This window comes from Lepidochelys kempii, chromosome 17 (genome assembly GCF_965140265.1).
Source record: "Lepidochelys kempii isolate rLepKem1 chromosome 17, rLepKem1.hap2, whole genome shotgun sequence".
In the NCBI taxonomy this organism is placed as follows: Eukaryota; Metazoa; Chordata; order Testudines; family Cheloniidae; genus Lepidochelys; species Lepidochelys kempii.
The window spans coordinates 20,208,577-20,450,564 of record NC_133272.1 but is presented as its reverse complement, the minus strand read 5'-3'; the positions used below and the strand labels follow the sequence as shown (position 1 = coordinate 20,450,564).

General features: G+C 47.0%; 7 protein-coding genes and 1 non-coding gene across 21 annotated transcripts in view; 4 read left to right on the top strand and 4 right to left on the bottom strand.

Moving 5' to 3' along the window:
* The first annotated feature begins 4,871 nt into the window (after positions 1-4,871).
* Positions 4,872-37,969, top strand: UNC45B (unc-45 myosin chaperone B). Of its 2 annotated transcripts, XM_073315173.1 has the most exons (20): positions 4,872-4,944; positions 8,082-8,243; positions 9,484-9,520; positions 13,115-13,290; positions 13,715-13,804; positions 16,372-16,539; positions 20,014-20,182; positions 20,563-20,733; positions 21,405-21,576; positions 23,235-23,535; positions 24,135-24,229; positions 24,840-24,981; positions 25,448-25,588; positions 26,421-26,548; positions 27,223-27,289; positions 29,866-29,979; positions 30,088-30,203; positions 34,287-34,404; positions 35,337-35,492; positions 37,189-37,969. In XM_073315173.1, the coding sequence occupies exons 2-20, from the start codon at positions 8,082-8,084 to the stop codon at positions 37,453-37,455; spliced, it is 2,790 nt and encodes a 929-aa protein (XP_073171274.1). In that variant the 5' UTR covers positions 4,872-4,944; the 3' UTR covers positions 37,456-37,969. The 2 variants fall into 2 exon arrangements, with proteins under 2 accessions (XP_073171274.1, XP_073171276.1); XM_073315175.1 differs by lacking the exon at positions 37,189-37,969 and having other exon boundaries at positions 35,344-35,486.
* A 3,721-nt stretch (positions 37,970-41,690) lies between these two features.
* LOC140899507 (schlafen family member 13-like) lies at positions 41,691-53,964 on the bottom strand. The gene is made up of 5 exons (XM_073315133.1): positions 53,707-53,964; positions 50,781-51,865; positions 49,787-49,915; positions 44,687-45,407; positions 41,691-42,506 (listed from the first exon to the last, which is right to left on the bottom strand). Exons 2-5 carry the CDS (start codon positions 51,856-51,858, stop codon positions 41,702-41,704), a joined length of 2,733 nt encoding a protein of 910 aa, XP_073171234.1. The 5' UTR covers positions 51,859-51,865; positions 53,707-53,964; the 3' UTR covers positions 41,691-41,701.
* A 6,732-nt stretch (positions 53,965-60,696) lies between these two features.
* On the bottom strand, positions 60,697-70,555 carry LOC140899852 (schlafen family member 8-like). Its single transcript, XM_073316019.1, is given in 5 exon segments — positions 60,697-61,059; positions 61,061-61,352; positions 62,361-63,084; positions 66,857-66,985; positions 69,493-70,555. Coding segments are annotated over 5 exon segments (2,568 nt in total). The 5' UTR covers positions 70,553-70,555.
* Positions 70,556-79,629: 9,074 nt separating this feature from the next.
* On the bottom strand, positions 79,630-104,886 carry LOC140899600 (schlafen family member 9-like). 4 transcript variants are annotated; one of them, XM_073315388.1, is made up of 7 exons: positions 104,610-104,629; positions 102,849-102,910; positions 99,927-100,114; positions 94,342-95,438; positions 90,811-90,939; positions 88,009-88,732; positions 79,630-83,698 (listed from the first exon to the last, which is right to left on the bottom strand). In XM_073315388.1, the coding sequence occupies exons 4-7, from the start codon at positions 95,429-95,431 to the stop codon at positions 82,888-82,890; spliced, it is 2,754 nt and encodes a 917-aa protein (XP_073171489.1). In that variant the 5' UTR covers positions 95,432-95,438; positions 99,927-100,114; positions 102,849-102,910; positions 104,610-104,629; the 3' UTR covers positions 79,630-82,887. The 4 variants fall into 4 exon arrangements, with proteins under 4 accessions (XP_073171489.1, XP_073171488.1, XP_073171491.1 ...); XM_073315387.1 differs by lacking the exon at positions 99,927-100,114 and having other exon boundaries at positions 104,610-104,886; XM_073315390.1 differs by lacking the exons at positions 102,849-102,910; positions 104,610-104,629 and having other exon boundaries at positions 99,927-100,205.
* Positions 104,887-107,078: 2,192 nt separating this feature from the next.
* LOC140899914 (Z30 small nucleolar RNA) lies at positions 107,079-107,174 on the top strand. The gene has a single exon (XR_012155501.1). It is a non-coding gene; the product is annotated as a Z30 small nucleolar RNA (small nucleolar RNA).
* An 850-nt stretch (positions 107,175-108,024) lies between these two features.
* Positions 108,025-115,180, bottom strand: PEX12 (peroxisomal biogenesis factor 12). The gene is made up of 4 exons (XM_073315542.1): positions 115,102-115,180; positions 114,624-114,796; positions 112,029-112,582; positions 108,025-111,219 (listed from the first exon to the last, which is right to left on the bottom strand). Exons 2-4 carry the CDS (start codon positions 114,747-114,749, stop codon positions 110,820-110,822), a joined length of 1,080 nt encoding a protein of 359 aa, XP_073171643.1. The 5' UTR covers positions 114,750-114,796; positions 115,102-115,180; the 3' UTR covers positions 108,025-110,819.
* AP2B1 (adaptor related protein complex 2 subunit beta 1) lies at positions 115,133-214,023 on the top strand. Of its 8 annotated transcripts, XM_073315535.1 has the most exons (24): positions 116,613-118,198; positions 119,059-119,128; positions 120,012-120,069; positions 124,065-124,170; positions 125,891-126,026; positions 128,017-128,262; positions 146,424-146,614; positions 148,015-148,236; positions 149,070-149,190; positions 150,901-150,996; positions 155,606-155,721; positions 156,782-156,947; positions 158,109-158,207; positions 160,495-160,754; positions 164,501-164,693; positions 171,078-171,098; positions 175,423-175,464; positions 176,646-176,792; positions 179,131-179,276; positions 183,380-183,509; positions 196,811-196,895; positions 197,685-197,771; positions 209,348-209,502; positions 211,019-214,023. In XM_073315535.1, the coding sequence occupies exons 3-24, from the start codon at positions 120,033-120,035 to the stop codon at positions 211,091-211,093; spliced, it is 2,877 nt and encodes a 958-aa protein (XP_073171636.1). In that variant the 5' UTR covers positions 116,613-118,198; positions 119,059-119,128; positions 120,012-120,032; the 3' UTR covers positions 211,094-214,023. The 8 variants fall into 8 exon arrangements, with proteins under 8 accessions (XP_073171642.1, XP_073171633.1, XP_073171638.1 ...); XM_073315532.1 differs by lacking the exons at positions 116,613-118,198; positions 119,059-119,128 and adding an exon at positions 115,134-115,366; XM_073315536.1 differs by lacking the exons at positions 116,613-118,198; positions 119,059-119,128 and adding an exon at positions 116,370-116,553.
* A 10,866-nt stretch (positions 214,024-224,889) lies between these two features.
* The window catches only part of RASL10B (RAS like family 10 member B), a 25,046-nt gene continuing 7,947 nt past the window's right edge, over positions 224,890-241,988 (top strand). The window contains exons 1-4 of one of the 3 annotated variants that reach the window (XM_073315523.1): positions 224,890-225,097; positions 228,305-228,676; positions 232,629-232,691; positions 234,488-234,859. In XM_073315523.1, coding sequence (XP_073171624.1) covers positions 234,644-234,859 — 216 coding nt within the window. In that variant the 5' untranslated portion in view covers positions 224,890-225,097; positions 228,305-228,676; positions 232,629-232,691; positions 234,488-234,643. The remainder of the gene's footprint in view (positions 225,098-228,304; positions 228,677-232,628; positions 232,692-234,487; positions 234,860-241,988) is intronic. The other 2 variants (XM_073315524.1, XM_073315522.1) reach the window with 2 other exon arrangements.

Sequence of the window (241,988 nt, the reverse complement as noted above, 5' to 3'; positions counted from 1 at the left end):
TCAGGCCTCCCTTGTTCCATCCTGCCTCAGGACCTTCTGGCCTTGCCCCCGCCACCTGACATCCTCAAATTGCTCCTTTAAGTCCCAGGTGCTCTCAGACCGCCTCACTCAATCCCACTTGGAACTGGTGCAGGTGGGCCACCTCATTCCACTCCATGTGTGCCGCATATTTGTCTGACAGCAGACATTGTGGCCAACTCCTGCCTGTTGAAGCGTCTGCAGGGGGGCTTCAGCTGAGCGGGTGTGATGGGGTCCTCCACTCACCCCCCAGGATGGTGCTGTCTCTTGGTCGTTCTAGAGAACAGCTCACAAGGTCAACACCCCTTTCCACGGTGGCAAGCCATCTCTCCACTTCTCTTTCTGGGTCTGCAACTGCCTCTTCGTGACTGGGCCCTCCAGCCAAGACCCTATTTGCGTTTCCCCTTCCTGGGTTGGAAAGTCTCCTCCCACACACAGTGATTTTGCCCAGTTGGGAAAGACCCCCTTGTAGGACCAGTGCCTACAGGGATGTTTGGAGAGGATGAGAAAGGTTGAGGTATGACTGGTTGCCAAGGTGTAGGTTGAATCATGGGTGCTGATGGGATTGTTGGTGCAGGCATTGGAGGAATCGCAGAGTGTGCGTCTGTTGCAATGGACGGCAAGCTCCCTGGAACAGCGGGAGGACCCTTTCTGTTTAACAATCCTATTGGCTCAAGGGGTGTAGTGTTAATAACTCTTAATTGCTCATTGACATTGGCCATCATGGCTTTGATCACCGTCATATCATTTTGGAGATTCTTTATGGCTCTCTCAAGTGAGCTATTATCCTTAGCTGGAAGATTCGCTAGACGGTCCTAAATCTTTTGTAACAGGTCCGAGGTCTTTGCCTCCGTTAGGCCCGCCTCGTAATTTGAATCGTCCGCTGTGCTCTGAGCTGCCTCTACCGCTTTGGGGTCCAGACTCTCCAATAGCTTGTCCCTGGTGTGACCTGCTAAGTCGTCCATTGGTCTGTGCATCTGTCACCTGCAGTCTTGCCACTCCGCCTGCCGCGGCCTCCGGGCCTCCTCCTGTATGGACACCTGCGATGCGCGTTGTGACTTTAATTGCAGTGCTGCTGGTTGTATGTTCTCCGTGATTCAACCTACGAAGTAATTCGACTAAACGCTTAAAACTCGTGTCCTCTAGCTCAGTGTCCATCTAGCATACTTTTCCCCCACAAACAGGCTCAGGCAGTCTTCCTGTTCACCGACTCGTAGTGCCACTCCCTCAGCGGCTGGCAGGGCAACCCGGGCCTGCCTTCTGCTCCGGGTTCCAGCTCAGGGACCCTCTTGCCAGCAGTCAAGGTCTGGTCCCTCTTAGACCTTACTGCCTTTCCCTGAGCCAAGCCCTGCCTTCCTGGCTGGCCCCCCGTCTGGGTTTACCAGCCCAAACACACCTCCCCTCTCCCAGGGAGTGACCACAGACTTTTCCCAGCAGCCCCCTTCTGCTGCCAGTTTCCTGCCTTTATAGTCCCAGCTCTGCTGGTTCCTCCTCAGCTGGGCTTCCTCATTCAATCAGGGGGTTGTTCAGCCACCTGATTCCTCACACTGTGGCCTGTTGGGTTAATTAGCTCCCTTCTCAGTGCACATTAACCCTCCCAGGGCAAGCGTGGGGTGAACACCCCCTGGCAGGGGGGTCATCAAAAATTGTGGACAATGCCCAGAGGAAAGCATTTTCATCTGTCAGTGTCTTGCTGTCATGCCCCAGCAATGCAGAGGCCCAGTCATATAATATCAGGGTTGGAAGGGACCTCAGGAGGTCACCTAGGTCCAACCCCCTGCTCAAAGCAGGACCAATCCCCAGTTTTTGCCCCAGATCCCAAACAGCCCCCTCAAGGATTGAACTTACAATCCTGGGTTTAGCAGGCCAATGCTCAAACCACTGAGCTATCCCTCCCCCCAACCCAAGGCTCCTCCAGTGAACAGGCTGATCACCAGTCCCACCTTGGCTTGATCAGTGGCCTGGAGACAGAGCATAAAGAGTAGGCAGCACTGATGAAGCAATCCCTTCAATTTGACTGTTCCTGTCAAACTGTTCGGGCCCTGTTCAGGTGGTGAGGCTATGGCCCAAGCCTGGGCTGCCTGTTCACTGAGGGCTTGGTTCTCTGCCAGAAGTTGTCACCTGAGCCCCCAGAGCATGTCTCTCTGCAGATCAGAGGCCTTGTGGGGTTCGCTAGGGAACAGGGTGCATGTTGGTCATGGAGGGGTGAGGGGGGTCTGTACAAACTCTCATGGCTGGGGTGTGGGCAGCCAGGCCGAGTGGATGGAGACTGAGTCAGAAGCCAGGAATCAGAGGGGCCAAGCTTTCTGGTGTCTGAGTTATTTCCACTTTTAATGTTGTATTTGGACCACAGCTGGAATATATTGGGTAATTTAAAAAAAAAAAAAAAACACTGTGTGAGAAATCACTTGATGACGACCTGTTCTGTTCATTCTCTCTGGGGTACCTGGCACTGGCCACTGTTGGAAGACCAGATACTGGGCTAGATGGACCTTTGGTCTGACACAGTATGGCCGTTCTTGTGTTCACCCTGCAATCTTAACTCCCCTAAAAACGCAGTTTTTGTAGTTCTGAAAAAATAGTTTCTCTAATGTTGCAAGTATCGGGGGTAGCCTTGTTAGTCTGTATCCACAAAAACAACGAGCAGTCCGGTGGCACCTTAAAGACCAACAGATTTGAGCATAAGCTTTCATAGGTAAAAACCTCACTTCTTCAGGTGCATAGAGTGAAAATTACAGATGCAGACATAAATATACTGACACATGAAGAGAAGGGAGTTACCTCACAAGTGGAGAACCAGTGCCGACAGAGCCAATTCGATCAAGGTGGATGTAGTCCACTCCCAACAATAGATGAGGAGGTGTCAATTCCAGGAGTGGCAAAGCTGCTTCTGTAGTGAGCCAGCCACTCCCAACCCTATTCAAGCCCAAATTAATGGTGTTAAATTTGCAAATGGCTTTTAGTTCTGCTGTTTCTCTTTTTTTGTTCAAGTACAGCTACTTTCAAATCTGTTATAGAATGTCCAAGAAGATTGAAGTCTTCTCCCACTCGCTTTTGTATGTTACCATTCCTGATGTCCGATTTGAGCCCATTTATTCTTTTACGTAGAGAATGTCCGGTTTGGCCAATGTACATGGCAGAGGCTTGTTGCTGGCAAATGATGGCATATATCACATTAGTAGACATGCAGGTGAATGAGCCTCTGATGGTGTGGCTGATGTGGTTGGGTCCTCTGATGGTGTCACTAGAGTAGTTATGGGGACAGAGTAGGCAACAAGGTTTGCTACAGGGATTGGTTCCTGGGTTAGTGTTTTTGTGGTGTGGTGTGTAGTTGCTGGTGAGTATTTGCTTCAGGTTGGGGGGCTGTCTAAGCGAGGACTGGCCTGTCTCCCAAGATCTGTGAGAGCGAGGGATCATTTTCCAGGATAGGTTGTAGATCGTTGATAATGTGCAGGAGAGGTTTTAGCTGAGGGCTGTACATGATGGCTAGTGGTGTTCTGTTGTTTTCCTTGTGGGTGGTTTCTGGGCTCCCGTCTCGTTCTGTCAATCTGTTTCCTCACCTCCCCAGGTGGGTATTGTAGTTCCAAGAATGCTTGATAAAGATCTTGTAGGTGTTTGGCTCTGTCTGAGGGATTGAAGCAAATCTGGTTGTACCTTAGGGCTTGGCTGTAGACAATGGATCATGTGATGTGTCCTGGATGGAAGCTGGAGGCATGTAGGTAAGTATAGCGGTCAGTAGGTTTCTGGTATAGGGTGGTGTTTATGTGACCATCACTTATTTGCACTGTAGTGTCCAGGAAGTGGATCTCTTGTGTGGACTGGTTCAGGCTGAGGTTGATGGTGGGGTGGAAATTGTTGAAATCCAGGTGGAATTCTTCAAGGCCCTCCTTCCCGTGGGTCCATATGATGTCATCATCAATGTAGCGCAAGTAGAGGAGGGGCGCTAGGGGACGACAACTGAGGAAGCGTTGCTCTAAGTCGGTCATAAAGATGTTGGCATCCTGTGGAGCCAGGCAGGTACCCATAGCAGTGCCGCTGACTTGAAGGTGTAAGTTGTCCCCAAATCTGAAATGGTTGTGGGTGAGGACAAAGTCACAAAGCTCCGCCACCAGGTGTGCACTAGGTCTAATGTTGCAAGCACCTTATTTCATTGGGAAAGCACTGCACAACCTTTAACTGCTCTCCTGATTAGTGTGCCACTGTAATTCTGAGACCTGACCCTCTCATTGCCTGGATGAGAAATTATCCTGTGGGAAGGCATAACTCCTTGGTAGGATTCAGCAGTTGCCGTGGGGCAATGCGGGACTGAATGTGAGCATGGGACCTTTGCCAGGCTGGCTGTGAGCACAGTGGTCTCTGGGCTTTAGCAGCTTGACATGGATTCCAAAACAGACCAGAAAAGCAAGAGCTGAATGGGATTCCTCTGAAACAACTTCTCGAAGGCGCTGGGAGGCTCTAGTTGTTGCAGCTGCCGCCCGGTCTCTTCCCAGTTACAGGAGTCAAACCATTGGCTCCTGCGGCTCAGATGTCTCATGCTTCCTTAGATAGACAGGGAAGGGGGTCTGCGCATTTTGGGCAGGGGTGTTCCATCAACCCAGCTGTTGGCTTTTCCTGTTTAAAAAGCCCACAGTCCAGGTTTCGACAACAGTGATGCAGGTCTTTGAAATGCATTTTGCCTCTTTAGCAGGAGGCATCCGAATCCTCCAATTCAAAAAACTCTTTTCCTTTTGAAATCTGACCTCACCCCCAGCCCCTTGTTCACTATCCTGCTGTCCTGGGCTTCATGACCATTTCACTGAGCTATATAAAGCACAGGAGGCCAGCATATCGTGTAGTACAAGGGGAGGAAGCAAGTGGACAGGCTTAGCAAAGGAGAGTGTGTCCCAAGCTGGTGACTGTCTCAGCATTTTGAATTATCCACACCAGGTATGGAGGGCAGGGATGGGCAGGACCCAGTGGGATGCAATGCACTGCCTTCGTACTTTAAGGAATTGATTTGTTTTTATTTGAAATGCATTTCCCCTGCGGGGGTGGGGAATTCTGAGTTCAGTGACAGGTGACACTGACAGGCTGCAGGGGCAGCTAATGCTGCCCAAATATGGCTAGGAACTGAAATGCGAGATAGGGTCTTTTCTCACCATGTGATGCATGCATACTGACCACCATTTACTGTGCGGATTTTTAAGACTGCAAACCCCTTTCCCCCCTCCTTCCCCCCCACAATACAAATTGGCTGCTAATAAAAAGATTGGCTTTAAATAATGCTTTTAAAAAGCCAGGTCAGCTTTTTACTTCCTTTCACGCTGAGGAGTAGTTTGGGTTTCGTTTTAAATGCTTCAGCCTAGCAAACCACTCCAACTGGCGTACTGATCGTACACTAGTTCTGGCCGTGGAAAGGGCTTGAGGTGGTTCTAGAAATTCTTTCTTCAGAGTATGGACAACATGAATCCATAATCTGAGGAAGTCCTTAGTTAGCCTTTTTTCCTACTTGCCTTGTTGGCTGGATTTTTAAAAGTCTGGTTTTGAATTTAGTTAACAATTAGTTGGTTGACATTTATAAGAAAAAAATGTAAATGGTAGTGTCAAAATTCGAATTTTGACAAACTCGCATGCGTTTTTCACTTCTGAAAATGTTTTCCTGTAATGCCGAAATACAAAACATTGCGTATTTATTGTCTTGCAAAATTTCAGTTTTGCCCCTTCTTTCACGGCTACCACAAATGCAGTGTGATACTATAGACTGTCCAGGCTGGGTTTGTTTTGACCCTTTGAGCTTAGTTGCTTGGTAGGTGTTTTGCCAATTTCTTGACAAAAATTTAGCCAGAAATACCAATGACTGTGTGTGGGGTCAGATCCCTAGGCCTCTCTCACACAAAGGGAACGTTTGCTCTTTTTCTGAGAGAGCAAGGCTAGGAAATTCTTTGGCTAAAACGTTTTAGCACACACCCACTTTTTATGCCAAGTTCAGTAACAAATGTTAAGATTGGTCCCTGAACTAATCTCTGAGGAACTCCACTAGTAACCTCCCTCCAGCCTGACAGTTCACCTTTTGGAATGACTCACTGTAGACCCCCTTTAACCAGTTCTTTATCCACCTTTCAATTCCCATATGAATCCCCATCTTCTCCAATTAACTAATTTCCCATGTGAAACCATGTCAAATGCCTTGCTGACATCCAGGGAGATTAAATCTATTGCGTTTCCTGTGTCTAAAAATATCAGTTGTGATCTCAAAGAAGGAGATCAGGTTGGCCTGGCACGATCTACCTTTTGTAAAACCATGTTGTGTTTTATCCCAATTACCATTATCCTCTGTCCTTCACTATTCTCATTCAAAATTTGTTCCAAGATCTTGCATACAATTGAAGTCAAACTAACAGACCTGTAGTTTCCCAGGGTCCTTCCCCCCCCCGCCCCCGTTTCTTAAAAATAAGAACTATATTAGCAATTCTCCAGTCATAGGGTACAACCTCTGAGTTTATAGATTCATTAAAAATCCATGCTATTGGGCTTTCAATGTCATGTGCCAGTTCCTTTAATTTATTGGCTAGAGATTATCCGGGGCCCTTGATTTAGTACCATTAAGATGTTTGAGTTTGACTTCCACCTTGGATGTGGTCATTTCTACCTCCAAATCCTCGTTCCCATTTGCCACCCTGCCACTGCCTCTAAGCTCTTCATTAGCCTTGCTAAAAACTGAGGCCATTTTTATTTAGGTGTTGGGCCATGTCTAGACCATTTTTAATCTCCACTTTACCAGTCCCACGTCTTTTCTTGTTGGAGTTGCGTCACATACATTAATATATGTAAATAGGCTGTCAGCATTCTCCAGGGCCAGTTTTAAGAGCAGCTACACTTCCAGCAAGACTGTGCTGGTTCTCCCAAGTGATGGCAATATGAGCTTTCAATTTCTCTCCCCTGCTTCCTTAACCTTCAGTGAGGTGGCCGTAAGTGTTTGTGTTAAAATCTGCAATGCATGGCCTCTTGCTGAAGCTGCATGCATTGTGTGCGGATCATGAGATCAGACTGGTTCTAGGTTTGACTACTGTGGCAAGGCACCCGTTCTGCCTTGCCAGACCTAGTGCGCCCTCCTCTGGCAGGGATAGGGCCTGGGATAAACCAGCCCCACTCTGGAGCATGTCTCTTCCCTCTTTCAGGTTTGTTTCTCAGAGCCTTCCCGGTAGGCCTCAGGGAAGTCCTGAGAAGTGCTCCTCTGCCAAACAAGAGGAAATAAGTCCATAACGCACCAAAAAAAGGGAATACCTTTCCCTAGCCCCCTCATTGGGGCAGGTGTTGTCCTGTCGCCGGCTCCGGGGTGTCATTCCTTCCCCTAAACAGGCACTGGGTTTGGGGTGTCTCCCCTATGGGGAGGAGCACAGTCTCTCACACTGGAGAAGCCAATCTCCCTGATGCCACCTGCCTGGCACCAGTTTCTTTCCCCCTTGCCTCACCAGGAGAGAAGTTTTAACACATTTCAGGCAGCCCTTAATTGGACTCAGGGTTCCTTAATTGACCTGAAGTAACCCCTTCCCAGCTTGTAGGAAAAAGGGTCTTTTGCATTCTAGGGCTAATATCCCTGTTTTCCCAGACTCTCCTGCCCGACTTTGTCACGCTATCCAGGCACTGGGATCTGGAATTCCAGACTTCTACTGTTTAAAATAAATGTACATCAGGAAAGAATCCAGAGTGGATGGAGGACTAGTTCCTTCCATCTCTGGCTCATTCAGTCCAACTTCCCTGATTCCATAGTACTTAGCTCCCTATTACAGCAAAATTATCAGGAAAGGGCTGTGAAAAGATTTTGGAGACCAATTAGAGCAACTCCCCATCCCAGTATTGCTACCCTGATGCTGACATTCTGCATTGTCCTGCGCTAGTTACCCAGCATTATGCATCCCTTTTCCATCAGTACAAGGGGGATGTTTAATCTTCCCTGCACCCTATGAGGCAAGTAACTGAGCATAGAAAGCATTGCACGTTTTGCAAATTAACCAAAGCATTAACTGAAATTGATACTGCCCCAAAGACTATGAGAGAGGCTGAACTGTGGCTTCCTTCCCCAGATGGAGGACCCGGCTCAGTTGAAGGAGGAAGGCAATAAGTATTTTCAGGCCGACGACTATGAGAATGCTATTAACAGCTATACCAAAGCCATGAAACTTACCAAGGACAAGTCACTGCAGGCCATTCTGTACAGGAATAGGGCAGCCTGCTTCCTGAAAACGGTGAGATGAGAACCTCTGACCTGGGTCTGGATTAGGGGGGATTATAGCAACTCGTGATGGTGGACAGGTGGGTTTGGGCATTGGGGGGCTTAGCTGCTCACTTTATTTTTTAATATAGAAAACAGTGCCACTCGCACGACCAGTTCCAAAACGTTTTGCTCTCCAGCATGTCAAGTTGTGAGCCTGGAGACATGCGGGATACTGGTGGTCTGCAATAGCTTTGACCCACTTGCATCACAACTAATTTCTAAGACGTTACATTGATCTAGATGCACTAAAGGGCATTTTTCTTTCCGTGGAGTGTTTCTGGTTGGGCCACAATCTCACTTTGGAGATGAGCATTTGTAGAGGTCTAATGCGAAGGGATAAAACTCAGGAGGGGTTTATTTACTGGGAGGGAATGGAGTTGAGCCACGGCCCTCAGTCGCTTGTCCTTGTGTCTGAGCCTTCCTGCCTATTCAACAAACAGGATCTGACTGGAACACACTGCCTAGCACAAACCAAATGGAAACAAGTAAGTTCTTAAAAAGCAGGGACCACACAAACAGAGGCCTTCAGTTATTCTCAACCTGCCAAAAAGCCATAGTCCTGCAGTATTAACTCTGCCAGCACTCACTACCAAGGGGATGTTAATTCCAGCAAAGTTCCAGGTGACGCTGTTTGAGGATGAAGCAAAAATGCCAGATGCTACATCCCACTATGCCTCCAGGGCATAATGTACTAGCTGAGCAATGTTAGCCTCTGGGCCCAGCCTGTAGAGAAGGGCCCCATGCTGCTTACCAGTTAAGGGAGGTTTTAGCCCAAACAATAGAGGTTTTTGGTAGCAGAGGGACCTGAATTCTTGACCCCCATCCCTCTGTGTACGTTTTATATAGATGTCTCTGCAGTATATGAATTTGGGTGCCAACTTATCCGCACACATAACAAAGGAGTCTAACTTACACTAGGCTGTTTACGGTGACTTGCTATGATGATTTCTACAAAAGACCATCATACACAAGCCTGCCTATTCCCTGATCATCTTTGCTACTGATATGGCCAGGAGAAAACTTGGAAATGATGCAGAACCAGCTCTTTGGAGATCCTCCATTGCTCAGTGTTTGCACTGGAAGCTGTTACAATGTATCTTATGTGACCATCTTTCTCAGCCCTACATTTCTATGATTCTATGCCAGTAAGGAAAGAGTGTCTATTGCCCATCTTTATAGCTAATAAATCTCTATTCCCTCTGAATTGACAGGAGAGCTATGCCCAAGCAGCATCGGACGCTTCTAGAGGTAAGCAGAAGGAGAGGTCTAAAATGTGGGATTTGAGTCTCACTATATGCACTTGCTCGTCCATCTAGTCTGTTCTCAGAGCTGGTTTTGTGTCCACTTAATAAAATCAGTTAAACTCACACTTAAACTTTTTTTAAAGTTTTTAGTGTTAGTTATGTGATAGGTTTTGCGTAAATGAAAAGGTAAAGATGAAAAAGGTAACTACTATATGCTGTACTCATGTAGCTTTACTGTTTTGTGCAGTTCAAGAAATCCGCTATAAATTGTTTTGCTTATAACGCTAAATACCAGGATTCTACACTAGTTCATATAAAGTTCATCCTCTTAACTTTACAATGAAACAAGAGCATCACTTTTCCATGTGCTCAGAGAATGGGGTGTGCCGGGGAATGGGAGTACAGGTATCCTCTCTACATGTCCATTGTGCTTAAAGGGGGATGAAAGTGTTCTACCCGGGTAAACGTGTCCTTAAAAACTGAAGATTTAAAAAGATCTCAAACCTCAGTGAATGCACTCTCATTAGGAAAGGGACCAATAAGAAGACAGTAAATATCAGAATGTCATTATATAAATCCCCAGTATGCCCACACTTTGAATACTGCATGCAGTTCTGGTCACCCCATTTGAAAAAAGATATATTAACATTGGAAAAGGTACAGAGAAGAGCAACAGAAATTAAGGGTCTGGAACAGCTTCCATATGAGGAGAGATTGAAAAGACTGGGAGTTTTCAGCTTGGACTACTAAGGGGATGTTCTGATAGCGATCTATAAAATCATGAGTGGTGTTAGAGAAAGTGAATAGGGAAGTGGTGTTTACTCCTTCACATAACAAAAGAACCAGGGATCACCCAATGAAATTAGTAGGCAGCAAGTTTAAAACAAACAAAAGGAAGTACTACTTCACACACTGCTCAGTCAACCTGTGGAACTCCTTGCCAGGGGATATTGTGAAGGCCAAAACTATATTGGGTTTCAAAAAGAACTAGATAAGTTCATGGAGGATAGATCCACCAATGGCTATTAGCCAAGATGATCAGGGGTGAAACCCCATGATCTGGGTGTCCCTAACCTCTGACTGCCAGAAGTTGGGACTGGATGGCAGGGGATGGATCACTCAATCGCCTGTTCTGTTCATTCCCCCTGAAGCACCTGGCATTGGCCACTGTCAGAAGACAGGATACTGGGCTCAGTGGACCTTTGGTCTGACTCAGAATGGATGTTCTTATGTTTACTTTGGCAAATCCATTCAGTGAACTAATAGGGAAAAAAATCTCTTCCCTAGACAAAAATCCATGTTCAAGTGGTCAGTGTGGATCCCACTCTAGGCACATGTGAGCCTCACGCACTCAAGATCTGAATCTTTTGAATAGCAGTGTCCATTGGGCTACGTCTGTGCCATGCACGTCCTCATGGCTCCCCACCCCCCAAACCCAAGGACATCAAGGATCTGGTGACCACTACTGTCCCTCCGTTCCCTCTTTCCACCCATGGCACTGAGACGGAATTAGTGATGTCTGACCCACTACCTCTTAGCCCTTTTTCCTCTGATTCTGAGTCAGAATGGAATCCGTTTTCTCCACCCTTATTAATTTTTTCCCCTTTTAATTAAGAACCGCTAAACCTTTTCGTTTCACTTGGTGCTCTGTGCCTGATGGCAGACTCCAAGCCTGCAGGCTCTAAGCCTTGCCTATCTTGCAATGCTTAATCCCTTTCATTGACTGCCAAAGCTATTGTCTTTTTTGCCTTTACTGTGAGTCAAGCTAACTTAAGTACTTAGGAAGTGCCCATCACCATAGTACTTGAGCAGCTTGCAATCTTCAGGTATTTATCCTCACAACTGCCCTGTGAGGTTGGGCTAGACTGTCATCCCCATTTCACAGATGGGAAACCGAGGCACAAAGAGACTAACTGACTTGCCTAAGATCACACAGGGAGTCTGTGGCACAGCAGGGAATTGAACCCAGGTCTCCAGTCCTCGGCTAATCTCCTAACCACTGGGCCATCCTGCCATATTCCAGTCATATTCCAGTCATATTCCAGATTGGCGTTCTGTTCGCTGAACATTCTCTCCATGGACATGGGATTATTGGGACACCTGCCTTGAGCTTCACCTGATGGACAAATGCATGCTGGCAACCTCAGACCCAGATGAGGGAAGATCAACCTCTGATCAGGTCCCTGTAAAGTCATCCCCTACGAGTGGCCCATACCAGCTGGCGTGACTCCAAAGACCAGTACTGACTGGAACTCTGTGTCCACTAAAGACTTGGCACTGACGACCACTCCAGTACCAGCAATGTCAGTATAGAACCTGGGGCTGCCTCTTCCCATGGTATAAAAATTCTCGAAGGGATTGTTGCATACTGACCCACCCGTTCAAGAACCCCCTCCTGCCTGGGATCTCAATGTCGTTCTTGCAAGAGCTGCTTTTGGGACCCTCTTTATAGCACCTTTCCCTCAAGACTCCTCTTAGCTGCAGTCACATTGGCTAGAAGGGTCAGTGAACGCCGAGCTCTTATGGTTGAACCCCCTTGTGCAACACAGTTTTGAGACCTCCTCTGAGGCTTAAGCCTAACGTGGTCTCTGTCTTCCATTTGCAAAGTCTCCCACCTTACCTGTATTCTCCCCAAACCTCATTTGGCGCTTGGGGAGAAGAAACGCCACACTTGGGACATTATTATTCTGTCTTGCTATGTTAAAGCCCTTCAGACTGTCTTCTCATCTCTTCGTGGCCCTCTCCTCCCAGATGATATCAAAATGGATCACGTAGTGCCTATCAGTCAGCTACCAAATGGCCAATCACTCCACCAGAGCACAAACTACCCCTTCTGCCAGCTTCAGGAACATGCCCAAACTGGAAATCTGTAAGGGAGCTCTGGGAAGTCACTCCCTGATGTTCATTAAGCACGGTGCCCTTGAACGGGTATTACCATCCCTGGTTGGTTGGATCAGTCAGGATGACTCAACCCCACCTTCCAGGTGAGATGCTGGTTGTCGGTCACCTAAAGTGGGTTCCACACTGACAACATAGATTCATAGGCTTTAAAGTCCGAAGGGACAATCATGATCCTCTAGTCTGACCTTTTGCACATTGCAGCCACAGAGCCTCACCCACCCACTCCTGTAATAGACCCCTAACCTCTGGCTGGGTTACTGAAGTCCTCAGATCATGGTTTAAAGACTTTGAGTTACAGAGAACCCACCATTTACACTAGTTTAAACCAGCAAGTGAGCTGTGCCCCAGGCTGCAGAGAAAGGCAAAAAAAAACCCCAGAGTCTCTGCCAATCTGACCCAGGGGAAAATCCTTCCTGACCCCAAATCTGGCAATCAGTTAGACCCTGAACATGTGGGCAAGACCCGCCAGGTGTCTTAATGAACCAATTACTTTGTCACTGCTCTTTTGAGCATCATTCCATGTTTTTGGAAACAGATATACAGCTTGCATTTGACTGTGTCAGCTATCAGATAGGATAGAGGTTTATTGAAAGAACAGGGTAAGTACTTTCATCGTTACTGTCTTAGTGAATTCTCTGTATGGGGCTGGACTTTGAAGCAAATGCTGATTCCTTTTTGTACTTGATCACTTTCCTAGCGATTGACATCAATGCTTCAGATATTAAGGCCCTGTACAGGCGCAGCCAGGCTCTGGAGAGGCTGGGGAAGTTGGACCAAGCCTTCAAAGACGTCCAGAGGTGTGCCACCATTGAGCCCCGCAACAAAAACTTCCAGGAGACCCTGAGGCGTCTGGGAGCCAATATTCAGGAAAAGGTAAAGGCCTTTGCAACAGCACCAAATACTTGGCAGTGCACACAGAGCTTTGCATGCAGGTGTATTGAAGCTGACGATGCACCTCTGTACTCCAGAGCAAGCATCTCCGCTGAGTGCAGATGGTAACTGTCGCTCGGGGGGCTGGAAGATGACTTGCCATGTGTTCAAAGGCCTGCGCACCACACAGAGAGAACAGCTTATGGGCTGAATCTCTGGCTCCATCCTTGCGCTTCAGAGGTGGAAAGATACACATGGCAAAAGTCAAAAACCGAAGTCCGTGTGCAGCTGAAGCTGATTGAACAGGCGGTGTAAAATGATTGCAGTCTGAGACAGAGATGCACGCAGCCGAAACAGAAATGGGAGACCTCCGCCTCGGGTTTCTGCCCTGGTGCCCAACACGTGATGCTCTTTCATCCCTCTGCAGCTGCGCATTGAGTTCTCCACCGATGCCAGAGTGTCGAACATGTTTGACATCCTGCTGGATGGGACCAGTGAGAAAGAGAAGCGAGAGAAGGTGAGACTTAAAAGGCAGCTGGCGAGATGACTGATATTAACTTTGTCAGACTTCAAAGCCCACAGTCAGGAGCAAAAGTCGTCCTTGCCCTCCCCAGCCATTCAAAGGGCTCCAGATACATGAACAAATAGAAGGGGGAAAGGGAGGAGCTGAACTCAGTGAGACGGCAGAGAACTGACCTGCTCAGAGCAGCAGCCTACAGAGCCGCTGGAATGTCAGCAAAAGCTCCCAAATCACAAACTCAAGTCAAAACCAGATCTGATGTCTGCAGCTTAGGCCCGTATCTAACTGCCCATCCCTTATTCCCCCTTGTCAAGGTTCCTTCCCCACTCTGAACTCTAGGGTACAGATGTGGGGACCTGCATGAAAACCCCCCTAAGCTTATTCTTACCAGCTTAGGTTAAAACTTCCCCAAGGTACAAACTATTTTACCTTTTTGACCCTGGACTTTATTGATGCCACCACCAAGCGTCTAACAAAAATAACAGGGAAAGAGCCCGCTTGGAAACGTCGTTCCCCCCCAAAATCCCCCCAAGCCCTACACCCCCTTTCCTGGGGAAGGCTTGATAAAAATCCTCACCAATTTGCATAGGTGAACACAGACCCAAACCCTTGGATCTTAAGAACAATGAAAAAACAATCAGGTTCTTAAAAGAAGAATTTTAATTAAAGAAAAAGTAAAAGAATCACCTCTGTAAAATCAGGATGGTAAATACCTGACAGGGTAATCAGATTCAAAACACAGAGAATCCCTCTAGGCAAAACTTAAGTTACAAAAAACACAAAAACAGGAATATACATTCCATCCAGCACAACTTATTTTATCAGCCATTTAAACAAAACCGAATCTAACGCATATATAACTAGATTGCTTACTGACTTTTTACAGGAGTTCTGACCTGCATTCCTGCTCTGGTCCCAGCAAAAGCAACACAGACAGAGCGAGAGAGAACCCTTTGTCCGTTCCGCCTCCCCGCCCCCCCCGCCCCCCCGCCTCCAGCTTTGAAAGTATCTTGTCTCCTCATTGGTCATTTTGATCAGGTGCCAGCGAGGATATCTTTAGCTTCTCAACCCTTTACAGGTGAAAGGGTTTTTCCTCTGGCCAGGAGGGATTTAAAGGTGTTTACCCTTCCCTTTATATTTATGACACCCCTCTTCCTGCTGCTCCCTCCTCCCCAAAGCCTTTGCAAACGTTCAAAGGGAAGGACCCCAGCTCCACCTGTTCCTTGTGTCGCTTAAGAGAGCGCTCCTTCCCCTTCCCGTGAGACATTATTCCACAGCCTAACACCGTGGCTCTCAACCTTTCCAGACTATTGTACCCCTTTCATAGACTCATAGATATTAAGGTCAGAAGGGACCATTGTGATCATCCAGTCCGACCTCCTGCACAACGCAGGCCACCGAATCTCGCCCACCGACTCCAGCGATAAACCTCTCACCTATGTCTGAGCTATTGAAGTCCTCCAATCGTGGTTTAAAGACTCCTTTCAAAAGTCTGATTTGTCTTGTGTATCCCCAAGTTTCACCTCCCTTAAAAACGACTTGTTTACAAACTCAGACACACACATACAAACCCATCACAGCACGCTATTATTGACACAGTGCTGACTCTCTCTCATTTTTACCATGTCATTCTAAAATAAGTCAACTGGAATATAAATGTGGTCTTTACATTTCAGCGTATAGTCTATCGAGCAGTATACACAAGCCGTTGTATGGCATTTTAGTTGGCACTGACTTCGCGAGTGCTTCTTATGTAGCCTGGTGTAAAACGAGGCAAATATCTAGATGAGTTGATGTACCCCCTGGAATTCCTCTGCAGAACCACTGGACTAACAGCTCTTGCTGTCAGGAAACTATTCTTTCTCTTCATTATTCCTAGCTGTCCCCCCCTTACACCACCCCACATGATTCCTTTTCAGTTGTGCTGCCTTCAGATATTTGCAACTGTTAAAGTTTCTGACACCTCACTTAGCCAACCTCTATTGCCTTACCCCTTTTGTCTTTATCCCTCTGCCGCTACGTCTACGCTACATGCCACTGGCCGCGGCGTTTAGGGTATATGTAGCTATGGGCTGCAGCGAGAAGCACGGGGAAGGGCCCCAGGAGCAAGGAGGCAGTGGGAGACGCTACAAACAGCAGACATGGCTTGGGTGAGAAGAGAGCCGGGTAGGGTATGTGCTTGAGTACATCCCTTTGTCCTTCAGGCATCTTTACGGGTCAAAGCCATGCTTCTCCGTCCACAGAGCTGTTTATCTCTGCGGGGGATGTGGGCACTGCACGCCGCTGAAAGAAACATGCCGTGTAGATTTACCCTAAATCACTCCCTTCCTTCGTGCACCAAAGTCTCCTTCTGAATGCAATGAATTCACTAGGATGTGAATTGAGACAGTCATTTCACAGAGGCCGATGAAGGGCCATTGGCTACCACTCCTTGAGTAAAAAGAACAGGGGGACTTGTGGCACCTTAGAGACTAACCAGTTTATTTGAGGATAAGCTTTCGTGAGCTACAGCTGACTTCCTTGAGTACTGACGCTCTGACTTCTTTCGTCTCGTTTTTACCCAGGCTGCGAACAATCTCATTGTCCTGGGGCGGGAGGAAGCGGGAGCCGAGAGGATCTTCCAGAACAATGGGGTAAAGCTGCTGCTGCAGCTGATAGAAACCAAAAATGCGGAGATGATCCTAGCAGCCGTAAGGACCCTTTCGGGCATGTGCACTGGGCACAAGGCACGGGTAAGTCGCAAGGCTCAGAAACCCTGCCTCAGTCTCTCGCTGCAACCGGGGGACTCAAAGGATCCTGCTTCTCGCTATTTCAGAATGGCTATTCTTACTTCCATATCTATCTCCTCTTACTAAAAGGACGAGGAAAATAAATGTTGAACTCCTACGATCTGGCTGTTCGTGGAACTGAGTCTGTTTCTAAAAGAAACATGAAAAACGAACCTTGCACTGAATGAAATACAGAGAAGCCAGCGGGTGAAAGTTAGCTTTTATCGGGTGCTAACTTGACGGGCTGAACCTGTAATGCTGTTCTTGGGCTTCAGGTTCAAAGATATTCTCCAGCATGTAACTGAGGCTGGTTTAACACCGGCCCTTGTGAAATGAGCTTTATGTACAGCCGCAATCCTGTAGACGGCAGCAGTGACCAACGGTGGGTTAAGCCAGGATCCTGGACTCCATGCCAAGGCATCCGAGGTTGCCTGGTCGAGCAGTGAGATACATGGTCTCTATGAGAAGGATGGGAGGTGGTTAGCTAAGACCTTCATTAGGTGAAGTCAGAGGCTGGAGGAAGAAGATCAAGGGATCTAGAAGGCCCACCAAAACTTTGGGGTCTATGAGCCACCTTTTAAGTTAACCCAGCCCGGAGGGTATTATGGTCCTCAAATGGCCCATGAAAAAGTAGCCCCCTTTTTTTATCTAGGAGCATATGACACAGACCCATGACAATCCAGACTCTGTACTGATAAGCCGCAAGACTTTGAGACCATATTTGTGTGGCTGCATGTGAGGGTACACGCAAAACCACGAGAGACAGCACTATCTACCAGTGACCAGCCAGCTTTCGCTGAGCTCTGTACATTTTATTTAGGACAAAAGCATGACAAAGAAAACATTCTATAAAAACAGACCTGTCTACCTCCTTGTCTACATAGAGGCAAGTTCCAACCTTTCAAATCCTTTTAGCAGGGTTTGCCCTCCCTCCCCCGTTTGTCTCATGCCAAACTGAGGATCAAATAGAAAAGGAGGACTTGTGGCACCTTAGAGGCTAACAAATTTATTTGAGCATAAGCTTTCGTGAGCTACAGCTCACTTCATCGGATGCATTCGGATGTTTGCGAATACAGACTAACACGGCTGCTACTCTGAAACCTGAGGATCAAATGCGGGTCTCTCGGTCAGTTCAGGCTCACCCTTTCTATCAAAAGCCCTTTATTTGCCCACTGGGCCTCTTGATTCGCTCTGAACCATCTATGCAATTCACCCCAAGGCATGGTGCTTCTCTAAAGTTATCTATTCTAGGATTTGCGATAATCACACCCCCCACCCCGATTTTAGTTCCTGTAGGAAGCTCTGTAATGGTCCCCCATGGAACCAGAATACAGTCCCTATCCCACAAAGATACAGATCACATTTACCGTTAGAAAATGTTATGAATGTTCCCTGTGCCCGTGACTTCTAGCACATCTTTTGAAGCAGCTGTGCTTCCGAGGGCTTTCATCTGTCACACAGGTCACTGTACACTGAGTCCATCCACCATCTGGATCTATGTGCAGGCTGTAATGTGTACTGCCCTAAACAATAACTGATTGATTACAGAGCCGCCATTGTGGTAGCATTATTATTTACAGTAACTCCTCGCTTAACATTGTAGTTTGGTTCCTGGAAAATGCTACTTTAAGCAAAATGATGTTAAGTGAATCCAATTTCCTCATAAGAATTAATGTAAATTGGGGGGGAGGGCTAGGTTCCAGAGAAATTTTTTTTGCCAGACAAAAGACATTATATACATATACAATATAAGTTTTAAATAATTTTAAACGAACAGTTTAATATTGGACTCCCCAGTGATTGTGAAGCTTGGTTGAGGCAGGGGTGTAGTGGGGTCGGGGCACGGGGGCTTGCCCTGCTCCGCCCACCCGGCATTCCAGCTGGGGAGTTGGGTCGGGGCATGGGAGCTTGCCCCGTTCCACCCACCCGGTGCTCCTGCCAGGAAGCGGGGTCGGGGGCTTGCCCACTCCCTGGCTGGAATGCTGGGTGGGTAGAGTGGGGTAAGCCCCCGCACCTCGACCCTACTCCCCGGCAGGAATGCCGGGCGGGCGGAATGGGGCAAGCCAAACAACCTTATAACTGAACATTGCGTGACTTTAAACGAGTATGTTCTCTAATAGATCAGCAACCTAATAATGAAACAATGTTAACTGGGATGACTTTAAGTGTGGAGTTGCTGTATTTGTATTATTGTTGCACTGAGGATGCTTTGTTATCACCGAGCAGGACCCCATTGTGCTGGGCGTATGACAGTCTCCCTGGGAAAACTGCAATTATAAAATACAGATGATTAAGTCCTCCCTTCTAGCCAATCCCTTGGCTGAAAACTGTTCTCTCTAGTTGTCTCCCCTTCAGGATCTTAGTAGGACAGAAACTGCTCCTATAAATGCTAATGTGAGGCAGGAAGTAAAAATATAAAAATAATACATAAAATATATAACAATAAAATAAAATACAAAATGATGGTGTCTAAATTAGCCGTTACCATTCCAGAGAGGAATCGTGGAGTCATTATGGATAGTCCTCTGAAAACACCCACTCAATGTGCAGCCAAAAAAGTCCACAGAATGTTGGAAATCATTAAGAAAGGGATAGATAATAGGACAGAAAATATCCTATTGCCTCTATATATAAATCCATGGTACACCCATATCTTGAATACTACATGCAGATGTGATCACCCCATCTCAAAAAAGAGATACTGGAACTGGAAAAGGTTCAGGAAAGGGCAACAAAAATTATTAGGGGTATAGAACAGCTTCTGTCTGAGGAGAGATTAATAAGATTGTGACTTTTCAGCTTGGAAAAGAGATGACTACGGGGGGTGGGGATACGATAGAGGTCTATAAAATCATGACTGGTGTGGAGAAAGTAAATAAGGAAGTGTTATTTACTCCTTCTCATAACACAAGTACTAGGGGTCACCAAATGAAATTAATAGGCAGTAGGTTTAAAACAAACAAAAGGAAGTCTTTCTTCACACAATGCACAAGTCAACCTGTGGAACTCTTTGCCAGAGGATGTTGTGAAGGCCAAGACTATAACAGAGTTCAAAAAAGAACTAGATAAATTCATGGAAAATAGGTCTATTAATGGCAGGGATGGTGAACCTACCCTCTGATTGTCAGAAGCTGGGAATGGGCAACAGAGAATGGATCACTTGATGATGACCTGTTCTGTTCATTCCCTCCGGGGCACCTGGCATTGGCCACTGTCTGAAGACAGGACACTGGGCTAGATGGACCTTTGGTCTGACTCAGTGTGGCCATTCTTAGTTCTTACGAAGTACCACTCCCTGTGCTTGTACTGCACAAATTCAATATTCTCCTGTTATTTCGTTGCCCATGCCAAGTGTGAATTGTGATGAGTGTGAAATGTAAATTGCTTTATGTAGATAATATGAACTAGAACACTGAATCCTATCTTTCATCTGGGCAGGCCACAGCAATCCTTCACCTCCTGGGAATTGATAAAATTTGCATGTGGATGGCTGTGGATAACGAAGAAATCTCTATGGCTGTTTGCAATCTCCTACAAGTCATTACAGACTCCTTATCAGGGGAGGGAGAGAAGGAGCAACATGGGAAAGAAGCAGCTCTGGTGCTGGGTAATTAATTCTATGTAACCACTGAATGATGGCAGAGATGTGAAGAGATCTAGGGTTCCCATTGCACTGAACAGTAGATCCACCCACAGGCAACTAAAAGCAGAATTCGCAAACACCAAAGCCAGGGGTTTAGGCCACATAGTATCCAGCAACAAACACTGTTAAAAACACCTTTATTCAGAAGACCTGTAGGCCCCAGAACCATAATTAGCATGCGCAACCATAATGCTTTTCAGTACGTGTATGAAATTGACACGTTGGCTAGGACACAGCCCCATGTATGTTCTAATGAAATAACCATTCATAAGTGGTATTCAGTAGGGTAATCAGCATTCAAAGTGCCTTTCTTTTAACCGGCTGCTGCCTTGTCTTTTGTGCAGACACGAAGAAGGATTTGAAAATGATCACAGTGCACCTGCTGGACATGCTGGTCAGTAAGAAGGTGTCTGGGCAAGGTCGGGACCAGGCTCTCAATCTGCTCAGCAAGAACATACCAAGAAAGGATCTGAAAATCCACGACAACTCTAGAACCATCTTCGTCATTGACAGTGGTGAATGCCCTTTCCCCCCACCTAGACTTGAATGTCTGTTATGTGCAGCAAAACTTACCAAGCCGTCCTCTCTTAGGGACACTTAAAATCATCCCCATCTAGAAAAGTAATCTGATGTGGTGAGATGCCAAACTCTGGATATTATTCAAACAGGAAGAACTTATTGTGGTTTTTTTTTTAAATCCTGTTTTGGGGGGAGGTTGAGGTGGGCTCCACTGAAACACTTCAACCCTAATACCTTCTTTTAACAAGACTTATGGAAATTTAATCCAGAATCTCCTCTAACATTTCAAAGCCCCTCTTCCTCATTGCAAGGCCTTCATACCACTAATATCAGCAGGTTTTGGGTCTCTTTAAATAAAGCACAGATCCCGTTGATGAACAAGTACTGTGAAAAAGACAATATTATCTTGCCCATAATGTTATGACTGCTGTTTAACAGCTCAATTCTGCAAACTTTGTTGTCATGGGTAGTCTTTACTTGCATCAGTAAATCAATTGCTTACGTGTTTGTCTAAGGGTTAACAAGATTGTATTAAGTTAATTTACAGGCCAGATGTCAGAAAATATTGCAATCTGTACAGTTTGGTGCAGGAGAATGTCTGCTGCACAGTCCATAAATTTGATACATGCCTGTCCTCTCTAAAAGCCCTATTAATTCTGTGTCCCAGGTCTAAAAAAGATCTTGAAAGTCGTAGGCCAGGTTCCCGAGCTTCCCAATTGCCTGCCCTTAACGGAGAACACCCGGATGATCACTTCCATTCTCCTGAATAAGCTGTATGATGACCTGCGATGTGATCCCGAGCGAGACAACTTCAGAGAGATCTGTGAAGAGTACATCAAGTGAGTTAGGGTGGGGACAGACACCCAGAAAAGCAAAGTAGAGCTCAAGGACCTGGGACTGGATCAGATGCTGTGTAATGCTTTCAGAGTCTTAGCAGTAGGGACTAGGCCAAAATAAAATGTGCCCTATGTCTTATTCTTCCACTGTAGTTAAAAAGCTCTTTGCAGGCTAGAGCTCTTCAAGGGAGGAGGCAACAAGAAAAGCTCTATGTAGGGAGGGTGCAATCATGCCTCCTCCTCTGGCTCTCAGGGAGGCCACACCGCCTCAGTACGTCACCAGGTGTAGCGTCCCGGCCTTTGTAACAGGGTTAATTCCCCATGGTCAAGAGGCCCTAGTCAGGGTAGAGCCGATAAACACTCTATAGCGCTAACCCTTAGGCAGGGGAGCGCTGGGAAAACAGGCAGGGAGGCAGCCACCCCAGGGGTGGGATGGCAGGGGAACGCAGGCCCGCCCGACTCCACTGCCTTCCAACCCAGGGCCCTACCAGTAGCGGGGTGTCCCACCGCCGGGTCAGCGGGGATCTTCCCGCAACACGCCAACTGGCTGTTAAGCCACAACACCATCAACTAAACCTCTGGGCTACTTCTTACCCAAGTTCCAGATCCGGCTCCATGGTCTCCAGTTCCTCAGGTTTGTCAGAGTATTCGGCCTCCAGCTCCAGGCCACCACCTGGCTCGGCAGCAGCAAGCAGGACACATCTGTCTCCTTCCCTGGCTCAGCCTCTACTGGGCTAGGGCCTCTGCCTTTTGTACTTCCTACCCCGCCTTTCAACTTCCCGTGGGAGGGCTGGGCCTGGCCAGACTCCGCCCAACTGGGTGGAGAAAGTGGTCCCTCCCCCTCTGGCTCAAAGGGAGGCCACACTGTCTCACGACACACTGAAGGGTTCAACAGATTGATAATGGAAACTCTGAGCCTCTCCTCTTCAGGCTGCCATTAAAATCTAGCCTACAAGCCACGGCACAGTCATCCATGACTGAATGCAGGCCCGCTTCCGAGTGACGTAATCCGCATCTTGCACTTACATAGTGCTTTTCACCCATACCTCTGCAAGCTTGAATGGTGGCTTAGCATTTTTAATCCACAGATGGATACGGAGATACAGGGAAACGGAGATACAGGGAGGTGAAGTGCCTCACTAAGGGTCACACAAGTCAAGGGTAGAGCTGGGAATAGAAACCGGGGCTGACTCCCGGTCTGGTGCTTTCCTCCGCTGGGCCACAGTGTAAGTTTCTGTTCTGTTCTGAGTGAACCTGTGTCCATGTTATCCAAATAACACAGTCTGGCAGTTGGTGCAAAGAAAAGGATTCCCTTTATCTTTTTGAGTAAAGAAGTTAGAGGGTATTCTATCGCCATAGTTCAGAGGAGGTTCCTCTACTCATGGATGGGGTATTGTGGGAAAACTCACATGGCATTTTCCCGCAACTGTTCCTATCTTGTGGATAAAAATAAGGGGATGTTCAGAGTTGGTCGCTGTGATAAAAGGTGCTGGACTACATCCCAGTTTGGAAATGGAGCCATGTTTGATAGAGGATGGGGGCCACAACGCGTGGCCCTCAAGGAAAGAGACTGGTAATGCACCAGAGGCTCTGGCAATAACACTGCAGTCTCCCCCTCTAATCCCGCCCCCTGCTAATTTTTTTTCTGCCGCCCCCTATAGGAGCAAGGTTGATCCTCAGGACATGGATAAGACTCTCCATGCCATCCAGACAGTGTCTGGGATCATGCAAGGGCCTTTTGACTTGGGCAACAAGTTGCTGGGCATGACGGGTGTCATGGAGATGATGGTGGCTTTGTGTGGCTCTGAGAGAGAGATCGACCAGCTGGTGGCTGTGGAGGCCCTCATCCATGCCTCCACCAAGCTGAGCCGGGCCACCTTCATCATCACCAATGGAGTGACGCTGCTGAAGGAAGTCTACAAGAAGACCAAGAATGAGAAGATCAAAATTCGAGCTCTCGTGGTGAGTTTTCAGTCCTCAGCCTGCTCTGCTACCTGCCAGCACTTTATCATCCTGTCCTAGGAAGAGCTCTACCTCTGTACCCATTCCAGGGGATGGATTCAATCTAGGTTGGCAATGCTGCAAAGGTCCGCTGCTCAGCCAGGGTACTATCTAGAAGAGCTTGCACTAGCGTTCCTCCTCGAAAGAGTTTGGGGAAGGAGGAAGACATGGCAGCTTGCAGGTCTCAGCAGAGAACAAACTTTGTAATGCAACAAGACTCCTTGTGTCGGCCATCTTGGCTTCCTCTCCATGAGGCAGTGGAATAGCAGTGACTGCTAGATAAAGTTGAACCGCTGTGTCAAGTTTCTTTTAAGGCTTGTGCGTGGGGACTAAAGTCTTTTCATTCATATAATGGACAGTGAATGGAGGCCGGGCTTCAAAAATATAAATGGAAAACCTGCTTAAAGCAATACAGAACTTTGTTTGCTGTAATCTGTATCAGTTTATGTGGAAGACAGTTCCTTACCTTTCTCTTAAATTTCAGCTAGACTTGAGGCTGGTGCTGAGAATGTTACATATTCCTGTACCTAGCTACATAGTCTCCTTTCAATCTCTCTAAGGGTCTTTGCAAGCTGGGATCAGCCGGAGGCACCGACTATGGCCTGAGACAATTTGCTGAGGGATCCACAGAAAAGCTGGCAAAACAGTGTCGAAAGTAAGCAAAACTGAAAGGTGCTCTTGGGATTCTTCACCTGTTACTTGTGTTCCACTCCTTTCTTTCCAGAATATTTTTCAATACCAGCTCTACTGGGGAGGTCCTCAGATACATAGTACTTTCCCTCAGTTGACTAAAAAGTTGTCTAACACTGAGACACTGATAACATCTAGATGATACTGAACAGAGGTTCCTAGCATTTCAGGAAACATTTAGGAATCCATGTCTAGAACTCTTATACCCCATTTTCTGTTTCCCCATCCCTACTTCACCATTGTTAGCAACCAAATCCATCTGGTTCCTCTCTCACTCTCCAGCTAAGAAACCAAAGAAGATAACCCTATTGCCTAAAAGGTATAATATATTAAAGGTCTCTCTTATAAAATGCATAAGTACATCCCCACCCCCAGATTCCCGAGGCAAACTTTGTATCCAAAGATAACTTTCACCATTAGGATCCATGGTTTCCTGAGTCTGCTGCATGGTGTCTAAAGATGCTGGTAAAAATAAAGCACGGTTCCCCAGCACCCCTTTGGGGTTTTGCCTCTTCCTGTCCTGTAAATTTGTTCTCATCATTCAGGTAAAATGATGGAGCCTTTGTCTCATTCAGGTGGCTGTGCAACAGCAGCATTGACATCCGCACCAGGAAGTGGGCTGTGGAAGGTTTGGCATACCTAACCCTGGATGCAGACGTGAAAGATGACTTTGTGGAAGATAAGCCAGCCCTGCAAGCCATGTTTGAATTAGCGAAGGTACTGTCTCCTCTCCACAGCCCCTTGCCACGCTAAAATAATCCCCTGTCTTCTGCCTCCAGCCTTGCAAACATTGCATGGGTTGATAATCTTGATGGGCAATCTTGAAGGTGACAAAGTGGTGGTGGTGGGGGGGCGGTGTTACCATCATTCATGAAATGATATGATGCCTCTTAATGTCCCACCAGGCTGGTGAGTCATCCACCAGCTGAACGGTACCTTCCTTCGGAGTGCTCAGTGTGTTACTTACCTCTTGCAGCATTGCCTATAAGTAACTATACATCCTTAACATGGTGATAATGAAGTGCAAAGACGTCAAGTAACTTGCCCAAAGCTGCACTATAAAACCCAGGACAGAATCCTAAACAGAGTCCTAAACCCCATACTCTTCTCCAGCCGCTACACCACACTACCAGTGGTCCCCTCAACATCCCAATCCGGTTTAATGTTTCCATTTACTGTGTAGACGAGTGACAAGACTATCCTGTACTCTGTGGCTTCCACGCTGGTGAACTGTACCAACAGTTACGATGTCAAAGAGCTGGTCCCAGAGCTCGTGCAGCTGGCGCAGTTTTCCAAACAGCATGTGCCCGAGGAGCACCCCAAGGTAGGTTGTTTGCACCCAGGACTGCCGACCCCCTACATCTTCTCCTCAGATGGTGGGGATTCCAGAACCCCCACAACAATTCTTCTGAGAAGTGCTGTGTCCCCAGCTGCTTCATGGGAAGGCTTAGCTGTGGGCTCCACAGAGTAACATTGCCCATCTCCTGCAGTTCAGGTTTTTACATGTTGAGCTGCACATCCTGGGGACTAAAGGTAGATACAGAATATTTAAAGTTTAAGCAGTGCTTTCTTTCATTATACAGATGCCTCGAGGCCCCAAAATGAGACTGGGACCCCCATTGTGCTAGGTGCTGTACATCCATAAAGTCAGTTCTTGTCCTGAAGAATTTACAAGCTAAACACGTAAAACAAAGGGCAGGGGGAAACTGAGGCACAGGGAAGCAATTTGCCCAAGGTCATGAGGCAGGTCAGTGGGACTAGCAACAAGGTCTCCTGAGTCCCAGTCCATTAGACTCACCCTGCCTGCCTACCTGAGGAGACAGGATCTAACCAGGCAGCAAGCCGGGGTGTGAATGTCCAGCACAGCAGCTTGCCCCCGCAGTAACGCCCTGTGTGCACACTGGTGCTGGTCACTAAAAGCTCCAGCGTGAGCAGTCATGTACCTCAGTTTGAAACAGGGAGTAGTTACTGCATACCGCAGAACTCTTAGTGCGCCATGCCAGCGCCCAGACGGGGCCAAGCTGTGCAGTCCGGCTTTCTCCGCAGTGCAGACATGGCCTAAGTATGTGACTGTATATGCAGCCACCACCCCTTCGATTAGAGACTCCACCCCGCTCATGGGATCCCTGCTCATTCTTTTCTAATGCCCCTTTCAGGACAAGAAGGACTTTGTTTTGAAGCGAGTGAAACGGCTGCTGAAAGCTGGCGTCATTTCTGCCCTGGCCTGTATGGTGAAGGCTGATAGCTCCATCTTAACGGACCAGACCAAGGAGCTGCTAGCCAGGTATACCTGCCTCATGCAAACACACACTGAGGCCAGAAGCGGCATATCTAGCACTGAGGCTGCATAGGGCAGCTGTTTGGGTAATCACTATAGGTGATCTTACACGAGAAAACCTTCACTTAAAACCTAACGCGGGGGCCCCACTGCATTTTACAGCTCAGTTTCAAGCCCAAGGGGCTTAAACTTCCAAGTCACAGAAGAAACTGGTTTGGTTGCAAATGTATTAACCACTGAGCCACATTAAAGCTCGTCACGCAAAGCGCAATTTACATTATGTCAAAAGAAAACTGCGCGTTGTGGATTCACACCAATGAGCTCTGCTAATAAAAACTAAAGGTGGCAGCAGAGGAAAATGAGTTTTTACAAACATCTAAACGTTGGTCCTGAAACTAACTGACCGTCTATCACTAGGCTGCAGTTTGGATTGCTAATCTGACAAAACTTTAGACAAATCTAATGGAACAGGGAGGAATGGAAGAGGATCAAAGATGTTACAGTTCTCTAATTTAGGGTGTTGTTGCACTGTATTAAAACTTCGGTATCACTGGGGAATATACCTGCTGGATGTAGTACTATTCACTGAACATCAGCCACTCGCATCATAACAGAGTGAACAGGTGGGATGTAGTCTCTTTGCAGATCGGTTTAACTGAGCAATGCTGGGTTTTTTGCAGGGTATTCCTTGCCTTGTGTGAGGATCCCAAGGACCGTGGTACCATTGTAGCTCAAGGTGGTGGAAAGGTAACTGGTGATCATTACACCTTTAGAATATTCTGAAACAGATGTTCACAGTTAGCAATGTCCAGCCACTCCAAGCCATCCGGGGGGGAACTGTCCTCATTTAACACGAGCCATGGGGTGCCTAAACTAATTATACGTACTGTTAATGATCTAAAACCTTAACCCCTTGAAAAAAGGAAAAGTGGACAGCCTGGTTATGGTTTTTAACTTGAGCATGCAGGAAAACTAAATTCTCCTTGGAGGGCTTGCACATGTCTGTTCCACTGTAGGTGTCTGGGTGCCACAGTGCACAGTTGTCAGAGAGTTTTTCCCTTACAGTGCTGCTCTTGGAACTCTTAATGAGGCCACCGCTCCACCCACTCCGCATCACTGCCGCGTCACGCACAGAATTGCGGCTGCCTCCTCCACCCCAGTCTTCAGGCCCCTCTCCTGATGGCCTGGAGGCTTTGTAGTAAACTTTGGCGGAGGAGCCCGGATCTAGAGAAGTCCAGGATATGCTGCTGAATAATAGGAAACCACCAACTCATCAGTTGCCAGGAGCTGTAGCTTGCCTTATGCTATCGCAAAAGCATAAATACAAGGACTTACTCTGTAAAAGAAAACGGGTGAAAGGATCAAATAAAAGGAACCAATTACATGGCTGTGTCTAGAGTCATAGCATTGTAGGGAACTACGTGTACTGGAGTTTGGTCCAAACTGAAAGGGATTTTCTCTGTTCTTGCTTCTATTCAGCACATGCTGACCTTAAAACATCAAGGACTGGCAATTAGCACTATCAGAATACACCTAAGGGCTATATCAGCATAGTGCCCACATGTGGAGAACCGTTCTCTCCATTCCAGCCCGATGGCTGTAAGATTTTTAAAGGGATTGGACAGACTGTTCCTGCAGGTACAGAGCCCTATTCCACCATGGAGCCTCAGTCTAGTCTTAACAAAGCTGATGAGTCCCCCTGCCACCTTGAGCCTATAGTGACTTGCTCTCTTGCACCTTTAGATGAAGGAAGGTAGCGTTTTTTGTTACGTCATTATGTCAGCCAGAGAGTGGGGGAGTTGAGGGCTCCAGTACCTGATCCTCCATATGTGGATTTCTATGCAGACCAAGCCTACCTTTGTCCTCACCCAAGTTTTCTTACAAAAGTGGTCTCCACTTTTCATATTAACTAAGCAATTTACTTACCAACCTTCTTCCCAAAACCTCATGGTAACAAAGGGAAGGAGAGACGACATGCTTTGGATGTTAGAGCTTTAGCATTTTATCTGGGATGGACTAAACCTTTCAGGTCTTCCTCTCAACTGTTCATTATATTTGCGGACAGAATGAAGGACAGTCCTGTTTCCATGCAAAGGATTTCATCGTGGATATGCAGTTGTATTCAACTGTGTAACCAGCTGGCTACCATGAAGCCACCAAATAGAGTTCAGTCATTCAACTAGGTCCCAGTGACCTCTCCGGCTTTTCTGGCTAGCACGCTCATATTGAATGCTTGCAAAGCGGCAACTGGTCGTCCTGTCATGCACCAGCACGTAGCAAGAGGCAATCTCTCAACAATCTAGAGACAATGCTAAATTTGGATGAGTGGTCTTCCAGTCCCCGTTCAAACAGACTCCAAGCCCACCTCCAGAGGGGACTGCCTGTGAGTCACCTACAGTGGAATGGACCCGTGCAGTCACTCGAAAAACTGTAACTGTTGTTCAAGGACACGTGTCCATTTCACAACCCGCCCTCCTCCCCTTCTGGGTCTTTCTGGTAGGAAGGAACTGAGGGGGTTCGGGGCAGCTCAGCCCTTCATGCCTGTGTGCAAGGCAGCAGAGGACACTCAGGCTGCCCCAACAGATACCACTGGAGTGCACAAACACCTACAGTGGAATGCATGTGTGCAACACAACTTGACAAACAAAGTTATGGAAAGGTTAGTAACTGTTGTTTTTTACAAGACCAGCCTTCTCCCCAGTATTTGAAATATATACATCCATACCCTCCCCAAACAAACAGCAGGGATCCAGGATTCAAATATCTGCCCTACCTAGCTGCCTTGTTGAGTGCACTACGAGCAGATTTGCTGAATGAGATGGCGCTTTCGTTTTCTTGCATCCTCTTAAGAGATGACGTTTCCTAAAGCGATGCTTGCTGGGATCCAATCACAGGTTGAGCACGTTAGCATTTATAGCTGTGCTATAAACTCCAAAAAGTAGCGCCTCGACCAGGCACATCAGTAATGATTTCCTCTAATATCTGCTGGCTCTTGCATCAACCAGGAATCCTGTTCTACTGCGCAAGAGAAGTTGTCATTTGGGCTGCTGTAACGCTGACCCTTCAGTCATGCCCCATGCATGCCACCAGTCAAGCAATGATGATAGTTGATAGCAACTGAAATAGGCTGTGGGCTCGTGTGTGGGTATTTGACAACACAGAAGCATGAGATCCAATGTGCTCTACAACTCCGAATTTTATTTGTCCACTAAATTTGGACAAAACTTGACTCTTCCAGAGACTTTTCTGTAATAAGCGCAAGTAAAATAAAGACAATACTGTAAATCTTTTCATAAGCCTACATTCTTTGCTGTCTGTAATAGGCCCTGATACCTCTGGCACTAGAAGGCACAGACGTTGGCAAAGTGAAGGCTTCTCATGCTCTAGCCAAAATTGCTGCCATTTCCAATCCAGACATAGCATTCCCAGGAGAGAGGGTAAGTAAATGCAATTTTCCCTTGAGGCATTTTTGTGATAAACCAATGGAAACGCACAGAGATCCAGAAAGATCCAAAGAGTGACACTCCAGTATTCCCTACTTTTAGGTGTATGAGGTGGTCCGGCCGCTGGTCAGCTTGTTGAATACAGAGAGAGACGGGCTGCAGAATTATGAGGCTCTATTAGGTCTCACTAACTTGTCAGGAAGAAGTGACAAACTCAGGTAAGTTACAATGGTTTTGTCACCTTTTCCCCATACTGCCACTTCATCAGATCATAGACTATCAGGGTTGGAAGGGACCTCAGGAGGTCATCTAGTTCAACCCCCTGCTCAAAGCAGGACCAATCCCCAATTTTTGCCCCAGGTCCCTAAATGGCCCCCTCAAGGATTGAACTCACAACCCTGGGTTTAGCAGGCCAATGCTCAAACCACTGATAAAGCCAACTCTCCTTTCGCGGTGTGTCAGAATCGCTCCGGAAATGGCCCACACAGACCAATGACTTGGTGGTTGGTTATTAAAGTGTTTGAAGATTTTTTCCCCCCCATTAAAATTTTTAACCTTCATCCAAAAAAAATGTCAAGGAAATTTGAGTTTTTGTTGGAAAGCTAAAAATTTGTTTTTCTATGAAAACTGAAAAATATGAAGATTTTTTTTAAAGAGTTAAACTACTCAGAGCCACTCTTCATGTGAAACTCTCTGTGATGTTTTTTCACCCAACTCTAGTCAGTTCCATCCCAGGAGCTGGATTCCTACTGGGGAACAATGCTACCATTAAGTAGTAACATGAGACCAGCGGAGGGGAATTCTGTTTAATGTCTCACTCTAATTCTCATGGCATGTTTTGTCAATATACCTGGGTTATCCACCACTTCAAATAGTCTTTCTCAGTTTAACAATCCCATGAGCCATCCAATCTCCAGGGAACGTTTTTAAACATCTGTAGATCTTTGCAGCTCTTGGTCACCAGTGGCCAAAATTTCTAGCCCTCTGACACTCAATGGTGGTCTGTTGTATTAATACAGATGGAATAAGTGAGCCCAAAGAATCAAAGATGTTAGCTTGACCCTGTCGCTGTCCAATGTTAAACAGTTTGATATACCGAGACGTCAGCTTGCTTAGTACCATGACACGCACATCAGTAAATATTCTTTTAACCTGTTATTAAAGGTATACAAAAGAAAGAAAAGCAGTTAAAGCATTTGAAATGGAAAGTATTAAATAAGGGATTCATTTTAACACCATCCCTTGTTCCCTTTCTCTTTAACTGAAGAGAGTTTTTAAGGAGAAGGAAAAAAAACAAACTTGTTTGACAGCCTTGAAGATGTTTACAGTGTTGTAGCCATGCTGGTCCCAGGGTATTGGTGAGACGAGATGGATGAGATAATAAGATACTGCCTCACCCACCTTGTGTCTCTCTCTAGGGTGGTAATAACGGTCCTGTGCCAGTGGGGAAGAGAAGAAGTTAGTTGAGAAGGGCTGGAAATCCTGCTGCTGTTAAAGTCCGGTCCGACTTCCTTTAAGACTAAACAAGACAGACACACACCCCAGGGGGAAGAGAAAAGAGCAGAACAGATAGAAAATGCAGCTTCTATCGCTGGTGTCGGCTCTCACTTGCAACTTCCCTGCTGGAGAAACACAGGCCTGGCTCAGTGTCTGATCAGCCACTCCAGGACCTGTATCAGCATTGGGCTATTTAGGGCATTGCTTTTAGCTGCCTTTTTCTGGTCACAGGCTTACAGCAGTGCAACAAAATATGCAGTCTTGGCCAGACAAGCCAGACTCTTATTAAGCAGAAGGCAAAAGGAGAGGGATAGGAAAGAGAAGAAATTAGGTGGGGAAGGAAAAAATCTTTTTGGGGGGGAGGACGGGGAATAACAATGTGTCACAACCCAGGGTGCTTGGGCCCCGTGGAGGTGGTGGTGTCATCTGGATCCTTCTCTCTGACCAGGACATCTTTCAGGATCAGGATGAAGAAGATCTGGGGTCCCAGGAGACAGTGGGGTTGGCAATAATGATGGGGATGCTCTCCCCTTCCACAAGGCTGGTTAGCTGGCTGAGGGGTAGCTCCGTCCATCCATCTTGGCTAATTTTCTCTCAAAAGTCTTTTCTTTTGTTAAGAGGGAGTGGCTGGCGGAATAGCCGCCCCCTCATTATTTTGTTCACCAATTAGGCCAAATTTTCGACACACCAATTTTGGTTTATTGATTTCTGAGCTCCTACGTTTCTCGCTGACCAGGCATGATCTTAACACCCTCCTTGAGTTATAGCAGGGGGCCTTTAGGTTTGCACTAATCTCGTTTTTGTCTCCCTTTCACACTTTTTCCTGTCAACGTTTATTGTTACGGGTGATTGTGGCACTTTATGAACTTTCTCACAGTTGAGCTCAAAATTAAGGTAAACGTTTAGGCCCAATGATCATAACAGGTCTCATCACCCTCCTGCTACCCCAAACTTTTGTTTTTGTGGTTGAATTTATTTCGAGGAGGAACAAAGGAGAAGTCTAAAGTACTGGTCCTTTAAGATTAGGGGAGGAGCAAGAACATGGAGACATACTTGCAAATCTGAAGGAAAGTCTGGGACAGTGGAACACAAGTGTATCCATACTGCGTCACTTAAGGGTGTGTTTGCATGATGCATAGCTGCTTGGAATAGAACAGGTTGAAAAACAAAAGTCCTTAAAAGAAACTAAGCTATCTGTAGATCAGGTTTCTGTCCTTGCAAACTGATGTGGCGAGTACCTGCTCCCCTTCTGAATGCACTTTCATGGTCCACTGGCAAAGTTCAGGGGCAAAGAAATTCAATTATAAATAGGGCTTCTGATTTTAGGTTTTGGCCAATAAACCCCAATAAAATACCCCCACTACAAAAGGAATGAAAATGATGTGTATCTAATAAACACTGGAAAAGATGACTATGTTGACTTCACCTCTTTCCCAGTGCAGTTTATTTATATAGGTTCTGTTCCTGCTCCCTGCTTTGTATCTAAGGGCTCACCTACACAGAGCAGTAATGAGGACCACTGGGGTCTGATTTCTAAACCGCACTAAGGTGTTGTGCATTAATTGATCCCTGTAGACCCTGCTGGTGTGCACTAAAGGCTCCCTAGTGTGCTTTAACATTTGAAACGGTATTATGTTAAAGTGCACTGGTGAACACACGCAATCAGTGTTATACCAGGGGTTCAATAACAATGATACAAAGCTTAAACTAACATGTAAGTCATTTTTATACTTTAATTTTTATGATATGTAAGTCCTAGTTACTCAAAAATTTTGGGAAGCACTTGAAAAATATCTTCTCATTATCCAAGAGAGCCCAGAAAACCACTGATATTTGGACATCTACATAAAACTTAAATTACTAAAAATAAATCCTGAAAAACAAAGCCTTAATTATAAGGAATACCCTACACTTCTCTCTCATCCTGAAGAGGCTGTCCTATCTCAGTGCCTGATCAATCAATCATTTTCCCTAATATTGGCTTGTCTTTACATTAGCTTGCTCATTGTACTGGGAAGATGAGCAATTGCTGAGGTCTACTGTTTGAATTTTATTCTTTCAATTTGAACTCACGCAGAACTTCAGGACAGTCTCTAGACAGCGACAGTAGTTACTTCTCCAGCTCTGCAAAAGGGACTTTGAACTCCACCCCTGGCGATCATGGAGCATTTTTCATCAAAGACACATTCCATCTCTAAACACAGGGTGTTAAAAAGGTGTTAAGTAATATAAAGAAAATGGAGTTCTGAATGTTTACCCAACAGCTAAAGATCATGAGATGTTACACGACTAGAACACTGTGTAATCAAGATCAACCTTCCTGCATGATTGGCATTGAAATGACCTGAAAATTATTCCTGTTATACGAAGGAAGGGGCAGATAAATTAAGAACTAGATAAATTCCTGGAGGATCGGTCCACCAATGGCTATTAGCCAGGATGGACAGGGATGGTGACCCTAGCCTCTGTTTGCCAGAAGCTGGGAATGGACCACAGGGGATGGATCACTTGATGATGACCTGTTCTGGTCATTCCCTCTGGGGCACCTGGCACTGGCCACTGTTAGAAGACGGGAGACTGGGCTAGATGGACCTTTGGTCTGACCCAGTGTGGCCGTTCTTATGAAGGGATGGCTGGAGGAATGACTGGTTTTTAAATTAGTGAGAAAAAGTGTCATGGCTTAGATGGAGAGAGCTTGTTTTTAAAGGCTTTCCCTGCCGCCTCCTGTCTGCGGGCTAATATTTCATGGCAAGCACATTGTAGCACGTGCTGTGACCATATCTTTCTGCTGCCCTTTAATTCAGGCTGAAGATAATCCGAGAGAAAGCCCTACCAGACATCGAGAACTACATGTTTGAGAACCACGACCAGCTCCGAGAGGCAGCCACAGAGTGCATGTGCAACCTGGTTGTCAACAAAGAGGTAGCCGTTTTCGCTCCGCATGTAATTAGACAGTGGAACTCATTGCCACAGAATGGGGGAGGCCAGGAACTTGGAAAGATTCAAAGAAGGATTGGATCTTTGGATGGGTAACAAGAATATCTAGAGCTATAATAGTTAATGCCAAACAATGTTTCGGAAAGGATAATAAACCGTCCTGCGTCGGGGCTTAAGCCAGCCTCTATTAGGGATTAAGCTGACACTCACTAGGGAACAGATTATCCCACATTTCCCCACTGTGGGGCTCCTTCCACTTTCCTCTGAAACATCTGGAGCTGGCCACTGTTTGAGACAGGATACTGGACTTCAATGGACCACCGGTCTGATGTAATTCCTTGATCGGGGTGGCCAACTTGAGCCTGAGAAGGAGCCAGAATTTACCAACGTACGTTGCCAAAGAGCCACAGTAACACGTCAGCAGCCCCCCATCAGCTCCCGCCCTGCTCCCAGCGCCTCTCACCCACTGGCAGCCCCGCCAATCAGTGCCTCCCCCTTCCTCCCCCACCTCCCGATCAGCTGTTTCGTGGCATGCAGGAGGCTCTGAGGTGGGGAGAGGGAGGAGCGAGGGCATGGCAGGCTCAGGGGAGGGGGCGGGAAGGGGTGGAGTGGGGGCAGGGCCTGTGGCAGAGCAGGGGGGGCCAGGGGCAGAGCCGTGAGCCCCCCCCCCGGCCTGTTGGAAAGTCGGCGCCTGTCGCTCCAGCCCCGGAGACGGTGCCTGTACAAGGAGCCGCATGTTAACGTCTGAAGGGCCGCATGGGGCTCCGGAGCCCCAGGTTGGCCGCCCCTGGCCTAGATGCTTTAATACGCGTTTTCTATTACGTATTTATATCCGACGGTTTGTGAAACTGCTGCTCCAGTATGAATCCCATAAGCCTGGCAACTTGCTCCCCATTTTTGCCTTTCATTCTGTTGAGGTTCAAGAGCGCTTTGTGGCCGATGGAAATGACCGTCTCAAGCTGGTCGTGTTACTGTGTGGTGAGGACGACGTGAAGGTCCAGAATGCAGCGGCAGGAGCCCTGGCCATGCTGACAGCAGCACACAAGAAGCTCTGCCATAAAATGACCCAAGTGGTAAGAGGAAAAATCTGATGCCCAAAACACTAAACAGTCTCAACAAATGCTCAAAGGCAGCCTGGGAATGTTGTAAAATTCTGATCAAAGGATTTTAAAGAACTTCTACAGCGACAAATTTAAGTATTTATGTGCAATCCTAGGGAAAGCAAATATTTTGGCGTATAAAACCTTGCATGTTTAAGCTAACTGTCTAATTTAGTGACTTCCAACAGGGAGTGACCTACTACAGCTGATTTGAAACTCCCTGCCCCAGGTTCATCTCCTGTTATTTTTTCCAAGGACTAAAACAGCCTTTTTCACCTCTCTGGTTGGGGACTTGTGGTAGCAGGGTCTGTCCCTGTGCACTCATGTCCAAAACCTATGGTTGGTGTAACCCCCAAGATCATTACAGTCCAGCGTGGCAGGGTTCCGGGTTTATTTATCATGTCAGTGGCTAATTTTGATGTATGTTCATTTTTTCCCCATTTTTATTGTTTTCAATGTTCGCTGCTGTAGGAAACTGTTGGGAGGTCAGACAATTAATACCAGTAGATGTTGAGATTCAAAAAGTTAAAGCTCTAATGCAGTGAAAACACAAATTGATGTAAGGCACTTTGATTTGTGTATTTTGACCTGTGATGTTGGCAAATCCTTAAGTTCTCAAGCAACGTTTCTCTTTGCCTAGCTGTATAGTTTGATTGCTAGCGATGGGAATATTTTTTCCATCTGTGTGTGTGCGGTGAAATCAATGTCTACCAGTGCTTACTGATGATCAAATTCTTCCAAGCCGACCTATAATGTATATAAGACAGGGTGGACCCACTGTACCTACAGTTCCTCCTCAACCAAGTTGTTGGTTTTGTAGTTAGCTTATTTTATTTTTATTTGTACTTGCTTCGCTGCACACAATTTGTATGTATTCTGGGGCTGCCCCTCCTCCTTTCGTAGCTGGCGCCTCCTTGATGCTTGCACACACACCTGTCAAGGGCGTCTTCGTTTCCCGGAGGCTTTTTTCTCTTTTTCAAGGCTATGCCCCAAACCCTGGGTTTTAAACCCTGTCTGACTTTTGTAAAACTGGGATAACTCAACCCCTCTGAAGTATGGAAGTGAGACTAAATTCATTGGTATAGATGACGTGCTCAGCAGCAACAGTAAGGAATACCACAGTAAAGTCTATAAAAAAAAAAATCACCCCCCCAACCCCCCGTTTCAGCTAGCTTTACATTGTGATGGAACCATGCAAAACTCTGACCCCTGTATGGTGTCCACACAATAAAAACCAGAGTCCAAACCTTGGATTCAGGTTCCGTTACAAAGGTGGATACAGCCTGGCCAAAGACTGGGAGGGCAGGTGCTGCTGCAGATCTGGATGCAGGTAGCCCCAGAGCAGTTTGTGGAAGCCCTTCACTCAGCCAGCACAGCACCTGCCCTTACCATGCAAGGGCTAAGTATTCAGAAATTAACTGTGGAAAGGAATGTAGTGCTTGTTATGCGAACTGGTGGCTGTTCTCACTCCCAGATGACAACTTGTCTAGGAATTGAGGCCAGTTTTCATGCACTGGAATCAACCTGTTTGCAGACTCTCCTTTTCCTAAATTGCTACTTTCACTCCCTTGAAAAGTGCCTTACCTAGAGGCAAACTACCTTGCACTTCAATGATTTCCTCTGCTGTAGAAAATCTTTTTTTAAATTCACAGCTTTTTCTTGCTTGCAGACAACCCAGTGGCTGGAAATCCTGCAGAGGCTCTGCTTGCATGAAAAGCTGGAGGTCCAGCACCGTGGGCTGGTGGTTGCTTACAACCTGATCAATGCAGACCAAGAGCTGGCCAAGAAACTGGTGGAGAGTGAGATGCTGGAGATCCTGACACTCGTTGGTAAACAGGCAGATGACTCCAAGAAACAGCATGTCATCAATGTGGCTCGTGAGTGTCTCGTGAAGTGCATGGACTATGGGCTGATCAAACCTTTCTCCCAGGCATGAGACCCCACAGCAATGGCAGCCTGTCGAGAGCAACCACACAGAAGGGGAAGGCACATGGAAGGTCTACAAATCTACAGGATCCACAGAAGGAAATTCAGTTTAATTGCCAAGGCTTTGCTGAGCACAGGGTATACTCAAATTTATTTTTCCCCAGGCATAAAGATAAAGTCATTCCTAGACACTGCAACCTCTAGTGCCAGGATTCCATTGCTAGCCATGAACACATCCGAGTTCCACCATAAAAGAATCAATCCATGCAATGCAGCCAACTGCTGCTGGTTCAGGAAGTCTCAAAAGTTTAGGGCAAGATCGAGGTTCCAAGTAGACTTTCTTGATGGAAAAAATCATGTTTTATATTTCAGCAGTTCCAACTGAGGTTAGAAGAACAGAGGTGAAAGGCTGAATTGTCTCACGTCACATTCATAAGGAGTTTGGTTTTTTGAAAATATTTGATGTTTGTATTACTGGAATGCAAATGTTTAGTGTGAGAATATTGGGTGGATTCTCCGTTAATAAATTCTGTACTTTGTTCTGTGTGAGTTCCTTCAATGTTGCATGATCTCTGTTTGTTTGTGAGTAGTGAGTAATTCGTGAGACCCTTTCTATGAAGTGCCTGTCAGCCGACCACTCTATCTACATAGCAGTGAATCTCAGAAATATGGCACAAAAACCAACTCTCACCTTGCAGAAAAACGTTTCAAAAATTGCCAGTTCTGTTCAGATGGATGTGCAGGGACATCACACAGCCCTGCAAAGGCAGTTAGGTTGCTCTGACATGACCATAACGTGCCAGTAGCACGAATACGACTGCGTGCAATTACGGTTTGCAGGAATATTCTCTCACTTTTCTCTATTGTGGCAAATTGCCGGCACTACTATGATGGGTCTCGCGCTTTCTGTTCTTGGGGGGGGTTCAGGGCATCATTTCTCGCCCCTGAACTGGGGTATTAACTGCCCCACTAGTGTCCTAGAGGAGGGGAGTGGAGAGGGAGGGACCCGGGCCCGCCCTCTACTCCGGGTCCCAGCCCAGGGGCCCTAGGGATAGCGGCAAACCACTGATCTAGTGGTTCCTTCCCCTGGGCTACTTCCCTCTCCTGCCCTTCAGCTTGTGGGACTTCCTGCCCTCCCTCTGCACAAACCAGGTGTCCCTTTACCTAGGGTCTTGGTCTTCCTAGCCCACTGCAGCACTTAAAGTCAATCATAGAAGATCAGGGTTGGAAGGGACCTCAGGAGGTCATCTAGTCCAGCCCCCTGCTCAAAGCAAGACCAAGCCCCAATTTTTGCCCCAGATCCCTAAATGGCCCCCCCTCAAGGATTGAACTCACAACCCTAGGTTTAGCAGGCCAATGCTCCAACCACTGAGCTATCCCTCCCCCAACACACTTAAGGTAGTTTTATTTAATAAACAACTTTAAAGAGCCGGTTTTGTACATTTTTAATAGAATTCCAATCTCCATCCAAATGCAGATTGATACAAATCACAATAAAAAATTATCTCCATTCTCTAACATGCCATAAATGTATTCAGATTCTTAATTTTTACTCTTTGTAAAGATCTAGAATTGTTTAAATTAGCATTTAAAGCTACAGCATTAGCAAAAAAAAGGATCAAAGAGTGAAGGCTATTTTTGGTCGCAAAGGAACATGGTTTAATGGTTATACCAACCAATAAGAAATAACCTTTCTCTAGGAAAAATTACTTAAATATAAACATAAGAGAAGATTAAAATCAGTGATTTAAGTCAAGGGTTCCTACTTGCTGATTTAAGTAGTGATTAAAATTGGTGATTCCAATTATTTTGGTTTAGGCCCATCTACCCTGGTATCTAACTTCAGACATTCTGGGCCTGATTTCCAAAGTCGGTGAGAATGTAACGCCAATGATTTAGTCACTATAGCTGGATCTACACGGGGACTTAAGCACTGTGACGCCCACCATGGCAACATCTAACTTAGGCACTAGAAAGTCGTAAGAACAACACTGCGATCCACAAAGATAAGTGCCTAGGCTCCCTGTACAATGAATGGGAAGAGACAGGCGCCTTCGACTGCGATCCACAAAAGGCAGCATGCTAGGTGGGCTAATGGGAGATGCCAACAAGACAGGTGTCTGCTAAGCCCGCCCTTTTCTCAGAGTGAGGCCCCGAAGTCCAGGCTGCAGGGAAGCCCTCATCTCTGCTGGTGATTCACAAATGGCAACCGCTGTCCTGGAGACAAGCGGCTCAGACACATAAGGTGGCTCTCCGCAGGAACCGGTTTGGTGCTTGTCTCACACCACAAAAAAAGCCGCAGGAAGTGGTGTCCACTTTATAACTTCTGGCCCAGTGGTTAGAGCACTCACCTGAGGCACGGGAGACCCTGGGTCTAGCTGCCTGCTCTAATCACTATTATTTATCCACAGCTTCCTCAGGAGAGACTGAGGGAACCACACATCAGAATGTGCCCCCTAGCTCAGGGGTTACAGCGCCCTCCTCAGAGGTGTCAGACCCCTCTGGCAGAGAGGAGGGAACTGAACCTAGGCCTGCCACGCCCCAAGGGAGTGCTCGAATCCCTGGACTGAAAGTTCTGAGGTGGGCATCACCACCATCTCCTCCTCCGGCCAGTTTTGAATGGGACTCAATGCGGTAAGCAGCCTCTGAGTATGCCTACCGAATCACCTCCGTAGAATTAATAAATGAAATTGTTTGTAATTGTTCACTTTATTAATATAACTTCATAAGTAAAGTTTTATGAATTAAACTTCATTCATTCATAAAACCGGGTACCCCAATAACTGACTAATTGACAATTAAGCTGCTTGTTAAGAGCCACAGCTGTACTTGTAAATTTCACTTTCAATCCAATTGTGGCTGAAATGCTGAAACTTACACTGCTTCAACATTGTAACTTCTGCTCAGTGTTTGTCATTCATTATACTTGTCTATACTGTAACTTCTGTTCACTGTTTGCCATTCCTTACACTTGTCCATATTGTAACTCAAAATCCATTTTAACTTGTCCCGAACTCCATTTTAAAATGCTCACTCCATTTTGTAAAAGCTTGCTGCAACCTTCATTTTTGCAAAACCCTGCTGTAATCTTGTTAGTTTAGTTTAGATGTGTGAATGAGGTATGTATGGATGATGGAATCAACCTCTAGCGCCAGCCTGTCCTGGTGAAATAAAGTTCAAATACCAACGGCTGAAGATGCAGACAACAGCCCTAACAAAGTAAGAAGAGTCCACCCTAAGAAGAAAAGAACAAAGGTACAATAGAAGGAAGATCAAAGCCGGACCGAGGCTGAAAGTCACATCTGCAATTGACGGGTGATCAATCACACCGAACGCAGGGCAGCCTGACACAGCAAGACCTATAGACTCTGGATTCAGACTAAAAAACCTATAAAAAAGATGGGTGAGATGGAAGACTTCGGGTAACGTTCTGCTGCCAACCTTGAGGGGCATCAGTGCGCGCCTGACAGAGACCCGGCCCTTCCTCGTGTCGAGTTTTCCTGGCCAGTTAGCCGCCACGATCCCAAGCTGCGGAATCAAGCCATGAACTCAAGCTACGTTGAGGACTGGTAACTATCCAGCTGCTGCAGAACATCTGATGTGTGTGTGTGTAAGTATTATGTATTAGCTAGTGGTTATAGATCAAATTGTTATCATAATAAACGTGGCATCTTTGCTTTGTCCCCTAAAATGATCTTGTGTAGTTTTGTCTGCATAACACCTCCTGCACAAAACTTAGTCTTCCCCTGGCTGGTGAGTCGCTCTGGGCTTAGGTGAGACAAGTGCCTAGGCTCCTAGAGGGAGGGAGCAGTACACATGCCCCAGCATCTGAAATTTAAACAGCTAGGGAATTTGCACAGCGGAAAGTTAGGCCCCTAAAGTGAATTTAGGCCCCTACAGGTTTTAGCCAAACCAGAGTTTTGTGGATCACAGTGGTGCATCTTGGAAACCTGAAGATCAGAGACCACTCTTGAAACATTAGCAGGAAGGACTGATTAGCTTCAAGTGGACCATTCTCACTATATCCCATGTAGCTCCTTTGGTTTATTTTACGGACTGGCTTTTTAAGACCCCCAGGCCTCACCAGGTCTCATGTAGTTTATTAGCCTGGGAGATGGGAACCCTCTAAGGTAAAATTTCACCCATGGTGAGATTTGTATTTAGGTCTGAATCGTGGGTGAAAAACCACAAAAGCGACATGACTATCACGGGTTATTAAACAGATCCCGAGGGAACCACCAGGACACTTGCAAGCATTACCTTTCATACAGCAAATGAAGTTGTAAATTAGCTCTGGATGCCACACAGAGTTTAAGATTTTCGGAAATCGCATTCTGTGTAGGGACAGGGACTGGGTTGATCCCAAATACGATGTTTCTCTCCAGGCCAGAAAAGCGGCGGATGCTGTCGAGAACAATGCCATGACCCAGCACATTGTCTGCCGTTGTGAAACATGCGTCCAGTTTGAAATTTCTCATCGTCGCTCTCATTTTGGGTTGTAATATGCACTGATACCTATCCTTCTCTTTCATTGTGTTGCACAGGATAGCAATGTCTTTCCCGGAGTAACCACTTCGGAAATATTGGCGACAGGTATCAACCACATATGTCGCTATTTCCTCCTCCTCCAAGTTTTCTTCTACCCTACAAACACCTGGCAGGGGATGGCCACATACAGCTTCATTGAGCAGCATTCTTAACCGCTCAAAAGGAATATCAATTTGTGGATAGTTTACAATATTTTGCATCTCTTGTTCCATGGTATTGTATATCTGGGTGGCATTCCGGACCCCTATAGTTAACCACTCCTGAGGATATTGTTCTGATGGATGTGGAAGACCGCATGGAAATGGGTGACTTGTTTGTAAATAGTCCAAGAAGATCCAGAGAACACCAGGTTCGCAATGACCATGTCCTTGGGTGATGCACTGAGCTTTGCTGTACCAATCGCCATCCTCTGACCGGAAATTCTGGGCCTCATCAATTACTATGTGCTTCACTGATTGATAATTCCCCTTTAAGAAGGCAACTCGGGTCACAGGCCGGCAAATGTTTCTCCTTCTACAAAATAAAAGAAGACATTTGGCATGATTAGTGTGAATTTTCTGTTGGTCTGTGCAGTTGATCCAATTTAGAGGAGTGACAAGTGTATCAAATCACCTCTTTCTGGCTATGAACAAGCTTGCAAACTTTTTGCTTTTAAGATTTCACTTCTGATTATTTAAAAAAACCCACATTTACAAAGGGCAACACACATTCAACACCGAAAGCATGTAGGTAATTGATGAGTTACATCAGAAACAGCACACCTCCGATGTGTTACATAATGTGCACAAAAGCAGTAGAGGAAGCATTTCAGCGGTTTGAGCATTGGCCCTTTAAACCCAGGGTTGTGAGTTCAATCCTTGAGGGGGCCATTTAGGGATCTGGGCCAAAAATTGGGGATTGGTCCTGCTTTGAGCAGGGAGTTGGACTAGATGCCCTCCTGAGGTCCCTTCCAACCCTGATATTCTCTGATTCTATGAGCTTTTACCCACCCAAAAAGTGCACGTTTCTGACATAACAACAATAGAAGTATGTTAATGTACTTCTAAAATATTTTATAAAACACTTAGTAAAAGGGTACCCAAAAATGTATTATAATTATTGGGAGGCAGCTCATGCAGATTGTCTGAAGGATGTTATGTTGTGTAGTCCCCCACAATTTGTTAATTTATAGTTTGTTACTCCACTGCTTAAAATCATTATAGACCCTACACAAAAAGATATTACAGAAAACAAGCAAGCATTATAAGGGGCTGCAACAGCCAATTAAGGTGATTTGCATAATTGTTCTATTACCTTTACAGTTCATACACTCAGATAATGACTATATAGATAGATATAGATATATATATAGATCATATATAGATACATAAAAATTGCTTACATAGATTACAAACGTAGTTCGGATCTCATTCAATATGAGCCTTATTCTCATTTACATTAAGGCCCCTTTACACAGTTCTAGCCTTAGCGTAAATGTGACTAGGGCCATTATAACGAGGGTCTCTTTCAGTGTATAAATGATTTCAGGATTTGACGTGGGTCACTGTGCACAGGTTGGCTGGGAAGCAGCTCAACTGGACACCCCCCCCCCCCCCAGGGTCTGAAGAGTGGAACGCCACCTGGCTGGCCACAGGAATCAATCTTGACTCCTGGGGTGAATGAGTCCACGTGAGCAAACTATGAAACAAACTGTCATGCCCTGTCCGGTGAAGGCAGCTCTGCCGCCTTCTCCATCAGTGGCACCCTTCCCCTCCTGGCCGACAGCGAGGAGCAGAAAGCAATTCCCAGCTGATTCACCAGCCACCTCCTTACCCTGAGCAGCAGCAGGACATGGGTGTGTTTGGACAGCAGAGACAGGACTTGAAGGGAGGCTGGGGATGGAGGCAAAACAGTTTTGAGGGGTGGGACAAGACCTCAGTGCTGGGGAAGGGAGTAGGGAGCAGAGGCGACAGGAAGAATTGAGGAAGAGGGGGCTGCTGGTTGGGGCAGAGGGCTAGAAGCAATGGTAGCATGGGGGGAAGAATGGAATAGCTCCGGGTAAAGAGAGACTGGTAGAGAAAACAGAGATGGGACAGACATTAGGACCAAGGGAGGGATATGGTGGAGAGGTAGAATGTGAGGAAGGCAGGTAGAATGTGAAGAAGGCTCCATAGAGCATCTGGCAGAAACCAAAGCTGACCTTCCCCACATTCACCCTCAAGAGAGGAGAGGAACAGAAACCCTGCCCGATGTCCCCTAGAGGTGAATACCCTCTGGGTGCAGGGGGTTAGGTGGCTCACAGAAGTGCAATTTTCCCATCGAGGGGTGAATCTCACCCAAATTGTTTTAAGATGGTTTGTCAAAAAAGGCCTCCCAAATACCATTAATCCCTGCCCATTCTGTCCTATAACATGCATACTACCCTCTTACTTATGGCATCATCTCAGCACTGGAAAACTTCCGATTGATAATACTCCACATTACCACTGATTTGTTTAACCCTACTTAGTAGAGCCAGAAAATTATGAGTTGAGGGCTTGTTTGTAGACAAGGCCTTAGAGAATAGTGGTCCATTTCTTTATTGACTGGCAAAAAATGTTTCTCAGTCTTTAAAAAGACTTTTCTTCCTGCATTAAACATATTTCCCCATCGTCCCTCTGGCATTTGATATGATTTAACAGCACAGGGTTTTGAATTAGCTACACAATACTTACTTCACAATTGCTGTCAGAGGCTGGTACTCACAAATGTACAGAATCTCATCAGATTTGCAGTGGAACACGTTCTTTATCCTCTCTATGATATTCAGGGCCACAACTGTCTTCCCCGTTCCTGGCAGGCCATAGATAAACAGCTTCTTGAATTTGTGAAGATTCATTGTTAGTATCTCATACTGTTTAAAGGTGAGAAGGTTGAAAAATTCACAGCCAAGCATGTCACTTAAGAAGGATCTAAAACTCAACAAGATTATCACAAGTGAGTGAAGTAAGTCTGGCATGTCATTGGGCAAGAGGACATAGGAAAGGGGATGCTTGACTTGTACATGTGAGTCATTATTTAGCTCTCTGTTGATTCCAAGGTGTAGGAGATGGGGAATCACACACACTTTCTGAGTGTATCCCCCATCATTTACCAGTTTCTTCTTTAACGTACAAGCAATATGTTTTGAATATTCAAACCCAACCATGGAATAATCCTCCGTGACGGTGTACAGCGTTGGGTATTTGCCTGCGGCTATTAAGAGAGCATCACAGACAACATGCTGATTCTCTGGCAATCCAACAGCAACAGCCCAGCTTCTTGCAAATATCAGTAGTCCCTGAGAATATTGCAGCTCTTCCATTTGCTCGTTCATTAAATCCTCCAGCCCTGGATACTCTGAGAAGAGCTCTTTGCTGAGGTTGTCTGGTTTGTATGTTATCCCATTACCATTTACTAGAAATTGAGAGAATTAGAAAAAAATATATATTTGTATGATTATTCTCTTTTTTCAAAAGCTCTACAAGGCCATTTAAAAAGCTATTCCAACTGAATTTATGGTTGAAAATATATTGCAATCCATTAGTTAGCACAATTGAAAGGAGTATTATGAAAAGTAAAAGTGCTGGAAAATATTGAAATATTTCTGACATTGAAAGGAATTATTTCACCTTTCCTTAACTGTGTATTTCCCAGATTTGAGGGCACTAGGTTATTACTTTTTAATTAGATGAAATCAACCAGACCTGAACACAAAACCATTTTTTCCCTATTAATTTACTGTTGGAGACCTGTGTCTATATTGACTATGATTCACATGCACACTGTACGAAACAGTTTGCTATTCCACTTCAGAAAAAATGAAACCAGAAACTCATTCAAGAAAATTTTATGATGAAAATGAAATACTGGCAGAAGTAGAAGATCACAGAGGAAGAGAAGTGAGAATTTGTGTGACCTAAACTGTGTATTTTGCTTATTTTCCATATGTTTAAAGGGAATCTTAATTAAGAATTACTGGCATTCCATATTTTAGTTTTTTTGTTTTGAGGTTTTTTAAACTGCAAGTTTCAGAGTAGCAGCCGTGTTAGTCTGTATTCGCAAAAAGAAAAGGAGGACTTGTGGCACCTTAGAGACTAACCAGTTTATTTGAGCATCAGCTTTCGTGAGCTACAGCTCACTTCATCGGATGCATACCGTGGAAACTGCAGCAGACTTTATATATACACAGAGAATATGAAACAATACCTCCTCCCACCCCACTGTCCTGCTGGTAATAGCTTATCTAAAGTGATCATCAGGTGGGCCATTTCCAGCACAAATCCAGGTTTTCTCACCCTCCACCCCCCCACACAAATTCACTCTCCTGCTGGTGATAGCCCATCCAAAGTGACAACTCTTTACACAATGTGCATGACAATCAAGTTGGGCTATTTCCTGCACAAATCCAGGTTTTCTCACATCCCCCCCACCCCCATACACACACAAACTCACTCTCCTGCTGGTAATAGCTCATCCAAACTGACCACTCTCCAAGTTTAAATCCAAGTTAAACCAGAACATCTGGGGGGGGGGGGGAGGAAAAAACAAGAGAACACAGGCTACCTTGCATAATGACTTAGCCATTCCCAGTCTCTATTTAAGCCTAAATTAATAGTATCCAATTTGCAAATGAATTCCAATTCAGATTGATAGAGCCAGAAGAGTTCCCAGAAGTTACCTACTACAGGACAGGCCTAACAAAGAAAATAACAGAACGCCACTAGCCGTCACCTTCAGCCCCCAACTAAAACCCCTCCAACGCATTATTAAGGATCTACAACCTATCCTAAAGGATGACCCAGCACTCTCATAAATCTTGGGAGACAGGCCAGTCCTTGCCTACAGACAGCCCCGCAACCTGAAGCAAATACTCACCAACAACCACATACCACACAACAGAACCACTAACCCAGGAACTTATCCTTGCAACAAAGCCAGTTGCCAACTGTGTCCACATATCTATTCAGGGGACACCATCACAGGGCCTAATAACATCAGCCACACTATCAGAGGCTCGTTCACCTGCACATCCACCAATGTGATATATGCCATCATGTGCCAGCAATGCCCCTCTGCCATGTACATTGGTCAAACTGGACAGTCTCTACGTAAAAGAATAAATGGACACAAATCAGATGTCAAGAATTATAACATTCATAAACCAGTCGGAGAACACTTCAATCTCTCTAGTCCCGCAATCACAGACATGAAGGTCGCTATCTTAAAACAAAAAAACTTCAAATCCAGACTCCAGCGAGAAACTGCTGAATTGGAATTCATTTGCAAATTGGATACTATTAATATAGGCTTAAATAGAGACTGGGAGTGGCTAAGTCATTATGCAAGGTAGCCTGTGTCCTCTTGTTTTTTCCTACCCCCCCCCCCCCAGATGTTCTGGTTTAACTTGGATTTAAACTTGGAGAGTGGTCAGTTTGGATGAGCTATTACCAGCAGGAGAGTGAGTTTGTGTGTGTATGGGGGTGGGGGGGATGTGAGAAAACCTGGATTTGTGCAGGAAATAGCCCAACTTGATTGTCATGCACATTGTGTAAAGAGTTGTCACTTTGGATGGGCTATCACCAGCAGGAGAGTGAATTTGTGTGGGGGGGTGGAGGGTGAGAAAACCTGGATTTGTGCTGGAAATGGCCCACCTGATGATCACTTTAGATAAGCTATTACCAGCAGGACAGTGGGGTGGGAGGAGGTATTGGTTCATATTCTCTGTGTATATATAAAGTCTGCTGCAGTTTCCACGGTATGCATCCGATGAAGTGAGCTGTAGCTCACGAAAGCTCATGCTCAAATAAATTGGTTAGTCTCTAAGGTGCCACAAGTACTCCTTTTCTTTAAACTGCAACTTTCCCTTATGGCATTTGTCAAAAAGTTTAGCGATATGAGTATTCAACCTTTGGAGTTTGTCCGCATTACAAAGTATTACTCTATTTGTGATAGTGAGGTAAAGGACTTTGACTTGGTGAGTTCTGTGTGGTATATCTGGGGAAGCAGAGAGAATGTGTTTTATATAACTGCATTTCCTGCATTTCGGTTTTGCACAGCCGCACACTTAAAGTGTCCTACAACTGGCAAATATCTAGACCTGATTATCTCTAGGAAATACTCCCTTCTCAGCTAGTCCACCTTCCCCTACAAAGTCCCAATGAATTGTTTGATTTCCTCCTCATTCTTTTCATTAGATCAAGCCATATTATTTGGGTGACCCATGTCACAGCCCAAATATTAAATATACATCAGCGATATTGTGAAGAACCCACAAATTGCAGAGAGTATATGTTTCATTAAACAATTATGAACACTGAAACCTCTCATATCTAACAGGACTAGTTTGAAAATGATTCCCAAACAAAGCAAAAATTTGATGAATTTTGGCTTTTTTTTAAAAAAGCTTAATTTTATCAGACATTATTATGTTTAAAATATAAAATGCCATTTAATATTACTAATGAATTGAACACAGCTGGAATAATAATAGAAAAATATTCCTAAACAAACAGGCCAAGTTCAGTTCATTGCTATTCATCGAAGTCCCCGTCTGTGTTCGCAAACAGTCTGACAGCCATGCGATTATTCAGAAAAGCGCTCGACAATGCTAAATTCCTCTCAAATATTGAGACAAATAGTTGATCTATCAATCTGTAACAAAAGCTTGCTAATTATTAATTATTCCCTATTCTCTTGTTTAAAATCCTTTGATCCACCAGTCTTGGAGCAAAACCTATAACATGGGACATATTATAGATCAGGAACAACAGAGACTGAATAGTGAATAGTTAACAGGAACTTTTCCCACACATCCTAGTCTTACCAATTTGGAGAACAGGTTCAGTTTCACGACTATTCATAGAAATCAGAAAAGATTCAGGAATGATTCATTTCCAAAAAAGGGCGTAAATTGTAACAAATACTGAATATATTTGTAAGAAAACTCCACTTTGACCAGTTTAAGCAGAATTTCACACAAATTATATTTTAAGGAAATCCAGCAAACCCAACCAAAATGTAAATATTATGGGTAGGATTTTCAAAAGCACTCAGCCTTAGTTTAACTCTACCTTCATTGAATTTAATGGGAATTTACCACTGACTTCTATGAGAGCAAAGTTAGGCCAATCCTATGCGCTTTTGAAAATCCCTCCATAAAACTCCAGCAAATTCACATTTTAATATTGAAGAACATAAACACATACGTCAGGATACTTATTTAACATACAGTAATGCTATCGTACTCACCGCTTTCTTAGGTGAAAAACATTGAAATAAGAATTAAATATCACATAGGATCACTTGAAAATCACTTGTCCTTGCCTTGAGTGCAGGGGACTGGACCTTTCGAGGTCCCTTCAGTCCTACTCTTCTATGATCATACATTTGTATACATGTAGTAAGTGTGGGAGTGCAGGGTCCAGGGAACAAGGAGGATTCAGAGAGGTCAATATGAAGACCTACCAGCTGGTCTGTTTCAACCAGTTCATACAATCTGTTAGTGCATGCTGTCCCATGCTTGTAGTCCTCATAATTATTTGAAAACAACGTGAGGCAAACGGGGAATAAGTAATTTCCTACTACATTTTGAAGTGAGCTGTAGCTCACGAAAACTTATGCTCAAATAAATTGGTTAGTCTCTAAGGTGCCACTTAAAGTACTCCTTTTCTTTGTGCGAATACAGACTAACACGGCTGTTACTCTGAAACCTACTACATTTTAACATTCGTTCTAAACTGAAATCTTCAATCATGTCAAAATATGTAAATCAGAATTAAACTACAAAAGCATACCTGGAAATAGAGATTCTTGCAGATCACGCAGACAAGCGAGGCCTTTGTTGGAAAACACTGTTTTGGTAAGTGGGGGTGCACATGACACACTCAGCTCAGCCCTGAAAGCTTCACACAAATTTGAAATCTCTAGAAACATAAATTAAAGCTCATGTTAATACACTATTACTGCACCTCTTCACCACCATAAAGAATTTTACTCTGTATGCACAGAATTGATTTGGTTTTTCCATTGTAAATGAACTGGTGCAGCATATGCACCCTGTCGAAACTTCAAATGAGATGAGGTTAATTAATTTAACTGGAGGTGCTTATCTGGGAACCCATTCACAGCTGCAGTGTGTCCCCCTTCAGGTGGCAGAAAGGGTAGAATCTTATTGCCACAAGTTGGGAGTATGCAGTGGGTTTTCGGTTGCAAAGAATTGGGTCCCTCCATTCCTGCGGCAATCGTCAAGGGAGGAAAGGGTTAAGGAAAAGGCATAAATCAGGACCATGATATTGGATCTTGGTCCTGTTGTTTTCATCTGTAATTATTTCTTGGATTATCCTGGGATAAGTATCCCCAGTTTTTGGTGCATGCTAATGAATGAAAAGTTGGAGGTCAAATAAGGTTTCCACTATTTATGATTAGATTAAAAATTGATGACCCTCAAGCTTGGCTTGTATTGTCAAAGCTCATGTAGATGATTTTGCAGGATTTGGGTTGGCACAGTTGGTGCGGACTGGTTATTGGGTGCCGCAGAAACCAAAGATTATAGGCGAGTGCTGTTTGCATCTGACCAAACGAGCAGAAAGCTACTTGTAACTTATAATAGCAGGTACGGTAATAAAATTACAGACAGAAGTCCCTATAACCTTGTAAGAGTCTGGGGTACCAACCAGTGACTTAAGACCACTTATCACATCACCAATGGCACCGCCATGCTAGAAATACTGACGTTAGCGCTAATATGGAAAAATAAACTACAAATTTTGATTTTTTTTTCATGTTGACCTGGGTCAGTTGCCATCATCAAGGATGTCCATTCGTTGGCTGTCATCCTCATGATCTCATTGCCCTTCACAGTCCATGAGTCCGGAGTCTCCGAAAACACAACACAACAAAACGGCTGGATTCTCACAGCACAGACATAACCATACAAGTTTTGATCTTTGTCATACACCTCCAGCATTTTGCATTCTAAGTTCACTCCAGGCAGAGAACTGCAGAAATGTGAAATGGGTAATTTCCCCTTAACATGTTCTATTACTTCTTTTAATTCACTGATATTTACTTTGTCATTCCTACATCCAACAACTGTCCCGTTATCATCCACTCCAATAAATAAAAATCCTCCTTGTGTGTTTGCAAAGGCAGAGATGTAATTTGGCAGGATCTCTTTCATGTATTTCAAAATGTTCTTTGTTGTAAAATTCTTAAATTCAACATGCGTCGACTCCGTGAAATTTAGTTTCTCCCCAAAGCAGAGACCATCTCTTTGATAAAATCTTTCAGCAGATATATACAGGTTTTGTTCCTGCTGAACGTCACTTAGCAGAGCTTTCTTAGCTCTTGGTCCTGTCCCCTCACCACGTTTTCTCCTGGCAGAAACTTCCTTCTCTTTGAGAAATTGCACTGCTTCAGTAGGACTCATGCTGTCAGTTCGAGTCAGAGATCTTTGGCACAAGCCTGTCCTTAGGCTGCAAATACGGGGTGAAGATGAGCCGTCACTGCTCCATGACTTCACAAAAATTAACACACAGTTGTTTTCCCGCATATATTCAAAATCAAAGTATTTTCGAGACATTTTAGATGGAGTAAGTTCTGTAAGGGCTTTTTCTATATCCTGTCCAATCCCATGTTCTTCATAATTGTAGTCCTTATTATCAACCTCTGCCTTTATCACTCCTCCTCCTGAATTCAGAAATGCACATGCCGCTCGGGAAATGTTACCAACTTGTTTCCTTCTCAGATTGCAATCTGTCATCTTCTTCCTGGATTTCTCGCCAAAAGTCACTTTTCCCACTTTTAAAACCGCATCCGGATAGTCTGTGAACCAATCAACACAGAGAGGGCTCTCCTCCATGGTCATCGTGTTCCTGAAACAATGAAAGCAACAGGTCTCCCTTAAAACATTACACAGAACAAAGTGGCAGGTTTCAGAGTAGCAGCCGTGTTAGTCTCTATTCGCAAAAAGAAAAGGAGGACTTGTGGCACCTTAGAAACTAACCAATTTATTTGAGCATAAGTTTTCGTGAGCTACGGCTCACTTCATCGGATGCGTACTGTGGAAAGTACAAAAGATCTTTTTATACACACAAACCATGAAAAAATGGGTTTTTACCACTACAAAAGGTTCTCTCTCCCCCCACCCCACTCTCCTGCTGGTAATAGCTTATCTAAAGTGATCACTCTCCTTACAATGTGTATGATAATCAAGTTGGGCCATTTCCAGCACAAATCCAGGTTTTCTCCCGACCCCACCCCACCCCACAAACCCACTCTCCTGTTGGTAATAGCTTATCTAAAGTGATCACTCTCCTCACAATGTGTATGATAATCAAGGTGGGCCATTTCCAGCACAAATCCAGGTTTTCTCCCGACCCCACCCCACCCCACAAACCCACTCTCCTGTTGGTAATAGCTTATCTAAAGTGATCACTCTCCTCACAATGTGTATGATAATCAAGGTGGGCCATTTCCAGCACAAATCCAGGGTTTCTGGGGACATACTGCTGCTTTCCTTGGGAGTCATTCCCAGACAGTAAGGATTTACCCTTCCACTTTCAGAGCGTTTCAGAAAAAACAGAAACACACAGAAAGGAATCAAACTGTTCATTACATGGAAATAAATCCCCACTGGAGAAATTTAGCCCATGCTCATCTAGGGAGGAGTTAAAGTGCTCTCAGTTTCCATTGTAAGGACAATAAAACTCTGCTACTGTCTCTAAACTCTGTTAACCCACCAGTGCAAGCAACTGTCTCCAGCAAAACAGCCCCTGCAGCAAAGCTCTGAGCTTTTCTTCACCACCTTTTCCAAAACCTACTTGAACCACTTAAGGGCCCGGCCCTACAAGCCCCCACCCCCAGTCTGCAAATCCCCCCTGCTTCCCAATGCATGTGCAGAATATTCTCCAATTACAGGACTATCTCCACTGTTTGCTTTCAAGGATCTTGGCTTTTTCTGTGCAGGAAGAAATGTCTTAGAAAAAAACAGGAAACTGATGTTAGCCGAGTGCTCACGCTCAGGGCTGTGACCGCGCCACGATAGGACCCCAGTACCCCGCTGCCCGTCTGTTTCCTTGTAACCAGGTCAGTTTCTCATGTTAGCAACTTGCTCTCAAAGTGCCAGACGTTTCACGGCATGTCAGCTTTGGCTGGGGGGGTGGGGAGAAACGCCAGGGGAAAGGGAAAGAGGCTGATTTCCAACCGGAGCTCCTTGACCCCAGCTTTAAGCGCAGCACTGATCAGCCCTCACTACAAAGAATGGTCCGAGTCTCGTTCACACGGACGCCACTTCACGCCGCTTTGGCAGCGTGAAAGGGCCTTAAAGTGGCTGTAAGTGATATTCACACTAGGGCCCCTCACTTTACACTCCTGCGTGAAATCCTGGCCCCACTGAAGTCAATGGCAAAACCCCAGGGTGGTGTAAAGTGGTTCTAGTGTAAATGAGAATCAGCCCCCCACAAAGACCAAGACACAGTTGCTGCTCTCGGCACCACAAATCCGAGACTGACTCCAAGGACCTGCCCCAGTGCTCCCGAGCAGGGGGCCGCCCAGGAGCCTTCCAACCTGGGTTTCTGACCTAGGAGATGCCGGCTGGAAATCCCGCACGGGATCAGTAGCGGGGCTGATCATTACACACGGCAGCGGGCACATGCCGTGTCCGGGGGGGGCCGGCCGCGCTCCGCCCCCCCAGCCCAGGGGAAGCGAGTCTGACCTTGCTTCTCTTCTGCTCTTCGGAGTCTGCTCGGCCGACGCAGACAAGGCGCCTCTCGGAGCCGATCTCAACTTCCCACCTCCCGAGCGCTGCAAGAAACGCTCCTCTTGGCCTCAGTTCATTTCACTGCCCCCCGCGGCTCTGGCCCTGGGTCCTAGCGCTCCTGATGTGACCGGACAGGGCGGAGTCTGCGACAGAGACAAAACCGGCCGAGTTGGACCCACAGCGCCGAGCAGACGCGGGGCTAACCCTGAAGAGCTCTGCCAGCAGGAAGACAGGCGAGGGGGCCAGGAACTGCTGAGGTCTACCCCCCCCCCCCCGAAGCCAGAAACAGGATGCTGTAAAACGTCATCTGATTTCTTTTCAACCAAGGAAATTGTGGATACAGACTAACAGGGCTACCCCCTGGGATGGGACCCTGTGATTCTGCTATAAGAGTGTCCACCCCCAGAGACATGCACTGAAATACCTGAAGGTGTGAATTAAACCCCAGCTGGTTATTTTGGTCCCACTTTGCATGTAGACAAGGCCTTAACCTCTCTTTGCCTCCACTCTTACATTTGTACAATGAGGCTGGATAATCACCTGGAGGATGTGAGGATTAATTAATTTGTACAGTATTTGAAGGTGAAGGGTGGGATTTTCAAAGCTCCCAGAAAGATCTGGGCACCCAGTTCCCATTAGAAGTTAGGTTTCAGAGTAGCAGCCCCGTTAGTCTGTATTCACAAAAAGAAAAGGAGGACTTGTGGCACCTCAGAGACTAACCAATTTGTTTGAGCATGAGCTTTTGTGAGCTACAGCTCACTTCATCGGATGCACAAAAGTGGAAAATGCAGTGAGGATGTTTTTATACACACAAACCATGAAAAAATGGGTGTTTACCACTACAAAAGGTTTTCTCTCCCCCCACCCCACTCTCCTGCTGGTAATAGCTTATCTAAAGTGATTACTCTCCTTACAATGTGTATGATAATCAAGGTGGGCCATTTCCAGCATAAATCAGGGTTTAACAAGAACGTCTGAGGAAGGGGGGGGGAGGAAAAAACAAGGGGAAATAGATTACCTTGCATAATGACTTAGCCACTCCCAGTCTCTATTCAAGCCTAAGTTGATTGTATCCAATTTGCAAATGAATTCCAATTCAGCAGTTTCTCGCTGGAGTCTGGTTTTGAAGTTTTTCTGTTGTAATATCGCAACTTTCATGTCTGTAATCGAGTGACCAGAGAGATTGAAGTGTTCTCCGACTGGTTTATGAATGTTATAATTCTTGACGTCTGATTTGTGTCCATTTATTCTTTTACGTAGAAACTGTCCAGTTTGACCAATGTACATGGCAGAGGGGCATTGCTGGCACATGATGGCATATATCACATTGGTGGATGTGCAGGTGAACGAGCCTCTGATAGTGTGGCTGATGTTATTAGGCCCTGTGATGGTGTCCCCTGAATAGATATGTGGGCACAGTTGGCAACGGGCTTTGTTGCAAGGATAGGTTCCTGGGTTAGTGGTTCTGTTGTGTGGTATGTAGTTGCTGGTGAGTATTTGCTTCAGGTTGGGGGGCTGTCTGTAGGCAAGGACTGGTCTGTCTCCCAAGATTTGTGAGAGTGATGGGTCGTCCTTCAGGATAGGTTGTAGATCCTTGATAATGCGTTGGAACACCATCCCCGATAATGTCACGGCAAACCTGGTGGCTGAACTTTGTGACTTTGTCCTCACCCATAACTATTTCACATTTGGGGACAATGTATACCTTCAAATCAGCAGCACTGCTATGGGTACCCGCTGGCCCCACAGTATGCCAACATTTTTATGGCTGACTTAGAACACCCTTCCTCAGCTCTCGTCCCCTAATGCCCCTACTCTACTTGCGCTATATTGATGACATCTTCATCATCTGGACCCATGGAAAAGAAGCCCTTGAGGAATTCCACCATGATTTCAACAATTTCCATCCCACCATCAACCTCAGCCTGGACCAGTCCACACAAGAGATCCACTTCCTGGACACTACGGTGCTAATAAGCGATGGTCACATAAACACCACCCTATACCGGAAACCTACTGACTGCTATTCCTACCTACATGCCTCCAGCTTTCACCCTGACCACACCACACGATCCATCGTCTACAGCCAAGCTCTACGATACAACCGCATTTGCTCCAACCCCTCAGACAGAGACAAACACCTACAAGATCTCTATCAAGCATTCTTACAACTACAATACCCACCTGCTGAAGTGAAGAAACAGATTGACAGAGCCAGAAGAGTACCCAGAAGTCACCTACTACAGGACAGGCCCAACAAAGAAAATAACAGAACGCCACTAGCCGTCACCTTCAGCCCCCAACTAAAACCCCTCCAATGCATTATCAAGGATCTACAGCCTATCCTGAAGGATGACCCATCACTCTCACAAATCTTGGGAGACAGGCCAGTCCTTGCCCCCCCCTCCCCAGCTCACCTCCGCCGCCCCTCTGAGCATGCCGCATCCCCACTTCTCCTCCCAGGCTTGCCGCCACAAAACAGCTGTTTTGTGGCGTAACAAGCACTGGGAGGGAGGAGGGAGGAGGGGAAACACAGCACACTCAGGGAAGAGGCGGGGCTGGGGTGGGGATTTGGGGAAGGGGTCCAATAGGAGAAGGAAGAGGGTGGAGTTGGGGCAGGGACTTTGGTGAAGGGGTTGGAATGGGGACAGGGTAGGGGTGGAGTTGGGGCGGGGTCAGGGGGCGTACGAGCATCCACCAGCACCAGGAGAAGTTGACGCCTATGGTTATAACACTACAAGGCCCTGGCCACTAAAATCCAGTTTGTTCTTGCCAACATAGATGGGACCAAGCTCCATTTTAGCTGGGTCAGCGCATTGCTGTGCTGAAAGAAATCCCCCAGCATTGCAGGTTTTTTAATAGATGGTGTCATAGATATAAAGGGAAGGGTAACCACTTTTCTGTATACGGTGCTATAAAATCCCTCCTGGCCAGAGGCAAAACCCTTTCACCTGTAAAGGGTTAAGAAGCTACGATAACCTTCCTGGCACCTGACCAAAATGACCAATGAGGAGACAAGATACTTTCAAATCGGGAAGGGGGGGAAACAAAGGGTTCATCTGTCTGTGTGATGCTTTTGCTGGGAACAGATCAGGAATGCAGCCTTACAACTGTTAGTAAGTAATCTAGCTAGAAATGCGTTAGATTTCCTTTTGTTTAATGGCTGGTAAAATAAGCTGTGCTGGATGGAATGTATATTCCTGTTTTTGTGTCTTTTTGTAACTTAAGGTTTTGACTAGAGGGATTCTCTATGTTTTGAATCTGATTACCCTGTAAGGTTTTTACCATCCTGATTTTAAAGAGGGGATTCTTTTACGTTTTCTTTAATTAAAATTCTTCTTTTAAGAACCTGATAGATTTTTCATTGTTCTTAAGATCCAAGGGTTTGGGTCTGTGTTCACCTGTACAAATCGGTGAGGATTCTTATCAAGCCTTCCCCAGGAAAGCGGGTGTAGGGCTTGGGGGGATATTTTGGGGGAAGATGTCTCCAAGTGGGCTCTTTCCCTGATCTTTGTGTAAGATTCTTGGTGGTGGCAGCATAAGGTTCAAGGACTGGGCAAAGTTTGTACCTTGGGGAAGTTTTTAACCTAAGCTGGTAAGAATAAGCTTAGGGGGTCTTTCATGCAAGTCCCCACATCTGTAGCCTAGAGTTCAGAGTGGGGAAGGAACCTTGACAGATGGCATGAAATAATACAGGTTTTTCCTATCTTAAGGAAAGCCAAGTGAATTTATCCGCTGACCAAAAGGCCTTTTTTAGTGTCTCATTTATTCCTAACAGCAGAAGAAAATGTACATTTTAGCACATTGTTGAAGCTCATCACACCCTCAGCCCAACCCACCTGTAGCTAGTGTTCCAACTATTTGACAATGTCCTGCTAGTTTAAGTGTTTTCAGTTTCTACTTCAGGATAACCGTCTCTTAGGGTCTGTCTACACTTGCAGAGTTTTTGCGCTGTAAGTTTCACTGGTGATAGGGAACCGGTGAAAGTAAAGCGCTGGTTTGTGTCCTCCCTTCATTCCTCAGGCATCAGAGAGTGTTCACATTAGCAGCACTTCCATCGCTGATGGGAGCAGCGTACTCAGGGCAGCTATCCCACAGTGCAGCTCTCTCCAGTTTGATGATAGGTCCTGTGAGAAGGGGCTGGGGGCTGGGTCCCTGCACAGCCACCTCTCCCCAAACACTGATCAGCTGCAGTAGGTCAGCATTGCTCCAAGCTGGGGATCCTTTGCTCCATGGAGCAGCTATCGTCACCTGGCCAGATAAGTGAGCACTTGCCAAGAAAACAGGAAGGGGAGTTTCAAAGTTCCTGGGGCTTTACAGGGGTAGGGGTGGATGTCTGTTTACCTGGCAACAGAGGAGCAGCACTGCTGGCCAGAGTGGTCACCTAGGCACTGTGGGATATCCTCAGGAGGCTAAAAGCTGTGTAAAGAGGAAGAACATGTCTTCACTTGCACATCACCGCAAAAGCATCCCCGGTAAGAGCTGTACGCCTCTCGTGGAGGTGGTTTTCCTTTTCCGGTGAAACTTCTGAGTTTCACTGCAAAAAGTCATTGGCAAGTGTAGACGCTCCCATGATTTCTGCACAAAAAAGGGACTTTTTCCGCTTTAAATAGCAAGTGTAGACATGCCCTTGTATATTACCCAAGTCATTCAGGCCTTGCCTTCACTAGGAAAAAAAGTGAACTTGAGGCTCCTCACTGGGGTTTATCTTGACCAGCTAACATGTGTTAAGTTTAAAACTTGCCTTGTCTACACTAGAAGTTTAACACAAGTTAGTTAGTTAGCACATGTTAACTAAGATATATTTAAAAAGACACATTTGTACTATTAAAGGCAAGTCCTGATTACTTAGGTCAGATAAAAACGTCAGTTTTCCTGAAATAGACACTGAAAACACTTTGATTTAACAGGCATTCGCTGCTATGTTTTAAAACACACATCTTTTTCTGAGTATAAACGGGTCCAAAAAAAAAAAAAAAAAAGAAAAGAAAAGAAAAGAAAAAGAAAATTAGGAGAGGTCATTCAGCCAGGACCTGCCACATTCACAAGCCCATGAAAGTGACATCTGGATTCACCTGTTTTCACTTAGCAGCTGTGCCTATCGGAGTGCAGAGCTCGGTGTCTGAAGGATAGAGAGCATATTATTAGCAGCGCAGTAGTGCCTAGCAGCCCAAGCCCTAGGGACAATGTTTGGCTAGAACTGGAGATACCATATGCCAGAGTGTTCACTGTGAGGGGTGGCAAACAACCAGAATAAGAAACAAACATATTGTGACCTATAAATGAAGATTTGTTTAATGAGCCGGGATGTGGATTCTGTGTAGTTGAAGCATACTGTGGAATGTTGTATGAAGCATGTTGTATGAATCTTCTTTATATCCAGAAATAAAAACATTTGACCTACTACAGACTCTATACTGCCTCACAGTGCTCTAAATTAAAAATATATATATTCAAATTAGTTATTGCAGAAAACAAATTGTATAGTAATAACGATAAGATGTTAAAGTATTTGCCACATATAATTCTACAATCTTTTTTTAGTATTATTCCTCCTTGCTACAATCAGTAATACAGCAATTCACAAAATAAAAATAAGAAATCAGATTGCAATGAGTCAGAGCAAGCGATCTACACTATCACAATATGACAATCCACACAAAAGGCAATTTTTTAAATTAAAGTAATCACCAGGTTATTTAATTTAAAGTTCAGAGAGAGAAGTAACAATGTAGTTAGCATCTAATTACCATTCTGTTCCCTTTGTACTATCATAATGATTCAACAGTTTTCAGATAGATTGATGATTGATATTATGTTTGTGCCCTGGAACTTAAAGCATTACATACCTAACCACCACTGTGGATATATGTACAATGTATGCGGCTCAGGATGGACAGATTTGTGCTACCACATCAGTTTTTATTTCTGTGCAAGCGAGTTTGTAATGAGTGGTTTCAGAGTAGCAGCCGTGTTAGTCTGTATCCGCAAAAAGAAAAGGAGGACTTGTGGCATCTTAGAGACTAACCAATTTATTTGAGCATAAGCTTTCGTGAGCTATATCCGATGATGCATCGGATGAAGTGAGCTGTAGCTCACGAAAGCTCATGCTCAAATAAATTGGTTAGTCTCTAAGGTGCCACAAGTCCTCCTTTTCTTTTTTTGTACTGAGTGTATAGCAGCTGAGTGGGATGCACAGTGAATGAGGATTGCTCAGAATTCTAGAGCTTGTTGATTTAATTGGTTTGGGTTTTCTTTTACTAATTCAATTTGCAGTCAGGGAACTTGAGTATTTTATTGAAGTGTGTTTTTTCTTTAACAAGATACTTATCTTGTATATATTGATATGTACACACACGCACGTGTGCACCACACACACACACACTCTTCAGGGTGTCTGGAGTGGTATTTTTTCACTGGTGCTTTTGAATATTTGGGACACACCATAAACAGAGGTTTACATTTTTTCTCACATGCTCTACAAATTCTGGTTGGCAATGACAGGTAGATTTTTTGAGTCATTAGCCCAGGAGAGTAATCCAAGCCATGCTTGCAGATAAGACTACCTAGAGTTAGGGTGGAGATGTAGAGGAGGAGGGGAAAAGGAGGAGGAGCTGTGAAGAGGACACTCTCAGAAAAGGGGAGGATGATGGCCCATCAAACACAGCGCTTAAAGAGCAATCAAAGAGATGGGAGAAGAACCACAAAAGGACAGAACCACAAAAGCCAGCTGAGGACAACATTTCAAGAAGGAGGGAGTGGTCAACAGTGTCAAAAGCTGCCAACAGGACAAGGAGGTTAAGGATGGAGCACATACCCTGAGATTTGGCCACAAAGAGTACATTAGAGACTTTAGAGGAGTGCAGAGGGCAGAAACTAAACTGGAGAGAGTCAACAACAGAAGTGGAGGACAGGCACTCCAGACAGCAGTTACAGACCTCACGTTCAATCAGTTTGTGAGTGCACCACCGTCAGCTTTTTCGTACTTTGCACTCTTCCATACAACAAATGAAGTTGTAAATTAGCTCTAGATACCACACAGAGTAAAAGATTGTTCGAAATCTCCTCCTGTGTAGGGACTGGTTTGATACTGAATATGATGCTCCTTTCCAGGCCAGAAAAGCGACGGATGCTGTCAAGAACAATGCCATGTCCCAGCATTGTGAAATCTGCCATTGTGAAATCTGCATCCAGCTTGAAATTCTTCATCTCATTTTCCATTTTGGGCTGTAGCACGTGACGATATTTATCCTTCTCTTTCACTGTGCTGCACAGGATAGCAATGTCTTTCCCAGAGTAACCATTTTGAGAAATATTGGAGACAGTTTTCAACCACATATGTTACTATTTCATCCTCCTCCAAGTTTCTTTCTACCTTAGAAACACCTGGCAGGGGATGGGCACATTCAGCTTCATCCAACAACATTCTTAACCGCTGATGAGGAATATCTATTTGTTGATGTCTTACAATCTTCTCCATCTCTTGTGCCATGATGTCGAATATCTGGGTGGCATTCCGGACCCCTTTGGTGAGCCACTCCCGAGGATATTGTTCTGATGGATGTGGAAGACAGCATGGAAATGTGTGACTTGTTCTCAGGCTATAGAAGAGGAGCAAAAAACCCACTCCATCCAGAAGGAACACTGGGAGGACTTCTGTTATCATGGTCTGAGTCTAAAGTAATTTTGATTTTGAAAGACTTTTGAAAGACCAGGCCAGGATGAGTTGGTGCCAGGGAATGCAAAGGGCCCATGAAGAAACAGTGGCTCCCTGTGATGATCCCACCACAGCACCCAAGTACCTGAGCCTAGTCCGTGCTAGAATTCACAGCATTGTGAGCACTGGTGCAGCTGTATGTAATTTTGTCCTGGACTTGCCCCAAAGGGGACTGCAACCTCTCCTACACTGGCGAGCTCAGAAGCCTGAAGAATGGGTGGTGCTGGCCACGGAGGGCTGTGTAAGAGCAGGAAGGTGTGCGCTGGTTCCAGCTCATCTCAGCTACAGCCTCTGCCAGCCAGGTTTGTATACAGCATCCAGCAGATACCAAAGCTGCCCTCCCGCAGTTTACCCCCAGGGAAGACAGCAATACAAACACTATTTGCCATCCTCTAGAGAGGAATCTCCTCTAGGGTGCAGGGGGTTAGCTGGCTTCTGGAGGTGCATTTGCACCTCCCTGTACTAGCGGAGGGGTTAATCTGACCCAAAACGGTTTAAGGTGGTTTGTGGAGAAAGCCATTCCAAATGCCATTATACCTGTCCAGATTGTTCTGTAACATGAAAACGACTAGCTCATCTGTGGCATCATTTCAAGCTGTGCCTACACTGGCAAACTTCAGACTGATAATTCTCCACTGGCTGTAGCAATAATAGGAACTGTTAATGTAGACAGGGTGCAGGCATGTCTACCACTGTGTCATCTACTGTGACCTTGTGTGGAGCTACACTGCTGGGGAATTAGGAGTCTGTTTGTTCATACTGTAGACAAGGCCTGAGAGCAGGAAGGTCTTTCTACAGCTTGTAAAAGATTTTTGGGTATTGATTTTCCTCTCCCTCCCCCCCATTTTAGATACATTTGGGCACAATGTTGACTTACATATAAATTGCTCACCTCACAAATTCACTCAGTGGCTGGTTCTCACATAGGTAGAGAATATCTTCAGACTTGCAATGAGACACATTTTTTATCTTCTCTATGATTTTCAGGGCCACTGTCGTTTTCCCATTTCCTGGCAGGCCATAAATAAATTGCTTCTTGATCTTATGGAAATCTGTTCTTAGTAACTCATATTGTTTAACAGTGAGGAGATTGAAAAACTCACAACCAAGGCTGTCACTTAAAAAGGACCTAAAACCCAGTAAGATTATCACAAGTGAGTCCAGTAATTTTGGCATGTCCTTGTGGGATACATTGTAGCTACCAGGGTACTTAACTTGCAAATCCAACTCTGTATTTCCTTCTTCATTGGTTCCAAGCTGTAGGAGATGGGGAATCACACACACTCTCTGAGTGTATCCCCCAACATTTACCAGTTTCTGTTTCAATGCACAAGCAGTTTGTCTTGCATATTCAAACATATTCGCAGAACAGTCCTTCTGAGTCACAGTGTACAGCGTTGGGTGTTTGCCTGCAGCTATTAAGAGAGCATCACAGACAACTTGCTGATTCTCTGGCAATCCGATATCTACAGCCCAGCTCCTTGAAAATATCAGTAGTCCCTGAGATGCCTGCAGCTCTTCCATTTGCTCGTTCATTAAATTCTCCAGCCCTGGATACTTTGAGAACAGCTCTTTGGTGAGGTTTTCTGGTGTGTATGTTATCCCATTAGAAATTACTAGAAATTGAGAGAATTAGAAAAATATTAACAAATTTTATGTCCATTTTCTTTTCTTCTTCCTTTTATTAAGACACTGCAGTACAGTTTGAAAAGTTGTTCCAACTGAAGGTATTGATGGTAAAAATAAAAGGAGGACTTGTGGCACCTTAGAGACTAACAAATTTGTTAAACTGGTTAGTCTCTAAGGTGCCACAAGTCCTCCTTTTCTTTTTGCGGATACAGACTAACACGGCTGCTACTCTGAAACCTGATGGTAAAAATGTTGGATTGGCAATCCTGACGGCTGAAGTCCCTTATGCACAGAACCCGTACAGCCTGAGCAATGGCAAATGGGCTTTCCTGTGACCCACGGCCCCAAGCCCCTGCCCATAATCATCCACCAGTGAGTCTCAGCTATACTCTGTAGGGACCCCCATAGGGATGAGAGGGGAGCTCAGTCTCCATGGGCCACTAATTCCTAGGCACCTCTGCTCACACTGCCAAAGGAGGGGCCACTTGCAAAAAGTTTTTAATTGTCCCATCTTCACCAAAGTTCTGAGCTGCTGTTTCTGCCACTTTTCCTAACTACTCTCTTAACACTTAACTCCTTTTCTAAAGCTGAATTAGGAGCTGTTAATAATTACTTTTTATAAAAGAAACAGAGTTACTCCCTTGCATACAGTTTTGCAGGATTGGGCCGTTAGCCCATTTTTAGGTGTCAAATCATTCACAAAGCTGTCTTGATTTCTGCAAATGCATTTGTCATCCCCAGGGACTTGCGGAATATTTGAATTAAGTGATGAATAATTTTCAGACTGCCGATTGTTCACAAACGCTTTGCTTTTCCTGTTTGCTATTCGTGATGTACTGGTCACACAGTAATGATTCTGCTCCCTGACAGCAAGACAGAAACTTTTCAAACAGGGGAATAAATAATAATGCCTAACCAGCATGAATGTTCAGAAAAATTGTCGTGCGTGCAAAAATCTGTGAATGTTGAAATTTGGTAATATTTTCAGCGAATAAGTAGTAAGACTTCACAAATAGTAGCAGACTGAACTTGGGCTATGTATTCAGGAATCTGTTTTCTTATTCAGAGGGCTCCACTGAGCTTACAAATAAAGGCCCTGATACTGCAAACTCTGATGCACACACTTTGAAATCTACTGATGAAAAGCACTATATAAGAATTAGGTATTATGATGCATTTGCTTAACTTTACTATGGTGAGTGGTTAGGATGGGAGCCAAAACTTTTTTAGGCACTTTTGCATTCTACAAGCATTTCACCTGAAATGTTTCCTGGAAATGGGAAGCTGGTCTACTGTCTCCTGAGGCTGGGTACCCCTTTCTCTCCAAATCGATGGTTTTGTCAGCTTCACTCATCTTCTAGCTTCATGGGAGCACCAGTGAGTGCCCCCTCAGTCCTTATAAAAGTCTCCCTTATAGCTGAGAGGAAAGACTCACTATCTTACTTCAGTCTTGCATGCTACTGAACAAGCTACAGAACACACCCCACAATCTCTGTATCTGCAGCGACTCCCCAGATGCCTCGTCAGGGATTATTTTGTGTGGCTCTGTGATGGGGTGTATTCGACCTTTGCAGCCTCCTGCTGGGGGCGCCATGGTCCTACTACACCCCACCCCAACAAGCAGCAAGGTGAGAGGGGAAAAGCAGCGAAGGTGAGTCCTCCAGCTTGCCTAGAGAGGACTCTCCAGAGCAGCTGTTCTGGAAACCACAGAGACCTGGGACTAGAGGGGCTAGGAACAGCCAATAAGGGCCCTGCTGGCCCAGATAAAAGGAGCCACCTGCCTTAGCAGTTCAGCTCCAAGCTGGGACCAGAGGTATGTGGAAGGGTGCTCCTCTCTGGACAAAGGAGCTAGGCAATTAGTTATGGCTGGCTAGGCTTACATGGGGGTGGGATCAGAGAAAGACCTGAAGACATTGGTCCTGAGATACAGCTGGAGATAAAGGAATGGTAGGAAGAGGCTCAGGGAAACTGCAGTAAAGGATTGAGTACATGGCTACTGTGTATAGGATCCCTGGGTTGGAACCTGGAGTAGCTGGTTCCGTATCTACCACAGGTGAAGAGGCATAAACCCCACAAAGGGGCAGGCCTTATTTGAGAGCCGAAAGGGCTGAATTTGCAGGGCTCAGAGCATGGGCCAAAGACCCTAGCAAGGACTCTTTAATACCCCAGAAGGGATTCATTTAGACTTTGTGACTTGGCTGGAGGGCCTAGCCATGGAAAACCTGCTAAGGTTGGCTGGCAGGGGGCACCGAGGTGAGAAAAGGACTGCAGCACTGCACCCAGCTGCTAGGAGGCACTCAAGAGGTGAGTGCCCCTTTACAGGCTCTAATTAACCAAACCATGCAAATTCACAACCTCCTAGTTTAAAGTAACACCTTTTTACACATGTAGCATGTAACTTTTGGTAACACAGTTTTCCTTGCGTACCCTGGGCAGGGCGGAACCTAAACAGTAGCCCTTGAGGGGAAAGAAGTGGGGATAATTTGGGGACAGACCAGAGGACTGCTTCAGTGTCTAGGGCCCTAGGGCTGCAGTTCTGGAAAAGGCACAACAAGAGCCCCTAGTGTGAGAAACCACTAGGTGACAGTGCTGTCATACCCTGGATGAGGGAGAGAAATGACAGACCCATGATGGAGATCCAGCGACTCTGAGAGAGGCTGGACAAAGGTGCGTGGAATGAAATTTTTCACCGGTGGTCACTGTGTGTTCATTTTCTGGGTGCTCAGTTTGAGACACCTAAAGTGCTGAGCTCTCACAAGTGTAGCTGAACTCAGCGGCAGTGCACGATGCTCAAATCCTCTGGCAGCCTGAAGGAGGGAGGACAAGGATGGGAGTCAAGAGGCCCTTGAATTTAATCCTTCCTCTGCCACTGATTCACTGAGAGGCCTTGGGTGAGTTGCTTCGTCACTGGATAACTAGAACATCCCAAATTTCTCACAAGCGTTCAGCAAAATCATACTTCATTTGCAAACTTATAGCAGAAGTTCATTACTTCTTATTACCTAGTGCCCTGTTTAAAATGGTTCAGTCATCCAGTCAGGGAGCAGATGTGGCTTAGGTGTTCAATCACACATCGTGAAGAATGAACAATGAATAGTTGACAGGAACAGATTAGGAACAATCCACAGTCTGAAATTTATTCATCTTAATAGTTACAACAATTGAACATGTTCACGAAAATCAGGAAAGGTTCTGGAATGATTCGTTACTCAAAAAAAGCCTAAATTTGGAAACAGCATTATCATTTCATACACCTCCACCAGCTGTATAATGACATCAAAAAGTGAAATATAAAACAAATATTAAGGAAATCCAGCAGACCAAAACTAAATTCAATATTAAATGTCTGAGACCCCAAAGACCCCAGGAAATTCACACTTAAGTATAAAAGACACCTACAAGGACACCCATTTGACTTATAGTAATTATATAGCACCTGCACATTCTCTTATGTGAAAAACATTGAAATAAGAATTGAATATCACATAGATCACACATTCAAATAAATTAACCATGGTGAGGGAGGGTTGGCCAGAGAGGTAAGGAGGATTCGGAGAGGTCAAGGTTGGTCTGTTTTTCACCAGTTCATACGATATTGCTAGTGGCTTCAGTCCTTAATTCTTCAAAAGCCAGTATTGTGCGTGCATAGAACATCACTTCTTATTCCACTCTAATGTTATTTGTAAACCAAATGCCTTCAAACATGTCTGTCAATGTACAGAAACCAGAAATAAACTAATAAAAACCAAAAAGACATACCTGAAAATAGAGATTTTTGCAGATCACGAAGACATGTGATGCCTGGGTTGGAATACACCGTTTTAGTGAGTGGAGGTCCACATGACACACTCAGCTCAGTCTTCAAGACATTAACTGGATTTGAAATCTCTTGAAAAGTAAATTAAAATTTAATATTAATATACTTATTTCACCCCAGCACCACCATAAGGATTTTTAATGAGCATGCCCTGAACTGCTCTCAGAATTGCTGTGGGTTTCGCATTTGCATTCATTTCACTCAAAATGAAATGAGATTAATTACTTTAACTGAAGGCCCTTATCTGGGTACCCAGCTGCTGCAGCAGTGTCCCTTACTTTATGGCTACCTTACGGTGGCTGAAAGAGTAGAAGAATTCATTCTTTTGCATACTGGAGATATGGAGACCCTGAAGTTGGGAGTTGATTGCAAGGGCCAAGCATGAAGGAGGCAAGGTAGGAAAAGTAAGGAGAAGGTATAAATCAGGACCAAGATATTTGATTGTCCCATTGGTTTTGTCTGTAATTATTTCATAAGGAGGTTGAAATTGGGAGAGAAAGAGCTTGATCTTTGGTTCACACTGATGAAGAAAAGGCCAGTGATCAATAATGTTTTCACCATTTGCGATTTGATTCAGGATGAGGGCCTCCCCTGGCAGGGTTAAGGAGGAACATGGGTTATGATGTCTTCTGTATGCAGATGACACTCAACTTTCTGTTACTGTCTCTGCCAATTCAGATGATGCGGTACGTTTTGATGAAGACTGTGTCTGCCCTTTTAGGCCATCTTCGTGACAAAAAATTAGTGATGTTGACTACTTTAATGTAAAAACTATCCCTGCCTTGTCTCCACTAGAATTTCACATCGAGAGCCATCTTGAGTTACCTGTCTCGGTGTAAAAACACACCTGTTTTGTCAGCCAAGACATAACCTCACTGAGGCTGTTTATCCACTATTTGCTACTCTTGTTTGCTACTTGGGAGTCTGGTTAGATTCCCAGTTAGTACTGGAGGGTTCTCTTTCAGTGTTAGCCAAAATGGCTTCCTCTGCTCGCATCTAACCAGGAGGTTGGATGTGAAGCTTGCTACCATGATTCCTGCTTTTGTCACTTTAGACTAGGTGTCTACAAAGTGCAGTACACAGGACTGCATCTTAAATTAATGCAGAAACCGAGGACAACGCCAAGTGTTACAATATTCTTGTTCAATGGGGCATCTCGCTGTTGAGCATATCACACCAGGGCCTTGTCATCTGCTCTTGCTGTCTGTGGGTTTTTGAGTGGAATTTAAGGTGTAGGTTTTGACCTGTAAAGTTCTAATGGCCTGGGACCTCCCAGATTGAGAGACACTTCTCAACTCAGGCCATACCACCACAACTGAGATTGGCGGAGGCTCCTGAGCTCTCAGGATATCAGAGAGAGCAGGAGGCTGGCAGGGCATTCTCCTTGCGGGCTCCTCCATTTGAGAACTCACCCCTCACACATCCCTTTCTTGATCTTCATGATAAGCAGAAAGGCTCATCTGTTCATGGGGAATTTAGGAGGGAGATATTTCTTAAGGGGCAATATTTGAAGAGGATGGAGTATTTTTTCTCTCATTTCTGCTGTGCTATAAAAGGTTTTTAATTATTTCCTGCCATGTATAGTGCAGTTGAGGTGAGGGTTTGATTTTGTATTTAATTGTGGTTTTTTCCCCTAAACATCAAGGACAATGAGAGCTTGGGACAACCTCCATTTTTGTTTGCTCCTAGAACTGCTAAGAAATAATAATGAAAACCAAAGATTTCTGTAACCTCCACTCAGAGTAACAAACAGTAAGTGGTCCTAGGGTGATGAAGGACAGGTTTGATCCAAAGTGAGTCACAACCGTCAATCGGAAGAAAGTGATATAATCCTAGTCACCGCGGGATGTAATCCTAGTCACCTAGGGATGAGTGTCATTAAGGCAAAGGGGGGAGGGTTAACTGAATACTGTGATTCTTCCCATCTTCTTCCAGCAGTCATCTGCCAAGCCCCTCCTGGGCTCCATTCTCCATTGCCAGGTCCTGGCCTCTGTAGTGCTTCCTGTAGCTACTGGTCTCCTCAGCTCTCTCTATTCTGTCCTGCTTCTCTCATCCCAGTAGGCCTTGCTACTGCTTGCATTCACCTGATCTAGCAGTAAACACTAGCACAGGTGATGGCTGGGGTCCTCTGCACGGCCCACCTCACCCTGTGACACAAGGCACAACACAGTGTGATGGAGGGTGACAAAATCAGGGCTTAAATGCTTCTCCCTCCCCCTTTGCTGTGTGAAACATCTCTGCAAACAGGAGAAACTGGCTGGGCTGTAGACACAGTGTTGTCCTAGAGTAAATGAACCGAACAAAGAGAAAATATTTTCCCCTCCAATTGTTTAGACATATAATACTTTTGGCCATATGTTATAACTTATGTCAGATTTTTTTTCATCTCACATTGTTATAAGTGATTTCTAAGTTGACAGTGTCCCTTTAAGAAAAGTATTGTGGGACACCAGTGACTTTAAGTTTTCGAACCACTTCATTTGTCAAGTTGCCAGTCATGCTACCAAGCTAGAAACACTGAAGTTTAGGTTAATATGGGAAAATAAACTGTTAAAGTTTATATTTTTAATCATTTGACCTGGATCGGTTGCCACCATCATAGCTGTCCAGTCTTCGGTCATCAGTCTCTCAATGCGGTCACTCTTCAAAATCCATGAGTCAGGGTTATCCGAAAACACAGCGCCACAAAAGGGTTTGATTTTCACAGCACATAGATAGCCACGCAAGTTCCCATCATTATCCCACACAGGCAGGATTTTATGGGCAACATTCAGTTTTGCCTGAGAATTACAGATATGTGAGATAGGCAACTTCTTGCTGACATATTCTATTACTCTGCATAATTCATTGGTTTTAACATTTTCTTTGCTACATCCAACCACTTTCCTACCGTCATCCACTCCAATAAACAAATATCCCCCTTGTGTGTTTGCAAAAGCAGAGATATAATGTGGCAAGTTGTCTTCAATGTGTTTCAAGATGTTCTTTGAAGAGAACTCTTTAAATTCCACATGGGTCGACTCAGTGAAATTCAGTTTCTCACCATAGGTGAGGTGGTCTGCATTAAAAATATCTTCAGCAGAGTCATGTATTGACCAGTGTTCAGGAAGAACAGATGTCTCAGCTCTTTGCTTTGTCTCATCAGATTCTCTCCTGTCACAAGCTTTCTTCATTTCAAGAAATTCTGCAGCCATGCCAGAATTCGTTCTCTCAGCAGAAGTGCCAGATCTTTGGTACAAGCCTGTTCTTATGCTGCAAATCCGTGGTGAAGGCAAAACTTCACTGCTCCAAGACTTCACAAAAATGAATAACTTGTTGTTCTGCTGCATATATTCAAAATAGTTTTCAAACTTTTTAGATGAAATGAGTTCCGTAAGGGATTGTCCTATATCCTGCCCAAGCCCATCCTTTGTGTAACTGTAGCATTCGTTCTCAATCTCCGCCTCTACCAAGCCGCCTCCGGAGTTCAACAATGCACACGCTGCTTGGGAGATTTTACCATTTTGTTTCCTTTTCAGTTTGGTGTTGTGCATTTTGTTTCGTGTTTTCTCGCCAAAAGTTACTTTTTCAACTTTCACAACCACATCAGCATAGTTAGTGTTGAGATCAACAGACGGGTGCTCCTCTTTCAGGGCCATCCTGTTCCTGAAACAAGCAAAAGGATAAGTCTCTCTTAAAGCATTATATTAAAACGATAGGTAGGGGCAGCGGGAGAACTGAAGACCATGTGTAATGCCCCTTGGGTGGGTTGTTGGCAGAGGGGATTGAACCTGAGGCCTCTGGATCTTAAAGCATGAGCCTCTACTCCCTGAGCAAAAAATTCAATTCAGTTAGCCAAGGCTGTAGGCACCACCAGCAGGGGAAAGAGCACCACACAGAGTGGATGTGGGTTATACGTCCATCCTCTCACACAAGAGACAGTACCAATGGCTCTGCCATATTTGTCCTGAGTAGCGTGCACTGAGTGGGGTGCTTTTGTGGGAGACCCAGGGGTTGCATTCTAGGGTGCAATCCGGACCAGTGAGGGGTTCTGTCACAACTTGCCTTTCAACCGTGGGTGCCTCACAATGCTTTGCTGCTGTAGCTCCCAACTTGGGTCGCTCACAACCAGCCTACCAGCATGCAGGTCACACCGTGAGTGTCTGTATATAGCTACAGCCCTGGTCTAGCAACTCTGACCCCAACAGCCTGTCAGCAGCAACACCAGCCACGCTCTGGCTTCCAGCAGCCTTGGTTACTACCTGCAGGGTGATCCCAACACACGCCAGTCCTGAATTCTCCCAAAAGCGTGTGTTCTGCATTGGACAGGTCAGATATTATAGGTCTGTTGCCCCGGTACGGGGGCCAATATACAACAGATTGCTACTTTAATTGGCGTTACCCAACATTTCAGTTTAAACACAAACACTGAATTAGTTTGATTAAAGAATACAAAAAGTTTATTTAATTCCTTGTACTCACTTAAAATCTCTCTTTTTGTAGTTAAAGTCAGAAATGGTTACAAGAGAAATAATGATAAAACACTTTCTAGTGCTAAAACTTAACACGCTAGATGTGGTTCAAGATAAAATCCTTACCACATGTTCCCAGTTGGGGCCAAGTAATCCACCAATAAGAATTCTGGACGCATGCATCCAGTCATCTGAACCATTAGAAGTGCAGCATGCAAATTAGCTGGAGAGCAACTGTGATGATTGGTTGAGTTTCAGCTGAGGTTACACTGGCCCCACTTAAAGGCCTGATCTACAAGTTAGGTCAACATAGCTACATCTGTCAGGGGTGTGAAAAATCCACTCCCCTGAGCGACATACCTATGCCAACCTAACCCGAGCACAGACCTAGCTGTGTCATTGACGTAGCTACTGCTGCTCAGAGAAGTGGTGTTCCTACACCCACAGGAAAACCCCTTCTCTCAGGGTAAAAGCAGTAGGCTACTGGTTATACCGGTATAGTCTCTGTAATGTAGACATCCCCTAAGAGTGATCTGAACTGTTGACACAGCCCTGTCTTACTCCATTAATTGAATAAAAATGTCATTTAAAAGGGATTAAGGTTGGTTAAATGTAACATTCCCCCACTACTGGTCACCATCTCAAAAAGGTTATTGCTCTGTTAAGAGGGGGTTCAAAAAAAGGGAAACAAGAACATGAAAAACTCTTCACTGGAGAGTTTGTCCATCTGTTTCAGAAGTAAAAGGATAAAGAGTTTAGCAACAGTCAAATATGCATTTCTGGTACCTTATGTCATAGCTCTGTTGTGAGACAGCTTTAATCTACTTTACAAAAGATGTACATTTTAAACCCCAGCACAACAAATACAGTATCAACGTGTTATAATGCTTCCTACTGTTAAAAATAGATACAAATTAATTCAACGTTATACTGAAAATACAGAACTGTGATGTTATGCATAAAAGCATTATACAAAGATATATAGGAAACACATGATGGTGTAGAAAGTTTTTATTTTTTAAGCATGAGGTTGGGATGGCCGGATACTCCAAGTGGTGAAGTGAGATCAGAGATCTCATATCCTCACTGCATGTACTAGTTGGACTGATTGTTTTCTGCCTTGGTGCTTTTCCCTGTGACTATTTTTGATTAGAGACTACAGTTTCCTGTTCCCTGAAATGGAAACAGAAAGTGTTTTGCTAAGTGGGGTGAATTGTTTACTTCAGGTATCCTTCTGCCACAATACTGCAAGACTATTCTGTAACTAACCAAAGTGGAAAAGCGACAGTAAATGGGGGAGACTATTTTTTTCCTGCGTTTTCATGAATGGGAGAACATGACTAGCACAGAAGGCCATCTGCATGCCAGGAGTTCCCACTCTCATCTGCAGAATTAAATATTGTAACACTTTGCTCTCTCACTTAAAGACTATTTCAGAAGAAACTGAGACACACACACAAAGCACAAGAAAGGAATGAGTCTACTTCTTGAACTCATGCCGACGCTAGGATTTATTGAACTCATTCCTGCCTTTACATGACCTTAGGAAAGCGCTTTGAGATCTATGGATAAAAATGCAATGTAAGAGCCAGATATTATTATTATTATTATGAATGTTGCTTGCATGTAGAAAAGTGCTATCAGTTTCTATTGCAAGGAACATGAAACTGAACTATCTACTAACCTAATAAACCGGTTGTGCAACTTAGGATCTTGTCTCTTTTCAAGGAAGTGCTGCAAAAAAGCTCTGCTCTTTCTCATCAAACCCAAATGTAACACTTGCTGAAAGCTTGTCTACCTACAGAAGTTGCATTAAACTTTAACTTCAATTAGTTTAAAAAAATGTCGTTAAACTGGTGCAAACTCCAGTGTGGGCAGTTACATGGGTTTAAACCTGAAACAAAGACAAGAGTGTCCACACACAAAGCTGCCCTAATTTAATTCAATCAGTTTGGTACTGAATACAGCTCGTCCTTGTCAGCTCTTGCTGCTGACTGTGTTTAGTCCTGGTACAGCTAACCTGACGGCAGACAGGCGTGCTCTGTAACTGTTTCATTCATAGCACAGGCAAGACCAAAGCATAAGGGGTATGTATTAAAAGCATGTAGGTTAATTCAGACTTACTCTTTTAAGGTGTCACACGTTAGGCGCCCAAAAACGGAAACAGCCAAACTCACTTGAAAATCTCCACCAAAGAGACAAATTGTGCTCTTAGTCACACTGGTAAATTCAGGAAGAAATGCGGTGACTTCACCTGTAACTGATGGAAGGATTTGACCCAGAGTCTTTTCACGTAGTTGTTTGCAGTGTTGTAAGCTGTGTTGGTCCCAGGATATTAGTGAGACAAGGTGGGTGAGGTAACCTTGTCTCTTTTCACTTAGAGCAGATCAGAACTGTAATTCTGAGATTGCACCTTTACATCTGTAACCCTTCTGCCAGGCCAAGTTGATAGCAGCCGGGTTCAGTACACAGGGGTTCCCTCTCATCAAAGCAAATGCAAAACTGGCTCAAGCCCCCACCCAGTGACCTGGGAAAATCTTACACACCCCCTGGGCGCCTCAAAGAGGCAATACTTCCCCTCTGGCAAGCACAGAGTCTCTGTGTAGTAGAGAATCTTTAATAACATGAGGTAAACGACATCAGCATTAACTTGGGGAAACACCACAACTAGTGTTCATTAACCAAACCATGAGCAAAGACCCACCCCAGAAAATTGGGCCACATCCTTTCCCTCGGTTCTTGAGTCCAGCAATCCACAAATCACCCAAAGTCCAAAAAGTCCAGCCCCAGAGTTCAAAAGTTCATCTGCATAGTGTTACTCCCCAGTCTGGCTAAAATGTGCCTGTGGGGGGGGGAAAGAGGTAAGGAGCACCTTACGTGTCCTGAAGCTGACTGCTCCACAGGGCTCCGCTCTGCACAGCTCGCCATCTCACAAACAGCTCTGCTCAGCTCGCCGTCTCACGAACGGCTCCGCTCTGCACAGCTCACCTCGCCGTCTCACGAACACTCCACCAGCCTATCCATGAACAACACCACTGCACTCTAGATCTTCCGGCTCCCTGCTACTTGACACAGCTCTCAGTAATTTCAGCTCATAGTAGTGGGAGCCTTAGTGCTGGTTCACCATAAGGCCAAAGTGAATGCAGCACGGTACCTGTAGCAAGACTCTTAATAGACCCAAAATTAGCTCTGACATTCTACAGTGGAGAGAGACAGAGGTGCAGTTGGTGCTTCAGGCCTTTACAAAGGGGCCCACACCACCAAATACTAATATCTGTCTCAAGTCTCTCTCCATTCACAGAGTTTTGGAACCCATGTCCCTTGCCTAGCGAGTGCTACTCAGTTGATGGTGATTCCCTCCATCATAACAAAAGGCCAAGTACAGTTCCACGCACAGTTCCCATAATCAGGGTAATAACAATTTATTCTTCCCGCCCGAATAACAAAGACACTGGGGATCCCACAACAGCCAAAGTGACCATTTGGGAAGTTATGGCCTCATTGTAGGCGGGGTGGGTGTGCCTATGCAAATGAGATCAGCCCCTGAAGTTCTTTTCCACAACTTGCCGCACCTCACCACCAGATGTCAGGGTGGAGCCCATCCTGACTCTGCTTACACATCAACTCTGTATTTCGTAAGGGAGGAAATAGTGCATCCCACCACCAGCATAGTGTACTGTAAAGTATCCAGGAGTGGGCTGTCTGGCTGACTGTGTTTCCCCTACATTTCCGGGTCTCAGCTTAATCAACATGCAAGAAACACAACACAAAAGAAATCGCATCTTACCTTCTTCCTGGTTCTCTTGCACTCAAGCAGACAGAGGGGCCTCTGTGAATTTTGGGTTTCACCTTCTTGCCTCCCTCAGTCTGAAGGAGCCTGTCCTAACTTCAGTATCTCTTGTCTATCCTGCCTCGGCTGGTGGAAGTGGATGTACCTCCTTTTACTGCAAAGGAACTATACCAGTTTACCAGGATGATCTTCCCACTGGGTTCATCCCTCAGACTGCGTCTCCGCCTCTGGGTCCTAATGCTGGTGAATTGGCCAGACAGCGGGTTGTGACAGGAGCAAAACCAGGCAAAACTGGGTCACTCAGAAGACCCCACTGTCCACATATAGTGTGGGAGAAGATGAGCTGCTCTTTAATCCTGAAGAGTGATATTTCATTAACTCCTTATGTGCTGCATGCAGACAGGCACAGTCTAGCAGTCAGAACACAGGGCAAGGAACCAGGTACTGCCATGTTCTATCCAGTGATGAGCTGCCAAAATCTTAACAACGGGTTCCCTCCTCACCCCACGAGGGGGTCATTGCTCACCGCCGCCCCCCAGGACTCCTGCCCCATCCAACCCCCCACATTCCTTGATGCATCCACCCCCCTCCCCTGTCCCCTGACTGCCCCCAGAACTGGGCAGGAGGGTCTCGTGGGCCACCGTAGTGGGTGCCCACCCCACCCCTAAGAGCCAGAAGCACCTGCCGGGGGGCGAGGTGGGGAGTCCCAGCGGTGCTTACCTGGGGCAGCTCCCAGGAAGCCTCCGGCAGGTCCCTCTGGCTCCTAGGGGCGGGGGAGCGTAGCTGGGGGGGAGCAGGGGGAGCGGCCCCTCCCCCCACTGATCGCATCAAAAGTGGCTCCTTAGGTGCCAACTCCCTGGGTGCTCCGGGGCTGGAGCACCCACGGGGAAAATTTGGTGGGTGCAGAGCCCCCACCGGCAGCTCCCTGCCCTGCGCCCGGCCCCAGCTCACCTCTCCTCTGCTCCGCCTCCTCCCCTGAATGCGCCACCCCACCCTGCTTCTCCGCCCCCCCCCCCGGCTTCCTGCCAATCAGCTGTTCATGCGGGAAGCTGGGGAGGGCTGAGACGCAGGCGGCAGCTTCCCGCTCAGGCCGAGTGTGGCAGAGATGAGCTGGGGCGGGGAGCGATTCTGCTGCACGCCCCCCACCCCCCCGGGTTACCTGCTGCGGCACGGGCAGCCCTCCTCGTGCCCCCCCAACCAGAGCTCACCTCCGCCTCCCTGGGCCTGAGCGGGAAGCTGCGGCCTGCTTCTCAGCCCACCGTGGCTTCCCGCACAAAGAGCTGATTCACGGGAAGCCGGGGGGGGGGGGGGGCGGAGAAGCGGGGGGGGGGGGGGCAGCACGTTCAGGGAAGGAGGCAGAGGCGAGCTGGGGCCGGGGCGGGGAGCTGCCGGTGGGTGCTCTGCACCCACCAAATTTTCCCCTTGGGTGCTCCAGGGCTGGACCACCTGTGGAGTCGGCGCCGGTTCTAAAAGGGCTTCTAAATTTAACAACCGGTTCTAGCGAACCGGTGCGAACCGGCTCCAGCTCACCACTGGTTCTATCTAGTCTAACACACTGAGGTATTCATACCACCACACTCCTCACAGTCATCCATAAGTTCTAATCCTGGCTCTGACTTCAACATGCAGGGAGACTTTGGACTAGTCTCTGTAGGCTTCTGTTTCCCCATCTTTTTGACAAGAGAACAAGTTTGGCTGACAAAGGTAATAGTGTTAACATAATATACTTAGACTTCTGTACCCCATTTGACTTGGTGCCACACAACGTTTTCATTAAAGAGCTAGAACAATACAAAATGAACACGGCGCACAGTAAATGGATTAAAAACTTGCTAACTGCTGGGTCTCAAAATGTAAGCGTGAGCACAGAATCATCTTCAACAGGGTGTGTTTCCACTCGTGTCCCACAGGAATCAGTCCTGGCCTTTCTTTTATAATGGTCTTTTTAAGGCCTGCCACTCTTGAGACATGGTCTCCTGAACCAGGACCATTCTGGTTTGTGGCGTATGGAAAAGCTATTTTTAATCCCTTTCCCCACTAGGATCCTCTCTTCCTTTTGACCCAGCTGCCCCAGCTGCTCAATTCTGCTGGAAGTCTGTAGCAATTCTTCTTTGAGTGTCCTCCGTGTGGTATCCAGGTCTTGAACCCTGGCCTAGGAGTCCCCAGACAGCTGCCAATGTCTACTGAAACCTGGTAGGCTGTAAGCTACTGGGACTGTGGCCCCAGCCAAAGCACCACCCACAGGAGCTCTGAGTGGAGGATTGTCTGGCTCCACCAATTGGTCCAACTTTGCTATTTAAGTCAGAAGGAGGCACAGGAAGTTTGAGCAACAGGGTGATCTCCTATGTTGCCTGTGTTGGACCTGCACCCAGCCCTGTTCCTGATTCCTGCTCTGCTCCTGGCTCATGCCTTCACTCCTGTTCCCATCCATGCTTGATCCTTGCATCTCCTCCTGCCCCTACATCTCACCTCCAAGCCTCAGCTACCAGTCCTGGCTCTGACCCTGGCCTCTGACTTCTGACCCTGACTCCTGTTTGACCCTTGGCTCTGGCATTTGGCATCTGATCTCGGCTCTGGCCCTCGGCTTAGTTTCTTGGTTCTGACTCTGACTTGACCCCCTGGCTCTGGTTACTGGCAGTTGACTCTGGTGCTGACCCTTGGCTTCATTCCCCAACCTGAACGCCTGCTCCTCCCACTAGACCTGACTCCTGCTCTGACTACTAGACCAGGGCCCCTACATCTTGGTCCATAACTCTGCGTATTGCTGCTCTTGGGATGTGTCAACTGGGTGCAGCCAGGATGGTGGAACCTTTTAGTAGCAGGGCCTGTTTTGGGCACTTTGCCCTTCCTTCAGTGTTGGAGCCTGTTCTGAGAGTGCAGCTATAAAAGGGGAGTGACACCTGTTGCAGCCTCAGTTCCTTCAAACCGCTGTCGCGTTAGGACACGAATTGCAGCAGATCCAGAGTTGAGTGACTTTAGACTACGTCTGACAATGAGATGGCTGAAGACAGCTGCTTTTCCGATTTCTCTGATCACCCCTTGCACTGCACACCTTGGAGATGCTTTTGGGATGCATATGCTCTCCTGTTCCCTTTTTCTTGTATTGCCCTTGGGACCGTTCTAAAGCGTAAATGCAGAACCAGATCTCTCTTGCTCGTCATTTACTCATTCATTTGCATTGCCATTAATTAGTGAGATGTAAGGAAGCTGGGGAGCGTAGCGGGCTCCTAACTTTATTGTGCCGTGCAGGCAGTCAGCTCCTCATACTGTGGAGTGAGGGCTCAGACTTTCCACACTACATATGAGAGTGTGGGTCAGTGAATAGAGCTGTGCTACTCGGCCCGGGGGTGGGAGGGGGGACGGGACACAGAGCGAAACGAGGGCAATGTAAATAACAGAGCAAAGATGACTACAAACTGGAGGAGTGAGAAGGACTCTGAATATGTACTGGGGACGGTTAACATGTATGGGAGCAGACTGTGCTGTTAAGGCACATGCCCACATTGGAAGAACTGTGAAGCTCCATCCCACACACACACACCAGGGGAGATCCGAGAGGCCATGGGTCAGATTCATACACTAGCAGAAGGGGAGTTTGGAGGGGTAGGGGGGCTTGTACCTCCTCTATTCATGGGTTGGCAGTCGGACAGTTTTACACCTGTGGTTCTTACACCTGGCTGTGGCTTCTTTGTGGCTGTTTAGCTGGTCAAAGGCCTATAGGGCAACAAGGAATCAGTTCTGTTCTGCCTCAGGAAGACATAATGTCTCGTTGAGCTCCCTGGAATGGAAGGACAGTATTCCCATTAACATTTATGGTACAGTAGTAGGATATAGTATACAATGCCCCCTCATGGCTGGCCGTCACAACTAGGGGACCTTGTCCTGCGTTCTCCTCATCCCTCTCTGGGGTGACTATCACAGAACAGTTTGCTTGCAGAGTGCAGGTGTAACCCACACACCTCCTGCCCTGGGTGTGGGGTTTTGTCCCATCTAGTGACACCGAGACCACTTAGAGAGAGAGGAATGAGTCTGCTCTACAGCCTTCGCTAAGGGCTACATGGCTTGTAGCTCATGCGGTAGAGGCTCACGCACTAAGCTCGAGGCCCCAGGTTCAATCCTGCCCGCCGATGACCTGTCTGTATTGTTACTCAGTGAGTGGACGGGGACTGTGTATGTGTATCCCCAGGTCCTTTTCTGCAGAACTGCTACCTAGCCAGTCGGTCCCCAGCCTGTAGCGGTGCATGGGATTCTTCTGTCCTAAGTGCAGCACTCTGCACTTGTCCTTCTTGAACCTCCTCAGATTTCTTTGGGCCCAATCCTCCAATTTGCAACTCTAAGGGGATGGCCAATGGTTCACCCTGAGATATACATATCTGGTTAGATTGGGGAGGTTGAATGTGAGCATTGTGAAGGAGAGAACAGCAGCAGAATGAGACGCAAATAGCAATTTGTAAATTAAGATTTATTTCATGTGATTTTACAGACAGATTCTTTATGTTTGAGACAAGCAATGTAGTTAGCACGGACCCATTTTAAATCCACGAAAGAAAACACCTGACATATTAACAAATGGAATCTTAGCGTACAGTTCTCTAAATTTGAATCCAAGCATGTATAAAGCCATTGCGTAGCTGCAGGGAAGCAGAAAATCAATAGTCTGATAGAAAATGGTAAATTATGTGCTACATAATCAGGAATCTGGTTTATTATTTTTCTTACCACCGGACAAGCAAATCAGGTTGGGGGGGGAGGGGGGGGATAGGATGGTAGTGACGGCCATGCTGGCGCCTGGATGCGTGGAACAATCTGGGGAGCAGGCACTGTAATCCACGTAACTACCCCTCAAGAGGAAAGTTTGAGCGCAAGAGGTAGCTGCGGGCAGATTCTCAGCAGGGAACCGGAAAGCAAAGTGGTGCTATTAGCAAAAATGCTGAATTCTCTGTCCTGTTGGGAAAATGCCACGTTCCATGCCCTCGGAGTGGCAGAATCCGCAGGGCATTGGTAAGAGATGAACTGGGCAGTTCACACCTCTTAGAACTGTTGTTTTAGGCTGTCCGCAGACTCAAGCAGGCATCACTGAATCTGTTTACACTCCACAAGGGTGAAGGCTGGAAACATTTTTTTTTTTTTTTTGAAAAATGGGTAAAGGAAGGCAAAAATGAGTGAGTTCGTGACCTCCATGAAACCTGTTCGTCAACTCCTTTTCTCATCCTCCTCACGGGGTTGTGACCCACAGACTGAAAACCCTGGAAATAATACATTGCATTGTAAAAACTAATCTAGACCCAGGACACAAACTTTGTTCCTAGCTGAGCATTGTGGAGGTTCAGCATTAGAATTTACAATTATGTTATTTAGTTTGAGTTAGCTGGCAGCCAATTCAAACGCAACCAAAAATTCTAGCCAGACAATGCGCTCATAGTTCATTCCTATAAGGACAAGCACAAAATAGCTTAAAACCAAAAAAAGGCAATAAAGTCACTGCGCCAAATTCATTCCTGGAGTAAAACTCCATTCAGGCTGGGGCATAGAAAACTGGATCGTGAACTGACTGCCAAGGGGGTTCTATCTTCCACTCTCAAGTTCTGTCAGCAAGTCTGATAGTTTGAGCCTATTCCATGGATGGCTTTGAAAATTATCTAAGAAACCACCTTTCTGTCCACTGGAATGATCTCCTCTGGGCAGCTGCAGTCAACCGGTATTATCAAACTAAGACCAAGATTTTCAATATGACCTGGAATTCTTTGTGGAGCATAATTGCTGAGAAGACTCTGCTGTTGCATACAGATGCTCAGACACTCCAGGGATCAGGAGGGCCATACGGCCACCTAGATAGTTCTAGACCAGTAGCAGGTATTGCAAAAGCAGACATGGTCACCCTAGGTACAGTGAGTTGCAGTGATCCAGACAGGAGGTCACAAAGGAAGGGGTACAGTTTCCCAGCCCAAGCAGATGGAAAAAGTTTACTGAAAGCTGTAGCTACTTGAGGATCAGAAGGATATCTAGCCTAACACATCGGTCAAACTGGGTGCAAACTCCCAATCAAGGCTGACTCTAGTTAAACCCAATGACTTCCCTTGAGTTTAATCATAGCCTGATGTAAATCTTGGGCACCTACTCACTTCTCTTAAAAAGAAAACCTTCCACATATTTTGCTGAAGAACTCAGTTATCAAATTCCAAAGATGTAGGCAATCATTGGCTATAGAACATAGATGTTGAATTAAGGAAGGAACCAAAATTCTGAATGAGAATGAAGAAAAGAGAACCCAGCAAAGACCCAAGACCCAGGGCTGTACTTTTGTAGTTAGTAGTGAATGTAAGTAGATCTGAATAAGCTTTCCCTCGCTCAAATATAAGTGCAAATTAATCAGTTTTGCTAGTTACTTATTCCTAAATACCAATCAAGTTGAACTATGAGCCAAATGTAAGAAGTGGTTTGGTTTGCATTGAGTAACCAAACCAAACCTTTGTTTGCTCTCACAGGTTACCCTAAAAATGTTTTATATAGCATCTGAAGTTCATCATTCCAAGGTTCAAACCTAGGGTGAACTCCTGGTTCCATTGACTTAAGAGGGCTAGTATTTCACCCCTAATATTCTGAGGCTACCAAAGTTTCCTTGGACCATGCAGTCCTGTCCTATGCCAAATAACTTGCAAGGTTACATCACTCCAAACTTTCCTCCTCCAGGGTTCTCTGGTTGCCTTGTAGCATTCCATCTGGGCTGGCTACCTTGGGAGCTAACTGCTCTTGGAACCAACTGCAGCATCAAATAAAATATTTGAATTTGAAGTCTGCTCCAGTTGCTCAATAATATTAATGCTTAGTAATGTTCTAATGTCTCCCTCCAGAGGATTTCAAACAGGTCACCAAACTGTAAAGACGCCGCAACACCCCTGTGGAAGACAGGGAAATATTATCTCCAACACCAGGCAGAGACTAAGTTCTACATTTTCAAAACTGGCCTCTCATTTTGTATGCCCAGCTTTCGAAACTCAAGACCTGATTTTCAAAAGTGCTTAGCACCTAAAACTTCAGTAGGAGCTGTGGGTGATCAACGTATCTGAAAACATGTCCATAGGGCCAAACATTTCTAAGCTAGGTATCTAACATTTGGTTCCTAAATTTAAAAAAATCCTCTTTTTCAGAGTTGCTGAGCACCTGTAGCTCCTACTAATGTCCAGTGGCGTTTGGAGTGCTAACCACCTTTCAAAAAATCCAGTTATATTTCTTTAACAGCCTAAATATGGATGTAGGAGCCTAGGTATCTAACCCTGGGCACCCAGAAAACAACAACCCAGGAATCCAAAATCAGAAGCCACTTCTGAAAATCGGGCTCAAATGACTTACTTGCACAGTGTAGCCTTGGGGAAGTGGTAAGGTGAGGACTAGAACCCAGGAACTCTTCCAGTCCCCGCACTCACTCCAAAAACGTGTTGCCTACCACTTGCCCGTTCATTCTCATGCAACCAAAGTCTAAACAAGATGCTGCACTAGTCCATGGAAACTCTCAACAGTAGTTAGGCCCCACAGTGGTTCAAATTGCCCATTGCATGCCGTGTCACTTTATTTCTGTTTTATTGTGCATCGGCAGGTCTCAGGTAGTTTATTAGCTAGGGACTGTGAAATGTCTCCATTTTGCAAATTTGGAACCATGGGCCAAAAACCATATCATGAATATAGCTCATCCTCTCTGCACTACTAGAACTGTAGGCAAACCCTAGATGGGTTATTAAACAACTCCTGAGTAACCACTGGGGATCTTTTCAAACAGCAAATGGAGGTGTAAATTAGCTCTGGATGCCACACAGAGTAAAAGGTTGTCAGAAATCTTGTCCTGGGTAGAGACCGGATTGACACCAAACACAATGCTCCTTTCTAGGCCAGAAAAGCGACGGATGCTGTCAAGAATAATACGCTTTCCCTGTATTTCATCTGCTTCTTGGAAAACTGGATTCAGCCTATATTTCCTCATTCCTATTTTTATTATGTGTTCATATTTTTTTTTATCATCGTTTGTGCTGAACAGAATAGCAATCTCTTTCTCTGAGTAGCCCTTTTGTAAATAGCTAAAACATTGTCTAGCCACATAATTTGCTATTTCGTTCATATTTAAGTTTCTTTTTATGGTATAATCACCTGATACATCGTGACCACATGTGGCTTCACTTAACAAGTTTTTTAAACGCTCATAAGGAACATTTCCTAATTTTTTATCTTGTACAATCCTTTCCATTTGTTTTTTTATGATGTCGTATATGTCCGTGGAATTACGGACCACTTGGGTTAGTGATTCCACAGGGTCATGCTGACGTGCAGGTGGAAGACCAGATACGAAAGGGTGACTTGTCTGTAAATAGTCCAAGAAGATCCAGAAAACACCAGGCTCATTATGACTTTGGGTGATACATTCAGCCTTCCTATACCAACAGCCATCTTCTTCCCGGAAATTCTGTGCTTCATCAACTACTATGTGTTTCACCTTTTCAAAGTTGTTCTTCATGAAAGTTACTCTTGTCACAGACTGGCAAATTCCTTTTTCACTACAATATAAATAAAATATTTGATAAATATTAGTGTGTGTGCTGCAAAGTACTTCTCTAAATCTAATCAATGTAGATTGAATGCTGTGTCAGTTAAATCATTTTTCTGTAGATTTGCAGCATACCAACAAAACCAATTCCCATCCCATTAAAACTTTGACTTTATTAAGAAAAAAAATGACTCTTACCAAGACTAATGCATGCATCCCAGATACCCACATACCTTGAACACAGAATTATACCAGAAATCTGCACTCCTCGAGTTTGTTATGTATAGGGCCCTACCAAATTCACAGTCCATTTTGGTCACTTTCACGGTTATAGGATTTTAAAAATTGCAAATGTCATGATTTCAGCTATTTAAAGCTGAAATGTCATGGTGTCGTAATTGTAGGGGTCCTGACCCCAAAAAAGGAGTTGTGGGGGGGAGGGGTAGCAAGGTTATTGTAGGGGGGGTTGCCGTCCTGCTACCCTTACTTCTGCTCTGCTGCTGGTGGCACCGCTTCCGAGCTGGGCGGCTGGAGAGTGGCGGCTGCTGGCCCGGAGCCCAGCTCTGCAGGCAGTTCCCCGCCAGCAGCAGCGCAGAAGTCAGGGTGACCTGGGATGGTATCGCCACCCTCACTTCTACGCTGCTGCCTGCAGAGCAGGGCCCTCAGTCAGCAGCCGCCGCTGTCCAGCCGCCCAGCTCTGCAGGCAGCAGCGCAGAAGTGTGTCGTGGTCTGGCATTGCCACCCTGACTTCTGCCCTGCTGCCGGGAGGGCGCTGCCTTCAGAGATGGATGCCTGGCCAACAGCCGCCGCTCTCTGGCCCCTGAGCTCTGAAGACAGCGCAGAAGGGTGGCATTACTGTGATCCCCCCTAAAATAACCTTGTGACCCCCCCCTGCAACTCCCTTTTGGATCAGGACCTCCAATTTGAGAAACACCGGTGTCCCCTGTGAAATTGGTATAGTATAGGGTAAAAGCAGACAGAAGACCAGATTTCAAGGGGGGAGACCAGATTTCACGATCCGTGACACATTTTTCATGACCGTGAATTTGGTAGGGCCCTAGTTATGTAGCAAATTTGATCTGAAAATTATTTGAGATCATTTTTTGTGTAGGGATGCATACAGACAGGAATAAGAAAAGGAGTACTTGTGGCACCTTAGAGACTAACCAATTTATTTGAGCATGAGCTTTCATGAGCTACAGCTCACTTCATCGGATGCTGAAGCTCACGAAAGCTTATGCTCAAATAAATTGGTTAGTCTCTAAGGTGCCACAAGTACTCCTTTTCTTTTTGCGAATACAGACTAACACGGCTGTTACTCTGAAACCTACAGACAGGAATATTTTCATTCTAATTGCATTGCCTTGCTATAGACAAGTTCTATTTTAAAAGTTTTCACTTTGATACTTATTTTCGGGATCTTAGATCCATTTCCAAGGAAACAGAAATGAGCACTAGCCACAAGTAGCTGAATCATTTTCAGCTGCTGACCTCCACTTCAAATGTCTGCTTTCCATGGAAACAAGACTCTCAGTTGAGTGTCCCAGCTTCAGGATGCCTGCTCAGATTTATGACAGATTAATTTTAGAAACTTGCTACACGCTTTTCACTGGTGCTTTTGAATATTTAGGACACGCCATAAATCCAGGTTTCAGTTTTTCTCACACGCGCTACAAATTCTGGTTGGTGATGAATCTAAGACTCTGATCATCACAGGAAAGGCAAACTGAACTGCTATGTTATGAAGCCATGTGGCAATGAGATTTAATACTCTATGACTACAGTTCCTCAAAGCATTTAAGCATGTGCTTAACTTTAATCCCATGCTTTAGTTCCGTTGATTAGCATGAAAATTAAAAGAATGGAGCCTTTAGAATGTTTATAAATAAATCCATTTCAATCACAATATTTCTAGAATTCTTGTGGGTTTGAAACTAAGGCTCTCCTCTTTGAAGAAAGGAGGGGGAGGAGTGATAAGGGACTCCCACCTTAGCTTTTGTGGCTTTGACATGTGGGTGCTACACATCACTTCTTTGATAAACCCTAGAAAAAGAATAGCTTCATATCCTTTAACAAGCAGGAGGTGCCTGCTACTTGAGAAGACAAGCCTGTTGGTTGGCTGCCTTTTAACCAAACAGTTCCCAGTATTACAATCTACAGTAGCTTCATAGAATCATAGAATATCAGGGTTGGAAGGGACCTCAGGAGGTCATCTAGTCCAACCCCCTGCTCAAAGCAGGACCAATCCCCAATTAAATCATCCCAGCCAGGGCTTTGTCAAGCCTGACCTTAAAAACTTCTAAGGAAGGAGATTCTACCACCTCCCTAGGTAACGCATTCCAGTGATTCACCTACACTTCTTTTTCCCTATAATCACCTCCTGGCAGGGGGTGGCCACATTCAGCTTTCTTTAGCGCCCTTTTTAAGTTCTTATCAGGAATATCTATTTGTGGATTTTCTACAAGATTTTTCATCCCTTGGAGCATAATATTGTATATGTGAGTGGCATTCTGGATCCTTTTGGTTAGCCATTCCTGAGAATATTGTTTTCTTGGCTGTGGAAGACCACAGAGAAAAGTGTGGCTTGTTTGTAAACAGTCCAGGAAAATCCAGAGAATACCACGTTCATGACCATCGTTTCCTTCTGTGAGCTGCTTAGCCTTTGTGTACCAATCTTCACTACCCTTTGACTAGAAATTCTGGGCCTCATCAACTACTATGTGCCTCAGTAATTGATTATAATACTCCTGAAAGAAGGTGAATCGGGTCACAGTCTGGCAAATGTTTCTCTTTCTACCCAATAAAAGAGAACATTCAACATCATTTTGATGGATTTCTGCCTGTGCACTGATCCAGGCCCCGATTCAGTTAAGGTACTTAAGAACATGGCTAACTTTAAGCATGGGCAATGAGGAGTCCTTGTGGCACCTTAGAGACTAACAAATTTATATGGGCATAAGCTTTCATGGGCTAAAACCCACGTTATCAGATGCATGGAGTGGAAAATACAGCAAGCAGTATATATATATATATATTACAGCACATGAAAAGATGGGAGTTGCCTTACCAAGTGGGGGGTCAGTGCTAACGAGGCCAATTCAATTAAGGGGGAAGTGGGTTACTGCCCCTTAATACTTCCACCCTAATTGAATTGGCCTCATTAGCACTGACCCTCCCCTCCCCCCTCCACACACACTTGGTAAGGCAACTCCCATCTTTTCATGTGCGGTATATTTACACCTGCCTACTGTATTTTCCACTCCATGCATCTGATGAAGTGGCCCACGAAAGCTTATGCCCAAATCAATTTGTTAGTCTCTAAGATGCCACAAGGACTCCCCGTTGTTTTTGCTGATACAGACTAACATGGCTACTCCTCTGAAACCGTTAAGCATGGGAGTAGTGACACCACCATTCTAGCACCAATGTAACCATTTGTATAGACCGGGCTCTCGGACATTTCAGCACTTTGTCAACACGACAACTTGCTGAAACACCTGAGCCCCGTCCACAGTAGTGTCTCTACCATTGTAAATGCTGGTGCAGCTGTATGTATGAATTCAGTGTTGGAATTCAGGTATGTAATTTTGTACCATACATGCACCAAAGAGGGCTGCAACTTCTCCTAAACTGGAGAGCCTTGAAGCCTAAAAAATAAAAGCAAGCAGGAGATGCACTGATTTTAGCACATCCCAGCTACAGCCTCTGTCAGCCAGGCTTCTGTACAACATCCAGCAGAAATCAAAGCTGATCTCCCCCAATTTAGTCCCCAGTGGAGCCTATCAATAGAAACCCTGCCTGCCCTCCCCTAGAGGTGAATCCCCTCTGGTCTGCAAGAGGTTAGCTGACCCGCAGAGGTGCAGTTTCCACATCCCTGTGCCAACGGAGAGATCAATCTGGCCCAAAATGTTTTACAGTGGATTGTTATAAAGGGCCTTCCAAATACCATAACAACAGTCCAGATTGTCCTGTAACATGAAAACTACCCTCTCTCTTGTGGTATCATCTCAGGCTGTGCCTATGCTGGCAACCTTAAAACCTATAATACTCCACTGGAGATGGGTATGATGGAAACTGTTCGTTTAGATAGGGTTCGGGCATTTCTCCCACATGTCCTCTAACCCTGCTTTGTGGGGAGCTGTGCTGCTGGTGAATTGAATGTCATTGTTCACACTGTAGACAGAGCCTGAAACATCTGCTACTTTGCAAAAAAATGGTTTTGGCTACTGACATACGTTTTCTCCCCAATTTCAATGCCCCTTTGACATTTACTATTAATTAACTACGGGCACAGGTTTGAGTTGCATACAAAATGCTCACCTCACAAAGGTTTTCAGTGGCGCGTTCTCACAAATGTAGAGAATCTCATCAGACTGGCAGCGAAACATGTGCCTTATCTTCTCGATGATCTTCAGGGCCACTATTGTTTTCCCTGTTCCTGGCAGGCCATAGATAAACAGCTTCCTGCATTTGTGGAGATCTTTTGAAAGTATCTCATATTGTTTAATAGTGAGGAGATTGAAAAACTCACACCCAAGGCTGTCACTTAAAAAAGACCTAAAACCCAGTAAGATTATCACAAGTGAGTCCAGTAATTTTGGCATGTCCTTCTGGGATACAGTGTAGCTAGCAGGGTACTTAACTTGCAAACCTAATTCTGTATTTCCTTCTTCATTGGTTCCAAGCTGTAGGAGATGGGGAATCACACACACTCTCTGAGTGTATCCCCCAACATTTACCAGTTTCTGTTTCAATGCACGAGCAGTTTGTCTTGCATATTCAAACATATTCGCAGAACAGTCCTTCTGAGTCACAGTGTACAGCGTTGGGTGTTTGCCTGCAGCTATTAAGAGAGCATCACAGACAACTTGCTGATTCTCTGGCAATCCGATATCTACAGCCCAGCTCCTTGAAAATATCAGTAGTCCCTGAGATGCCTGCAGCTCTTCCATTTGCTCGTTCATTAAATTCTCCAGCCCTGGATACTCTGAAAACAGCCCTTTGGTGAGGTTTTCTGGTGTGTATATTATTTTATTAGAATACACTAGAAAGTGAGAGAATTAGAAAAACATTAACAAATTTTATGACTATTTTCTTTTTTTTTCTTTTGGTTAGACACTGCAATACCATTTTAAATTATTCCAACTGAATTTCTTGATGTTAAAAATGTTGGATTGGCAACCCTGCAGATCGAAGTCTTATTTTGCACAGAAACCAGTACAGCAGGAGCAATGGCAAACAAGCTTTCCTGACACACTACCCCAACCCCCTGCCCATAATCATCCACCAATGAGTCTCAACCATACTCTGTAGGGACCCCCTGTAGGGATGGAAGGGGATTTCAGACTCCATTGGCCACTAATACCTTGGTGCCTCTGCTCAGGGCATGTCTACCCTACAAACTTAAGTCAACCTATGTTAAGTCGACTTACAGTAATTACTGTGGTGGTTCATGTCCACACAACCCTCCTTCTGTTGGTGGTGCATGTCCTCACCAGGAGTGCTTCCACCAACTGAAGAGGGGCAAGGAGGGGAGGGGGAGAGGGCTGAGAGCCCGGGCTCTCAGCTCTGTGGCTGCCCCCAGGTTCCCCCACTGGGAGCCCGACTGACCCCCTAGGCTACGTGTCTGGAACGGTGGCTCTCTCTTTTTGCAGTCTCCTGCCTCATTCACCTCACATCTTCCAGCACTGAAGGTAATGGTGCTATGGCTAATTCACATGGGGAGTCGAGGAAGCCACATCTCCATACAACAGAATAATACACTACATAACATCCACTGGGCCAGATCCTGGGTTGGTGTAAAATTGGCATAGCACTATTACTTTCAGTGCTGGAAGACGTGAGGTGAATGAGGTGGGAGACTGCAGAAAGAGAAAATATGGTCTGATAGTTGAGGACGTTCACAGCTGCCCTGAGGACTTGGGTTCTATCCCTGGTTCTGCCACAGACTTTTAATATGATGTTGGCCAAGTCACTTAATTCGGAATTTTCCACAGGTGGCCACTAAACTATGTATTCCTCATTTTCTGGGTACCCAGTTTGGGATGCTTTGGGCCTGACTTTTAGAAGGGCCTAGCACTCACAACTGCAACTGAATTCAATGGGAGCTGTACGTGCTTGGGTCACCAGATCCCAACTCAGTGCTTGTCCTTCCAGGTTCCCATGAGCGTTAATCCTGCCTCTGCCACTGACTCATTGCATGTCCTTGGGTGAGCTCCTTTGTCTCTGGATTACTGGAGCATCCTGACTTTCTTACAAGCATTCAGACAAATTATTATTCCTCTGTAAATTTACAAGAGAAGTTCATTATTTATGATTATTTACTGTCCTGTTTAAAACAGTTCCCTCAGCCAGTCAGGGAGTGGAAAGAACAAGGTGTGACATAGGTGTTAAACCACACATTGTGAATAACAAAAAATGAATAATGAATAGTCAATATGAACTGATTATAAACAACCCATAGTCTGAAATGTATTCATTGTAGCTATTCGGCAAATAGTTACAAACATTGAATGTATACATAGAAATGAGGAAAGGTTCAGGAACAATTCCTTAGCCTAAAAAGCGCCTAAAGGCAATCAACATTATTATTCCAGTTAGTTCAACCAACTGTAAAAGGGACATCAAAAAGTGAATAAAGTGCAAATACTAAGAAAATCCAGCCGACCAAAACTAAATTCACATATTAAGAGTCTGACACCCCAGAGGCTGCAGGGAATTCACACTTGGATTTTAGGGACAGCCACTTAACACAGTAATTCTGTAGAACCCACAGCTTTCTTGTGTGAAAAATGAAAAATGTTGGAATAAATATTAAACTTCACATAAGATCGCACATTTACATAAATTAGCCATGGTGAGGGAGGGTTGGCAGAGAGATAAGGAGGATTCAGATAGGTCAGTGTTAAGACATACCAGTTGGTCTGCTTTAACCAATTTATATGTCCCCATTGCCTTCAGTCCTCAATTCTTCAAAAAGCATGTGTTCTACATACATAGAATATATTTTTTTCTATTAAGTTCTAATCATTTCTAAACTGGATGCCTTCAATCATTATGTCCATCAATGTCCAGATGCCAGAAATAGACTAATACAAAACATTACAGACCAAAGAGACATACCTGGAAATAGAGCTTTTCGCAGATCAGACAGACACGTGAGGCCTTTGTTGGAAAACACGGGTTTGGAGAGTGGGGATGCACCTGACAGACTGAGCACAGTCTTCAGAACTTCAGCTAAATTTGAAATCTCTTTAAAAGTAAATTAAAGTTAATATTAACACACTTATTTCACCCCATCACCCCCATATGAATTTTTACCTAGCATGCTCTAAGCTGCTCTCATAATTGGTGTGGGTTTTGCATGGTAAATGCACTGGTCTAGCATGAGCACCATGTGGAAACTCTCAAAATGAGATGAGATTATTTATTTTAACTAAAGGTTCTTATTTGGGTACCCAGCTGCAGCAGCAGTGTCCTTTCACTTTAGCGAGGCTGAAACGGTAGAATAATTCTGCTACATACTGAAGATATGGAGACATTGAGGTGGGGTTTTGGTTGCCAGACCTTGGGTTCCCTTATGCCTATGGTAGCAAGTGGGGGAAGAAAGGCAGGAAAGGTCATTAGCAAGTGTAAATCAGGACCAAGATATTTGATTTCATTCCCATTGGTTTCTTGTTTAATTATCTCTCAGGAGTGTGAACTTGGAAGAAAAGGACTTTGATCTTTGGTTCATGCTGATGAAGAGAAGGCTGGTCATTAATAAGGTTTCCACCATTTGTGATGTGATTAAGGATGAGGGACCTCCCCAGTTTTGCACATGTAGCTGAAATTGAGTTGGGTGATACTGCAGGGACCTATATTGGCACAGAATATGTTTATCAAGTATTCAATAAATGCATGCTCTTTGCAACCGACCAAAAGGGTAGGAGAGCACTCTCATGTCGTTCTACAGGATTCCAGTTTGTTCTCCCTCTTGTTCAGTGTGTGCATAAAGCCACTAGGAGGGTTAATGAGGAAGTGTGGGCTGTGATATCTTCTCTGTGGCTTTCTCATACTGTCTCTTCCAATTCAGATGATGTGGTTGTTGTGTTTCCCTGCATCTGGTTGAGATTAGGACATGGACAAGAGACTCAATCCAGATAAAACAGTTATCAGATGTTGATAAGGTGGGAACGGAACTGGAATTTTGGACAAAGACTCTGTCTGCCCTTGTGAGGCCATGTTTTTGCTGTTGCCTTTGTATAAATGTGTTTTTACATCGAGAGAGCTATCTATCTTAGTACAAAAAGACACCTATTTTAGTAATGAAGACATAGCTTAACAGATGTTGTTTGTCCACCGTTTGTTATTCTTGTTTGCTGCTTGGGACTCTGGTTAGATTCCCAGTTACAGTTGGAGGGTTAGCCAAAATGGCTTCCTCTGCTTGCATCTAACCAGGATGTTGACATCTTATCTTTTGGTTGTGACTCTCACTACCATGACTTGTGATTTTATCACCTCAAGAGTGGGTGTCTACAGTGTCTACCAGCAGGACAGTGGGGTGGGAGGAGGTATTGTTTCATGGTCTCTGTGTGTATATAATGTCTTCTGCAGTTTCCACTGTATGCATCCGATGAAGTGAGCTGTAGCTCACGAAAGCTCATGCTCAAATAAATTGGTTAGTCTCTAAGGTGCCACAAGTACTCCTTTTCTTTTTGCGAAGACAGACTATCACGGCTGTTACTCTGAAACCTGTCTACAGTGTGCTGCACCTTAAATCAAGCCAGAAACTGAAGACAGTGGAGAAAGGATAAGTCGCCTTCTTCCATGGCGTGTTTTGCTGTGAGCATATCACACAGCCTTGTCTTGCTGTCTCTGGGTTTCCAAGTGGAGTTTAAGGTGTAGCTTTTGACCTATAAAGTCCTAAATGGCCTGGGACCTCCCAAACGGAGAGACACTTTTCACCTCAGGCCATACCACCACAGCTCAGACTGGCGTCGGCATCTGAGTTCTCATGACAGAAGACAGTGGGGGTGACTGGCAAGGTATTCCCTTTGAGGGCTTCTCAGTTTTGGAACTCGCTCCCCAACCTTGGTTCAAAATAGTCCATATTTGTTGATCCTTCAGGACATGCTGAAAGGCTCATCTGTTCATTGGGGGTGTGGGGCTTCAGAGGGCAATCTTGCTAGAGAGGAACTATTTAATAAGGGTGGAGTATTTTTCCCATGCTGTAAGAATTTTAGTTATTTACTGCCCTACACCATATGATTGGCATGAGGGTTTGATTTTATATTTGATTCCCTGTGTGTTATGTTAAGGTTGTCTAGAGCTTGGGAAAGACACCTTCTATTTGTTCCTAGAAATTATAAATGGTAATAATAATAAAAGACTTCTGTAGCCTCCACTCGAAGATTCTCCCGTAGCTCAATAATGTTCAGTAAGAAAATGGAAGTGGCCCCAGGATGGTGAAGGACAAATTTGGTCTAAATTAACTGAGTCACATCCCTCAATCGGGACAAACTGATGGAATCTCTTTCACCATGGCCTATGGATGAGTATACTTTAGGAACTGTTTAATGGGGGGTTATAACCGAATACTGCACTTCTGTCCACCCTCTTCCAGCAGTGGTCCACCAACCCCCTCCAGGGCTCCATTCCCCAGAATTCTCCCGTAGCTCAATAATGTTCAGTAAGAAAATGGAAGTGGCCCCAGGATGGTGAAGGACAAATTTGGTCTAAATTAACTGAGTCACATCCCTCAATCGGGACAAACTGATGGAATCTCTTTCACCATGGCCTATGGATGAGTATACTTTAGGAACTGTTTAATGGGGGGTTACAACCGAATACTGCACTTCTGTCCACCCTCTTCCAGCAGTGGTCCACCAACCCCCTCCAGGGCTCCATTCCCCAGTCCCTCTCCCTGAGGAAACACTGCTGACCCAGGCCCCTGTGGAGCTTCCTCTTCAGATCTCTCTCCCTTACCGTGAACAGTAAGCGCTTTATATCCTGCTTCCCTCTACCCGGCAGACCCTGCTGTAGCCTGAAGTCACTTGATGTGAAAGGGAACCCAGGCACAAGTGGCAGCCATAAGGGCTGGAACTATGGGTGCCGAGGGTGCTGCCGCCCCCCCTGGCTTGAAGTGGTTTCCATCCTACACAGGGTTTACAGTTTGGTTCAATGGCTCTCAGCACCCCCGCTACACAAATCGTTCCAGCCCCCCTGGTGGCAGCTGGGTCCTGAGCTCCTCCGAACAGCCCACCTCACCCTGTAACACACAGGGCACTACTCAGTGTGATTAAGGGTGGCAGAATCGGGCCTAAATACTTCTCTTTCCTTGTTGTCTGTCTGAAACACCTGTGCAAACAGGAGAAACCAAATGGCTGTGTACACAGTGTTGTCTCGTGAGCACAGTAAACAAATGGATTTTTCAAATGTGGTAACCTTGGTTATAACAGCAAACAGGTCAAATAAATTCTGACAGACGTGTGAATTTTAACTTGGCAGTGTCACTTTAAGAAAAGCATTCTGGGGTTGGAGCACCATTGATTTTAAATTTTAGGATCACTTCCTTGTCAAGCCAACAGTGGTGCTACCATGCTACAAATGCTGATGTTAATTTTAATATGGAAAAAATAAACTATGATACTTTTATTTTTAAAATAATTGGACCTGGGTCAGGTGTTGTCATCAGGTCCATCCAGTCCTTGGCCATCAATCTTTCAAATCGGTCATCCTTCACGATCCATGAGTCGGGATTATGCAAAAACACAGCGCAACAAAATGGCTTAATTTTCACAGCACATACATAGCCATACAAGTTTCCCTGATTATCCCGTACATTCAGGATTTTAGGGACAACAATCAGTTCTGGCCGAGAACTGCAGAAATGGAAGACGTGCTGCACCTTCTGCCTGCCACGCTCTACTATCCTGAGTAACTGATTGGCTGTTACATTCTCTTTTCTGCAACCAACAACTTTCCTCTCATCATCCACACCAAAAAATAAATATCCCCCCTGTGTGTTTGCAAAAGCAGAGATGTACTTTGGTAATTTGTCTTCAATGTCTTTCTGGATGATGTTCAGGTTGTCTGCTGAAGCAAACTCTTTATAGTCAACACGTGTCGACTCAGAGAAGTTCAGCTTCTCACCATGGGTGAGGTGCTGTACATTAAAAATATTTTCAATTGAGTCATGTTCTTCCTCAAAACCATTCAGGACGGCTCTCTCAGCTCCTTGCTGTGTCTCATCAGATCTTCTCCTGGAACACTCTTTCTTCCTTTTGAAAAATTGTGCAGCAACACTGGAATTCATGAGTTTAACAGAAGTGCCACATCTCTGGTACAAGCCTGTTTTCTGGCTGCAAATACGAGATGAAGATGAAATATCTGATGAAGATGAAACTTCAATTCTCCATGATTTAACAAAGATTAAAAGTTTGCTGTTTTGCTTAATGCTTTCAAAGTAGTCTGCAAACATCTGAGATGGAATAAGTTCTGTAAAGGAATCTTCTATATCCTTCCCAAGCCCATCTCCTTCATTGTAGCCCTCATTTTCAATCTCTGCCTCTATCAAACCTCCTCCTGAGTTCAACAATGCACACGCTGCTTGGGAGATATTCTCTTTTTGTTTCTTCTTGATGTGTTGTTTGTTCTTTTCCTTCCTGTATGTCTCACCAAAAATTACTTTTCCAACTTTTACAACCACATCAGGATACTTAGTGTTCAGGTCAACACATGGATGCTTCTCCTCCGTGGCCATCCTGTTCCTGAAACAAGGGAAAGGATAATTCTCACTTAAAACAATAAGTGTGGGCAGCAGGAGGACACTACCTGGCTGTCCCATGAAAGTACCTTCTTCTGAGGAGGTACATTAGCAGGTAAACCTCTCACTCTGATGGGGTCATTTTGTTTTTAATTCTAATGTTATTAAAATGCAATTATAAATAATGCAGTTCACATATGGCCAAAGTGAAAAAAAAATCTTTGTATAAAATTATTGTAACAAAGAGACCAAATGGAAAGGATGCAAAGCCAAGATGCTGGTTAAGGGTTATAAAATCTATTACCTAGGGAGTTCAATCTACTGAAACGGTGTTGGAATTATTCTGGATGAAACCGTGCAGAGGCATGTCATAGCGGTTACCAGAAGATAAGACCTACTGATGAGTGTTAAGCTGTGTTAAGCAAAAGGTAACTATCCTAATAGTAAGTGGATACATAGGCACTGGCTTCCTCATTTCCCTGGCGTGTTTGATCCCTGCTCTGCCCCAAGACCCCACCTCTGCCCAGCCTCTTCCCACCCAGCCTCTTCCTGCCCCCATTCCTCCCTCTCCCCTGAGTGCACCCGGCCCTCGCTGCACCCCCTCCCTTCCCAGCGCCTCCAGCATGCCGCTGAACAGCTGATCCCAGCAGGCAGGAGGCACAGGGCGGGGGGGAGGACGGGGAAGAAACTGACAGGCTGGGCTGTCATTGGGTGCTGAGCACCCCTATTTTTTTCCCCACGGGTGCTCCAGCCCCATAGGTACAGAGTCAGTACCTATGAGTGGGTATGCACCACAGTTAGGAGAGGATTACAGCACATTGCCACTAACAGCAACAGACTCTGCATCATCACAAGGACTGCTTTCTGCCTCCAACTAATAAAAGACATATACCCAACAGATTAACCAGCTTTGCAGTACAATACAAAACCTTCATCACAACCTCAGCATGCAATAGATTTACCACACTATTCATGTTAAGTGTGGGGTGTGGTAAGGGTTTATGGTGGAAGCATGAGGTCATAATTAATGGTAGAACCAGGAATAGAACCCAGTACCCTTGAGCCCCACTCTGCTATCTTAACCCCAAGACCTGTGTGATGGAGTGTACAAATTCCACACGGGGTAACAAGGGGCTAAGGGATTATTTTGGGCCCAGCCACACCCACCCTGCCACACCTGCAGCAAATGCTCCATGATCTGATGGAGGAATTAAAAGACAGGGAAACAGCTCATTTGAGGGCAGACCTGGAAAAGAGCAGATCTGCAGCCCAGAGCTCCAGCCGTGCACTGTGAAGACTGAAGTCTCTGAAACAACTGCCCCAAAGGGGCCCCTCCCTAAGGGAAGGGAGAACCCACCCCCGAAACAACCAGAGGCAGAAGTATTCCCCTCTCCCCTGCATGTGGACATTGGAAATCTCCTCTTATTTTCTTGATTTGGACTCCCCTATCAGGGGAAAGGCTTGGTCTGAGCTGACCTAGTGGGGAGCGGGTGAAATAGGAAGTGGCCCAGGGAGGGCAGCCTTAAGCAGCCTCAGTTGCCAGATCACTGGTTGCTCAAAGGGTCCTGGGTAGCAGCCCAGTGGAGTGGGAGGACCTGGGCTCCCATACTAACAACCCCGCTGTCAGCCACAGATTGTGGCCTGGGCCATGCTTCCCAACCAATGCCTGAGTGAGGACCGTTACAACCTGCCTTCCTCTTCTTACTAAACTTAGGCTCTAACCAGCACTGTTTCTGCAAAGGAAACTCATCTCTCACTAATTTATTACCTCTTATTTATTTATATCTTTGAATGTCAGCAAAGTAGTGGACAAAGGAGAACCAGTGGACATAATTTATTTAGACGTTCAAAAGGCCTTTCACAAGTCATTTTAACGAAAAAAATTTACAAAAGAAACTAAATAGTTGTGGAAAAAGAGGCCAAGTATCATGGATAAAAAAATCTGGCTCAGAGACAAAACAAAGTAGAATTAAATGGTCAACTTTCATTTTAGCAACAGCCAACAGTGGAATGCCTCAAGATTCCACACAAGGTCTCGGGCTGTTTAATATATTTATTAATGACCCGGGACAGGGGTTAGCAGTGAGGCTGCAAAATTTACAGATGACAAACAGTTTTTTAAGTTAGTCGGTACCAGACAGGACTGTGAAGTATTTCAGAGGGACCTAGCTAAGCTACACAAATATGTAACAGGATGGTAAATGAAATTCAATGTTGATAAATGCAAAGCAATGCACAGTGGAAGGGAAGATTTAAACTACTCATACACCTTACAAGATTCTGAATTAACTGTATTAATTAAAGAAAGGGACCTGGGCACCAATGAAAACTCCTTCTCAATGTGCAAATATAGTCTAAAAAGCAAAAAGATGTGAGGATGCATAAAGAATGAGGTGGAGAATAATATGGACAATATTATAATGCCTTTATATAAATCAGTGATGTGGCCTCATCTAGAACCCTGTGTACAATACTAGTCGCTCATCTCAAAAAGGACATTGCACAGTTAGAGAAAGGCAATGAGAATCACTGGGAACACAGGAGAGATTTTTGGTGAAGAGACATTGAAAAGATTGGTTTTATTACCGTAGAAAGGAGACAAATAAGGGGGGGACACAATAAAGACATAAAATAATGGTGTCAAGGTGATAGATCACAAGCTCTGTTCTCCTGGTCTCATAACACATAAACAAGGAAGCACGAATTGAATCAAAAGGTGACAAATTCAAAAACTAATAAAAGTAAATACTTTTTCATACAAAGTGTACACTATGGACCTTGTTGTCACAGGACGTCACTGAGGCCAAGAATTTAGTAAGATTCTAAGAGGGAGTGCACATATAAATGGGTAACAAGAACATCCAGAGTTATAATAGTTCATGCTAACAAAAATATTGGCAGGGATATTAACTTCATGTTTCAGAGTTTAGGCAAATCTTGCTGGAGGATTCTCTGCTCCTTGAGGTCTTTAAACCATGATTTGAGGACTTCAATAGCTCAGACATAGGTGAGAGGTTTATTGCAGGAGTGGGTGGGTGAGATTCTGTGGCCTGCGTTGTGCAGGAGGTCAGACTAGATGATCATAATGGTCCCTTCTGACCTAAATATCTATGAATCTCTAATTATTAGAGGTTGAGATGAGACATCATGTGGGGGGGAAGGGGGATTATCTGACATCTGTCTGTTGTGGAGTTCTTACACCTTTCTTTGAAGCATCTGGTGCTGGCCACCCAATATTGGGTCTGATCCACTATGACAATTCCTTTGTTCCTATGTCAGATATTTGAAATTGATTTAAAAATCAGTTTTGCAGTAAGATGAATCCAGAAACATGGCTGAATTTATGCCCAGAAAGATTCCAAAATAGATTATTTGTCAAATTCTTATCAAAATAAAAAGTTTAATATTTTAAAACTTTTAGTAAAATAACAGATCTCTTCCTTTTAGAAACATCTGACATATTAAGTTGATCTGAAAATTCATGACTTCTATTTTTAATCAAAGTGTTTCTGAAGTAAAAGGATAAAGAGTTTAGCAATAGTAAAATCTACATTTCTAGCTGGGTTGGAAGGGGCTCAGACAGCAGCTCAGACCAGCTCTGCCCTGTGTCCCGTTTTCCCTGGGGAAATAGGGTCACCCTACTTTCAGTGCTGTGCAGGTGGGGAGGGAGGGGAGCTGCTGCCAGCCGCAGGAGGGAAGTGGGGAGGGAAGGGATGAGCTCTACAAAGACACAGGCAAGGTTATCCCCGCTCCCCTCCTCCGGCCTGCGGCTGGAGGCAGCCCTGTCCCTTCCCGCCTTGGCACAGTGCTGACAGGCTCCCGCTGACCAACTTCTGGCGCGAACCCGGGCGGAAATCTCGGGGGCACGTGACCCCACATGTCCTCTCCCCCCCCCATTTTCCCACAAGGAATGTTTCATTTGTTGGGGGGGGGGGCATGGCTCCCTGGTCCGCCCGGTTCTGGCACCGGTGGCCGCTTTACACTCCTAGGGTGTAAAGTGGTCTTAGTGTAAATGAGAATCAGCCCCCCACAAAGACCAAGACACAATTGCTGCTCTGGGCACCACAAATCCGAGAGGTTTCAGAGTAGCAGCCGTGTTAGTCTGTATTCGCAAAAAGAACAGGAGGACTTGTGGCACCTTAGAGACTAACCCATTGATTTGAGCATGAGCTTTCGTGAGCTGCACCCGATGGAGTGAGCCGTAGCTCACAAAACTTATGCTCAAATAAATGGGTTAGTCGCTAAGGTGCCACAAGTCCTCCTGTTCTTTTTACAAATCCGAGACTGACTCCAAGGACCTGCCCCAGTGCTCCCGAGCAGGGGGCCGCCCAGGAGCCTTCCAACCTGGGTTTCTGACCTAGGAGATGCCGGCTGGAAATCCCGCACGGGATCAGTAGCGGGGCTGATCATTACACACGGCAGCGGGCACATGCCGTGTCCGGGGGGGGCCGGCCGCGCTCCGCCCCCCCAGCCCAGGGGAAGCGAGTCTGACCTTGCTTCTCTTCTGCTCTTCGGAGTCTGCTCGGCCGACGCAGACAAGGCGCCTCTCGGAGCCGATCTCAACTTCCCACCTCCCGAGCGCTGCAAGAAACGCTCCTCTTGGCCTCAGTTCATTTCACTGCCCCCCGCGGCTCTGGCCCTGGGTCCTAGCGCTCCTGATGTGACCGGACAGGGCGGAGTCTGCGACAGAGACAAAACCGGCCGAGTTGGACCCACAGCGCCGAGCAGACGCGGGGCTAACCCTGAAGAGCTCTGCCAGCAGGAAGACAGGCGAGGGGGCCAGGAACTGCTGAGGTCTACCCCCACCCCGCCCGAAGCCAGAAACAGGATGCTGTAAAATGTCATCTGATTTCTTTTCAACCAAGGAAATTGTGGATACAGACTAACAGGGCTACCCCCTGGGATGGGACCCTGTGATTCTGCTATAAGAGTGTCCACCCCCAGAGACATGCACTGAAATACCTGAAGGTGTGAATTAAACCCCAGCTGGTTATTTTGGTCCCACTTTGCATGTAGACAAGGCCTTAACCTCTCTTTGCCTCCACTCTTACATTTGTACAATGAGGCTAATACCACAGACCTCACCTGGAGGATGTGAGGATTAATTAATTTGTACAGTATTTGAAGGTGAAGGGTGGGATTTTCAAAGCTCCCAGAAAGATCTGGGCACCCAGTTCCCATTAGAAGTTAAACACTCAAGTGAGCAGCCCTGACTCTGAATACTGCCCTGACCTGCTGAGTGGAGTGACTGATAGGTTGACGTAGTCACTTTTCAGAGTACAGCCCCACGTTCCATGCCTAACCCGTTCTGAGACAAGCAGTGAACCAGACCCAAGGACGATTTCTTCTTCTTCTTCATAATTTATTTGCAGTGGTGCCCACTATGTATTAGGCACTTTCCAAACACTTAACAAGGACAGTCCCTGATAGGAGGTGTTCCCAACCTAGGAACAGAGCTCTGAGGAAGGGAAATAACAATAGGCAACTTACACCCTTTTTATTTAAAAATCAACAAAAGTCACTCTAGACAGCATGGCTGAGGTGGGTCTTTAGGAGGGACTTGAATGTGGATAGAGTAGGGACCCTTACAGATGAGCTCAGGAAGCTTGTAACATGCCAAGGCGGCTGCACGGGAAAAGACACGGAGGTGGTTGTGTGAGAATCTGCCAAACGAGCAGATGAGAACTGTGGCATTCATTGCCAGGGGATGTTGTGAAGTTCAAAACTATAATGGGATTCAAAAAAGAATTTAAGAAGTTCATGCAGGGGCACCATTTCAGATTTTGGGATGGGGGCAACTTTAACTGTGATTACATGGGCTACTTAGGCACCTGAAAACTTTTTTTTTTCCAGACAATAATTTAGAAATTAGCTGACGGGAGCACTGTATCTAATTCCTATATACAGAAAGAAAATTAAATAAATATGAGACCCATTCAGCTCTAATACTAACATGTTCTGTCATCTTGTGTCATGTCACTTAAGGGACACTGATCAGGCTTAACATTTTAAAGCATATGCTTACTCTTGAATATAACAATGGAAACAATTGTAGAAAAAAATCTAGATTACTTCCTATCATTTAGGCTATTTACTTTTTGCAGTTCACCAAGCTTGGAATAGATCATTTAATGTTTGGAAACATCCTACTAGGGAAAGGCCCTGCAACTTTATACTGCACCTGCCTGGGGCTCTAGGGGTGATACCTCATGTCATAAATATAAAGGGAAGGGTAAACCCCTTTAAAATCCCTCCTGGCCAGAGAAAAAAATCCTCTCACCTGTAAAGGGTTAAGAAGCTAAAGGTAACCTCACTGGCACCTGACCAAAATGACCAATGAGGAGACAAGATACTTTCAAAAGCTGAGAGGAGGGAGAGAAACAAAGGGTCTGGTCTGTCTGTCTATATGCTGCTTTGTCGGGGATAGACCAGGAATGGAGTCTTAGAACTTTTAGTAAGTAAGCTAGCTAGGTATGTGTTAGATTATGATTTCTTTAAATGGCTGAGAAAAGAATTGTGCTGAATAGAATAACTATTTCTGTCTGTGTATCTTCTTTGTAACTTAAGGTTTTGCCTAGAGGGGTTCTCTATGTTTTGAATCTAATTACCCTGTAAGGTATCTACCATCCTGATTTTACAGGGGGGATTTCTTTATTTCTATTTACTTCTATTTCTATTAAAAGTCTTCTTGTAAGAAAACTGAATGCTTTTTCATTGTTCTCAGATCCAAGGGTTTGGGTCTGTGGTCACCTATGCAAATTGGTGAGGCTTTTTATCCAACATTTCCCAGGAAAGTGGGGGGGGGGTGCAAGTGTTGGGAGGATTGTTCATTGTTCTTAAGATCCAAGGGTCTGGGTCTGTAGTCACCTAGGCAAATTGGTGAGGCTTTTTACCAAACCTTGTCCAGAAAGTGGGGTGCAAGGTTTTGGGAAATATTTTGGGGGGGGAAGACGTGTCCAAACAGCTCTTCCCCGGTAACCAGTATTTGTTTGGTGGTGGTAGCGGCCAATCCAAGGACAAAGGGTGGAATATTTTGTACCTTGGGGAAGTTTTGACCTAAGCTGGTAAAGAGAAGCTTAGGAGGTTTTTCATGCAGGTCCCCACATCTGTACCCTAGCGTTCAGAGTGGGGAAGGAACCTTGACACCTCACTACAAATATTAGACTAGAAACTGACTTTAACCAGGGGTGAAACTGACACTTTCAAGTCACTTTCACAGTATGGCCAATCCCAAATGTTCAAAAATTATGAGTCAGGCTCACCAAAAATCATGAGATTGGCTTAAAAATCATGAGAGTGTTTAAAAATAACAGATTTGGTGTTCTTTTTATTTGCTTTCTACTTTCTGAGCCTTGAGGGTGCACTGGGTCACATTTTGAATCTTTCTCCACAGCCATGAGGGCCAGAAACTCACTTTTTTTCTTTAAGAAGGAAGGCTGAAATCATCACAGATCCACTTGACTGCAGGAGTTGGGGCTTTAAAGAAAACAATAATTATCATGAGACTCATGACAAAATCATGAGAGTTGGCAACACTGCTCACTTCTGTTTAAAGGCTAGTTACTTTCTAAAAGGCTCTTCAGAACAACACCACAATGACTGAGTTGAAGTTCTCACAGGTGAATATTTAAAACCAAACACCAAGAAAATTCCACATTTTAAAGTTCTTCTGAGGTATATCAGGGCCACTGCAGGCAGGAAAGGAAAATAAACAGGCACAGGAGCTCTGGGCAGCTCTTCCTCTCGAAAAAAAAAAAAAAAGTTGGACGGTCAAATCTTACAGTCCTTAATCAGGTAAAACTTCTATTGCCATCAGCGCCTCCACTCATGGATATTAACATGTGTTCAATAATTATACACTTCATACTTAACTATCTTCAGCCATCTTATCCAGGGCTACTATTTGATACACATTGGCTCAGGGACTATATTTTCTGGCATATTCTGAACAATGCTGAGCGCAGATGGTGGCAGTGAATAGGAACATAAGAATGGCCATACTGGGTCAGACCATTGGTCCATCTAGTCCAGTGTCCTGTCTTCCGACAGTGGCCAATGCCAGGTGCTTCAGAGGGAATGAATAGAACAGGTGATCATCAAGTGATGCATCCCCTGTTGCCCATTCCCAGCTTCTGGCAAACAGAGGCTATTGACACAATAATACAATATCACAAATAATACAAATCGTGACAATAACAATCAACTTTATGGACTCTATGGATGCAATTTCTGTTCTTTGTTCTTGAATTGGCCTGAATACAGCTGAAACCTGAAGAATTTGAGGCATAAACACATCTGATACTCATACAGTACTTTCTCATTCCTTCCTTTTCCCAAACTCCAAACAAAAAATGACAAAACAAAATGGTTTTCAGTTAAAATATAAAATTTCACAGCAGCCATTGCTCTACAGTCCAGCATGGGGCAGAACCTGTTAAATGATCTCCTCTCATCTGACTCTCATTCTTTCTCTTTCTTTCTTCATCCTTCCTGACCTCTGTGCTGCTTTTCATGCTGTCAACCATGACATCCTTCCCAATAGCCTGGGAGTCTCAGAGAGCTGGCCTTCTTGGTTTTGCTCCCATGTATAAGAGTTCTCTTTTTTTTTGCAGCATGCGGCAGAGAGAAAGGCTGGTCCAGTGGACAGAAAGCTAGCCCTCAGAGACCTGGGTTCTATTTCCCCTTGGACTTCCTGAATGACCTCAGGCCAGTGTTTCAAAGGTTTTTAGGCACCCCAAAATGCAGCTAGGCGTCTAGTGGGGTTTACAAAGCACCCAACTTTCTAGGTGCTTTTGAAAATCCCATTAGGTGCCTAAATGCCTTTGGCAATCTGGCGGTTAGTCTGTGTGTGCCTCTGTGCCCCATCTGTACAATGGGGATAATAGCACAGTTCTACTTCTCCGAGGGGCTGTGAGAAGAAATAGGTTAGACAGTGTGAAGCGCTGGGATACTACAGTGATGGGGCCACATAACTACCACAGGTAGAGTGGGAACTTCTCGATACCATTGCTAGCCCTTCACTTGGTTTTGGCCCCTTCTTCTCACCTGTCCCCCTCACATCTCCCTCTTTTCTGAATGTAACCTTGGCTCAGAGAACGCGGCTATATTTCTTCCGAGTTCCCCGCATTCTGTAGTCTCCTCCAGACCCTTAATTTAATTACCAGCTCTTCCTTACCTCAATCACCCCGCCTCTGTTTTTAACCAGAGCCCCAGGGGCACAGGCGGAGGCTAGCCCCTCCCCTCTGATGAGCAGACAAGGGGGACTTGTGGCACCTCGGAGACGCACCGATCTACTGGCGCATGAGGGGACAGGAAACAGTGGGTGTCGCCACACGCCCTGTAACCGGAGCCATCGCTTGAGACAGGCCAATGCCAGCGGGAGAGCGGGCTCCCCTTACAGGGTGCGCGGTGACACCCACTGCTGCACCGCCTCTGTGTTTATAAATCGCCCCCCCCCCATCCCAGACCAAGACGCAGTCGCTGCTCTGGGCGACACAAACCCGAGACTGAGGCAAGGGCCGCGGCGGGCACACGCCGTGTCCGGGGGGGGGGGGCGGGGGCCAGGCCGCGCTCCGCCCCCGCCCCCGCTGCTGGACCGAGCCCAACCTCCCGCCGCCTCGACCCCGCCCCTTCCTGCTTAGACCCCGCCCCTTCCTGCTTCGGGCCCCGAGCTCCTCCCGGAGCCCGCCCCGCCCCCCGCAGCAACGAGGTTCCAGAGCCCCGCCCGCCGCCTGGGTCAGCTGACCCGTGACCCAGACGGGGCGCTGTGATTGGCTGCCAGGAAGGGTCAGTGGGGTCGTAAAGACCAGCATGGCGGAGCGCGGCATGGAGCCTGGTGAGCCGGGCGGGGAGAGCCGGGGGCAGCGGGCCGAGCCGTGGGCTGGAGGGCTGGGCTGGGCTGGGCTGGGCTGGCCGGGCCGGGCCGGGCCGGGCTGGGGGGCCTCGTCTGGGCAGAGCCGGGGCTGGAGGGCTGGGCTGGCTAGGCCGAGCCGGGGGCAGCGGGCCGGGGCCGAGCCGGGGGCAGCGGGCCGGGGCCGAGCCGGGGGCAGCGGGCCGGGGCCGGGCCGGAGCTGGGCTGGGCTGGGGGGCCTCGTCTGGGCAGAGCCGGGGCTGGAGGGCTGGGCTGGCTAGGCCGAGCCGGGGGCAGCGGGCCGGGGCCGAGCCGGGGGCAGCGGGCCGGGGCCGAGCCGGGGGCAGCGGGCCGGGGCCGAGCCGGGGGCAGCGGGCCGGGGCCGGGCCGGAGCTGGGCTGGGCTGGGGGGCCTCGTCTGGGCAGAGCCGGGGCTGGAGGGCTGGGCTGGCTAGGCCGAGCCGGGGGCAGCGGGCCGGGGCCGGGGCTGGGCTGGGCTGGGCTGGGCTGGGGGGCCTCGTCTGGGCAGAGCCAGGGCTGGGCTGGCTAGGCCGGGCCGGGGGCAGCGGGCCGGGGGCAGCGGGCCGGGGGGCCTAGCCTGGGCAGAGCCGGGGCTGGGGTGCCTAGCCTGGGCAGAGTCGTGGGGACTCAGTGAAGTGGCTGGTTTTAATGGGCTCTGAGGTCCATTTCCTGCTCTGCTCGGCGGCCGCTACCGTGTCCAGGCGGGGCAGCCGCCGCCCGCCCCCCCGGCCTCCCTGGCGGTGTCTGTGCTGGGGGGCTGCGTGGGACACAAGGTCGCGCCATCTCCTTGCTGCTCACTCAGCCTGTGGCCACTACAGCGACCTTAGCGTGGCCGCCGGCTACAGCCATGCTGTTACTGATCCACCTCCCGCAGAGGCGGTAGCTAGCCTGGTGGAAGAATTGTTCCCTTCACCTAGCGGTGTCTGCAGCAGGGTTAGGTCCGCTTAACGGCCTCTCTCGGGGATGTGCATTTTTCACAGGGCCCAGCAGCACAGGTAAGTCAACGCACGTTTTCGGTGCAGAGCAGGGCTACGTCGGCACTACAGAGCCAATCAATGCCAGTAGAGCTGTGCCAGCCTAGCCCCGGCATACGCCAAGAGGGCTTTTTCTGCACCACCTCACCAATGCCATTAGTTAAGCCAACTGAAGCACTTTTCGGTTGTCAGAGTTGGGGTTCTTGCTAGCTAGCTATGTTGATATCGGGGTTGTGGTTTTTTCCACACCCCTGACTGACCTAGCTATTCCAGTATAAGATTTAAGTGTGGACCAGGCCTCACATGGATTGCAAACCTCCCAAAGATTCTTCCGTTGACTCTGTGCTGCTTCATTTTGGGGAGGGAAGGTAAAGGCAGGAAAGAGAACACTGTCTAAAGCAGTGATACTCAGATTGAGGTTCACGAGCCACAAGTGGCTCTTTAATGTGTCTCCTGCAGCTCTTTGCAACACATGGTATTAACACATTGTGTGACTTAATTATTAACCAATCAGGATGCCTTTACTATGTTGTTAACCAGTTGTAGTTGATAAAATAACACTTGGTCAGTCATTTTGCTGTGAAAGTATATAAAATATTTAAAAACAGTAAATGAAAAATAATGAACTCTTACTACTGTGGCTCTTTTGGGTAATGTTGATTGTCAATTTGGCTCCTGAACCACTAAGGTCTCAGTATCTCTGGTCTAAAAATAGCATTTCAGTTCCAGAATTAGAATCAGTTAGTGGTGCTTTTTGCCACAGAAAGTAGGTTCTGTGTTGGAAGAGTGAGATGTGCCTAAAGCAATGATGAGTGAAGTATAGTTTGACCTGGTATTGCCAAGATTTTGTCTTGGTTCTGACCAGGGTGTGATAATGTAATCTTCTCTCTGAGCTGATTCTGGTTACATTCATCTAGAATTAATTAGTCATTCTTTGGACACTAAATATTTTTATACATCCTTTTAAACCGATTGAATTATGTATCTAAGCAGCCATCCTGGTAGGAGCTATTAGTGAGGGAAAATGAGAGAAATCCTGTGTTCGCTTCTTATATAAAGCTTTGCACTAACTCATTTTTTGAGTAATCAGTTGTGTTAGGACCACTGCATCTTGACTTATTTCTGAGGATATAGTGAAAGCAGGTTACATTCCTAAGTTCTCTTTTCCTTATAATGAGGGTGGCCTATTGAATCTTGGGTGTTCCATTTTATTTACCTTTTTACAAAATATGCAAACTTGGTTAAATTGTAATTGAGTAAATTATGCAATAGCTATTAATGAGGCCTTTTTAAACTGTGTTCTAATTCAGCTTTCATTTTCTTCCAGGTTTGAGTAACAGTTTCGTGTTCAGATGTCTGTTCACATGGAGCACAATGAACTAATTGGAGCATCAAATCCAACGCAGTATCTTTGTCAGACTTGGGTGGGGATTTTAGAGCAATACTGAATGCTTAAAGGATGTGACCAGTTAAGTAAAGCCTGCTTCATTAGAAAGACGTGCTGGGGTAGAAAAATTTATTAATTTTTCTACTTAAAACAATAATTGAAGTGCAAATACAGACTGAAGTTCCAGTGTTATGTACAGTAACTACAATGTTAAGCGAGGAGTTATGTTCCTCAAAAATGCTACTTTAAGCAAAATGATGTTAAGCAAATCAATTTCTCAATAAGAATTAATGTAAATTGTGGGGGGTTAGGTTCCAGGGAAATTATTGTCACCAGACAAAAGATATATAGACACAGTGTACGTTTTAAACAAACAATTTAATACTGTACACAGCAATGATGATTGTGAAGCTTGGTTGAGGTGGTGGAGTAAGAGGGTGGGATATTAAACTAGCACTTGGCTTAGCCCTCAAGGGTTAAAACATTGTTGTCAATGTAGCCTCACACTCTACAAGGCAGCCGGAAGAATGGAGGGAGACAGCATGGCAGAGAGACAGACACACACCATGTGTAAGAGACAGACATGCATTGCCCCTTTACGCTGACCCCACGCTAAGTACGCTGCCGTTTTAAGTAGATCAGCAAGTTGAGACAGCAGCTGCTGCCAGCAAGCTCCCTCCGTCCTGAGCCCTGTCATGGCCCCCTGCTCTATGGAGAAGGGGTACAGGACGGGGGGGAGGGGGCAGGAGTAGGGGAAACACTGACATTAGCACCCCTCTCCCCCTTCTGCACAGCAAGCAGGAGGCTCCCGAGAGGGACAGCTGAACTGCCTGGCTATTGATAGCCTGCTGGGCGACTGCAGCACAGGGAACTGTGGGGAGCGGGGGGCCTGCCAGTCCACCCTGGTTCCAAGCCCCCACCAGCTAGCTCCAATAGGCTGCTCTTTCTGCAAGCAGTGAACAAAGCAGGTGGCTGCTGAATAACATTATAAGGGAGCATTGCACAACTTTAAACGAGCATGTTCCCTAATCGATCAGCAATGAAACAACTTTCACTGGGATGACTAAATGAGTTACTGTACTAACTTTAAAATTACATAAAACTTAGGTCATGACACTAATGAATCATTGATTTAAAATTAATTTAAAAGGCTCAGTCAATAAGACTAAGCGTAATTCAATGGAAAAGTCAGTGATCAGTTATAGGCTGCAATAAGGAGACTGAAACTGTTTTCTTCACTTCTGCTAGCTGAGAGAGAGCAGCACTATTGGACACCAAAAGACCCTAGAAAAAAAAATCCTAAAACTACCTTTTTAATAAACACTCTAGCCCCAGTCTGGTAGCCTTTATTTACATGAGCAGTTGTACTGAGTCAGTGGGACTACGTTTGTAGGTCTGTGTAATCAAGCCTTCTGGGGCTGGCCATGTTGTATTGCTCTCCTGGAGCATCTTGGTTATCAATTTTTCAGAAAAAAAATGTAACAACTGTTGGGAAATATTTGCTGAAGCAAGATGTAATAGATATAGCTCAGATTTGGAATTAATTCATATTAAAAGCCTTGTAAAATCTACTCAATATTGGATAATCTTTCACTGAATGTGACTTTTTTCAATAAGGTGTGTTTACATGAGCTCCCTTAAGCTGGTGAAGTGTCTATATTTATAGATCCCAGCAGGAGGCAGCAAAATGAACCTGACTTCCTGTTAATATGCCTCCAAAGGTAGAGGTAGCCATTAGCACTTGTCTGGTATCTAAAATGACAGCTTTCATTTTAACAGTGTACAGGAGTTAAGGACCCTTCTTGTGCCTCAAAGGATTAAAAAAGAAGAACTTGGCTCTTAATGTGAAAAGATTATACAAGTTCTTTGCAGCAAGTTGTTAGAAGGCTAAACTGCTGTTTCTATAATGTATTGTAATACCATACCAGCTAGGATAGTCTACTGCTGCCCTCTGTAGAAAACAAGGTTCACACTTCATGAAAAGCCACTCCTTCAAACTGTCTAAAATTATCTGTGCTAAACTAGATCAACCAGAGTGCTGTGGAAGCAGGAATCACCTTAAAATCACTACTAGCCAACTTCTATACTCTGCCTGCTTAGAGATCAAAGGAGACATTTCAGTTTGACCAAATGGACGTAAGGTGCTAAAGGAAGCTACTCTACACCAGTCCTAATTAAAAGTGGCAAACTGCAGCCTGAGTCTTGGCTCCTCTTCAATATGAGGGCACTGCTTTTGGATTACAATTTTCACAATGTGTGATTTTACTTTGATCCATTGGGTCTCCACCAGCTGTCCATATGTTATGATGAAAGCAGCTGCAGTCTGATTCATTCATGCAAATATAAACTTTCAGATAAGCAGTTTACCAGTGGTTTAAACCATTAGATAACAGAAGTGGAATGAGTCTAGTTAGGTCCTAATTCCCAGTGTCCTGATAGATAGGAAGGAAGAGAGAAGCGGCTTTGCTATGCCAGTAGTCGCTACCAGATTTGAGGATACATTCAACAAAGCAAGTCTGAATTGGCACAGTTCATTTTTATCTGGCTTCAGTCACATATGCTCAAACCCAATTCAGACAGAGGGCATCCGTTCCCTGGTTCGTGCTTGTGCTGCCTGGTTTGCTAACTTCAGCCCGAGTTGTCCAAGGGGAATGGTGGGGGGAGAAGCCTAAATTTATGGCAAACTGATATGAATTGGGGGGCACAGCTCTGTTCATGCTCTCTTGTGAATTCTAAGATGAAGTAGTCTAGAAGCAGAGCTAGGGAGAACGTGATGACTCTTAGGAACGTAGGAAGGGCCAGGCTGAAGCTGATCAGTGGTTTTTTGAGGCCCATATCTGCCTTTGACAGTGGTCAGTACCAGAGCTTTCTGGTTGAGAGGCTGTCAACCTAGCCCTTGCATCTTGGAATTGGATAGAGCAGCATTTAAGGCAACGAAAACTCTAGTGCTGCTGCTGAACTTAGTGTCCAAATGTGCCTTAGAGTCTGATTATTCTGCTCATGAACGGTCACTGTACCTTTTGCTGCCCTAGTAATGTGTTATACACAGTTGGGCTGGCAGAAAAGTTGTGTTCCAGGTAGACAAGAACCTAGAGTATACAGGCCCGCACCCATCATGTATCTGCTTTGTAAGTATCAGTGCAGTGCACTCCCTTCAGCTTTCAGGGGAGTACAGCTTAACAAGGTGCTGCAGCTCTGTAGCATAGCCAGTGATGGGGCACCTTTGGTGACTCTTTACATAAGTGTAGACGCAGCGATAACAAAACACAAAGCCGGATGTGGAGAGGACTGTGTCGTTGGCTCGGATTTTGCGGCACAACGGGCAGACGGTCTTCAGTTTTGGTACGAGAGGTGAGCCTGTGCCATGGTCCAGGTGCACGGGTGGCGGAGGAGTAGGCAATGCAGTCAATGATTTGATGGTCTCCTGGTTCTCAGATGAGTACCACCAGTCCAGAAACTGCAGGAAGAACACGCCCACGGAGAGGCTGGTGGACAGGGATAAGGCAACACCTCCCAATGCTTTTTTCACCGCTGATTGCACTTGCTCCTTAATGCTGCAGCAGGGAGATAAGGTACAGACTGATAATTAGCATCCCGCCTAGTCACCTGTGTAAACTAATAGTGCAGAGGCAATACACGACTGCGTACCCGAGGGAGACTTCAGGGCTAGTCAGCTACTGCTTTTTAAAAGGATACCTTGTTACAAATGTGTGATGTTTACATTATTTAGAATCAACTGAGGAAATGAACACCACAGGTATTTTAGGGAGGTGTAATTTGGTGCATGGGGCACAGAAATTTAAAACTTGGAAAATAGGTCCAGGCCCATTGAAGTTCTTAGGTGGAAGGACTGGGGTTGAGAAGGATTGGGGTACAAAGGAATTAACCCATGCTTTAGTTTCAAAGCAGGCTCAGGTTGGGAGTGTCCAGAACTCATTGCCTTCTGGTCAGGATTTCTGTAGGAACAGAATTGCTAGTCCCAGTCCACTAGTGGACAACTGGTCCGTCCCACTCACTCGTTCAGTGGCAGTTTCAGAAGACTACCCAAGGATTGAACAGGTCACAGAGACTGAACTCCTGCAAATTAAGGCAGTTTTGGAACCAGAGACCTCTGAAATTAACTCTGACAGGCAGGCTACCAGACTCTGCTCCCCCCTTCAAGGGAGGTCACATTGAGCTTTTAAAAATGAAGGAAACATATGTGACAATAATAGGAGCCCTGTTTGAACCCCTTTTGGTACCTCTTAACACTGAGACAGTTTTATGCTAAAGCACCATCTGGGGAATAGAAACACAGCCCCAAATTCCCACGTAACACTGCAATAATTCTAAGCTCTATTTGTCTGGCTCCTTTCTAACTCACCTGTGAGCTGGCTGCTGGCTTGCAGTAGCTGCTGCTAGTTTCTGCTCCAACACCTGGATGTCCTCTGCTGTCAGTCTAACCAGGCGTACACCAGCCAGGGCCAGCAGCGGGGAATGATGCTGAGCCTTACCAAGGATATAGCACAGCTGCTGGCTGAGAAACCAGCCCTCCCAGGCCATGTTTACAAAGGGATAGGCTGCTAAAAAGGCCCTGTAAAAGCGCTTCCAGGATGATGATGGAGGATGGATGGCATATTCGTCCTCTTCCCTCAGACTGGAGACCAATTTCTCCAACTTTGTTTTCAGATAAGGAATGAGAACCAACAAGAGGATAGACTTCCAGTGTTCCTTCTTTGGCAACCCAGCACTGGCCAGCTGATACAGCCCCTTGCTGTCTCCCACCGCTATCCTCTTTAGGCCATAGAAGTTTTCTGAAAAAGAGGCACTAAACTGGGACAGAAAATGCTGCTGGAGCAACAGATCCAGGAGGGTGTAGATCTCATCAAACCAACGCCAGAGGAAGCCATAGCGGCCGGGATTGGATTCAGCAAGCACCTAAAATAAGATCCATGGAACAGGGAAGGAAGTGGTGTCAAAGACCCACTCAATCAGTTAAAACAATTATGACCTATGTATCCAGTATAAGAAACGGTTCAGAAACACAGACTTGAGCAGTGATCAGAATAAGACACTGGCTAATAGAACTTTGGCCCTGTGGAAAATTTATAAATTTTGAAGTGGGTTTTAGCCCATGAAAGCTTATGCCCAAATAAATCTGTTAGTCTCTTCTGCTCAAATAGATTTGTTAGTCTCTCAGGTGCCACAAGTACTCCTCATTCTTTTTGTGGAAAATTAAATCCTTCAGTTTGCTACCAGCATATGACTGGCAATACTGTATCTATGTGTGACTTAAGCCAGATGCGAATTCCAGGGGTGAAAGGCGAGTAAAGGGCATTTCACAGGGGACATGGTAGTGATCACCCTCATTCCCCAATAATGAAAGTGCATCCCCTAAAACATTAACTGTCTGCATATGTATCCTCACTGAATCAAAGACTCAAATGCACTGTATATATTTGTGTTTTCCCTCCATGAACATTTCTTCAATATAAATGCCTTAGTACCCCATGTCTGGAACTAAAGTAGCATTGTCAGCAACAGTCCAGGCAGAAAGACTTAGATCTAGGCACTCATCCCTTCGTGTGCTAGAGAAAAAGTTGGTGTAAGCACAGGACTTGGAGCCAAGACCTCATGAGCGCCAGTCAGTCCTAGGTCTACTTTTGACTTCATCTGTTTTTTTGGACAAGCCACTTCACCTCACTGCTTGAGTGTCCCTAGCTGGAGAGAACATTTTCCTCCCTCACAGGCTTACTGAGAGGATTAATTAATGTTTGTACAGTGATCTGAAGATGGAGAGTGCTAATCAGTGCACTAATTATATGCAATTTATCCCATTCTTCAACAGCACAAAGGAAATGTCATGTACCCACCACAGGGCGACTTTCCACACAGAGGAGCCCTTTGACTTTCTTTTTGCGAGTCCAGAATTCTCAGCTCCTGTACCATTATAGCATCAGCAGTGGAGAGAGGTTGCAAGCTGTGTGCTATACTGAGTCAATGACAGGCACAAGAGTTCTGTAGCCTAAGACAGCACTTGGCCCTTTTATAGCACCTTCCATTCAACGATCACCAAAGTGCTTTCCCAACACTAATGAATTAGCTCTCCCAACCTCTGGGCGAGGTAAGTATGGATTATCCCCCATTTTACAGGTAGAAAAACCAAGGCACAGAGAAATTAAGTGACTTGCCTAGGGTCTATGGAAAGTCAGTGTCAGAGCCAGGAATAGGCTACAGAAGTCCTGATTCTGCTTTAATCATTAGCCTGTACTTCTTCTCATGGATAGGCTAACTGACACCAAATGCATGCTTGACACAAATTCGAATTATGATTCAGCTTGAACACTGTCACTTATTTTCAGAATTATGACACACAAAAAACGATCTTCCAAGGTTCAATCCATAGCACATGTTTATGATGGAGTAGTAAACCCCTGCCACTAGGTATTTCCAGTGAAAGTACTGGCACATGCCCTTCCTTAACATAACACTGCTGCCCTAAAGCTTTGCAAACGCAATCCAGTAGCGCAGTCATCGAGACTTCAATGCTATACGCAGAAGCCCCCAGCCGGAGACTTTAGAACAGGGGTTCTCAAACTTTTGTACGGGTGACCCCTTTCACACAGCAAGCCTCTGAGTGCGACCCCCCCCTTATTAAATTAAAAACACTTTTTAAAATATAGTTAACACCATTATAAATGCTGGATGCAAAGTGGGGTTTGGGGTGGAGGCTGACAGCTCACGACCCCCCCCCATAGAATAACCTCGTGACCCCCCGAGGGGTCCCAACCCCCAGTTTGAGAACCCTTGCTTTAGAAGGTACCATTCCCCCCTAGGAAACACCCCCCCACCCCCTTTTAACTTGGCTGTAACCTAACACCAAACTCACTGGGTGTCATATTTTTATACATGCACGTTTCCCCCTGCTCTGTGGATACCAGCTCCCCTCTAAAGTCTGGGGGAGGGGGGGCACCTTTACCTTGGCCACATGCTGAAGGGCAGGCCTCAGGGCTGACATCAAGCTGTCCTGGGCCACCACTTCGAAGACGGAAGGCCTGTCATCGCTGGCTGAAGCAGCGGTGAGATGAGCCCCATGCTCGGCCATGGCTTCCCCCCCCCCGGCAGAAGGATCCCGACCTTTCCCCACGGTACCTGGGACAAAGGAGACAGGGGGGGGGGGGGGTTAATGCTGAAAGTCCCGCCCAGCCCGCGAGCAGCGGCTGCGACGCTGGCCTCTGTGCCCCACGCGCGGGGGTGGGGGGGCAGCGACGGGACCCCGCGCGGGCGTGGGCGAGCTGGGCTGCCTCAGCAGGGGGTGGGGCGGGGCCGCGGGTCACGCCAAGGGGCCGGCCGAGAGGGGGCGGAGCCGCCGGGCCCGCGGGCGGGGGGATCTGGGGGGGCCAGGCTCCTGCGGGGCGGGGCGGGGCGGGGTCTCACCGGCCCGGCCCCACCCTTACCCCAGCGCCGGGCCCAGGCTGGCCAGCGCCCCTCCCGGGGGGCGGGGGGAGCATCCCGGAAGCGGGAGCAAGAGGCGACGCTCTGCCCCCAGCCGGGTCTCTATGGCCGCGGCGGCGCGGACACTCTAGGCGAGGCGAGGGGGGGAACTCTATCGCTTTGAGTCTTCCGAGCCGCCTCGCTTCCGGTTCCCGTCCCCAGCCGCCGCCGCCTCCTCCGCAGCGGTGTGTGTCTGTGTCCCTGCCCCGCCCTGTGCCCGACGCCCCGGTGAGTGGGGGCCGGCTCCGCCCGGCCCATGGAGCAGGCCCGGCTTGGGGGGCCGGGCCCAGGGCGGGGGGCTCCGGGGGCGGAGGGCTCCAGAGGGGAAGAGGCGCCCCGGGGGCGGGGGCAGGGCCCTGGGGCGCCGGGGCGGGAGCTGCCCCCGGCGGGCCCCGCCGCCCTTTGTTCCCAGCGCCGCTCTCGCCTCGCCAGGGCCGGGCGGAGAGATTGGAGGCTGCGGCCCCTCGCCCCCCCCTTCGCCGGGGCACCCGCCCCTCTCCCCCCCGGGTGTGTGTGATTCGTGGCGGTGCCCAGGACGGACCGGGCCCCGCGCTGGCCGCCCTGGGCCCCGCGTCCCCCCGAAGCGCCTTAAGCCCAAACGTTGGCGGAGCCGGGCCCAGGTTCCTCGATACTGGTGGAGCACGGGCCCCCCAGCCCCGTGTGAGGCGCGCGTCCCCGCCCCCCCCCCAGCCCCGTGTGAGGCGCGCGTCCCCGCCCCCCCCCCCCAGCCCCGTGTGAGGCGCGCGTCCCCGCCCCCCCCCCCCAGCCCCGTGTGAGGCGCGCGTCCCCGCCCCCCCCCCAGCCCCGTGTGAGGCGCGCGTCCCCGCCCCCCCCCCAGCCCCGTGTGAGGCGCGCGTCCCCGCCCCCCCCCCCAGCCCCGTGTGAGGCGCGCGTCCCCGCCCCCCCCCCCAGCCCCGTGTGAGGCGCGCGTCCCCGCCCCCCCCCCCAGCCCCGTGTGAGGCGCGCGTCCCCGCCCCCCCCCAGCCCCGTGTGAGGCGCGCGTCCCCGCCCCCCCCCAGCCCCGTGTGAGGCGCGCGTCCCCGCCCCCCCCCAGCCCCGTGTGAGGCGCGCGTCCCCGCCCCCCCCAGCCCCGTGTGAGGCGCGCGTCCCCGCCCCCCCCAGCCCCGTGTAAGGCGCTTCCCTCGCCGCCCCCCCCCCAGCCCCGTGTGAGGCGCGCGTCCCCGCCCCCCCCCCAGCCCCGTGTGAGGCGCGCGTCCCCGCCCCCCCCCCCCCCAGCCCCGTGTAAGGCGCTTCCCTCGCCGCCCAGGAGCTGTGCTATATCCTTGGGCTGGCCCAGCTCGTCAACTGGTGAAACTGGGGCTGTTCCTTAGAGAGGCTGGGGACCCACCCGTCGCTCCAGAGCGGGTCTAGCTTCCATGCCCCAGCTGGGACTGTTCCCCTTCCAGAGTTCCCAGGTTAATCACCCGCTCAGATTGTCTCCGCCTGAGACTTTTCCCGATTATTTTTTAATAAGGCTAGTGTCCTCACCACTGAGATTACCCAGGGCCCGGCACAAAACTAGATGGGGCCTGTAGGTTCCAGAGTTTTGGGTGGTCGGGGTTAGTGTTTGTCATTTACAAGACCCATCTTTCTTTGACGCTATTGTGTGAGACTGTTTATGTCTCTGGATGTAGTGATTTCTTTATTCCTGCTCTAGTCACTGAATTAGAGGCATCTGGTTCAATCTAAATTTGAATTTCAAACACTTAAAGGAACAACGTGCTGGTGAGCCAGCAGGGCTGCTAGATGAGACTAGAGCCCACTGGGTATTTTCTTGTCATGTTCTTGTTCTTATCTGGGAGTGAATGTAGGCCTTTTGTTGCAAACCTCAAAACCATTCCTCATTTACCTGTTCTGAGTTTAGCAGGTGCTGGTAAGACACTGGGCTCCAGGATGATGAATTATAATTACTTTACAACCTCAGTCATCTTTAAACATCCCTCAGTTCTTGCTAATGAAAATATCTGTTTTCCATCTTTTAAAATGTTTCAGCTTTCCTGCTGTTTTGAATTGTGGAGAAGAAGCTGGCATTTCCTTGATAGTTATTTGAAACCATTGTCATTTGTGAATCACAGCTCTCATGTCTCTCTTTGTTTCTTGGTTTCACGTGAGACTAGCTGTGCCCTGTAATGTGTTTGCTTAGTAAACCAGATTATACTGAGTACCACTGGGAAATTGCCTTTGACAGCATGTGTGAACCTAGCTCAAACATAGAATGAAGCAAAATATTCTGCACCCTGGGGAAAGGCAGCCTTATATTGTATTTGGAATATTGTAGCTGTGGTACTTATTAAAATAATAGTCTTAAATGTTATTTGTATCTGCCAAATCAGGAGGTCATTAAGACGTACTGTGACTAGATTTAAATAAAAGATGAGTAATTTTATGACTGCTAATGACATTTGTAGCTGAGCAAGCTAAAATAATAAGGATAATGAAATCTCAAGCCTCAGGGCATAAAGGTCACCTGTGAAGTTTAGCAAGGAATTTTCCTCCTCTGTGTAGCATTGCGCTGTTAGTTAAATGTGTGTTATTGGGTGTCTGGCCTTTCCTTAAATAACCAGGTATTGGCCATTATTAGAATACCAGACTAAATCAGTGCAGGGTCTGGCCAGGGTGGTAGATCCTGTGTGTAAGAAAACTAAAGCATAGCGAGAACTACATTAATTCTCAAAAAACTGGTATTGTGCCCATTACTTTAGTAAATGAAAGACATTTAAGTCCTCTTTCAAACTAGGCTAAAATCCTAAGCAGTGCGTCAGCAATAACATTGCAGCTGCAAGTAGGCTGCCTTTTTAATTATGAAATGAGACTTGTAGCAACTTCCTCTCTTGGAAGGCTATGGGGATTGCTGCCAAGACTGGTGAGCTTCAGGAGTGTAAATTCAAAGTGATACTATCTCTCCCCCTTTTTGTTTTGAGTATCCTTCTGTCTCTGTTTTCAAAATTACCTCTTGTGTTGCTGCTCCCAAACACAAAGCTAGCCCAGTGGTGAAGCAGGAGCAGAACCAGAGTGAACAATCCTGATCAAGGTCACCCTGCTGCAGCTGCTGGGCTGAGGGTAGGTACACCTGCAGGAGCACCACAGGCAAGAGCTGATGAGGATGATGCCATATAGAGAATAACATTTGCCATTTTCCACTCCTTGGCAGCTGGACGGGACTACAGCTGTGCCTAGAGTCTCCCTCATGGAGCAAACTGAAAGTGACCAGGATTATCTCATTACCTCTGCTGCTACTACTCATAGTAACTTTACTGCTGAAGCAAAAGAAGCAGCAGCATTAGCATCATCTGGAGTCAAAGGAGGGAATATAAACAAAATATGAGGGAAGGAGATATGATAGGACCAGGAGTTCCAAAAGGATGTGTTTAGGGTGGTGGGGGATGAGCAGCACAAACAGGAAGTGGTGTTGGTCTGCTATTCTTTTGGGACAGAAAGAGTTCAAAACCAAATTTGTTCCCTTGGGCCTGGGAGCTCTTAAGGCAGCACAATCAGCCTGTGAGGGAAAGATGTCTGGCTTGTTTTGTATCCAACACTTCAGGCTGACAGGAGGAGGGGGCAGGCTCAGTCCGTTACAAGGGGATCCACATCTAGATTTTCAGCAGAGGGAGAGTCGTTAGGAAGAACGGAGGTGTCCCTATTTCAAGAAAAATGGAAGCGTAAGACTGAAATAGGGGCTGGAGAGAGAGAAGCAGTAATGAGTGGAGAGAGGGAGAGCACGAGAAATGGAGACGACAGAAATGCACGTAAGACAAGAAAGGAGATCGGACAAAAACAGGAAAGGAGAGGGAGAAAAAATTAGGAAAGGAATTGATTGGATAATTGTAGGGGCAAGTTGTATTTCAGGTTTTTGGCTGTGATACTAATTTCATAATCAAAAGAAATAAGGCTTCCTTCTCCTGTGCTTGTCTTTTCCCCAGGTACTGTTTGAAAGCTTGTGGGAAAGTCTCTTTCCTCCCTGGCCGCCACCAATCACATTATTTAAAAAATGTAAAATGGATTCTACATTCTTCCTGATATGTTTGTGATGTCCCTATAATTTGTACATGTTGTTAGTAATCCAGTAGGTTTTGTGAAACAAAGCGCAAGTAGTTGGGAAGCCATTGTGACTGGTAACAGACCAGCGTGTGCCCATGGAACCCGGTCCTCATGACCAACGTACCTATAATACCAAACCAGCGTTTGCAGTGCAGCCCTACAGTAGCAGGCCAATGTGCAGATGGCGTGGCAGTGAGATGGAAAAGATTTCAGCTTCAAGCTTCCATAAGTTTCTTGTAAAACACTTTTTAAAAAAGCGATGCTGTGTGTTAAGAATGAGGAAAAACGTTTTTTTGGTGCATGTGGGGAACGGTCCATTTTGCAGTTCCTTCTCTTATGCAACCCCAAAATGCACCAATAGGGGGAGACTACCCTTTCCTTACTTATATCCCTCCATTGTCTGAAATGGATCGTTCTGAAACATGAATCGGTTTCCATAAATGAATACTTCTTAAATATACCTCACTTTTGAGGGGAGGAGGTGAATGAAATATCTGGAGAACACATAAAGGTCTTCCCCCTCAGTATAATTAAAAGCATCCCCACCAGGGAGGATTGAAAGAACAGGGTGGGAGATTGTTGGACCCCTTTCCTGCCCTATCAGAAACAAACTGCCATGTTTTGCCAGCAAACTTCAGTTGAAACTTCCTTGATTAAAAAAAGAAGTATTTGCTGAGTTTCCTCACTAGTTGGTGTGGCACAAAAGTTGTATGTACAGAACCCTTGCTTATTCCCTTATGGCATTCTTGCTAAGCCTTGTTTCTCTGCGTGTGGGGTTTGCATAGTGGGTTGACAGCAACTGCAACTTCTATTCAGATGTTCATTGTTCTTGCAGGCGTGCTAAAGAATCGGAACCATGACGGACTCGAAGTATTTCACAACCAATAAAAAAGGTTAGCTTTAAACTCTTACAAAATATTGCAGGTTCCTGGAGATGCTGGGTGGCTATCGTTTTAAAGTGCCTTTTTTGAACTCCACTTAGAAGAATTTGTGCTCTCCTGTTAGCTTTGTCCCCATTTCTCCTTTCAATCATCCAGGGAGAAGTTCTTCAAAAGTAGGCCATGAAACAGTCACTGAGCCCCTCCTTCCCCCTTTTCCTCTGGTAGCATGAAAAGGCAGGACTGAAGTGCTGAATAGTCTTGCAGTGCGCAAACTCAGTGACCCAAGTTACCTTTCCTGACTCCCTGATTTTCCGGAGCATCAGGGAAGCAAAACTTGGAGATTTGAAACATACAGTGACTTGTTTGGAGGTTTAGGGCTGGATTGAAGGGTTCAGGACCATGGACAGTTGTCCAGTCAGACAACTAGATGTATGCTTGGGTTGGGTGGTGGGGAAGAATAGGCTTGAAGGGTCTGGGCGTTTATACGGGCACATTTTTAGCCATTTGGAAGGCTTGTTATGAGTTCACACCAGGCTCTTTTCTAAAAAGTTGTGGGTCCTCTCTTGCTGCCTTCTCAAAATCCATGGGGAAATCTACCAGAGGAGCCAGATATCCAATTCATCCCTACCCCAACCAAATTCCTCACCCCTGTGCTCCACATGATTCTCCCTTGACTGTATTGTAACCATGGTTGTCACTTAGCCCTAGTGATCATCCATAACACCTTGTTGAAAAGAGGTAGTGTTTCTGAAATATCGTGGATCATGGGCATAAAGTAGCCATGAGGCACACTTCACCTTACTCCCCCACTGTGGAGTCATTTGTCTTACTCATAAACTCTGGCCTAAAGGACTAGCAGTAAATACGGACCATTAACTCCAAGGCCTCCAAACTCTGCCTTTTCTATTGACCTTAGTGCTGCTGAACTGATCCTGCGTTTTGTTGTGGCTGCAGATCAGAGTCTGGGTGGTTGGGGTAGAACGTTGATTTTTGTCTCTAGCTCCTTCCACAGTGCCAGAATGTCTGAATGTTTCTGCTGAATGGTCCGCATTGCCGTTTGTGTTGTCGTTATGCTTCAGAGTGAGCACCCTATTGAAACAAAATGAATTTACGTCTTTTTAAGAGCTTGTCTGCACGGGGACACTCAGGAAATTGAATTCAGATTAAAGAAAGGTGTGAATTTAAAGTGGTGTAGTTAAACTGCAGTAAATCCCTGCGTGGATGTTCTTACTCAGAATTAAAGTGGTCTTAATTTGGTTTTAGCTTAATTCACGGTAAATTCATCTAAACTGAATTAAGGGCACTTTAATTCTGAAAGTGTGCGTCCACACAGGGATTTAATATGGTTTAACTAATCCACTTTAGAAGTTAATTTGGAGCAACTTTCCTGAGTGTCCCTGTGTAAATGAGTCCTTAGAGAGAAATGACAGCCCTATCTGCAGGTACAGCCAGATAGCAGGAAAGTGGATCTCACTGGGATGGTTATAAGATTGCCATAACCTTTTTTAAAAAACCAGAAGCTTACATTCCACAGAAACTGATGCAGACACAAGGAGAATGCTGGTGCTGCATACTGGCTCAGTCAGACTCTTGGGCGTGCTCTCAATAAGAGTTATGAGCTGGATGTCTTTCTCAGATGGCTGGCAATGGAAGCAGCCACAATATTGTTCTTCAGAACAGTAACTTCTGCGCCTTTCCAATGGCCTACTTGAGTCATTGGCACTAGGGCAGGGAACATACCTTACTCTGTAAAACACAAAGTGAATTTACAGCATTATAGAAGTCATTTATAACAACTCCGCACCTTTAATGCATCTTTCTACAAGCCAATTCTGCTGTTGTTTTCTATGGAAACTGGCTTGCTAACATAATGGCCCATCGTCGGAGGAAGTGGGAGGGCATATAGTTTGACTATCATCTTTGCAGTTCATTCCTTTCTGATTTCCTGGTCTTGCCTGATCAAACCTCTTCACATCCACTGTATTCGTGAATCTAACAGCACTTGCTAAGCTTCAGGAACTGAGCTAATGTTTAGGGAGAAAAGTAGGATTTATGTACCTCTCAGCATGCTAGGCTGCTTTAGCAGGCAGGCATGTCTGGAAAAAAGGTAGGCTGTCCTAAAAATGCCATTTGGAATAAACCATCTTTAAGGATGTTGATTGCAGTCTTCTTTTAAATGAGTTGGTATGAAATGTCAAGCAGGTTTCCCTGGCCCATATCGCATTACTGGCTTTTAAACATGCTCAGCAATGGTGCCTGGTGCTAATGAATCAGTTTCCTCAATGTGTTCTTTATAGTTTTCGAATCCTTTGCCATATTTTGTTTGTGGTTTAGATAATTGCCTTCATTTCCTCCACCTGCAGTCTGGCATGGTGGAATCAACAGCACAGCTTTCCGTCCCAAAGGGACTGTTGTCACATGTAGACTCCTGGCTTGACCCCTCCTTTTCCTGTTTGAGCAGTGATGAAGCGAAACCAGAAAATCTGCAGGGACAGAAAATGCAGCTTTGTTCTCATAGCTGTTCGCTATCGTGCTTTCAGATTGAAAATCCATGTCCTTGTTCCTACTCTAAAGGCCACCCTCCACCCCCCCCAAAAAAATGTTTTTGGCTCTGCCAGATATTTTTCGACACACAAATACCTGGGGAACAGGCACCTCTCATACCATTTAGCCCTTATTTATTGCAATCGTGGACTTATCTAAAGAAGAATCCTACAGTAGTTTGTCTGCATTGATCTGTGTGGAGCAAAGGTTTGGGCTAGAGTGTAGCATTGCAAGGGGTGCTTTGATCCTCCACAAAAGCTCACCCCTGACATTACTGTTGACTCCTGCTATGCTGTCTCTCCTTGTTAGGTGGCTTGTGGTTTCTGTTGATGGTGATTCCTTCTCTGTACTCCTGGGGAAATCAGCTGCCAGTGAGGGAAGGGTTTGCTTCCTTTCCAAACCAGCCGTGTCCTACAGCTGCTGTCTGAGCAGAGTTAAGGGTCTGGTTTGGTGTATATACATTATTCTGTGCTTCTGACTCATCATGGGGTTTACTTTATGGCTGCAGAGATCCAGCCTCAACTGATTTTGCACAAGGGTATAGCTGGAAGAATTAATCTCAGAAAAGGTCTCTTCAGTTATTTTATAGGTGGTTTCCAAATCAAGGCATGAGTCTTCCTTGAGTGTATTTGCTTGTTCTGTCTTTTTACCTCACCTGTTTTTTGTTTGACTAAAATCGTCCTTCCCTATTTTTGATGCTGCTGGTCCTGCCATGCCTGTATTGCACAGTGATCTGTGTCATCCCACTGTTCCCTCACTTGCGTTTGCAGGAAGCAAACAGTGACAAGAGCGAAGCTAGGAAAGTCTGGGCAGAATTCTTAGCTAAACTGAGCCACAATTTCTTACATGTTTTAGTCCAGCGTCTCCCCCCTCTGCACCCTCGATCTTTTTGATCGTAGTAATATAATAGTTTCTTTGTGCTCTTTCTCAGTGGCTAATTTAGTGATGTGGTTTAGTGTCCCAGAAAGTGGTGAGATTCTACCGTACGTTGTGGCTTTTATTAGCAGTTTCCTTTGGGGCTGTGTCTTCCACACCATTGCTAGAGCACTGAAGATCACCTCATTTCTCGTGGCTAAACAACAACCCCCAGACATTCTTAAGATCACTGTTACCAAGCTTAAGAACTCGTCAGCACTGCTGTTTAACTGGTGAATGGAGCTGAGCAATGTTGGGTCACTTCCTCCCCAAGCTCCCCCTTCTGCTCCAGAGGCTGATCATGCTGACTTGTTGCTGGTCTCTTCTGCCCCAGGCTATCAAATTTGGGCCTCCCATTTGGTGGTTTTCTATTTTCCCCGGTGCAGCTTGTGCTGCAGTTCTTCTAGGGCCTCCTATAACCTCATGAATCATCCACCAGCCCAAAGATGACGGAAGTAGCATTTCAGCATTGATGGGAGCACAAGTCATTTTCTAGGTAACTCTAAAGCTAGATCCACTGAAATTTAGACTGCTCTGTCTCCTTGCAGGAGAGATCTTTGAACTGAAGGCTGAACTCAACAATGAGAAGAAAGAGAAGAGGAAAGAAGCGGTGAAGAAGGTTATTGCTGCCATGACTGTGGGGAAGGATGTCAGGTAAAGGCTTGTTCCCTCTCCCATATGGTCTCTAATTTCATCATCTCCTGTGTGGGAGCCTTTCTGTCTTGAGACACTGTGACAGCATACGAATTCACACAATCATTTGGGAGGTTTGATGGATTCTGAACATCTAGTAACCTTGTTACTAATTCTGACCCAGTTATAAGTGAAATGCATTTAACTCTTATATAACACTCTTCACCAGTAGGTCTCAAAGCACTTTATGAAGGACGGCAGGATCATGCCCACTTTGCAGATGGGGAAACTGAGGCACAGAGTGGCGGGGGGGAAGGGAAGTGACTTGCCCAAGGTTACTCAGCAAGCCAGTGGTAGAGCCAGGAATAGAACCCTGGTCGTCTGAGTCCCAGTCCAATACTCTATCCTGCTGGTCTCCTCTTAATTTTTGTGGATATTTGTCCATCATAATACTATCCTAAACTGGGAATGAATAGGCAGTCTCTTCTTTGGGGAACTCCAGGGTTGGAAGAGTAGAGGAATTATAGGCCAGGATCAAGTGCTTTATTTGATTGCTGGAAGGTGGTGGTGGTGGTCAAGAAGAAGCTTGCTAGCACTTTGCTTGGCTCAAACCAGTTCTAGCTCTTCGCTTACATGGGCAATAAATTAATACACAGAATTAAAAAGTATTCTCCAGTTCTGGTTTAGCCAAAGGCTTGTTAAACAAAACCTGTTCGTGGCTTAGCTACGTTAGGTGTCCTATCTGAGCTGACATTATTTTAATCCACTTGTTAGCCTAGATGGGGCTTTTGTTTATAGTTTAAAAAGGTATCTCAGAGGTATTGTTTTCAGATGATTGTATGCCAGTCGTTATCAGACAAAGTTTTGATTTGAACTAACAGTCATAAACCAGGCCTTCGACATGTCATCAAACTCCTAAAGAGGAATGTTTATACTAAAGGCAAATGGCTATAAGTATTCTTGTGCTGTCTTGGCAGCAACTTGCTTCAGTCAGGGCTTCCAGATTCTCCTGGATCCTGCAGTAAAGTCGTCATAATCCTGGGTTCGTGGTCTGTTGGCAGGGAAATGAATGTAAGGTTGAAAATTAACATTATGACTTCACTGCAGGACAGAGGAGATGATGAACTGAAGACACAGCACATTTCAGGTAGCCCAAGGCCCATCACCCATTAGCTTTGAGATCTGCATAGCTCTGAGAGATGCAGTAATCCAGTATAACCTTCCTCTGAAATGCTGTTTACAGATTGCTACTTGGTATTTATATGAGCTGTGGTTTAATCTCTTAATTGTTTTAGATTATACTGGGCTGAAATTTGGTTTACAGTTTCAGTCTAAGTCAGGTCTCCTGTCCTCTACTAAGCATTATGTGAAGTGTTGCTCTGTTCTCTGTTGTTTCAGGTGAACCCCAGAACTAGACGTGATGTTAACATTGTTCAGTCAACTTCATAATCAGATACATCTTCTACAAGAGTGCGTTGTTTTACTTGCTCTAGGCACTGGTTTATATTAAAACTCAGGAGGAGATTAAATGATTAAACTATTAGAAAATCGTCCCCAAACTGTTTGGGGAGGAAAGTGCCCTCTGATTTGAATATATAATAGAGGAGCTACAGCAGAACTCCAGACTTTCCCTAGCCTCAGTTGATTCCACTGTCATGCAGTCAAACGGGTCATTTACCCTTCGTGTGCCAGTCCATCTGACTTCTTCGCTTTCCCCTCCCTCCACTCTCCTTTTATCCAGCTCACTCTTTCCAGATGTGGTGAACTGCATGCAGACCGACAACCTGGAGCTGAAGAAGCTGGTGTACCTGTATCTAATGAACTATGCCAAGAGTCAGCCAGATATGGCCATTATGGCTGTCAACAGCTTTGTGAAGGTAACTTGGCCCAGGGCTCATCAGAAAACTGCCTCATATAGTTCATGTCAATGTGCTTTGTTTGGCATGTGCTTCTTCTAGGCTGCAGGCAATCTATATACTTGTACTCCAAAGTCTTTGGGCTTGTGTGGGACTCCTGTGTGGGGGTGCAGGAAATTGAGAATTGCTATGCTGTCTCAGACCCGAGGTCCCTCCAGTCCAGTAACCCATATCCGATAGTGGCAAGTGTCTGGTGCTTCAGAGGAAGGTGCATAAGCCTGGCAGTAGGTGGTTCTGAGAGAACCACCCAGAGAAAGTTTTACTGACCACCGTCAGAGGGGGGTTTATGTTCCTTCCAGAGTTATAATAAAGGCTAAAACATGAACAAGAACTCTGGACTTTCTGGTTATCCCTTGAAATTTCTAGTCCTCTTTTTGAATCCCGCTAACTATCTTTGCCTCAATACCTCGTGGCAATGAGTTCCCCAGGTTAACTGTGCATTATTTAGAACAGTATTTCCTTTTATCAGTTTTAAATTACCTACCTTTCAATTCCATTGATTGTTCCCTTGTTTTCGTGTGTGATCAGACAGCTTGAATAGCAGAGCCTGATCCACCTTTTTTGTACTGTTCATTATTTCACATGCTTTTACCATGTCATTTATACCTACATCTTCTAACACACTTGACTAAAATAACTTATTTCCTAGGTATACTGTGGCTTAATGCTTTAAATAGAATTGAATTGAACTGTGAACATCCAAAGAGTACCAGTAAATAAGTCAGAGCATGTTTCTAAGCTTTTGGTGTGGCAGGAGGGAATGAGTATGCTGCTGGGGGGAAGAGGGAAGGCGGGACTGAGTTCAGAAGGGACATCTGCTTTCCAAGGTCAGCTGTGAAGGTGCAGCTCCCTACATGAGCAGACTGAATGTAGTTATCCATTATGTCTTATTAGTGAGTGATCTAGCACTTTCTGACCTCCTTCTTTGTCTGCTTTAAAATTTCCCCTCTAATGTGTTACGGGGGGTGAATTTTGAAGGGCGGTAGTGTAGTTTGGAACAGTTCAGGCTAAGTCACCATTTGAGTTACAGTTCCTGACTTCCAGGAGTTAAACGCATCTGTCAGAGACTCACTTCCCTGTATACATCTGAAAATCAATCCCTTTCAGGTGTTTTTTCCATCAAAAGAGATTAAATAGTACAAGGTAAGCATGCCTCATGCTTGTTGGGGGCTATCCTGCTCAGGTCTTTTGTCTACTGAATTTTGAAGTACTTTGTTAACAATGTCAATGAATCGTGTCTGATCTGTTAGCAATTAGCAGAAACAGGCCGAATTTCTAAAATCGGGTTAAAATTACATTGGTCTTGAGGTTTGAGATCTATTGTGTCCAGTTCTGCACCCACCCTCCCCCACATAAAAGCACTGCTAGGTTGAGAGATCTATGATAGCTAAGGTCTGATGCATTGTGAACCCCAATTTTATGGAGACACTATGTAGGACATTTCTTTCCAGTTCTGGAGGTCTATGAGAAATTGGCCTGGAAGAAAGTCCCATTATGTTAATTGCCATCTTCCATCCACTTGAATTCTCACACAATTTTAGCAGTCACTACATCAAACCACCAAGGTTAGAAACCACTGTGTTCTAAGAATTCCCGGCTTTCACATGGCAAAAGCATTCCTCTCTAGCTTACTGTTCTTGAGATTGGGTGATCAAGGCATGTCAGCTGAAGTTTTGGGTGAGGAAAAACAAATAGCATTGAGAATATGACTTAGTTATCTGCAAGCTGCCAGGGCTAGAAACCACTGCGAACCAGTAAATAAAGTTTTCAGAACCAGTAAGCTTTCCCAGCCTTTTGTCCTTGACCAGAAAATTGCCTTCCTCTAGTGGGAGGACCCATTGTCTAGGCTAGGTAAAATCAGAACATCCTGATCCCAGCTTTCAGCAGCTATGGTGAAAAACATCAGTGGCTTGCTTTACAAACTCATTTGTTGCTGTTGCTTCCCCCTCAGGACTGTGAAGATCCAAATCCGCTGATCCGTGCTTTGGCAGTCCGTACTATGGGTTGCATCCGTGTGGATAAGATCACAGAGTATTTGTGTGAGCCGCTCCGGAAGTGTCTGAAGGATGAAGACCCTTATGTGCGGAAGACGGCAGCCGTCTGTGTGGCGAAGCTGCATGACATCAATGCCCAAATGGTGGAGGATCAGGGATTCCTGGATTCCCTACGTGACCTGATTGCAGACTCCAATCCAATGGTAACGTACCTCAAATGCACTTCCTTCATACTTGTAACAGGGCAGGTAATCAGGAATCCTGAGAGTTCCTAAATGCACTCAATGTTCCACTTCCTTATGGATGTGTCCACTAGGGAAAATTCAACCCCCATAAAGAGCGGGGAGTGGCTTGTTCCTCCAACACACTCACCTTCTCTGTGTCATCATAGATTTCTCCACCATGTGACTCTTCCACTGGAAATCTTTATAGAAATAAACTGAAATTTTACGCCAGACCTTTTCTTGATGTGTACATCTGCCTCCACTTCCAAACCAACTTTGCAAAATGCTGCATTAAAGAGCCACACTAGAGCAAAAGGAATGTCAACTTGTTTGTGCAAATTTTTGAAGGGTAGAGGGCAATGAAAATACAGTTTTGCCTTGAATCAGCACTTGTGCATGACAGGAGTCAAGAAGCAGGATTGGAAGCATATTGCAATATTTTTCTTTAATAGATCTACTGATTTGAAAAGAAATGTTAATCAGCTTTCTAGCTTGCCCAGTCACCCTTTGCGCTGTGGTGGTTATGAAATGGAGTCTGGTGCCTCAGTCGGGCTGGCATTGAAATCAACCAGTGAGTCAGCTTTCTCTCGATTCTTTCTCCCTGGCTGAGACTTGAGAATTACTCCCCTGCCCAGTTCTCCTGTCTCAGATAATGAACACAGATAAATTGGATAACTGTGAAATTCAATCTCATTCTGTAATTGCCCAGCCCTACTGGGCAGATGGTGAAATGCTGCCACTGTCCTCTCAAAGGTATCTCCTATTTCTTTCTGAGGCTGTGGGTTCTGTTGGCAATAACAGAAGTGTTGAGCTCTGCTGACACCCAGTAGGCTTGTTTTTGTATTCCCTTCATTTCCGATATTAGCTTGTTTAATTCAGGGCTGATCCCTGAGAATGACATGTTGGACGTTACCATCTGAGCTCTGCCAGGCACCAGATGTTCCCATGCGCGCGTGCTCCCTCAGTAAACCCCTAAGAACTCTTCATTGGCACCAGAGGTCATTTAACTGTTAGTTATCCCCAGCCAGCCAATCGGTCAAGCGAGGGGACCCCCTGGAGGAATCAAAGCTTGGGTTCCGAGCTGTGCTGCTCAGCTCCTGCAAAGAGAGGAGCACGGTAGTATCAGTGCCTCTTCCAGCCAGGTCAGGAGCTGTACTCATTGACTCCTAAATGAGTCCTGTCTGGCTCTCCTCAGCCATAAGAATGGCACTGCCTGATGCAGGGCCGCAGGCGGTCCCGGAGCACTCCCAGCCCCATCACTGAGATATTCCTCATTTTTAGTCATTTTAATATCTAAAGATGTGGGCTGTGGGGAGGAGAGATTTCCCGTCCAGACAGTGGATCTTCAAGCCAGGCATTGGGCACCTTTGTGGGGACGTCTGTACTAAATGAAAACAAACCCAGGCTTTCTAAGGAAATTCAGAGCCAGTGCAGTTACAGGTGCAAGTGAGAGGCCATGAGATTGCTCTCTGTCTGTGTACTGCATACATGTACAAAGAGAAGCAAGACTTCCATGACAGCAACACCCACGAGTGCAAGAATTTTATTTGTCCTGGGAAAAGGCGCAGACTGACATCAATGGAGAGTCTTGCCCATTGAATTGTAACACTGCTAGCAATCTCTTGCCATTCTCCCCAAGCTTGCTTTGCCCTTAATTTGACAGTGGTGGAAGAAGTCTCCATCTGATTAGATGTGCCCCCAGTGTTTCCTCTAGTCTTTATGAAAGTGCTTAGCTTAGGTGATTTGAGCCCCTTTCTCAGGGCCCTGAGCTAATTTATTGCTCTCCTGGGTCGGAGTTCTTCAGCACCATTCTGTTGCCCTTTGATGGGTGCAAAATGCTCAGGGTTCAAATCTTGCATATTCCTCAATAAGAGTTAAAAATGTACTGTAAAGTTTATATGATACCATGTCCCTAATTGCTCTGTCTGATGCAACATGCAAGAAGAGACCGTGGGATTCTTGAGCTTCAGTGGTTTCAGATACAGCCACCATCTGAGTGGTTTGGGGGCCTGTACCTTTGCTGTGCAGGTGCCAATATCTACCAGTCAGGAGAGAGATCTTGTTTGTGTAACTCGTCTCTAGGCCTGTCCAAACCACTTAACCGCAATTGCTTTAAGCAGAGTGAAGAATTCTCTGTAGTCTTAGGAGGAGCTACAAGTTTCAGCACTTGCTTTTGAATGTAAATAAGTATTGTCTTTAACAGTTAAAACATGAGCATTACGTTTGATAGTAAATCAAAAAGCTGAATGAGCGGCATTTAGAGGCAGTGGAGTCCTATACAGAAGCCAGCAGTGGTTAAGCAGGTAGTTCGTTTAGAAGTGGAGAGGGACAGGCTGGCTGGATATTTACGGAGAGGGAGTTCCCGCACTCGAGGAGCTACCATAGCGAAGTCAGGATATGATCTCTGTCTAGGAGTTCAGCTATAGGCAGCTGGTGTCATAGTTCAGGTGTCCATCAGGAAAAGGTTCAAGGAGGAGGTCTTGAATATAGCATGAAGAGAAGAGCCTCTTATGAAATTCATTGCTGCAAGGGTAGACCAATGAGTCTGGCGCTCTCACCTCCCCCCTACCCCTCGGGTAGGTGGCAAGACAGCTTTTGCAAGGTAAATAAAGGTGTGAAGACGTATCTAAGGGGAAATGGTTTTCTCACCCAGTGAATGACGACGACAGTTACCAGTAAGCTCTGTGTCAAGTCAGAGCTGGAACTTGCTAAATATCCCTTTCCCCTCCATTGTTCCTGCCTTTTGCAATGAAAGGGGAACATCAGCTTAAAAATTACACACACCACCTTCTCCTTTGGGTTTGCCTACTTATAGCTACCAGTAACACCTAAGATTGCTGTAACGGGAAAAAAGTGAGAGGAAAAACAATTCTGTTTTGTTTCCTATTGTTTGCTTTGTGCGTTTGACAGCGCATGGCATAGTGTCAGTTTCACTACTTCCCCTTTCTAGTTTTGCCTTGTTTGCGTGGGTCTTTCAGTTACATTGTCATCACGAAGAAGGCCGAAATGTTGCTACCCCTTGTGGATGAGCATGGCTTGTGATGCTAGCCATGTAGCCTTATAACTTTGTGTAAAATAGGCAGGGTTGGGTCTGCTTACAGTTCCTCTGCATCACAAATTTGCTTTATTGTTTTAATTTCTATTTTATCTGTAAACGACAGCCCTTTATTCTAACACCATGTATAAAGAGAACATACATACTAAGACCTTTCAGAACAGGCTTTTGTAATAGTTGTCACAGTATCTCTCTAACTCCGCTTGCGTCTTTGTCATGGTTTGTCTTCGCTATGCGGCTAAATCAGCACTGTCGCAATTGATGCAGCAGCGTCGATTTAGCGCGTCAGGTGAGGATGCGATAAGTCGATGGGAGAGAGCTGAACCCTTGACTTAATTAATCCACCTCAACGAGAGGTGGATTATGTTGACAGGAGACACTGTCCCATCGATGTAGCTCAGTGTAGACGCTGCTTTAAGTCGATGTAAGTTACATTGACTTAGGTTACATAACTTACGTAACAACTAGCGTTACTTAGATGAATGTACAGCGTTAATGCTCAGCGAATGCTGATGCTTTGCTGACAACTTCCATCAGATCATTCGTGGCCCAACAGTAACAACAAGGGGAATTTTTGCTATGGATACTAACGAAAAATTGATTGCTATTGGTATGCTTGGCATGGTACATTTCCAGTGCAGTCTGGGGGAGTTAGCTGCCCACTGAAATTCAGTGGGAAGTTCAGTGCTTAATTCCATTAGGTTCCTTTGAAAATCCCAGAACTCAGTTCTTAAGGTCTCCTCTGAAAGCTTCATAAACAATGAACTGCATGGAAGAGAACCTTCCTCCATTATGCCTGTATCTGAAGGAAGAATGGCTGGAGACTTGGCCCTGGAGATACAACTTTCCTGGCATTTCAGATCTGATGGTTAGTCCACTTAAGCCACCACCTTCAGCTTACATTATTGGTTTCCTTTAAAGCTGTGTCTTGAAACTAAGGAAGGGGCTGCTCTGCAGCCAGTTTTAATACGTGGCACTCACCAAGCGGCTTCAAGAATGGGAAGGCATTTCTAGCAGCAGTGTTTTGAAGTTCTAGGCTTCCCAATTCCCCTGAGGGCTGTGATTTTTATGGTGGAAAATCTGACTACAGGAGCTCTCCCTGTTCTGAGGAGAAGGCCAGGCTTGCCATATCCTGTGAGCAATGTACAAAGGACAGCCCCTTGCTACTGTCTTTCACAGACTCCCCAGCTGTTCCTAGGATAGGTGGATCAATGTGCCAGTAAATGTATCTAGATTAGTGGCTGTAAAAAGTCAATGCTCTTGTTTTAATACAGTTAAGTGAATTATTAGGAGCGCTGAGATGGATGGATTAATCTATAAGACAGCTCCAAAGGGGGAAATTATGCAGTAAATCTGTCCATCAGCAGGGGTGCTGAGAGGGAGTCTGTTCCCATACCTGGACCCAGGGCCAGTATTTATGAATAAAGACCGTGGTGGGCAGCAGCTTGAGGAACCCTACAGTATACGCAATCCTTTTCTTCACTGTTGTTTCTAGGGACTACAGGCATCCAGCGAGTTGGATAATCTCTTAATGCAATTCTTGCAGGAATCATGAAACGTTTCTGCTGGTTTGATTGTGAAAGTAGAATGGCATGAGAGTGTCCCTGCTCTTGGCGACTTTGGAACACAGGTCTGATCAACTTTGTTCAAGCCTGTCATTTTACGCTGCTTGTGTATGTCTGGCAGCTCCATCAGTCTTTTATGCACAAATTGAATCATGCAGAGTATTGCCAACCTGTTGTTCAGGCCTTCCTGAGAGCTGTGGAAAAATCAAGGACAGGTGGTAAAATGCCAGACCCGTGCTGGGCTTTAGCTAGAAAATAAAAGGTTCTTATTGATCTCACAACTTTTTAGAGACAGTAGAGCTAAAGGGTCTGGCTTTCACAGTGGCAGAGATTAGGGGACGTGCCAGCTCTGATATTAGATGATCTCTTTCGAGATCTTTGTTTTTTGTTCTGTCCCGAGTTTCACATGAATATTGATGTTTACTTGGAGACGCTGTGTCCCTGCCATGCGAATGGCTCTGTCCTATATGAGGCATAAGGAGAACTCCTACCTTCTTGTAGCTGATGTTGACAAGGCTGTGAAGATGTTAGATTCTGCTGTTTAGTTCCACTTACAGGATCTGATCTTTCACCAGGAGTTAACAAGCCTTGTCCTGTCCTCCCTGCTCCATCCACCACCTTGACATGAAGAAACCACTTCAGTAAACAAACCTTCTTCTATTGCAAGTGACTTTGAAATGGTGGTTACTCATGACTACTTCTGAAGCATTTTAACCCAAAATTAAATGAAAAAAGGAAAAGCACCGGAGGACAGCAGCAAATGGGGCATTTGAATAAACGGCTTGAACCAGCCCAAAGACTGCTGATGAAACCAGCTTCCTTGCCATCCCTCAGTACCCAGAATAACCCAACTGATTACAAGGAGGGGCACATTGGGATAGCAAAGCCTTGCGGGGTGAGTGAAGCCCTGCAGCCCCCGTGCTCACCAAACTCTCCAAGGTAGCAGCACAAAAATCACTGAGCTGCCTGACGTATGCAATTCTGTTGGCTTGACTCAACTCGGGCTTCGCCAGAAGAGAGAATGTGGGCGTGAGGAGTGACAGCAATGGAGGGGAGAGATTTATTCATAAGAATTCATTGATTTGACTTAGAACAGCATGTGTGACTTACAGGTTTGGCAGGGAGGTGTGGGATTGTGTTTGTCTATTGTTTTCATGGGATTGCATGTACTTCGGCAGGCTTCATACATGCTCGTCTTCTAAGAGTGGGCAGGGTGAGCTTTAGGGGGCGCTCTTGCAGCTATTGAGACCTTAACCTTGGTTACACCCTTTCATTAATACTGCAGTTACAGTGATTCACCAACCTCCTATGATCGGGCATGGGAGCATTGGAAATTCATGCCTCTTCATGGCAATCTTTTTACTCCAAAACTCAGGAGTTGTGTCCAAATCTGTGTTAATAGATTCTAAAGCCAGAAAGGACTATTGTGATCATCTCGTCTGACTTCCTGTATAACACATCATAGGACTTCCCTGAAATAATTCTTGTTTGAACTCAAGCAGATCTTTTAGACAAATATCCAATCTTGATTTAAAAATTGCTAGTGTTGGCAAATCCATCACAGCCCTGGGTAAATTGATCCAATGGTTAATTATCCTCACTGTTTTAAAAAAAAAAAAATTCATCATCTTTCCAACCTGAATTTGTCTAGCTTCAAATTCCAGCCACTAGATGTTATACTTTTGTCTGCTTGATTGATGAGCCCATTTTTAATTTTTTGTTCCCCTCGGAGGTGCTCACAGACCATCTAATACAGATTAGAAGAGTCATCTGTTTCCTATTCAAAAAGTCCAGCTCATCCCTGCGTCCTACAGTGTGAAATTGAGTGAGTGTGTTGCAGCGAAGCTGCTTGCCAGGAGTTGTGTGTGTTACATTATTTCTGTTTTTGGGTACAAACCAATATTTACTAACAAGCTCTTTCTCTTTGATCTGGTTCTTTAACCAGTCGAAAAGGAACGCTGACTGGAAGTTCTCATTTAAACGAGTTTCTATTTCTAATTAAACAAAAGACAGCAGCAAGCTAAAAACAGCATCTCTCCCTGCAGCTTGTTATCTCTTATGCACAATGGTGCAGCCAGCTGGCTGCAAACCTTAACTCATTCGTGTTCTCATTAGGACAAAAGAATTTTCCTCCTCTCTTGATGAGACACAAGAATATAGAGCAGCTGCCATTTTCTGCGGATGGAATGTTTAGTTTCCTCATTTCTAATGGGTTTTTTTCAGGAGCTGGAGTGGGTGGGAGTGCATGTGTATATATATAATATATATATATATATAAGTCCTCCTCCCAAATGGCACAAACAGCCATTGAGATGGCTTTTTATTGCGCATCTGTAATCAGCTGCTTCCTAGCCGGATGGGCAAATGTTAATCATTCCAACTGGATGTTGCATAGAGTTATAACTCCATCTCGGGCCTGCTGATTGCCTGGTAATTGAGGAAAGGATTGGGATGTGTGTTTCTACCAGTTGAGATCCCCCTCATTAGGACGATGTTAGGCTGTAAATTACAGGGTGACCTTGTTGAAAGCAGATATTTTCTCTTAGAATAACATCTCATTATGGAAGAGTCATGGGGCATTCAGAGATTGTAAGTGTTCAGAGGCCATGACATTATCCTAGCAATTCATCAGAGGGGTGTCTGGATGTGTACATAAATGTGCATATCATTTTATGCACACACACGTAGATACCCCTCGGGTGCCGTAGTCTGGGCATCTAAACATTTTAAGATTTTATTCGTTCATTGCAAGGTAATAGTCTAACATGCTTTTGAACAGGTTTAAAACTGTGTCCTCTCAGCTTATTCATGAGCTTTTCTGTGGTGTTCATCACTAGCTTCTCCACTCCTCAGCCAGGATGTGCTTCCTCTCTTTTCACAGGTAGGCAGAGAGAGAAACTGAGGTTTGCCCATTGTTGCACAGGGCTCTAAACAGACCCCAGGTCTCCTCCCAGCCCTGACCCTCAACACAAGACAGGCCTTGCTCCTTGTTGGTCATGAATTTCCTTTTGTGACGCTTAGCACAACCAGGGTTGGAATAAATTTAACGCTCTGGGGGCTGCCTGTTTAGATTGTGCTTACACCTAGCCCTGTTCAGCCTTCTGGATCCTGTTCCTACACTGATGGCTTCGAGCCAGCTCAGTTCAGGAAAGGCGCGTCATCTGTTCTAGTCACCTCGTTCTACTGAAGCAGGGTTTTTGTTTAGAACACCACATTTACTGACTTTGGTGGACTTGTGCTACTTCCTGACATGGCAGATCCCTGGGGTTGATAGCTACTCTTAACAAGCGTTAACAGACGATGTTAACAAAGCCACAGCAGTAAGTAGCTGATGCAGCCTGGCCCTGATTACGAGGTTCTTTGAACACTCGTAATAGCTACTGGTTTAGATTTCAAGCAATGTATATGTTAAAAAGTTTACCTGTTCATGTTAATGACAGCCCAGGATGCTGTACTTCTAGTGAACCCTTTCTTGGTGTGTAAAGGAGATTGGTACTTAGGTTTTGAATCGCATGTAAAGAGAGCGACTGATTACCAGGTTTTTCAGTATTTCCGTCTGCACAATAGCTTGGTTTTTGGCTTTTGTCTCTGGCTCGGCAATTAATGACTAAACCAGAAGGTGGCAGCACTGTACTACAGGGAACGTGAACTCCATCTGCTCTGTAGCTAGTTCGCTTGGGGTTCGTAACACTGAGCTGGTCGACTCTTTTCAGCAATATAAACAGTAAGAGAAAAGCACAACAGGGTATCCATCCTTGTCCGTACCCATCCTTTCATTACGTGGGTCCAACGCGATTGTTCTCTCCTTGATTCTATGGCTCCCTTGGATGACTCTTAATCGGTGGCATAACTGTTCTCTGCAGACATCTTCCCTAAATTCGATTTGTGCCAAGTTAGTATCTCCTCCCATTACGTCATGCCCTCAGGTTTTTAGTATTGAACACTAGTTCAGTATTGCAACATCTCTCCTCTTTAGTCAGCCTTAATGAGCGTCTCCAATTAAAATGACAGGTTTCAGAGTAACAGCCGTGTTAGTCTGTATTCGCAAAAAGAAAAGGAGGACTTGTGGCACCTTAGAGACTAACCAATTTATTAGAGCATAAGCTATTACCAGCAGGACAGTGGGGTGGGAATAGGTATTGTTTCATATTCTCTGTTTATATATAAAGCCTGCTGCAGTTTCCACGATATGCATCTGAAGAAGTGAGCTGTAGCTCACGAAAGCTTATGCTCTAATAAATTGGTTAGTCTCTAAGGTGCCACAAGTCCTCCTTTTCTTTTTCCAATTAAAATGCAGTTCTACTCTGTAGAGTGACTAAAAATAGCATAGCAGAGTTCCACGTTTGCCTCATTTTCATACCCTATTTGGTCAATTTACAAGGGAAAAGATGTTTTTTTTTCTGTGGGTTCTACAAACTCAACCTGGGTTCTGAGACTCAAGCTGAGTTCTTCCCTAATGCACCATCACCGGGCCAAGTTAGACTGCCAGCAATACCTGTGAAATCCAGCCATCTTCAGTCTATGGCCTTAGTGACATCTCTGAGAACCCATTATCTTCAGAACATGCCTTTATTTCCACCCAGGTTGATACACACAAAGGAAGAGAAGTCAGCTCATGTTCTGAGTTGTATGGGTTCTCTGCATGGTTAAGAAGAATAAGATTTAGTAACAAAAGTCAAAAGATCTGGGAGTAGAAGAGGGAGCAATCTGTGCTACCGCCTATATTCTTTTTGCTAGTCTCTGTACATCAATGAGTAACAAATTTATTTTTGTTTATAGAAAACCAAAATGGCCAGTGCTGATGCAGTTCAAAGGCTGAATGGCTCTGACCGATGGCAACATTGTAAAATCCAAATACATGTGTGGTGAGGAAGGGAAGTCTGGATATGGGGTTGGTATACCACAATTTGGCTGACGCGAGGAGGCTGTCGGGAGGGTGGTACCAAATGGAGACCGTCTCTCTCCTCCCAGACCACTCATTTGGTTGCTAATCTCATCTCCATTTCGCTGCCTGTGAATACAGGATCTTTAGAGATCAAGTGATCCAGGAGTTGTACTAGTCATTCAGAAACTCCTGTGTTCTGAGGAGTATAAATAGTGGTGGTTAAGCTAAATCTCCATTGCCCATCTTTGTTGGGGAGGCTGATTTGTCCCATTTTCGTGAGAAAAGAATCTTTCGCAGCTGACATCGGAAGCTGCTCTGCACCCGAGTCTGTTTGCGGTGGCGGGCTCTTATTTCTGCAGCAGGTGAAGTGAGCTCATGTTTCTGAGCGGGACTGTCCTTCACAAGAATGGGAACAAATGAGTGTCGGTTGGAAAGGAGTATGAGAGAACCGTTTCCGCTAACAGTGCTATCTGGGCGATTTATCGTGTTAATACCATCCACAAACTGCCCCGTCAATCAGTATGGGTTGAGCCGAGATTAGTAATTGGTACCAAACTAATCAGGAAACACACACCAAACCCCAGGTCACGTGATTAGACTCTTCGTTGTGTCTGTGTCTTCCCTGCAGCATTAACAGCATGCACTCTGGGGACACTGTTATATTCAGCTCTGACAACCAGAGCTGGTTTGGGCTGAGAAGCCCATCATATGGATTGGTTGGAAACCCTCGCAGTCCAGGGTTCCCACCCCCCCTCAGTTAGGTTATAAACCTATTTAAGATGGGCTGGGTCTCCATACTTTCCCCATTCTCTCTTGCTGTCTCTATTACCCCCTTGGGTGTTCTCTCTGCTGAGGTCAGACCTAGAGCAGGTGCGTTTGGTCTTGTTGAACTATCTCCTGGAGTGAATGCAAGGGGGGCCTTAGCCCAGCCCTCTTCTATTGGGTTGGGGTGGCTCTGTAGGCCCTCTTAAGAGACTCTATCTTGAAACATGAAAACCGATCCTATTCATTTGGAAAGAGTGACTAGTTAGAACCAACTAACATGCTCTTCTCTTCCCCTCCCTCCCTCCCCCTCCATTTATTCTTGGGGGTGAGGGGGTTATTCCTTTCACTAGTCATTTTCATGTACTAAAGCTGAGAACTGGAATGCTCATTAAGAAAATATGCATGGCCATTGAGCCCACGCAAAGGCCAGAAGTGACCAGGTTTGCACACAATCTGAACTGTCACTCATTGAGCAGAGGAGAGAGCTTCACTTGCTCATAAAGACTTTGCGTGCAAGCATCTGGGTTTTGTGGTAGAACCTCAATTAATCGTGTGTTCCTGAAGGGAACATACAGGGACTGAGGGGGGAGGGATAGCTCAGTGGTTTGCGCATTGGCCTGCTAAACCCAGGGTTGTGAGTTCAACCCTTGAGGGGGCCATTTAGGGATCTGGGGCAAAAATTGGGGATTGGCCCTGCTTTGAGCAGGGGGTTGGACTAGATGACCTCCTGAAGTCCTTTCCAACCCTGATCTTCTCTGATCCTCTGAGAGGATTGAAAAAGGGCTGGGATGGGCTTGTCCCTGTCAGAGCACTCGGGTGCTTGCTGAGTAGCAGAGCTGAGCCGCAGGGATTTGGGGAAGGCGACTGTGTTCTGTAGCTGGATGTACCTTCTGCAGCGCTCTGGGGCTCTGGAGGGTAAAACTTGTGGTGGATTCATTTAAATTTTAAAAATGGGGATTTTGATTGAATTCAATATGAAAATACCACCTAGCTTCTATGCAGTGCTTTCCTTCCAGAATGACTCTGCCAGTGCCCTGCTGGGTGACCTTGGGAAAGTCACGTCCCCTCCCTTCCTCAGTTTCCCCAACTTAAAATGGGGGTGATAGCTCCTTTTGTAAAGTGCTGTGAGATCTATAGATGGTGCTATGTAAGAGCTAGATGGTATATTTTTTTCCAAAGGAGGAAGCTGATTGCCATTACCCTTGTGACTTTTTGCTGCCAGTCTGCCCGGCGCCTGGTTTTCTGAGCCATGGAAGACCTACCAAAGAAATGAACCCCATTCCCCAGACGGAGTTGGGGATTTCCTCCTCCCTGCCCATGTGCTGACCAGTCTGGGGTTTATATGAGTCCGCTGCGCTGTACTGGAACGTAAGGACTCTGACAGCGACACTGGCAGGTTGCAGCTGGCTCTCTAGTGCTGAGTTAAATGCCTCTCGGGCTGCTGTGCCCCTGGCTTCGATGCCTCTTTGCTGTGCCTCCTGGCCACCTGAGGCTGAAGTTTCTTCCTCCTCCGCCCAGCTTGTCTGTTGCAAGATGAATGCCTCCCTTTGGTGTCCCCAAGCCACGAAATCCTGGGTCAGATATGACCACACTGCTCCTGGTTAATATGCCTCTGCTGCTGGCTGGCTTTGTGTGTGAAGGGGAGAATGAAGAACTCCCTTTCGTTAGACCCAGAAGTCCATTGCACATACCAGAGCGGAGTTGTTGCTAGATTCCTACCCTGTCTTCAGTCAGCAGAGATGGCCCAATCTTCCAGTGCCCACCTGTGTTCAGTCGCAAGTTAAATTTCATGCCTCACCGAACTAATCCGAAAACACACAAATACTTCTCTACAGTGTTTGAGTTTTGGCATGTCACTAAGTGATGCAGAAAGTGGGGGAGTCTTACACAAACTTTTAGTGACCAACTCATCACCAAGAGGCTAAAGAGAAATGTTCTATGCTGCATATTTTGTTTCCTTTCCAGTGACAAATGCCCCCTGAAACATTCATGTTTGGTCCCATCTTTGCAATGAGGCTGGCAGTGCAGTTCGCCTCAGCATTCTGTGTTTTCTCTGTCCCATTTGGGCCAAAGGAGAGTTGTCCAATCATGTTTTAAGTAGCTGAGGACTAAGGGATTGCCAGATCGAGATGGAACCTGGTGCATGGAGAATATAGAAGTTTTTGCTGATATAGTAGAATTCACTCATTTGCTGTTTTCTATCTATCAAGCTCCCTGCTCGGCTGATAAATGAGCAAGACAAGGCCTGGGGATGAATATCTCTTAAGCTTTCCTATTGTGCTTTCCCCTCAAATGGCCAGGAAAATGGCCAGCAGCTGTGAGCACTTAGCTGTGGGGTTTATATCCCATCACTAGCTTATATTTTTCCTATAGCACCCATTGCCACATAGCCTCAAAGTGCCGTACACAAATCATATACCTTTATCAAGCAGTGTGACCATTACTGCATCAAGAAAAGGAGGACTTGTGGCACCTTAGAGACTAACGCATTTATTTGAGCATCAGCTTTCGTGAGCTCACGAAAGCTTATGCTCAAATAAATGCGTTAGTCTCTAAGGTGCCACAAGTCCTCCTTTTCTTTTTGCGAATACAGACTGACATGGCTGCTACTCTGAAACCTGTCATTACTGCATCGTGTATCTTTCAGAGAACCAAACCACAGATGAGTGATTGGGGGAGTACGGTTACTAACTGAGCAGCAGTGCTTAGATTATGATGTATTTAATTCAGAAGGCCCGAGAAGCTGAGAAACCAGCCGCTTAGTTTTGTTGCATTTTACTTACAAATACAAATTGGACACCACATTGGTTTTAAACAGGGATGGGTGGGGAGCATGGATTGTAGCAGACACTGTATATTTATACACGTTAGCTGCCAAAAGTCGACTCTGCAGCCATCGTAGGAAGATCTCCTTCCAATTACTGCGTAATCATTTAACACCTGCTACAAGGTACTTCTAATGTCGTAGGTGTTGCACTGTTCAGCTGAATGGATCATTCCAAGATCTTGACTATCAATCAGTGCTCTGACTCTGAGGCAGTTTTAGCTCCTGATGGGTGTCTGGCCTTTATTTTTCGGACCAGAATGGCCCTTTTTCAGCTGTTTGCTGGCTAGACCTGCGGTGTGCACTTGTCACTGGCCCCAGCAGTATTTTCTACCTGGCTGCCCAGACCTAGCTTGGTTGGGTTGGGAGGGTTTGGACAGTGCCTCTGTTTTAAATGGTAACCTGCCTGTGTGCGGACAGGGATCATCTTTTTGCCACTGGATAGCACCAGAGAGCAACTGCAGGGCGGGGAGATTTCAACGTGCCTCTTTGGAAAAGTGGTGAGACAAACCCTGGTAGAAGATGATGAATACTTGAGTGAGGAGGATTGGAGATTTTTTTTTATGGGGTGGTGGGGGAAACAGCACTAAACAAGGAGTCTCACGGCCGCGCAGGTGATCCCAGCCATCTAGCCGAGCTCTGTGTTCCCTGCACGATGTGCTCGCAGCCGCGCCAGGGAAGCAGACAATTCGCAGTGCTGAGGTCGGCGTGTGCATCCCCAGCTAGTTTCTCTGCTGCCTGCAAAGAGCAGTTCATCAAAGCAGAGTTTAAAGCTAGAGTGCCTCTTGCTTCTCCTCATGCTGCCAAAGCCCCCTCATTCCCCAAAGTGAGAGGAGAAGTAACATGATATTTTAGTCTGGCAGAAAGCAGCATGCTAGTGCTGCCTGGAGTGAAGGGGAGCCACTTTAAAAAAATAAGTGTGCTCCAGCATGCCTGCTGAAATCTAGCATCATTTTTCCTTCTCTTCCCCGCCCTGCCCCCACCACGCTCCACCCAAAAAACCAATCCCACTGCCATAAAGAGCAAGTTAGGGGATGTTTAATGGTGTAAAAAACCTTAGAAAGCCATTTTCGGGTCTGGATTAAATACTGATCACTTGTATAGTACTTAACCTCCAAGCATGTCTGATGTTCACGCGCCATACCTCTGAAGGGGGAAAGGAAGTGGAGGACCATGACTTCCCTGAAGCTCCAGAGGGAACCTGTGTCATTGTTAAGGTTGGAGCTGGGGAGTTGCTAGTTTTCAATCTTGTGCTCAGACCAGGGCAGTGCCTGTTCCAGTCACCAGGCAGGGACAATACTTGGCATTTAACTAGAGGTCACCTGCGCCCATTAGATAAATAAACTGGATGAAGGGCCCTGTGGCCCTAATCTGAGCTATCTTGCACCATTTAACTTGAATGTATCTTAAAGCTATTGTGCAGGAGGCAGATTGCAGTGCTGAGGTGAGGAGTTGTTGCAGGAAAGGGGTATGACTGAGTATGAGCAGAAGATCCTAAAGCACCTGTCAGTCTGGTGTTAGTGCTAAAGCCACTCTCGTATAAATAGTGTGGATCTTATTCTCCAAGGATCTGAACGCTTCCTCTGATAGTGAAAGGTTGCTTCACCCATCTCCCAACTGAAAAGTCAAATTGCATCTGTGGCTGTAGGAATGATTGTTCAGATACGCATCCGTGCAAATGCCCATAGCCTCCCAGCTGGGTGTCTCTGTAATGAAACAAACGCACTGTATATGCCCCATATGCAGCTTTAAAATGCCAACAACTCTCTCCTCCTGGGAAGTACCATATGCCCCCCTAACCTTTGTGGGGAGAGACTGCTGTACATCCGAGATCGCGGGGAGGGGCTGTGAGGACGGCCTCCTTGTTGAGCATTGGTTGCTTTACTCTGCATATAAACCAGCCAGCCACATCTCTCTGGCGCTCCTTAATCTGTTCACCTGTTTTTCTCAGTTTTCTTCCTCGTTTTAATGGGCTAGTAAGTGGAAGATTCCTGTTTTAAGCAGCAGAACATTACACTTCATTAGCTGCATTACACACTTGGTTTAATTTACAATTCGCCTTAGATAATAACAAAGTAATCTGATTGCTCATTCTGGTGAGCATCTTATCTCCCCTCCTGGTTTACCTCCACTCCACGGAGGCTGGTAACGAAAGACCCATTCTCTTCCCATCTAGCCACCTCCTACTCCCTTGTTAATATATTTCACTCTGCCATTTGCATTGAGCTGTGGGTCTGAGCTGCCAGAAGGGATCATTCACAAATGCAGCACGGCTGCTTAATGCAGGTTTCTCTAGGGCCTGGTCAAGCCTGTTAGATTAGCTACAGAGAATGTTTCTCACTAGCACTGTAATGCACCATGTATGTTTATGGTGTTAAATACATTTTAATAGCCTCCAGCATGGGATTTTTGAAGGAGCCTCAGTGATTTTAGGTATCCAGATCCCTTTGAAACATCATTTGAGTTCCCAACTCCCTGGGGGAATCCTAGCCTAAATGCAAAATTATCACTGTTCAGCCAGACTGTGTTATAAACTGTTTGCTACACCTGCCTTTGAATGGTGTTTAAGTGTGACATTTGCCAAAAGCCAGGTGAGAGGCAAAATCAGCTAGTTTATGATAGTCGGTGATTCAGACCAGGGTTTTGTCTGGGATTAGTAAAGCAGAGACTGAAGCCCCCAAGATGCTCGGTGGGGGGGGGGTGTCAAATCTGACCCAGGCCCAGCATTAGTCCTCGTGCCATGTGATTTATGATGGAAGGGTGGGTCTTGAAAGAGGGCTGATGCAAACAGGAGCAGCATCCTTACTTGATGCCATTGGGGGGTGCATGGTTTGGGATGTATAAATAGATTAGCTAGTGTGATGATTGAGCAGGGAGTCCGAGGAGGTTGCTCATTAGATCAGAGTGGCATTGGCAGCTGGCAGTCAGCATGGAGGATCCTCTCTTGGTTAGTGATGGAAGAATCGCTCAGCTAAGGAAATCAATCTCTAGGCTTTTTTTTAAAGCACTCGGCATTATGGCATCTAGAGCTTGAAATACAAAATAGCTAGCGTACATGCGTGTGCATGCCATAATTCTGGAGCACTGATTCTCTAGCAGCTGGTGACTGATGCTTTGTAAAACTTTTGAAGTATTGTAAAATATTTGCAATATTCGTGTCCTTTTCAGAGCAGTGTACAGGGAAACCAAAAGAAACCATCCAGAGGAGCAGCAGACTTTTATAGAGGCGGTTCTGTAACCAAAGGTCAAGCAATTTAGTACTAGAAACCTGGGGGACACTTTAGCAGAAGAACATTAGACGTGGGTTTCCCTGTATGTGATGTGCAGTGTTGTATTCCATTCTTATATCTCTAATGAAAATAAACTTAGCTCTTATATGGCACTTTCCATCAGTAGCTCTCAAAGTGTAACCCACACACCTCCTGGGTGTGGTGTTCTGTCCCATCTAGTGGCACCGAGACCACTTAGAGAGAGAGATTGAGTCTATTCTACAGCCTTAGCTAACAGCCAGATGGCTTTTAGCTCATGCAATAGAGGCTCGTGCATTTAGCTCCAGAGGTCCCAGGTTCAATCCCGCCCACTGTCGGTGTTACAAAAGCACTTGATGGGAAAGGTCAGCATGATCTCCATTTTACAGAGTTTTATATGGTGTGATCTTGGGTAGTTCTATGTGTTGAACTCAGGCTTACACCTCCATAGCACCCAATGTGCATTTACAGCGACAGAAGCTTTTTTGTTAATATATTGGGTAGCAGTTCTCTATTAAGAATCTTCATATGATGCCAGGTTAGGATATACAGCTCCCAAACTCCCAGATTACACCTGAGAGGGAAGGTCTTGTGATTTGAGCCTGGAACTAGGGGCTTGTTACTGCCTGGCAAACCAGGCTGTGAATCACCAGTCTGTAACACCCCAAGTGAACGCTGCTACAGTGGACTAGAAGTCCGGGCATGTGCTTTGGCTTCTACCACATGTAATGTACTGCAATATTTGCAATAACTGGATATCATACAGCACGTGGTAGACAAATGATTGTAGTGGGAAGGACTTGCAATCAGAGACTGTTCTTGTCTGTTAGACAACCAGTTGGGAGAATCACCTGCTTCAAAATCTGCATGTTGCCTCTTTTCAAACTGGGTTCCTCAGCAGATCCTTGCAGAGCGATAGAGAGTTTTCATTTCTTAATTAGTGTTTTTCACATAGGAAGAAAGTTCTGTAGACGTTCTAGCTCCATCCAAACAGCTCAGACTGGGGCTTATAGGGACTGGCTCGGGGGCAAAATAGGCTTCATGTATGTACCGCTTCCAGTGCCCGTAGGGAAACTGGTGACTTTGTCATGCAACAGACTCTGATCAACAAAGCACAGTTAACCGTCTCTCCTCATTGGAAGTGAGGGAGGCTGATCTCAATTGAAGTTAAGGTCTGGAAGATCCTGTCGATCTGAATAGATGTTTGAAGCCTATCGCTAGTTGGGGTATTTTGCCCTCCTGACCCACACCACTGCTGCACGGTGTAATATCACCTTTCTTGGCTGCATACCCAGAATTAGTATTGCAAAAGGCAGTGCTTGTAGAAAAGGCCATGTTCCTCTGGACAGGGCAAGCCTTTAGCCTCTCTCTACCTGGCCCATCTTTTACATGTCCTCCGTGGACATTACGCTCTCTGCACCATCCACTCTGCTGTGGCCCGCTATTGGTCTCATGCTTTACCAGCAGTGGTCTCCTAACAGCAGTGCAGTTTTTTCCCCTCTCCTCCCTCCCTCAGATACCAAGAGCGTTCTAGGAGGGACTCTAACTTTGGGCAGCCCATGAAGAGCAAATAGCAAGATTGCATTGAAACTTTGGGTCTCCCATGGGCTGCCACTGCACTGTCAGATTAACATGGGTCTCTGATGGTTTGGTGATATCTACTTATCATAGGTCATGATATCGAGGCAAAGTCTCAAACATGGCCCAGCTGCATAACATGTGCTAAGCCAAGTTAATCCCTCGAGTCCTGGGTGACCTACTAACCATGAATGCCTCTCCTCTTCTCTTCCTCTCCTAGGTGGTGGCTAACGCGGTGGCTGCCTTGTCGGAGATCAGCGAGTCGCATCCCAACAGTAACTTGCTGGATCTAAACCCTCAGAACATTAACAAGCTGCTGACTGCCCTGAATGAATGCACTGAATGGGGCCAGATCTTCATTCTGGACTGTCTGTCTAACTACAACCCCAAGGATGACCGCGAGGCTCAGAGGTACACCCTTCATGTGTGGCTAGTAGCCTTCCTGCAGTAAAGTTCTGACGGATTAGCTACAGTGTCCCATCACCTGTGTGAGGGTGGGGGCTTGATGTAATGGACTGTGATACAGGCCTCAAATAGCAGAAATAGACTTCAAATGAAGCAGTTTGAAAAGCCATGAGGGCTTGATATTCCAGGTATTGCGCACAGAAGAATCCATTGGGAACTGCTATTAAGTTGCACAGACCCCCATCTCTCTGCTCTCCATGTTTCCCTTAAACGGCTAGACTCTTCATAGTATACCATGGGTCCAGCAATGGATCCGCCAAGACCAGTGGTGGTGTGACAATTGGTACGTGCACTTCGCACAACACAGAAGCTGGTAGCACTACGCCTCTTAAAGGAGACGTGGAGAAAATAAATGGGGCTCTGTGCCCTTTTTTTGCTCTTTTTGCATAAAGAGGGGCCTGAAATCTTTTTTTGTTTTCTTTGTATGAAACAGCTTGTTTTCTCACATTATTTCAGGTTCTGTCAAGGCTGGAAAATTCGATGGTGCCAAGAAAACTAGTCTAAATTATGGCATCACGGGACGGACGATAAAGTTGAGGGATGACATGAGGAAGCAGTTTCCGTCACTGTTTAAAACTCATTGTTTTGGGGAATACCTCTTTAACGTCAGTGACTGACATTGAGAAGAAGAGCTTGTGTTAGATTTCATTCCCCTAATCCCCGCTCTTCAGTTAAGATGTCAAGAAGTCCTAGCAAACGTGTTAGACCTTCCCTGGTCCTCCACCAAAGCCAGGAAAGACCAATATCTACGTCCTGCGTAGTAGGGGGGAAAATAAGCAGAAAAAAGCACTGCTTTAAAAAAAATCGCCTTCTGCTTTCGGTATCCTTCATAAAGAAACTGAAAGGGCGCAAGCCTCCTTTAATTTGCTGGGTTTTTTCCAGTGCCTGCATTTTTGAGGCAGAACAGATAATCCCCTTTAAAAAAAATTTGCAGGCAGTTTTACTGACTTTTCCCCTCGTCCTTGATATTTTAAGATTCCCTTGTCTTGTTTCAGAAAACAGGGTCTTGGTCAGCTCTAGGACCCTACAGAGATCTCCAAGCCCCAGGCCTGTGTTGTCCTAGCTTCCCCCGAATGGGGCTGCCTGTTGAACAGCTCTGAACATGTCCCACTCACTCTTCATATTTAAATTCTCTAAAAGTCAGGGTGTGGAACTGAATGGAATATAAATGCAGTTTCTGCCTTATATGGTGGTTGGCATTGCTGACGTCTGATTGCAAGGGGTTACTTGCCAACCATGGGTTCCTGGGTCCTGTTGTGTTTCTGAGAGACCCCCCATTCAGCTGAGGTCTTATGGGAGAAATTCAGAAATAATCTGAAAATCCACATAGTCTTTTCTGTCTCTAGCATCTGTGAGCGGGTGACTCCCCGGCTGTCTCATGCCAACTCGGCCGTGGTGCTTTCTGCTGTGAAAGTCTTGATGAAGTTCCTGGAGCTCTTACCCAAGGAATCTGACTATTACAACATGCTGCTAAAGAAACTGGCCCCTCCGCTTGTCACGCTGCTGTCTGGAGAGCCTGAAGTTCAGTATGTTGCCCTGAGAAACATCAACTTAATTGTGCAGAAAAGGTACAGGCCAGAGTGCTGCTCTCACTGGGTGTGGTGAAAGGGGATCTGGCTGAGTTAATCCATTCAGAAGTTTCTGTGTGTCCAGGTGTGCTAATTGTGAGGACCCAACCCCTGGCTCTGAGGAGTTGGTTGACTAGTCCCGTTTCCTGTATTCTGGAACGCACGGTTGTCGGCTAGAGTCATTGACTGTTTTTACAGCTGATTAGTTCTACCAGCATCACTGTTGTGTTTCTTTAGCCAGCCAAGATTTCTTGGGGAAGGTGATTTAGGACATGCATTCCTTTCTCCCCTCTCCCTGCCATAGAAACACAAAAGATCCTTCCCTCCACTCTCAATCAAAGAATCTAAACCAGGAGAAGGAGATCAACATTTATTTTTCTCAGCAGGTTCAAATACTGTGATCTCTTGATAATATTGAGAAGGTGGGATGGGTGTGGCACAGGAGCTGGTACATTTGGGGAAAATGGCTCTATGTTGATATAGGTGTCTAGCCACTGACGGAAGAACTGAAGGAGAGACTCTGGTGGTGTAGGTGGCATGATGTGTTGGGAGGGTGTTATGCGTGGGTGCAGGGCAGGTGGGGATGGAGGCAGAGTTAAAGCAGCTTGAGCCTGGCAGCGTAAAAAATCAGAAGGCTTAGAGGTAAAAGATGGGTGTTAATTGGCAATGCAGGTCTAATATATTTGTGTGCAAATCATTGCTAGGCGCTGGTACCATTGTGTTCTTAGCAAAAGCGAAGGTTGTCCTAAAAATCAGGTCATCGTTGTTGAAATGGAAAGTCATTGAGTTAAAAGTGTGTGCAATTGTGTTGTGTGTATGTGTGTGTTCCCCAGGCCTGAAATCTTGAAGCAAGAAATCAAGGTATTTTTTGTGAAGTACAACGACCCCATCTATGTCAAACTGGAGAAGCTGGACATCATGATCCGCCTGGCATCCCAGGCAAACATTGCCCAGGTCAGTTACTCCAACTGCGATCATATCCCCGATGGATGGGGTATACCGGCTCCAATATGCATGCCGTGAGGGAAGATTTATGCACAAATTAATACCTCTAAAAGTATTCTCTGAACTGTGGTACAATAAACAGCAGCAAATCAGTGTTAACTCTGGCACAGTGTACAATCTGCAGTTACTTAACAGAGGGGTTGGAAATTCCTTAGTGATTTAGATGTTAATAGCATTGTACAAACCTTGCAACACACTTGTTAGGTAGGTTTCAGGGTAGCAGTCGTGTTAGTCTGAATCTGCAAAAAGAAAAGGAGGACTTGTGGCACCTTAGAGACTAACAAATTTTATTTGAGCATAAGCTTTCTTGAGCTACAGCTCACTTCATCAGATGCATGCAGTGGAAAATACAGTGGGGAGATTTTATATACACAGAAAACATGAAACAATGGGTGTTACCATACACACTGTAACGAGAGTGATCAGGTAAGGTGAGCTATTACCAGCAGGAGAGAGAGAAAACCTTTTGTAGTGATAATCAAGGTGGGCCATTTCCAGCAGTTGACAAGAACGTGTGAGGAACAGTAGGGGGATGGGGGGAATAAATGTGGGGAAATAGTTTTACTTTGTGTAATGACACATCCACTCCCAGTCTTTAGATAGGGGGTACATTTTACAGACTGGAGTTGCAGAAACAAACAGAGCTGAAGTCACTTGCATATGAGTTGGTGGCAGGGTCGAGATTAGAACTTGTGAATTCCTGCCCACTCAGTGTTCATATTCCCATTCTGTGCTGCTTCTGTCCTGTCATCCCAGTACCTGAAATTCCACCATGGTCTATCCCTTCTCTCCTAGGGTGTGTTTCAAGCACTAACCCCTCTTCGTTAACACAGAGCGATTCCATCTGCAGCTGATGTGCCACCCTGTTCCATTTTATAACTAAATATTCTTGTTTAATGTGGCATATTTAAAATAGCTGTTTGTGTCACAATTTATGGAAAGTGATGGAGCAAGGCAGCCCCATGTCACTGATCTGCGGGGCACATGGAAAATCTGTGGAAAATCAATTGCCGGCAATATAGATGTGTAGCACTCCTCTTGGATTTTGGTCTGCAGATTCCTCACTAAATTTTGAAGTGCCTTTTGCTAGATAATGCAGTTGATTTTCAAGAGCTGCAGAGTAGTCTGGAGGACTAAGATCAAAGCTGAGAACTTGGACTCTCATGTCTCCTTCCCAGTTCTAAAGCCACATTTATAAAGCAGGCAAAGCTCAATCACAGAACTCAATAATGGCCTCAAGTGGAACCTACTGAGAATAAACCCGTTGCTCCCCATCTGATTCACTCTGTGTTTCCACTTGGGACAAGACACTTAATCTGTTCCTCAGTTTCCCCATTTGTGAAATGGGGATACTTGCCTCTGAGGGGTTTTGAGATGTAGCTGATGTTGGTACAGCACTTAACGTACGTAGAGCTGTACGTCTGTAAACGTTGTACATGTGCCTAGAACTATGGATGGGCACATTTTAAATTAACCCAACTAAATACTTTGAGCCCAGAATGTTTAAAGCTCTCTGTGCTCTGGGGATCAGTAGCTTCATTTAATTTTCAAGTACCTAAGTGGCATGGCTAGGTAGAAATGGAGGAGGGGCCATTGGAAATGTTATCCAGACTTCATGGCTCAAATGACTCGTATTTTGGGTGATGCTTTTCCCAACAGGTCCTGGCGGAACTCAAGGAGTACGCTACCGAGGTGGATGTTGACTTTGTCCGCAAGGCTGTGCGAGCTATTGGACGATGTGCTATCAAGGTCGAGGCAAGTAACTAGCATTGGTTTATAGGCTTTACTCATTGCCACAATATCTGAGCACTTCAGAAATCTGAATGGATTTCTCCCCTTCGGCCTTGTGTGGTTTCTTATCCTTATTTTAGAGGTTGAGTCACTTGCCCCAAGTCATACTCTGTGAGTGTGTGTGTATGCGTGAGTGTGTGAGAGAGAGAGAGAAACAGAGTCTGGGATGGAACTCTGATCTCCTGAGTCCCAGCTCAGTGCCTTAATCACAAGATTGTCCTCTTTCTCTCGGATCCCAACCTACTGGAAGGATAGTGGGCAGAACCTCGTCTGAAGTAAATTGTCATAGCTCTATTGGCTTCAGTGGAGTGATGATAATTTATACCAGCTAAGAATGCCCTAGTCGCTGTGAGCTGGATCTTTAAAGGAGAGGTCCTATTTGTTTCATAAGAAATGCAGAGGACTCAGTGCAATGAAGGAGTGGCTTGTGTCCCCAGTTCCATTTAAATAGGACCTACAAAAAGAATTGGGGAGTGTTTTTATTTTTTTCAGCATTCGGAGTTGAAGTCAACTGCAAAACACACTCAAAAAGACTCTATCGGGTTGTCTAGTTTTAAAGATCTGTAAAACCTGAAGCTTTATTCAGATGTCTGTTAGTCTGATTCACATGAATGGCTTTCCATGAACATTTGCAGTTATCTAGAACAACAGTGTAAAAGATCCCTTGTCAGTTCAACAGCCACCTACAAATGACAGTATTAAGGTGGTGTATTGATTTAACTTTTAAAGCAAATCTATTGTTCTGAAAGGTGCTCGACAGCTATCACTGTAGTGTAAGGTTAGGTTTGTAGTTAAAGTGATTTAGATAAGCCAGTGGAAAGAGCTGTGTGGACTGTCTTATTTCCCAAAAAAGGCTGATTTAAATGGAAAGAAGAGTATCCACACAGGTTTGCACCACTTGGACTAATCAGTGCAAGTTTGTATGTAGACAAGGCCTCAGACTGCTTCATCCATCTGCAGGATATATATGGACTTTGATTAGCCCTCTTATCCCCACCACCTTGCTGTTCCCTGGTTCTTCTGGCTCAGATCAGTGCTGATAGAAAAATTTGTCCCTGTGATGGAGTTTCCTCCTCCATCTCTCAAAGCTGCCCAGAGGCAGTGATCAGCACTGGTCTGTCTGGATTTCCGGGCTGCAATGTCGCCGGATTCCAGCATGCGTCCTCTGTGGCCAAGTAGTTGGGAACAGGTTATTTGAAGAGTAGCAACGGTGACGGAAGAAGAGGATCTGAGATTGAAAGAGCAGAGGCTATTAAGCAGTTTGGACGAATTAGAGGTGGTACTTTTTAGGGGCTAGGCTTCTCAGCCAGTCCCTGACAAGTCCACTCCAGGCCCTTTAGAATCCCTTCAGGTTAGAAGTTGGGCTACGTGTCCCTCCTCAATCCAGAATGGACAGCACATTCCCAAGGTATCTGGATGTCATCGGAGTCTGTCTCTCCCATCTGGTATTCATAGAATCATAGAAGATCAGGGTTGGAAGGGAGCTCAGGAGATCATCTAGTCCAACCCTCTGCTCAAAGCAGGACCATCACCAACTAAATCATTGTGTGAGGGCCATGCCCAGCATGAACAGAGGCTAACAATGTCCCAGCTAATTTGCAATGGCAGTGCGTTAGCATGTAACCCTACCCTTGTATATCCTAATTGGTTGAGTTAAACCTTGCTTTTAGCAACCTCCCTTTGATGACTTTGCTTTTACAGAATAGTTCTGTTTGTCTGACAAGAACCAAATTTAAAAGGTGGCAAGTACCATGCAGCCTACTACAGGGTAAAATGATACTTTCATCTCTGGGTTAATCAGTATCTGTTCTCAGTGCCCCAGAGTTTACTCCAGGCTGTTTTCACTGCACATGGGGACTAATGGAGGGTTCACTGCACTCTCTCAGCCATCCACGTGCTTGAGTTTCTGATGACTTAGAAATCTGCCTTTGACAGAGGGTGCAGCCAGCGGGAGCTCATGATGAATGAGTGTTCACAGGGAACCACATCTCTGCCTTCAAGAATCCTGCCTTTCATCTAATTGTGTCTCTTCTAGAAGAGTGGGCTTGTGAATAAATTTGTATCTACTGTGACTCGAGACAGCACAGTGGCGGTATCTGGCGCAGGCATAGAGGCTTGTGTCTCACCTGCAGGGTGAAAGGGAAGCACGCCGTCCACAGCTGTGATCGGAGGAGTACAAATGAAGCCTCAACATGGCTCCAAAGGCTTCGCTGGCCGGAGCTGAGAAGAGACTGCATGAAAGTAGCAGAGCTGCGGCTAACGTAACAAGCACTATGGACCGGGGGAAAGCAGGGAGAAGGGAGTCGTGTTGTTAGTGGACTTTGGTCCAATCTAAGGAACCAGCAGCATTTTAACAAACCTTGCAGTATTTGTTCCTCTGTTGTGCACTTCATAGGATGCTGCAGAATTGTACTGGGTTTCATTTGGTTTCTATATAGCACGTTTTTTTTTTTTTTACTCGTATCCCCCCAGATGAAAACCCTTCCTGCTTTAGTGCTGGCTCCTATAACTGGCCAGTTTAATAAAGGATGTACATTTTTCGGTAAAGTGTCCACCTGCAGGAACCTCTGAAATGCCCATTTTAAAAATAGCTAACTATCCACAGGAGACGTGGTGCATCTTGCCATGGGGATTTGAGGACTGCTTCATTGAACAAATCCCCCGCTGGCCGCTCCGTTTCAAGGGAGGCTCATGCTAAAATCAATTACACATATTATTTAAACAATGAATGTTGTCCCCTGTGTAACAGATCACACTTCAGTGTTCAACAGGGAAGAATTGCAAACATTAACTTGCTTTTCCTGTTAACTGTTTGCATTTCTAAGCACTTGGACAATGAAGAACTTCCCAAATCTGACCCATGTCTCTTTAAGATCATATAGTAAAAAATAAAAGGAGAAGTCTTTGTTCCCAGAGAGTGAAGCTTTGGAACTGTCCCACATCCACCAGGAGGCAATGCCAGGGGAGGGGGAATAGCCCAATCCTGCACAGCTACTTGGCTGGCAGAGATGGTATTTGGCCTGGGGCCTTGCTGAGATCCCCAAGCACTGCCTTGTGCTGAAGAGACAGCCCACAGGTCTGCCTGCATGAGATTTGTTAGTTGGTTGCACTGAGGCTCTTCTGGTTGACAGGCCTCAAATGATGTTTTGTCAAGTGAGAGAAGAGATCGGAGCAGCCTGTAATCAAGGCAGACACCTTTAAATTACAAGAATTCAGATTGCTTTTTCCCTGCCATCTTAATAGTGTGGTACATACCGAGCAATAATATGGAGAGGAGGTTTGTATTCAGCATCTGTCTGTCACTGAGAATTTCTGGGTCTTCTGCTTTCAGTGCAAGCATGCAGAGATGGAATGAGGCAAATGACATGGGTGAGCCACGTTCTCTGCTTTGCCCAAGTCAGGGCTTTAAGTCAGGCTGAGGTTTGTCTTAGAGATTTATGCCCATTGTTAAACTGAGTTTACAGGTTTCCTGATTTAATCCCCCTTTGTTCCTCTTCCACCCTCCCCCAATGCTCTGACACTGTGTAGCTCACTCAAATTGCAAATCCACTTGAGTAAGTTCTGTTTGTACCCTATACTGAATGCTTTATGAGTATATTTATGGGGGCTGCTTATGCACTGCCGTGAGCAATCTGTTCCTCACATTAATCACCTGCTGTGTAATGAGGCGTCACATGCACTCCCCTAGCTCCCAGTTGGCTATCTTCGTTTTGAGCCCTCTGGTGTCTGAGCCACTTCGCTCTTTTGTGGCATCCTGCTTCGAGTATCCCTTTATCTCCTCTCCCGTAATGAATACAGCTCTCGTTTCTAGGGTCTCCATATGGCACGGAGAGCATTCTAGGGGCCAGTTGTTGCCACTTTTATGGAGTCCGAGTCTGGGGTTTGAAGCTAGTTATTGAGTAAGATGCACTGGTAATACCTAATCTTCCTGAGCTTCCAGTCCGGGGTCTGTCACTGTCCCTGCAGTGCTTGCTTTGTGCTACTAACCCAGCCATAGCGATGGCTTTTTGCTGCTTCTCCCCCCTCCCCGCCAACACGTGCACACCCACGCCTTCTGCCGCCCCTCTCCAAGTACCCCACTCGTGTCTGAACAGTGATAAGCAACTCCTGCAGTGCACACGTAGTAGCTCGTTCTGTATATTAGCCAGCAAGGGGATGGCCTAAGTATCTCTGCAGATACTATCCATTAATCATAACTTCTGCCTGTATGCAGACCCGACCACCTGCTGGTACAGAATCATTTCAGCCATAACTTTGTCCTTTGGCAAGAGCTTGGGTCAAAGAATTGATATTTCTATTGAGTAAAGCGCCGAATTCCCTGTAATACACAGGCACGGATCACCATATGGAGCATGCTCTGGAAGTCCATAGACGTGCTCTGAACTGGTTGCCCTCCTTTATCTTGTGGGACTGGCTAAAGTACAGCCCCATTTTCTTCCCCCTGCTGCTACTACTTTGGGCTCCAGTTACGTCCGGCGTGCTGGGTGGAAAGGCACCACGGCCTGTACGGTTTCTTCGGCTTGTCTGGAACTGCAGCTGTAGTCTGACTGTGCCGCGTCTCTCCTCTCCCCAGCAATCCGCAGAGCGCTGCGTGAGCACGCTGCTGGACCTCATCCAAACCAAGGTCAACTACGTTGTCCAAGAGGCCATTGTTGTCATCAGGGACATCTTCCGCAAGTATCCCAACAAGTATGTGCAAGTACTGCCCGTGTGATGTCGTGAAGGAAAACAACCTACGTTCTGCTTGGCGCAGCCTAGCCAGCCGCTCATATTGTCGGTATAACTAATTTTAGGGCGTGTGGTGGCCCTCCCTCTGAACAGTGGCCCCCATTCGGACTCTGGTACAAAGGGACTCTAATGTTGGATTGCTGTCTGATTTCACAATTGATGTATGGGCAGGATGACTGGCTCTGGTAGGAGGCTCATAATCACATTTCACTTTAAGAGATTCCAGGCAGAGGTATTGAATGAAATGCTTACGGGCTTTCCTACCGCTTAGCATTCTCACAGGGTGGGCCAGTACCCCCTTTTAGCCCTTTTGTGCAAGGGGCTCTTGTCCATTCAGCTAGGGCATGATGCATCGGTATCGTTCAACTGAGTCTCCAGGATCAGTTGGTACTAATGATTAACCTCCTCAGGTTTCTATGCCAGATCCAACTGTCAGTACTAGGGTAGATGCCCTCCACACCATCAGGATAATCAGAAGAGCGTGGGAAAGCACTTACCGAATATTAAGCCTAGGATCCCATGCCAATGGCCATGTCCCAACTAAGCCATTAGGAGCTGGGGGTGCGTAATACACAGATTAGAATTTCCAGCCAAGAAGGGCTGCCAGTGAAAATGCAGGATCTGATACAGACTCGAGGGAAGTGATTCAGCTGATTTGAGCTGTTGAATCAAAGATCCTTTTTTAGAGAGAGAGAGTGAGAGAGAGAAATGATGGCAACTCTGTGCCTGGAGTTTCTCTCTTGCACAGACTTGCTACAAAGAGGGGAAAAAATTACAAAGCTCTTGAGGAGCCCTTGAAATCTACCTCCTTTGACACACACTCCTTTGGAAGGGGAGTGTGTAGGAATAATATCTTGAGGTAATTAATATCCTTGTTATGTGTTTCTTGTGGCTCATAAAAGTGTAAATCATTTTGGCTTAGGTCTCAGGGTGTTTTGGCGCGAACAGCCCAGTGAGAGTTGGATGCAGTTACACAACGCTTTGATTTGACCTTGCTAATGGCTGTGCTCTGGTAAATCAGGTATGAGAGCATCATTGCCACATTATGCGAGAACCTCGACTCCCTGGATGAGCCAGATGCCAGAGCTGCCATGATCTGGATAGTGGGTGAATATGCAGAGAGAATCGACAATGCGGATGAGCTGCTGGAGAGCTTTTTGGAGGGCTTCCATGACGAAAGCACCCAGGTAAATCTGTGCTCACCACCCCTTCTCTCAGGTTCTCATGCAGTGTGTACAAGTGGCTGACGGTTGGGTTGGTCGAGCTGGTTGGAAAATGTTTTTCCCCCACAGAAAACTGATTTGGTTTTTGAGTTTTAGCCAAAAAAAACCCTTTGATTTGGGAAAGCTGATGCTGTGCCTCATGGGAAGTGTCGTTTGGGTGTCCCATGCTCCCATTCTCATCCGTAGGTGAGTCTATCTGGTCTGCCTACATCTACCATAATGCGCCCGTGTCCCCTCCTCTTTAGGAGGGTGTTGGATGCACAATGGGAGATCTAGCCTGGCCGCTGAGGGCAGCCCATAGAGAAGAATGGGGACATTAGGCAACCGAGTTACAACTCCCATGAGGCGCTACAGCAGCATCTCCAAATCAACCGATTTCACTTTTTTGATGTTGGTTTTGTGACAAAAATCAAACCTTTATGTGGAAAGCAGACCCTTTCTGAAGGGACACTGTTAGCCAAAAACCCAATTTTCTGTCCTTCAATTTTGGTGGAAAATTTTCAACCAGCCCTATATGTTACGTTTAAACAGCCTGGGGTACCTTAAGTCTGAGGCTGGAATAATGACCTTCTTGGCTGTCTGGAGGATGATTTAAAAGGTTTGTTTTGCTGCTTCCTAGAATACTGATCAGTGCAACGGATAGGTGGGTTTTGCTCTGGGCAAAGGAGAAACCTGATGTACATTAATTAGACCGATAGGTCTTAAAATAACTGCCCCATTGGCCATGATACTGAGAGATTGTGCTGGTATAAACTATAGGGTAGTCTGCACTGGGATCACTGCTACCCTGACAGCATGTTTTGCATGGCTGGTGAAACGAATACATTGTTTGTGACATAGACTTACAAAGGACAAGCTGCTAAAACCAATTTGAGCTGCTAACCCATTGGGTAAGACACTAACATGCTTCATGGGAAGCATGTCTTTTGTTTTACAATTAGCAGCTGCTTGTTGCCGGCCATGGCATTAAAACACTATAACGAGCATCCCCAATCTTGATATGCGACAAGAGACTCCAGTAGCTCTGCACTAGCCCCCATGCTGAAGCGAGCCTCGTGTACCTGAGGCAGCGCTGATGTGGTGTAGCTCATTTAATCTCTTTGCTGTGTCCCTGCTTTATCTTAGGTGCAGCTCACCCTGCTGACTGCTATAGTGAAGTTGTTCTTAAAGAAGCCCTCAGAAACACAGGAGCTGGTTCAGCAGGTCCTGAGCCTGGCCACGCAGGTAAGCCAAGCTATTCAGTGAGCCAAGGTGTTGGTAAGCCATGCTGTCCGTGCACTGCGGTTGCAGGCAGTTTGGCAGTGCCAGGGCAGTCTTTGCCACCAAGAGGCAAGATTCAAGGATGTCTTCATGCACACCTAATTTCTCCCCATTCAGGGAAGAGGGCTTTGATCTACAATATACCAGTTTGCAAAGCACTCTGCGTCAGTTCTTTTGCGCTCATTCAGCTGCTACCCAATTCTTTCTCAGCCCTCATTTCTGCCTTGGTGTTTTCTCTTCACTAGGAAGTAAGACACAGGATGGGAGAGTTCTGTAAGAATCCAAAGAATTTCCTCCTCCAGGAAAATGGCTTGTGACTAAAATCATGCACTGGGTGGAAGAGCAGGGAGAGATAGGACTGGTGGCAAACCCTTCCTAACTAATGGATGCTGCAGCAGAAACTAAGCAAAGTTCTGAACCCACAAGCATGAGGATTTCTTTTAGTCCCAGGCTGCCCACAGATGTGCTAATTGTGGTGGAGGTTTTAATGATGGGCTAATATCCCAGATCCCAAAACCTACTCTGCTGAGTCACACAACACTTAAAGGCACCCTAGGATCATAATAGGCTACTTTATTTTTCACAAACCTTGATTCAGTCTGGTTTATTGTATTTTCAAATGAATAACAAGGCATTGCTAGCAATAGGCCCTTTAGTGTGGTGGTGGTCTGAGCTCTGATTCATAGGTAGAGATCCCTGTTTTTCACTTTAGCGTGAAAGAATGGGCACGTTTCTCTTCTCGGGTTAGAAGATATTGTTGGTCTTTGCATGTCTCTCATGGGCAGGGTAGGAAAGAGGAGGGGAAAATCTGAGTCCCCCCGCAGTTCTGGTTCAAGTCCCATGGTTCTGTTGGCTATGGGAAAGCTGCTACAGAAGAAGCATTCTGACTTGAGTCTGAATGTATTTAAAGGCAGTTTGGAGCAAGTGATCTTCCCCTCAACCTCCCTCCTTCATCTGCCCTCATAAAGGCCCTGTCTGACCTTGAGCAGGTGACTATATATAGGATGAATCAATATCCCTTGTTGGGATCAAGAGGGTTTTAAAAAAAAAGTCCACCATTGAGATGAGCAGCTCACCAGGCGAGGTGCCAAAGTGAGAAGGGCATTAGTAATTGACCTCTAAAGACCTGAGATCATTTCTAGATCATTGCAAGTGAAATGAGTTTAGCCAGCTCAATCTCATTACAAATGGACACTTGTCCATTGCATGCTGGAGAAAGTCCTGAGCCGGGGTGAGGGATGGAGGGGGATTATTGCAAGTCAGAGGTCTGGGATCACAGAACTTGAAAAGGAGGAGGCTGATTGGGTGGGTGAATAAGGACACACAGAGTGTTAGACATATTGCCAAAGCTCTACGGTGAAAACTCACAGGCACTTATCCACGTTATGCTGCTAAACTCCAGCCTGGGTGATCAGTGGACAGCATTTGTTTGCCTTGTTTTTTTAATTCTTTAAATTCTTTCACGCTTTTATTTAAAAAAAAAAGAAAGAAAGAAAAAAAGGAATGTAGATTTCATGCTAGGGAAGAGTTATCTCCAATAAAACAAAAACGTTGACAGCTAGGGGCCTGGAAAATGGAAGAAAGCCCTCACGATCTGTTCAGTTTGTATCTTCTCATATATATTGTATTAACTAAATGGAGGAATAAATGAGACCTTTCTGGCATAAAAATACTCTAGATAAAAGTAAATGATTAAAGACAAATCAGCCCCATCCTGCAGTGTTGTGTCTTGTTCCACCAATGTCCTTGGGTAAGACGTATTTCCAGTAATCCTTGATCATTGTCTTTCATGATACGCATATCATGCATATTCTATCAGTATGTGGCTAAAGGAGTCAATCTGATCCCCTTCCCCTGTCCTTCTGTCTTCACTATGTGTCCTTCAGGACGTTTTGAAGATCACATTTGAAATTAAATTGTGATAGTTCTAAAGCATGGCGTCAACTTCTGTGCTTAGTAACCTTGAGGACTTGATCCCTTTTAAATTCCACTAGATGTAAGTTCTCCAGTTTTCCTCTCTGACCATGTAGGTTAGCTGTGTTTGGAAATGAGCGCAAGGGGTCAGACCCTGCAATTTTTATTACTAAGGATGATGTGATTGCCACAGAATAGCAATCTGTTGATAGCATCTTTAGGCTGCTTTTCCAGTGGGTAGTTTCAATGCAAGAAAGCAGGGTTACTGCAGAAGCAGGATATCGTTGCAGTGGTCAAGCCTGTTCAACCCCTTGAGTAATGCAGTGCTTTGTCTCAGGATTCGGACAATCCAGACCTGCGGGATCGCGGCTATATCTACTGGCGCCTTCTCTCCACGGATCCTGTGACTGCCAAAGAAGTGGTCTTATCGGAAAAACCTCTGATTTCCGAGGAGACTGACCTGATCGAGCCAACTCTGCTGGATGAGCTGATCTGCCACATCGGGTCACTGGCTTCTGTGTACCACAAACCACCCAATGCTTTTGTTGAGGGCAGCCATGGGATCCACCGCAAGCACTTGCCAATTCACCATGGAAGGTAAGCCGGGAGCAAGCATGGAGGGTGTCAGAGGGCTGCTGTTTTCTTTCCTCCTAATAAGCCCACTTAAAAGATGCAAGGGCCTGCTACAAAAGCTAGATTTTTTTTTTTTCCAGTTGCAGAGATGTCTGCACATCATTCATCGAGCCTTCTCAGAGCCTGTCCCATGATAGGATCTCACCCTCGTTGTAGCCTCTGAGCTTCTAGATCAAAGGAGATGGGAAGCATCCTAGAGATGAATCTGTTCAGTATTGGGCAAGGGGAAAGAGAAGTTCACACTGTTCTTTGAGAGCACACGGGGGGGAGGGTAATCTGATATAGGAGCTGGGAAAATAGAGTGGTGCAGGTCTGGCAGGATGAGAAACACACCAGCCAAACCGCACACAGCCAGTGGGAGGTGTACGTTTCTGTGATGGTACAAAAGGTTTGGGGGGAAAGCAGGACTTAGAGGCCTTTGTTATGTGGAAAGTGTCTCCCTTCTTGCACTGCCAATTACACTATTGGCTTTTCCTGCTGTGGGGAATGCAAAGTGGGGAAGAAAAAGCCAAGATCTCTCTCTGATGCTAGGAATCTTTGAAAGCAGGGAGCATGGCAAAACCTGTTGGCCACAATCACTGAAGTTTGGCCTGGGCTAACATGAGGTCAGGTTGATGTCTGAACTATGGTGGAAAGCCTGAACTACCCTGTGACAATCAAAATGGGTTGGGTCGTTCCCTGGATATCACACCATTTCTCTACAGTTAAAGAGCAAACCAAAAAAAGCCCCTCTGGGATCGCAGCCTGAGAAATGGGCTGGTGCTCTGGAATCCAGTAGTAAGTGTTACCAATCCTCAGGGATTCTTGCTGTACTGCTGCTCACTTTGTTACCATGGCTGCTTTCTCAGGTGAGCACTCCGGCTTGCTAAATGTATTCATTCCAGTTGCAGCTCTGCTTGCAGCAGGCGGTATGAGATCAAAGCTCACCTTTCGAGGCAGTGTACCAGAAACCCTGGGAAGTGACATCTGGAGCGCTGTACTTTTTTGCCATCTTACTGACCAGTCCATATAGGCAATTGTTCCTTTGCTGTTTTCTAGCACCGTTCTTCTATACATACTGCTACTCTTAACAGCTAAAGGAGTTTCTGTAACTTGACTGACTTTGGGATGTTGAATTGCCTTTTCCCTGGTTATGAAACATCGCCTGGCAGTACTGCCCCAGGGCCTGCAGTAACAAGCCCTTAGGAGACCTGTGTTTTGATGTACAGTGTAGTACTCGTGTGCACGGAGGCAGGGAAAGTTTTATGGCTGCACTGCTCAGGCACTCTTCCTACCCACAGGCTCTCCAGAATCGTAGAGGTGTTTGTCCCATAAGCAGCTCGGATCCACAGTGTGACCAGCTCTCTTGTGCAGTGCTCTTCAAATCATTGCAGACGCCAACATCTCTTGTCTAACCAATTCAAGGAATTCATTTCTCACTGAGAGCTCTAGCTTTATCAGCTCCCAGTGCATGCTGCTTATCTGACTTGACACCGGCAGCTGCTACTCAGCCAGCCCACCCACTCTGCTCTTTCAGCGTAGCTATGTTTTATATCTCTGCATTGCTCTGGTCTTGTTTGCTACTTAATTACCTGTTGCCTGGGCCGAAAACAGCTCTGGCTTCAGCAGCAGCAGTAGGGAAAAGGGGGGATAGGGGAATGAAAATTTTAAGATGTTTAAATTCTGATACCAGGCTCTGGCATCCTTCATAAATTAAAAGTGAGTGCTGGGGTTCCGTGGCAAACCGTGTTTCCTCTGCTTGAGGTCAGCCTAACAGAGAGTCCATTACTGTAACGATCTCGCTTACTCCCAGACGAAGGACAGATTGATCAAGCTCATGCAAAGGCCTCCTGTGCAGCAGTGCTGCTGTGAGCCAAATTGCCACCTTCAATCATGTCTTCATAATAAGCAGCCTGTCGGGGGCACTGCTGTGGGGAGAGTGAATTCATGCACACAGGGTGTCCTCTTACTGAATGCTAGAAAACTGACTCGCGTTTTCCTAATGCTGAAAACACTGGGAAGTCTGTTTGTTTGCATATGGCAAGCTAAGGTTGCCTAGTGGAAGATAGTGGCTTAGCTTTTCACCCAGTAGCTTGGGTGGGATCTTGGTTTCATTTATGCTGTGAATAATGCCTTTTGGAAGCAGAACCCCTTAGCAATGCTGTTTGCTACCAGCTTAAGTTAATGAGGTTTTTTCCCTCTCAACCTGCGTAGTGAAATTGAGGAGGAATGGAATGAGCTGTGCAGAGATCTGTGTTGAATGTCATGTTATGAGGGTTATCGTGACCTGATTGTCTTGATCGGTGGGCAGAAATAGCTGGCTAAGTCTTATGAGACCTGTGGGCATAATCCTATGAGAAATTAGTAATAGTTGTGGTCAGCAGCGTGAAGGGTATTGCATGTATTAGGGAGTCTATTTTCACTTAAACAAAGCACTGTGCTGGCTTTTATCTGTGTCCCAGCTCTCAGCTGATGGTCAGCACCCAGCCACATTGCAAGCAGCTCACGGCTGGTCAGCTATTTCTGGTCAGGCTCCACCAATCTGCATACGTACCAAAGTTGTTACCTGTAGGGCCTTGTGGAAGGAATACTGTGGGCCAGAGGAGCAGCTCAGAAGAAGGAGTTGTGCACAACTCAGGTGGAGCATCGCGCTCTCTCTAGCTTCCAGGGATTTGTCCACACTGTTGTTCCCATCTCCTCTCTACGCTGCTGCTGGTGGGAGACTTGGGTGGGAGGTTAGTGTCTGCAACGGTAGACAGTCACATGTGCTCCAACAAGTGCTTGCTGCTGTTCTTCTCTGGGGGTGGCAAAAGCAGAGGAGGCTAGAGAAGGGACTGGTTAGGCTAGGACACAGGACCCTGGAGCTATGCTGGTGTCCTGGGAAAGCCCAAATACATTTTCCAAAACTGCCACCTGAATTAATTACAGCCCTCTTGCTGTAGTCCCAGGACAATAAAAGAACAGCAGCATTATAGCATGCCCCGTGTCCTTCATAACCATGTCATTCTTTACTCCTTGGGGTCTCGTAGGAAAAGCCCAAGTTATGAACAAAAAGCTTTTAAGGAGAAAGTCCAGTGTGGGCAGATGTTCTGAGCAGGATATTTTTATTGTGTTTTAACATCAGCTGAAGCGATCTGCATTATCTTTCTTGTAAATTTCTCATTGGGTCCTGGGGCAGCTAGAGTGAAAGACCTTTAAGGAAACTTACTTGGTAATCCCCACTAGAATAATAAGCTTCCTCCTTAGCCAAGCCTGTGCATTTTTCCCCAAGGTTGTACATTCCTTCATAGGCCCAGTACAGGCAGGATCATACTAATCTCCCAAAAAAACCCGCTCAGAATCAAAATCTTTATTATGTTTTCATTTGTGTTTCCTTCGTGGCTCCTATTTTGGAAGAGTTTGTGGCTGCTTCTCCCAATAACAGCTGTGCTGGAGCTGAGGTTTCTGTCTGATTTTTACCTCTGAAATTTCCCTCCTCTTGAGTTGTGGGACTTGTCTGACCAGTGGAAGGTTCTCAGAGCACGTACCGAAGCTCCAGTTGTGTTACCTCCAATTGGGGTCCTAACAGAATAGGTTTGTCAGCTGTCCGTATGGAACACCTCACTTAGAACTGTTTGGCTGCTGTTGATGGGTCACCTGTTTCTGCCTTGTTTGCTCCCTGGTGCTCCAAAGCCAGTAACAAAGATGACTAACCATTCTCCTTTATTCATTTCGCTTCTCTCCCCCTGCAGCACTGATGCAGGAGACAGCCCAGTGGGAACCACAACCACTACAAACTTGGAGCAGCCTCAGGTTATTCCATCGCAGGGTGACCTTCTGGGTGACCTTCTGAACCTTGACCTGGGCCCTCCAGTGAATGTACCCCAAGTATCCTCCATGCAGATGGGTGCTGTGGATCTCCTGGGAGGCGGGCTGGACAGCTTGGTAAGCACTGTCTCTACTCACTTTCAGCTGGTAAGAAATAACGAACCCCTGGAGGAACCATTCATGGTCTGTGCTGTTGGCAAGACCTTGGTTATTCACTCTCTTTGGTGCTTGCAGCCCTGAGCCCAACGGCAAATCAGAAAGGCCTGGAACACTTGGCCATTTTTACTTCCAGGCCAGTCTGCTGCCAGATTCTTCCCTTAGTAAATGGGATGTTGTCACATGCTGTAGAATCCTGCTGTATGTTGGTAGGTCTGTTTCATGCTCTGTCTGACTAGGAAGGGGGACTAAGGAGTTGCTTTTATTTTACAAGGACCAGTGCTTTGTAAAATACCTTGGCTCCTCTTCAAAAGGATCTTTGTGTTGCCCTCCAGTTTCAGTGAATCCTGTTAAAAGGTCCATCTTTATGACCTGCTGTGTACAGCTATACCAGCCTTACATCATCCAGAGTATTCTCCAGAGATGTCTTGGTTTAGTATTGGTGACAAGTGAATTGTGGCTAGGCCAGGAGAAGCACTCCACTGCTCTACCTAGTCCTCCCCTTCGCCAGAGCAGCTCACAAGGTGGTATTCAAATACTAAAAGGGTCAAGCTCCAGAGCAAGAATAAATACACAATGCCTCCACTCCACGGAGGGAGGCTGGGCAGAAGCTGTAATGAGAATGATTATGGAGAAAGAGCTGGGTGGGGTAGTCCTCAACCTATGACAGCCATGCAGTAACAAACAGCAACCCACTTAGCCTTTAGCGCTGTCTAATCAGCTTTCTAACATGAGATGGGTTAGAAGTGGGAAGCTTGTCATGCGCTTGAATGGACCCTGATGCAGCAAATCTTTATTTGCCAAATACTCCATTCGCTCTAGTAATCTTAGTAAAAGAGTCATTAAACACACACCTCCAGTCCTAGCATTTCCCTGGCTAATGAACTGGAAACCCGGTGACCTTTAATAGCTGGCAGAGGTCAGATGTGTCCACCTGAACGCTTTGTCTCCAGCAGAGATTTGTGTGTCTGCACTTCACACCAGTGGAGGAGGCAGGCTAGTCCCTGGCTGGAATTCTGAGGAGCCCGTGCTGTACGACCATGGCAGTGGAGTACGATGCACTGAGCCAAACGACAGCCACTGCCACACGTTGCAAGAATGACCAGGCGCTCCGAATCACAATTTCTTGAATTGCATCTAAACCTTCCATGGAACAGTGCCATCCGTGGCCGCTCCAAAGAGCGACCTAAATCTCTCTGTGGGTACCTCTGTATTGCAGTGTGACCTCGTGGGCAGAGTACTGGACTGGGACTCGGGAGATCTGGGTTCTATTCCTGACACTGGCCTGCTGAGTGACTTCAGGCAAGTCACTTTCCCTCTGTCTGCCTTAGTTTCCCTATCTGTAAAATGGGGATAATGATCTACTGATGGAAAGCACTGTATAAGAGCTAGAGTTCTGGTACTGTGCGTGCAGTGCACCCAGTTTTTTATTATTGTTTGAGCTCAGATACCATCGTGATGGGTGCAGTATAACGACCTAATTAGAATAGACTTTGGGAAAAGATTCCTATACGTGTTGGTGTTGGAGATGTTAATGTAGGGACCCATTTGGAAATACAAATGTTGGAGCAGGAAGCCTAGAGTCTTGTCACTTGTTTAATGTTCTGCTTCTGCTAAAGTAAATCCATGGGGCTATGCAGTGTCCTCTGACAAAATGCTGTATCTTGGCAGAGCGGTCACCCCTGCTTCAGACTTCAAGGGAAATAAAATGGTTGCCTGCATGAGTAACAGACACAGTGCTAGAGCGACCTTCCGGATGGAGCTTCCCCCATCACTTACTAGTGATGTGCCGCTGCACATGTCCCTGTTGTGTTTTCTCCCTCTCTGTGATATGTACAAGTGACTCTCATCCTTGTATATCCCGGGCTTCCCTCTCTGCCCTTCTTTCCTTAAACTAACCTGTTTCTGTCTGTGTGTTGTTCTGGATGTGAGAGACCGAGCACGTGCTGCGTGTGCGTAGGTACAGGGACGTGTGTGTGGGACGTCCGAGTTTAACAACCCAAACTGCGGTTGAATTGAGTCTCCGGGAGGGAGACACTTCCATCCCCTGCCTCATAACAAGGGATCATCACATGGCGAGGGGGCAGTGGGCAAAGTGGAGGTTCTTTTGGCCGCTCGTACTGTTTCATAATGAGTTTGGGATCCAAAATGAATCTCCTATCTCATCTTCCTCCGTTGTTACTTTTCTTCCCTCTGCCATCCATACGTCCCCCTGGAATTTTGTTTCTCTTCCTCACCCTCACATTGCAGTCTGTCTTTCTCCCTGCTTTGAGTCTCCCTCTTCATTGTTTTAGGGTTCTTCCAGGGACCTTCATTGTATTCTCCCAATTGCCAAGGACATTTGAATATGGCTTTGTGGGGTCAGTCTGTGCTGCAGGAAGGGATACTAAGGAGTGACATGAACAGCGTTTCTTTCCTCAACTCATGCTGCATCTGTGCCACTCAGTCCTTGCTGCCTAGAGAAAAAGCCACTGTGTTTGGTCCTGAGCTGTGACACACGGGCACCTCTCCTTTTGTGAGACTCCTCTCCCTAATCTATCATTAGTCTCCCCAATCCCCCTCCCGTTTTCATCTGCTTCCTCCTCCCCTCTGTTTTTCCTTCCTCTCTCTAGAAATTGCCCTGCCCCTCACCACCAGTAAACTCCTTGGTGCAGAGAAAGGTATGGGAGTGGTGGTTATTTGAATGCAACAAACATCCAGTCTATGCCACATGTTTTTAGCATGACCCTGCAGCCCGAAGCGCAGTGTGGGGAGATAGTGGCCTGACAGAGGTTAAATGCCCCAAGGAGCTCCTTGTCTGTAAGTTAACTGCTCTGTACATATTTACAAACCCCTCTTGATCATTGCGGAGAGAAATGGCCCAACAAATATCCAAACTCGTATATGGTGAAACCCATCTCCGTGGCTGTGATTAATGAGAATGCACTGGTAATTGAATGGCTACTGGCAGAATCCTTCAGCTAAATAAGTCTTTTCTTTAGTCAAGGTGCTGGGCATTAATCTGATAGGTAAAAATGCTGCTCTCAAGCATCGCCCATTACAGAAATAGAGCCCTCAACAAATGCAGGCCTTCTATAGAGAGGGTGTCTCACTTCAGAGGGATATGCTCAGTGTGCAGAGAAACAAGACATGAAAGACCCAGCTAGACTGATGCAGAGAAGAAACAGCCTGATGAGCAAATTATCATTTTATATTTTAATTTTTTTAATTTTTTTTAAACAGATTGATTTCTCTCCCAGGCATTTGAATGGTGACAAGATTGTTTAAAACTTGATACACAGAAAATTAATACTGTGCATTTCATTGAATTCCTCCCTCAGCTTTGCTAGGCCTTGTCTCTTGTGGCATGTGAGACTTCCAGCCATTTGCTAGGTTAATTTCTTTAGCAAATAACTTCTATTTTATCTAAAGAGTGAGTTACAGTATAACAGATAAATATGTAGATATAGATCTAGTATTGCCCATACATAGAGGGGCGCCTGGCATGTTTGGGGTGCCTGGCATTATCTGCATACCCAGCTGGCTAGTTTCAGATGACTGTGTTCTTTCAAAAAAGCCAGCTTTGTTGTTGTTCTTTTTTAAATGATAGAGGCCTGCCCATTAGTCCCCAGTGGGAATGAGCCCCTTGTCAGTAATTTTGTTTTAAAGAGTTAAACCATTTTATTATTTTACACACGTGCTGTAATTACTTTCCTTAATGGTTCTAGCTTTGTCTGTATTTTGGCTCTGTTAGAGCAGGAACCTCATCTGATGGTTAAAACCCTGGACTAGGAGTCAGTCCTTGGGTGCTCGGTTCTGTTCCTGGCTCTGCAACTTACTTGCTTGGTGACCTTGAGCAAGTTATTTAAACTTACCTGTGCCTCAGTTCTACAAAATGGGGGTGATAATTGTTAATTTCCCAAGGCTGTTGTAAGACTTAGTTCATAGAATTGTAGGACTGAAAGGACCTCGAGAGGTCATCTAGTCCAGTCCCCTGCACTCAAGGCAGGACTAAGTATTATCTAGACCATCCCTGACAGGTATTTGTCTAACCCGCCCTTAGAAACCTCCGGTGATGGAGATTCCACAACCTCCCGGGGCAATTTATTCCAGTGCTTAACCACCCTGACAATTGCGAAGTTTTTCCTAATGTCCAACCTAAACCTCCCTTGCAGCAATTTAAGCCCATTGTTTCTTGTCCTATCCTCAGAGGTTAAAGAAATGGCCCTAGATGAGCTGGGCACACTGCAAAAGACACGTATTTGATAGGGTTTTAGGAGAGTTAAGAGCATGTTCTTGGATCAGTGATGTGGTGGAAAGGAGCTCTGGTGGCTGGCTGAATTCCTGCCTAATGGTTGAATGCTGCTGGGGTTATGTTAAATTGAGCATTGTAGTACCTTGAGCTTTTTATGGGCGCCTCCTTTTACTATTTAAATCAAAATAAATAGCTAATAAATAGTTTTGAGATCCTCTGATGGAGGCGCTCCTAAAGGACCAAGTATTATGACAGTAAGTGCTACTGAAATCAATGGTATTTTGCGTTGTTCGTGTGACAGCTCCATTAACAGTGTGCTGCCCTGATTGTGCACTGACGTAACTGTTCACGCAGGATGAGAGCTCTGTCTTTCTGCAGGCCCCCAGATCCTGTTGTTCAGAAAAGTGCACACGGAACAAGAGTCCATTAGCTTGCGTATTGAAACTGCCCATGTGTGAACCAAAGAAAAGAGGTTGCAAATTGAAGTGTGTCTAACAGCTTCAAGGAGGTCTATCGATGTGGCGCGCACACAAATCCCTTTGCAGCTAGAACCATGCCTTAAGTAAAATTAGCCCAAATCAATCCTCAGACTGGCAACAGCTTGCTTCTTGGCTGTTTAGCCAACCAAATCAATTGATGCTATTCAGAAAATGCTTTGTTTTCCTTGCTGTTAGGTAGAATCATAGAATATCAGGATTGGAAGGGACCTTAGGAGGTCATCTAGTCCAACCCCCTGCTCAAAGCAGGACCAATCCCCAACTAAATCATCCCAACCAGGGCTTTGTCAAGCCTGACCTTAAAAACCTCTAAGGAAGGAGATTCAACCACCTCCCTAGGGAACTCATTCCAGTGCTTCACCGCCCTTCTAATGGAAAAAGTTTTTCCTAATATCCAACCTAAACCTCCCCCACTGCAACTTGAGACCATTACTCAATTCACAGGAGATTCATACAGTGCAAGTTCTTAGTAACGTAGCATTTTCATCTAACTCCCTGAACCATGACAACATAGTGAGATGAATAAAATCATGCCATGTTAGCCCGCGAATTAAGTAAGGCTCCATGAATTACATAGCTGCATCGACAGATCTAGCAATCGTACGGCCAAGGACGATTCAGTTTTTGGACCACGAGTGTTGCAGCTCTTGTCAGTAATTCCGTCTCTTCTCACTCTGCACCTGGACTAGATTCTTTGCATACCTCACCTAACATTGCAGACGTGACTGTGGGAGCCTGTAATCCACCTATATTGCCCAGACATCTGAGAGTTCTGTCCTCACGGAGCACCGTTAACGTGTAGCTAGGTGCTGGAGTGTTATATGGCAGTGCCGGAGTTGCCGTGCAAGTCAGTGTAACTGCTCCCAGTGGAATAAAATTGCAGGACAAGTTGCCGTTCAAGAGCAGAGTGTCTGCAGCGTCATCCAAGCCAGTTAACATAAAGCAGGGCTGTTGGAGTTGCTTGACGTTCAGGGCTACTGTTGCTGTTCTCTGGAGGTCTGGCATCTTCCTCTTTTGGGTGCAGTGGCTTCTAGGATATTACAGTGGTGGGACCATATGCATGGCTAGGCAGATATAATTGAAGGCAGTCCTTGCTACGTCCAGTAACTCTCTGCCTGCCTGCTTGCCACTCTCCTTCTCCGAAATGGCTGCTCTGGAGGAAGTACTTTAGTCATGGGAAAGGAGCTCCTGTTTCTGGCAGTGTGACCTTCAGGACAGTGCCAGGTTGCTAACCCTAAAAGCTGTCCAAGCAATTTGCAGTTGCTTGTGGTCAAGCCTCAGGTCCACAGAGACGGTCACCCATAATGCTAAGGGCAGTGATTGTTTACCAGTCCTACCATAATAGACTGTCAGGCTGCACTGGGTAAGGGGTGGTGTTAATCCAACTCTAATCTGAGCATTCTGCTAGCAGAGTTGTCTTTAATTGTCTGCTCGCATCTAGCATGGGGTGCATTGTGCTTCCTGCTAAGGGTGGCTTGCCAGTTAGACACCTGCTGTTAAAATGAATGGAGATGGTTAACAGATCCTGCCAGTTCTCCAGGGAATTTGTTCAGCATTGCTTTACACTTGACTAATATCTGCTTCTTTCCTTCTTCATTCTGCCTGTCACTGCAGATTGGAGAGGACACTCAATGGGTAATTGGTTCCTGTTCTCATGGTCTGCCTCCTTTCTCTTCATTACTCATACACATCACTGTTATCACCTTCTCCATCTTTTCAGTTCATATTAAAATAACACACACACACCCTGCCCCTGGCAGAGGGAGCAGGCAGGCTGGAACGGTGGTCTCTAAACAGGAGACGTTTATAGATATCCTGGAAAGGTGGGGGCAGAGAAAGCCGTATCAAGCCAACAGGTGGTCCAATTGAGACTGATCTTGTGCATAGGGTGTACTGGGCTCAAGTGGGAGCTTGTTGCATTTATTCGGAATCAGTCACAGTTTAAACCAGGTGTGTCAGTTTCCCTCTCCAGCATACTATATAGACAGTGATGCCTCTGTCGAAGAGGCCTCGGGCTGTGTCTACACAACGAGGTGGTGGCGTGACCCCTCAGCTTGTGCACACATTGCAGCGTAGCCGCGGTAGCAACAGCAGAGGCATCTCTCAGCCGTGCCATGCATGCCGATGCCAGGTTTCAGGCGCAAGTATGTGTACGTGAGCAGGGGAATTACAGCTCTAGGTCATAATGGGGAATAGCCTTTGTCTGTCCCAGGGCCTCCTGGTCTCTGGGGTGGCACAGATTATGCGTCAGCTGAGTTTTGTCCCGTGCATATGAACTAACGGAGGCGGAGGCCCTTGCATGGCTGTGCAGAGAACCGTTAGGTGGTTTGAGAGTGACTGAGAGGCTTCAGAGGGACCTAGGTCAAAGCTGCTTCTGTCTCGAAAGACATCTCCAGGAGGCAGCAACTCAAGGGGGGATGAAAGCAAGTAAAATGTTTCAGGAGGGGTAAAGGAAATTCTCTAGGCCGGAAACCCTGCCTCGCATTTCCTTGGCCCTCAGCAATGAGAAACAGGTGCTCCTGCGCCCCTCTGTCAGGCCTCTGTAGTCCATGCAGAACCACCACTGGCAGGAGGACTGCCTTTAATCTGGCTCCTTCCCTTTCACCTGTCTGGCATGGGTGACCTCTACCAGGAATTATGTTCCCACCACATAGTTCAGGGACTGCACCTTGATGTGTTAGGAAGGCTTCGGTGCCCACTCTGATGGAGAACCATAAATCTGGAGTTCCTTCAAAGACGAGACTGCAGTTGGGGGCTCCTGATATTTACAAGCCGTGCCTTGCCCAGTCTCTCTGAGATTTCCCACTGCACTCGCAGACCGGCGGCGCACAGCAAGATTGCCAGCGTTACAAAGAATCGGTTGTTGTCTTTCAACCTTGAATTTCGAGCCTGTGGCTTTCCAAGATGAGCTGAGTAAGAAACTGATAAAAAGCTGATAAACATCTGTCTCGGTTATGCAGAATTATTCCCAATAATTTCCATAGTACTTTATATAAGATCTTTGCTGCCTGATGGGAGTGTTTTTCTTTTTTTTTTGTTTCATCAGACAAGGGTCCCAGAAACCCCTATCCTCTGCGATAACATTTAGAAATGAGTCTGTTATGACCGGGTCTTGCAGCTTTTCCTTCCATTTGTTCTCTGTTGTTTTTTTTTTCCCCTGGACTTCACTGCTTTTTGATGTAGAGTGCAGAGCCGGCTGACACCTGCAAGCAAGAATATAAAGTGAGAGAAGGTGTAATATTTGCATGCAATTATGTGGCAAGCCAGTCCTAATACAGAAGTGTTCAGGTCTTTCCTTCTACGATGTGGCTCAGACTGAGAGAGCTGTTTGAATAGCAGTCCCCTGCTGTGTCAGACGGACGCATTCGAATGGTTAGAAACTCGGCAGCCGGAAGATTAATAAACCCCCTTTTTCAAGAAATCAGTATTAATCGGCGCACACAGTTACGCCACAGTACTGGTGTTTTAGGCCTTTCACCGCTCCTCTTATTTCACACTAGCATCATTCACCTCGTCTGTTGTCTCTGATGTAAACCAGGAGAAATGATCACTTGAACCCTGCACACTTGTAGGCTGAAAAAGAATGGAGCTCCATGCTGCTTTGAATGCCAGCAGCTCTCTCTCCTCACGCTAAGCATCGAGATCTATGTATGAAGAAGCAGCTGCTGTGGTGTGGGGGAATTAGAGCTCAGAGGAAAAAGGGCCTGGAGGATTGTGCTACCGTGTTGCAGACCTGGGTTTTGGAGTGATTTTTGGGGCAAGCTTCATGAGACAAAGGGTGCGCTTAGATTTTCTGGCCAGGAGGGAGGCTAGTGCAATTTTGCAGTGTTCTTTAATGCCCCTTTAGCAGTAGGCAGCATTACGGCTAGGCGGCTACTGTAGGGGATGGAAGGATATACCCGAGAGAGGCAGGGGGTCTGGAACAGTTCGTATAGTGGGGGTGCTGAGAACCATTTAACCAAACTAAACCGTGTATATGATGCAATCCACTTCAAGCCAGTGAGTAGGGCAGCACCCGTAGTTCCAGCCCCTATGGAAAGAGGGAAACCCAGAGCAACAAAGGGGTTGGTAAAAGCCAAAGGATTTCAGGTGCCCGTGCTGTCATCCAATAGGGCCCTGCCTTTGCCTTGAAAAAGGCCTCCAAGCTTGTTCCCAAGCCAACGTATTTGTATCCACTGCGGAAGAAAGCAATTGGTTAATATGCCATCTGTTGGCCAATTTAAAATACAAACACACACTTGCCATGAGAGCTGCCAGAAAGTGGGGCGGTAATGGCCAAGAACAAGTGCCATATGGTGGGGACGGGATGTACGTGAGCCCTGCCGATTCTGAGCTTGCACAGCTCCAGGGCCTGCTCTGGGCCATTCTGTCACCTTTCATTCTCTTCTTCCATGAGCACTGGATCAAGCACACGTGGACCTTTGATGATCCTGTTTGTCAAATAGCCCCACATACCTCTGGGCCAAACTTAGCAGCAGAGCCTTCCATATGACATTCTGCGTTGTCCCAGCAAGCCAGCCCTTCCCCATGCGATTGTCACTGCATTTTTCCATGTACGCTCTTGTTCTTTTTGGTGGTGGTCTGTCTTTGTCGTCAGAGCGTGTGTCTTGTGTCCTATGTGTGACTGGAAAACTGTGTGGTGAGATACATAGCACTTCCCTGTTAGCAAAAGCTTGTGAGCTCAGATAAGCCTGCAGAATGAGGCTCTCTGGTAGATATTCAGTATGGATCAGTATTGCCTTATTATTTATAAATGTTGATGGAATTGAGAAATGCTCTGTGCAGGCAGCACTGCGATATCAGTAGTATTACTTATACCTGTGTTCATGTAGATATCCCCCTGGGATCGCAGGTTTTGGTCACATCTGGTGACCCCAGCACTGAATAGTCTCTTGAAAATCCAGAAAGGTGCAAATGCACAAGTAAATTGTATCATGGGCTTTACACCTTTCAGCCAAACAATCTTCACATTTTCAAGGGAACTTCATGGTAAGCTGAAAGAGCAAAGGAAGGCTTAAAGGTAAACTGCAAAGGCATGGAGATCCAGAGAGGAAGGACAGCAGAAATGAAAGAATTTGGAATAAGGTGGTTCTAAGAGGCGCATGTTGGACAATTTTAGCTGCCCCAAATGGCAGCTTGGTAGCTTCAAAGAGATCATTATTAAAATACTGGATTACTTTGTTCTCTAAAGTCAGGCCTCTTATCACTGTAGAGCAGGCCCCAGCATACAAGTAGGAGCTCTTCTGTTTTCCATATGGGGTAACTGAACCCTTGGAGGGAAAGCGTGTACTGCTGAGCTTGCACAAGCAGTGGTCGCACTGGAAGTCCACATCCCTTCCCCCTTTCTGAATACTAAAATTAGTCGCACATTAAAAGGATACAGCCAAGATGTGTTTAAATAATTGTGAAGTCTTTGCTTTTTCTGCACTCTAGAAACTACTCCCTAGAGCCCTGAAGCTTGTCAGTTTTATCTTCCGTCGTGGTTACCCCTACTGGATTTTTGTAGAGCTGCTCAGGACTGCTGGTAGCTGACCTTACAGGTTTCATGGAAAAGCACTCGTGCATGAAACACACAAAGAATTGCACAGACTTTGTGAAACGGATGATAGGTCGTAGATTGGATTGGCTTTTTAATTGATCAACCTTCAAAGTACTCCTTTTTTTTTTAAGATGTGGACTCAGTCCCAGTGGGAAGATGGATTGAAACATGTTTATTTGAAACATTACAAGGCGTTAGGTTATTCACCAGCTTCTTCTCTAAGCAGCTTTATTAGCATAAGAAACCCCCACTGTATGTGCTTTCACAACACAGAGTGTTCATCTGGCCTGTGCATGGTGAGTGTATGAGACATGTTTGCAGCGATTCAGTCGAGTGAACTGCAAACTCTATTCTTGGCATCCAATACCTAGCTTAAATGAACTCTGCCTTTCTCTTCTCTCTCTCCTTTCTCTCTTTCAGCTTGGCAGTGACCTTGGCGGGGGCATTGGAGGAAGCCCGGCAGTAAGTGCCATCAATTTTTTCCAGTAAAAAAAAGCTCCCTCTAACATAATAATTCTGATATAATCTTTCCCCCACACACTGCTGCTTTACTAAACCACTGTGTTTGTGAAAACAGACGGCTGTCACCACAGTGAATGGCAGCGGGTCCTTCAAAAGTGTTTGGGTCCCCAGGTGAGTTCTTCAGGACTGGAGCTGCCATCTCTGGAGAGAGTCCCCCTCTCCTGACCCTAATGAGCAAAAGGAGGCAGAGCTGTTTTCTTCATTGAATGGCCCTGGTCTCCTGCTGTTAATAACTGAGTCCTTCAGGGAAATAACCGAACTTCTGTAGCAGAGGCTTTCCGTTCCTGGCTAACAAATGGGACTGGATATCCAGTCTGGACAGGAGTGAACCGTTTTTGATCATGGGACTAAGAATAGAGAGCTCCTCCTCCGCTGGGATGACATGACCCTCTGCGCCCAGCTGTATCATGGCTCTGCCATAATTTCTGGATGTGCAAAGTCCTTTGGTAGTATTTCAATGCAATCATGGCAATTAGTTTGGAGAAAGGAAAAGGATTTAAATTATCGTCTCCTTTTGCCAGGCATGTGGAGACTTGTTCCCTAAAGTGTATCCTCTAGAGGCTAGAAGTCTGTTTTTTTGTTTTTTTTTCTTCCTACGTAGACAGGAGGGGACTACTAGTGGTGGTTTCAAGGATACCATGTGGCTAAGTTTCAGAGGAACAGCCGTGTTAGTCTGTATTCGCAAAAAGAAAAGGAGTACTTGTGGCACCTTAGAGACTAACCAATTTATTTGAGCATGAGCTTTCGTGAGCTACAGCTCACTTCATCAGATGTTTACCGTGGAAACTGCAGCAGACTTTATATACACACAGAAATCATGAAACAATACCTCCTCCCACCCCACTGTCCTGCTGGTAATAGCTTATCTAAAGTGATCAACAGGTGGGACATTTCCAGCACAAATGTGCTAAAAGTGGCTAAGGTGATAGCAAAGATTGCAGGGATTAGTCTCCAAGAGCATTGGAATTCAAATGCATTATTTAGCACTCTTGATAATTCAGCAGGGAAGCTGTAAAGTGCTTTAAAATATTCAGGATATTGCCCAAATTCATGCCTTATTTAATAAGCAGCATTCTACGTTTACACTGTTCATCACTACCCTTTCTTCCTAACTCTTGCAGGTGGGACAGACCTTCATTCCATCATCTGTGCCTGCAACTTTTGCCCCTTCACCCACCCCAGCTGTGGTTAGCAGTGGACTCAACGACCTGTTCGAACTCTCTACTGGTATTGGCATGGCCCCTGGGGGATACGTGGCTCCGAAATCTGTACGTAAGAGAAACATTGGTACAGTACGTTGTTCATCAGTGATACAGCTTAGGCAGCATGGGGATAATGAGACTGCTCAGTTGTCCCCTTCGTGCTCTTTGGAGATATGGGATGGAATACATGAGTTACGTTCCATTAGTTAGATCTTCTGTTTCCCCCAGAGTGACAGCAATTGTTGAAGGACAAATCTAACCGGCTCTAGACTTCAGTTTTCAGCATTTCCCTACTATTGCCAGGAAGGATTTGTGGGAGCTGCAATAATTTGGACTTTGCCACTTTCCCCATTGGGCAGCTACTAGCTAGATACCCTGTAGCAGGCTTCCAAGATTTCACCCCATTAGTGCTGATCAATAAACAGAACATCCATTTGTATGAGGGGAGTCCTGTTTATGAGGCATTAAAATAAATCCGTGGTTGGCGTGAGCACCATGTTAGTGGGTGCCCTGGATTTGCACCTGATTGTAGAAGAGAGAGATGGTGAAAGCACTGACTGAACTGTTTTTGTTATTCATCCAACTCTTGATGATTCTTCAGTATCAGCAGAACTTAGTCCTGCTAACAAGGCTTTGGCCAAGCTAGAATAGCCAATGTGAAGCTAGATCTTTGGGGAAAGCATCCCATTTCAGAGCAGCCGTTGGAATGTGGCGTTTAGTTTTTCCATGTCCTAGGTGTCACTGAGGGATGGAGTTTTTCCTTGTGACACCAATGTGTTCACCTTCTTCCTGTTTGGAGCCACCACTCATTAAAGCCTTTGTTAATCTCCGTGAATAACCAACCAATAATTACTGTTTACAATAATATAAAACCCATGTGCATAAACTGCTCTGCAGCTTGTGCCAAGCTTTCAGCATTTGGCTTCTTGCTGGTACTATGCCAAATAAAAGATTGTATACAGACATCCCACCAAGTGTCAAGTTAAAAGCACTATCCGCTGCTCAACCAGTCGGCATTCTCCCCAAAGCACGTCTGCCTAGATGTGCTGTCAGACCAAATCCTGAGCATAATGAAGTGGTTTGACTTTGTGCAAAATGTTATAATCACACAGCGATCTGGCCTTCCTTCAAAAGCTTGTTGTATTCAAAACAGCATTGCCTGCTCTTCAGCCATGTCACCAGGATGAACAAAAACACCCCAGTATGCCATGCTCTCAAAGTCTCCATCAGTGTGCGAAGCGTTGCATGCCATGATGCTACCTGGCACTGCCTGCTAGGCCACTCTACATATTGATAGATTTACAGCTTGAGCCAGATCTGGGAATTTCACTACATGAGGCCTGGTGTGACGCCATCAATCATGGTTACTCTGGCTGGTGCAACAGCCTCATTAGTCCGTGTTAGCTGATGGTCATGATTCCCCCTCAAAGGTTCTACAGGAACAGATAGAAAAGGAGGACTTGTGGCACCTTGGAGACTAACAAATTTATTTGAGCATAAGCGTTCGTGAGCTACAGCTCACTTCATCGGATGCATTCCTGGATAGTTTCCTGGGTTAGTGGTTCTGCTGTGTGGTGTGTGGTTGCTGGTGAGTATTTGCTTCAGGTTGGGGGGCTGTCTGTAAGCGAGGACTGGCCAGTCTCCCAAGATCTGTTTAGCCCCCAACTAAAACCTCTCCAACGCATCATCAAGGATCTACAACCTATCCTGAAGGATGACCCATCACTCTCACTCTCTGCTGGTAATAGCTCACCTTAAGTGATCACTCTCATTACAGTGTGTATGGTAACACCCATTGTTTCATGTTCTCTATGTATATAAATCTCCCCACTGTATTTTCCACTAAATGCATCCGATGAAGTGAGCTGTAGCTCACGAAAGCTTATGCTCAAATAAATTGGTTAGTCTCTAAGGTGCCACAAGTCCTCCTTTTCTTTTTGCGAATACAGACTAACACGGCTGCTACTCAGGAACATATTAGAGCACCAGCACCATGATTGTCCTTGGTTCAGTCTTCAGGATTATCCCAACACATGCCCTGGAGGAATCTGCCTTTTCAAGAGATGAGTTGGTCCTGGACACCAGCCCCCTTCCATTTCTGTGCAAGTTGGTGTTATCGAATGTTGCAGAGCTCCAACAGGAGCTTTGTAAATTAATAGAGTTTTATCAATGGAATAGGAGCAGCAGGTTTGGTATTGCTCATTGGCGAGCCTGATTGCTTTGCTCCACATGCAGCATACTTGGTCGGCATTTATGAGCTTGTGGACACTGTAACAGTTGCTGAATGAATGGATTGCACGACTCAGGACCTTTCTTTGAAATGTTTTAAAACTCCGTAGGGTTCACTGGGTTACTCCAAGCTGGGCTGTGCTGGTGCTGAGCAGGATTTCTTGTTGTATTTCAGGTTTGGCTGCCAGCAGTGAAGGCTAAAGGACTGGAGATCTCTGGGACATTCATTCACAGGCAGGGACACATCTACATGGAGATGAACTTCACCAACAAGGCTTTGCAGCACATGACTGACTTTGCGATTCAGTTTAATAAGAACAGGTGAGAAACCCACATGCCCTTGGTAGGAAAGTGGCAATGTTCTAGAAAGGGCACCTGGCTCAGTTTCCCAGTTCTAGACATGGGCGTGACTGACCTGGGGTTCCCAGTCTGCTGCTCATGACCCTCTAGGGCACAATTTTCATTGGTACTGTGGGATTTAAAACAAATCCAGACACTCTCAGGGGCTCTTTCATTGGCTGCATGTTGTAAGTTCCAAACCACTAAATAGGATTAAACTAGCCGCCTTGATCTATCTGGTTAGTCATCTGTGGGCTACCGTTGGCCCCTTGCTAACTAAATAATCTTCCATTTACTGGCTAAACAGCATGTGAAGGGTTAGAAGATAAAGAGGGGCAAACAACTGTTCTAAAACTTCCACAGAAAACATTCCTAGATCAACACTAATACAATGAAAAAATTAATGGTAATGATTTGTCATTAAAACCTCTTCAGTTTGTGGTATCGTTAGTTACCTGTACTTATTACCCATGGGTGCAGGTCACCAGCACAGTGAGAGTCAAAGCATAGCCCACATCTTGGTGAAATTTCTCTTCTTCACCTCGTCTGCATGCAGTCAGGACAAGACCTGTGCATATGTTCTACCTAGAGTCCTAGATTACTTCGTTAGGTTAAATGCTGGAGGTGGTGAACTTTTTTGAGAAGGCTCATAGCTGATGTGTGTGGGACTTTCAAGAGTGCTCTGTGTTGGCCCAGCAGTTCTCCCCATGAAGTCAATAGTAAAACCTCCATTGGTTTCAGAAGAAGCAGAGTTAGGCCAGCACTGGGTGGCTCTGAAAACTGCACCCTGTATGTCTAGTAACTGTAACATGCGCATCTGACACATTCATCCACCCGAAAATGAGTTCATCTCAGGGCAAAGCCACAGTACAGCCCGTAATAACCCAACTGAGAATCTAACTGGCTTAGGTGAGTGTATAGAGTGGGGAAAATGCTACCCCTTAGTTAGTAGAATGCAGTTTGACTGTGGCCACCTGAAGTCATTTATGCTGCTGGCACCTGCTCAGGGGTAGATCTGTAAGGAACAATTTTAAAGACCCAAACAGGCCTCGATGTACATGTATATTTCAGTCCTGAGAGCGAATGTTTAATATGATGTGCTGACGAGTTCTGGCTATGGGTTGTATGAAATACAACTGAAAATATCATAGATTGATGCATCTGTGTTGTTTTTAATACAATCTGCTCTCTACAGGCTGCCCTGCCCTGGTGAGCAAGCGAGCATATGGTCCCCTCTTTCTTCTAGCTCTGAAGCTGCAGCTGCCCCTTTTTACATGTCAGTGATGTTTTGAAACAGCCCCTGGATCTGTAAAGCTAAAGTGTCTTTTTATAGCTGGTAAAGCCTTAGTCAAGTACACCTAAGCTGACAGGCTGCCGAGTCAGCAGATGTAACCGTCCCCAGCGAGTCGACGAATGACTGCATTTCCAAATTGAGTTGGGAGGGAGCGCAGCATCCACACAAGACTTAAACTGTCTGGAAACTCAGGTCTTTTAAAATAGTTATTTAAGTGAACAAATATTGTCAGTGAACAAATCACCAGGTGAAATAGCTTATGGTAAGCACAGTGGGTAGCGAAATCACTTTGCTGGAAGGAGCTGCCACTTGCCGTGTAGTAGAATGTCTAGAGCGTACAGATCGCTATTCACAAACCTGCCCTCACAAAGAGAAGTGCCCTGTTAGTGGAGTCCCCGCTCTCGTCTCTTTCACATTTGTACCTGCCTTAGTCCGAGAGAGGGTACGTGGAGTGGTCTGCCATCGCTTACGCTGAGCGGTGTGTCATGGGAACGCTGAGTCACTGTCAAGATTGTAAAGGCCCATTCTGATTAAAGTGCTCTCATTCTAGCATGCAGATTCCTCATTTCTTAAGAGCGGCCTTCTAGAGGAAGGGAAAAATCGCTTCCAAAATGCACTGGAATCCTCTCTCCCTTTCGGCAGTCATGGCCTTGTCTACGCTGGTGGTGGCATGTAGGGTACACGTAGCTACACACTGCAATGAAAAGCAGGCTGCATCCCCACTGCGATGTGTAACTACCTTTCAGGCTCCGGCTGTGGGGAGCTGCCAGAGCCATTCCCTCCTGACGGAGATATTCCGCCAGAGACTTTACCTGCTGCCTGGGCCTCCCACTGTATAAAGCCCTGTTTAAACGCACTTTGGTATTACACTCCCCTGGAAGATGTTCAGACATAGGTAGTGTGTACTTCGTGAGGCACAGTGGACCAGCATGTACTGCTTTTGCAGCAGATCGACTTGTATTCCTTAAATTAGATGTGGATTCTCTGGCCAGTCCAAACAATTCCGCTTCCTTATTGGTCCAGTGCAGCTGGAAATTGGTTTTGGCGGTCTCCCCTCCTATCTCAGCTGACTCCCTGTGCCTTTGGAAATGCCACACTCAGCCCTGCCCAGCCCCGGCCTCCTAAAGTTCCCCTCCTCCCCCAGTCACTGACCTTCAGATTTTGGGTGATGCGGATATGTCTGTCTGGACTCTGGAACACTATGTAATCTGAAGCTTGGGACGAAGATGGTCAGCAGAGAGGCAGCCAGACTAGTAGGATCGACTGTATGGGCAGAGATTCAAGAACAGTTCTACAGGACAGCATGGCCACAGAGGGGGCAGCCAGGTTAATAGGTTCCATGCAAGAAGCGTCTGGTCAGGAAGACTGTGGTGGGTGCCAGTGAGGGGAATGAGCTTTCTCCCCTGCCTGCTCTTGCTGCTGTTTTTTCTTCCCGTTTCCTCCTTGTTCCCAGCTATCTCAATGGCCCTTTCCGTGTCAGTATACATCGTGTGGCCTGTTCCCCTGCCGTTGAGCCATAGCAGTGATACAAGGCCTGTGAGCAGGAAGATTCCCTTTCCGCACACACAGTACCACAGCATTTATTGGGTGCTTGTCATCCCTTCAACAAGCATGTGTCAGCCAATGTAAAGAGAACACCGAGCATTTCTAGTGCACCCATCACCATGGTCTCTTCCCCACCTGGCCGGGAAATGCAGCCCACCTTCCGCTCAAAGGAAGGCCCAAGAGAAGATCACCAAGGCTTGTTACATACTCTGAAGGTCAGATAGACGGGGAAAGCAAAGTTAGGATAGAAGGTCCCTTACTGAGAATATCCTGCCTCCAGCTCCCTGGAGTTCAAATTCAAGGAGCATTTGCCTCGATGCCCCAGCTGATCTGAGCTGCTGAGACGAGTACATAAGGAGAGACATGGTCACTAATATAACCAGTCTCAATCCAAGCTAACATCTTGAATTGCACTTGCAAACAAGCCATTGCAGAGTATGGAGGTGAAACGTGTACCTTATAAACCCTGACACTAAGTAGGACACGCGGGGTTAAAATGTGTCTGAGCCGGAGTGGGATGAGTGAGTGTAAATCCCATCTGCTTTGGCCGGGTGCTTCCCCAGTTAGAGTATAAAGTAAAGCAGAGAACCAGCACCCATCCAAAACCAGCCGTCTGGCAGTGCTGAGAACTGCCTCGCTTTATAGCGGTCCTGGTTCAAACTGCTGATTCCTCTTTGGTTAGATGTTTCATGGATGTTCTCTGCCTGCCCTGTACTAGTTCTTGCATCTCTGACCTTTGCTCCTAGCTTTGACACAGGGTCCACAGCTGCCTGTCTGCCTACATCTCTGGTGAAAGTGAAGTGTGTTTGTCCCAGGGCGTGAACCTTCCTTCCAGTCCTTCTGAATTCATGTCCTAGTGAGCTGCTCCTTGCAGGGCAGGCTGCTGCTCAGCAATTAGACTGGCCCCATGGGAGAGAGAATGGAAATGTCGCCAGAAGATAATCTCTTGGCTAGGGTGGGCCCATTTTCAGGGAGACCAACGAGATTCAAGTCCATGTGCATTGTCCTATTTCAAGCAACCACCTTGATGCCAATTGTCACCTATTTCCCTCTCCCCTAAATCACAGTGGGGCACATCTCAGGAAAGGCAGTAAGCTAAGCCAGCCCACGCTAAAATGGAGAGCGGAGAGAACCTTTGGGACATCAGTCCCTGACCCCCTTCCCTTTAAAATAAGTGACTACGTCGCATATAGGGCTTTCGGAAATACAGCGCTGTGTGAACACCCTCTGGCTTTCTCTCGCCCAGCTTTGGAGTCATCCCCAGCACTCCTCTGGCCATTCATACTCCGCTGATGCCAAACCAAAGCATTGATGTCTCCCTTCCCCTCAACACCTTGGGACCTGTCATGAAAATGGAGCCTCTCAACAACCTCCAGGTAAGGAGCGTCTGATGTTACATTGGGGGCTCACAGCTCAGTTGTCTTCCTCCTGCTTCTATTGGAGGTCACCTCTGTTTGGGGGCTCCTCCACCTAGGAATCCGGAAGTTCACTGAAATGCTGAGCAATGGCTTCTCAGGGGCGGGCAGTGTGGCCTTCTGGCCAGCAATCTGTTGGAAATGGTGGGGAGGGGGGTTTGTAGCACTTAGGGGTGATCTAGGTCCCCTCTCATCCTGAAAGATCCTGAAGTACTTTGCAAACCTCAACTGACACGCAGTGCAGCCACCTCTTGGGTGGAACATGGCCAAGAGCGTACAGCAAGGCTGCATGGTGTAGGACAGGAGGCGAAGATGATTTCCTTGGTTAAACTGTACGGAGGAGGCAGAATGTAGTTACCAGAGCCGGGCTTTGCCCTGGGAACTGGGCTAGTCACTTTCAAGGCTTGTATTTAACACCTTCTCCAAAGGCTGTGTGCTCTTCTGATTATATGGAGTTAAAACGTGCTCCTCTTTGATATTTTAATACCCCTCCCTCCCAGCACCTTTACGGCAGGAAAACATAACCCTTTTAACCTCAGATCCAAGGCACACTGCTTCAGAACATCTGCCCTCTGTCACGTCTGGTGTGGCCTCTGCAAAGTGGCGGCTTGTGGCGGATGATGTACACGGGAGCTCCTGAACAAAACTGGGGAAGTCGGCCAGTGAAGCAAGGAAGTTCTGCAGAGCCCAGATGCCACGCGGTGTTACTGTACAGTACTGAAAAGCCATGTGCACTAGGCAGTCGTGCAAGGCTATGCAGATTATCCGATGAATGAGGGAGGCTGGGTTTGCTATCTTTCCCCCTCCGAAAGGGGGATACCCATCTTGTTTAATCTCCCCCAAGGAGTGACTCCCTTGTGTTGTATCTGTTCGTATTGGCAGTAAATAAGCTAGCTCTCTTGGAGCTGCGTGAATAGAGCAGATTCAGATGTGCTCCAGACATCGTGCATATGGAGCTAGTTGAGAGGGTAGGGTGGGGATTTGCCAAGAGCCAGGCTCTAAAGGAGAGGCAGAGCCACGAACATCTGGAGATGATGGCTTAACATGAAAGAATAAAGGAACCCGCAGGAAAGATGGCTGCTGCTGAAGTGATGAAATATTTATCTCGCACTGCTAGTTTTTAAGTGGTGCTTCCTCATTGGTACTTTCTCTGCCCCGAAGAGCTACGGTCCAGGAAACAGAGGGTATGGGGTTGTTAATGTTAAATTAATGAAGCTGTTTTGTATAGTTTCTTTCTCAGGCCCTTACTTCTCAGTGTAATACAGGGGTTGGTAAAGCAATTCTCCCTCCAGGGGGCCTCACAGCGTCCCTTAGTGCAGCTTGGGGTCAGATATTTCAGTGGAGATTCTGGGGTCTTGGCACTGCTAGGTTTATCTATGTTGCATTCATGTCACCTGTCAGGCAGATGCAGCTGTCAAACAGAATGGAGTTTTGCCCCGTTGCCAGAGTCTGCAGTAGCTCCATGTTTCCTGGAAGCTGGCTGGTTCGTGGTTCCCCAATGCATCTCCTGGGTAGAGACTTCTCGTATCCAGTAGATGCAAATAATCAGCTTCACAGCACATATATCTGTGACTTGATCTGGGGCTGGGGGAGATTGGGATGAAGTGGGTCTGAATATATGTATCCCATTGGTTTGGTCTCCATTTGCATCAGGGACCCAGACAGAGTGGAGCACTTCCCATGTAGAGAGAGTTCTTACTCCCTCCAGGGTTTAAAAAAAAATGCAATGATTAAATTGTAACTTTCATCTGCCTGAACAACAGTTTCCTTCTCTTGACTGTTCCGCTCCGTGGCTTATTAATGATTTATTAATAAGCCTTTGGGCAAACCGCAAGAAAATAGCTCCACAGCTTAGTTCCTGAGGCTCCGAATTGGCATCACATCGAGAGTGATGCAATAGTTGCTTCTGGATGAGTGGAGCAGAGATGAACAGGTCCCTTACCCCACAGCCCCTCGGCAAAGTCACAGGAGTGTCTGGATGAGCCGCACGTGATCGCTCCCATGCGGGGGCCTTTTCTGCTTAGAGAGAAGGAGGCGGGGCAGGGGGGTTACTAATGCCCTTGGAATCCATTCCACAGAGGGAGTAGTGCAGCATTTTGCACCCTGGTGTCGGAGACCCATACACAGATTCCCCAGGGCCAGGAATAGCTAGGCATGTCAAGGTGGTGATTACATCCGTTTGGTTCAGCTGTTATAAACACTAACTCATGGGGACAGAATGAGCGAGTCCTAGACCTTCCAGATATGGCTGTGGACATGAAGGGGTGTCCCATAAACCACAAACATACATGGAAGCCACTGCTTCCATTGATCAGAAAGGAGATGAAATAGTTGGGTTACCATGAAACCTCCAAAGACATCAGAATGCAGTTTGTTTCTAGCAGAAAATGCTACAGGAATAAAGCAGAGAGGAAACATATGTGGAAACCTCCATCTGCCTTATTTGGAAATAAGCAGAGCATTCATTAGTGCCAGATCTGCTTGCTCGTTGACTAGCTACCTCATTGCCACACAAGTTGGCTGCCCTTTTACAATCAGGGAAGCTGCCATATGGAGTAATAGTATCTCTCTCAGCTGAGAGTTGACTCACGCTGGTAACAGAAGCCAAGTTAAAAAGTACTGTTGTTACTCTCCAGACGGCAGTGGATTTGATGGAGATCTGTCATTGTGCTGACAGCACCCAGCTCTGGAATGGCATTCTTTGTGTTTTCCCCCAGAAACAGTGACTTTTAAAACATCCTACAGAAATCACTTGGATGGTTGCCTTACTGAGAGAGCAATTTATAGCAAAATATAGACACGTTTGTATTTCTCTACACCTGTTTTCATTGAAGAAAGAAAACTCTCAGTAAGTTGAGTGCGACATTGCATGTGATTTTCTGTGCATGGAAGTGTTAGGAGCCCCGTGTACAGGATTTGTTTGAACTTTAAGGCCCTTAATTTCATTTTTTTATTCTCCGTTTTTGTTGCAGTAACAGAAAAATAAGTCCTCAGGCAACCAAACTCATCTCTAAATTTCCATGGCATGTGAACTAAAAACTTCAAACGCTAGTGGTTCATTCTGCAGGCAACAATTTCAGAAGTAATGAGTTTGTCCTGTTCATATTGTAATTTTATTAGAATGTCGTCTTTGCTATGTGCAGTTTAATTTTTACCTCTTTCCTAATCAGCAAAAGTGATCAAAACACTTAACACATTATCAAAAAGCAACACATTAGAGAAGGGAGAACTAAATGTTAAGAGATCTAGTTACGCAAGATGCAGTCAGGGTCCACACATGGCATTAACAGCCTTCCAGACTGTGTTTACCAGTAGTCCTGCCGTGTATGAAAAAGGATAGCACCTTCCTTCCCACCTCACCTCCAACCTAATATTGAAAATGGTTGTATTCTGCTGATGGGAACAGGCAGCCAAGTTCATCAGCCATTGTGGCAAAGTTTGATTGACCCTTAAAGGATGAAGCCAGATGTAAATGCAGAAGCATCTTGGCCCTGTAGACTTAAACAGACTCCAAACCCCACTGTGGTACATTGTATTTATATCCCTGTTACATTCCCCCAAAAGAGAGCTGCTATTGAAATGAGCCTGTTAAAGAGTATCTGTTGCTAAATGAGATCTTCATGACTTAGTTCTCGTTTTGTTAATTTCCATCCGTGCTGGTTGCTTAGGAACATTTTCAAATTACTTGGCCTTTCATAGGCCACCTGGCATTTGGCTTGGTCTCACCACCACACAGCGCTGGCTAAATCCAGTGCTATTTGCTAGGCTCTTCTAACAGTGCCCAAAGGTGCCAGGGCTGAGCTGGCCTTCAGAGGCACTGGGTTGACAGCAGTCCAATGATATGCAGACTTGTCGGCTTCTATTTTTCTTTCCCCACCTTGGAGCAAGGTGTTCTGTAGTGGTTCTGCAGTGAGAGCCTGCGGTGGTTAAAAAAAGTAAATCCATTAATCCTCTCCAGACCAGAGCCAGATTTGGAACAAAAAAAGCCATGCTGGAATACCTTGCCGGGAACTGTCCTGTACCAAAGCGAAGGCCCAGTCCTAATACACCCCCCTTAGAGGGTAGTTCAGAAATCCCCTCGATGTTGTAACTTCTGCATTATGCTGAGCAGCTGTGGGAGGAATTGCAAGTGTTGCAGTATCCTGCCCCGATATACGGGATACTTTGTGAGGGTTTTTTTATGTTCAAGACAACTGCAGCTGCTGAACCATGAAATGAGTAAACACTTCTAAAATTCAGTGCCTTCTGTCACTTGAAAATGATGAGCTGTGTGTGGGCTGTGCTCACTTACCATCTGACCCAGAATTCTGGGCCAGCTAAAACCACGTATAGTCCAGAGCCTAGCTGCACTACAAAATCCACCATCTTGTGGCCCCGCTGTGTTAAATCCTGGGTTGTCTTTTTACTCGTGTGGACAGAATAAAACGTTCTAACCATGTTGGGGAGCCAAGTCTTAACTCTGGTCGAAATCTAGACTGAGCGTTTCTGTCCACATGGGCAAGAATAAGCTATGTTATAACGCTGTTTAGTCCACTGAGGGTGTTTAACAGCGAAGAACCTATTTACCATTGGCTGCATAGTAGTGCTTGGGAATGTTTAAACTAGTTTCCCATCAGAGTTGCACCCAAATCTCATTTTACTGAGCTTTGCATCCATGTTTGGCCTGGATTTATTGTTCCAAAGGAGCACTTAATCTCTGCTGGAGGGGTAACCTGAAGTAGAGCTTTAGCTCATACATTGCTGTCCATTCTGGATTTCCACGCTGAATACAACCACGTTTGCCGGTTGTTCTACATAGTTCTGCCCAGCACTGTAAAACTTGCTTCCTTTTAAAACTTGCAATCCTGGTTGTGGCTGGCAAAATTGGCTCCAATATAGACAGGGCTTTAAGGCTGCGTCTGTACTAGTAATTTCCCCAACATTTTCCTTCTCAACCCGCAGCCTGCTCAGCTGTGTGCTAAAGGCTACAGGCTCCCAGCTACCGCCCAGCCCCATGTGGCAGGGCTCGGGGTCTGGGTCCTGGCTCCCCCCTGTGGCGGGGCTCAGGGTCTGGGCAGGGTCTGGGCAGCAGGACGGCAAGGTCCTGGCAGGGTCTGGGGGTAGGGTCCTGGCTGCTCCCCACGCCCCGCGGGATCCAGGCAGCCAGCTGCTGCCTGGCCCCCCACAGCAGGGTCTGGGGTCAGGGTCACTGCCCCACGCCCAGTTGTCCACTCCTGGCCTCACTCTGTGGAGGGGTCTCTGGGCGGAGGGTGCTGAGCACAGGGGTTGGGGGGATGGACACTGTGGTTCTCAACCTGCGGCCCAGCTAGCACTTTGGGAAATAGGTTTAAACCACTGGTCTAGACGATGCAGAGGTAGTGATGATGGTGGCCAGTCTAGCCTGGCAATCCCATAATGCTGTAGTAGGGGAGAGTTTCAGAAAACTGACTTGCTACTACACAGACCTAGAATCATAGAAGGTTAGAGTTGGAAGAAACCTCAGGAGGTCATCTAGTCCACCCCAGCTCAGCTGTGTGCTAAAGGCTACGGGCTCCCAGCTGCCCTGCCGCATGGCAGGCTCCTGGCTGCCACCCTGGAGATTTGCAGCTCTCTATCCCAACAGTAACTGCCTGCACTGGATGATTTAATAAGAAACAAGCTAGAATGAATCACAAAGAGCCTTAATGTACCTACTTGTGCCTGGAGCATTGGGGTTCTCTTGGGATTTTAACGTTCTACATCAACCATGGATGTGTTCCATTCCTTGGCGTTACCTTCTATCAATCACCAGGGCTTGTTCAGCGCAGCTGGTGAACTAGCAGCCGAGCGCACGACTTCAATATTTCAAAATGCCCTTAAAATTCTTCTGACTTGGCTGGCTCACATTTGTAGCGATTGTGTTTGCCAATTGCTGCATTTCTTCATGGATAGTGATACTGCAAAGCACTGTGAAATCTAGAACAACTTCCAGTTGTTTCCTCCAAACTGCGTTTGAAGAGTGTAGTGAAACCTCCTGTTCAAGGGTCAAGAGAACGTGCAGTTCTCTTCTTGGAAGAAGGCTAACCTTCTCGGTAAGCCACTGGAGATCAGGAGACCTGGGTTTAGTTCCCAGCACTCCCTGAACAACTATGGGCTAATCACTTTGGGGATACTTTCCTGCCTCATGGGGATGTTGAAGATAATTTCATTAACGTGTGAGGGGATCCGGTGCTGTGATGAAGGGGACCATACAAGTACATGAAGAGAGGAGGTGACGTGGGAAGGCACTGCGTGCTTTCATAAGCAAGGAAACCGTTTTAGCCTCAGCAAACCGATTCAGTTCTGGGAGGAGAGACGGAAAAAACAAATCTCTCTTCTAAGTGACGAATTGACCGAGTGTTGAGCATGTGTTAGGTTAGTTCCATGGTGCCGGGGGGGCAGGTTTGGGGAGTCGTTAACCCTTCTCAGAGGGTTGGAGGAGACATTAAGACTCCCTCCTGAAAAGACATACATGAAGGTAGAGGTCCTGACAAGCACATGGTGGAGGTTCCAGGCAGGGCTCTGTGATCTTGTCACGTCTCACAAGCCAAGCAGGGCTGGACCTGGTTGGAGCTTGGCAGAAAAATCTAGGGAAACCCAGACACTACAGAAAGGGGTGATGACGATCCCCTAGGGGCTGACCCAGTTCCTCAGTACGTTAGGAGGCATTGTGCTGCTGGAGGGGAGTGTTCTCTGGATCAGCCTTAGTCTTGTATCAAAAATATTGACTGCTTGTGGCACTTTTTGCAAGAGTTGTGTTAGCTCCTCTTTTGGTCAAACTGCAGTTGACCCCAGTGGTTTCATCTGGGTACTGTATTGTGCTCTTCCTGCCCTAAACCGTTGTCTGATGCTGTGTGCTGTTAAACAGCTGTCATGTTCCACCCCAGAGCTGGCTGTATTTTGGTGGCAGGTTAAACTGTCTATGTATCTGAAAAGGAAGGATCTTCGTGGGAGAAAACTGGCAGGGCCCGTCAGTAAAGATGTGCTGCTAATGCTACTTAGCTGGATCCTTTTTTGAAGCCCTTTGTTTAGGTGGGTACCGTTCCCCACTGTTTGATAGAAGGGAAACTGAGGCACAGAGGTGGGGATTTGCTCATGGTCACAGTGGGGAGCCAGTGGTAGTTGGGAATAGAACTCAAATTCTCCCAATACCTCCCACAGATCCATGTATCATTTTAACCACAATCCGGTATAATCTCCAGCACTGGTGAGTCAAGCAAGTAAACAGTGCTCCCTCTTGCACTTCATTACCCTTTTTTACCTTCAGACCCAGGTCAAAACCAGACCCTGCTGCTGAGCATCGGCTTTATTTCATGCCTTGAAGAGAGAGGTGCTTAATCCAGTTTTGTTGCCTGGGCCTTTCTAGCTCGCTAAGGCGAGAGCCATATCCCAGTGAGGTGGGGAAGAAATCACCCCTGAAAGCATCTGTTCTGGGTAGTTAACACCCAGAGCACAGACTGGAGTCTGCAGCAGGTTCCCTCAGTTTGCCAGACCTGTCCTCACTGGCATGAGATGCAGCACATTTGATACAATAAAATGTGCTTGGAAGTTACCATCGAGCCAGACGCACATGAGAGCCTCTCCTTCCTTCCACGGATTTACTGTTCCCTGACCATTGACGCAAACAGCATTTCAGGACATGACAGCTGCAGCCAAGGGCATGGCATCCAGCCTGGATGCTCCAGGCACTCCAGTCTGCTGTCTGAGCTCAGGATTTGTGCTTCTAGGTAGAGCACGCAGCGATCAGCGGCTGTCAAATGCTGTAGGATCCTGTGAACCAAACCCATCAAATAACACGAGGGGAAGTAGAGAGCATTCATGTGAGGTTTCTGGCTGCAGACATGGTCATGGAAATAAACCGTGGCCTTGTGCTGGCAGAGGTGATGTAAAAGAGAGTCCTCGCCTTGATAACACCATGGCTGTAAGGTGCTCTGATGCAACCTCTGGGTATATCTACGCTGCAAGGGGGAGCGTGCTTTCCAGCATGGGTAGACAGACCCATGCGACCACGTATCTATCTGCTTAGGCTGGGAAGCACAGTCCCAGCTGCAGGGAAGATGTATCCTACAACGTAGGTGCACAGTCCTTAATTCAGCCTTGGTACTCCCAGGGTGTGTGCTTTACTGAGTACACAGCATTACAGGGCATGGCGAGTGCTTCCACTCCCATCTTTAGAGCTTCGTTTTAGTCCTAATATAGTTTGGGTTTGATTTTGTTTTTTAAGCATTGCACACCCACGATGTCTAAGAAATTAGCGTTACACACCCTAGAACAGCAGCTGCCAGCCGTCAGCGTTCTGATGTCCTCCTGCAGCGAAAGAGTTCAGACACAGCAAAGCAAGCGACTATGAATCCTAACAGTTTGTTTCTACAACGGATGCTCTCTCAGGCGATGGCTCGAGGCGCCAAAGGGGCGCAACTGAACAAGCTCTGAGCAGTTGGGTGCCTGGCGCAGATTTTGCCCAGGTGAGACCTTTTCAATGTTAGAGCAGCATCACAGGAAAGTCTGTCTGAACAAATGAAACCTGTCCCCTTTGTTTTTGCAAAAGACTTTGAATTCTGCCAAACAAGAGACTATAAAGAGAAAAGAGGGTGTCCCCCCCTCCCCCCCTTCAAACCAGGTTGCAAATGGAAAGCCAGCTTCAACCAGGGTGTACCAGGCAGTCTCCCTCTCAGAAGAGCTTGAGGCTGAAAGCGCTGGTACATTCTTAATTACACACTACAGGCAGGCAAACGTCTGTGAAGGGTGAGCCCTATTTGCATCCACAAGCTCCTGTGGAACGTTTGTCTGGATGAGAGGGGTTATTGAAGATGAATGGAAATTCCTTCTGAGTGTGTCAAGCAAAGTGCTGTTATACAAGGCTACAGGGAGGCAGCTGAATGGAGCAGGTTGTGAAGAATTTTTTGAGGTCGTTTGGGGAACTTCCTGTCAGCAGCGACTAGCCCACAGTCATCCTTGCTTGTAAAAGCACCATACCTGTCAGGGGAAAACTTAGATAAAAGAGGAGTTAAGAGAACCTTTCGGAACAGAAGAAAGAATTCTCCTGGCCCAGACCCAGAATAGCCTTCAAGTTTTCTTGGAAGAGCTTGTAATAGTGTGTGTGACTGTATGTATCAGAAGCTGCCCTGCTGAGCATGGACAGCAGTACGGGAGCAATGACAGGTACGTGGGCTGTGGTCTCTGGCCCGCAGAGCCTTGTTTTTAATAACCTCCCTCCTTTGTAGATAGCCCTGCTGTCTGCAGCAAGCTGTGGCTAACCCCTGTAGCTTTGCATGGTTTGCACAACAGACACAGGAGTGCATCAGATGCATCTAGAGTGGGAACCAGAGATCAGAAATCCCCAGGCACTCTTGAGACCTGCTCCCAGGCCAAAGGTTTGCAGTGTTCTTGCGGTGCACAGCTGCATGGGGAAGCTGTTCCCTTTGTGAGTAAATGTCCTACTTGAGAAAGGTGCTGGGGTAACATCTCCAGAAATGTAAAGTTCTCGCTCCATGGAATCGGTACAGCACAAACCCTTCCCCACTCCCAATGTGTTCCTCTTCTGGCTAGCCTCTCTCTCGGGGATCAGAGAGGAGAGCAATCTTTTCCTGGGCCTCCCTCTGGTTTCTGGGCTGTGGACACTTGCCCGCTAGGCACTGTACTGAGACTGTCAGCCTCCTCTCTCGCAAACTGCCATCAGAAGGCTCCAAACCAGCTGGCTGAAGCTCAGGCAAAGTGACCTAGCACTCATGAGACTCCACATCACTGCTCCAGTCTCTTGAGCCACCCATAGCCTCAGCGAGGGAAAAGGGGGTGGGAGGGTGAGAGAGAGAGAGAGATTTTTATTGGCTTTCATGGGTCCAGGCTCTAACAGATGTTCTCTTGAAGCCCTGCCGTACAGAAAGAAGTGCCTGGTGATATGTAAAATAAACCTTGTAAAATAAACCAGGACTTATCGTGTCACAACTGGGAGCTTGAGCACTAGCAGGATTACCCCCTCTCTCACGTCAGCGCTGCTCCCGGTTTGCAAAGGCTGCTTGTGAAGGCTGATTGCAGAGGTTTTCATTAGAGATGCTGAATGGTTTTGCAAGTGATGTCATCAGTGAACCCTGTGATGCAATTTGCTAGAGAGGACGCTGGGCTGCTTGCTATGTGGTGTCAGGAGGAAATGGTGCTCCAGTACCCTGTGCCAATCAGAATCGTCGGGCTCAGCAGAGTGCAGCGAGCACGGGGGGCTCAGCGTGCTTCGGCGGAGTTGAGAGGGAGGCCAACAAATACCTTTTTATAGCACTTTTGTAACTGCAGAAGCAAGATCAGTATATTAATTTGGTGTGTTCCTCTAGATCTGTGCCTGGAGGGAAAGGAAGCTCTTTCCCCGGCCCCTGTTGTAAGCTGCTGCTGTTGTATAGCAGCGACAGTTAGCTACAGAAACTAATGAACCTCTGTTGCTGTAGAATAAACACTGCCGTTATTCATAGAAATCAGAGCTAGGAGAGAGAGAGTCCACCTCCCTGCCATGCAGCATTGCTCACTACAGTACGTCTTACTAGTGCAGAGTCCAGACCAATTTAAAATGCCCCGAGCATTGGAGCGGCCCCATTCCTCAGGCGATTAACATGCCACTTAATAGATTTCACTGTCGTTTTCCCAGACATTTAGCCAAACTTTTTCCAGCTTCAGTTCAATCCCATTACTTCCTAGTTTATATCCAGTGTTACCCCCATCTCCCTCCTGGCTGACTACACTCTTCCTGTATTTCTAGACACCTCTCTTTCTCCCCCCACACTCACCCATCCCCCGGATCGTTTAGCCAAACCTCACACGTTTCGCTTGGATAAGTCGTTCCTTCCAGTCTCCCAGTTAGTTTGTTTAGATCTCTCTAAAGTGATGGCAAGAACTGAATATAATCTTCCATCTGCCTCTCAACCTTCAAGCCTGCCAGCATGTGATGTCAGCAATCGGTGTATGACAACAGACCATAATGTGGAGCTATTTGTATTTATTGGGCATTTACAAGGTGTAATGGTTTTAACTAAGCCCTGCTTTTAAAAGATCTTTTCTCACTGTGTGAATTAAATATACACACTTTTGCAACAACAACAACAAAAGACATGGAAAAAACAAGTTCTTTCAGATGCAAATCTCCTGCTTTTCTCTGCTTTCTGGGGACCCTCCCAAGTGCGCCAAAAGAATTTTCAGTTGTTCAGAACGCTGACCTTATTTCCTTGCATGTATTCCAAACCAGCTGATTGGTATGTTCAGATTTCCCATCACCCCCTCCTCTCCTTTATCAACAGCTATTTCTACTGGGATTAGCTTTATTTCTAAATAGGTCCTACAGACTACATGGACATTTTATTCTGCAGACAAAACATGGAGGTCTTTAATTTTGAATCTGTGGATTAATCTGGTTCACCACTGTCTATGAATCCTCTGACTGGTCACCTAACTGAAATACAAACACAGTGGGTGAACCAGATTAACCCATAGGTTAATCTGGTTTCCCCAGGATCTTCAGGGAGTGAGGTGATGAAATGAGATATAGCTCATGAAAGCTTATGCTTAATAAATTTGTTAGTCTCTAAGGTGCCACAAGTCCTCCTTTTCAATTCCTGTTGACATTCAAGGGTCTTTACATATCCCAGCCACAGCCCATAACGAGATGGTAAGCATTTTCCAGTCAATACTGTCTATCCAATGCCTGGGTTAGGATTCACATATGCCAACGAACTGCGGATATCCGCTAAACTCTGTTCCAGCGACATTGTGTGGTGTGGGCAGAGAGTGGGAGAGGGAGAAATAAAAGGCCGGAGCCACACTCATGACCTCAGTTATGACCATATGTTTTCAGGCCCTCTGGTTTGCCCTTACTATTGCCATAAGCCTCATCAAGGCGAAAACTCAAGTGAGGTCACTCTTCTGGTGAGCAAAAAGCAGTCAGTCCTATGCAGACTGGTTTCTTGGTAGTGCTAAGAGGCAATCGTGTGCCTCTCTTCAGCTGTGCGAATTTAAGGGGGTGTTATCGATTAAACTTTTCACCCATTGATTGCCCTCCCCCAGTTGCTATAAAGCAGATCCTGTTCCTTTGAGCCCAGTGCACAGCTGTTGACTCAGTCAGCTACCACCATAGTGACATTTACAGCTTTCCCCAGGGTAAAGCCACTAAACACCAAGGAATTCAGGCACTGTTGCAAAAGTGTGTTAAATGTCCCCCTTACCCTGGAGTAAACTGTACTATTGGTCTTCTCTGTGTGCGTGTGAAACACAGGAGGTGTCAAGGGTTAAAAGGAGAGGAAGTGGTAGATGGGGGTAGTGAGGTGAGAGCGGGGGATCTGGGTTGTATTCCTGTTTCCGGCACTTACGTGCTGTGTGACCTCAGGCAAGTCACTTAGCCGTTGGACTTCAGTGTCCCCATTTGAAAAATGCAGCCTTGTGAGGCACACCGAGGTAATCTGACGAGCGTGGCAATATACGTGCTAAGCAGCATTAGCGAGGTGTTGCTGAGACACGTCCAAGTGCAGTGCAAAAGGGAGCGTCCAGAGTTAGTGGCCGTCCGAGTATGAACCAGCAAATGGAGCCTGTGCCCAAACTCCACCTACATGCTGCAACAAAGAAATCACATTCAATGCAGGAGAAAGGGAGAGGGGACATAGGAGACCGGCTTCAGGCTATGGAGTATTCAGAGCGTGGCTAGACTGAGAAAAGAGAAACCAAGGAATCTGTGTGGAGGGGAGAGGAGGACAGGGAGATGGAAAGGGGAGTGTGAGCCTAGCTAGTGGGAGGCCGGCTGAGATTGTAGAACACGCAGGTTGGGTGCGGAAAGGGCTAGGTTGCAAATAGGAGGGAGGGGACATGAATAGAAGGTTAAAAAGCCCATCTGCGGACTGGGGCGTGAAATGACAGAGTGCCTGCATGCAGCCAGAATAGATTAGTGGGGGGGGGGGGGGGCAGGAGTGATGGGAAATGAGGGCGGAATAAGAAATTAGCATGAGGCCACTAGCTGTGAGCCCACAGCGGCTGGCACAGTGAAGAGCCCATGGGAGGGGAGTGAAAATTGATGAAGGAGCAGGCTGGGGGCACTCCTTGTCAGTACCTGCTGAGAGACATTCTTCCAGGCTCAGCAGCGTCCCCACATACCCCAGTGTGCACAGCTGGCCTTCACCTCCAGGCAGGGCCGTTAAAGATCACCACCCCTAGAAACGCACGAACTCCCGAGGACAATGTCCCTGTCCATCCCCAGCATGCTACAGAAAATGCCCTAATTCTCCTGTTTCGTTTCCTGCCAGGTGGCTGTGAAAAACAGCATCGACGTCTTCTACTTTAGCTGCCTTATTCCTCTCAACGTGCTTTTCGTGGAGGACGGCAAAATGGGTGAGTACTGTTTGGCCAGCGTCCCTCTGCTCTTTGGAGAGCCACGCGGGCAGGCAGAGTACAGTGTCCTGACAAAGCACAGCTTGGTGCCAGTCCATCTGTAGCAGAGACCCATCTGTACTGGGGTGCCAGGGCAGTGTAGTTAGCCAGTCCCTGCTCTCCTGCTGTTGCTATTCAAAGCAGTTGCATTTCCAGAACATCCCTCCTCTGGTCTGATTATATCTGCCAAGCATAGGTACGCTGTGCCAAATCCTGCTCTGATGGAAGTTGTTCATTGACTTCAGTGGGACCAGGGTTTAGCCCATAAATCTTACGCTGTAACCCCTTCTTCATGTTCTCTCCTGTTCAATAGTCTGCTTTTTACATCAGAGGTGGAGAAGGTGCCTGGAAAACAGAATCATAGCTGGGTTCTACGTTTGGCCCTTTTTGCTGATGGGAAAGGGGAATCCTGCATGATGTGGTTCTTGTATTCTGAGCTGTAGGCTCTTCCTAACAAACCCCACCTGCTCCTGACTCGTGAAAGTCTGCTGCAGCAAAGACATTGGGAACAGATCCAAATGGTCTTCAAGACTTTGCTGCTTTCAGTAAAACTAGGCTAGACAAATTGCTAGCCACCATGTTTTAGGGAAAACTCTTGAACAAGACCCCAAGGGATGGACTAGATGCGACCTGGCAGGCCTCTTCTATCTCTGCAGCATGTCCTTCTGCAGTGACTGTTGGGAATGGCAATGTGGGTAGTTCAGAGAACCAGGAGGGTGGGACGCTGACCTTTGTCTTTCCTGTATGTAGAACGCCAGGTCTTCCTTGCCACGTGGAAGGATATTCCAAATGAAAACGAGCTCCAGTTCCAGATTAAAGAGTGTCACCTGAATGCTGGTAAGTAACTTTGTTCTGGACCGCAGCGAGCCTTCGTGTAATGCACAGGAGTGACGATATGAGAGTCAAGTTTTTTCCGGTCATTAGCATTGTGAATTGACAACACTGACAAAGCAGGATTGCAGGTACAGGCTGAGCAGTTCCAAATTCTAGCCCCAAGGATTTGTTTAACCTAAACTTTCAGCTGAATTCCATAAAAGGAGGTTTCCCTAGTGAATGTCTCTGAAAACAGTTCCCTCCCTAGGATTTCACCTGTTCCCTTTTTCCTTCTGTTATAGTTCTTACATTATCCCTTTCCTGTTTATTTGCCTTCCTTGTCATGGTGTCTCTGAGCAGGGAGCTTTGGGCTTGATTTCAAATCCTTCCTGCTCGTTACTGTGGTTTGTACCCTAACCCACATCACAGAAATTTCATCTTGGTTCCAAGTTGTCATCTTTCATTGTCAGGCTGGGATCCCTAAGGCTAGTTAGCTGTAGGGGCAGCTGTGGTTGAGTGGCTTGAGAACAAGACTAGGAGTGAGGGAATGTGGGATGTAGATCTGCCACTAACTTGCTGTGCCACCTTGGATGAGTCACTTGTCCCTCCTGTGTCTTTCCCCATCCGCAAGTAAGTGGGTATAACCTGGCCTAGTGGTTAGAGCACTGGACTGGAGTTCTGTTCCCTGCATGACTTTGGACAGATTACTTCAGTTTCCCCATCTGCACAATGAGAATAATGATACTGAGCTCCTTTGTAAAGTGCTTTGAGCTCTCCTGATGAAAAGCCCTACAGGAGAGCTAGGAGGTGTTATCTGCGGATGAAAAGCCCGGTGTAAGGCCACAGTCATATATTGCTATTGTTTATTGTTATGTTGCTGGCTTTCAGCTGTACCCTGTCTACTTGAGCCAAGTGCTTAGTTAGCTGTTTGCCTCTACTAGACAATGAACATCTCACGAGTATAGAAGACCATTTTGCCACTGAAGGATGAGGGAGTACGTGGCCAGTAGAGCTGCACTGTTTGTGTTTGAGAGGCCTGGATGGGATCCAAGTGCTTGTAACTAAAGCTAGTATGTTTTACAGAGAGGTGTGTCCCTCTTGATCACAAACCCATGGTTCTTTCTCTCCTGCCTGCCATCACGCAGGGAGAACGCTCCTCTCACTTCAGTCACAGGCAGAAACAACCCCCTGCCTTTGTAGCCATGACTTTTTTTCCATTTTGGACCACAAACGATGTGATGCAAATAGCAGCTGTTGGATCTTATGACTTGATTCTGTTCCTGGGGTTCTGGCGAGGGCAGCCTCTCTGCCGCTCCCTTTATTCCAGCCTCTCAAATGGCACGCAGACATTTCCACCTGATTGGAAGTTCTGCCCTGTAATCCATCACACCCTTCTCCTTCCACCGTCCTCCATTAGCTACTCTGTCTGTTGGGCGCTGTGGCACAGAAGGAAGGTTTCGTTCTTGTAGTGGAGAATCTGTCAGGGTTTTAAAGTCCTTCCCCCATCCCCTCGGGCCTAGATTCTAAACATTCAGTCTCCGCAAGTGGCTTTATTTCTGACAAGACTTACAGAAACAAATTCTTCTGCCCTCTATAAACCACAGTTGCAGTGGATCTGTCTGCTGCGAGGAATAAGGAGTTTAATTCCTGGTTACTTGACATACATCAACGGGCCATCTGGTCCATTTTTGCGGCCATCCCACTGGCCAATGCTAAGGAAGCTGTAATGCCTCTAATTGTAGGATACTGTACTGTCAAGGTTTCTGCCTGACCCTTGGTTGTGATTAGCCTATACGCTGCAGTGCTTTCTCCGCTTTACCCACCTGTTCCCCTTCACTGGGAGTCATTAAAGGATACAGAGTAATTGGCAGCATTCACTGTTTGGCTGCTTTACCAGCCATGTGCCAGCCTTTCTGCCTGGGCTTGCTTGGAATTGTAATGAAGCCCAGCTCTCAGCGGAGGGGCATGCAGGAGCACTCCAGTCCCGTTAGATTTCTGCACGGTTGCACTCTCCATGTGAGTAATAACATTGCTCTATTGCAGTGTTATCTGCAGCCATCACCAGGGCTCAGAGAGAGGAAGCTCCTGTCAGTCTTTTAGCGAGAGCTTTGGAAACGGTGCCTGTTTGAGTGTGATCCATTGCTAGGGAGGCTACAGTGTGTGCCAGCCTCCTCTGCTTGTTTAGGGAGGAAAATGGGTCATGTCTGATAAACAGACTTCAAATCCTTTTCTCAGCTGACACCTCTGTTCTTGTCTTCGGAGCTGATGCCTCATCCCTGCTGCAATTACAGGAGCCATTTTCTGCACTGACCACCTGGATCGTAGAGCCAAGCAGGCTGAGAGCTAGTGGGTGCAGAAGGCTGAGAGCCTGGCATGGGAATAACCAGTGTTAGGCTGTGTCTACACTGGTGCAGACTTGATGTACATGCAACACGATTTGTACCCTTGCAGTTTCAAACTGGAGGAAGCTGCACCAGTGCAAACCACCCGGCACTGGTGTAAATCTTGTCTACACTAAGGGTTTGCACTGGTGGTCATGGCTAAAAACCTAGTGTAGACAAGACCTTACTGTAGGCTACCTCTGGCCATCGTCCAATCTTCCCTCTGAGGGTAGTGGCTTGCAATGCTGAAGTCTGTGTGTACTTGCCCTGGATGTGTGGATTAAACAATCTACCTCTGTTATCATGGCCTTTTTCTCACTAGAGACACCAGCAGTAGTTTAAAGCTTTCACTGTAAATTTCAGCTCTCCTGTGTTCGTTATGAGGAATCTGAACAGTGTAGCCGTGTAACTTTCATACCCTTGGCATAGACGGGGACAGAGATACTCAAGGGACCTAGTCCTAGCTTTCAGCTGTGCCAGGGTAGCGGTGGCCATGAACAAAGCTTGTGAATTTCAGTGGGTGTTGACTATGATTCAAAATTTGCTGCGATGCTGCTCTTCAGCACAGATCACTGCTTCCAACAGCTGCTAGTTTTCGACAGTTGTCCAAGCCGTCTTTGTCAACATAAATCGATATGAATCCCATGAGACCCACTTAAATAATTCCTGAATAGCACATGCCCACACATGGTGGTGTGATCTTTTCCAGGTTTAGGAACTCTGTTAACGACAACATTCATTCTCCAGTCTAGCTGATTTCCTGTTCAACAGCACGAATTGAGCTGTGAGCTAAAATACCCCCATTTCCCAGCTGATCTGCCATAATCACAGCAAAACCGGTTATTTAAATATAGTAGCAGAGCTATAGCAGACCTTTGACAGATGGAGTGAACACACCGACAATTGTGCATAGGCTCCTGAGGAGCCGAGGTGGGGGCTAATCGAAACAGTCTTCCCTCTATCAATGCGCTCTGTCTGGCATCCTTTCTCCTTGCCATGAAGACCCTTCCCTTCCATCTTCGTGAATGCTTAAATCTTACAAAATCCAGACAGAAGATACCAGAAGCCCTGCCATCCAGCTGAGTGATGAATGCTGATTTCTGTGAGGGGACATTTAAATTAGAAATAAATCTCTTTACAGCAGAGATCAGTTTTTTTTACTGAGTCAGGGATGCAGCTTGCTAATTTCTTGTATGGCTCTGTGCGCTACTATACATCCAGGATTGTGTGTCTGTCACTGGGCAGCAGTCAGATTTCAAAGCACCTCTAGCCTAATAACTCTGGTTATTTATCCTTTTTCCTTAAATAAAAGGCAGATCGAAACACAAACATTTCTATCAATGAAGACATTTCAAATGTTACTGAATCTTTGTGGGCAAAATGTACTGGGAGGAGCAATCCTACGCTTGTCTCCCCAGGATGGGCTAGCTGTGACTTTGTCTCTTGAATTTGTATGACTTTATACATTCAGGCTCAGATTTTTAAAGGTATTTAGGTGATGCTGCACTGCCTCGCGGGTTGAGGAGCCTACGCCTCATTTTCAAAAAGTTATTTAGGCTCCTAAATCAGTTAGGTGTTGCAGTGCTGAGTGCAGCAACGTCTAAATACCTTTAAAAATCTGGGCCTATGCCCCCAATCCCATAAGTGACTACAATGCCCTCATGAGTCCCATTGCAATCAGTGGGTCTTGCTTAACAGTCGTGTGCAGATTGGGCCAGAGTGTGACTAAATGGACTCCTCTCCTATTTAAGGTATACCTATGGGTGCATTTTATATTTTAAATACATTCAGGTTCTGCACGTGTATCTGAGGCTATAGGGAAACAGTTGTATGATATTTTAGCGGAGAAACCATGTGATCATGTAATTAGATTGTTGTCATGGATACACACAAGGGGTCAGAGTTAAGATTAAAGGTACAACCTCAATTTTCTCATGTGCTGGCTTTTATGCTAATTTAAGACTTTGGTACCCCGATGATTCTGCTCACATGAAAAGGCAGGGAAAAATCCAGTTAAAGGGTGAGAAGAGCTTAAAAAGCTGCGACCTCCAGAGCAGTGATGGGCAAAGTTTAGAAACTCCCCAGGCGTAGAAAGATTTCAATACAGGGTCCTGTTCTGCACTGAAATTCTTACTCGTGAGATGTCGGAGCTGCCATCTGGATATGGTATTAAACAGGTTCATAGTTCCCAGCATCAGTCAGTGTTCCTGCCATGCATGTGCGATACCAAGTTCATAAATGTATTTAGCTTAGGTAATTTTTTGGAAAACACACATTCTCCTCCACTGACTAACGCATGTTAAAATACAATTTTCCTTTTTCACGCTAGAATTTCTTAAAACATGTTAGTTTAAAAGATGTTAATAGATTTTTAAGGCCAAAAGGGGCTATATATTATCATCTTGTCTGACTGCCTGTATATTTTAGCTAATACGTTTTAAAAACACACCTTATACCCTAGTCCAGACAAGCCCTTCACATAAAACAGGAGCTGTATTGTCTGTGGGTGTGCCAGAATCATAGAAATGTAGGGATGGAAGGGACCTCAAGAGGTTATTTAGTCCATCCTCCAACGCTGAGGCAGGACTAAGGAAACCTAGACCATCCCTGGCAGGTGTTTGGCCAACCTGTTCTTAAAACCCTTCCACGATGGGAATTCCACCTCTGTGTGCATACGTGCACACAATTAAAGAATAATGCCAGTCTGGCTGTATGTAATCTCGCTGTCATTCTGTTGAGCAGTTCTGATAACCTTGTTTGCCCTGCTTCTTTATCAGTGTCACCAGAACCCTGGGGTGGAATGACAGTCCCATTATTTTCAGTTGCGTGTGTTTTTATTAAGATCTTAGTACATTTCTATTCTTTTCCCATACAATCCATGCCTTTTGTTTGCTGCTCTTCGCCCGACCCTTGACATACAAATGAAACCCTTCACTGGTTTGCACTTCAATACTTGGGTTTAATCTAAAGAATGCTTTTGATCTCTTAGTCACCATAGTTCTGTGCTTTGTATGTAATGTCCTGGGAAGATTGTGTTCCTTTGTCTAAAGTGGCTTTCTGAGTCCTCTCCAGCCCTTTGCTGCTGAGAGAGGTTTGAATACAGTGGAGCTAATTCTGACACCAGAGTCGGTGTGATAAATCTGTTCAAAGAACAAGACGGGACAGGTTTTCAAAAGATTTCAGCACCCCAGTGCTTCCATTGGCACACCTAAATAAAACAACCAGATTTCCATAGCTCTCCAAGGGGAGGAGCTGGGCACTGGGCAATTTTGAACATATGGCCTAGTTCTCCATATGCAGGGTGAAATACAGCCTCCCTCCTAAAGGAGGCTCGCAGGCAGGATCTTTACAGCACAAATAGGTCCATGTTCCGTAACTGGTCTTAGCTCCTTTGGCCGGTTGTGGGCAATGCTTGTACAAGTTGACTGAAGACTTGCTCTTCCCCAACCCTGATTCCTTGGTTCTATGCAGTCTAAATTTGTGGAGTCACACGGTTCCTTGCCAAAAGAGTGGGCTCCTTCCCGGGATTATGAATGGCAAAGGGGAGACGCTGACGCCAATAAGAACAGAGTACAGAAAATGGCAGGTTAACTCAATGCCTCAGACATTTTGTTCTCCTTCCACAGACTCCTGACCTCTCACCCTACAAATGAGGGACATGTGGGGGATTGGACAGTGCATGGGACATGGGGCCAGATTTTCCACGGTGGTTAGGCACCTAAGGATGTAGATGGACACCTAGTAGAATCTAGAGAAGCAGGTTAGGTGCCTAACTCACATAGGCAGTTTGTACACCTTGCTAGGCTCCCATCTGATCTCTAGCTATCTAAATACCCTTGACAATCTGGCCCCGGGCACTTTTCGCCTCATGCTCTGATTTCAGTGGCAGCCCAGATTGATAGGGACGGTAGTTACCATCTGCCTGCTCAGTGGTCTCTCTAATGGATTGGTGGGTCACAGTAAATTTCCCAGCAGACAGATGTCCACATTACAGACCCAACTCCCCACCCCCACCAAATGTCCAACTGGTGCTTTTGCTGAGAGGCCAGTTACTGAATGGGTATGGAAACCCCTTGCCCCCCAACCTTAAAGGTGGGCTCCTCCATGTCAGAATTAAACCCCAGCTTCTCCTTGATCATGCAGTAGAAGTCAAAGCCCTGTGCTTCTGACATCACTTGGAAATGACTGATTCTTCATGATGGGATCAGGCAAGATTTGCAGATGCACCTTCTGCTTGAACCCATCTCTTTACTAAAAGAAAAGGAGTACTTGTGGCACCTTAGAGACTAACCAATTTATTAGAGCATAAGCTTTCGTGAGCTACAGCTCACTCCGCAGGCTCTGTCAAATGTCGCTAGAAGCACAGGGAGGCATTTGAGGGTTGCATGACTGCAGACAAAGTAATTAGGTTTTGTTTGCTGATTTGTACTGTTCACTGCTGAATAGTATTGAGGGCTCTGAACTCAGAAAAAGGCCCATCTCAATAAGTAGGTGGCAAAGCTTTATATATGTGATCCTGTATCCGGGACCTAGTCAGATGAGAGTAGCCATCTGGTTCAGTGTGTGTGTGAATTCCCTGTGTTACAAAATGCACAGTTCAGATATTTTTGAGCATAGTATATTAATTTTATTTTCCCTTTATAAAATTAGGCCTCGATTCTGCAAAGACTTATGCATGTGCTTAACTTTACACAAGCAAGTGGTCCATTGAAGCCATTGCAACTGCTTGCAATGTAAAGCAAGTCTTTGCAGGATGGAGGCCTTAATTGGCAACTGGCATCTCATCCCTCCTTCCCTCCCAAAAAAGATCATTAAATTTGTCATTAACAAGTATGGGCAGAAGTGGTGGTGGCTGTGGCTGTTATGTATTCGAGAGGTTTTCCTAGAAGGAAAACTCCTTCTGTCATTACCTTTTTCATCTAAAAATTCAATTAAAAATAACCCTTTCTGTATAGAAGACAAACATGTTTTTAAAAAAAAACAACCCCTCACAAAATCCTATTTGAAGTTGCATATTGAGGACGGATGCAGCTTATCCTGCGCTGCTAAAGGAACCATGAATCCTTCGGATGGGTTTGCACTGTCATCGGGTCCCATAGGTGCAGAGAAGGGCGTCTGCACGCAGTCAGCATGGCCTTTTGACAAGCTTCTGCTTGTCCTGTAAAAACAACAGGAGGACTTGTGGCACCTCAGAGACTAAGATTTATTTGAGCATCAGCTTTCGTGAGCTACAGCTCACTTTTATAGCCCACGAAAGCTGATGCTCAAATAAATGTTAGTCTCTAAGGTGCCACAAGTCCTCCTGTTCTTTTTGCGGATACAGACTAACACAGCTGCTGCTCTGAAACCTGCTTGTACTGTGTGGCCATTAACCGAGGCTTTGCCTTGTGTTGCAGTTCTTCTCACTGATAAACACGCAGCACAATTCAAAGCAAGGCTGATCTCACAGCTCCCAGCAAATGTCTGTTTATAAAGGCAGTGCTGTCGCATGGCATTAACTGTCCTGCTTGAGCAAGGCACTGCCTGGCACTGTTGCCTAGCGACGCTGCCCGATCTTGGAGAAACTGACATTGGTTTAGACTTGCTTACAGAGAAGTGGCTGGAGCTGCTACCTGGGGATGGAAGGAAACTGGAAATGACACTCGCCCTCCAGTGTGTGTTTATCCTGAAGTCTGTATTAATAGAGATGGAGGCAGAAAGATTCAAATGACAATCCAAGCCCCAGCACGCTTGTCTTTGGATTGTTATAAGTGGCTGAGTCACCTGATGGCTTCTGTGTCCAGCCATCTTATGATGAGCTTCCAAGACAGCAAAAGCAGGAACCTGGGAGTTCTAACCCCAGCTCTGTCTTCCCGTGTGATCTTGGACCGCTCCACTCCAGTTCCCCTGTCTGGGGAACAACAGTTGAAAATGACATGCTTGGCCGAATTAGCAATTCTCTAACATCTTTAAGGCTTGCTGCTAGTAAGAGGCCAAAAAAAGCTTCTCAGCAGGTCCCCAGTTTAGACTTAAGGGCTCCAATTGCGATTAGATTCAGTGCCCCTGCTGGGGGTCAGAGCCTTTAGTTTGCACCAACAGAATCCAGGCTGTCGGGATGCCAATCCTGTGCAAGGATGCGCCTCACCCTCTGTAATGTATTGGTAGCAACCATCATTAAGGTGACTGGAGCGAAGGTATCGGAAGCTATAGAGCTGGTACTCTGCCTCTTTGTGCGCTTTGAACCTGCATGCTGCCAGGGAGCAGCTGCTGCTAAACATCAGGGTTTAAACGTGACCCATTCCATTCCCCATGGGAAGCGAATCTACCCCTAAGTTGCAACTAATATGTGGCTGATGTTCCTTTCAGACAGGAGCAACTGCCCAATGTAGCATCCCCACCATTAGTAGAGCTTTGCCTTTCGGGTCCTCTGCAGATTTTTCTGTGTGGCAATCTGCTTAGGTTGCACAAGAAACAAATGTGTTGGTTGTATCCTGATCCCCATCTGGGGCTTGTCTGTGCCCAGCACAATTGTCAGCTGATACGGCTTGTAACGGAGCCTCTCCATGCCTGTTCTGGCTCCATTTGAGCTTAGGAGCGGACTGTTCTGCCCTGCATCTTTTCCTAACCCAGGTGGGCCCTTCGTATGGAGTAGGAGGAGAAGTGGGGAGTGAGGGGTTTTGGCTCAGGAATTCATTAGTTACTTGCCTCTCCTAGTTTCCATAGTAACCAAGGAAGAGAGGAAAACCCAAACCTGACTCTGTCTGAGTAGTTAGCTGCATGAACCCTGCCCCTCCTCTGCAAATCACTGTCCTAAAGCCTCCAAGGGTAGCGGGGTTAGTCCAGCTGCTGGTCTTCATTGAGTAAAGCCTGAACTCAAAGTTCCCATGCTGTGGAGAGAGCTTCTCCGCTCTTCAGGGATAGTCGATTCTACAGCAGCTCAGCTGCAGCCCTGATCTGCTGGGTAAGTGGAGGAAGGAAAGGCAGTTGCTCCAGCGCAAGATTGCAGTGTGAGCGTGAGAAGTCAGACCCTTCCCTGCTCTCTGCTGTATGGATTGAGACTCAGATGCTCTTTCTTTGACCCCCTGCTCCAGTGCTGACTTAATCACTTCCATTCTTTAAACAAACCCTTTGTGTGGTGCTCTGGATTTTAGTATTTGTGAACATGGGCGATTGAAGGTGCTGCCTGGAGACTGGCTGGTCAGGTACACGCTACCTATGTGGACGCTGTACTGTCCTGCCACCATACCATCCCTTTTCATGTAGTGGGTTTTCTGGGCCAGTGCTTGCTGCCTTCCTTGAGGTGTACTTGCCACTGTTTCCAAAGGGCACCCTGGGTCTGTCCAGCTGCATGCAGCCAAATTTGCATTTTCCTCTCCATCTTCCTGGTTGCTGTGGAAAGTACAAGCTACTGACCAGGGTTCAACACAGCCCAGCCCATTCGTTTCCACGCGCACGCACCTCACCATTGTAGGGTGAACTGGCACAAGGGAACTGTTGAATTTGTGAGGTTGGAAATAGACTGTATTGAACTTTCCTTCTGCTCTCTCTAGTGGGTGAGTTGAAAATGCTGTGCTCTAATCAGCCAAGTGCCATCAGCTCACCTGTGCGGTAAACACTTGTAACAGTTTTGGAGCACAGGAGGGAGCTGAGTTTCAAAACGGGCATCAGAAGGCTCCCCCCAGCGTGTATTGCTTGAGGAGCTTCCATCTCCCTTTTGCTCAGGAAGGCGATTCTGGGAATACAGGCCACATCCTTGTTCCTCCCTTTTCTGAATTTCCTGAGCCTATGAATAATTGCGCCCTCAGCCAATACACGAAAGGATGACCATGTGGTCTAAGTGATTGGAGCAAAAGGATTGGCAGCCTGGGGCAGCTTGAGTTCCAGTCCCACTTTGTGCCAACACCTTCAAGCCAACTGGAAGTTGGCTAGAACACAAGAACCACCTGGTGAACTTGTAGATAGAATATCAGCTGAACTTACCGCTGTAAGTAACGTCCTGGAAAGCCAGGAAATTACCCCGGTAGCCAACAGCCAGGAGTGGCTGGGACCTCAAGGGACATTTGTGGTTATCTCAAGAATCTCCTGACTATCAAAAGCTGGGAGTGGAAGAGGGGGGTGGATCACTCCAGATTTGCCCTGTTCTGGACACTGCCCCTGAAGCTCTGGTATTGGCCACTATTGGAGAGAAGATGCTGGGCAGGAATGGACCATGGTCTTGACCCAGTATGGCCATTCTTATGTTCTTGTGTACTGAACTTGCTTTCCTAGGTCAGCAGGTTGTGTGGCTTTAGGAATGAGACTTACAGGGGTACTGCTCATATCTTGGCCTCTGTGGCCCAGAGTTTTTTCCTTCTGGCCTCAGAAAGACTACAGCCAGCCCCTCCTTAAGTTGGGTTTTGGCTTCCACAGGCCATCAGTGTGGGCCATTGATTTGAATGCTGTGTGTTCTGGATCCCTGCTGCTGTTCTTGTTTCTCTGTGAGGTGCCTGAGAAATAGGTGTCATGGTTACAGCCATCTATTTATGTGCAGGTAAAATTATACGTCTCTTCCCAGTGCTACCAGTCACAAATCGTATAAAAACCTCATCACGGCCCCGCTGCCGAGAGGCAGAAAGGGAAAGCGTTTTCTCTCATCCGCTAAGTCACTGAAAAGGGATTGAATTCAGAGAATTGTGTTAATGACTAAGAAGCCAAAGTTGCAATTTAAGCAATGATCTCGTTTGTTCTTACCCAGCAGCATCCTCTGGCTCAGAAGTGCATGGCACAATGTCCAAAATCAGCTCGCCCAAGTTCTGGGCTTTTTCGGGGAACTAGGAATCTGCAACTCCCAGAAGGGACCCAGGCCTTGCTGAACTCTCGTCTTGCCTAGAGTAGTGTGATCATGGAGGTGGGAGTGTGACCCCTGCGGGAGAAGCAAATGCTAAATTAGCAGGGAGACCCAAATCCGAAGGGAGGTCTCCAGGGAAATGGAGCACTTATGACCAAATCTGCTCTTGCCTCATTTTCTAATGTACACCTTCCCCCATAAACTCACTGTCTCATGCAGTTGCCAGTTCTTCCTCATCTATGTATTCGTTTGTTCTGTTTGTTCACTGCCTAGCACAGTGGGCCCATGGTCCGTGACTAGGGCTCCTAGGGTCTAGGATAACACAGATGACATTTGGGGGTATAGTTCTGTATTTTTGTCTCTGTATGTCTGATGTGACCATTGATTTAATAGAGGTGTTTTTCTATTTGAAGACACTGTTTCCAGTAAGCTGCAGAACAATAATGTTTACACCATTGCCAAGAGGAATGTGGAAGGCCAGGACATGCTCTACCAGTCTCTGAAGCTCACCAACGGCATCTGGATCTTGGCTGAGCTACGTATTCAGCCGGGGAATCCGAATTACACAGTAAGACCCTTTGGCTCTTGGGGGGAGGGAGAGGAGAGGTCACACATCCTTTCCCAAGCAATCTCAAATCTGAGTCTGCTTTTTCCCAGCATGCTCATTTGGGGCAGGGCCTGTTAATTTCAACACCAAAGAAAATCCCTGCTGAGCTGGGAGGAGTTGGGAAACCACTGATGATAGCTATGTTCGTGGCCCGCTGAGCTGGGTTAATGCTGACTCAGCAGCAGACATTTATTGGCCAAGATTGTTACCACGAGAATCAGCCAAGAGAAATCAACACAAAAGCATTGCCAGAATTCTCCACAACCCCCGCCTTTCCACCTCCCCCTCTAGTAAACGAGACTAGATTTCTGCCATGCTGACTGCTGAAGCAGAGACCAGCTGTCCGGACTTCGGAGATTTCTTTGGCCTTGCCTCTGTGGCAGCCATTCAAAGGCAAGAGCGCTGCTTATCCTACATGTAGCTACTTCCTTTAGCTGTCCTGCCTCCCTACTGCTTATCGTAGATTCTCCTCGCTGCTGCTGGAGTCTCTCTCCTGGTTTGAGAATCTCAAGGCACACCCCGGGGGGGCCCTTTGTGTGGAAAGAAAATTAAAATCCTTGAAAATATGCTACCGAAAAGGGAGCTTGGCTTTGCGTTAAGCTCCCTAGTTATACAGTAGTGCGAGCAGGGGTCTGATTTGCAAGCTGGTCTGCTATTGGGGGAATTGGCAGCTTGGTGGTTAGCATTGCCCTTAAGGGAAAGCACCTCTCAAGGTTATTGACCTATGCCAGCCACTGGCACTGTCTTGGTTTAGTGTGGTGTGAATTCCGATTCTGGGGGATAGGACTACCAGGAGTGTACAGGTCCCCCCTTGAACACTGGTGCAAGTCTATTAATCATACTGCTAAGGAGTAGGCATTCGTAAGGGTGGGGTCCCATTTATCTTCTGTTGGTCCTTTCCCCAATTCGGTCACAAAATTGGCTAGCTTTCCGTACGTGAGCGGGAGTGCGCTTTCGCAGAACTCAGTGCTTCGGTGGTAAGTAGCTTTTGGGGAGAGCAACTGGGACTAAATACTTGAAGTTGTATGTAAATTAGAAAAAAAAAAAAAACACAAAAACCTGGTATCCTGGAAAACACAATTGTAACCTGTGCTAACATGGTGTGGCTCTTTGTCACCCCCTTGAGGTTTGAGTCTGCTGCTGCAGCAGAGTTAGGGGACATGGTCTTTTAGCCCAACTAGTAGAGGCTCATGCTTTGAGATCCATAGGGTCCTGGGTTCAGTCTCCAGCTCAAGGAGCACAATTGCTAGGCCAGACTGGCTCTCTATTAAGCATCTGCGTGCATCACCATTGGTGTGCATGGCACCTTGTGGGACGGGTGAAGCACCACGGCAGCCTCGCTGTGCATTAGGCTGGGTGGAGTGTGGATCCAATGCAGTGAAATGGGTCCTGAGGAATTAACGGGCTGGCTCGTAGAGATGGGCTGTGTGTTATCTGCTGCCTTCTTACGCTAACCTCGGCTTCGCGTCTCTCCTAGCTGTCCCTGAAGTGCCGGGCTCCTGAAGTGTCCCAGTACATCTACCAGGTCTACGACGGCATTTTGAAAAACTAACATCATGGGTCCATGTCTCACCCTGCAGAGGGAGGAGGGGAGACTCTGGATACTCCCATTATCGGTGCAGACAAAGAACTCTAACTGGAAGCAGCTGTATTCATGTGTAGGATTTCAGACAAACGCACCGAGAAACCAAGGTAGCGATTAGTATCCACATGCTAATAATAATATAGGGAACAACTGTTTGATATTTTTAGCGTCCATGGAAACTTTGTAACCACTGCTTCAACCACTCCTGTGTCCCCCCAGCGCCACTGTTCTGTCGTTCTTTCTTGTGGGCTTTTCCATCTCGTGCCAATGTTTAGCGTTTTCTAAACCGCGGTAGGCGTAGTTGATATTTTGTAATATATGGCTCGTTTAAAACCTGAAAAAGACAAGTCTCTTGTTCATTAAAACAAGGCAAAGGCATCATAGAAACACAAACTGCACTTTATTATTTTATATTTTTTATACGTTTGGGTTTTTTTTCTATTGTAACCAGATGAAAAAAGGAAGAAAAAAAAAAACCCGATCTGGAGTAGTGAAAACATCCAAGGGAACACAGGTGAGCTAGGACTAGAGTAGCCTTGAGGAGCCAGTGATATGTGGAGAGCACCGGTTCGGATCCAAGGTGCATCTATTTGGGTTGGATGGGGCTTTGGGTCGTACTTGTGCAGGGGGGGCTCGATGCTCATCCAAAAAATCTGTGTCCCAGCTATCTTGCCTAGTTGCAGTCCTGGGGTTTGGAATTGGGTCTTCATTGCATGGGGAAGCAGGAGCTGGCAGGGTCTGGTTTGATAATGGGGAAGCAGATGGCAAAATGAGGACGGAAACAGCATGTAAGGCTCTTGACAGAGCATGGGGTGCAGTCATTGCGTATTTTTCCCCCTTTCCCGCTCATTCCCTGTGTCTTCCTGTGACAGCCTGTCTGCCTTCCTCCCCCTGGGTCAGCTTCAGCTTGCTGAGTTGGGTTCTGCCTAGCTCCGAATGCTGTCCAGGCTGAAGGACCCGTGCGATAAATCTGAATCCTGGCAGAGGGTGGTCACAGCCACTTTGTCTATGGTTCTCTATGGGAGCATCCTCGAGCGCTTTCCTGCTGAGGGATGAGTGCAAAAGCTGGAGGACACAGCAGCATCTGGCCGTGCGCTTTAGGTTAAATTCTCTGGAGGAGTCTAAGCCACTCCTCGTCCCCCTTTCACCCGCAGTCACTGGCATTGCCGGGCAAGTTGCCCCTGGCTTTGGAAAGCCTTTTCTCGCAGGGTCCTGGAAGAATTGCCGTCAAAAGTTCCTGAGGAGGAAGTGCCCATTATCCAGGGGTGCAAAGGAGAGTCGCCGAGAAGCTGATTGGGAGTCGCAGCTCACCTCCCTCCCCCTCCCCCCCACTTGTGACACCCAAAATATTTAGTGAAGGGGGAGAGTCTTGAGTGCAATCTCCTGCCCTGTAAACCCTCAGGTCCAGATGACCCTACTGCTGCAGGGGCCAGTGGGTGCTGTACGTGAGGTGATCTCACAGGCTCGTTCCCTCCATCCTCAGTCGCCAGAGCTGGGCTTTCTGTGCCAAAGGCAGTAGACTGAGGGTCATTTGGGTTCCTAGTGTCTGAAACTCACTGGCCTGGGAACACAGGCTCCCTTACTCCTCTCTGCCTCAGCTCCTACTCATGCAGCAGGCTCCCAGGGTGGAGGGCAGCTGTTTGGGCTTCCTGCCAGCCAGGGAGTTTCCCTGTCACAGGCAAGGCACTGGAATAGACACCATGAAAGGTGAAACAAAAGCGGGGATAGTAGCTGGCTTGGCTCTATCCGTCTACGCAGTGAACGTGTCAACCCAGCCCCAGAACGGCTTCTGCAGTCCCCACTGCTCTCAGCTGACGCTTGGCACAGCACTTCCCCCAGGAGTGAAGTGATGCCCTTAATGTGACCACAAACAACCGTCAAAGCCTGTGCTCTTGAAGCCCAAGACTGGGCGGGGATCACCTGTTCGGGGCATGTGAATCTGGGGATACAGAACGGGACTGTAACGGTGGACCAGGAGAATAAGGGGGAAGGGAAGGGGCCAGTGAGGTTAGGCCAGGTCATGGGCAGGATGAAACATGGTTCCATGGTGGGGAGACTCCGCTCGAAGCCAGTTCTCAGCCAGGGAAGCGAGTGAAGATTGGGAGCAACTGCATCCTTTGCTGTATGTGCTGGCCAGCGTCCTCGGTGCAGAGATCATTTGGCAGCATGAATCCTGGCTGGGCAGAAGGCGGGACAGAGTTGTAGAAACCGGGCACTTGAGCATGCACCAGCTTGGCTGTTTGATTGGTTGTCTAAAGCCCTGAGGATAGCTGGGCTGCGAGCACTGCGGAAATAATTATTACAGTAATTCATAAAGTGCCGGCACACGCTTCTCTCCCCTCAGAGCCAAGCTGTGAAGCAGCATCCGGCCTCTCATACGTTTCCACCGTGGAGATCAGCTTTGTGCCTGGGAGGGGGCAGAGCAAGCCTGAGTCCTGCCAGGGTGTGAGGGGGCAGCAGGGGAAAGCCCTGTTCTCTCTGCACAGTGCCCCATATTCCCCTGGCTGTGGTGCTGGCTAATGGAGATTGCTGATTAGGGCACTGACCTGGGAGAGGCGGTGGAGGATCCCTGGGAATAATGGCACGAGTCTTGCTCAGTTAAACCCCCTGTAAAGCCTGAACATGGGAAAGAATTAAACGAAACCTTGAGCAAATCCCTCGCCTGCCCGGAACTCCTTCCTCCCTCCCCGGTGTCTGTGCGTCTCTTCTGGGCCTGTGCTGTGTCTGTGTGTGCATGCCGTGAAGCGTGGTCTGTGGGAAGGGGAGCTGGAGGGCAGGCAAGGAGCATTGCTCAGTGTCGATGCCATTCCATTGTACTGCATATCCACTCTGATGTGTTCACTTTTTGGTAAAGCTTTACCTTCTGTCCTTGTCAATAAACTTGTCATTTACACTAACGCCCAGCTGTGGTGTGCTTCTGTTTGGGAAGAGGGGCTGGCAGGGCACTGCTGGTTTGGGGCTGGAGGATGCAGCAGGAGCAGCTGATTACTCTACTGAGAAGCACTGGTGTCCTTGCCAGGTGACCCGTGGACCAGAGGCCCCCATTTCTGTCCATCTTTGACCTTGAACGTGCTCAGACTGCCCCAAGCTGGTCAGAAGCAGACAAGGTGCCATGTGACTAGAGATTTATTTGTGGTGATTTCCCCGGCCGCCCAAAATAAAACCCTACTCTGTTCCCTGGCTGCTAATGTTCCGTAACACCCGTACCAGCGAATGCACATTTCCCCTCCTTCACTTCTGTGCTTGGCATTATTTATGGTGTGCGTTACCATAGTACCCAGAGGCTGCCACCGAGATCAGGGCCCCCTTATGCCAGCTCTTCAAACACCCAGTCTTTACCCTAAAGAGCTTTCAGTTTAAATATACTGGGCAGATGACGGGCAGGAGGGAAACTGAGGCACAGAGAGGGGAGGTGACTTGTCTAAGATCAGTGGGAGAGCTGAGAACAGAACTCTGGTTTCCTGACTCCCACTCTGGTGTCCTGGAGCTACTAGACCGTGATGTTCTCCTCGACTTTATCATTTGCTAGTTAAATTACAACGCACTATTGATTTTGTGTGCAGCTTTGAGGCTTCCAGCCACTTTCAGCTCCACGTGCTCTGCACTTAAATCACTGACTCAGAACCTGGAGAGGTTAAAATAAGGAACCTCAGGTGCATAACTGGATCAAGCAGGTGGAGGTTGGTGGGCTTTCCCCTCTTCCTTTGGGAGTCTCAGTTCAGAAGGAGGCACTGACCATGAATGGATCCGATCCTGTAGTTGGGAAGTTACTGTGCTGAGCTCACAGCATTGCCAGATCTGATGATGGTTGGTGTTCTTCTTAAAAGCCCCAGTTTCTGGAGTCATGTGAGAATCTCAGCTTTCATTTAAAGTAAGACCAAGTTCCTCGCCCACATGGGAAAAGCCTCTTGAACAGGACATCCCCTAAAGGAGCCAAAACTAGGAAACTGAAGAGAAAAGCCCCCCAATTATTTTTAAAAGTTAGGGTTTTTATCCATGGCTTTTTGCAGGCCTGACTCAATCTTTGAAGCCTTGGTTTTGTCAATGAGTGGCCCCTGTATCATGCCCTGATGCTAAGTCAGCTGCAGCGTGGGAGAGGAAGACAGAGCGCAAAAGAAAAGCAGCCAGTGAGTTGTGGGTGGGTGGAAGGTGGCTGTAAAAGGAAGACTTGGGCCCAATACCAGACCAGTGACGTGGGAGGTGGGGAGATCTAGGAACCCGAGAAGGGTTTGGTCCTGTGGGCACTGTGTGTTCGTAATTAGGGGGGCACCTGGATTGTCTCCTCCATGCTAGTCAGGAGCACATTTAAATAGTCCCCGAGAGGAGGCGAAGACAGGGCAAGCTGAAAATAGCCATTCTAACAATGGGGGGCGGGGAGTGGAGCCCATTCACACCCTTTGATTAGCTGCAGCAGCCTGAGCCCTGTAATATGGGAACCCTGCTGAGTCAGGGTACATCTGCACTGCAAAACAAACCCCGGGATAGTAAATCTCAGAGCCCAGGCAGCGGATTCAGGCTTGCGCTACAGGGCTAAAAATAGCCATGAAGATGTTGGAGCTCAGGCTGGAGCCCAGGCTCTGAAACCCTCCCCCGTCCTGTAGCGTGGGCCTGAGTCAGCTGACCCAGGCTCTGAGGTTTACTATCACGGGGTTTGTTTTGCAGTGTAGACGTACCCTTTCTCGCTCCAGGTTGTTACCCAGAGACATGCCTAATGAAATCCCTTCCATTCACTCCTTTCTGTAGCAGCTGCTCTATTGAAATCTGCCTTCAGCCTTGCTTTCCACCAGGTCAAAGCGCATTCAAACGCTTTGTCACCTTCCACCAGTGAGCTGTGGTTACCGATGCTTTCCGAGTGGGAGCGCCTTGCTCCGTAGCCGTAGTAAGAGAGACCTGAGCCCCAAAGAGATTAAGTGATTTGGCCAGGGTCACACAAGGGAGTCTGTAGCAGAGCTGGGAAGCGAACCAACCTCTGCTGTCTCCCTACTATGTTCCTCATTAGACACAGCTGACGCGCGGGCTCATGAGTTCCCCTGTCACCAGCTCTTCCTCGCTCCGCGGCACCAAGCAGTTTATCAAAATAAACTGTGCAGACATTTGGCTAAGTTTCTCAGCGTAACTAAGTGTCCAAATGACGCTTAATGGCTCCATTTCTCCATGTCGCACGGCTGATGAAATACATGAAGGCTGGGAATGGCTCTTCCCTCATCAGGAAAGTGTCCCTCAAGGGAGTCTCTTCCTGATGCTCCGGGCTGCTCAGTCGGGGTTTATTACTAGGTGCATGTCATGGTGTGATTGGGCACTGATTGGTCAGGCCTGGGGTCAGCTTTATTTGTGTGTAACTTACGCCAAATAATTCTTAGCTGAGCCAACCCTTCTGGGGTCACAGTGGGAAGGCAGGGGAGATAGACACTCTCCACTCTAGCTAATCCTTGATGGTTACCTCCATTTACCATGCACTGGGGAGAGGGGAAGAAGTGGCACAGGGGGAAGGAGCCATTTGTCCACGTATGCACTATTTATTCAGACGCAGTGGCTAATTTTGAGTGGTTTCACCTGGATCCCTTTGAACATCTCTTCCCATTGCTTAGCTGCTGCCGAATAGCAGCCCCTCAGAGAGGCCAAAGGATAGCAGAGATAGTTAGGGGTCACAAATGATGTCAGAGAAGCCTGCTTTCAAGTGGCACTTTCCAGCTCTCTCTCTCATAAGCATAGGAGCCCAGATCCTCAAAGGTATTTAGGCCTCTAACTCCCATTGAGGATTGGGGCCTGGGCACGTTGTCTAGTGGTCAGAGTCGTTCCTGGCTTGGCCACTGACTTGTCATCTGGCCTAACCTCACTTAGTATCTACCCCTCAGCATGCTCCATCTCTTAATACTAATGCTTTTGCCTTTCTCTCATAAGACCAGCCCTACTGGGTCAGACCAAAGCTCCATCTAGCCCAGTATCCTGTCTTCCGACAGTGGCCAGTGCCAGGTGCCCCAGAGGGAATGAACAGAACAGGGCATCATCGAGTGAACCGTCCCCTGCCGCCCATCCCCAGCTTCATTCCCTGCAAACTAGCATCTCCGGGGAAGGACTGGGGAAAAATCAGTTATTGTCAAAACCAAAAAAAAAAAAAAAAAAAAGGAAAACTTTGGAAAAAATAACAAATTCTCCATGCAAGTGTTCATTCTCTACAAAGGCGTTTTTGTGTCAAAAGCGTTTGAAATGGAAGCATTTGACCCGTTCTCATTATTAGATGTTTCTCACAATTATAAAATTAAATGGGATCCTGTCTGTGTATTTGTCTAGGATACAATCGACACATGGCTTCAGCCACCTCCGTGATCGTGGTGCCAGTCCCATTTTACAGAGACAGAAATGGAGTTAGAGAGATTAAGTGACTTGGCTGAGGTCGCAGGTTCAGGGGCACAGGGCTTATGGCTCCGCCCCTTACTCTAGCCATTTGGCTGGGCTCTCTAATGGATATAAGACAAGGTTTGGTGGTAGCAAGAGTTAGTTGGGAGGTCTTTGGCTGAAAGAACTCAACATTATGGGACCAGCCCTCGTCCCATTGCTCCACGCACCAGGGAGATCATGGGAGCAGTGCCTAGAGCAAACAGTCCCTGCTGCCTTGCCGTTGCCCTGCTGTGTCAGCAGGTGCGATCTCCCTGCATTTCTGGGTCTCATCTGCTTTTTGTTGGCCAGAGTGATGAGCTGGAAGCCCCCCCTGCGCTCTCTTGACAGACGTGCTCTTTGAGCTCTGCCTCCGGGAGAGAGTCATCAGGCAAAGAGGGCCACTACTTCTATTTCACACCCATGACAATGGAAGAGAGCAGGGAGGTGACCTGTCAGGAGGAACTGCTTTGCAGCACAGCTCACAAACCCACGTCCTTCCCCTTCCATGGCTCTGCTGGACTCATCCTGCTTCCACGTCCATATTCCAGCACCCTAAAGCTTGGCCGATAGGGGACAGGAGCCAGCCTAGCAGTTAGTCAGTCTGGCCCCTGCTCTCAAGCAGAGCTGCCCTGTGCATTCCTTGCACCCTTAACCCAGCCAGGCGGATGTTAACAGCGAGGCATATTTAGCACATTGCATTGGAGCAGCCCAGCTGCAAAGGGGCTCTGAAAGGAGTCAGCACAATGTTATCCAAGAGTTCCCTCGTCTATTGATCCAGCAGCGCCCCTCTGCTCCAAATCCCTGCAAGGGGAAGCATGCCCCTTCCACGCTTTCCCTCTCGACGGCACGGGGAAGAGGCAGCCCGTTCTGATGCAGGTGCATGGATCTGGGACAGTGCGGAGGCTGGCCAGCTGCTGCAAATGTTCATTTCCTCACCGTTGACCGATCAAACCATTGTCCCCTTCAAGGTCAAATCCTGTCAAACCAACCGAATAGCTTTCTCTGACAGGGTAACAAGCCTAGTGGAGAAGGAGGAAGCAGTAGATATGGTATATCTTGACTTTAGTAAAAAGAAAAGGAGGACTTGTGGCACCTTAGAGACTAACAAATTTATTTGAGCATAAGCTTTCGTGACACTTCCTTTTGATATGGTCTTGCATGATCATCTCATAAAAAACTAGGGAAATACAACCTAGATGGAGCTACTAGAAGGTGGGTGTATAACTGATTGGAAAACCGTTCCCAGAGAGTAGTTATCAGTGGTTCACAGTCCAGCTGGAAGGGCATAAGAAGTGGGGTTCCACAGGGGTCAGTTCTGGGTCCGGTTGTGTTCAATATCTTCATCAGTGATTTAGGTAATGGCATAGAGAGTACACTTATAAAGTTTGCGGACGATACCAAGCTGGGAAGGGTTGCAAGTGGTTTGGAGGATAGGATTAAAATTCAGAATGATCTGGACAAACTGGAGAAATGGTCTGAAGTAAATAGGATGAAATTCAATAAGGACAAATGCAAAGTACTCCATTTAGGAAGGAACGATCTCTTGCACACGTACAAAATGGGAAATGACTGCCTAGGAAGGAGTACTGCAGAAAGGGATCTGGGGGTCATAGTGGATCACAAGCTAAATATGAGTCAACAGTGTAATACTTGCAAAAAAAACCTTGTAAGCAAGACACAAAAGTAATTCTTCCGCTCAGCACTGATAAGACCTCAACTGGAGTATCGTGTCCAGTTCTGGGCGCCACATTTCAGGAAAGATGTGAACAAATTGGAGTCAGTCCAGAGGAGAGCAACAAAAATGATTAAAGGTCTAGAAAACATGAGGAAAGATTGGAAAAACTGGGTTTGTTTAGTCTGGGTAAGAGAAGACTGAGAGGGGACATAACAAGTCTTCAGGTACATAGTAAAAGGTTGTTATAAAGAGGAGGGTAATCAAGTGTTCTCCCCTGATTACAGGACAAGAAACAATGGGCTTAAATTGCAGCAAGGGAGATTCAAGTTAGACATTAGGGTAGTTAAGCCCTGGAACAAGTTACCAAGAGAGGCTGTGGATTCTCCATCACTGGAAATTTTTTAAGAGCAGGTTAGACAAACACCTGTCAAGGACAGTCTAGATAATGCTTTGTCCTGACTCAGTGCAGGGGGCTGGCCGAGATGACCTCTCAAGTTCCCCTCCAGTCCTATGATTCCACCCGTATGCGCTGGCTGCCAGCTGCACCCAGATGTACAGGCTGAAGGCAAAACGAAGGAGAAGCAGAAATCCAAGCCAGCCCTTCCGCTGGATCCTTCCCCACGGCCTGGCACCGAAGGCTGGCTTTTGCTGCGAGCAGAGGGTGGGCTGGCGGGGGTGGGGAGGAGCAGGTGTGTGTTGTTGCCCCGCACAGCTGGGAGCTGAGGGACAGCGTTTCTATGTTTAGCTCTGCTGTAAGCTGGTGCCTCTGGGTTTTTCAGACACAGACGCAGGAAGTGGGAGGGGCCAGCGAGGCTGATTCCTAAGCAAAGGGTGCATCTGAACAAAACCAAACAGCCCGGTTCTTCGAGGGGCCGAGCGGTGGTCATTCCTATTGAGGTCAATGGGGGCTGCGGCTGCTAGACACTGATGGAGATGAAGCTCCATCGAGTTTTAGCAGGTGGGCAAGTCACTTAATCTCTATGCCTCAGCTCCTTATCTATACCCTTCCTCACAGGGATGCTGGGTGAGTGATGCATACATACCTACATGGATAAAAGGAAACGCTTTTATGCACAGCCCATGTGTAACTGGTGGAACTCACTGCTCCAAGATGTCCTGGAAGCAAAGAGCGTATTGGACCTTTCTGTGGAGGACACGAAGGCCCCCAGTGACGTGAGACAAACGAAAAGATGTCCTGGAGATGTCACACTTCAACCTCTAACTGCCTGGGGTTAGGGAGAGACTGGTCAGATGATCCCATAACTGTCCAAAAGGTTCCCTGGAGCTACTGGCACTGGCTAGCGTCTGAGAGGGGATGGTGGACTAGATGGGCCTCTGAGCCGGCCTCGTAGTGCCTGTGTGTCATTCCCTCTCCGATGCCTCAGACCCCAGCTTGATCCAAACAGGGAGTTAGCCGGCTCTCTGCTGTCCCATGCAAGCAGCCTTGTGACTTGATTCTCCAACTTCCTTCCTCTGGCTGCCTGGCCTGACCTCCCCAGTGTGCCAGAGCAGATTGTAAGCTCCTGGGGGCAGGGATTGTATCTTTACTTGCGGCGCCAAGGGCCACTCGCGCTCTGTACAAAGGCTAATGGTTTTTGGGGTCCTCTTAAATGATGGAAAATACACAGCGCACTTGAGAAAAGACACTGGCAGGCCTAGAGGACGCTCAGGATTCTGGGGGCTGAGTTTTCAGACGCCACTGGGACTGAACCGCCCTTAGAAGAGAATTTAGAGCAGCCCCCAGTATAGGTGTAGCACTGATTGTTGCAAACCTCTCTGCTTCCTTCTCACCAGCTGGGTTTCCAGACCGGCTCGGGGAAGGGAGCTGGCAATGGGATGGCAGCACCCGGGCAGTCCCCTGCTGTTTAGCATTCTGGTGGCCGCAGCCAGCGCGTGGTAGGAGGGCAGAGGCTGAGAAGGTTCTGAATTTCCATCATGCTTCCCCGAGGGCTTCTGCACAAGGACCCAGTCAGTCTTTCTCCTGCTGCGCTAGGCACTGTACAAACACAACTAACAGCTGGGCCTTGCTCCAAAGAGCTGGCACGTGCCCACCTTTTGGAGCACGGTCTGTCAGGGCTGCCAGCTGGAAAGGGGGATGCTGGTGATAGGCCACCCAGCTGCAATGGACTTGCACGGCCTCACCTTGCCCCCATTCCTCTCCCCAAGGGTCCTCCTCCTTCCAGACACAGAGAGGAGTGTGGGTGCTCAGCACCTCTGGAAACCAGGCCCTGTTTCCTCAGCAATGGGGCGATCTGCCCCAGCCCCATGGCAAGGCGACCCTTGTCTTGCCCAGCATGGGGTCGGTTTACCTCTGAACTTGCTAGCCAGTCATCGTGCTGTCCCTGCCCCGAGCCACGTAACTTTGGGGCCGAGGAAGACGGAGGCAGGAAGAACCGGCCTCCTGGGTGGGTGAGCCAGCGTGTTAGTCAAACGGGAACAGGTCCGTGAGGGAAGCAGCAGCTAGGTGGGAATTACTGTGAAGCTGCCGGTTCCATGCAGAAAGTCTCTTCCTCCCCCGAGGGGCAAGCTTGTGATAGACCGGAGAGTTGGAGCGGCCTTTGGTTCCACCCTCTGCAAAGCAAGTCAGAGCGGCCCAGCTAGCCGTGATAGAAAAGCATGCTCCAGGCCTCACCCAGAGCGAGGGGTGGCACATCACACTTGCCTTATGGCTCAGCCTCTCCCCCTGAGAGTGCTTTGATCAGCACCTGGAGCTTTGACTCATCAGCATCCGTTGCCCTGACCCCCCTCCCCGCAGGGCTTCACCACAGCGGGTCCCGGCACCCACAGCCGCGTTCTCTTTGTTGTGGCGTGTGAGCGAAAGGGGGGACGCAAGCTCCAGGCTTCTGATTTTCCATCATGCTTCCCCGAGGGCTTCTGCACAAGGAACCAGTCTGTCTTTCTCCCGTGACCCTCCTGTGTACTCAGCCTCTGCCTTCCTACCACGTGCTGGCTGCGGAGCACCCCTGGGGCTCGAGGGCCCTGGTGCACCCCTGGGGCTCTGAGGTGCCGTGACAATACTAAGGCCCAGTGCCTCAGTCCTGAGGGGGCCATGAAGAGCGGTCACCCACATGGCAAGCGGGACACAGCTGGTGAAGGGCTCTGCTGGCCATGGCGGGGGAGGGTTGACACACTCATGGCAGGTGCAGGCAGCGTGGGGCATGGGGCTGGGGGTCAGGAGACCTGGGGGTCTAAGCAGCTCTGCTGATGACCTGGGACAAGACACATCCCTTCCCTATACCTCTGTTCCCCCTCCCACCCTTTGTTAGGAGGGTGAGTTCTTCAGAGCAGGCCTGTCTGTTACTAGGTGTGTGTACAGCACCTAGCACAGTGAGCCCCCGATCTACTTCGGAGCCTCTAGGAGCTACAGCAACACACTGAAATGAAAGCACAAGGCCCATGATAGGGCCCTTAATGCAACTGCCTTCCTGCTGCGCTTCCGCGGAGCTATTTCTCGTAGGCACGAAATGAGCTTAGAGGAGTCTGTCTGGCACCTGGTGGTGGGCACCCTGGCAGCTGTTAAAGTCAGCACTCTCCCTGCCTTTCAATTCCTTGAGCTCAGGCAACAACTTCTAGCTCTTGCCCCATCTCTCCCTCTTGCTCCCTCCTTCTCTTGGAAGAGAAGGTGGAAAACCTCCCTGGAAATTTTGCCCTGTGCCATGATGCACACAGGAATCTGTACAGAGTGCCAGCCCCTTGCTGAAATGTGCAGGTCTGATGCAGAGAGAGATTAAAGGACTTGCTCAAGGAGTCTGGGGCAAAGCCAAAAGCTGAGTCCAAGGCCAGGACCGTCCCTTTTCTTTCTGGAGAAGAGCTGGTGCCAGGAGTTCCTGAGATCCTTGCAGCTGGCTTTATGTTTGTCAGTATCTTGTTTCAGTGGGGTTAGAAAGAGAATTCCCAGACAACTGGAAATAAGGGGAATCCACGTCTCCTTCCCCCCCCCCCCCGTGTTAAAATTTCTTTTATAAAGAAAAATGCTGCAAGTGGACAACCTCTCTGTGCGTATTTTTAAAGCCTCCAAAAACAGACTTGGATCTCCAGTGCAGACAGGAATGGAGTCTGAATTTTCCTGGAAAGCATCAGAAAGGTTTATACGAGCTTGCATGCAAAGATGACCACTGACCGGCCCCGACCCGCTCATACTGCAGGGTCCTGACATGGGGGACGGAGTTTGATACGTGGAAAAGCTGTGGGCGCCGTGCTTGGGTAATATACAAGAATAACAGAATATACAAGATACAGGAGAACAACTATAGTACGCTGCTGGGGCCAGTCCAGCCCCTACAGATGTCGGCAGGCATCGGCTCAGACCTCTACAGAGCTGTCATCTGTGGAGCTCGCCCTGATCAGTTAAGTTTCACAACAGCTTTGGGAATTAGCCAAGTGTTAGCTCGGCTTCTCTGACAGTCTAAATGGGATGTGGGACAAAGGTGCCTTTATAGCACCGTTCACGGCCCCAATCCCAGGACCACTGCGGCCTGGTCCCAGCCGTGACATAAAGCAACATGCATCTGCTCTATGTTCCACCAGGGCTGTGGGGTAGCTGGGCGCAGGAAGGTCCCAACCCTGCACCCCGTTTCCCTGGCTACACCCCTATGCAGAAGACAGGCTGGGCTAGCAGTTACCAGAGGTTTGTATGTACAAATGTGGGGGGTTGTGAAAACAACAAGGCTGTGTGTATTTCACCTGGTGCATTGGCTCTGTCCTCTGATAATGTGGCTTTAAGGGCCTGATTTCAAGTCCCCCCCAACCCCATATGTGCACTCCCAACTTTGCCCCCGCGCCCGTCAGCGGACACGCCTTTGGGGCACTAACCCCCTTGCCTACCGCTGGTCAGTGCCAAATGCATTTGAGCACAGATGCAAACTCCTGCAGCACGGCATGCGCCAAAGGGCATGCACTGCACAGTACGCGCCGGCAGAGCCCGGCGTGAGTCCCTCCCCGAAAATCCGGCCCAAACCATCTCATGCCATTAAGAAATAGAATCGTAGAAGATCAGGGTGGGAAGAGACCTCAGGAGGTCATCTAGTCCTACCCCCTGCTCAAAGCAGGACCGATCCCCGACGCAATCTTCCCCCAGAACCATGCCCAATTCAGCATCAGGACGCCAGGGAGAAACCATGACCCATTGTACGGGTGGAGAACCGAGGTACAGCTCCTCCGGAGGTATTGGAATCAATGGGTGGGAGGACGCTAAATCCCTTGGAGGATCTGGGCCTGGGAGGTTAAGTGATTTGCCCGAGGACACACGGGGGGCAGCGGCGGAGGCTAGGAATGGCACTCAGCGCTCTCCAGGGCTAGCCTGACCCCCAGGCCCAAGAGGGGCCGGGCTCCGGCAGCTCCACCCCTCGGAGGCTGTTGCCAGTGCTCAGGGAGCCAAAGGCAGGGTGGGCCATGCCGCTGGGCCCGGCGCATCCCCCCTTGCTCGGGGGAAGGGGCTGCTTGGGGGGGGGGCTCCTCGTGGCCTTCTGTCCCCAGAGCCTCGCGGGCTCCCCGCCCCGGCTGCAGCCCCCCAGCGCCGCTGACGCCCTTCCCCGGCCTGGAGCAGCTAAAAATATCCGCCGCCCCCCGACTGCGGGAACGTGGCAGGCGCTGTGACCCAGCGGAGCAGCTGCAAGGCGAGGCGGGCGCCCTGCCCGCAGGGAGCCGGAGGAAGGGGCAGGCGGCCCGGAGGAGGGAGCGAGCGAGCTGCCCAAAGAGCCGAGCCGAGCCGAGCCGAGCCGAGCCCCCCGCCCCGGCGCAGGGCGAGCGCGGCAGCCCCAGCTGCCTGGCCGGAGCGGAGTCCCCGGGAGCTGGGGCGGCTGGATGGAAAAGCGACCCCCCCCCCGCCCCCCTCGCAGCCCCGCTTCCAGGGGGTCCGGGCAGGCAGCCGGTGCCTGGGCTGGGGGGCAGCGCGCCCTTGGGATTCGCGCCGCGGCGAGGTAAGGACCCGGGGGGGGGGGCCCGGCATCAACCCGGCTGCGGGCGGGCGGGGGGGGCGTTTTTCCAGGCAAGGAACAAATCCGGAATCAGAGTTGAAGGGACCTGGGGGTGGGGGGAGCAGCCACAGTCCAGGATCCCCCCCCAGGGCGGGGGCAGGGGAAGAATTCAATAGCCCCCCCCCGGCACAGTCTGATGTTGGGCGGGTGACGGGCCCCCCGGTGCTGAGGACAGAAGCGGGGCAGACAGCTGGGGGGGGGGGGCCGGCCTGGCAGCAAAGGGCTGGTGGCTGGAGCCTTTCGAACCGTTTCGGGGGTCCCAGGGTCGCCGGCAGGAAGGGGGGAGACAGGGTGGTTTGGGCAGGTCCTGGGAATAGCAGCGCGGGTCCCTGGTGAGATTCCCGCACAGGGGGAATGGCCGGGATGCTGCCTCCGTGCGGAGGAAGAAGTTTAACCTCAGTCTGACTCCCCGGGCCCCTTCCGGCTCCCCAGATACTGGACTGCTGAGCCCCCCCGCCCCCCCTCCCTCCTGCTGAGCCCCCCTGCCCCCACCAGTGCCCCCCTCCCTCTTGCTGAGCCCCCTCTCCCTCCTGCTGAGCCCCCCCTCCTGCCCCCACCAGTGCCCCCTCTCCCTCCTGCTGAGCCCCCCCTCCTGCCCCCACCAGTGCCCCCTCTCCCCCCTGCTGAGCCCCCCCTCCTGCTGAGCCCCCCCACCACCAGTGCCCCCTCTCCCCCCTGCTGAGCCCCTCCCTCCTGTTGAGCCCCCCTGCCCCCACCAGTGCCCCCCTCCCTCTTGCTGAGCCCCCTCTCCCTCCTGCTGAGCTCCCCCCTGCCCCCACCAGTGCCCCCTCTCCCTCCTGCTGAGCCCCACCTCCTGCTGAGCCCCCCCCACCAGTGCCCCCTCTCCCCCCTGCTGAGCCCCTCCCTCCTGCTGAGCCCCCCCGCCCCCACCAGTGCCCCCCCTCCCTCCTGCTGAGCCCCCCCTCCCTCCTGCTGAGCCCCCTGCCCCCTCTCCCTCCTGCTGCTGTTTGGCCTGTAATTCAAGGGAGAGCTTGTCAGCCTGGGGCTGAGGAGATGCTGAAATCTGAACCCTGAGCTTCTCCCAGACCGTCTGTCCCTGACACACAGGGGAGTCCTCCCTCCAGGATTTGGGGCTGGTCAGTTTCACCGGAGACCCACTCCCTCCCCCAGGCCCAGGGATAACCCCGCCCAAGCTCTCCCTGGGCTCCCCCTTACACTGAGCTAGTTGCTAGGGGGGCAGGGGGGCTCAGCAGGAGGGAGGTCGCCTACTTTCCCTACAGCACATTGAGGTGTGCAGGGGGACGAGGGGGGTCAGCAACTTATTTTCCTTCCGACACGGCCACACAAACTCGCAGGCACATCCGCTCGCCGACATCCCGGCACACGCGGGCTGACCTGCGCGCGCTACGGGGGCCCTGGGGACACGCTTGAGTGCCCGCGCTTTCTGCACCGGCCTGGGCGCTCGCTTGCGTGCGCCTGATGTGCAAGGGCTGGCTGCAAAGGCTGACAGGCGGCTGTCACCCGGCGCATCCCTCTGCAGGTGCGCCCGTGGGCCGCTGTGCACACGTTCACTGCATACGTGCACCCTTCAGCTGCCAGACTCCCCCCTGCATGTGGAACCCTCGCTCGGGCTGTGAACCTGTAGACAAAACCTTTGGCTGCAAGGGGCCGTAAGAGGGTGTCTAACCACGGTGGGAATTTGGCCGATATAAAAGTCTCAGCTGGACTGAGCTAGTCACTCCTTTAGCTCAGGGCACGGCAGTCGTTGAGGACTGCAGATGTGGTCCCACCTTAGCGTGCACTGTTAGGGGCACCAGTCCTGTGAAGAGGAGGGAGCTTTGCCTAGTGGTTAAAGCACAGGGCAGTCAGGAGACCTACATTCTATTCTCAGCTCTGCCATTGGCCTGCTGGGTGACCTTGGACAAGCCACTTGCCCGTCCATGCCTCAGTTTCCTCCTCTGTTGGGCAGGGCTAGCAGCCAAAGGAAGCTGGTGAGCCTCGATGGGTTATGAAGCCCCGGAGGAATGGAAGGTACTGTGGAAATGTAGAGGGCTAGGAGAGTTCAGATTATCTCATTACAATTCCAGTTTCGCTCTGCCTTTAGAAATCCTCTTGTTTCGCAACAATAACCTGGCTGTTTCCTTTGCTGGGAGGGCAGAAGATTGGCCTAGTACTGAGAGTGAGAGCTGTGTAGATAGCTCCTTGTGGCCGCTGTGAAGGGAGGAGGAGAGGCATGTTTTGGGCCTTTCAGATTCCCTGAGCCCAGGAACCGCTCGCCTTGTCCTCAAGCAAAACAAGCGGCTGCTTTGGACTCAGCATCTGCAACTCAGGGCCCAGTCTCCCTCTGGAAACAGGGACCAACTGGGGAAGGAATCAACACGCTGCCAAGCTCCCTCACTGTCTCTGAAAGCAGGACCTTGTGGGAAGGCAACTCCTGGCTTGGTCCTCCACCTCCCCACTCCTTCCTACAGCCCAGGTACCCATCCCAAACTCTGGCCAGGGGGCTACATATCTGGGAAGGAAGGGCAAAGGAGGCTGGGCCTGGCATTGCCACACATCCTCTGCCACTCCCCCCACCCCCAAACACATCAAAGGCCCCTCAGAAGCGAGTGGGAGAAACCACACAATGGAACGCGGTTACCAATGCTGGCCAAAACCACGGCCCTCCAGCTGCATCCCCCAGCTCCCTCGACAAGGATCTCCCTGCCTCTCGTATGGAATTGGCTTGGTGGCTCGTGAGCTGGTGATTATGTTGCCCTCTTGTGGGGGAGACCCGCAAAGAAGATAAAAACTTTAATACTGCTGCAAGCTAAGGGCGATTCTCCTGCATCGTTCACAGCCACAGGCCTGTGGCTCTGAGCGCGGGAGAGATCTAGCAGAGCAGCTGTGTTATCAACGCTGAGGCCTGGTCTACGCTTAAAACTGGGGCTGACGTACCTTCGTCGCTAAGGGGTGTGGAAACCTGACCTAGTGTAGACACAACCAGGGCAGCAGAAGAACCTTTCCATTGACCAAGGGAAGTGGTGTTCCTACAGTGACGGAAAAAACCCTGCTCTCGCCATAGGCTGCGTCTACACTCCTTGTACCAGTTGCTCGGACTCTGGAGCCCCAACCAGCCCCCCATGCCAAGCCCCCCTGATTGTCCTGTTAACATAAAGCTCCCTATTTTCTCTGCTTCCTCTCCATTAGTCCTGCATCTCAACCACACCTTTCCAGCGAAGGAAGAGAGTGAGCCTGCTGTTCCCTGTTGACAGGAGTTGCTGTTGGGCCAAGTGAGATTCAACCTTCCCAAGGGTTCAGCGCCCTGCCTTCCATCCAGCCCAAGTCTGGGCTCGCCTCTGTTGTTCTGGCTATTGCTAAGCCGCTGGGTCATCTGTTTGACTCGGCAGCGCCCTGGCTGCAGTAGTTTGGCTCACCAAACTGTAAAAAGAGCACGGCTGTTGCCTGGACGACACAAGGAAGGCGAGGGTTAATCATCCGAGCTTTGATGAAAGCATCGTACCTGGTTAAGGACACTCCTGCGTTTACCGTAATCCTTGCAGAGCAGTAGCCTAAAGAGAGGTAGGGCCTTTGGTCCTGCACATGCCGCCCTTCTGGGTTATCAGGGGCCCATCTTGATTTTCATAAGGTTGAAATCTTCCTAAAACGCATTAGAATCCTCCACCCCACAGCCCTGGGCTGGCCCAGCTCCATTCATGTTGCATGTGACAGGGTGGTGATGTGATGGGTGGGGTGCGTGTGATGCTGCTGATGCGGGGATGACTTGTTGAGACCCGGCAGTGTGACGTGCATGGAAACATGGCAGCCTATGATGGTGTGAAGCTGCCTGGCCAAGGACTTAGTTCCAGGAGACAATATTTTCTCCAGGTAGTGACCAGCACCCTGATTCTCGTGGCTGAATTCCAACCTGGGACCCCAGGAATACGAACCAGGCATGACTTGGGGAACAGCACCTGCCACAAGCGATGCTGGGAGGAACGTGTGAGCCGGGTGGGTGGAAGAAAATGCAGAAGCAGGAGAAATATTCTGACCCTCTATAGTGCGTTCCATTTGAGCATTACCAAGTGCTTTACAAACATTAATTAAGGCTCCCAGCCCCCTGTGAGGTTGGTCGGTATTATTCTCTTCTCATCTCACAGGTGGGGGAAACTGAGGCACAGAAAAGGGAAGGGGCTAGTCCAAGATCAAGTCAGTGGCTGAGCCAGGAATAGAACCCAGGAGTCCTGACTCCCAATCCTCTGCCTTAGTTGTTTTGGGGAAAAAGAGAAGACGTTAGCTGAGATGAGCTGGAAATCCTGCTGCTATTAAAGTCTGATCCTACTTCCTTTAAGACAAGACAAACACACCCAAGAGGGGAGAGAAAAGAGCAGTCAAGATTGAAAATGCAGCTTCTGTGTCTGGCGTTGATTTTCATTTGCAACCTCGCTGCTGGAAAACCACAGGCATCGCACAGCTACTCTGAGACCTGGCAAACTTGTACTGGCATCGGAGTGTTTCAGGCATTGGATTTAGCTGCCTCCCTGGTCACAGGCTTATAGCAGTGTTGTAAAATATACAGTCTCGGCTTAGACAGTGGGTAAAAAGGAGAGAGGAAAGAGAAGACGTAAGGTGGGGAAGGAAGAGGGGACACACATGGAAAGGTGGTGTGACAGTTTCACAATCCCAAGCAGTGGTAGGGATTTAGCCGGAGCCACTGTAGGTGACATTGTCATTGGGGTCCCTGTGTCTGGTCCGGTTTGGTCAGGACATCTCTCAGGATCAGGGCAACGAAGGCACAGCGGTATCATAGTGTATCTTGGGATGCAAGGGGACGGTGTGGGTGGCAGCCGTGACATTGGTGAAGTTCACTCCTTCCCCCTTTCTTGTCTTTCCGTCAGCCAGCATTCACGTCTGTCCATCTGTTTATTTTCTCTTCTAAGGATTTTTTATGAGCTGGACAGAACAGCCCGTCCCCTCATTGCTTTGTTCACCAGTTAGACTGTATTTCAGATGCATTGATTTTGGTTCATTGATTTCCAGTCCCCCACTTTTCTTGCTTACCAGGTGTGATTTTAACACTCTTTGAGTTGTAGCAGGAGGCCTTTGGGTTTGGACTAATTCAATCTGTCTCCTTTTTGCACTTTTTTCCATCAACATCTATTGTTGTAGGCTATTGTGGCACTTGATCAACTTTACTCCATTTTTCACAGTGGAGCTCACAATCAGAGCAAAGTCGTAGACCCATGTGGTTTCCCACATCTGTACCCCACAGTTCACAGGGGGGAACCCTGACATGATGTCAGTGGTGGGATTTTATGCTACTGCAGACATAAAGGTTGCTAGCCTTACCCTATACTCATGACACAGTTAAATGTTAGCCACAGCGGGTCAACACTGCACTGTCATGGGGACTGGGTCAGGGCTGGCCAGCAAGCAGAACTGAGCTCACCCTGAGGTCCCTGTTTATTTCTTTTCTGAATCCTCTGCTTCTCCTGGACATAAAGAAACCCCTTTTCTTTCTTAGCTGCACGTGCCTGATGGAAAACCTTGGATACAACCAGACTTCTGCAGACAGTGGCCCCATAGAAGTCAATGGAAGTTTGATCATTGACTTCAGAGCAGCCAGGATTTCATAGAATCATAGAATATCAGGGTTGGAAGGGACCCCTGAAGGTCATCTAGTCCAACCCCCTGCTCGAAGCAGGACCAATTCCCAGTTAAATCATCCCAGCCAGGGCTTTGTCAAGCCTGACCTTAAAAACCTCTAAGGAAGGAGATTCTACCACCTCCCTAGGTAACGCATTCCAGTGTTTCACCACCCTCTTAGTGAAAAAGTTTTTCCTAATATCCAATCTAAACCTCCCCCACTGCAACTTGAGACCATTACTCCTCGTTCTGTCATCTGCTACCACTGAGAATAGTCTAGAACCATCCTCGCTGGAACCACCTCTCAGGTAGTTGAAAGCAGCTATCAAATCCCCCCTCATTCTTCTCTTCTGCAGGCTAAACAATCCTAGTCAGCGTGCGGCCGCACGCTGATTTCAGTCAGCGTGCGGCCATATGAACATGTCTCCATATGCATCTGTCCGGCTGTGTGTGCATTGTTGGTTGCCTGTCTGTGTGAACGTGGCAAGGTGCGTTTGTCTGTGGGCAGTGCTGATGTGTGTGTTTGGGCTGTGGTGTGTGGATGAACGTCTGTACGTGCCATGTTCTGGGTTGTGAATGTGTAGCCACGGCTCCGTGAGTCGCAGAGTGTGTATGCGTCCCTGAGAGCGTATCCACGTTTGTCTCCAGACACGAGTGTGCGTCTCTCGGCTTGTGTCCACGTCTCTAGTACTCGGCAGATCTGCCTGCTCAGAAACTAGCTTCCATCACGTGACTCACATAACTGATCAAACCCTGAAATTAAACATTAAGCTGTTCACGCAGCAGAGTGATGGCCCCAGCTAAAACGCGGTTCCACTCGAGGTGAACTCGAGATGGATTTTCCAGCTCTGGGAGGGGTCAGTTTAGGAATGCCCTAAGCTGTGGCTGGTGAATCCCACCTCTTCATCATGCCCAGCAGCCTGTACTAGTTTACGCTGGCCACTCATCTGGAGCTGAGATAATAGCTGATTTTGTTTGGTTTGGGTGCCAAACTGGAAAATCGGAGTGGAAAGAGAATCATTTCAGTTCAAACCAAAATAAAAAATTTTGGTGGTTTTTGTTTTGTTTTGTTTTTTCTTGCTGAAACAAACCAAAAAAAATAATTTCAGGTCGAACAAAATACTTTGTGGGACACAAACCAATTTTTTGTGTGTTTTGTTTTTAATTTCCTTTGGGGTTGTTGTCAGGTGTTTTTCACCTTTATTTAGCTTGCTAAATTTCCAGATGAAATGTCAAAATGCTCTAAAATTCTTTCATTCTGGGCCTTCACTTGATTCTCGGGGGTAGGGGGGCTGCTACCAGGTCACTTTGTATCTGTTTCTCCATCAGGGCCAAATCCCTTGGGATATGCAGCTAACAAACACTTTCACGTTTGGGCTGCCCCATTTTGGTCTGCTTGCCTCCAGAACAGGGCCCAAGTTCAGCATTTGTCTACATGGGAACACTCAGGAAAGTGAATCAGAATGAATGTTTAAAGTGGATTAGTTAAAAATTGCAGTAAGTCCCTGTGTGGCCACTTTTATTCAGAATTCAAGTGGCCTGAATCCCATTTAGTTTAATTCATGTAAATTAAGCTAAACTGAATTTGTGCCACTTGAATTCTGAATAAGAGCATGCAAACAGGGGTTTAATGTGGTTTAACTAGTCTACTTTAACTTCATGCCATTAGTTAATTCAGATTAATATTGCGGAGTAATAAGTAGCCTCGTGTGGACGTGCCCTTACGCAGTTTAGAAGGAAGGCCTTGAATTTACTTGCAAGAAATTGATCCAATGACTCGGACATTGGTTCGAGGCTCAGGACACCTGGGTTCTATTCCTAGCTCTGCTGGTGGGTAGCATTGGGCTAATCATGTCCCCTCTCTCTTTCCTTTATTTTGACTGTTTAGATTGTAAGCTATTTGGGGCAGCGACCATCTCTCACTTCGTGGACAGGGTTACTGGCTTAGCAGGTGGGTGTAAGCAGTAGATTCGTCCGTTTCGATTTTAGTCAGGCTTTTGACGCAGTCCGACACGATATTCTCGTAAGCAAACTAGGGCCATGTGGTCTAGCTGAACTTACTAAAGTGGGTGCAAGACTGGTTGAAAGACTGCACTCAAAGAGTCCTCATCAATGGGTCTCTGTCAAACTGTCTAGTGGAGTCCCACAGGGGTCAGTCTTGGATCTAGCATCACTCAATATCTTTGTTAATGACGTGGATAATGGAGTTGGGAGTATGCTTATCGAATTTGTGTCTGGCACCAGCCTGGGTGGGGTTGCACTAAAGAGAACTGCAAAATACTACACTTCGGGTGGAAAAATCAAAGGGTTTTTTGGGGGTCATCTGCCTCCCTTCCTTTATCAGGAGCTGTGCTGTCGGCCTTAGCATTGGGAAGGCGCTGTCAGGGCATATGTGCTTAGCGCTGCCTTGCCCGCCCTGGCCATGCCTTCCAGTGCTGCCTTTATGAAGTAAGGCTAATTGAGTCTCATGCTTCATGGCAGAAGCTGGTTGCCTGCAGGGGTCAGGAAGGAACAGGGCCCCCACCACGTGTAGCACTGCGCAATTGGCCATGGGAATAGTGGAGGACCTATTGGGATAATGTGTCTGCAGCCAGAAGCTGAATATTGGACTGGGTAGACGTATGATATCCTCCAATATGGGAACCAGGGGGGCAAGAGTCTGGATTAGATGGGCCTCTGGACTGGTCCAGCAGAGGAGGGGGCAGGATGGCAGGCTACATGGATCTACGGAGTGATCTGGCATGGGAGAGAAGTTAGGATACTGGTCTCTGGATCAGTCCCGTATTGTTTGGGTCTGTTACAATCAGCGTGTCTTCTATGTGCAGTACTAGGGTGGTTGTTACATGTCAGCTCTCTGCTGAGGAGTTGCACCCTGGCACAAGAGTTGCACTGTTGCACTTTGACAAAAGTGTTCCATTCTCAGAGCCTGTTGAGCAATGCATTACATGCCTGGCTGCTTCCTCCACCCCAGAGGTGGCTGCATTTCCATGATGCTGAATGTAGTGAGTTTGTCCAGTTGGGTGCGTTGCAAGGTGCTTTAACTGGTCATTACTGCCCCCCTTTTAATTGTTGAAAAAAGGGGGGTTGTGACTTAATATCCTGCCTCATTTCCCTTCAGTGTAGCTGGTTACCAGACTCTCTGGCTCATTCTGCTCCCTTTGAGCCACTAGGGCTGCAGAAACATCTCTAAGTCCTCTCCTGGGGGCACAGCCCCACCAAGACTGGAGCCCTCTCCTAAATCTCCCTCCCTGTAGTCCCCTGCACCGGGGCAAGGAGAGGTAGGCAAGGGGAGTGATGGAAGTGTGATCCCTAGGGGACTGGTGCTAACTGGTGTCATTTAAAACATCCCCTAATGGGACTGTTAAGAATCTGCTACCAAGGTGGTAGCGAGGGGGGAGGTTGGAGAGAGCCAGGGCTTTGTCAGCACAGGTGAAGGAAAGGGGCAGAGGTAGGAGGAAGGATGATCCAGTGGTTGGAGCACTCATCTTGCATTTGGGTGACCTGGGTTCAATTCCCTGTTCTGGACAAGTCATTGAGTCTCTCTGTGGCTCAGTTCCCCACCTGTAAAATGGGCATAACAGCTGGGCTGGGATGATGACTACATTAAAAGACCATGAGGTGCTCAGATACGGTGGGGCCAGATAAGAGTCGTAGCTAGCTAGGCAGGGCTGTGTTGTTTGTTTGGCGTGAGGCTGCCTGGGATACTTGGAGGTGCCTTGTTTGACTGGGTCGCTCTTGGTCTTGCAGTGACAGGCTGGGCAGAGGAGGAAATGCTTCCTGAATGGGGCTGAAACCGCAGCCGCTGGAATATGCAGCCCGGGGGCCTTCCTGGCAGTGCAAACGCAGTGGGCTGCACCAAGGAGCCGATCGCCACGTCGCGTGGGGGGGCCACGGCCGGGAGGCATGGTGACAACTTTCAAGGTCGCTGTGCTTGGGGCTCAAGGGGTCGGGAAGAGCGCCATCGTCCGCCAGTTCCTCTACAACGAGTTCAGCGAGGCGTGCGCGCCCACCAAGACACGGCGTGTCTACCTGCCGGCCGTGGTCATGAACGGCCACGTGCACGACCTACAGATCATGGACTTCCCACCCATCACGTCTTTCCCAGTTAACACGCTGCAGGTACGTGTGCCAGGCGCTGACCCGGTAACGCCAGCCAAAGGCAGATGGGCCTGTTCGTAACAATGGGAGTCGGTTCTGAGTCTGAGGTCATGTGCTCTGACTCATCAACAGAAGAGACCCACTGCCATGAGTCTCCTGCCCTTTGACTCGGCATAGGGTGTCTGTTAAGGACACTAATCCACAGCCCTGCAAAGATGCAGCCCAGAGATATTTTTGCAGTAGTTTTCCTCATAGGATCAGGTTGTGTCTTATGTGTCTGGGGCAAGATTTGCCTGGTAAACAAATGTGTAAGAAGGGGGCTGCTCGGGAAAGGTTTGTTCTAGTGTTCTGAGCCTAGGAGTGGGAATCAGGACACCTGGGTTCTAATCCCTGAATCGCATCATTTCCTCGGTGAGTCTTCTCAACTCTTGGTGCCCCCATTTCATGAATGGCTTTGAGACCCTTGACTGGAAGGCGGTAAACCAGGAAGGTGTCGCCACTTAGAATGCTAATGTATTGCAATTTGGCTAATTTTCATGATAGTTAGAATATACGACAGGGCACAGTCGGCGGTGTCACGGGAACTGACGCCTTTCAGTGCTGGAGGGATTATGTCTCCGTGAGAATTGCAATGAACTTTAGGAATCCTATAAACATGCAGAACATGCATGGTGACCGGATTAGCCAAACCCCAAATAACCAACCTGCCCACCTGCGGCTCCAGGCTGAGCCCCATAGAATATCAGGATTGGAAGGGACCTCAGGAGGTCATCTAGTCCAACCCCCTGCTCAAAGCAGGACCGATCCCCAACTAAACCATCTCCTGTCAGAGCATGTGCCCCTCTCCCACAGGCCTGAATCCCCATTTAGAGCTGAACATTTTTGTGATGCCCCCAGAACATTTTGGATAATTTGGGTACTGTACATAGTTCCAGAAGAGAAAGTAGGAAGATAGAGCACTGGACTGGCATTCAAGAGACCTGGCTTCTATTCCTGGTTTCGCCACTGGCCTACTGGGTGACCTTGGGCAAGTCACTTCCCCCTCTATGCCTCAGTTTCCCCCTTTGTAAATTGAGATAATGATCCTGACCTCCTTTTGTAAAGCACTTTGAGATCTACACAAGAGCTAGGTGGTATTATTATTATTATTATTTATTTTATTATTATTTAAAGGATTGTGTCTTCTTAACTCCGCCTAGGCATTTGAGTGACCGTAGGAATTGTGGCCTACGTTCAGTGGTCCATCCCTGTTCAGCGAAAGCATGTGCTTTCCTTTAGACACCTGCTTAAATCTCACTGGATATGTCTACACTGTAGCTTGGAGGTGTAATTTCCATCATGGGCAGAGGAACACACGCTGGCTTGGATTGAGCTAGCATGCTAAAAATAGCAGTGTAACCATGGCAGCATGAGCCAGTACAATCCTGCCTACGAACCTAGGTACATACTCACATGGCTAGCTCCTCCTGCCACCCCTGGGGCTGTGCTGTTGGTTTTCGCGTGCTAGCTCGATCAAAGGTCGTCTACATCTACTAGATCTGGAAATTCCACCTCCAGCTTCAGTGTACATGAAGCCACTGACTTAAATGGGAGTTAAGCACAAGCAGAAATGCTTTGCTGACATGGGACCTCGGAGAGTGAAACTCCTGCCCTAGTTCAGACCCCTCCTGGGGTGGGATAAAAACAGCCCAGTAACGTGACGTTTGGCCAGACTTGGATCTCTGAAGTCTGGCTCCGGAACAAGTAGGTTTGATTTTCCCGGGCACCTAACTCCCTGTGTGAATCTAGACCTGAGTCCCTTGCTTTCCCTTCCTACCTTCCCCAATGTGTCGTTATGTATTTGATCTGCCAGGTATGGTGCGTTTCTTTCGCCGCTCTTCACGTAAAACAAACCTGGCGTCTTCTGGGGATGTTTGGCTGCTGTAACAGAAACAGGCAGTTCTGTTGAAAATTCATCCTAAGTGGGATATTCTGCCCTCCAACATCAGCTGGCGAAATCAAAGGCTGTAACGGATGGCATCCCCACCGCCAGTCTGAGGGAGCGATAGAATTCGTAGCATACCAGGGTGTCCTGCTGAAACTGTGCAGTACAATTTCATTGATCTCCCAGCAGATGCAGAATGTAAAGTCGCCACTAATGTCTGACTTGTTTCCAGCAATTTGCCTGGTCCTACTGAAGTTAGGTTTCCTGGCCTCTAATTGCCAGGATCGCTTCTGGAGCTTTTTAAAAAAGTCCGTATTACATTAGCTACCCTCCAGTCATCTGGTACAAAGGCTGATTTATGCAATAGATTACATACCAGTTAGCAGTTATGCAATTTCATCTCTGAGTTCCCTCACAACTCTTGGGCGAATCCCATCTGGTCCTGGTGACTTATTACTGTTTAATTTATCAGTTTGTTTCAAAACCTCCTCTAATGACACCTCAGTGTGAGACAGTTCCCCACACCTGAGCCATTCTTTTTAGGTGACAAATCTGAGGATCTCCCCCACATCCTATGCAGTGAAGACCGATGCAAATAATTCATTTAGCCTCTCCACAATGGCCTTGTCTTTCTTGAGTGCTCCTTTAACACCCCGATCATCCAGTGGCCCTGCTGACTGTTTGGCAGGCTTCCTATTTCTGATGTATTTAAAAAGTTTTGCTGTTAGTTTTTGTGATCTTAGCTAGTTGCTCTTCAAATTCTTTCTTGGCCTCCCTTATCATACTTTGACCTGCCAGAGTTTGTGTGTCTTTCTATTTTCTTCAGTAGCATTTGACTTCCAGTTTTTAAAGGATGCCTTTTTGCCTTAACTACCTCTCTTAGTCTGTTGTTTAGCCATGGTGGCATTTTTTTGTCCTCTTCTTGTTTTTTATTTGGGGTATACATTTAGTTTGAGCCTCTATTATGGTGTTTTTAAATAGTTCCCATGCAGTTTGCAGGCATTTCACCCTTATGACTGTTCCTTTGTTGTTTTCTGTTGAACTCGCTTCCTCATTTTAGTGTAGTTCCCCTTCTTGAAGTTAAATGCTACTGTGGTGGGTTTTTTGGCATTTCACCCCCTACAAGGATGTTGTAATTAAATTACATTATGGTCACTATTACCGAGCGGTACAGCGATATTCACCTCTAGGGCCAGATCCTATGCTCCACTTAGGACTAAATCAAGAATTGCCTCACTCCTTCTAGGTTACAGGACAGACTTCTCCAAGAAGCATCCATTTATGGTGTCTAGAAATTTTATCTCTGCATCCCATCTTGAGGGATACTTGCCCAAGGAAGTGGATAGCAAAGGTCCTGTGTAGGAGGAGGAGCCGTTCCTGACTTACTTTTGAGTAACACCACAGAGTTGATGGAGATGTCTGGCTGGGGGGGAAGCATCTCAGTATGAGTGACCAGAATCTCATTCAGATTGTGAAAGCCACAAAATGGGACCAAAATAGAGATAATTAAAGGCTGCTGAATTTCAGATGAGCTGCTTTTGGAGTGCCGTGGGCCATGCTGTGCAGAATTTAATGGAGGGGTAGGTTGAAAGGCACATATGCCTAAGGATTACACATGAGGCTCTCTGCTATTAAGATGCAAGATCGTAACTTTTCATGGAGAAACAGCCTGGGTAAAATCCACACAGTTCCCTCCTCAAACTTGAACTGAATCTGTTCTGAGTTGTGAAAAATCATCATGTGACCTTTTTCTTCATTTCCCATTGGCTCCAGCTCCAGTTAGTCCCAGGATGGGAAGTGCTGGCTCTTTATTTATTGCAAGCATTTATCTAGAGCCCATCCCCATAATATCTGCACATGACCTTGATTAGAGCAAAAGCAATTTCCAAACTCAAGGCCTGATCGTTTTGGACCAGAATAATTGTTTCAAGCAGAGGTGTATACATCATGTCTACATTGCAATCACAGGGCGTGATTCCAAGTCATGCAGATGTAGCTGAGTTAGCTTTAGTCTAGGCGGCTTGGGCACCAGAAAGACACAATGGCATGGACTTCAGCACAGGCTAGTCACCTGAGGAAGTACCCAGGGTCCCGGCGAGGGCTTTTACAGTCCATGGCTATTTGAGCTAACTCAAGTATGTCTACCCATGCTGCAGCCACACCTCTGAGTTCAGTGTGGACAGTGGCCCAGCTTTTTAAAGGCATTTAGATGTTGCTGTGCTCACTCGTGCAATGCCTCACTGATTCAGGAGCCTGTCTCATTTCCACCCAAGTGCCTAATTCCTTTTGAAAATTAGACTGAAGCTCCTAAATCAGTTAGGTGTTGCAATGCTGAGCGCTGCAGCTCCTAAATAGCTTAAAAAATCTGGGCTGGTATGTCTGCCTGTGGTGATGTTGGTACCCTCCCTAGAGCGGAGGCAGGTATGCGGGTATAAACTTGCTTTATACCAGTATAGCTTATACCCCTTCCTACATGGGGATAAGCTGTGTCTGCATGAACACCATTATACCGATGTTATTATGCTCACACTAGGGAGTTGTACCACTTTGACTCTATCAGCATATCTCAAAAGGTATAAATGTATGTGTAGATGAGGCTTAAGGAGCTAACAGACCATGAACAGCCCTACCCCTAACCAGGGGGAGAAGAAATTGTAGAGCGGTCTAACTCGGTGTTTCTCAGTGATTGGGCCATGGGCCGATGCCAGGCCCTGAGATCTCCCTGGCACAGTTAGCAAGCCAGTCCCCGGTATCCAAAAGGGTTGAGAAACATTGGCCTAACTGATAGAAGAGGGAAGCGGTCCTAAAAGGTGCCTGTCACCGCACTGCGAGTGAGACAGCTGGTTGAAAAAATGCCAGTTATTTTTTAAGGGGCAGGTAGGAAAAAACTGGTTGTGTTGTTTTTTGTTTCTCCCCAAATTTCCCACAAAACAGGTTTGGTTTTCAAAAGCTGGTTTCGGTTTTAAAAAAAACCAAACTCAGTTCTCAGCGAAAGGTCAAAGATCAAATGGCCACGCCCCCCAATTTTGTAGAGTTAAACAAAAATGTTAAGCAAAAATTTGTTTGGTTTTTAGTTTCTGGGGCGTGTGGGGGAGGGTTGGAAAAAAACCTGGAAAACGTTGACCAAAATGGAAAACTGCTCTAATTTGGTTGTAAAAGCGTTTTGATGAAAAACTTGGAGCAGCTTGGAGGAGAAATCAAGAGTGGATGTTTTAAAGAGGCGCTCTAGTTCAAGCAGGAATTAATTCCAGGCAGTTCTCTGGCCTGTGTTATACTGGAGGTCAGAGTAGATGATTACAGTGGTCCCTGCTGGCCTTAGACGCTGAACTTCAAGCGTGTGCCAAGGGCCAAGCACAATGCCAGTGCCCCAGTTAAATCCCCTTTGAGCCCTAAATCAACCCTCTGTGCCCTGCACCCAGACAGATATAAATGGGGTTCAGCTGAGGGGTTCTGGGGGAGTTGCATTCATCCCCCCTCAGCTGGGTGGGGCTCAGGGGGTGCTGCAACTAGCCTCCCCCCTTTAGCTGGGAGAGCATTGCTGTGATGCCAGGAGGTCAGTAGAATAAAGGGATAAAAATGGAAGGATTCCCCCAGAGCAGCGGGAGGGGAGGCTGCACAAGAAAGCAGGAGGAGAAGCATTAAACACTGTGCACAAGGGAACAAAAGGTCAGCGCGAGAGCCAGAGAGAAAAAGCAAAGGGTAATTTATTGACATGGCAGACGAAGTCTAACGTATTCAATTATCTCCACGTCTCGGCATGCACCACAGAGGGCAAACGGTGCAAACAGATGGAGATTTCCAGGGAAGGAAGAATGGTCCCTGGAGCGATCTCAAAGGAGTGAAGGGAGGCGGGACACACAGGGGCTTGGCTCACCCTAGCTGCACTAAGGAGGAATAAATGTAGAGAGGGGTAGGACTGAATCACCTGAATGGGAAAGAGGAGGCCTGGCTGTTGAAGGGAGAATGGATGGCTCAGGAGATTGGTCATGGGTTACAAAGGCTTTTCCTTCTAGATCACCCTATTGATCCAGTTCAGTACTGACCAGAAGTCATTGCTTGGGGACTATCAGTAGAACATGATGTGGGTAAGAACGCTTCCAGAGGAACCGATGCATCCATCAGAACTGGCACCTTTCCTGGTAGTCTCAGTCCTCTGCCTTCCTTCTAAGTGAGGTGGGGTCCCTGCAGGGCAGGATTGAGGGGCATGAATAGCTTGGCATGGGTTCTGGGGATAAAGAATACATGCGTTTCAGCAGGCCACATCCATCGCCCCAACGAGCTCTGATTCTGTGGGAGCGCTGCAATGTGCTTCTGAAATGAGTTGATCCAGCCCTCCTGGAACTGTGGGATAGTTTAGACCTGGAGCCAAACTTCACGGCTTGGGCTCATCTCTGGTCAGAGGCAGAAGCTGAATTGCCAAAACGTGGAGCGAGGGGCTCTGCCTTGTATTCCTCTGGGGTTGACTGAAAGGACCAAGTCCTGGAGAGGCCATGAGAGAGGCTGTCCTTAAGGGGTTCCTAGCCCAGATAGGCAGACTCTTTGTCTCCCATGGTGTCTGCTTGTTCATATCACAACCCACCACCACATTCCCATCGTGCCACTAAGGCCTGTGTGGTTGCCACCAGTGCAAAAGGTTATTTGTGTAGTGTGATGCCAATGGATTGGCAAGTGAATCTGAACCTTATGTGGAGGCCAGGCCTTTCTAAGAGAGGTGCCCTTAGATAACAGCATCATAAGAAGCCACATAAGGGCCTGCTTTTCCATGAGTCCCATGTCATGCTCTCCTATCTGCTGGTCAGACCAGCAACCCCTATTTCCTGCCTATGGTCCTATGTGGCCTTCCTGGCTCCTTGCTTGGAACGTTGCACTTCAGCTTCACCTCCTAGCTTCCCAGTCTGTGCTAGCGGTTAGCTAGACATCGCAGAGCTTCATATACAGGTGAAGGAGGGGGTCACCCCCGCTGTAGGAGGGACACAGGCAGGAGTCATTTGGGGCATAAAGGGGGCAAAGCTCATTCCCAAGAAAGGAGGACGGTAGATGGGCCCCACACACAGTACCTCACATGCACTGCAAATAGAATTAGCTCCGAGCCCATGTACACCAGGCATGGATCCTGTCACCCTGCCCTAGTTGCTTTAAATAGCTTCACTTGCATCTCTGAAGCAGAACTCGGGAGCACCAGGGCCAAGGCTGCTACATCACCAAGCGGAAAGCGATGCTCAGCAA

Bases quoted from the DNA above. Each gene is read 5' to 3' on its own strand.
- LOC140899600 (XM_073315386.1), bottom strand. From the start codon at position 99,865: ATGTGCCCGCTGCCGTGTGTAATGATCAGCCCCGCTACTGATCCCGTG. The intron at 90,940-94,341 runs GTCCAATTATTT...TTACTTTTAAAG, and splicing joins GATGACAACACCTGACCCAG to AGATTTCAAATTTAGCTGAA. The intron at 83,699-88,008 runs GTGAGCATTTTG...TTTATATTGTAG, and splicing joins CCACTGAAAACCTTTGTGAG to TGAAAAAGGAATTTGCCAGT.
- UNC45B (XM_073315173.1), top strand. From the start codon at position 8,082: ATGGAGGACCCGGCTCAGTTGAAGGAGGAAGGCAATAAGTATTTTCAG. The intron at 23,536-24,134 runs GTGAGTTTTCAG...AATCTCTCTAAG, and splicing joins TCAAAATTCGAGCTCTCGTG to GGTCTTTGCAAGCTGGGATC. The intron at 34,405-35,336 runs GTAGCCGTTTTC...CATTCTGTTGAG, and splicing joins ACCTGGTTGTCAACAAAGAG to GTTCAAGAGCGCTTTGTGGC.
- LOC140899507 (XM_073315133.1), bottom strand. From the start codon at position 51,858: ATGACCATGGAGGAGAGCCCTCTCTGTGTTGATTGGTTCACAGACTAT. The intron at 49,916-50,780 runs GTCAACATGAAA...TTATGTTTCTAG, and splicing joins GATGATGGCAACTGACCCAG to AGATTTCAAATTTGTGTGAA. The intron at 42,507-44,686 runs GTAAGTATTGTG...TTTATTTTGTAG, and splicing joins CCTCTGACAGCAATTGTGAA to AAGGAGAAACATTTGCCGGC.
- PEX12 (XM_073315542.1), bottom strand. From the start codon at position 114,749: ATGGCCGAGCATGGGGCTCATCTCACCGCTGCTTCAGCCAGCGATGAC. The intron at 112,583-114,623 runs GTAAAGGTGCCC...ATCTTATTTTAG, and splicing joins CCCTTCAGCATGTGGCCAAG to GTGCTTGCTGAATCCAATCC. The intron at 111,220-112,028 runs GTGAGTTAGAAA...TCCCTGCTGCAG, and splicing joins AGCCAGCAGCCAGCTCACAG to CATTAAGGAGCAAGTGCAAT.
- AP2B1 (XM_073315532.1), top strand. From the start codon at position 120,033: ATGACGGACTCGAAGTATTTCACAACCAATAAAAAAG. The intron at 126,027-128,016 runs GTAACTTGGCCC...CTTCCCCCTCAG, and splicing joins CTGTCAACAGCTTTGTGAAG to GACTGTGAAGATCCAAATCC. The intron at 209,503-211,018 runs GTAAGACCCTTT...CGTCTCTCCTAG, and splicing joins CGGGGAATCCGAATTACACA to CTGTCCCTGAAGTGCCGGGC.